The sequence below is a fragment of the Sturnira hondurensis genome, unplaced genomic scaffold, assembly GCF_014824575.4.
Source record: "Sturnira hondurensis isolate 20B ecotype Veracruz unplaced genomic scaffold, ASM1482457v3 Scaffold0011568, whole genome shotgun sequence".
In the NCBI taxonomy this organism is placed as follows: domain Eukaryota; kingdom Metazoa; phylum Chordata; class Mammalia; order Chiroptera; family Phyllostomidae; genus Sturnira; species Sturnira hondurensis.
In genome coordinates, this window is record NW_028084199.1 from 130738 (window position 1) to 369315 (window position 238578).

Sequence of the window (238578 nt, forward strand, 5' to 3'; positions counted from 1 at the left end):
TCCCACCTCCTTCAAGAAGGTCTCTGAGCCACGGTTCATTGCAACTATCATTTATTAAAAAATATATGTCTCCTTGGAAGGAACACGGGTAAACCAACTAGTGTCATGCGTACTTTGAATCTTTGCTTTGCTCCCCTGGGAGGGGTAGAAGGCTGAGTGTCATTCCCACTTATATCACTTCGCATCAGAGAAATCCACATGCCCTGCTCACCCCCCACCCCTTCACCCGTCCTGATCAGCCACCGTCACTTCACCGCTCGCTGCTTTCCATCCAGCACACTGCCCGGAGGAAGCTACTGCCCTTTCTTTGCCCTCCTCCCAGCCCCGCACACTACAGCTGCCCTCCCTGTGCTGGGAGGTGAACTGCTGCTAGACTTCCTCAGTTTGGCTGGCAGCGCTCCAGGTGTCTTCACAGTGGCGTCATGTGCACTGCTCATGCCACAGTGCCTGGGAAACAACAGACTCGACCCTCAGGGGCTGAGCACGTCTGCAGTTCTTTACGCCGTGTCACACCTCCCGTGTGGAGGTGAGGGAGGCGTGGTGGCTTCAAAGGAGCCCCAGAGGGGTGGGGACTGAGCCCCACCTGTTGCCTGCATTTGTGGTCAAAGCGAAACTCCCTTGATTACAATCAGAGCCATGTCATTGTGGGAAAGAGCAACGAGCTTTCGCATGTCACCGATGAGGAAGTCTTGGCTTCACGGCTCAGACAAAGGGCATGGGAGTCTGTGTCCTCCTTGAAGAAACTGTAAGATACCAGTGGTTGCTGAGGGGGCCACTGGAGTAGGGCCTACAGGAGCGGCTGCACAGAAAACCAAATCAAATTCCTCGTAAGAGCGCTGGCCGAGCCCAGTGCTGTACCGCTGTCCCAGCACACAACTGGAAAGCAAGAGACTCCCTACCCCTGTCAGTGGGTCCCATGAATGGGCTTCAGCTGAGTCTAGCATGGCCCAGACAGGTGGGTAAAGGGCCACAGTGAGATATGGAGCCCTGGGTCGTGCATTCGCTGCTCACCAGCCCCTACTTCCTGTGCTGCTGCCCGCCCGGACTGGGTCATCTACTGGATCACAAGGCCTGGCAACCCCACAACGTCACAAGCCTTTTGGACACTGTCAAACTGGCTTCTATGCATTCAGTTAAATAGTAAAAGTAAAATTGGGAATAATGAAAAGGCTGACACAGTAGCACAACATGGTTTTGGTTTAACAGCAGCTTAAAAATCAACAAAAAGGAAATCTCTCATGCAGACACATCAGGTGGCATAAAACAATAGGCAATTTAATATGGAGCATCGTTAGCCATTCTCTCTTTCCATACAGAGCACTGGCTGTGCCGCAGCGGCAGCAGCTGCTTCAGGGTCAGGTGTGCAGCGCCCCCCACCCCCCGCCCCTGGCCAAAACCCCTTCTTGCAGGCCTCCGGCTGGCCCCCTCCAGGGAAAACCCCAGCTGTCAAGAGAATGACCAAGTGCACGTGCCCTTGGTACAGCACTTACTACCACTTTCGATCCCTCCCCAACCAGTTGGGATATAAGATGCCATCTGATTGGAATATGAAAATTAAAGCATTTCTCTAGTAACACAGTACCATTGATGAAGTCTCCATAGATTTTTCTAGTCCAAAGGTGTGTGATATATATATATATATTATATGAGAGTGTATAATATATATATATAATAATTTCTATATATTTTAGATAAATTACATATATATATATATATCTGTATATAAATAAGATACTTTCTGTCGCCATGGCGTCGCACCGTTCAGAGCTGCATGACAGCAGAACAGGTCGGCGGAGGTGCCCGGAGCGCCTGGTCTCGGGCTATGCTGAGCTCCCTTCAAAGCTGTGCAGTTGTCCAGAGTCTGTCTGTCCATCAGTCCTCCTCTCTTCTCTTCGCTTCTGCTCGACTGTTATGGAAACAATGACTCTGATGGATTTGCACCTGTGCTAGTGCTTGGGAAAGGTCCATGCAGGAGTGGGCACAGTCACATGATGAGTGAGATGGCATCATCCCCCCCAGATAAACTCAAACGAAATGAAAATTTAAAAAAACAGAACAGGACTAGAAAACTCAATTTTTTTTGACATATCTAAAAAAAGGGGGTAAGAACAGTAGTCACTTGTTCTCCCCGTGGGGACAGGAATGAAGAGGGAGGAGGGTTCAGGGGCTTGATTTCTTCTGTTCACAAGAGGAAGGGTGGAGGGGCTTCTTCAGAGTTTTTCAGGGGATGGGACCCAAATGTAGTGCCCAGACTGGTCCTCGATGATTTGTTTGATTTTGTTATAAATCTCTTCCAGTGAGTCACCCTGTACAATGGCTAAAGGGAAGAGAAAAACAGAATCATTACTGTGGTCCCCAGCGCCCACCAACCCCCAGCAGCCCGGCCTGTCCTGGCAAGCCTACGGCAGAGCCCTGCCCACAGCGCCCGCATGGCTGTTTGGGGGGGTAGTGTCACTGGGCCACACGCTGAGCCTAGGGCAGCAAGGGGAACTGGCAGGCGCTCCAAGTCCAGGGCTTGCGGTCAATGTGCGGAGAAAGTGAGACTAAGTAGCAGCACATAGGGCAATGTGTTGCTCCTAAGACTTTGACTGAATGCCCATTAGATGCCACAGCTCGCAGCTGTGACAAGAAGGCTGGGGAAATCCCGGTTATCCAGAGAAAGAGCTGGAAGCCACAATTTCTGGCAAGAGGTGGTGCTCCTGGGGCCACCACATCTGCTCTCTCTCTCAGAGGTCAGCCCGGCACACAAGGACACACATGCTCACAGGAAAGGAAGCTCTGAAACCCAAGGGCTGAGGCAACACTTATGGATTCTGTCCCATTTAACCTAGGAGCAAGCCAGCTAGGGTCTACTCTACACCAGCCTACATGTCTCTGTCACCTTGCCGGGCCCTGAGGAACTGACCTCTGTGGTCATACGCACACACACACACGCTGATGGACAAGCTGAACACCACACTGAGTAATCATCTTTGGCAACACATATTTATTCAGCACCTAACACATGCCAGGCTGAATCCTAGATGTGGGGGGGATGATGGAAGGCAGGGGGCCTGCACACTTGTGGGTGCACGAAGACAGAAAGAACAAAGCGGTGTAAGCAAGGCTTGGTGATGGCAGCTGGTACTATAACCTGGCTAAAGGGCTCTGGGATGCTGCAGGCCATGCGGGGGCTCTGGAAAGGCAAAGCACCTGGGAACTCTGTGTGGGGTGTCTACACCTCAGGGGGCCCCTGCGACAACAGGAGCTGGCTGGTCCCATGGGCCCACACCATGTGGCTGGGGTCCTTACCTGTGAAGTACTCTCCGAATTCCTGCTCCAGTTTCACGGCTTTGTCATAGATCTTATTTGCTTGTTCATATGTCTGCCGTCGGTTCATTTCCCTGCCAAAGACAGAAGAGAATAGTACCAACTGAGACTGTGGGTCTGGGGAAGATGAAGAATTACTTCAGGCTCCATGGCCGTCTGCTCCGCTGGCCTCTGAGAGCAGCGTGGTCCATGGCTGCGTTTATTTCTCAAACCTTCTAGGTGTGAAAGCTCACCCAGGAACACACCACAAATAGGGGCACTCAGAGCAGGAGCCCTGAGGCGCCAGAGCTGGCCCCCGACCCTCCCTCCGGTTTCTGTTTCTTGTCCAGGGCCCTCTCCCAGCTGTGGTGTCCGAGCCTCAGTGAAAACTTACATAAGTGCTTCGATGGACTTGGGCTTGATGAAAACAGCAATGGGGTAAAGCTGTGATTGCTGCAGCCTCTTGATTGCGTTGCCTGAAACGTCTAAGATGCAGTGCTTGCCCTGAAAAAAATGACAACCTGCATCAGCCCATGCCAAGCACTCACCCAGTGACGTGCCCCTAAGGAGAACCCAGAGAAGCCTGGAAGATTCTGCCCTAGAGGTACCCAGGCTCTACATTTTGTTCCTAGTACCCAGGAAAAGCCAGGCCTGCAGAGAAGTCCCTATTTAGAGGGGAGTGACTCTCTGCGGTAAAAGGGTGTGGACCGGATAGGTACACACTTCCATGCAGGGGCTGGACAGCTGCGGGGTGGCTCCGCACTGCTCAGCAGTGCCCCTCAGCGGGTCCCATGCCGGGAGTACCGAGGGCACAGCACAACCTGGGCAGGGGCAGTTCTGCGGCCCCTGTAGGCAGTCTGTGCCGAGCAGGGCCACCTGCTGTCCTTACCCTCTCTGCAACTGCCCGCACGGACTGGATGCTGGTCCCGTAGAGATTGTCATTGAACTGGCCTGCCTCGATGAACTTGTTGTCCTGAATGTCCTTCTCCATTTGCTCTCGGGACACCACAAAGTGGTAGTCCTGTCCATCCACCTCATTGTCGCGCCGAGGCCGGGTGGTGTCTGAAGGAAGAAAGGAAGCCGCTGCGTGTGTGGCCCAAAGACCTTGCTCCTCTGTCGCCTGGGCACCAAGGCCATGCCCATGGAGATGAGTGGGGAAAGAGCAGCCGGGAAGAAGTCCCTGTCGCCTACTCGTCCTCTCACCTCAAGTCTCACACACGGGGTGGGGCTATTGGGTTTAGCTCCAAGTGGACCACTGAGGCGGGGGTTCTCAGACCAAGATGAATGTAATGGGCCACCCAGCGGGCCATGCCAACACCATGTGGGTGGGCCCCCCGTGTGTCCCATCACTCCTGACCATCGGCGCTCAAACGTCTCCAAGGGAGTGAGCAGGCTGCTCCGACGTCTCAGCCCTCCCAACCCCATCAGCTTCAGGGGAACTGAGTGCGGCCTCATATCTCTGAGGGTATGAGAGGCACCCTGTTCCCATGACACCCTGCCACCAGGCCCCACACCCTGTCTGTGAACACACCAGAGTCACGAATCCCTGGGCACCAACACCCCACAGCCTAAGTCTTCCTGGGCTCTTACGTGGCACACAGGATCCAAATTTATGCGGGAACTCTGAGATCAGGTCATCGTTGACTCTGTCCTTCATCGGGCCCAGGATGATCACAGGCCTTGCATAGTGAACTGCGGAGAGAGCACACGGAGATGCAAGTGAGGCCCCCAGTGGCTGGCCAGTTGTACCCACAAGTCTGTCAAGGCTCGAGACCACCGGTCAGACCGGGTGGGGACCACACGGTCACCAGCCATTCTCAGGCTTTTAACTATAAAGGCATCAAAGGGCCTTTACGTTGAGAATATCTAAGCCTGAGGCAAATCTGAAACCTGAAGCATCTCCCCATGCAGAAGACTCAGGAGAAATCTCTGCATGGGCACCAGCAGCAGAGCAAGGTTCTTTCAGAGCAGCTACGAAAGACAGGGGACCAGCATCTCCCTTTTAGCAGTGGCCACAGACACTGAAATCGCCCTTTGCCATCCTTGTAAATCTGCCCTCTCCTTTGGAAGGCGCCCTGGCAGCGAGCACAGGCAAGGACAGGGGGTGCACACCAGAAGGCTGCCCCATCTCTTGCACTAGGAAGAAGGGGAAGAGAACGAGGCACTTAGGGAGGGGGATGCACACCCCACTTCTGCTCCCCACTTCTACAGAGTTCTTCTCTGTACCACCATAGCCACCCCTGTGTTCAGCCCCATGACGGCAACATTGGCTGGACAGCAAGACTCTGGGCTTACTTTCTTGCCGAGTCACTGGCTCATATGACAAAATAGCATCCTCTTGTCCTTCTGCAACAAAAAAATGGAGACATGTTAGCATTTCCTAATCTGCCTGTGTCCTCGTCTTCCAACATTCACCTCAGTCCCACCTGTGCCGGGAACCACCTAGGCAGGTCATGCCTGCTCACACCTGCCTCGTGGACCTGCCCACTTCCTACTGGCCAAACAGCACAGGAAGCCCTCAGTGCCCTGGGACTGGAGCCAGAACCACTCTCATTTGGCGAAATGCAGCTGAGCAAAGGGGCGTGACCCAGAAATTACAAAGCCTGCCCCAGAAAGCACCCTCATTTTTCAGAAACTGTTCCTATATGAGAACAGTCAGCTTTGCTCAGTTGCCCTGGTGCTCTGGTGAGAATCAAGGGGAAGCTTCAGCTGGTTGGGACAACAATATCTGTGTCCCCTCATCTGCAGGCAGGGGAGTCAGGACGCACCTGCAGGTCCCTAGAGCTGCAGCCTCATGTTGGCCTTGAAAGGGTCTACCCATCCCTCTTTCACTGGAAGGAGCATCCAGAAAAGTGGCACCAGGCTGGACTAAGGTCCCCTGGTGCCGTTTACACCCAAGGCATGGGCCTGCTCTCTTCTTCTGGTAGAGCTCCATGCACCCTAGCAACGATGGGCTTTTCCTAAAAGAATTGCCAAGCCACTTGGTGCTGGGTGCCTGGAGGTCCCAAAGCGGGGGACAGCAGTGCTGGAGAAGGCTGAGATGTTTGCCTCAAGCCCAGGAAGCCTGCTCACAGGCTTCCACCGAGCAGAAGACTTCTGGCAGACTTAACAAAGACAGTGTCCCCAAAGTTCATGGGATTTGCACTGTGGCTTCTCTGGCTCCGTGAAGGGATCTCTGAGGGAAAGCGGGGCAGTTACCTGATGGTTTAACCCAGCTAAAAGTTCAGGATACCAAGCCTTAATCCATGAGGTAGTGGTGACCTGGCAAAGCAATTCAGGACAATATCCACAGGAGCCATTTTTCATGTGGTCTTTGAGGAAATCTGTGGAACTGGCAGCACCTACAGCCCATGATGCCCATGGCAGGGCTTTATTTGCTGGCAGCTCACCCTGTCTGGGGCCCCAGGGAGGCTTTTAAGTTGGGTTCCAGCCAGGACTGCAGGGCTTCTACTCTCCTTTAATCCATGGCCTAAGACCCATCCCAGAGGGACCATGGCCACAGCATGTCCAGGCTCTGAACATGTGCATGGCTGAAAGAAGCACCAGCCTCTGCATAGAGATGGCAGCTGTGCAACGCTGGAATGAGGGTGGCTGGGACACGTGGTGGAGCGACATGACATGGGGGAGAATGACACACACTTACTGGAACTGCTTTCGCTGTCACTGGTGTTGGATGTCACTCCCTCTGCAAGCCAACAAGAAAGAAACTCCGATTCAGAACACACCACTGAGAGGTCACACGCGGCACAAAACTCAAGATGCTCCAGGAGCGAGACACTGAGCCGTCCACCACATTAGGCTACAGGAGACCTTCCACATCCTGGCCACCAAGCAGGAGGCACAGCTCTACTCTTGAGCCACTGGCTACCTCGTCCTAGTCCCCAGAGCCCTCTTGGTCCACCAAGTCCCTCCCTATACGCTACAAGCCTCCCAATCTTGGAAAGTTTCCTCTTCATCAGAATCCAAACTGACACTGGATGGCTTCCAAATCCTCTGTCAAAATGCATCTCCCAAGGCTACTAGTAGGAAAGGAAAGGCAGAGACAGTAGCAAAGAAAAGTGCAGGGATCAGGCTGCTCTTGAATTCCCCCCCCAGACAGAGGCCCTGAAGTACAGAATTGCAGGATGCTCTGCAACTACGAAGCTAAGCACTGGCTAGGCTGAGCAGTCACCACGCAACAATGGTGGGACCCACGGTCCCCCTGCCTCTACTACCTAGAAGGAGCACGTGGCCTCAGCGGTGAGGGGGGTGCTCCCCCACCTACCAGAACACTGACGTGTCACAGCACAGACAACAAACAGCACTTGGGAGGACAGGAGAGCCCACACCTGAGCGTGGGTGGAGCAGCCACACTGGCTGGCGGCACCAGGCACCGTGTGGCCCAAACAGAACCCAGCACTCCCCACGCAATAGGCGAATGAAGATGAAACATGGACACAACAGACTATGGAGAAACACTGCTCGTTTCAGCCAAGATGACACCGTTGCAGACCGTGATATGCTGTGGCCCCTTAGGAAGGACTGGCTGAGTTACCACCCGTGGCTGGTTCCTAAGAAACCCCCTGGAGGAAGTGGCTTCACCTTCATGCCTTTAGTACTTATTAAAGGAGAACATGGGCTGACAGAAGCTTCCCAGCATGGCCACGTGTATGTGCCTGTGTGTGTAAAGGGGACACTAAGGCCCTGTCATCTATGTCCAGTCATTTTCCACTCTGGGAGGATTGTCAGAGAGGAAAGGTCAGGCTTTAGTCTGACCTGGGTTTCCCAAGCTAAAGCCCTACATAGATACGGTTCGCAACGGCTGCTGAAGCACAGCCCTGTTAAGGTGCTCTGTGGAAAACTGGCCTGTGTTTGTCTGCTGAGGTCCCTGGACCTGCTGGGACACCCCAGGTGCATGCTGGGTAAAGGGCTGCCCAGTCTCTTGCCCCTAGTTTGAGACTGAAAGAGGTCATTCTGAAGCCCAATTCTTGAGTGTTGGGTCACTGGGAGAAGACTCCAACCAGCGGGCACCCCTCACCTCAATAACAGACTAGAAATGAGTTGAGCGGTCACCCTGGAGGAATACTTTCTGCCCACCTCGCTTATAAGGCAGGATGCCAGGTGGCAGGCTAGCCACCATGGCAGGGTACAAAAGGAAAACACAGACATCAATGAGAGGCTTTTATTAGATTACCAGGGATCCAGAGCCAAAGTATAACATTTGTGGCCACTTGTACTTCCTCCTGCTGTGGTATCAGAGTTCCCCAAACATAGCCCTCCCCTCCCCCTTCGCCCTTACCCACGCCCCATACACCCCCAACCCCAGCACCTTCACTCATGCCAAAAACCCAGTTAATGGTGTGTAAGTTTGACTTACTCAGGTTCTTTGCTCCATAATAATCGTCACTTAACCCAGGGAAGTCCTGATTTCACAGACAGCAAGGACAAAGAAGGAAGGAGGGAGGGAGGGAGGGAATCAGGGAGGGAGGGAATTGGGGACAACAGAGAAAAGAGAGAAAAAAGACAGGGGAAGGAAGAATACAGAGCCAGGTGAGCATTAGTGACAGAAGTATGAAATACTACGAAGACCTACAGCTACAGTGAGGTTAAGAACTTCGTTACAGAAAGAACGTCCCAGGTCAGATACGTGGACTTCACGCGGCCCAACTAGCTTCCAGAGGGCCTTGAGTGTACAGCCTTTCTGAGGTGGTGTACAGCCTACAGGTCAACAGGGCAGGTGACTTCCCAAGGCATGGTGCGCATGCTTTGACTGAATTTGTAGTTACAGAGCGCAGGTCTGTGCTTTGCCTCTGAAATCACCATTTCCCTCTGTAGGTGCATAGAAGGACAAACCCCCGTGTGAGGCAGGAAGGCAGGCAGAATTGTCAACACCCCAAGGAGCTTTCCCCCAACACTGCTCTGCTCTGTCCAAAGCCTTGGGGGAAGCTTCATGCAGTCTGAGGCGGGGCCTTCATGGCTGACTGACTTGTGTGGACCACAGGGGACAAGCTCAGCTTCCAGAGGATAATCACTAGGCAGCCTCCACTCTCGCCCAATAGGCGAACCTACCCCTGCTGGCTGTGCCACCTGGCAGTGTACCCTTCCACGCTCAGCGCCGAGGTTCTGGGACTCATTTGGTGAATTGTGGTGACTGTCTCCCACTGCTCATGAGCAGAACCAGCTATGCCTAGTGCTTCTGACTGCGCTGCCCAGGATGGTGAGCCATAACTGCATCTGAAAGAGGGCATTCTTGTGTACACTAGCGAGCACCCCAGATGGCAATGACCTACACATCCCATGCCTATGATTCAGGCTGGCCTGGAAAAAGGACATTCCCTATCAGAACTAGCCAGTGTCCAGCCAGTCCCAATAGCCCAGGACCCCGAGACCCCTCCTTGTGAGGCAGAAGATAGGTTTACATTCATCCTGAGCCACGTGAGAACTATTTCACCAGCCTGACCTGGTGTTTAAGGTTAGGTCAGAGTGATAAACTTCAGAAGCATGTGGGTACTTCCCAGGACTGAACTGGTGCATAGAAAGCTCACTTAGCACAGCAATATGGCCTCTACTGCTGACGCAGCTTCGTGTTTCTCAGTGTGTCTTTATTTGGACAATGCTGAGCAATCCCCCTTCTGTGTCAAGTCCATCAGGAGGAAGGATTTTATCCTCAAAGTGGGACAACAGGGGGTCTATGAGAGCCATGTGCACATCCTGTGTGCAGAGGCACATGTGCGTGATTTGAGAAGCGGGCCTGAACTCCAGGTATCCAGTGAAGAAAAGGCTTTTTCTCTTGACACAGATGAGTGAAGTTAAGGGAAAGAAAATACAAGAGGAGGAAGCCAGGAGAGCAACCCTGAGTCCCCAGACCTGGTTCTCTTTCAAATCCAGTTTTCCGAACCTTGACACCGTGGCCGAGAACTGCTAGTTACCAGCACAGCAGAGCTCAGCCTGGCACTCCCAACGCCAGCACCAACAACTGGTAGGCTGGCCTGAGAACTAGTTCCACTCAGAGCCTCCAATGTCCTCTCAGAGTGAGGAGCTGGCCTAAAAGTCCAGCGTCTCCCTGTGCAGACCCATTTCTACCCTGAATCTGCCAACAAGTAAGAACGCTCACGCGCATGCACACATGGATGCACCAGCACACGCACACTTGCCCAGTCGTCTCCTGAGGGGAGGTGCCGGTGAGGAAGAGGGCGGGGCTGTGCACCGTCTGTTCTCTGTGCCCTGCTGCTACTTACGTTCCTGTATGCTGCTCTCCTGGGCCATGTTTTCTTTGCTCTTGTAAAATGGAAACTTTCGAGAGAGGCGGAAACTCTTTTTACGTTTCGTTTTGATCGACTGTGAAAGAACATGAAGATGGAGGGGAAGGACAGAAGAAAAAAAACAGAACAATGGATTTTAAAGCATGCAAGAAAAACTAAAATGGAGACAATGGTGAGCTAAATAAAAGACCATTTTTCACAAATGGAGTCTATGAGATTAAATGAAAGTCGATGTGAGAGGAAAATTATGTTTACAGGAAAATGTTGTGGGGATGTTAGAGGGTTCTACCTAATGTGGACTCACAGCACTCACTGGTACTTCCTAAAGCACAAGGGTCACTGTAGCGTCCTGGACACATGCCCTAAGGTGCCACTGATTAACACAGAGTGACCTACTCCATGTCTCTCTTCCCTCTATCGCACCGGAGAACTTCTTCAGCCTGCGAAGCTCATGGAAGAACAAGGGTGAATGGCAAGAGACCTTGTGCCTTGTTTGGTCTGAAGGGCAGCCAGTCCAAGCTCTGGGGCTTACATCCCTGGCTGGATGGTGAGGCCAGATTCAGTTCAGGGTCCCTATAGCTCCAACAGAGTCTGCAGCCAGGGAGACACCCACTGTGGTTCCACTGTGGTTTCATGTGCCCAGAGCCAGTCAGCCTTGCAGACAGTCCGACTCCACCACATCTTCAATGGCCAGTTTACCCAGCGGGGAGGAGGACCAACTGGTCAGAGAGGCTCAGTGCCCTGTCTCTGCTCTCAGAAAAGCAGTCAGTGTGCTGAACAGCTAGAGCCAGCCCCCGAGAGAGAGAGGGATTCTTTTGTGGTCCCCAGTTCTTATCCACCAGACAGACTCCGAGTGTCTGACTCCTCTTCACAGACTGATTGACTTCCTTGGGGATCTCCACTTACCCTGTTCGACTCAATCATCCCCGTCCTGGCATGGAACTTCACGGTTTTCAATCGAGCTCTTTCTTTCTTTTCCACCCTGTGTTGGGGTCAGAAACAAGTCCTATAACTGCCAGTGCACAGTCTCAGCGGTGGGTTGCAGTGGGCACAGCAGCCCCTTTTTGGCCATTGAGTCATAACCATGTCCTGAGCCCCAACTCTCCACCAAAAAGGAATAATAAAGTATATCTCCTGCTCTCTAGCAACGTTACAGGATAATTGGTACAAAAAAAGAAAAGAAAGGAACAAAAGAAATCAGTACCAAGGAGAGGGTAAGGAAGGCCTCTCTTGTGATCACGGCAACTCACCTCTTCTTACTGGGGATCACACCGATTTGCTCGCTTTCTCCATGTGGGGTCACCAGCCTTGCCTGCCACCACTCATCATCAGAGGCATTAATGACATGTAGAATGTCGCCATAGGAGAAGCTGAGCCCCTGGCTTGGCAGGCAGCTGTCCCGAGTCCGGTCATAATCAAACAGGGCCCTGAAACACACAGTGACAGGTGAAGGGATGGTCCCAACCCTAAATGGCAGGAGACAGGCATGCTGAATGGATGGCACTGGAAGGCCAACCCAGGAGTCAGCACCGGCGCAGTGGCCTCCCAGCAGCCCAAGGGGAATTTTCTTTTGTCAGAGCCAATGTGAGTACATGCCCTGTTTGCAAACAGACATTTCATTCTCCCATCGAGGGGTATAAGGGAAAATATACCCCTTATATTTTAAGGGAGTCGCTTACTCGACTCCCATCTCTTCCCAGCTTCTGGGCAGTAGAACATGCTCAACAGTCCTCTCCCTCATCCATATCCTAGGCAAAGAAGTTAGCTCTACCAAGAGGCTTTCTCAGTTTACAAACATATCCTCTAAAAAGCAGGCGAAGACAGGACATAAAAAATGTTAACTATAATATCAAATAATGAGTGGTCTAGCATCGTATTCAATGTTGTAGAGACATCAAAGAGACAGGGCCCTGTGCCCTGTGTCCTGGGCCCTGTGTCCTGGGCCCTGTGTCCTGGGCCAGCCAAGGACAAAGCTAAGGCTGAATTTGACCCACATGATGATATCGTTGAAAGAGATCCTATGAAGAAGTCTCCTAGTTCAGTCTGTCTGTTGCTCTGTCTTGTATATACATACATGGAAACAGAGGCTCAGAGAGGAAGAACCATCTGATGCATTGTCACACAGCTAACTTACATGGGGCAGAACCTGGGTCCTGTGACCAGACATGTAGAAGACAGAGCCCAAGAGGATGGTGGGAGAAGGTGGGGAGGGAGGTATACCATGCAGGCTTCAGAAAAGGGTGATCAGCTTTGTTGTAGTGGGAGTCACAGGAAATGAGGTTGGAAATAAAGGTCCTGGACAAATCTGGGAAGGCCCCTGAAGACCTGAGAGTAGGGAAGCAATACGTCAATAAAGTCTTGGGGCCCTGGCTAGTGTAGCTCAGTGGATTGAGTGCGGGCCTGAGAACCAGAGGATCGCGGTTCGATTCCCAGTCAGGGCACATGCTTGGGTTGCAGGCCAGTTTCCGGCAGGGGCCAGTTCCCAGCAGGGGATGCACGAGGAGCAACCATACATTGATGTTTCTTTCTTCTCTCCTTCCCTTCCCCTCTAAAGATAAATAAATAAAATATTTAAAAAAATAAAATAAATAAAGACTTGGGAACACGAATCCGACCTCACATGTACTGGGACAGCAGGGGAGGGGGTGGATGTGAAGGTAAATGTAAAGCGGAGCTACAAGCTCCATCTTTCGTGATGTGCTGCTGACTTCAGCTCTGAAGTGGGGTCTTTAAACCTGAGCTCCCACTCAGGGGATGCACTCAGCTGCATGAGAGTATCTCCTCTTCTCACCCTCACAGGCAGCCTCCATGAAGGGGTGAGCTCAGTGAGAAGTTTGTGTTTTTCTACTTGCAGCCCAGGCTCTGTTGTCTTTGTATTCCCAAGAACACCTTTGCCCGGCAGATTTCCCAGAACTAGTCCAAGACATCTACCTGCAATATGGTGCTCTGGGGCTCAGCTGGGAGCTGCCAAGGAAAACAATCTATTTCCCCCTGTGCAGGCCCAGATAAGATTTTAAAAATATAGCAAAAACTGTGCAGAGTGAAACACCCATTGACTTTTAAAACTTCTTGAAACCAGATCCTTAAGAAATCAGTGTGAGATTATTCAAAAGCAAAAATACCCAAACTCTGGAAACAGCCCTTCATCTCCCTTGTCAAGGTGCGTACTCAAGGCAGGAAGGAGACAGGCCAGGTTCTAAGGTCTGTGTGATAAAATGAACTGCGGATGGGTTTGCACCACACTTGAGGCTGCGTTCTTGGAAACAAGGAAGGTGTTCTGTTCGTTGTTCCCACCAAGAGGAGCCTGGTGAACCACTTATTCTGAGCAACAGCGAGAAACACTAAATGCCATCATGGGCTTCAAAGGTTCAAACAAAATGCAGCGAGAAAAAGAACAGAACCTGGATGAAGCACAAGTTAGTATGGGCACGGACAGAAGGAAGATGTGGAAATGACTATGAGACATTGGGATGAGGTCATAGGTGATTAGAAGGGAGACTTTACTGGTTACAAATTTAAAGCACAACAGGAACACTCCAGTAGACGGGGTCCGGCACAAATAATGCCCCCTTTTTATGACAAAAGCTTTTATTACAAAATCTTAAGCATGTCATTCTGTAACACAGCAATACCACACTCAAACACACCATATGGCATTTTAGGTGAAATACCCTAGTTAAATTATCACACCCCTATTATTACCTTACCAACCACACTCATGCAGGCCTTACTTCTGCACCTTGCAGAACCACACCTGACCTTTGACCTTTACAACATAAAGTTCATGTAAGATGTATTTTCTAGATGTTAGGAATGCAATTCTTATTAAAACTAATATGTCAGTTGATGTCCAGGATGAATTGTGGCTACCTCACAATATTAAAACATACACAATGTGAGCTAAGTAAAAAAAAAAAATCAGTGCCAATCCACGTCAACAAGAATGCCATGGCGAATGATGCCATTTGATTTGTTTTTTAACTACAGGTGTGTATGTTCCTTTTACAAGTTCCAAAAAATGTAAGAAAATTTAAAAAGAAACCGCTTTCCAATTTGGTAGCTGTTTTTCTTTTCTAACACATTTCTAAATAACTATTTCTTCTTGCTATTCCTTGATATATATATATATATATATATATATATATATATATTTTTTTTTTTTTTTTTTTTTTTTTTACATCTTAGACATTGTACATGGGTTTTCTATAGCACTCACCCACCCTTTGTCCCTGGTATTCCCACTTTAGTTGTATCATATTATTTGGTGAAAGAATACTTAATTTTATATTATTATATAAATCGTGTTGATAGATGACTGCCTTTCCTTTCCTATAAGCTTTTTCTATTTCTTTCCTAGTGAAAAGAAATGCCTAAATTTTATTTTATTATATTTCTATGTCCCTATTATTTTGTAGTTCCATTATTTAACACATAAAGGGCTTTTGTGATTTACTATTTCTTTCTGTTGCAGCAAAAATATCTGAAAGCTGTTACCCTTGTGTAGCAAGAAAATGAGAGAATAGGGAAGGGATTAATACTTGTGTATATGCTATTATAATTTTGAGATTTTAAATTCTTCATATGCATTAATTCCATTACAGGTTAAATTGAAATAATAACTCATTATAGAATATTTAAAAATATCTTTTTATTTTTTACTGAATTTATTGAGGTGACATTGGTTAATAAGACTATATAGGTTTCGTGTTTACAATTCTATAATGCACAGGTGGCAAGCACAAGGTCTGAGGGCCAAATCCGGCCCTCTATCTTGTTTTATCTAGTCCTGCACCTTGTTTCTACCCAGTGGCAGCACCAAGCTCTCACTTCACTGTTAAGGAGTAGTTCCATTTGCACAGTTCTAACGTTACATTCAGTCCTTTGAAGGCAACTGTGAGGCCTATGTCGCCCCGGTGAAAATGACTTTGACACCCCTGCTATAATGCTTCATCTGTACACTGTACTGTGTGTTCACTGCCCCAAGTCAAGTCTCCATCCATCACCATGTATCCTCCCATACCCTCCTCCACCTCCTCCCACCTCCCTCCCCTGGCAATCACCACACTGTTGAGTGATACAGTATTCTATTCTTCAGGATCTTCATTAATTAAACAAATATTTATGAGCATCTAATATGACCAGGTGCTCTTCTAGGTACTTTTTAAAACATGGGGAAATCGATATACCAAGCCCCTGGTTTGCACCGTTTGCTTCAGTTGAGGAACAAGTGTGGCTCGAAGTTCCCTGTTAAACAAGGCAAAAAAGGCAATTTGTCACTAAAAAGTGGTACCCAAGTGCGCCTGGATTTTATCTGACGAATTTGTGAATGAGAAATATCGAGCAACAGAAGTGACAATGCTTTTTACACTTTGATTCTGTAAAGACGTAGCAGTATGGTAGTTTTATTTAAAATTCCAAACTATAAGATCATTCTTAGTTGAGAACATGAAAGATGAATTAACATGAGTTTTCTTTTCTGTCAATCGGAACTGCAAGTGGGAGCAGAGCTTCCCAGAGCACCAGAGCCTCAGAGGTCACCTCATCCCTCTTCCTACCTAGTAGAGGAAATCCTTCAATCTTCTCTAAGTTTCTTTCCAGCTCTAGCATTCAATCTTCCCTAGCTCTTCTCTCTCGGGGTAAGCATGCCCGATTCCCTCAGCAGCTCTTCCATTGTCACGATTTTGATTTGTTTTCTAAACTGTGATGTGGATTCTCTCTAAATCCACTTGGTCTCTTTTCCTGCTGAAATGTTTGACAAGCTAGAAAACTTCCTCACAGATGATGAAAAGGAGGCACAGTGGCTCACAGAGGCTCTACATGGCTCTGTGAGCCTCTGTGCCTCCTTTTCAATTGGATGGTAGGTGACTTTCAGACCTGGGCTCTTAAATCTCAGAAAAATGTCATGAGATCTCAGTCATAATCACACTTAAAAAAAAAAGCTAATGGTCTATGTGGCTATGTGTAGAAAATACCTTTCTTCCATTATTTCTTTTCTTTTTTGAAAAAAAGATTATGTATTTATTTATTTTTAGACAGAGGAGGAGGAGGGAGAGAGGGAGAGAAACATCGGTGTGTGGCTGCCTCTCGTACACCCACTACTGGGGACCTGGCCGCAACCCAGGCATGAGCCCTGACTGGGCATCGAACCAGCGACCTTTTGGTTTGCAGGCTGGTGCTCAATCCACTGAGCCATACCAGCCAGGGCTCTTCCATTTTTTCAATGCTCACTTAGTCCACTGTGCATGGGGCACTGTGTTCAATGGAGGCCAGAGCAAAGACTCTCGGCCTTGTGGGGCGTGCTATCTGACTAAGCGTGTTGTAGCAAGAGGCACAAAGGCAGGACAAACCAAGGCTTAAAAGCACTCAGGAGCATAGATCAAGCACATCTATCTAGCCAGGGGATGCTATAAGGAGGTGCTGAGTTTTGAACTGGGGCTCAGTGAAGGTTCAGGGCTCAAAAGGACAGAGATGGGGAGAAGCCCTTCCAGCTAGAGGGAAACAGTGTGATCAGGGACAAGTGGCTGGGGCAAACTGTGCCCCCACCTGGCTGCGCCGCAGGGCACTAGGGAGACTATCGAGCTGGGCCACCTACAGACAACCTGCCAAAGGCCAGCCTGCAGCCCCCTAGGAAGTATGGTATTCATTTAGTGGGCCCTGTGCAACTGACTTCATTGTCTCTGCTTTTGTTTGTTTATCATTGCCAGGCTAAACTTTCACTAGTTCTCGGGCCATCGAAAGTAACCCAGTTAAAAGAGCATGGGCCTGAGTAGTGAAGTCAAACCACCTTTTTATTTTATTTTATTTTTTAAAAGATTATTTATTTATTTATCTTTAGAGAGGAAGGGAAGGATAGAAGGAGAGAAACATCAATGTGTGGTTTCCTCTCGTGAGTCCCTGGCTCGGAACTGGCCTGCAATCCACGCATGTGCCCTGACTGGGAATTGAACCGCAATCGTGTGGTTTGCAGGCCTGAGCTCAATCCAGCCAGGGCCAAACCACCTTTTTAAAAAGATTTAATTTATTTTTTAGAGAGCAAGGGAAGGATAAAGAGGGAGAGGAAACACCAATCGATTGCCTCTCACATGCCCCTAAGCAGGGACCTGGCGTGCAACCCAGGCATGTGGTCCGACTAGGAATCGAACTGGTGAATTTTTGGTTTGCTGTCTGGTGCTCAACCCACTGAACCACACCAGCCAGGGCTCCAACCACCTTTTGAATGGCATGTATTTCATATAATCCCCAAAAGTATGTACATTGGGCTTTAATAAGTTGCGAAAAAAATATTGACTACCTACATAAGATCTTGAAGAAGCATGCTAAACTGTGGCCACCTAGCAGTGGGTCTCTTAGGAACAGCCTGGAAACCTGAGGAAGTGAAGGGAATTGGCACCTGGTTACAAATGCCTTGGGTTAGGCCTGGTCAGAGGATCAGGGAGCACCTTTCTTGGACATACCCTCCTGCCCACCCCTCCTTTTTATCCTGAGCACAGGCAGTAGAGAAAATCAACGCAGATACCATACTTGCTGCCCCTTTCAAATCAATCACTGCACTGGAGCCAAAATCCTACACATGTGAGGCCCAGATGACACAGCAAGCAAGCTTTTCAACCTGTGATTTAAAAAGAGAGTAAGCAGGAAAAAAGAAGGAGGCAGCACGTACTTGTCTCTAGACACCTAAAGATAGGCCATAATGAGTCCTTCTGTCACCTTGGCTCCACCCCATGTGTGCGATCTTTTGACATGCTGATGTTGGGAGACCAGGGGCCTCAGAAGCCTCTTACTGCTATCTGAGTCTAGATAAAAGGAGTGTCATGGAGACCTCCAACTTAAGGACTGGTTAGGTCAGAGGGAACCCTGTGTCTGGAGAGAATAAAGCTTCCAACCCTGAGTACCTTCCTCCCCAGATATGGCCAAGCACCTCTGTGAAGCCAGGGAAAGCCATATCCTCATTTTTCCTGCCACTTCTCACACATGGTGGCTCAGCCAGAAAAACACTAACTTCTCTCACCAGGGTCTGCAGGTCGGAGGCCCCGAGCTAAGATCAGCATAGCAGCTGTAAATACCGCCGCCTGTCTTCCGAAGGAGACAGTGTTGCCAAAGGTCTCACAAGACATGTTTTGAGTGATGACCTTCAAATGGCACCCCCTATGAGCTGGGTGCACACTCACGGGGATGATGCACATGCTCGGGGCCCCTAGCCTAACCTTCCCCTTAAGTGGGACCTCACTGCCCGATGGGAAAGCAGGAATATCATGGGCTGAAAGCAAACACAATGCCAGGCCCAAGTCTCCGCAGTTCCCATCCAGAATTATGCGGGGTGGATATGCCAGATGCAGAGAAATCACAGTACCTGGCACAGCCTGGTGTCTTAGCGAACAGGAACACCAAGCAAATGGCAACTACTCAAGAAACTGGTTGGGCAGGTTTCTCTCAGCAAAGTAAACAAGAGCACTTCAGCCTTGAAAGCCAAGTGGCTGCTTCTGCTGCACTCAACCAGTCCAGTGCTCAGCTCTCTGCCTGTGACAGCCATCTGTCTGGCCTGGGAGGCTCTGCTTGTCCTCTCAGGCCCTCAGCGGCTCCCCTGAGGTCCAAACCAAAGCCCCACCTTTTTCTGTGACCCTGCCCTCTCCAAATGTCCTTATTCCAAATTCCTACTATGTATTTAGCAGTTACCGTTCTTTATGTTTTGTATGTATTGCTAGTTAGCTCTTGCAGTTTTAAAATCTTTGCTATTTTATCGCCAAAGGGGAAGCCCTTTGAGGACCGAGGCCATGTGGAATGTTCCCAAATGGTGAATGAGGCCAGAGTGAAGACATTGCTTTCTTCCTCTGGTCAGTGTTATGGGCTGAACGTCTGTGTTCCCTGCAAATTCATATGTTGAATCCGCAATCTCTAATGGGATGATATTAGTAGGTGGGGCCTTTGGAGGTGATTAGGTTTAGATGAGCTCATGAGGGAGCATCGTGAGATTAATTTCCCGATGAGAAGAGGAAGAGACAGAAGAGCTTCCCCCTCTCTCCCCCATTTCTCCCTTTTCCTTTCTCTCTCCCTCCCTTTCTCTCCCTTCTTCCCTCCCTCACCACCGCCTCTCCCCTCACACACACAACTAGTAAAGGTCACATGAAGACACAGCAGGAAGGTGGCCGTCTATAAGCCAGGAAGTGGGGGCCCTCATTTAACACCAAGTCTGACAGCACCTAGATTTTGGCCTTCCCAACCTCCAAAACCATGAGAAATAACTGTCTGTTGTTTAAGCCACTCAGTCTGTGGTACTGAGTTGGCCAAAAATCCATTACGTTTTTTCCGTACGATGGCTCTAGTCGTGCATAGTAGTCTTTAAGTTCATTTGAAACAATTTTGTTGGATTGTATTGTGACAGCTGTTATATGAGCATGCAGTTTAAAAAATACTTGTCAAAATTGGTGAATTTTCGTGCAGCCACTTTAATCCTGACAGTGGAAGAAGATACACAACATGTTCAGCATATTATGCTTTGTTATTTCAAGAAAGGTAAAAACATAACTGAAACGCGAATAAAGATTTGGGCAGTATATGGAGCAGGTGCTGTGACTGATTGAATACAACAAAAGTGATTTGCAAACTGTCTTGGTACCTATTGACATTCTGGCCAAATAATTCTTTGCTGTGGGGCTGCCTTATGCATGGGAAGATGTTTAGCAGCACCCCTGTTCCTCTACCCAGTAGAAGCCAATAGTGGGGGCTAGCCAATATCCTCAAAATACCCAAATCAATAAAGTTATTAGTGAACATGAAAAACTATAGTCTTGGATGCAAAAACCATAATGGACTTTTTGGCCAGCCCAGTATTTTGTGAAAGCAGCCCAAGCTACCTAAGACAGAAAACAACAGGTGAAGGGCACATGTTATTTGAAAGTTCAGCCCCTCTCTTGCCTGCTCCATATAACGCCTGGCGAGAGCTACAAAGTAGCAATCACTCATCAACCCCTCACGCCAGTGTGAGAGTAAAAGTTTCCCAGCAGCTTCTGAAGAACAACCCCAAAGTCCAAACTTGACTGGTCAGGTAGATCCTAGAGGGTGGGTCTTCACAAGAGGTCCGAGTGCAGCTGGTAGCAAGCACGCCACGTCTCCCTGGCACACTCCAAAGGGAGGGGAGATGGAGAGCGTGGAAGCACATTGTCCCCCTTAGTCTACTCAAAGTCTCCAGCCTCAGAGGGCAATTCTGTAGTGAGAGCGGCATTCGAGGACCAAACGGCCCATCCTGCGTGATCGTTTGAGGTTCACCTACCTGTTGCAGCCACTGAGGGGATTATAAACGCAGGCCCAGGACTGACGTTTGGAGTAATGATCTAGCAACAGGCAGTTCTGGAATCACGGATACTGCAAACTTTGCCCCACTCTCCAATAGCCCTGAACACTCTACAAATTGTGGCTTTTTCAGATGTGTATCACCATCACCCCCAAATCCTCAGATAGTGAAGCCGGCTAATGTTACCTTGCCGACATTTTCATCTGCTATGGAAACTCATTAATGAGTAACACTGAGTCAGGCCCCCGCCCCCTTCCCCCAGCACCACCCTGGGCTCAGCAAAGGCTGGTTGCACAAGTCATGTCTGCTTGTTGACAAGGAGCAGCATTCTCCAGCTGCCTTTGATGATCAAGCCAGTATTTCTAACATTGTTTCTTGACTCGAGACTACAGATGCCCCAACATGATTTCCTTTCTAGAGTGGGAAGAAGACTGGGATGGCAGATGGCCAGCGGGGACGCCAGGATTCCCCAAATGCCTGATGCTGTCCTGTGGTTGCAAAGAATGCAGGCAGACTGGCCAGAACAGATCTTCAAAAGCTATTTCTACAACTGTACTATCCAGCCTCTTGGCAACTTTTGGAGGACAAGGTCTTTCATTTATTAATTTGATAGATACATAGAACACAAGTACAGAATTTGGAAGTCCCTGGAAGCCTAACCGACCCTGTGTCCTTGTACTACCCACACATCAGAACGGCCCGAGTTAAACATCCAGCCACCGTGATGCTGAACAAGAGGCTCGAGAAAGCTATATTTCTTTTTTTTTTTTAAGATTTTATTTCTTTACTTTTAGACAGACAGGAAGGCAGGGAGAAAGAGAGGGAGAGAAACATCAATGTGTGGTTGCCTCTTGAGCACCCCCCACTGGGGACCTGGCCCACAACCCAGGCATGTGGCCTGACTGGGAATCGAACCAGCAACCCTCTGGTTTGCAGGCTGGTGTTCAATCCACTGAGCCACAACGGCTAGGGCAAGAGAGCTATATTTCTGTGGACTTTTTCAATGTAGAAGGCCAATTGACCTGCACAGCAGAGGCCCTACACTGGCAGAAAGAGGGGCTCTGCTCCCTCCATACTTATATGATTTAAGTGATGATCCTAGTATGGTAGAGGGTGGGGAAGGCCTTTCCATTACGTGAGTAGTGACTTTAACACCCAGTTTCCTTTTGCAAACACTGTTATCTCTCCTTCTTCCTCCTGCTCCCTGCTCCCCAACTCCTGTCTCCCCTGTGGTTCGTACAGCGTAGCTCTCCAGCTTCACCTGCTATAGCCTCAGTGCACCTGTGAGAGGGTGTATTTGCTTCAAAGCAGATTTGCAACCCCATGCACACCAGAGGAAGACAGAGACTCGGGGGAAGAGAAGGCAGGAGGAAAATGTCATAAAGGGAAAGAACAGCAAAAAAAACGAGGTGAAACCCCACCTGGAAAGGATTCCTTTACTTTAACCACCTGCAGCTCAGTGTCTTCCGCGTAGACAGTAAGCGGCCAGAGGGCAGAAAACAGGGCTGCCACCTCCCTGAACCCGCCCCCACTCCCCAGCAGCTGGGTCAAGTTCGTAGCCCTGGGCTTTAACTTTCCTTACAGGAGAAGCCGAAGCAAGTGTAATGTTCAACAGTTCAAGTGAAATGAATACGTGTCTATGGCAACACACAGGTGGTCAGTCATGAGGGCCCGACTGCTTGTTACAAACACGCATTTCCCCAACCTGGTGAATCTGAGGTGAGCGAAGAGGGGCCTGTGGATGTGTCCTTTCACTGGCATGACAGCTACGTCCTATCTGCAGGTTTGGGAAATGCTGAGACAACCCCCCTCTAGACTCTGACCGATCAGGGTCAAGTTCCAGTTTGAGAACTTCTTGGTTTTCTAACTGGAGTCTCGGTTTTCTCATCTGCAAAATGAAAGTAATCATGTCTACTTGGGAACCTTATTGAGAGGATTTTAAAAAGCAATTTCAAAAGAATCACAATGGCCTGGATGCCTAGTTGATTTTCCCTAAAGGTTCATGCCCTTCATCTGGAAGACACTGGGGAAGTACCGAAAGCTTCCAGGCAGACCATATCCACACTGTTGCTTTACCTTCACCCCTGTGTGCGACACCTAGACAGATGGTTGCCCAGCCTCTTCTGTCACACCTCCTGTGACAAAAGATAAAATGTACTATCTCCGGAAGCAGGCCATTCCACTTTGAGACAGCTTTAATCACTGGCAATTTCTTCCTCTTGTGGAGCTGAGATCTGCCTTGGGTGACAGAATAAATCTAATCCCTTGTCCACATGATCGGGCAATGCAATTAACTTAGGTAAGGGAAGTGAGGAGGAGTTGGTGGGGGGGTCCTTTTTGAACACACTGTACTGGGAGGGCAGCTTTAGGCCCATGGCCCGCAAGTAGTTGCACTGCAGGTCTGGAGTCCAGTAAGCTGATCAGGGGACTCACTTACACAAGGACAGGACTCAAAGTTGGGAAGATAACTGACGTTGCCATTTAGGGGGCAGAGCTCATGAAATGTGCTGAGGAATGGTCAGTGAGGTTAGCAAGACAGCCTTTAAAGAAAATGCCCTGGCTGGTGTAGCTCAATGGATTGAGCACAGGCCTGCAAACCACATGATTGTGGTTCAATTCCCAGTCAGGGCACATGCCTGGGTTGCAGGCCAGGTCCTAGCAGGGGACCCACGAGAGGCAACCATACATTGAAAATAAAAAAAAATTAAATTAAATTTTAAAAAAAGCAGGTAGCCCTGGCTGGTGTGGCTCAGTGGATGGAGTGCTGGCCTGTGAACCAAAGGGTCACTGGTTCAATTCCCAGTCAGCGCACATGCCTGGGTTGAAGGCCAGGTGCCCAGTAGGGGGCACCCAAGAGGCAACCACACATTAATGTTTCTCTCCTCTTTCTCCCTCCCTTTCTCTCTCTAAAAATAAATAAATAGAATCTTTTTTTAAAAAAAAAGAAAGAAAAAAGTAGGTAACCCATGGAGACAAATGTGCTGAAGAAGTCAGACCAACGGGAGAGAGTCAGTGAACCAGACCTTGGATTGGACAACTAAGAGATCACTGCTGCTCCCTGGCAGACTTGGGCCTCTGCTCCTCCTGAGCTGCTTGGAGCCACCGCACCAAGCTCAAGGGCAGATGCTGAAAGAGAACTGATTGGAAGAAATAGCAGCAGCAAGTGCAGATGACTCCAACATTGTCCAACCTGCATGTTAAGATGGGATTCTCCAAATAAGGCTCCTATGCTCCTTCCTATCTTTTGGGAAAACACTGCCTGGGAAGTCCGTCCTAGAGATTAATCACAGGGAAGAACCCTGTTTTCCTATTGAATCCTACAAGTACCCAACTTCCTGAACCACCACTGCCTTTCACTGAATACTATTCACCTCTCGAGGAACTAGTGTTTGCTAGCACAGACTTGAGCAAATGTGGAGAGTAGAAGAAGAGAGACGAGACGATAGTTAAAGGGGCTCCTGGTATGGAAAGACCATCTTTCTTTTCTGTTTAGGAATGGAAGAAAGTTGAATATGTTTATACGTGGAAGAAAGGGAACCAAGTACAGAGTGAAAGGCCCCAAACAGGCAAGAAAGGAGGAAACAGAGCTGGCCAGGCTCTGGCAGAGGGGCTAGCTCAGCGAAGGACCTCAGATCACCGCTTCAGCCAGGAAATGTTATTTTTTAAAATAAGTCACAAATGTTCACTATTCTAAACCATATTTACTTTGCACAGAGGATACAGATGTGACTGAGATAAGGGTGAGGGCAGATTATGCAAACTGGATAAACTGCTTTGCTAGAAGCAGAGTATGTCTCCACCCTCCTCCTCAGAGTTGGAGGAAATGTTTTCCTGGCTGGGGCCACAGAAGGGGGTTCCAAGTCTTCCAGGTCAGGAGCTAACGCCCCAGTGCCCCTACCCAGTCAGGGAGAGCTCTAGCCCCGGAGAGGTGGAGAGGAGAGGGGAAATCTAAAAATACAGCTCTCTGAAGAAACTGTCTTGCCTAAAGAGTAGCTTCCCACGCGCACTGGAGCACTGTATCTGCGGGGGCTCGGAAGCACGGAACAGAACAGTCCTGACCAAGTCATAGAAGCATTACCCTGTAGCGCCAGGCCACAGCGCATTGCTGACTCTCCCCAGCAGTGCCCCTGTGTCTAAGGCTTTAGTGCCAGAAACCAGAGTGAGAAGTGAGTACAACACATGTACAGAAAGCCACTCCGAAAATGCAAGGACTCGGCGGGAGGGGTTATTTTAGAAAAGAACCACAAAGGGGTTAGTGGGCTTCAGGTGTAAAGCTGGGCTCCCTCAGCCCCACCCCTGGCAGAAGGGACAGGGAAGACCAACTACAGAAAAACAAATCAAGTACCCAGAGAAGAGCCACAATTAGTCTTTCCGTCAGTCAGCTATCTTCACCTTGAACCCCAAGGACAGAGCAGTTGTCCTGTTGCCAGGCAATGAGCATATGCAACCTCCCCTCCTAACCCCCTAGCCACTAGAAAAAGTTCAGTCCGGGAGTTTTGTTTTTTTAAATCCTCTCCCAAGGATATGGAGAGAGGAAGGGCAGGAAGGAGGGAGGAAGAGAAGGGGGCGAGGGGGAGAGAGACAGAGAGAAAAAGAGACATCAATGTGAGAGAGAAGCACTAATCCTTTGCCTCCCATATGCACGCCATATGCCGGGGATCAAACTCGCAACCGAGGTATGTGCCTGCCTGACCAGGAATCGAACCTCAAGCTTTCTGGTGCACGGGACAACGCTCCAACCAAGCCACCTGGCCAGGGATAACCCAGGAGTTTGATAGAACCCCATAAGTAAGCATGAAACACACAGGGAAGGAGGCTGCAACAGCAGGGGTGTAACCCCACCATTTCTTTCTGTAAGGGTTTTAACCTTGCAGAGATACAACCTACTTGCACCAATTACTGAAGTTTTTCCAAGAAGCCCAGGCGGAAAGAAGAAAACTATAATTCTACCAGGAGGTCACACTGTTCATTTAGCAGTCCAGCGACCCAGGAGGTTTGTACTTTGGCCTGACAAAGTATGATAATTCGCCTCCAGGGTCAGAGGCTCAACCTTGGATATCCTGGAAGAGTTTTCAGCAGCAAAAGTACACACGCAAAACTACATATCCATTCCCTCTGCCCACACTACCTGGGGACCGTCCACCATCCTGTCCCGTGTCCCATGATTCAGATACAGCAGCCCAGGGGCAGCAGGGAATGAGCAAACACATTTTACAAAAAGTGCAACCACCTGCCAATTCTTTGGTCTCTTAAAAGAGACCCTGTACCGGAACACAGTGGTAGTTGATATGCTTGGATACAATGCCTGGTGTGTATTATTCATATGCGAAAGAGGGGTACCAACTTGTCCCCTCAAATCATACATTGCAAGCAATGTACTTTGAACATTCAAGTGCTATTTCAATGCTGACTAGCAACAATCACCCAGCAGTCTTTCCCGATTAGAGCAAACCGAAATGTAATGTTCCTGTACTGAGTCATTCATGAGCAGAAAGGAAGAAGCCAGCTCCCGACAGGGAAGAGGTGCTACTGACCAGAAAGTACACAACCCAAGCATATTGTGCACAGTGTTGTGGTGGTGCGGGCGGTACATGCTCCCTACCCCACTATGTAAACAAGGGCTGGGCTGGTATGGGGCTCCCCTTGTGCAGTGCGGGACCTGTGGCTCGGAAGCGGGACTCACCTGACGTATAAGGACCTCTTCTCGCTTGTCCGAAGGGACCCAGACCCAGAGCTCATGCTGCTGTTCATCATTTGTTCTCGCAAGTCATGTATCTTCGACTCAAAGCGACTGTACTCTGTCAGGAAGATAAGGGAAAGGGCAGGGAAAGAATGAAGCCAAAGGAGCCGCGCTGAGCCCGCATGCCAGTGGCCCAAGGGCCAGAGGACACTTGGCTTCAAAGAAGCCCGAGCTGATCTTTGCTTGGATAGGCAGAGTCCCTCCTCCAAGCAGACTTCTCTCCACCCCCCACCGTCATAAAAGGAGAGAACACACCTGAAAAAGGAGTCACGTTTGGACATATCAAATGGGAAAGGCTTTTACCTGCCTTGAAATCTCACTGATCCTGAAAGAAAAGAGTAACAACTGAAAATAGGTTCCAGTGCAGCCTTCATAAATCTTCAGAGCAGGCATTAAGGCCCAAGGAGAGCAGATGGGAAAGGAGAATTTCCCAAAGAGTGGATTGCAGAGAACAGATGGCCTTGAGACGCAGGGTGGGGGAGGCTGGAAAGGACCTGAGGCCATTATATTACTGTTAGGCAAGAGACGACTTGTTTCTAGATGACTTCTTGGAGTGGGGATCCGTGGTTGGAACTCCGGACCAAGGTAGAAAACAAACTGACCTCACAATCAGAGATAGGAACATCACAAAGTGATTTCCCTTTGAACAGACATGGTCTTTGGCTCCAGTAACAATGCTACATTAACACATAAATCTGTCATACCTAGAAATATGCTAATAGCTCCCTCCTCCCAAACCACCTGGTTGGTGGGACCATGGATGGATCCTTGCCCAGCTCTAAGGATCACTGACATCATCACAACAGCCCAACCTATCTCAGCACTCTGTAAAGGGGACTGGAGCTGTACGCCAAATGTAAGAAAACCTGGTACAGGAAAATTGACTGTAGCCATTATAACTTTATTATAAAAGGCTTTTTATAGGGCTGCTTTGCTGTGACATTCTCCTAGTGCATTTAAAATATAATATTCCCATTTAACACACACACACACAATTACACAACATTTTGCAGGTCTATAATTGCCACATTAAATGGATATATCTAAGGCAAAGGCTGTGGAAATGGGAGAAAACAGGCCTACTTCATTATGACCAGCTGATGTTAAAGGAAGCCAAGATTTATTCTAGGGATAGAAGGTTGGGGAAGTGCTTTAAAAAAAAAGCCAGACACATTTCCAGGGAAAAAGAATTCCACAAAAGCATTTTCAGATACCATAGAGGGCTGGCAAGAAGCTTCCCCTTGTAGTCTGTGAGTCTACAGCAGAAAACAAAACACCTGTTCCAACACCTGACACTCCCCCTCCCTCAGCAAAGCAACCTGACCTTCAGCTGGGTATGAAGGGAAATGCTACAGAGCGTAAAGGGGAGGGAATGGGGTTCCAGCGCATGGAAAGCACCTCTTCTCAACAAAGTTTTTGTTCACTCCTTTCCCAATGAAGCAAACTGGTTAGAAGCGAACTGGTTCAATTCATGTGCTCTTCCACTCACCCTGACCTGGAGTTACGGGGGTTTGTCCTCGTGACCTCCTCCCCGCCCTGAAATCCTACAGGAAGTAGTTAAGTCACTGACTCACCCATTAAATGTTGGGAGGGGGAGCGAGACAGCAGCTGGGCAATGTCTCTGTTCTGAGGGTTACAGGGCAATGCATCGATATCGATGAGGTGTCCCAAATCTAAAGGTAGAGAGGGTGGCAACCCATCTGTCATACACTGTCCAAGAGCACAGCAGCAGAGCCGTCTACCTCTAGAGCTGGCCTGGGTGCTGGCCCCACCCCGGGACTTGGCCCTTTACCACAGCCTTCTCTAGTGCACTCCTTTCTGGCCCTCCTTCGCACTCCCAGGCTAAATGGAGAGCTGGGTGAGACAAAGAGATTTCTGACCAGGCAGCCCTTTCTTGGGGAAGATAAGCAAAAGGCAGAAATATGCATTGAACCCAGAGGAAAAAAATACACCCAATCTGTCCTTAAGCCGGTTTTCTCCCTCTCACAACTTGTTTATATATTTCCCTTCTTTGGAATTGAGTTGCTGCTGAACTCCAACTTAGCAGCAGGTCATGGCAGTTGCTTAGTAACTACATTTCTTTAAAAACCTTAAAAAAAACAACCAGCAAACCACCATTTCCTCAAAGCTCCTAATCCAAGCTTGATAATGCTGGGCCAGAGGGCCCACTTAAAATAGACCTCAGAAAGAGAACAAGGATATTGCTTTAAGGAATCCACTTTCTGTTTTTCTAAGTGCTACTAAGCTTTCGAGTGCATTAAATTGTACTTTATTCATTTTTCCCCATTCAGATGGTTCCCTTAGAGTTCCAGATGCTCATCAGGTCTCTGGCTTTTATTTGTAGAGTTATCTAACATCCACCAGGCACCGAGTAGCCTCTGAATAAATGACTGTTGGGTAAATGAGGAGCGAATTACAAAAGTGCGCCCAAGCCGACACTTCTCAGAACTCATAAACCCAATGGTTTATTTAACTGATGGCTGCCAGCTTCACTGAAGACTTGGAAAGGTAGTTAAGAAGTATTCCCATTTACTTTCTTACCAAGGTTAATTGCTGGGAGCAATTGGGATATGTCTTTCAAACACTCTTTTGAGATGTTAATAACCCACAGTGGGCATCTGATTAACAGACTTTGTTTATAACAAAGAAAAAAAAACTAATTCTAACACAAAAAGTGTTTAGAATAGTCTCAAGGTAGATAGTATCTCAGCTTAATATTACAGGCACTAACTATTATCCAAGAACAGAAGCTTCAGTTAAAATGTTAAGGCCTCACAATTTGCCAAGGTTTCTTCCCCACACACTTACAAGGGTCCATGATGCATCGATGAGGAAGCTGCTGCTTAGAAAGCCCACCAGACTAGCCTCTAACCCAAAGGGCCCACTTCAAATATGCTACTTCAAAGAAACACTCATTGCTAAAATCTCAACTCTACGTACACTGTGTTTTATTCATTTTTCCCATTCAGATGAACGTAACCACTTGTGACCCACAAAGATGTCCACGGTGAGTCACTGCAGCCATTGTTTCCTTCGCTAAACACTGAGAGTAAGAGGGGGCACAATCAGTCAACATTTCCCCAACACAGAGTTTCTCACTGACCGCGACGGTGCCTCCGAAAGATCTTGGACTCCACCCCAGACACTGACTCACGGCCTACTGAGCAGACCCAGGGATCTGCATTTTTAGCAAACGTCGAGGTGGTCCTGTTTTCTTTCATTGTATTAAATATTCAGAGTCACCATATTTAATTGGTATTAAATATGGTGACTCTGATGCCCAATAGGGTTTGAAACTGCTGTTCTTGGCTTAGAAAAATTGAGTTTTGTTTCGTTCGGGGAAAAGATAAGGTAAGTATCGTGCGCAGAGTGCAGCAAAAGGAGGGTATGGTACCCTCTCCGAAAAAAGAATTGATAATTCAAAAAGAAAAAAAATTTTGAAAAATGAGACAAAAATTCACAGTACAATTGCAACCCCCACAGGGAAGTGCTAGAGGCTGCTGTCCAATGTGCCTGCAGAGAAAGCTGATGAGTTTACAGTTTTTGAAATTACAAAAGTAGCACATGGTTTTTACAAATCCGTAACTTTTTTCTTTAGACACTCTCATATCATTTCCCCATCCCATTACCCACAAGTCATCAGTTAGGATTTTTAGTATGTATCTTTCCAGACTTAGTTCCGGGTACAGTTGACCCTTGAACAACACAGGTTTAAACTGCACAGGTCCACTTACACACAGATAGTTTTTCAATAAATACTGTAAATGTTTTCTCTTCCTTATGATTCCTTATTAACCTTTTCTGTGGTTTGCTTTATTGAAAGAACAGTACATAATACATACAACACACAAAATATGTGTTCACTGACTGTTTGTGTTATCAGTAAGGCCTCCTCCAGTCAACAGCAGGCTATTAGTTAAGTTTGGCGAGAGTCAAGTTATACGTGGAGATTTGAGAGCCCAGGGTCAAGCATCCCTAACTCACGTATTGTTCAAGGGTCAATCATATATATTGTTTATATACATACACTCACAACTTACATAGTCACATGCATCTCCTTTTTTCCATTCTCTGATATGTCAGTGGAAACTCATCCATGTCAGTACATAGAGATCTACCTCATTCTTTTTTTTAAAAGATTTTATTTATTTATTTTTAGAGAGGGGAACAGAGAAAGAAAGATGGGAGAGAAACATCAACGTGTGGTTGCCTCTCACGTGCCCCCTACTGGAGACCTGGCCCGCAATCCAGGCAGGTGCCCTGACTGGGAATCAAACCAGTGGCCCTTTGGTTCACAGGCAGGTGCTCAATCCACTAAGCCACACCAATCGGGGCATTCTTTTTAATAGCTGCATAGAATTCCACATCATGGATAGACTATAACTTTTTCAGTCATATCATGACTGACATACATTTAAATTGTTCACAATTTTTCAATATTATCATCAATGCTGCACTATTTATTTCTGAGTCTTACCGTAGCATGGATTCCTAGAAGTGAAAGTGCAGGGTGAAATTACATTTGCATGAAAGAATTTGATTGGCAGTACCACACTGAACCCCAACATCCTGAAACTTTTATGACTGGAAATGAGGATGAAGTGCTCTTTTAAAGTTTCAAGCAGCTTTTCTGTTTCTGAAGAAGTGGAGGCGGAATTTGCCTTTGAAGACAGATTGATCTTTTGTTTGGGGGAAAAAACACTTCAATGAGCCTTTGGTTGTGCCAAAGTAAAATCAAGATTGTATTCTGGAATAGACAAAGACAAAGAGGAGCCTCAAATGTTCTTGCCGCATAATCATAATTGCAGAAAATGTGGTCTTTCTGTGGGTAGAGTTGCAGGCTCAAAGGTCTCGTCCTAACACCTATGTGACACTCCATCTTCCTCTAGAAATAGCTACCTCTACACTTGACCCCTCTGCCTCCCCCTACTTGATAACCTCAGGCCAAACCTCCCTGTTACTGTAAAGAACACCTCCCTTCCCACCCCCCTTTCCCCAGAGCACAACCAATAGTTCATACTAATTGCTTCCTCACTACATCAACTTCTAATTTTCATCTCCTTGCCTCACTGTTGATCCTGCCTCTTCATTTTGTCTCTTGCCTTGATCTAGTTCACACTGTGTCATCTCTGCTCAGGACCACTCCTGTATTGCTTGGGTCGTGTGCCCCCAGACTCTGCAAACTCCACTACAGCCTCAATTTTTAAAAAGATTTTATTCATTTATTTTTAGAGGAGAAAGACAAGGAGAGAAACATCAGTGTGTGAGAGATACATCAATTGGTTGCCTCTCACACGCACAGTACTGGGGACCTGGCCCACAGCCCAGGCATGTGCCCTGACTGGAAATCCATCCCGTGACCTTTCAGTTCGCAGGCTGACTGACACTCAGTCCACTGAGTCATACCTGCCTGGGCTAGCTTCTTATTTGAAAAGCCTTCCTAAAACTTCAACCTGTAGCCCCCCTCTCCAAGCATCTATAATAACTCAATAGCAACTAACATATTTACATTAATATGTCTACCAAATTTTCAAAGACTGCTACGACCATCATCCTGTCACTCCCAGCCCCTTTATCCATCTCTCATTACACAGATCCTTTTGGAAGCTACTGTGGCTGGAATCCTTGGACACAACTTGTTCATGCTTACCTGTTATTTCCTTCTCCTGGAATTTTATCCCCTGCCTGACACTGAACATCCTTTATGTCCTTCACCATCTTTTGTTTCTTCATCCTAGAAGTTTGATTTGTTCCTTTATTTACTCAAATATTTACTGAAGTTCACTGTGTGCCAGGTGCTGTGAGAGCTGTTAGATGTGTGATAGTAATCAAAACAGTTCTTAGAAATTACAATCATGAAACAAACAACTCTTTAACTACAGTTTTAATTACAATTGTGACAATTGCTATGAAGCAATTTGTTAACTGCAGAGAACCATGCTTTCTCCTTTTTAAGATTTTATTTATCCATTGCTACAGAGAGGGGAAGGGAGAATGAAAGAGAGGGAGAGAAACCTTGATGGGTTGCCCCTCGAATGTCCCCCAACCTGGAACCTGGCCTGTAACCCAGGTATGTGCCCTGCCTGGGAATCGAACCAGCGACCTTTCGGTCTGCAGGAATAATGCCCAACACACTGAGCCACCCATACCAGTCAGGGCTCTGTTTTTCTCTAGGCCCTACAGGCCCCAGTATAAGTAGCCCCTTCTTTTACAGCATCCAAAGCAGCTAGCCCCCCTAGCCTCTGTTCAGTATTTCCGATGTTGGGAAGCTCTCTTCTGTAATTATTAGACGACATCATTCAAGAGAAAATTATTGGGCCGAGGGCCATCTCTTTTGCCAGTTGATCCTAATTTTGGTATCTAAGAGAGCATAAAACACAATGGGTCCTCTGCTTCATAATAGTATGAAGGAACAGTTTAAAGAAGGTCAAAGAGCTAGGAAAGCCTGCAGCAGGTTCCAAGACTACTGAATATGATTGATCAGAAGGAGAACTATGAACAGGGGGAAGGGAGGTGATAGAAGGTTGGGGGCCAGATTATAAGCGTTTGACACAGAACTTTTCTTACAAAGCTACGGGAACCACTGAAGTGTTTAAACAGGAAAGTGATACAATTAGAACTGGGTTTGGGAGGAGATCATTTGGAGGATGTTGCAGAGAATGGAGGACAGACATAAAGATAACAGAGACCAGGAACCTATTCCACTACAGAAAATGACTTCAAATGCCTGACATAGGACAAGGGCAACTGAGAATAGAAAGAAGAGACAAGAATCAAGAAATATGTCGGATCTAGAAACTGACAGAATTTTACATCTGATTGGATGTAGGGTGAGAAAGGACCAAAAGCAACTTCTGAGGTTTTTCCTGAAAGACCAGGAAAAGGCTGGATAATATCAGGCTAATAGGGAATGCTCATCCTGTCCTCGAAATAAGTTATCTCTTCCGCAGGCTAAATATTGCTATTTCCTCAATCATGCTTCGTGTAACATAGTTTCCAGACCCTCCACTGCCTCTCTCCATTGACATCTAGTGCCCAGCCTTTGTGGTGATGTCATTTCCTTTATAAACCTATAAGCTCCTTAATGTGGTTTTTGGTTCCTTCTCAAAATTTAGCATGGCAACCTGCATCCCTCTTGAATCAATAAACTTTCGTTGAGTTGGTAGCTTGCCATAAAAATCCTGCGGGACAAACCTGGCCACTGTGATTCTCAAGTTCTGGCCCCTTGGGAACCAATGTCAGAAAAAAAAAGAGTACAAAACTTTCTCCTTCCGCCCACCCCCAAAATGCTAAAAACTGGCCAACAACAACAACAAACAAACCACAATCTACTTCTGCAAAACACTGACATGTCAGAGGTTTCAAGATCTGCTTCATAGCGTAATACAGTATCAAGAGGGCCTGAAACTACAATGTTCACTAATAAAAACTAGAAACTCATGCAAGCCTCCAAATCCATTTCCCCTGTAAGACTTTGCTCTCAAATCCATGTACCTTCCTAATGGCAGAAAAATGGAGTCCTCAGAACTAAATGTGACATGAGTTATTAATTTGGAAAAGCTGAAAGGAATTCATGTTCTCAACGCACAGAAAGTTTATTTGGTCCTATTGAATTATGAGTAGGAAAATGTTATAGAGACAAGAAACCAATGATAGCAACAAACAGTTCTTATTCTGTATGCAGTATAGATTACCAATGATCTGGATGAAGATATAAAAAGGAAACACTACAAAATAAAATAAAAGTCATGCCTATCAAATTTGGAAATGACAATGAAGCTGGGGAGACAACTGGATGACAGACTTCACACACAGACTGTGACAGGTAGGAACAATGGGAAGACGCAATTAAAGTAAAAAAGAGAAATGTAACTTCCTGACCTTAAGTCACCACACAAATATTGAATAGGGAAGACAGGCCTGAATAATAATAGCATATGTCTTTTTTGGCTTATGAGCTCAAAAGAAGTCAGTAGTCACCCAAAGGCTCATCTGTTCTCACGGAAGTACAGGTATTCCAATCCCCAACTCATGTAGCCCTCATGTGGCATTGCAGAGCTGCCCTGAGCTCCAAGCAATCACCACTGGGAAAATGCACAGAAGTCTGGTGTAAATGAAGCAACAGCCTCATGAGAGAGTCCCAGATTTTGATGAGTATGAATTGTGTTTTAGGTTTCCATACTTTTCTTTGGAGTGCAAAGCCTCAGGATGCGTCTGAATTACAAGCATCTGTCCCAACAGTACAGCCCATGTTTTCAAAAGAAATGGATGCAGATGAAGGAAAAATGGGTATGCATATGAACAGCAGATAGCACACCATTTCTAGGAGTCACAAACTTGTCTCCATAAAAACAATATGGCCCTGGCTGGTATAGCTCAGTGGATTGAGTATAGGCCTGCAAAGCAAAGGGTTGCTGGTTCAGTTCCCAGTCAGGGCACATGCCTGGGTTGTGGGCCAGGTCCTCAGGTGGGGGGTGTGCAAGGGGCAACCACACATTGGTGTTTCCCTCCCTCTCTTTCTCCTTCCCTTCCCCTCTTTCTAAAAAAAATAAATAATATCTTAAAAAGAACAATATGAAGCCTCCCTCTTGGGTTAGTTTCTAATTATGGAGCCCATTATTTAGAAACACTGACACCTCTAAAACTGACAATCTCTCTGGTCCCTTCTAATTTTGCCATAATTATGATTTTATAATCAAATCAAGGAGGTCCATAAGGTGTCAAAACTAGGACTGGGTTAATTTTTTAATATGATCTAGAAGAGGGGAATTTTCATATTCGCAAATAATCCTAAACTCTCTGGGTCCCAAAACTACCAAATCAATGGGCATAATGGGCAAACAAAAATTTCTGAAGGCTACATATTGCTACTTCCTTAATCATTAACACAGTTAGAGGAAGGGGGGGCAGAACAGTGACAAACAAGGCTCAATATGGGCAGCAAATAGTGCTTGGAGAAGAATAATCTCAGCTCTACTTTTAGAACAATGGGTTTGGGACTATGGCTAACCCAGAACAGAAACCTTGCTGTCACTGTTCCGGTCCCTGCACTGTCACAGTGTGCTTCCTCAGCCATACACAGCCTGCATTCTGGATGGCACCCTGATACTGAGAATGAAGCAGGAAACAAGACATGGCAGATTAGCACCCAAGAAAAGATTCCAGTTTATTCCTATTGACTGGACATTTCTGTCTCTTTAAGAGCTTAGTGAGGATGCAGGAAGAACTACCAGGTGGAAGGACTATAGTGCAGGGTCTGGCAGAATTAACGCCTGCTTGAAGTGTGGTTGGTAGGGTAATAATATATATGAGCGTAATAATTTATAGTTTTAATGCGAACATTTCACCTAAAATGCCATATGGTGTGCTTGAGGGTGATGTTATGTTACAGATTCCAGGCTTATAATTTTGTAATAAAAGGTTTTGTAATAAAAAGGTTTTGTTATTTGGGCTGGACCCTGTACATAAAGCTTTCAGAACACTCAGCCACCTGTTGTGAAGTGAGTAGAATGAAAAATGCTTTGATCTCATATCAAGCTAAGCAGTTATCCACAGGCCTTGCTATTGGTCCTTCTCACCTATTCGGGATCACCCAGCGGGTCAGGGCAAATGCCTCAAATAGGGCCTTTTCTCCATATCAAAGGAATTTCATTCAGCATATTCACATGCAAGACTCACAAAGCCTTTAGTTCCTTTAACCCATAAGCCAAAGTACATGTGAAGAACCACCCAAAGACAAACACAAGAATGAAGACAATGATACTGTTCCCTGTTCCCAAGGTAGTGGGTACTCTTGTTCATAACAACCTCTTCCACCAAAGAGAGGCTGCAATATAGTGACTGAAACACAACATCTTATGACTAAGCTTGCTAACTTGAGTTGATGTACCAAGTTTCTACGTTTTATCACATCAAGGGAAAGGCTAGATTCACACGTTCCTCACAGTAGTCATCCCAATAGGCTCACCAATTCCCTGACAGTCTACTGGGGCATCAACTGAATTTCTTTTGAGTGAAGTTTCTGTGGAAGGAACCCAGGAAATGGGACCTAGAGAAAGACTCTCCTTGTCATTTGTCCAAACATCTGTAATCATTTTTCAGTAACTGATAATCCCAGAGTAAAATATTACAGACCAGAATAAGAAATACAAAATCCACACTGTGTATGCGTGCATGTGTGTGTGTTATAAAGGTGGCACTTCAAAACAGTAGGAAAATGAATTATTTAATAAATAGTACTGCCCTGGCTGGTGTAGCTCAGTGGATTGAGCACGGGCCTGTGAAGCAAAGGATCGCGGTTCGATTCCCAGTCGGGGCACATGCCTCGGTTGTAGGCCAGGTTCCCAGTTGGGGGGCACGTGAGATGCAGTCCCACATTGATGTTTCTCTCCCTCTCTTTCTCCTTTCCTTTCCCTCTGTCTAAAAATAAATAAAATCTTCAAAAAAATTAATTAATACATAGTACTGAGGTGATTCATTAAACATTTGGAGCAAAACTAAGGTATAGTAGTATCCTACCTTATATCATAAACTCCAGGCAGGTAAAAGTTTTAAATGCAAAACTAAAATATTAAATAACTAGAATAAGGAATCTAAACAGCAAAACAAATAAGCAAGCAAAATATGACCAATGACACTCAAATACGGAACAGGCTGACAGGGTCCAGAGAGGAGAGGGGAGAGAATCATAGGGGAAAAGGGGAGGGACTCACATGAATAAGTATGAAGGAAACATGGACAATAATTAAGGTGGGAGACAGAAATGGGAGGGAGGTGGGGAGCACTGGGGGGGCAGGGCAGGGAATATAAAACAGAAAACTGTACTTGAATAAGAATTAAATTAAAAAATTAAAAAAATAACTAGAATAAAACTAAGGTGGATATTTATTTGCTCTCAGGGTAAGGCAGACCCTTCCAAACCTATGGGTAGAGGCAAAATGCATCAAAGAAAACACTGGGAGATTTGACAACATAAAATCATAAAGTAAAAAAGCAAACTACAAACTGGGAAACATCTTTGCAACATATGTAACCAAGAATTAATATTCTACTACATGAAAGCTTTTACACATCAATTCGAACTGATGACCACACCTCCACAACTGGGAGATGGGGAAAGGGCACAATCAGGCAATTCATGACATAATGACAAATGAATGACACACACACATTCAATTCAATTATTAACAAAAGAAGCATAAATTAAATAACGTTTTTACATATCAAATTTGCAAAGATTTTAAAAAATAATACTGCATGTTAGCAAGGATCTTAAAATACACTGTTGGTACAGGTGGAGACCAATTGAACAAAATATACCAAAAGTCTTAGACACAGTCATACCCTTTGGCCCAATAATTCCATTCCAAGTAATTGATTCTGAGGAAACGACCTCAGAGTCTTAAAAAGCCTTGTACAAGAATATCCATCAAAGAGTTATTTATAAGATACCAAAAATTTGGGATACCTAAATGTCCATTAATAAACACCAATAAAGGACTAGTTACATGATGATGGCACACACAATGCAATGTTAGTGAATTATTAAAAACCACTTGAATCATGACATATGTTCAGTTAAAAAAAGATATAAAACTGTTTTAAATACAATGATCCCAGTCTTGAGATACATTCTATAGCATACGGTATGCTGTAACAGTTTGGAGGAAAATACACATACACACTGGTTATTTCTGGAGGCAGTTACAGGTGATTTGAAATTTTTTTTACTTTGCATCTTTCTGTGTTTTCCAATTTCCTACCAATCTAAATGTAACACTTTTCTATCCAGGGAAAAAGAAGCAATTTGAGAGGAGTGGGGGAGGCAAAATGAATGGGACAGGCCCAAACAAGGACAAGGCCGGTATACACATACCCTAGAAATTCCCCTCCACACTGCTCCTGGCTCATTCAGCATTTTCATGTGGGATTGAGCTATCAACTGGTTACAGACAAGTCCACTTAAAGGTATTATCACTAATGTCACCTGGTCATCTGATCCAAGGATGGACCAAAGAAGCCTTGCAGGGCCTTAATGGAATCTAAGTATACCACATCTACCATATTTTCCTGATCTACCAGTCCAGTAACCCCATCCATCAAGCAATCCGGCCACAGTCTCACGTGACCTGTTTGACCTTGGTGAACCAATGCTGGTTCCTGTACTTACCACTTCTTTTTTTCACTGTTTACAAACAACTCTTAACAATCTAGTCTGAATTTGGAAAACTTCTCTATATCCTTTGTGAAAATGTGAAGGACATGTATCCAGACCTCCAACAGACATATTTATACAAATTATGTTAATCTTCTAGGAGCCTATTAAAATTTTTGTGACTTAATTGCATCAAGTGGAAAAAATCCCCCAATCTAGGGCCTTTGCTTTTTTAAGATACCCAATTTCAGTGCAAAGTAAACAAAGGCCCATTTCAAGAGGAAGAAACTCTTATCACAGGAAAGGAGAGGACAAGATCCTTATTACAGCAAGACTGTTATTAGCTCAAGATTGTGTGATTCAGTAACAGGCTAAGTACAAACAGGAATTTATAAACAAAATTCACAACTCACTTCTACTTATCTAACACAAACTTGTGGAACAGAAGTCTAAGGCTTTAAACAAGGCAATGGTGTAAATATCAGGTTCAAGGTTTCGACAAGCAACATATTCAAGGAAAAAGAAATCCTAAAAAGCTCTGACTACATAAGAAATAATTCATTCTCATTGCCGTACATTATTCTAATCATTCTACCACATCAGGAGAACCAACATTTTGCATACACCGAAGCTCCTAGGAAGTGCCCTGACTGGTGTGGCTCAGTTGGTTGGGAGCCATCCCACAAAGTAAAAGGTTACGAATTCAATCTGCGGTCAGGGTCCATGCCTGGTTGCAAGCCCCACTCGGGTCAGGGTGCCATGCAACAGGCAACCAATCGTTGTTTCTCTCACACACCCATGTTTCTCTCCCTCTCTTTTTCCTTCTATTTCCTTCTCTCTGAGAATAAATAAAATCTGTAAAATCAAAAGAGCTGCTAGGATTTTGCTTCGAAGCATCCGACATCTAACAAGGACAAGAAAGCACCTCACAAGCTAGGTTGAGAATGCTTTGTCAACTCCAGCTACCCTGGCCTTGGGCTATGGGGAGGACAGAAAAGGCCAAAGTTCAGCCCCAGGAGGCAAAAATGTTAAGGCAGTGAACATTCTTTTTCTCTTCTCAGTTTCCAAGACAGGATGGGCCTAAAAGGTACAGGCACTTTGGGAAAACGTCTGGCAGTTCCTTGAAAATGTTAAGTTACTTTAGGACCCAAGAATTCCACCGCTAGGTATAACACCCAAAAGAATTGAAAACATATGACCACACAAAAAACTTGCCCAAGAATGTTCGCGCCAAATCTAGTCAAAAGGTGGAAACAACCCACAAGTCCATCAATAGATGAACGATTAAACAAATTGTGGTGCATCCATACCATGGAGTATCATTCAGCCTTAAAAGGGAAAGTACTGTCACGTGCTACAACATGGATGAACCTTAAAAACGTTATGCTAAACTTAAGAAGCCAGGCATAAAAGACCACATTATATGAACTGGCCAGAAAAGATAACTTAAAAGAAATAGAAAGATTAGTGGTTGCCCAGGGCTAGGGCAGGGGAGGAGTTGGGGGGAAATGGGGAGTGACTGCTAATGGTACACGTCTTCACGTTAGGGTGAGAAAACTGTTCTAAAATTGATTGTAGTGCCCTGGCTGGTGTGGCTCAGTGGACTGAGTGCCGGCCTGCGAACCAAAGGGTCACCGGTTTGATTCCCAGTCAGGGCACATGCCTCTGTTGCAGGCTGGATCCCCGGTGCGGGCCACGTGAGAGGCAACCACAGATTGATGTTTCTCTCCCTTCCCCTTTCTCTAAAAATAAATAATCTTTAAATTTTTTTAAATAAAAAATTTAAAAAGTGATGAGCCCTATCATTTTTATCAGGTAAGCATTCCTGGCTGAAGTTATCTACAGCCAACCCTTAAATCCCTCCAGCACAGTGATAACAGTGAAACTTGGCCCCTCACCCTCTTGGTTCCCTCTAATCATCTGAGTAATAACATAGTTGGCTTGCTCTGGTCTCAAGTCAATTTGGAAACTGTGAGAATCCAATCAGGAGATCAAGCAAAGCAAAACAGAATGACAATAAGCACATAAAAGGTGCTCAACATCTTAGGCATCAGGGAAATGCAAGTGAAAACCACAGACTTCACACCCACCAGGACAGCTAGAATCAAAGAGGTTGGCATTAACAAGGGCTGGTGAGGATGCGGGCAAATCAGAACCATCCCACATCTGGTGGGAATGTGAAATGGTGCAGCTACTAAGAAAAAAAGCCTGGGCATTTCTCAAAAGGTTAAATATGGACTTGCCATATGATCCGGGTATGTGTGTGTGTGCACGTACACACACGCACAAGAGAAATGAAAACAAATGTCCATGTAGAAACTTGCATACAGATGTTCATAAGAGCATTACACAGAACAGCCAAAAAGTGCAACCAACACAAATGCCCATCAACTGATAAGATGATGGATAGACAAAATGTGGTGTATCCATATAATAAAATATTACTCAGCTATAAAAAGAAATGAGGTATTAATACATTCTACAACATGGAAGAATCTTGAAAACACTATGTTTAGTAAAAGTAGCCTGTCATGAAGACCACAGTATATTATATGAAATGCCCAGAATAGGCAAATCCATAGAGACAGGAAGTAGATTAGTGGTTGCTTAGTGCTGACAGAGGTGGGGGTGGGTGACAGTTTACATGGTGCAGACTTTCTTTCTGGGCTGGTGAAAATGTTCTACAATTGATTGCAGGGAGAGTCACACAATTCTGTGAACATTCTAAACACCACTGAATTGTCCCTTTAAATGAGTGAATTGTAACGTCATAAAAAAAATGAATGACAAATACACCTCCATTTCACTTGAACAAATTCGAAATGCCTACTTACTGAATTAATATTCTTAAGCTTGCACATATTTGCCATTAAGTCAGGCAATAACTCCCATTTTGGGCTCCTTCTGGGCTTCTTCCCACAATATTATCCCGTGACAGTCTTCCTAAATTCACTTTTCTTTTGCAGGAGAGGGGGGTGGGTCTCCCTTGAGCTTCCAGCAGCCCCTTTACCTCCGGTTACTTCCTCCTTTGGTTGCAGGAGTTTGTGGCCATCCAGATTAAAAAGCTGGCATTTGGGGGTTGATTCGCTCCATTGGCTAACAGCTGCAGGCACCTGAGAAACCTCAGAGCAGTATGGTTTGCTGTGCCCAAGTGTGTCTGTGTGGGGAGAGGGGGAGGCTCATGGCTTCTCTGCTGTGGTGGGTGGAAGTTGTGACCTGGTGGCCAAAGCCCTGGACCTGAAGTTCTCAGGAAATCTGACTTCAGATTTTGATTCTGCCCCTTCCTGACTGTGTGACCTTGAGCAAGTCTCTTGACCTCTCCAAGCTTCATTATCCTCATCTGTAAAATGGGCCCTGGCTGGGGTAGCTCAGTTGGTTAGAGCGCAGTCCTAATATGCCAAGGTTGCAGGTTCAATCCCTGGTCAGGGCACATAGAGGAATCAACCAACAAATGCATAAATAAGTGGAACAACAAATTGATATTTCTCTCTCTCAAAATCAATATATATATATATATATATTTTAATAGTGATAATATTACCTATCCCGCAGGGATATCCTGAAGATGCTCAGAAAGCCATGTGCAACATATTGCTACTCAATATTTCAATTCAACCAAGCACGTGCCATGCTCCGGACTAAGTGCTGGGGGCATAAAGATAAATACAATACTGGCTCCCTTCAAATTGTTCAGAATAGAAACACTGTTAACAGGAATTCATCTTCTTCCTTCCCTACGTTAGCCTTCTCTTAGGATAGCAACAGACACTTCAGGACTTTGACTCTTGGTGTTGATAAATTTCACCTCTGTGCTCCCAAGATCTTGCTGATAGGTAAGCAGCTATGTTTACACCCTTCCATGTTAAACACAGGAGATGGAAAGGTTACTTAAATGTTATGGGGAAAATATCCCTGTTACGCTTTCAAGTTATTATGAACACTGATCTTTAATTCCCAGGCCTTACCTGAAGATGTTTCCATGGTGAAGCTTACTCGGCACTTTAAAGAAGTTAAGTATGGAAAAATCGCATTCTCTCTCACTCCCTGTACCCTCAGGCTGTCTGGGTTTACATTCCAGTTGAAAAGACTGGTCACAAAGGATCAGTTCCTGGTTTAGCTACCTTTATGACCATTTTCTGGCTCACCTCCTGATTTAGGGTTCAGGTTCTACCCTATAAACAAAAGGGCTTTCCAGAAAACACTAGCTCAGTTTATAAACAGAAGCTAACACGAAGTAACTAGAGGAGAAAAGGAAGGATCTGGTTTTAACACCAAGCCCATCCTTCCCTTGGAGGAGCACTTCCACAAGTCACAGAAAAATAGTTTTCATTTCCGAATAGATTGGAAAAGAGCCTTTGCCAAGAGCCACTTGTTTAAATTTTCAATTTGAATTTTAAGCAGGATTATACATGCCCAAGAACATCAGGCTATTTTTAGCTAATAGGTAAGATTGCTGTGTCCACAACAATTTGGAGCAATCAGGAGTGAAACTATTAAACCGTATCTCTCACTGTTTATCACTTAGTACTTCTACTTTAATGTTTTCCAAAGCTTCATCATAAAAATACTTGTACCATGCTAGGAACAGTAGAGTTCAAATAGACAGCCACAATTTTCTCTCTTCATTATGGGTTTGACCCACACGAAGCAAAATAGGTTAGAGCATTCATTCCTACCCAGCTGCCAGCCAGCCCCTAAGTGCACCGTCTCTACATCTTGAAAGGAGAACGGTAATGAAAATGTTCTAAAATTGACTGTGACCATGGATGCACGACTCTGTGAATGTACTCAAAGCCACTGAGTTGTACATCTAAATGAGTGAATTTTAGGGTAGAAGAATTATATCTCAATTAAGCTGTTAAAAAAGGGAGAAGGATTGTTCTGACTATTCTAATCAGTCAAAGCTATTTTTCAAAGTGCTCATGCTAAAGGGTATGTAGCTAAAAACTGCACTGATTTGGCAATGGTACCTCATTGGCCACCACGGACACCATGCTACTGGTCCCCTGCACGTATGTCTTCCTTTCCCTCTCTCTCTCTAGTCTCTCTTTCCCCAGTGCCTTCCCACTTTGTTCCTCTATTCTAACTAGGTCTTAGGTCTCTCAGGCATTCCCAAGCACAACTGGTCCCAACTGGTGGACCTCAGGAATAGACCGATTGCTGACCCTTGGCAACCTTCCCTTCATGACCTTACGCAAGTCACGTCCTTGTTCTGCTGCTGTTCCAGTTTGCAGTGAGTTGGACCATGTAATCCCTTCCAGCTCCCACATTCCATGTAAAAAAAAATAGAGAGTGAACCCTTACTTAGGCAATAACGTGCAGTGTCTGCCATTTTAGCCAACAGACACATATTTGCATTATTCATTTTGTAACTGGCCACGTGATGCAACCTTCCAAAGAACAGTATTTAGTGTCCGTATAAAATGATGAATGTGGAGTCAATATTTTTAAAAACGATCACTTTATCAAAGAAAATACAGAGCCCAACACACAATGCTTGAGTCCCTCTGGACCTGTCTCCAAGGGTCCATTTTCCAATGTGATTAAAAAAAAAACCAATGTTTGCACATTGGGACCCTGTTGCATTTATGAAAGCAAAGAAAGAAGTAAGATTGGGGTGACAGAGCTTTAACAGCAGTGCTCCAACTAAATGATAAGAGAAGAAAGGCTTTGTGCAGCAAGTGGTAGAGAGCACCTCAGCATACAGTAACCACTTCTCAAAAATAGTCTCAGAGAGCAATCAACACTGCAGGAATCCTTTTACCCTGGACAACTTGCAGCTTTGTATGGAAACCAGTTACATTCCCCCAACAAAACTCACCAAAACATGTAGTCACCAGTTTCCAGCATCCCACCACCAGAGAGATTCACAGTATTGTTTCCATGTGCCCAACATCAGAGAGCAAAACCGAAACACATCAATTTCTCTCTCTCTCTCTCTCACACACACACACACACACACCACACAAATATGCAAGAGAAACCATTTTCTTTGCAGAAACTGCATTATTAAAGTTGTGGGCATGAAAGTGGATAAATACCGGTTGCTAATAAAAATCACATGGTTAGCTCTACTCTAAGAAGCCAACAGCAAACGCAGGAATCATAAAAAACAATAACCCTAAGGTGTGTTTCTTGTCTTTAAGCTGAACACCAAACAAGGAGAGAAATGACTCAGAGTGTCCATCTGCATCTCTCTGTCCCATTACTTCAAACCAGCCAGTTCTCCTATTAGTTACCTCCCTACACTTCTGCCCGGATCCAGAAAGGTTAGTGCAGGAGGGGGTCGGTCCCTCTCTTCTTTCCCTTCAAAGCTCTAGGATGGAGGTACTGAACCAGAGTGGGGGGAGGGCGGAAAGGACAAAGGTAGGCACTTTAGATACCTCACGGCTCCCAGCCTCTCTCTTTCTCCTCACGGAACCACCGCACCTGCCCCGGAGAGGTCCCGTCCTCCACATTAGTAACCGGCCCACGGGGCCTAAGTGTCCAAAGAGCCCGGGCTTTGCAGCCCTAAGGGACAAAGGGTGGGCTAACAAAGAGGAGGGGGAGGTGAAAGCAATCAGAGCAAACAAAAGCAGGAGTGGGGGACCCTGTTGAGGCCAAGCCCGTCTCGGGTGTTCCCAGAGGCAGCAAGGTTTGGTGGATTCATGAGTGTTGGGGGAGGAGCGCTTTAGAAAATTCCTCTGAGCTTGGGGATTAGGGAGCTGCTGCGGGAGGCCCGAGGCCCTGGAGCGAGAAAGAGGACAGAGCTGGTGGGCTAGGAGAGGTGATGGCAAAGAGATGCCGCAGACAGTGCTCAAGAACAGGGGAGGGAGGCGCTCCCTAGGCCCGGGAGGGACCCCCAGGAGGGGTTCCAAGCTGAGCCCGCAAAGGCTGGGCAAGAGCGCAGAATGCGGGGCGCAGTGTTGGGAAAGAGAGTCTAGTCTGAGAACAGAACCGCAGAGAGGCTCGGGCGGACAAGGAGGGCGTCTGACCCACCCCGTCCGCCCCACCTCACCTGGCGCTGGGTCCGAGTCCAGGTCTACTGCTGAGAAAGCGCCAGCTCCTCCGGCCGCCCCTCCGTCCCGCGCGGGAGACCACGGACACAAAGCGGGGCGCGCTGGAGGAGGGGGGAGGGACACGGTAGGGAGGAGGAGGAGACGCCTGAGGCGCTCGAGGGGGGGGGAAAGGGACGGGCGCCGCCTGGGTCAGGGGGCGGGGCGTGTGGTTGGAGGCCGCGCTCAGCTAGCCAATGGCCACCCCGCGGGCCTGCTGGCTGGGGCGCGCCAGCCCGCAGCTCACCTCGACACCTGGGCCTCTTCTAGTCCCAGCCAATCAAATGCCTCTATTTGCATAATCGGCCCCGCCCACCCGCCCCAGCCTGGGGACTGCTCCCTGAGAACACAAAGAAGGCCCCTCGTAGGGGGAGGAGGATCCACTCCCGATTCCTTACCACGAGGGCTTGGCATCACCTTTTCGGTGCGTTTGTTGGACTTTCATAGTCACCCTGATACAGGGAGGGAAGTGGAGGGTCACAGAGCTTTGGCCCAATATGTCTTTTAAAAGGTTGGATCTTGTCTCTCAGATTTTTCTAACCAAGCTACCCTCCTGTGACAGGGCACATGGTTCCTTGTCTTTGCCTTTGAGCTTTCTGCGCCCCTCTTCCATCCTCCTCCCCTTTTTCCAGCTGCCCCAATCTCTGGGCTTCTTCTCGTAGGCTGCTGCCCACTACTGGCCTTCTGCTGCACTGCAACCCTGACCAGCAGGCTCTGAGCACATCCTTGATAGATGCTCGGGACTTGCCCAAACCTAACCCTGTCCAGAAGGAAACCGATAGAGTAAGAGGTTATTGCACTAGGCTTGTAGGGACCCGGTCAAGTGGCTTTGTTACCTATGATGCCAAAAGCCAACACTTAGCATAAGTCTATACTCAAATCATTTCGCCCCACCTTCTCCTACCTTCAGGTCTGTACTGGGCCACAATGGTGACTGACTGGCCAGCCCGTTTCAGGGCAGCTGCGGCCTGCTCATGAGTTGCATTCCTCAGGTTGACTCCATTCACCTGTTGAAACAGAGGGGCTATGAGCCATCCCCAAAACAAGAAAGGGAATCCTCTGTCCTAGCAGTTAGGAAAGAGGGAGGCGTAGCCCATCCCTAACCCACTCAGATGCCTTTCTCAATATCCCATCCTTGCCCCTAAGAGGGGACCTAAAGGATGTGGCATCTCTAGTGGCATAATTATTTTAATAGGGTCAAATGCCAACCAGGATTAAGATCCAAGATACATTTATTTCCTCCTCAAGGATAAGTCTCATCTTGGTCCGTGTCCCTTGCTAAGGACATCCATAAAGAAAATAGAAGTTTCCCCCAGCTGTTAGCCCTTCCCCTGTCTCAAGAAGCAGTCCTTGGAGAAAGCAGGGTCTCTCCCCTCCTGCCTTTAGACTGGCACAACTCCCAACCTCCCATCTCGCCTTTGTCTCCTCACCGATAAGATCCGGTCTCCCCTTCGCAGCTCCCCACTCAGGTCAGCTGGGCCTCCTGCCAGGATGAAGGAGACAAAAATGCCTTCTCCATCCTCTCCTCCCACGATGTTGAAGCCCAGGCCTGTGGAGCCTTTGTGCAGAATGATCTTGCGGGGCTCTCTGGTGGGAAAGCAGTGAAAGGGTCAGGCAGGACAAGGTGGATACTAACTGGTGTCCTTATGAGGACCAGCCTGGGACAAGCCCCTCCCATATCACTGAAGAAGGACTTAGGTCCCTATGTATGACACCCTGTTCCTCCCTTTCTCTCCTGGAACCTGCTTGGCTGCTGTTTTCTGCCAGGTGCCAAGTTTCAGTTCCTCTTCCCTCCCAGATTCCTGAGCGCTTGGAGTCAACTTCCCAGTGGAGAGTCCTCCAGTCTCTCAGGTCGGCAAAGCTCTAGCCTGGGCTCTGACACCGTAGCTCAGAGCCCACTCCCTGCTCTTCTTCCTCCCCATATTCTCCTCTCCTGCCAACTGGTGTGCTGGAGCCTGGGCCACAAAAGGGGAACTAGTTAGGGGCAGTGGAATCACCCTGAGGTTGACTGTACCCTGCATCCACAAAACATTCACAGTTACTTTCCATTTGTGCCTCTGCTGTCTGAAAATCCCCACCCCCTCTATGCTATGACCCATCCTACCTTCCCCAACAACAGATGTGGTCACCAGCTACTACTATGCAACCTTGCTAGGTGATGGAGACAGAGATAAATAACTCTCAGGTCCCCCAAAGAGGCTTAGGAGCCTAACTGAAGGGAGGGAACAAACATAGGAGAACCAGGACTACAACTAACCATGCATAAGAAATCCCTCAGTAAATGGTCACAGTGGCATGAGGTGAAGACAACAGCCACTCAGGTATATCCATCCCACCAGGGCCCTTAGCACACTCCCCCGGCCCGCTGCCTACACTTTAAGCATCTTTTAATCAGAGGAGCCCCAAGCCCAAGAGTCCTCCTTTCTCGCTCTGGGTCTAGGCCTGAGACTTCCTCCCTGAGCCCCGGATGCTCTTGCCGGAAGCCCTCCTCTCCTACCTGGCATCCCCTCCAGGTCGTAGGGAGCGGAGCGGCCAGGCCCACCTCTGCGAAGCCCTCCTCCAAGCCGAGGCCGAGGCCGAACCGAAGCCCTGAGCCAAACCTGAGCCGGAGAACTTGCGTGCCCTCTCCATGGCTCCCGCGGATCTCCCCCGCCCGCCTATCCTTCCGGCCCCTCTGCAGCTGGCCCAGTAGCCTACCAGGCCCCACCCCACGGCAAACCTGTCCCCCGGAACCCCGGCAGGCCCGACCAGTTCCACCGCAGGCGCCGCCAGAGTGGGGCGGGGCCGGTCCCTTCGAAGCCACCCGGCCCGCCAGCCTCCCCCCCCCACCCCCCCGTCCCGCCAACCCCACCGGCTGCACGGCTTTCGTCTGTAATTCGGGATGATTGCAGCAGAGGGGGCGGCAATTGTCTCGGGGCAGGAACCCCGCAGCCTCCACCTCCTCAGCCCCCCAAACACTCCACCCCACCCTTTCTCAGCACTTTGGATTGGGGCCACTCAATTGGCACTCCCCCTGATGGTGGAACTCGTCCCTGCAGCCACTTTTAACCCTCCCGAGGGCCCCAAGGGCTGACAGAGGGCCTCAGGCTCTCCAAAATGGGAGCGATGAGGACCTTGTCCCCATCTTTGCCACACTACACTAGGCCTGGAGGCAGCCAGAAAGGGATTCCTCCTGTCCCTGCCCCTAGATAGGGGGTGGGGGTCTCACCTGGTGAAGTCCTCCTCAACCAGCATGTGCCTGGGGATAGGAGAGTAGCGGGCCTGGGGAACCTGAGGAGGAGCAGGGTAGCTGACCTTGCTCTCCACAGTCCCGAGATAACCCAGGCTGGAATTATGGCTTATGTGGTTATCAGCCAAGGCAGTAAAAGCTGAAATCAAGAAAGGGAGAGAACATTTCAGACACAACTGCACGGAGGTACCCCCCTCCCATCCCCAAGAACTGTCCCTCACAGCCCCCTCTCAGATGCACCTCAGCACCAAGGGGTGCTAGTTCCTCAGGCCTCTCCTACCCACTGCACCTCCCAGGGTTCCTCCTCCACAGCCCCTTTCTGAATCCCGGGCTCACTCCTGTGAGTCTTAGAAAGAGCTAAAGTTGAGGCAGTCTACAAAGAAAGGCATGACTGGAGGTGTGACTAATAATAATCCCTCACATCTCTGTCGCCTAATACAATTTTCCAAGGGCTTTCTCGGCCCTGGTCTCATTTGATCCTTGCAGCAGGCCTATGAGGAAGGCAGTGCATGCAGCATTAGCTCCTTTTTGCCAAAGAGGAAACTAAAGACAGGTGAAAGGGACTTGTCCAAGGGCACCAGCTACACGGGGACAGAGCTGGGGTTTGCAGTCAGTTCTGAGCACTAGTCCTCTGCTCTCTCTGTCCCTGAACAAGGGGTATGAACTTCTTCCCCTCCAGAAACCAGGGAGTGGGGGCTTCAGTGCAGGGACAGGGCATGTGGGTACGTACTGCTGGCGTAGTCAGGGGGTGCGTACATGTCGTTGAGGTGAAGGCTGCCTGGCTTGGCCACCTTCAGATAGACCATATCAGACGTGTTCTTCAGCGAGGCCACAGCTTCCTCGTGCCTCACATCCTGTAGATTGGTGTTGTTCACCTGGGAGAGGAGAGGCCTTCGGGCTAGCACTTGGGAGAAGGCAGGGCCTCTCTGGCACCCCTGAGAGGGGCCCTTTCAGTGAAGTTCAATGGTGCCCTCCCATAGACCCAAGTATAGTGCCGTGAGGAGCAGAGAACCCTGAGATAGGGGTAGGGCATGTGAGGGATACACAGCTATGAACAAAACTAGGGCCCTGGTATCTGGTACACCCAATTCCAAGGATGTTCTTAAAGGTCCCCACAATCCTTAGTCCCCGAGTGAGGTTCAGGTGCAGTGAGAGGCTGCTGGAGCTCCCCCTCCCCACACAACCGTTTGGGCATCCCGGTGAAAGCTGTCTCACCGCCAGCAGCCGGTCCCCGATCTGTAGGCGGCCATCCTTCTGAGCAGCACCCCCCTCGATGATCTTGGTGATGTAGATGCTGTTGTCTCCTGGGATGTGCTGGTTGCCAATGCCCCCGGCAATGCTGAAACCCAGGCCTGGGTGGGAGCCAGCAGGCAGTGGGAAGAGGGCCACAGGAGAAGTTAGAGTGCTCAGTCAGTCCCAAACCCAACCCCAGCTCCCAGCCAACACACTCGCCCCAAGGGAGCGCCCCTCCCCCTCAGGGATCACAAACACTACACTGCCATCCCTAGGCCAGTAAGGGTGAGACATGAGGTGGACAAAGAAGGCTGTGAGTTGGAATGGGGAGTCAGGCAAGGAGTAATACTATTCCCTCCATTCTCCTACAGGGCACACCAGAGACCTTTAGTCAGAGCACAGGAACCCACAGGGCTGCACCTTTGGGCCCTTTGAGCAGGTTGACCTCCATGATGGTCTCCGGTGGGGGCTGTCTCCTCCGCACCACCAACCGCACTACAGGGCCTGCCTCCTTCAGCGCCTCCACAGCCCGGCTGTGCACCACCTCCGACACGTCCACCTCATTCACCCGCAGCACACAGTCATTCACCCTGTGGGGGAAGCCCAAGAGGCATGACACCGCACCACCGCCTCTCCATCCCCTCCCCTGCTTCCTCCTGTTCCCCTCCCCTGCCCTCCCCTCCTCCTCCCTCTTCCCCCTCCCTCTCCCCCCTCCTCTCAGATTGAATGGAAGGGTCATCCTTGAAGGGTGACCCTCCTCCACTCATCTCCATCCTGCCCCTGCTGCCCCCAGCCCAGCTTCTAGGCCACCTCACCCACCCCAGCCTCCCATCCATGGCAGCTGCTCCACCAGGGATGATCTTGGTAATGAAGATGCCAGGGTCATCAGGGACATGAGGGTTGTCAATGCCACCTGCGATGCTGAAGCCCAGGCCAGAATTGCCCTGCAGAAAGGAGTGGAGAGGGGCACAGTCTGCTCACTCAGAGAGCCTGAAGAAGGACTCCCCACCTCCCACCCCCCACCTCCCCCAACCACCCAGAGCAGGTGCTCCAGGCCTCAGAAGGGACGAGTGCAGACCAGGGCACATTCATCAGAAATCTGGTGGCTTCCCAGCCTGTGCTCATCATTTTGGCGTAGAAGCCTCAGCCAAGCCATCCCCTCCCCAATTCTCCAGGCTTCAGTGAGCAAGGTCAATTAATATTTGTTAGTCGCTTGATTGTTTGATGCAGTGATGCAGCCTCTGAGGGCTGCTGTTGCCCCATCCTCTCCACGTGGGTCCCCCTCTGAGTGTTAAAACTGAGGTTCAAGGCCCTCCCCTGTCCTGGCTCCCTCCCTCCCCTCCCCCTTCATCCTGCCCTGCTGTCAGACTCACCCGCTCAAGTACTATCTCCTCATACTTGAACATGCCATCACTGCCATTCACCTGGGGAAAGACACAGGCCATTCCCTTAGTGCGTCCTGCCCCCACCCAGCCATCTGCCCCCTGGTCAACCTGCTCTTCCCCACTCCCCACAGACTAGGAGAGCCCAAAATGGACCCCAGGTCACCTACTGGCCACAGATGGGGACAGGCTGACCCTGAGAAGCCCCCCTGCCACTTGCTTTCAGGCACATCAGGGCTAAACCCAACTGCTCACGAAGCCCAGATCAATGGTTTGGGACTGAACCAGCTGGTGGCGCATGCAATGAGAGGCTGGGCTCCAGGGTCTTGTGGTTCACTCGGAGGGGTGCAGGGGGTGACAGAAACTGAAGATGTCAGGTAAAGCACATCACACCCAGCATCCGTGGGGGCACCTACGACCTGGACAGGGACCTGCTACCCTTCTGAACCACAGCTCTCCACAGTGAGGATGACAGGCTCCCACCATGGAAAAGGTAGAAAGACAGCAGATACCATCTTGTCCAACTTCCCTCATGTGACAGATGGTGACACTGAGGCCCAGAGAGGACACGGGTTGTGTGAAGGGTGCACTGGGAGTTAGTAGCAGAGCAGGGGCTAGAACCTGGATCTCCAGGTTCTCTTTGGATTCAAGCAAGCTGCCAAGGCCACTGATGTTTTGGCCACTCACCCCCTTCCCCAGCGGAACTCATGGGAAAAAGGAGAGTTGTCCCTTCAGAGGACCTCATGAACCCTCCTTCTGTGTCCCCAGGAGCCCAATTTCTCACATGAGCAGGAGTCAAAGTCCTAATCCACTTTCTACCAAGAGGTGTTTAATCCTGAACCCCTTGTGTTTCCCTGAAGAAAGCGCCAGGGAAGAATCTGGCCAGGAGTCAGAGGCAGAATGGACAAGATTCCCCATGAGGAAGAAGCCAATGCCATGGGCTGATTGGCAGCAGAATCCCCAGCCTTTGACATGCAGTAGCCATGGGAGGAGACGCAAGGACAGGGGACAGAGACACAGGGTTGATCTGAGCAGCCCACAGAGGGGGCCTCCCAGACAGGACATACTTGTGGCCATTGTCAAGTGAAAATGTGATTCTGGACAGACAAGTAGCACCTACTTCCTGCCCCCCCATCATCCCCTCAAACAGAGGATACCTCTTGCCTTTCTCTGCAGGTAACCCAGCACCCCTCCCCCACTTTCGCAGGCTGTGTTGATTCCTTCCTTACCTCTGAAGAGGGGAGCGGGAACCCTGGCTGGGAGCTCCTCGGCACGCCCTGCCCCACTCCCCGCTCCCACCCGCACCCCCCACAGTGTTGGCTTTGAGAAGCAGAGAGGAGGACAGGGGGAGGGGGCTGGCTAGTCATGCCCCCACCTTTTCTGGGCCTGGCCCCAGGACTTCATGCCCTGCAGCCCTGAGGTTGGTGAGAGGACTCCAGCTGCAGCCCCACTCTGGTCCCTGAGCCCAGGGGGAACCAATGGCTCTCTAGAGTTCCCACACCAACACAGGTGCCTCAAGTACCATGTGACAGAAACACAGGGAAAAGGATACCCATGCAGCTAGCCCTCGTATCCACCTGGGGTACCATGTGTATCCACATGTGATAAGCCAATGCTTCAAGCCCCTCTCTGGTGAGATCCAGAGGCTCCTGCCTGGTCCACCCTTCCACTGCCCCCCTCAGAGAACTTGCTCATGGCACCAGGAGCTACCCAGCAACCACCACCCACCCCCCTGCAAAGGAACCTTGGCCAACTGGCCCAGCCTTGCAATTGTCACCCATCTCCCAGGTGAGCAGGACAAGCACAAGAGAGTGTTTGAAAGGGTAGGGCCCCAGGATAGGAGGAAAAGGAGAGAGGTGGACTCGCTAGAGAAGGCAAGGGGCCTAGGCAAGGGACACAGGAAAGAGTAAGTGTGGACAGACAGAAGGCCAGAACCAAGGAGTTCTCTCCTTAGGAAGTCCCCACCTTTGCTTCTGAGTGAGAGCACCTCCTATTCCCAGAGGAGGACAGAGGTGGCCAGAATGGTCACTAGCTTGGGGCAGTCGGCACCTGCTTTCGAAAGCAAAACCTCCTCCTCTCTCCCTACACTGGGGGCTGCAGAGCCAAATAAGCAGGCAGGCCCTCCGCCATGCGTGCCAGGGACCTGGCTCTGCCGTCCCAGCCTCCATTTTGCTGCTTCTCCCACAGATGCTCCTTCCATTTTCTAAGCTGGCAGTTTAGGCTGGGAGTAGAAGCCGGAGTTGTGCCCGGCACCCAGGGGTTCCCAAGCTGTGCCAAGTCAGGCCTGGGGGGCCAAGTTCTCCCACATCCGGGGGTACCCAAGAGGACATGCCCCACTGGGGCCAGTCCTGGCACCAGGGCAGCTGCTTCTTGCCTGGCTCCAGGCACCATGTGTGTTCTGGGGTGAGGAAGCTCGCTTCGGTCCCCCCCACCCCCCTACCCCCAGCACACACACACTTCAGAGCTGCCTGGACAAAAGAGTCGGTCCTTCTCAGCATCCTCTCAGCCTTGCTTGGGACGTGTCTCTTTCCTCCTCCCCCTCCCCTGCCTTGCCTGTCAAGAACCTCTCAGCAGGGACACCACACACATGCCCAGGCACATGTGTGCACACACTTGCAGCCACATGCTCACACACATAGACATGCAGCCACACACACTGCTGAACACGGCCGTCCCTGCAGCCTCATCTACAGGAACACCTCCACATTTTGAGAGACATTCTCACACGTCCATGTGCACATTCACACACAAAGGGACTGGGACAGAGAGGGACTCATGGCATTGAGGGATGAAGCTCAGCGAGCCGGGCACATGGGCTCTACATAGATTCACGGAAGCTCCATTGCCTTCCTCCACACACCTCAACATACATACACACACACACACACACACACACATGTCCCCCCTACGCAGAGCACCATGCCCCCTCCTCCCCTCCTGTGGAGACACACACCACACACGGCCCCCGCAGAACCTCCCGCCCCCTGCCAGACACAGAGACACTGCTAAACCCCGGCACTGAGACAAACCCGATTCCCCCACGCAGGAAAATGTGCCCCTCCGCCATACCTTCACCCCTGACACACACAGCTCCTCCCAATCCCCTCCAAATGCAGACCCCCAAACAGACACACACAGAGAAGCACACATTTCCCACCATCTCCCCAGCCCAGCTGCAATGCTAGGGCTTGGGGTCCACTGGTTTGGAGCCCCAGGAATCTCTGCTGCACCCCAGGCCTCTAGGCCCCCACTCCCCTTCCACCGCACCACCCCGGCTTGCCCCACTGCCCCCCTTCACCGGTCCATACCTGTTCATACCAGTCCCGGTTGGTACAGGTACACTCAGGCCACCAGCTGGGGCCGCTGCCGTTGAGTTTAGGGGTGCTCTTCCCAGGGACTGGCTTAGGGGGCACTGGCCCCACATCCCGGCCGGTGGGGATGAGCTTGGCCTTGGTGCGGGGGGTTGGGGTGGCCCCCGCCTGCGAAGGCAGGGTCTGCGAGCTGTAGCCCCCATAAGCCGTGCTGGCTCCATTGCCCCCACCTGGCCCGTAGGGGTCGGGCACCTGCCAGTCCCCGTAGCTCGGAGGCTCCAGGCGCCGCAGGGCGGCCAGGCGGGTCACCTCGTAGCACTCCGGGCACTTACAGCAGTGCTGGTGCTTGTGCATGGCACTGCCCCCCGCGGCCCGGACCCCCCAGCCGACGCCGGTTTCCACACCGCCGCCGCCGCCGCCACCACCGGGCTCCCGGGCGCACTCACACTGCTCGGACCAGGAAGGGGGGGGCACCCGTGGGGGCGCACGGGCGGAGCGGGGCCTGGGGCCGGGCGGGCGTCCCGGGGCCTCTGCCCCGACGCTGCCCCGCACCCACGGCTCCCCCTCCAGCACTGGCGGCTCCGTGTCGCCCGTCGTGGCTCCTGGGCCTAGGCCCAGCGGCAAAGAAGAAGCGGGAGTCTGGGCAGAGGCTGGGTGCTGCGAGGACCGCTCCTGCACTGGTCCCCAGGATGGATCTGAGTGGAGTCGAGAGCATCTCTCCCTGGCTCTCTTCTCAGTTGATTCCAGCCAATCAGCGTGCAGAGTCAGGCAGCAGCAGCGGCAGCGGCAGGAATGCTAAACAGCGGCTCCTTAAAGGAACAGAGGCACTGGCGCCCCCAGGCGCTGCCCCAGCTCCCCACATATCCGGGGCGCCGTCAACCCTAGGGTGGGGGCAGAGCACTTGGGCCACCGGTGAGCTCAGCCCCCGACCTCGTGTCCCAACATCCCCAATTTCAGCGTATCCTCCGCCCACTCCACCCCACCCCACTTCCAAGAGGGAGTTGCAGGAAGATGCTCAATGGGTCCCCGGGCTTGCTCACAGCTGGGGCCACCAGGAGTAAAGACTTGAGGCAGCAGAACGGACTGAAGGGACGCTGGAGGAAGTGCTCTCTCCTAACAGGAATCCGGGCAGAGGGTAGCTTATGAGGCCACTCTCCTGTCAGTGACTCCTCTTTGGGACTATTGTTCTCTCAACCTCTAGGCCCTGAAATGCCCGCAACCTCCCACTAGATCTGCTTCCATTACTGGTGAGCGACTTACTCCTAGAACAGGAGGAAAAGAAAGCTCAAACTTCTTGTCCCTGGCTCACAGGCTCCTGTCTCCTCCACCCAACTTTTGCATAGTTATGATGGAGGAAAGACCTTCATGGCACCAAGAGGAAATTGGGTCCAGGGCAGGAGGAAAAGCGAGGAGAGATGTGAAGTCAGAGAAAGCATTCCGCGGGGGAGGGGGGTCTGTAGAATTTGGGAATCTCCTTAGCCACTCCTGGCTCAGCCTGCTGGGGCAGGAAGGCAGGATGACAGGGCCGAAAGATGTTATCTTTTTGCTGCTCTTGTTTTGTCACTAGCTACCAATTAGTGAGTCTTTACAAAGTCCTAAGTGCCTCCGCATGCAAACAAAAACCCTACCAGGGTGCGATGATTGTTATCTTAATTTGACCAATGACAAATTGAGGCTCAGGGGTGTTGATATAGCTAGGGACCATTGTTGAAGGTGACAGAATCAGGATGCAAGACCTGGCAGTTTGCCTCCAGAGTCCATGCTCTGAACCACTCTAGTACAACAGGCCCAATTCTAAGTTCTGCAGAACTTAGATCTCAGTTCAACAGATATTCATTGCACACTTGCTCTGGGCATGACCTTGACCTAGGTTCTAGAGATACAGAAATTCATTCTTTTTTTAAAGATTGTATTTATTAGCCCTGGCTTGTGTGGCTCAGTGGATTGAGCACGGGCCTGCGAACCAAAGGATTGCGGTTCGAGTCCCAGTCAGGGCACATGCCTGTGTTGCAGGCCAGTTCCCAGCAGGGGACGAACTAGAGGCAACCATACATTGATATTTCTCTCCCTCTCGCCTTCCCTTCCCGTCTAAAGATAAATAAATAAAGTCTTAAAAATGTTTAAAAAATAAAGATTGTATTTATTTTATTTTTTTAGAGAGAGAAAGGGAGGGAGAAAGAGAGGGAAAGAAATATCAATATGTGCTTGCCTCTCATGTGCCCCCCCTTCTAGGGACCTGGCCCACCAACCCAGGCATGTACCCTGACTGGGAATCAAACCAGCGACCCTTTGGTTCACAGACCAGCACTCAGTCCACTGAGCCACACCAGCCAGGGCCAGAAATTTATTCTTAATTCAGCAAACATTCATCGAGCATCTCCTATGTGGCAGGCACAGTTCTAGGATTTGGGGATTAAGCAGAAAACAGAACAAAACAAAACATAAAAAAAAATCCCTGTCCTTGGGGAGCTTACATTCTAGTGAGAGGACACAGACAAAAATTAGCACAGTAAGTAAATGAATTATATGCTACATATGATGATAAGTGCTGTGGGGAAAAAAGAAAAAGTAGAGCAGAGAAAGGGAGATTTTGGAGCACCAGAGAGACAGTGGGCTGGGACCATTTTTATTCGAGTTTTTTACGTGCTTTTAATATGAAAATGTTCAAATATACAGAAAAACATAAAGAATTTTATAGGAAACAGATGCCCAGTTGCCACCTAGATTCTTATCAACATTTTACCACACTTGCTTAATCACATATCTATCCTCCACATGCATGTCCTCTCCGACTTTTTTTAAAATGAAAACTTGCAGCCCTGGCTGGTGTGGCTCAGTGAACTGGGTGCAGGCTTACGAACCAGAGAGGTGCTGGTTTGATTCCCAGTCAGGGCACATGCCTGGGTTGCAGGCCGGGTCCCCAGTTAGGGGGCATGAGAGGCAACCACACATTCATGTTTCTCTCCCTCTCTTTCTCCCTCCCTTCCCCTCTCTCTAAAAATAAATAAATACAAGTCTTAAAAAAATAAAAATGAAAACTTGCAAACAGGCAGACATGTGGAAAGAGCAGTATAATGAGCACCTACGTATCTTTCTCATGGAGTCAACAATGGGTAGTGTCTTGTCATATTTGCTCTATCAATCTATCTCCACTTTTTTCTGAACCATGCAAATGGAAGTTACAGATTTCAGTTCACTTCTCCAAATACTCCAGCAGGCATCTTGTAGGAATGAAGACCTCCTCCTACATAACCACAATATTATTATACAATCAAAGAAAATTAACAGTATTTCATATCATTTAGTATCATCTAATACCACCAGTTCTGAATTCAAATCCCCCACTTGCCTTTTATACTTTTTTTTTAAAGATTTTATTTTTTAGAGAGAGGGGAAGGGAGAGAGAAAGAGAGGGAGAGAAACACCCACTGTGTGAGAGATAGAGCCATCGGTTGCTTCTCGCACGTCCCCAATTGGGGACCCAAACAGCAACCCAGGCATGTGCCCTGACTGGGAATAGAACCAGCAACCTCTCGGTTTGCAGGCCAGCACTCAGTCCACTGAGCCACACCAGCCAGGGCGGCCTTTTGTACTTTTTAGCATCGAGAATCTAATCACGGTTCTCACACTGCATTTGTGTCTTTAGCCACTTTTCATCTAGAACAGCCCCAATCTTTTTAAAAAAAACTTTTTATTTTTAAAGAATTATAGATTTACAAGGAAGTTGCATAGATAATAGATAATAGAGAAAGGGCCTGTGTACCCATCATCCAGCTTCCCTCAGTGATTACATCGTACATAATCAGAGTACAATATCAAAACCAGGAAACTGACACTGATACAATGAGTGTACAGTCCTAAGCCATTTTACCATATGTGGAGATTCCTGTGCCAATCACTGCAATCCAGATACAGGACTGTTTTGTCACCACAAAGATCTAGTGGTGTCATCGTTTCATCACACTGGGGAAAGTGTAGAAACCTCACCTCCCTTCAAGTCCCCTTCCCCTGTCCCGTTATATTTCTTCTACATACAATGAACTCCGCATCAGAGGATGTCATACTCAGTGCTTCCACCATCAAACCTAAGTTAGACAACTCCATAGGAGGAAGAAAGCCTACTACGTACTTACATTTTTCTTCATTCTATTAGGCCCTCCTTCCTGATGGTCTAAGATTTCTTCTTTTATCATTTCTTTTCTGTTTTGAGAACTGCCTTTAACTATTTGTTAGGGTGGGTCTGCTGGCCACATCTTCTCTTAGCTTTCTTTTGTCTGAGGGTATCTTGATTTACCCCTCATTTCTGAAGGATATAGTCACTGACCCTAGCATTCAAGGTTGGCAGCTCTTTTCTTTCAACACTTGAACTAAGTTGTGCCACTTCCTTCTGGCTTCCATGGTTTCTGGTGACAAATCCACTGACACTAAATTGTTTTTCCCTGATAGGTAAGATGTTTTGGCTTTCTTGCTGCTTTAGAGATTTTCTCTTTGTCTTGTTTTCAATTGTTTGATGGCATGGGCTTCTTTGAGTTTATCCAGATTGGGATTTGTTCAGCTTCTTGAACCTGTAGGCTTCTGTCTTTTGCCAAATTTGGGAAATTTTCAGTCATTATTTCTTGAGAACTTTTTCTTCTCCTGGGATACCGATGACACAAATGTTAGGTCTTTTCTGATAGACCCACATGTCTCTGTTCCTTTTTGGTTTTAGTCTGCTTTCCTGCTATTGTTCGGAATGGGTAATTTCTAATGTTCTATTTTCAAGTTCACTGATTCTTTCCTCTGTCCTTGTCCATCTTGCTGATGAGCCCATCCAATGAAATTTTTAGTTTGGTTATTGTATTTTTCTGCTCTAAAATTTCTGTTTGATTTTTCATTACATCTCCTGTTTCTTTGCTGGGAGTTTCCATTTTTTCCCTCATTTGTTTCAACCTTGTTTGTAACTGTTCATTGAAGCATTTTTTTAAATTTTTGAAGCATTTTTTAAAATGTTGGCCACTTCAGAATCCTTGTCAGATCATTTAAAGCTCTCCACCATCTTAGTGTTGCCATCTGCTGATTATTTATCATCCAAGTTGAGAGTCTCCTGGTTCCTGTTGTGACAAGTTTTTTTTATTTTTTATTATTGCATTCTAGACAATTCTGGATATTATGTTATGAGACTCTGGAAATGTTTTAAACATTTCTTTTTTGATAGGCTTCTTCTCACTCTGTTGCCATCAGTGGAAGGGGCCTTTGCCTGGTTACTACCAGGCAGGGGTAGAGTTCATGTTTCCCTCTCAGCACCAGTTGATACTCCAAATGGAGGCTCCTCCTTCTTCTTCAACAGGGAGTTGTAGCTCTCCACTGATACCTCCCTGTCCGGAAAAAGTTGAAGTGGCTCCTCCCTGATCTCCAGGGGACTTCCACAGTGGGGGTGGGGGTGAAGGTAGTAGAGGTGTGGGCTGGGGGAGGGGACAAGTAATAGGCAGGAACAAAAGAACTCATGCTCCACTAGGCCTCCTCTGGCACTCTGACACCACCTGGTGGGGAAGGGAATCCTTGTACCTTGTGAGGGTGGAAGCCCAGACTCCCTACTCCACCTTCTCTGGCACCACCCCACTGAGTGTGTTGCAGGCCTGATGAGAGTAAAAGTCTGGGTTTTTCTTGGCCTTTGCTGGTGTGGGCAGGGCTGAAGTTGTTTCTTTTTTTTTTTTTCCTGTGGTGTTTGGTTGCAGTAGAATGGTTATGGCCTAAGAGTTTTCTGTCTGGCTATGCTGCCCATTTCCTGGTCTTTTGGCTAGAGAGAGCAGACTCTTAAAAAAAATTATTTATTTATTTATGTATTTATTTATTTATTTATTGAGAGAAGGGAAAGGAGGGAGAAAGAGAGGGAGAGAAACATCAATGTGTGGTTGCCTCTTGCACGGCCCCTACTAGGGACCTGGGCTGTAACCCAGGCATGTGTCCTGACTGGGAATCGAACCAGTGACCCTTTGGTTCACAGGACAGCACTCAATCCACTGAACCACACCAGCTGGGGCTGTTGAGCCCTTTTTTTTGGTCTGTGCCCACTAGATTTCCAGGCTGCTCACTTCTCTGACATATATGAAATATATGAGGAAACAAGAAAACCCAGGAAACCGACAACTGTGAGTTAAGGTCAGTGGAGTTCCTAGCCAGTCTGCCCTTTTCTTTTTCTTTCAAAGTCTTATGCTTGTTTCACATATCATGTCCAGAATTTTAGCAGGAGGGATAGAGAAAAGTAGGTCTAGTCCAGCTGGGTCCAGAACTACAAGTCTCATCTTTTTTTCTTTTAATTACTGACATTGACTTTTTGTAGAGTACAAATCAGTTGTTTTGTAGAATATCCCACATTCTTGATTGGTCTTTTATTCCCTACCCCCTGCCACGATGTCATTTACCTTGTTCCTTTATACCCTGTATTTACTGTAAAGTAGAAATCAGAAGAAAGGTGATCTCAGATAGGTTGATCAAAGTAGGGCTCACAGACAAGATGACATTTGAGCAAAGACTTGAGGGAGATGAGGAGTGAGCCATGCTGAAGAGTAAACCTAACCAGGGAACAGCCAGTGCAAAGGTTCTGTACTCCTTAATGCACCTGGCTTGTTCAAGGAACAGCAAGGAGGACCAAGTGACTGGAGCAGAGTGAGGGAGGGAGAGAGCACCAGGAGCTGAGATCAGAGGTTTAGTAGGGGACCAGACTGTGTAGGGACTGTGGGTCATTGTAAGGATTTTGGCTTTACTCTAAAAGGGATGGGGAGCCATAGGAGGGTTTTGTGCAGAGAACTGACATGATATGAATTGGGTTTAGCAGGATTGCTCTGGCTTCTGTGAGGATAATGGACCACAGCAGACAAGGACTGATAGTGAGACCAGTCAGGAGACTACTGCAGTGATTCAGATGACAGGTGATGGTGGTTTGGATCATGATGTGGTAGCACTGGGAGTGATGAGAAGTGGTTGAATTCTGGGTGTATTTTGCACACATGTGTGGGCATAGGTACATGCACACACACACACACATATAAGGTCTGTCCAGAAAAAGTTCAGCCATAGTTAATACAATGAGAATGGTTTGTACAACATTGATGTAACCTGGCAGCCAAGAAAAGTAGAATGGAATGTGCATGTGTGAACAATGACGACTTCACTGTACTGGTCAGTGGGGGCATAGACGCCATTGAGTGAGGATGTACACTGTGTGGCCATCACATTCAAAGTGACTGAGTAGAGCAATGAATCTCCATCAAATTTTGTGTTAAGCTTGAACATTCCTCCACAGAAACTATTCAGATGATTCAGAAAACCACAGCTATGAGCAAGTGGTGATTGGCAGCTTCATCACGACAATGTGCCCACTCATGCATCTCGTCTCGTGCACTTTTTTGGCAAAACATCAAATCACCCAGGTGACTCAGCCCCCCTATAGCTCAGATTTGGCACCCTGCAACTTCTGGCTTTTTTCAAAACTAAAATCACCTTTCAAAAGGAAGAGATTTCAGACTGTTGATGAGATTCAGGAAAATACAATGAGGCAGCTGATGGCAATTGGGAGAACTGTGTGAGGTCCCAAGGTGCTTATTTTGAAGGGGACTGAGGTGTCATTGTCTTATGTACAATGTTTCTTATATCTTGTTCAATGCATGTCTCAATTTTTCATATTACATGGCTGGATACCTTCTGGACAGACCTTATATATATTTAATATGCACCTGAGGATTTGTTTTTTAAATTGATTTGAGAGACAGAGAGAGAGAGAGCAATATGAGAGAGAAACATTGATTGGTTGCCTCCTGTACGTGCTCCAACAGGGAATCAAACCCACAACTCTTTGGTGCATGGGATGATGCTCTAACCAACTGAACTACTTGAGCAGGGAAAATTCTAGCTGTATTTTGAAGGGAGAGTCAACAGGCTTTGCTGATGAATTGGACATGAGGTGTGGCGCCAAGGTGTTTCATCAGAGCAACTGGAAAGATTAAATTACCATCGACTGAGATGAAGACAGCTTTAGGAGAGATCATTTTGGGAGAAAAGAGCAGGTGTTCTGATTTGGATATGTTGATTCTCAGATGTCTATTAGACATCCAAGTGAAGATGACTAGTAAAAAGGCCCTGCTGCTGAGGTGCTCAAAGTTAGAGAAATAGAAATATGGAAGCTGCCCTGGCTGACATAGCTCAGTGGATTGAGTGAGGGCCTGCGAAGCAAGGGGTCACAGTTTGATTCCCAGTCAGGGCATGTGCCTGGGTTGTGGGCCAGGTCCCTTGTAGGGGGCACATGAGAGGCAACCACACATGGATGTTTCTCTCCCTCTTTTTCTCCCTCCCCTCCCTTCTAAAAATGAATAAATAAATAGAATCTTATTTTAAAAAAAAGAAATATGGAAGCTGATTGTCTCCACACCTGTGAAAAGTGCTATCTCATAGGGGTGTACAGAAAAGCAAGTTATCAACTCTACTTGTGGGGGGAGAATATAAGAAAAGTTTTGCAGGCCCTGGCTGGTATAGCCCAGTGGATTGAGTGTGGGCCTGCGAACCACACGATCGCCTTTCGATTTCCAGTCAGGGCACATGGCCTGGGTTGCAGGCCAGGTCCTGGCAGGGCACACACCAGAGACAACCATACATTGATATTTCTCTTCCTCTCTCCTTCCCTTCACCTCTAAAAGATAAATAAATAAAAAATATTTTAAAAAAGAGAAGCTTTGCAAAAGACATGGAATTGTAGGTTGATCATGAAGGGTGAAGAGGTGTTCATCAGGCAGAGAAAAAAGAGGGTGTCTTGTTTTCTATAGTCTTGGACACTGGCACATGGTGGTTGCCCAGTGAGACCCAACCTAGTCACCAGTTGTGTGACTTCGGATGTGATTGTGCTTCTCTGAGCTCCAGTTTCTTGATCTGTGAAATGGAAATAATCATAGGGTTTTCGTAAGGATTAAATGTAAAACACTTAACACGCAAAAACACTTAACACGACACCTGGGACACACTGGGTTAGGGTTAATTACTATTGTTGGATGAACAAATGAATAAATATCTTCTTTTATAACCAAGTCTAGGCTAAATTGGTAAGCTTGGAGCTTAAAGTCTTTTTTATGCTAAGCAGTTTGTCAATATAGACTGCTAGACTCTTTTTTTACTTACTAAAAATGGTTCAGGGGGAAAAAACCCTATATATAGCCTGGGCCCTCTGAACTGCTCTGATTGAGCAATAAGCATTCCTGAGCCTGGAGTAAATGGAGAGGGTCAAACTATCCTCCGCACACTCCATCCCTATTGACTGGTTTTCTCTCTCTCTCCCTCTCTCTCACATCTTTTCATTTTTATGAATCTGAGTAAAATCCCTTGAGATTCATACTGAGCTTCTCCCCATTCCTCAGGCCCTAAGACTCAGACTGGACTGGGTTGAGAAGCCTGAAATGCTTTAACACTTGAAAATCCTTCCCAACTGCTGAGGCTGAGGCCCCAGGAATACAGGCGCCCCCTGCAGGCCAAAAGAAGCCCCGCGCCCTGGCAGACACTGTGGTTGCTAGGCAACTGGAAGGCCTGCTCTGACTGAGGCAATGGATGAGTACAGGAAGGGATTGGGGAGGAGGAGGGAGACCATTTCTCATCCCATCCACTGTCTCTCTGGCGCCCTGAGTACATTAATGGAGTTGGGGCAGCACAGCCCGCTGCTGTCAGAATACTTGGGTTCATACTTTAAAGTAGAGTGAAGAATTTCTTTATTGGGTGGCCTCAGTCCTTGTATGTGCAGAAACAATCACCTTTGCCCCAAAGCTATCTGGTTTCACCTGGGAGCCAGAGTCTGAAGGTGCTGTATGCAGAAGTTTCTGGTTTACAAGGAGGGGGCATTACTGTGGGTGTGCATCCTTGGTCTATGGGAATTCTAGTGAACTGGGTGTAGGCGAGAAAAATTTGGGTGATTAGTCTAGTAAGGTATCAAGATTTTCCCACTATTCCCAATGTATAAATTAGAGAACTGCTACTTTAGCTTATTAGAATAAAAAGGCCTCATAGGAATGCCAATATACAGGGTCTGGCATGAATAACACCCCTTTTTATTACAAACTCTTTTATTACAAAATCATAAGCATATCATTCTATAACATGACAGTATCACACTCAAAGACACCACATAACATTTTAGGTGAAATATTCAAATTGAAAGTATAAATTATTACACCCATATTATTGCCCTCCCAACCACACTCAAGCAGGCCTTACTTCTGCCGGACCCTGTATAAAGGATCATTCCCACCTTTGTGGAGACAAGTTTCTCACTAGCTTTCCTGAATTCATTCTCTCTGTAGAGTAGAGAGAGATCCTGAGGTCTGTTGACCCCTGTGAGTAGGGACAGAGCCTAATGAGAGAACAAAATAAAAAAGAAGAATGCAAGGATGGCCAATAAAAATTAGGCAGCTCCCTACTGCTGTGTCTGGTTTGGGGCTATCAAATTCCTGGCTCCGTGCCCTCCCTCTCTTTTCTGACCATGCTGCACACCCTATCCTCGTGAGAGCCTTTGAGGACCAGAAATCCAGAGCTTTTTCTCCGAGTAACCTAGCTTCTGACCCAGGAGTAGGTCTAGGCAGGCCAAGGCCATGCTTGGACTTGTTTCTTCACTCTCACCTAGTAAAACAGGAGCATCACTGCAGTAGAGCCCAAACCATGCAAGTTTAGTGGAGACCTATGCCCAGGAGTCTCATGGTGAGCTTTCCCTCAAGAGCTGCAAGGTAGAGATATCACGCTAAGAAACTGGCACCCAGAGGGGTACTGGCCCAGCCACTGCCCCAGTCCACTACATCTGCACAGGGCATGATGGCAGGGAGAGGCTCCTGGCTCCGTGTGCTTCCAAACTGAACTGGGTAGGGACTGTGCCTCAGCTCTATTAATAGCCCCCAGCCCAGTCTGGTTGCCCCAAACCCAGATGCCAGACGTTGTGAGTCAGTAGCTAAAAATAACTGAGAGCAACTACACCTGAACCCCAATGAGCTGCTCCCCCTGTCCCTCTGCCCTCAAGTGTTTGTCCTTTTCAGTCTCCAGTCCAGGGTCTCACAGAGCATAAGTGTGTTATTCAGTACTCCTGGGAAGATAGTAAGGATTTGCAGTGGCAGGCTCAGGGATGAGCCCCTACCCAAGGCTAGGGGCTAGGGGCTAGGGGCTAGGGGCTAGGGGTGAAGGGTTGGAGCTGGGTCCTGCATTCTGTCCGGAGTGTAGAAGCTGGGGTAGGAGGACTACAGCTCAGAGCTTGGGCGCTGGCAGTTGAGGAGGCTGGAGATCCTGGAGGCAGTCAGGGTTAGGACAGAAGGCGAGGTGAAGAAGAGGCTGCAGGGCGGTAAGGCTGGACGACTGGGAGCGGACAAAAAAGTCGGGGTGGGGAGAGGAGGTATATGCTCAGAGGTGAGAGCCGGGAGTACCTGACACGCTGGGCGCCCCAGAGCTGAGGCCGTGAGTCGCCTTACTTTGGGGCAGGATCGCGAACAGACAAAACTAAGAACATACAGTCCGGAAAGGTAGCGTGTGAAAAAGACCTGCGGGATAGCAGGAGGTGTGAACCCCAGGAAGACCCGACCAGCGATAGCCCCGGCGCGCTTCCGGAACGCCTATGCTGGCCGGCGCACTGCACGCGGTGCCCCACCCCGCCCACAGCGCTAGCTGCAGGCCAGGTATGTTGGCGCCATCGACTGCCTCTATGTGCATGTGCGCGGTGCGTGTGCAAGTGTGTGCAGGGAGGCGGGGCGGTGAGGGGGAAGGGGCGGGGTCTCCCAGAAGGGGGGCGGGAACACAAATTCAAATTCGCCTCCGTCAATCTCAATCAAGAGACCGGAAGTGGCCGGGGCATCCTGGGAATTGTAGTTCCCGGGGCTTTCCTGAGACTGAGTAGGGAGGCTTGTTCCCAGGTGCTAGTGCTGCCCCAGGTCCCAGCCTGGCGAGAGGGGAGGAATGGGGAACGGAACCTCCTGAACTCTCCAGAGCCTTAATTCGATTTGCCTTCGTGTGAAGACACAAACTTGGATGAATGTTATGCAGTGGGGGACTACACAACAATTGTGAAAAGTCAGACGCCTATCCCCTTCCTGTTCTCTTTTTGCCTTCACCCCACCCCCTTCTACGAGACTCTTTATCCTACACCAGCTCCACGCTAGTCACCTGAACTGTTTAGCGCGGGCACTCACGAGCAGCAAACACACTGGGAAACTTGCTCCTACAAGGAAAGGCAGGCCGGGGAACCAGATGCTACGCGCAGCCCAGAGAAGCGAAAGGTCCGGAATCAAGGACCCAGGTTCCCAACTGGCAGGGGAAACAGGTGTCATTCAGCAAACCTGTCACGGGAATGACCGACGCGGCCTGCCTCTTGGGGCAGGTGACCACAAGGTGGAGCTAGAAAGCAACTCTGCACAGCACGCCTAGGGGCATCCGGACTGCCTCCTGGGGCAAAGGCTCTCCAGCTTCCCTCTTGCAGCCTTTCATTGCATCAAGTGCTCCTACTCCCACCTTCAACCAATGTATCTCCCTACGACGACCCTTCACTGTCACGTTACATACAACCCCAGGTGGAGGGTGCATCCTCCGCCCAGCCCCCAGTGCTGAAAAGATGAGACTGTGGCCAAGTGGAAATAACATTTATTCAGAGACGAGATTGAGAAGAAACAGGAACTGACGAGTCTTGAAGAAAAAGGCTGTGCACAGCAAAAAGCCACTTGTAGACACAGAATTCCATGGCTAGATGGGCTGTTTAGCCTCTAGCCTCTAGGTAGCAAAGCGGCTGAATTGCAGATGTCTAGGGAGATGGTGAATGGAGTGGGATTGGTGTCTTCATTGTTTCACAGTTCTGAGAAGGACGTCCGGTCCTCTCTTCAGCCACTGTTCCAAGCTGTTCCATCCCCGACACACCCCATTCCTTCTATACATGAACACATGCACACAAGTCTGAAACATGATGTTGGCGATTTTCTCTGTACTAGAACCTTTTACTTTGGGAGAAATTTTTCATGACGTACTGTCTTCCACTACCACCTCAGGTCAAAATCTGAAGGGGAGCATATTCCATGGGCAAGCCCACCATCTGGGCAGAGGGTGCTCATAGTTCAAAACCTCCCATTGGCAAAGTTCACCTTACCCCAACACTACCAACACTCCACCTCAGCCATCCTCCCGTCCTTGCTGTTGGCAGGTGTAAACAGCTGGTGGGGGCCTAGGGCAGGGCATTCACTCCCTCCTGACATTGTTGATCTTGGTGAGCAGCACAGCTGTTTCTAAACCTGGAGAGGGGAGTGGGGCATGGCAGGGGTGAGTAAGGGGAAGGCTAGCAGACAAGAAAAAGAAGGTGAGGGAAGAAAGTCCTTACCAGTTCGCTGTCTCTTCTCCACACATCTCCTACAGGGAGAGAAGCTTCCCATTGTGAGTTCAGCCAGGTTCAGGCACAACTTTTTGAGCCTGAGTTTCCCCAAAATGCTTTTCCCAGGTTCAAGCTAATTTGATGCCCAAGGAAGAGTCTAAGAGCCTCAAAGGAACCAAACACAGCTGACCCCAGACCCCAGGCAGCATATATGAGTCTGAGTCAGTCCTATCACCAGGCCCCTGAGGAGAATAAAGATCCAGAAAGCTGAGGCCCAAAGCACTCACCCATGGAGGATGAAGTGACACAAAATCAGCAGGGCGGAGACACAATCAGTGAGGATCCATACCATTAGGTAGGTTTGAGGGGCCTATGGGAATAAGAATAGGCCACTGTTGGTGGCCAGAGCCCCAAAGGTAGTATATGGGGAAAAGTAAGAAAGAGAGGGACAGGGTTAAGGGGAAGCAGGGAAGAGTGACACTCTCACAGCCCTTACAATAAGCCAGACGGGGTAACGCATCTGCTGCAGCAGCTGGCAGTCGTTGGTGGTGACTGAATTCACCCCTGCACACCAGAGGAGGGAGAAGAGCCAGGGTTTGTTCACTACAAACAGGTTCACCGAGACATTATCCTCATGCAGTGCCCTAAGGAGGTGAAAAAAACAACAACAGGGAACATACAGGCTCATGGAGCACAAGGCATGGGAGGCAGCCCCTGCCTGGCTTGAGTCTACAGTGTCACTGCCAAGGAGCTCTCTGTCCCACCTTTGCTTGGCAGCTCCTGACCAAAGGTGATTTTCTTCGCAGAGCTCTACTCTGTCTTTGGTAGATTCCCAGCTTTGCTGTCTGGGGCTACCCCGATGTGTCTCTCCTCTTTGTCCCCTGCCAGCCCTTGAGAAGTCTGAGGATCAGTGACCGTGTCCTCCTGAGTCTTCTCTTTTGTAGGCCCAGCAGCTGCAGTTCCTTCACCTGGGGCTTGGAACCTGGCTTATCACTTTCTTCACCACATAAATTCCTTTCATCTGATCTTCCTCCAGTTTATCAGGGTGCCTTTCGAAGTACGGGGTCTGCAGCTGCCCACAATATCCAGGTGGCATGCACAAGCTTTGAGGAGAGCCGTATTCCTCCTGCCTTCAGGCCTGTGTTAAGGCAGCCCAGGACAGGTTAGTTTCAGCGATGTGATGTGGCATGGATGACTCGTTATGCACACTGTTCAGGGAAAGCCCTGGTCTTTTCACATATTCCTGCTGATGCCAGTGTCTCTTCTCTTGTCTTTGTGGAACAGAGCTTCTTCTTTGGGGCCCCAAATATAGGCCTTTCCATCTATCCCTGTTGCATTTCATCTCGGTACATTTGGCCCGTCATTGCAGAGTGCTTAGACCTTTTGGGGCCTTCATTTCATCATCAGTGTGATCATTACCAATTCAGATCTTTTAAAAACATGATCAGCCCAGACTGGTGTGGTTCAGTGGATTGAGCGCTGGCCTGCGAACCAAAGGGTCACTGATTCAATTCCCAGTCAGGGCACCTGCCTGGGTTGTGGGCCAGGTCCCCAGGAGGGGCCATGTGAGAGGCAACCACACACTGATGTTCTCTCCCTCTTTTTCTCCTCCCCCTCCTTTCCCTCAAAAAAATAAATAAACAAAATCTTTAAATAATAAAAATGTGATCAGCAGTCGATGCTGACCAGGATAAGATTAAGGTGGGGGCCAAATCCAATGTCGTGGCTCCCTCCTTGGTGACAACTTGGGGGGAAAGGTCCTTGACATACTTATGATAACTGGGCTATCATTCAGTCCCCATTTTTTCTGTCCGAACAAGAACATATTTCTTTTTTCTTGGCAGTGGAATGTTTTGAGGTTCATCATATTTACCGGCTGGGTCAGCTTTCGGGGCCCAGGTCACATCTGCAACACTCTCATCTCTCTCCCCTGCATCCATCCTCTCTTGTACTTATCTCTCTGGTGTAGAATGAAAGCTAAATGGCCTACAAGGTCCTACCCCATCTGGCCCCTGCCTGCCTTTCCAGCCTGGCTTCCCCTGTGCTCATCAGGCTGCTGTTCCTGCTCTTCTGCAGCTCTTCTCATCATTTGCTCCTGTGACCCATCAGGTCTCAGCGCAGACACCACCTCTTTAACTGTTGTTCCTAACATGACCCTTCCCTATCCCCTCACCCCCAACCCCAATTGCTCTATTGCATCTCCCCGCGTCTTAGTGTCTTCATATCACTTATCGGTGTCCAATATGCATATATTTGGTTCAGTGGTTTGTGGTCTTTCTCTTTGACTTGTATGTCCAAAGTCTGCAACAAATAGTGCCCGACACATAGCAAGTATGTGATAAATACTTGCTGTATGACTGAATGAGTGAATGGTCTTTGCCCTCCCTGCATTGGCTCTTCCCCGCTGTTAGCCACATGTGATCCCCATGGTTCCTTGCCTCTGGTACTCACTTCATATCCAACTGTGGCAGGTCTTGATAGGGGAGGTTGAGAAACAGGGGCCTCTCAGTTGTGTTGACTCCCTGCTGTCCATATACCTGGCGCATGCCAGGTGCCTGTTGTTGGACAGTAGCCCGATCTTCATCCGGGAGCCACAGGACCTGTGGTTCAGGGAGGATGAGCATAAAGCTGGGGAAGGCCTGGGGATTCCAGAGGCAGGGGCAAAGCATACAGGTTTGACCACAGGATGGGGTACATAAACTGGAGTGGGGCCCTGGGGCAGGGGCAGCTCAAAATTATCACTGTGGCCTGGGGAAGGCAGGGGTTGGGGGCAGATGGTGAAGGGCACATGGGATCCTGGCAGCATCACCATGGCTTGAGACACCCTTGAATCCAGCACAGTCTCCAATGTCTGGTTCACAAAAGTGTCATAGTATGTGTGGTTCCGTGGGGGCCGGCGCAAGTCAAACATAATGGAGAGATTGAGGGCTGCCGCTTCCTTCAACAGCTCTTTCAATGCTGGTACTCTCTGATTCTCAGCCTCTTTCTGATCAGGGCCCGACAGCTTCTTGGCCTCCCAGAAGGGCGGCCTCTATAAGAACAGGAAAATGATTTCAAGACCAGAAGGAGCCTGTAGGCCATTTCCCCATTCTCACCATCTTACTCATTCCCCAACTTGGTGTCCAGCTTCTGCCCACCTCTGAGCCAGGGTCTTTCTTTCTTCAAACTATGGCTTTTTCCAGACCCTCTAACACCTCCATCTGTGACGCCAACCTCTTACCCGTCCAGTTTCTTAACTTCCTCTCTCCCACTACACTTTCTCTTTAATCTCATGGAGTCCTCTGGGATCTTGACCCCTTGGTTTCCTCCCAATCCATCAGGAGCTTTCTGGCTGCACCTGCATCTCCTACGCATGGCGCCTCCACAGCCCGAACTAGTCTTCCACGGCACCTTCAACAACTTTCCTGACCCACCTGCTCTGCAGATCCCAAACTCTGATATAATTCTACAGTTGCCTGCCTCCCGCAGCTCTGGCAGGGCAGCAGAGCACACCACATGGACCGCTGGCACCGCGGTCCTGTTTCTTGCTCTAGTGTCACTTCACCATCCTTCTACTTGTCCTTGATTTCCTCCCTCCCCCATTTCTTCTAGAGGCTACGCCAACCTGAGCCACTCTCCTCTCCTCCCCTTGTAATCAACAAATGACCTTACCTCAGAATCACTGACTTAGAAAGAGTGAGCTATCTAACACTTATTAAGTGTTTACTGTGTACCAGGTAGTGTTAGAAGTACTTTATACAACAGGACCCTGAATGGAAAGGCAGGTGAAAGTTTCCTCTCTGATTGATGCAAGATGTGATGGACAAGAAGCACTCTTGAATGTCACAGTAAGGACTTCCAAATATCTATTTCTTCAGAAATGCAACAAAAGCACTGCCCTCCCCACCCCACCAAAATGTCAAAATTCTGTTTGACTTGTTGAGTATAATGTATGCTAGGAATGACATCTTTATTTATTTATTTAAAGATTTTATTTATTGATTTATTTTTAGAGAGAGAGGGAGGGTGGGAGGAAAAGAGGGAGGGAAACAGCACACCCCCAACTGAGAACCTGGCCCGCAACCGAGGCATGTGCCCCAGCTGGGAATCGAACCATCAGCCATTCAGTTCACAGGCTGGCACTCAATTCACTGAGTCACCAGCAGGGGCAGGAATGACATCTTTAAAGTTATGGGGGAAAAAAACCTCAACATTGAATTTAATATCCAGTGAAAATATCTTTCAAAATGATTCAAGCTCATTGTAGGAGGCAAGTGTTATCCTAATTCCTAAACTAGATAAAGACAGTACAAAGAAAGAAAATTAGAGGCCAATATCCCTGATGAACATAGATGCTAAAATCCTCAAAAAATATTAGCAAACTGGATCCAGCAATACATTACAAAAATCATACATCATGATCAAGTGGGATTTATTCCAGGGATGCAAGGTTGGTACAATATCCACATATCAATAAATGTGATATATCACATAAGTAAAATGTGGATAAAAATCACATGATCAAATCAATAGATGCAGAAAAAACATTTGATAAAGTCCCAGCACCCATATATGAAAAAAAAACACTCAGAAAAATGGGAATAAAGAGAGCATACCTCAACATAATAAAGGCCATATATAAAAAACCTACAGCCATATCATACTAAATGGGTAAAAACTATAAGCATTTCCCTTAAGATTAGGAACAAGACAGGGATGTCTGCTTTCACTTGTCTTTTTCCACATGGTACTGGAAGTCCTAGCCACAGCCATCAGACAACAAGAAGAAATAAAAGGCATTCAAACTGCAAAGGAAGAATTAAAACTGCCATTATTTGCAGATGACATGATACTGTATATAGAGAACCCTAAAGATTCCATCAAAAACTACTAGAACTAATCGATGAATTTAATAAGGTAGCAGAACACAAAATAAATATCCAGAAATTAACTGCATTTTAATGCACCCATAATGAACTATCAGAAAGGAAAGTAAGAAAACATTCTCATTTACAATTGCATAAAAATACCTAGGAATAAGTATAACAAGAATGTAAAAGACCTGTACTCAGAAAATTATAAGACACTGAAGAAAGAAATCAAGGAAGACACAAATAAATGGAAACATATGCCGTGTTCATGGACAGGAAAAATTAACATCATTAAAATGTCCATACTACCCAAAGCCATCTATAGGTCAAATGCAATGCCTATGAAAATTCCAATGGTGTATTTTACAGGCTTAGAAAAATATTACAAAAATTGATATAGAGCCCTGGCTGGTGTAGCTCAGTGGATTGAGCACGGGCCTGCGAACCAGAGGATCTCGGTTTGATTCCCAGTCAGGGCACATGCCTGGGTTGCAGGCCAGTTCCCTGCAGGCCAACTCCCAGCAGGGGGCGCACAAAAGGCAACCATACATTGATGTTTCTCTCCCTCTCCTTCCCCTCTAAAGATAAATAAATAAATAAAATCTTTAAAAAAAAATTGATATGGAACCAAAAAGACCCCAAATAGCCACAGCGATCTTGAGAAAGAAGAACAAAGTTGGAGGAATTATGCAACCTGATATCAAAATATACTATAAGCCCATAGTAATCAAAACAACCTTGTGCTGGCATAAACACAGACATATGTGTTTATGTCTGATCAATGAAACAGAATAAAGATCCCAGAAATAAACACATGCTTTTATGACCAATTAATATTGGACAAAGGAGGCAAGAACATACAATGGTGTAAAGATAGTCTATTCAATAAATGGTGTTGGGGAAATTGGACAGATATGCGCAAAAAAATGAAATGAGACCACCTTTTCATACCATATGCAAGAAGAAACTGAAAATGGATTAAAGACATAGATGTTAGACTCAGAACCATAAAAATTCTAGAAGAAAACATAGGCAGTAAAATCTCGGACATTTGTCATAGCAATATTTTTTCTGATGTGTGACATTGGGCAAGGGAAATAAAGGGAAAAATAAACAAATGGGACTATATCAAACTAAAAAGTTTTTGCACAGCAAAGGAAATTATCAACAAAATGAAAAGACAACCCACTGAATGGAAGGGCATATTTGCTAGTGATACATCTGATAAGGGATTAATATCTAAAATTTTATAAAGGACTCATACAACTCAACACCAAAGAAAAACCAATCCAATTTAAAAATGGGCAAAGGGCCTGAATAGACAGTTCTCCAAAGAAGACACACAGATGGCCAATAGACATATGAAAAGATACTCTATGTCACTAATCATCAGAGAAATGCAAATTAAAACCACAATGAACCCCAGCTGGTGTGGCTCAGTGGATTGAGTGTGGGCCCGCGAACCCAAAGGTTGCTGGTTTGATTCCCAGTCAGGGCACATGCCTGGGTTGGTGGGCCAGGTCCTCTAATGCTGGGGGCATTAGAGAGGCAACTTGGTGTATCTCTCACACGTTGCTATTTCTTTCCTTTTCTTTCTCCCTCCCCCTCCTCTAAAAGTAGATGAATAAAATCTTAAAAAAATAAATAAAACCACAATGAGATGTCACCTCATACCTGTTAGAACGGCTAACACCAATAAATCAACAAATGACAAATCAATCAGTGCTGGTGAGGATGTGGAGAAAAGGGACCCCTAGTGCACAGTTGGTGGCAATGCAGACTGGTGCAGCCACTGTGGAAAGCAGTATGGAGTTTCCTCAGAAAATTAAAATGAAACTGCCTTATGACTTAGTGATTCCACTTCTGGGAATTCATGTGGAGAAACCTGAAACACTAATTCGAAAGAATATTTGCACTTGTATGTTTAACGCAGTGTTATTTACAATACCCAAGATCTGGAAACAGCCCAAGTGCCCATCAGTACATGAGTGGATAAAAAAGCTGTAGCACATTTACACAATGGAATACTACTTGCTGTAAGAAAGAAGGAAATCTTACCCTTTGTAACAGCATGGGTGGACCTGGAGAGCATTATGTTAAATGGAATAAGTCCATTAGAGAAAGACAACTACCATATGATTTCACTTACATGTGAAATCTCATGAACAAAATAAACGAACAAACAAAATAGAAAGACTCATAGAGAGCAGACTGACAGGGTGTCAGAGGGGAGCAGGCTTGGGGAACTGGGTGAAAAAGGTGAAAGGATTAAGCAAAAAAAAATACTCATAGACAGACAACAGCACGGTGATGACCAGAGGGAAATGGGTGGGGGAGGTAGGAGAGGGTAAAGGGGGATGAATGGTGATGGGAGGAGAACACATAGCACAATACACAGATGATGTGTTGTAGATTTATACACTTGAAACCTATATAATTTTATTAACCAATGTCACCCCCCAAAACTCAATAAATAGTATAAAAAAGAGAGAGACAACACACCTGTTCTCTTAATATATACTTTCACCCTTCTAAATAAAGTCCTAATAAAAAATAATAGTGGAAAAAAAGGCTTTTCCAGATAAGTGAATATTGGGTGAACTTGTCACCAGCAGGAAATTCAAGCATAGTCATAATAAATATAACTCATTGTGTAAAATAAGACCCCACAAGCCTATATTTACATGAACAAATAAATGAATCCAAAAATATGAGATAAACAAAATGCTTTATGTGTATTCATTTATTCAGTCCTCCCAATAATCATACAATATACTATTATTATCCCCATTTCACAGATGAGGAAAATGAAACACAGAGAGACTAAGGAATGTTACCCAGGCTCACGTGCCTAGGAAGTGCTGAAGCAAGCCAGGATGCAAACCGAGACATCCCTTGCTCTTCATAATCTGATGTGTCATTATATAAAGAGTTAAAATCACCTCACACTAGTCAGAATGGTTACCATCAACAAATAAACAAACAACAAGCGCTGGTGAGGATGTGGAGAAAAGGGAACCTTTATGCACTGTTGGTGGGATTGCAGACTGGTACAACCATTATGGAAAACAGTATGGAATTTTCTCGGAAAACTAAAAATGGAACTGCCTTTTGACCCAGCAATTCCACTCCTGGGAATATGTCTGAAGAAACCCAAAACACTAATTCCAAAGAATATAAGCACCCCTATGTTCATTGCAGCCTTATTATAATAGCCAAGACTTGGAAGAAGCCCAAATGCCTGTCAGTAGATGAGTGGATAAAACAACTAAGGGACACGTACACCATGGAATACTACTCAGCCATAAAAAGAAGGAAATATTACCCTTTGTGACAGCATGGATGGACCTGGAGAACATGATGCTAAGTGAAATAAGCTCATCAGAGAAAGACAAATGCCACATGATTCCCTCATATGTGAAATCTAATGAACAAACTGAACTAACCAGAAAAATAGAGACGGATTTATTGATGGAGAGCAGATGACAGCAAGTGGGGGGCTTAGGGGGTAGAGAGATCAAGCAAAAAGGAAAAAGGACTCATAGACATGGGCAGCAGTGTGGTGATTGCAGGGGGGAGGGGTTATAAGGAGGATAAATGGTAATGGAAAAGTATAATAAAAAATAAAAAAAAGAAAGCTGCACAAGAATATGTGAAATGGTCCTATCTGTGCAAAATGAAAAGTACATATGTGTGTGTGTGCATTTATCTGTGTGCTTGTAAACATATGTACATACGGAATATGAAACCAACTGTTAACAGTGACTATCTGGAAGGGTTGAACTTGTGAGACTTTTCCATTTCTAGGTTATTTCTCTGATTTCTGTTTTTACGAGGACAGAAGAAACTGAAAAAATAAAGTATGCTTTGAGGAGACTCCATCACTTGCAGGACTGAAGTCCACGTTTGTGGGCCTGGCTTTCGAAGCCTTCCAAGACCAAGCCTCTGCTTCCCTCACCAGCCTACCCTCCCCCTGCTCCCCTGAGTTTTATCTATGGTGCCGCCAAGCTAGTTTTGTGTCCCCTGGAAAACACTTCTTCATCCTTCTGGGCTTTAGCTACGCTCTCACCTCTGACCAGAATTCTCATTTCCTGCCTTGTCTGTCTTAAAAACCGCTTAGGCATCCTCTCTTGCGAAACTTCACCTGACCCTCGCCCACAGCCACCGTGCTAAACAGTGACGTCTCTATTTAGTAACAACACTGTCATCACTCTGGGTTTCATACTCTGATAACCTGTTGCCCTAGCTCAGTTTTTATTTACCAGAAGGGAGTGGCCGCAGAGGGGAGACTGTATACCTATTGCCCAGCACAGGGCTCGGCAAGTGCTTATCAATGAAGGAACTCTGCCCTGAATGTCCCTACAGGTGATTGTCTGTTCCCGGATGAGACAGATACTGTCCTCACCTCCAGGAACCAGGCTCCGGCGTTGAGTCTTTTCAGTTCTGCCCAGGAGAAGTCGCTGCTGTGTGCGGTGATGCGGGTTGGAAACACAGAGGCCACATCTGTGGTTCTGCTCAGGCGCTCATCGTGCATGAGGAAGGGGACCCCATCGGAGCTGAGAGCACGAGGGGTGTCAGAGGGCCAAGCTCTGGGGCTGCTTCCATTTCTGGAGCTCCCCTGCTGTGCCTGTCAGCGACCCCCACCCCCGCCTCCCCACCTCAACTCCCCTCACCTGACCATGACATCGGTCTCGAACACAGCAGCTCCACATTCAGCTGTCTTCCTTAGGGACATCAGGGTGTTCTCAGGGGCCAGCTGGGAAAGGGAATTGCCGAGGAGGTCTTTGGGAAGGGTTGGGGCCCGGGAACCCATAGGTCTGGCTGCTGCAGACCCTCCCTGCTTTGCCAGCATTCTGCCCACGCTCACCATGGGGGCCCCTCGGTGCCCCATTAGCTTAGGCTTGGGCGGTAAGTGTCTGGATTCCATGATACAGGGTGAGGAGATGCACAGGGGGGACAGGTAGATGGCCAGGACAACTCCAAAAAATAGGAACAGTAGCACAATCTTGTGACCTGTGGGGAGTGGGGGACACGCTATAAAGAGAGGGCACTGGGTGAGCTCAGGGGGCTGGAAGCAGAGGGCAGTTGCAGGAAATAGGGCAGCAGGAGGCTGAAGCAAGGGTGGCCAGCGAGGGTGTGTAGGGGAGCACAGTTGGCACCTCTTTGGTGGATACGGTAGAAGGCATCTGCCACAGGCCAGGCCAGGATGGTAATGCAAACAACAGCTCCAGTGTGAAGGAATGGGGCTGTGGCCTGTGGGTAAGAGTTGGTGAGGAGGGCTGTTCTCCATTCTCCTTGGAGGACCTGACTTTTGGAGTTTAGAGCTACTTGCAGTCCTGGGGAACCAGGGAGCCAGGTAGGTTCTGAAAGTGACCCCAGGCCACAGCTCTCACCCAGGTACTGGAGATCAGCCAGCCACTCACCTGTAGTGACAGATGTAAGCTAAGCAACTCCTCCTGCCATTGGACACCCAGTACTGCAAAGCCGGCGGCCACAAGAAGTATAATGAGAAACAGCAGCACCTGGGGGACCCGGGGATGAAGGGGGCCTTTTGTGTTAACCCCTGGTTCATGGCCACCTGGGCTGTCCTGCACTCTATGAGAACGGGACCATTCCCTTCCCCTGACTCCTCCACTTTCCATCCTTCTCTTTAAATTTTTATTTATATGTTTAGACAGGGGAAGGGAGGGAGGAAGAAAGGGAGAGAAACATCAATGAGTGGTTGCCTCTCATGCACCCCCAACTGGGGACCTGGTCTGTAACCCAGGCACGTGCCCTGACTGGGGATCGAACCAGTGACCTTTCCGTTTGCAGGCCCATGCTCAATCCGCTGAGCCACACAAGCCAGGGCCCTTCTTGCATTTAGCAAATATTTACTGGGCTTCAGATTCTGATTTTGAGGCCAGGGATGGAATGGTGAGGTCTTTGGCAAATAGGCAGCCAAATCCAGGGGCCCCCTCTCCCACTCACTCCCATCCCCACTCTACCTTGTGCACACAGTGCAGATGGAGAGGCTGGCCACAGAGCCGCAGGAGCACAGCCAGGAGCTGGGGGCACAGGCATGTGGAAGCAATGAGGCGCCAAGAGAGGTGGGTCATTGAGGCAGGCTTCACAGGCTGACACCTCCCTCCTCCCCTCCCCACAGTGGGACAGGGTAGAGCTGAGCAAGGAGGATCAGCTGAGGTGGCAATTAGGTCAGCACCCCCCCAACCCCCAACCCACCAGTAGCAGAGATGCATATGTGACCAATAGAGAGACGAAAAGCATAAATGCCAGGGACCAGTCCATCCAGTGTCCCCAGTGGCGAAACAGGAATCTGTGGGAGGGGAGAGAGGGCTCTGGGTGCAGGAAGGGGTGTTCACAGAGGCCTGAGGGGAGTCGGGGTGGGCAGACCCAGATGGAGGACTGGAAGGGAATAAGGGGCAGCCCTTCACAGGGCCAGGAATTGCAGGACTGGGGAGATTTTGCAGGGGGGTCTTTTAAGGAGGTTTAGCAGGAGAGCTGGGCAGGGCTGGGGATGACTGAGCACCCAGGGGTCCCAGGGTGAGGAGTAGGTTCACATGTATGCTGAGGTGGGGGCGGGGGAGGGAAGGGGGCAGGGGTGTGGTGTCCATGACACACTCATTGAAGTTGTGCAGGTCATTGAGGAGGATGAGCCCGACGTACAGCCAGCCCAGGGAGACGAGGAAGGTGAGGAAGAGCAGACCAAACCAGAAACATTCACACTGCAAAGGGGCAGGAGAGAAGCTCACAGCGGATTCCCATTTCCAGCTCAGTCCCCAAAGAATGGCAACAACTCAAGGGTTCTTCGTGCCAGGCACTGGGGACACTCCCCATATTTGAGATATCCTTCTTCCTGGGGAGAGAAAACCCCTTCCCCCAACCCCTCAGCTGCTTCTGAGTGAGCTGGCCACCTTGGCCTCCTCCCCTCCAAGCGGCCCCAGCCTTGGACTCCCACCCTCCCCATCCCTACTCCACCTGGTTGCTCTTCCTCCTCTCTTTGGGGCACTTCCTCCAGTGGCAGCTATACAGGCAGCGGAGGCAGCGGGCCCATGTGGAGCAGCAGCCGAGGGAATCGGCCATGGTGCCGGCCTGTGGGAGGGGATACTCCACCATCTGGGACCTCGGGAGAAGGCAGATTGCGGCCTCCTCCCCAGTGTATGTGAGGAACCCTGGGGGGACAATCTCCAGACTATCTTTCCTTTTAATCTGGATACCTGCTCAGTCAGTGGGACACCTGGGAAGTCCAACCTGTTTGCTGGCAGGCTGAATACCCAATCACTGCTAATTAACAGCATCTCAGCTCTGGGGATACACGGCTTGCCCGCCCAGGGTGGGGACTTCGGAGGAACTGCCTGGGGTGGGGCAAACTCAGTTCAGCAAGTTGAGTCACATCTGGCCAAGTTTCTACCTCAGGGATCAAGAATAACTTCAAGCAGGAGTTACAGTTCCAACCTGGGGCGGAGGGGAGGCCAGTTCTTAGGGATACAGATTGTACACCTCACAGAGCCCTGACTGAAAGATCTCCGCCTTTGGTCTCCACTTTCCAGGGGGCAGGGGGCACAGCCAATAACAGGAAGACAGGGCAACATGCAGCCTGGGTCACTCCTGTTCTTTTCCTGTCCACGCACACATGGCCAAGTCTGAGCTCTCTTCCCCGGTCCCATTGCTTCCTGCCCAGCTGTCCTTCCACCCCAGCCAGGAACCCAGTCTCCACCTCCCCCGCTTTCAGAGTTCCCACTCTCTGAGGTCCCTAAGGTGAAAGTGCAACAAATAGAGGGCAAAGGTATGGGTGGTGAGGCTGCCTTGGGACAGGTGATCCCTGTACCTTGTGCTTTTGAGTCAGGCTGAGACTGACCGGGCTTACTTATCCCCAAACTAAGCTGGGTGTGCAATGCTGATCATCCAGAAGAGGGTGTGCTATTTGTGCCACTATTTGTACCTGCATGTTCACTAGTGGTGGGCAGTACAAACGGGGTTGTCGATGACCCTGGGTGTATAAAGGAGCTCCTGACTATACCCCAAATACCTGCGTTCTATGCGACACCACCCCTTGTCTTTGGGGCTCTCCTGAGGCTGTGGAGTCTTAGCAGGCACACCATGGTTGGGCTCCTGAAAGGATGGAGGGTGTGGCTGCTCCCAAAACTGCCCTCCTTACCCTATGCTTGCCTTGGGAAAGGAGGTTTGGGCAGGACATGGAGGGGTGGGGGCCTGGGCCTGTGGAAGGAAACCTGTCTGCTCCCTGAGTCCCCTCCCAGGAAAACGGTACCCCAAAGGGTGGCCCTGCCTCTGTCCACCCTGGAGCTGGGCTGTGGTAGCCTGCCCTCGGCTCCATTCGCACCTCCAGCCTCCCCTCAGGTCCTGCCCCTATACCCCAGACACCACCTGCGGGAGTGTCACCTGCCTCTAGGAGCTGTCTGAAGGATGGGGTCAGGTCTGAGCAGCCTGAGAACCCCAGTCAGGGGGACTAAGCAAGGATGCTATCCAATCCCTGCCGGCTGGAGCCGGCCTCCGCCCGCCCACCCGCTCTCTGCTCCCGCCTTAGCCCCCAGCCTTCCCGGGGCCCTCACACCTTCTCTCAGCGGCAGCTCTGCTCTGTGCTCTGCACTGCTTCCCAGCTCCTCTCCGAGTTGTCTGAGTTCTCTGCCTCCTCCCTCTGTCACTGCTCGGCTCAGCCCCACGGCTCAAACAGGTGTAACTGTTGCCACCTATAGGAGGCCGACAGTGCCACCTCTCCGAGGGCCTCTCTGATGGCCTGCAGCTGCTCTCTGGCCTGTGCCCAGTCCGGGTGGGAAGATGGGAGGGAGGAGGGAGGAGGGAGGGCAGATCTGCTTCTTTACTCACTGCTGCTGCCAGTCAGGGGGCTTTGGGGTGAGGAATTCTTTTGTGCAGCCTTCCCCGTCCCTCTGTCCCTCCTCCTGCTCCACTCACCCACTGCCGGGGCTTTGTCCTGGCTCAGGGAGGAGAGGGCTGAGAGCACACTGGCAGGCGGGAGGGAAGCTGGGGGAGGTGACCACACAACTCTACAGCTTGGCAGAGGAGAAGGGGCCCAGCCAGCCCCCTGGGAAGGGGTGTGTGCGAGTGAGAGAGTCTAGCATTTGGAGTCAAGCTTCATGGGAGGACAGTCTTGGTTCACCAGCCTCCTTTCCCTCTTGGGAGCCTACTTCTACTTCTGCAAAGTACATAGTGAAGAGAAAAATGCAAGTTACTTCCTGAAATCTGGACAGCAGGTCACCCTGTTTCTAGGCCAGGGGTCCCCACGGACCTTGTAGATCCTCCTGGCCCACTCCATCACCCCAGCCAGGATATGCTCACTCAGGATTTCAGCTGCCTTATCTCTAAAGTATCTCAAGTCTCCTTCCAAGAATATTTGAGGAGGGTAGGGTGTTAGGGTCACAGGCTTTTGAAAGATGAACACATTGTTGACATAACAAACATTCAAACCTATAGAGAATTTTTATTAGTTTCTTGGAGCCAAACTGACAATTGCTGGGAAGCAAGATCTCAAGGGACTGAGAAAATGCTCAGGAGAATGGCAGTTTTACAGCCTGTTTTATACATGAAAATCAAAGGAAGAGACAGAACGAGGGTTACATGAACTCCATTGGTGGTAGATTAAGGGGTCAGGAGAAAGCCAAGCGGGGATATCGCTGAAGTTGGATAACAAGTAAAATGGAGGCACATATTCTCTTTACATTGGTGGCCACGGGATAGCAAACAACTCACATTCACAGCACATAGAGATGGTATGTGGGGAACAAGAGAACAGTGAGGGGCCATGATCTCTAATGCAGTGGGTGTGTCCTGTGGGTTCAGGAAACTTGATTACTCTTGACTTTATAAAAATACGTTATCTCAAATGCACAAAAGACAACAGACAGGCTTACTTAAGGTAAAGATTGATTATGTCCAGGAGGTTACAGGCCTAGGATGTGATTACCCACTTTTAAGAGTTTTCATATTCTGGCCGTCCTATGTGGTTACTTTTGATCTCTGTGTTTGTAAGGATGCCACACAAGGCCTCTCCTGAGCTGGTCAGGTGTCATATGTTGTCCCTTTTTTGTCCACAACTTACAAAAGATGCTGTCACTACACCAGTGGCAGAGAGGGCTGGCTAGCATTCGCAGTCAGCTTAGTGCTACAGCACAGGGCTCTGGGCGGGATGGGGGCTGGGGGCTGCCTTGAGGGACCTTCCCGTCTCCCTTTAGGCCAGTGTGGTGGGTCAGGGCCTGAGGGATAGCGCTGTGTTGGTGGGAGAGGATGCCTCTCTGGGGATAGCTGTTGCCCCTCCCCCAGTGCACACTGGGTCTGGAACGAGAAGGAAGACTGTTATGCCAAGAGACAGCCCCCCTCCCTCTCTGCCTTCCCATTGTATCCAGGGGCTATAGTTGGCAATGGCAGAGGCTCTCCTGCTCCTTCGACATTAAAATGCAGAGAAGCAGGGCTGCTTGCTGGCAGGAAGCCAGCGAGGGTTGAGGGGACACCCAGTGCTCCTGCAGGCCTCATTCTCAGCAGGGCCTCCTCCACTTTCCTTTGCTTGGCTCTGGTGGATTCTAGAGGAGTCTTGGTTTTCATGTGCCAAGTTCTGAGGGGTGCTTTGGGAGCTTTTATGAGGGGGGCAGCTAGGATTCAGAATGCATGGATACGAGAGGCTGCCCAGGGCTTGCAAACTCTTCAGAAGGCTGCAAGGCCAGTCAGCAACCAGCATTTGGCATTCCAGGGCTGGCCCCTTTTTGGCTGTAAGCAGAAATGGAGAGAAATGATTCCACTCAAGTCATACTGGAAGCTCTGGTGTTAGACCTGGGTTCAATTCCTAGCTCTATTACTCACTAACTGTGACTTCAAACAAAACTGGTAGGCACACGCAGATGCTTAGTGTGTACATATAATCCCTTCTTCCCAAGTCCAGAGAGTCCGGGTAGGCCGTGCAGTGGAGGTCAGGCCACAGGCTTTGCTAGTGGGATTCCGATTTCCTAAGGTGGCAGAGCGACGTGAAGACACACCGTGGTGCTCCGTATACCCCTCGGGGGACAGGGGCTGCGACAAGGCCGTGAGACCCTGGTGGCTTGCGCGGCTCTTCCTTTGTGGACTTCCTAGGGGCTGAGGAATGCAGGTTGAAAGTGGAGCACAGAAGGGTCTTTGCAAACAGCAGCGGCACTAAGCTTTATTATTTATTTATCTATTTCTTTATTTACATCATTAAAACGTTAACATTTTTAGAGGTTTCATTTACCTCAGCACCACGGAGACCCCCTTCCTGAGGGGGGTGTGAAGGACTGGTGCTGGTCCCCATGCCACCCCCCAACCCCCCACCCCCCAACCCCCTAGGCCGGGCTCCGCCATTAAGCTGAGACAACCCAGAGATCAGACAGCCTTGGCCGCCTTGCCCCCACTGGGAGACAGCCTTCACTGTTCGAGAATCAGAAGGAGCTAGATTGTATGGGGGGGACTGGTTCTTGAGAGTCAGCAGGAAGGTCAGTTGGTTCGCTCCTCAGTAGGTGGCTTAGCACCCTTCTGGAGGAGAGAGTGGTAGTCCAACAAATGTTCCTTCCCTTCCAGTAACACGCTGTCCCCTTTCTACAATAGCGAGACACCTGAAATCTAGAAGAGTCATTAAAAAAACCCAAAACCCTCTGGCTGCAACTGGAATACATCTTCCAAGCCAGAATGAGGCAGAGGCGACGAGTCCAAGCTCAGTGGACTTCTTCTTCAGCAGGGGAGCAGCCCGAGAAGAAGCTCATGTTGCTGGCCAGAGCTCGTTTCTTTTTCTTCCCTGGAGCTTTATTTTCTTGGGATTCTGTGGTGACATGTTTCAACTCTGGGAGGCTGAGGGAGGAGGCATTTGGAGCGGTCTTTAACAGAACCTGCTCCACCTCACACATCTCTTTCAGGATCTAGGAAGGACAGAAACAGGTCTGACAAGATCTCAGGCAGGGGCAGAGGCTCAGCCCAGCTTGGCCCCCACAAAGGCTCAGCACGCTCCCGACAGTACAAGGCATCCCCTAAGACTCCTCTGTGGGAGGAACCTGACTCCAGCCTATGTCCCATTCCTAGTTTCCAACAAACAGAGTGTACCTCCCCCCTCCCCCCACTGCTCTCTGTCGGAACCGAGGCCAAGATGCATGATAACACAGTTGGAAATGGCTGCCTTTCAGCCCACTTACCTTGCTGTTTGGAGTGGCACAGACGGGGTTGAAGAAGCTCATTCCTGGAGTCACCTCCGTGGGATCCTCCAGTTTGAAGGAGCCTTCAGAATCCTGGGTCCGCTCAATGGTGCCCAAGCTGTCCTGTGAGTCAAGAAGATAGGCTATTAGACATTCAAGTCCCCAGGTTACAGAATCACTGCTCCCCTTCAATCAGTGAGACACCAGCTTAGAGGCCCTCACCAGTGTCTAAGCAGGTCCTAGGGAGCCCCTGCTTGGGGAGGTCGTAGTGCTTGATGGCAGCTTCTGCAGGCAAAGGACTGAGTAGAATAGTGGCCCAGGGCCACTATTTTCTACTTTCTATTCCCAAGGCAAGGTTTAATCAAGACCAAGCCTTGCTCATTTCCTTGCTTAACCCTCCTTTTCTCCAGGCGGCATTAGCCTTTTTAGCACCTCTCACTCCAAGGGGTTGTCTATAGTAGTCTTTTTTTCAGGAAGGAGACTGAAGCCAAGAGAAAGAAGTTACTTGGTATACCTTTGATTGCAGTTACAACCTGCTGTTATGAAAAAAGAACTGCATTAAGTGTCAGGAAGCCTGAGGTCCAGTTTTTTTTTGTTTAGAAGTCTAAGATCTTTTAACATGTTTTATTAAATGTATTGGTGTAACATTGGTGAATACAATTATATAGGTTTCAAGTGTACAATTCTATGGCACACCATCGGTATAGTATGTTGTGTGTCCACCACCCAAAGTCAAGTCATCTTCCATTACCATGTGTTTGACCCTGTTTCCCCTTTACAACCTTCCCCCTTCCCTCTGGTAACCACCCTACTGTTGTCTGTGTCTGAGTTTTTGTTCACTTTTCTTTTCAAGATTTCACTTATTTATCTTTAGAGGGGAAGGGAAGAAGAGAAGGAGAGAAATATCAATGTATGGTTGCCTCTCATGCATCCCCTGCTGGGAACTGGCCTGCGACCCAGGTATGTGCCCTGACTGGGAACCGAACCGTGATCCTTTGATTTGCAGGCCCGCACTCAATCCACTGAGCTACGCCAGCCAGGGGTTGTTCACTTTTCTCGTTTGTTCATTTGGTGCTTTCAGTTCTACATGCCACATATGAGTGAAATCATATACTTCTTGACTTTTTCTGACTTATTCCACTTAGCATGATCTATGCAAGGTCCATCCGTATTGTTGCAAAAGGAAGTATTTCATCTTTTCTTACGTCTGAGTTGTGTTCCACTGTAAATATGTACCACATCTTCTTTGTCCAATCACTGGTTGTCTCCATGTCTTGGCCACCGTGAACGATACCACAATAAACATGGGGGTGCATATATCTTTGCGAATAAAAGCTCTCAAAACTTTTGGGTAGATTCCCAGAGGAGGACTGCTATATCATATGATAACTCTATTCATAACTTTTTGAGGAACCTCCACTCTTTTCCATAGGGGCTGTACCAGTTTACATTCCCACCAGCAGGGAATGGGGGTTCCTTTTTCTCCACAACCTCTCCAACATTTGTTATTACCTGCCTTTTTGAGAATAGCCATTCTAACAGGTGTGAGGTGGTAGCTAATTGTGGTTTTGATTTGCATTTCCCTGATAGCTAGTGACATTAAGCATCTCTTTATATATCTGTGGGATATTTGTATGTCTTCTTAGATGTTTTTATTCAGACCCTCTGCCCATTTTTAAACTGGATTTTGTTGTTGTTGTTGTTGCTGAGTTGTATGAGTTCCTGATACATTTTAGTTATTACCCCGTATCAGAGGTGTTGTTTGTAAATATATTCTCCTATTCAGTTGGTTGCCTTTTTGTTTTGTTGGCAGTTGTTTTAGCTGTGCAGAATCATTTTAGTCTTAGTCTCATTCATTTATTTCTGCCTGTATTTCCCTTGCTTTTGGGTCAAATTAATAAAATCCTTTCTATGACCAAGGTGCATAAGTTTAGTACTTACAGTTTCTTCTATGTAATTTGTTGTTTCAGGTCTTGTATTTAGGTCTTTGAACAATTTTGAGTTAATTTTTGTGTACGGTGACAAATAGCAGTCTGGTTTCTTTTTTTCTTTTTTTTTTTTTTCTTGCATGCAGCTTTCCAGTATTCCTAGCACTATTTATTGAAGAGGCTTTCTTTTTTCCATCGTATGTTTTTGGCTCCTTTGTTGAAAATTATTTCCCCATATACATATGAGTTTATTTGTGGGCTGTCAATTCTGTTCCATTGGGCTGTGTGTCCGTTTTTCTGCCAAGACCATGCTGTTTTGATTACTGTCATTTTGTAGTATAATTTTAAGTCACGGAGTGTGATACTGAGGTCTGATTTTAGCTATCATACCAGCTGTGTATTATCAGGTGAGTCACTTAAGCTTATCTCTGGGCCTTAGTTTCCTTCTTGGTAAAATAAAAGCATTACACTAGGTCAGTGGTTTCTACAACTAAAATCCTAAGAGGAAGCCCAATAATGTAAATACGTAAAGAGCAAGCTGATTTGGTTCACAAAAGGTCACACTGGGTCAGGTCTCGTACATCTGCTTGGAGGTATTTCCATGGAGCTACCATAGGAGTCTAGTACCTGAGTTGAAGGAAACCACAGGAATAAATTGCTGAGGGCCCTGTGATACCTACAATTGTTAGCCTGAACTCTGGCTTGCTGTTTTAGTCCTCTAATGACTACCTACCTTGGAAGTATTTTTAATGAAAAACCCAGGGCCAAACCACTCACACGGAGCTGTTCAAGAAATGCACAATGAATAATCATTAGACTAAGAGCACTAAAATTATTGTTTATCACACAGAGAGCTGTAGGAACGAGCTCTGGCCCTTGGCCCAGGTAGGCGGAAAGCAAGCGTGTAGATCTGATCTGCTTGGTGCTGGCCTTCTCAGCACACATTTTGTTGCTCTGAGTTTCCTGCTCCTGGGAGCAATACGGGGAGGATAGCTACAATTAACTTGGCTCACAACGGTGACTGTTAGGAAGACCATGTTCTTGTGGGTCTTTTCCTGGAGCCATGGAATAGGTGGTTCCCACAGAGAAGGGCTAAGTAACTAATGTCTCAAGATGTCAGAAGGATTAACTTCCTTCCTGAAAGCTGCCACCTCAGCATGTGGTCCTTACAGTTCCAGCTAAGACTCTGGATTAGCCTGATCCTGGGAGTCTATATGCCTGTAAATGCCTGCTTTCTGCTTCCTTGCTCCTGCCTCAGAAACTATGCAGGAACTTTGTAGCCGTGGCTGGGAATGGGGCGCTTGTACCTGGGAAGGGCTGTGGCTTCTGAAGGGGATATGTGGACAGGCCAGCACAGAGGAAGAAGGATTAAGGGAACTATGTCTTTCAGATTGCAGAGGGAAAGAGAAGGACAGGATGAGCTATGCAGGAGACTCTAGGTTGCAGGATGAAGAACAAGCTCATGGGGAAGGTGAGGGGCAATGGCACTGGTCTTACCTTGTCTTGCTGACGGTTCCTACACTTCGTGGGGTCACAGCTGCAGTCCACGCCGCAGTTTGATTTCTGTCTCCGGCACCCACACTGCCTGTTCCCACACCAGCCCTTGCAGGAACACTGCAAAACACGTTTGTACAAAGACTCATTACTGAAGGGTTAGAGGGCTGGTTTAAGGGGCCTTCCCTTCATTTGCAAGCCTTTCTAAAAAACACCAGCAACTTTACCAAGCTTCTATCTCCTCAGTCCTCTCTTTAGTGAAACACCAGGCAGCACGAAGCAACATAAGTTTACTAAGGACAAGTCAAGCCAGCCAAATCCAGTGTTGTGGGCATAAAATACTCAAAAGATCAGAGAGAGTGTGGAACAACACAGGGCAACTGACAGAGACTCTCAGGATAAGTTTCTGGGCAGAGTGAAGAAATGCAAACTGGATGGTTGCAGAGTTCGGAATATCTAAGGCCTGGGCACAGTTGCTCAATGTCTTTGGATCTCCATAACAGTACTTCATCCAGCCCACATTTCTACAGTTGTTCAGTATCAGCCTGGGCTTTGTCCTCAGTACCTGAATCATTCAGCATTTTCATGAGGTGCTAATGATATAGAATATCATTTACATGTGTATAGTACTTTACTGTTTTCAGAGTACTTTCATATAGTATATGAATACCAAATCCCATTTAAATCTCATAACCAGTCTGCAAGGTAGGCATGCAAATTGGCTGTAACCACAACACAAAGCTGGAAGGGCGACTAATACATAAGAGAATCATAAATCACAAATATTCTGACAGGCTGAAATTATGGGCTGAAAGTAAAAGAAAAGTTATAACAGGGATCAATGCAAGCCTGGCATTTAGGTGCCCCCTCAACTCAGCCACGTAAGTGTAACGTGGTGGGAGGCATTGTCAAGTTCCAGGAGTCCAAAGTGTGAAATGGCCGTCCAAACCCAAACACAGTCAGGCAGACATCTGGGGTGCAGAAATCACCACAGCAACTGCCTCGCTGTGCCTTTGGTCGGCCAGAGCACATACGAAGCAATCTATCCCATTATAGAGTTGCAGCATCTTGTCCGGCATAGAAAATCATAGACAATAACCCCCCCCCCTGCATCCGTGGCCCTTCCCTAATAAGGAAAATATAACAGATGTCACTGAAGTCTCCTTTCTGATCCTTCCTCCTTCCCAGGGGCAAGCAAAGTTTCTCCAATTAAGTGGTTTTTATTCCTGCACATGTCTTTTACCACATCTGAATTTTTATCAAGAAATCTTCTGACATGGTTTCAAACTTTATGTGAACGCATGTAGCTCCTCTGGTTGCATTCCTTTCCTCCCTATGCGCAGGCCACTCTCCATCCCTACTGCTCACAGTGCCATGTTTCACACGTACTGACAAGGTTGCGGTAGTAGTTGACATTAACATGTGCCAGGCATTGTTAAATCACTTTCCATGTATTCAACCCACCTAATCAATAAGCATGTTTCCTTGTGGACACATTCAGGAGTTCACTGTGTGTATGTGTGTAATAAAGAGGACATTATGCCCTGGCTGATGTGGCTCAGTGGATTGAGTGCGGGCCTGTAAACCAAAGGATCACTGGTTGGATTCCCAGTCAGGGCACGTGCCTGGGTTGTGGGTCAGGTCCCTGATTGGGGGTGCACAAGAGGCAAGCACACATTGATGTTTCTCTCCCTCTCTTTCTCCCTCCCTTCCCCTCTGTCGAAGAAATAAATAAAATCTTTAAAAAAAAGAAGACATTAAACCAAAAAGAGATGGGCAACCGGCCTTACAGGAAGCGATGTTATAAGAGAAACAATGGACGAAATTGGGATAGTTTGGCTTGGAACGAACCAGTGGCAGAGCTCACAGCATGATGGGTGAGTCAGAGGAGACGGCAAGCAACTGTCTAAAGCCCCATGCGGTGTTTGAAGCACCTCTCTAATAGCCCTGTTCTAATTATCCCAAATTATTCATCCAGGCATGATGAGGGTTTCCGTAAAACTTCTGACCACAGGACACACTTCTGTCATCTGAAGTGACATGGGGTCAGTTGAACTCCACTTTCCCAGCACAGTTGTTCAAACCCTGAACATCATTTTCACTCCCCAGTGCCCCTCTGTCCAAATCCTCTCAAAGCTAAATATACCTAGAGCTCCATCAGTGATTCACCACATGGCATGGCTTCTAAGAATCCTCACCAGCTGGACTATAGACCAATTTGTCCAAGTTCATCTTTCACTGAGACATCCAGAAATAAGCATAACTTTCTAGATGTGCTGGAACCATTGTGAAGTAGATCAACACAGCCGCCTGGTTATAAACCCTACAGTTTTGTGAATGAAGCCTAAAATCACAGTAGCTTCCCCTCCTTTATGTCTTTGTGGATTCATCCTGGGCTTACAGTTAAATTCAAGCCCTTTGTCTCTCTCTCATGACAACCATCCTCATTATTCTGTAGCTGCGAAGGTCAATAAACCCATAATTAATGCCCTTTAAAAAAAGATTTTATTTATTTATCTTTAGAGGGGAAGGGAAGGAGAGAGGGAGAGAAATGTCAATGTATGGTTGCCTCTTGTGGGTCCCCTGCTGGGAACTGGCCCACAACCCAGGCATGTACCCTGACTGGGAATCGAACCACAATCCTTTGGTTTAGAGGCCCATGCTCAACCCACTGAGCCGCACCAGCCAGGGCGAATTAAAGTCTTTTTTTTTATTATGAGAATAATATATATCACTTCATAAAATTTCAAAATCAAGACCGTGATTTTTCTCTGGCTGGTGTGGCTCAGTGGATCAAATGCCATCCTGCAAACTGAAAGGTTGCTGGTTTGATTCCCGGTCAGGGCACATGCCTGGGCTGTGGGCTGGGTCCCCAGTTGGGGGCGCGTGAGAGGCAATGATTGATGTATCTCTCACATGTTGATGTTGCTATCCCTTCCTTCCCCTTTCTCTAAAAGGAAATAAAATTTTAAAAAACCCCAAATATTTAATAGTTGTAATATAGTACTACATTATGTGAAAATCTCAATTGATTAAACCAGTCCCCTACATTCAGATTGCTTTGAAAGAAACTGCTCGCGCTATTATACATGATGTTAGAGTGAACATCCTGGTACATAAAAATGACCCAGATCTCACCAGGACTGACAAGGCCCTCCATGATCGGGGCCCTGGCTCTTCTCTGATCCGACCTAGGACTACTGTCTCCCACTTTTCAACACACTGTGGCCACACACACTGGTCTTTTCAGCTGTTCCTTCATAAGCCAGACTCATCCTGCCCTGAGGCCTCTGCATTTGCAGTTTCCTTTTCCTAATGTTCCTGCTCTGATTCTTTCCTGACTTGCTCCTTCACTTTGTTCAGATCTCAGCTTAAACATCTCCTCCTGAGAGAGACACTCTACTGAAGCACTCTTTTCCTACCCCATCTGAGACTTCACTGTATTTTCTTTTTGGCTCTTATCTAAAATGATTTGGTAGGTTTTTTCTGGTAACTATGTGTCTCTCTCCACAAGAATGTCTTTCTTCAGTATCGTGAGGCCCAGGATCTTCCCTGTCTTGTATTCTGTATCCTCAGCACCTAGGAACAGTGCCTGATAATAGTTAGATGCTCAAAAAAGATGTGTTGAGTAAATCAATCTTTTTACACACTACTATTTCCTTAGAATAAATTCTTATGTGTAGCCCTGGCTGGTGTAGCTCAGTGGATTGAGCGCGGGCCTGCGAACCACACGATTGCGGTTCGATTCCCAGTCAGGGCACATGCCTGGGTTGCAGGCCAGTTCCCAGCAGGGGACTCACAAGAGGCAACCATACATTGATATTTCTCTCCCTCTCTCCTCTTCCCCTCTAAAGATAAATAAATAAAATCTTTTAAAAATATTAAAAAATTCTTATGTGTATAATTACTGGGCCAAAAGATAGGAATTTTTAAAGCATTTTAAAAAAGATTTTGTATACTTTTTAGAGGGAGAGGGAGGGAGAGAGAAAGAGGGAGAAAAACATCAATGTGTGGTTGCCTCTCGTGCACCCCCTACTGGGGACCTGGCCTGCAATCCAGGCATGTGCCCTGACTGGGAATCAAACTGGCGATCCTTTGCTTCGCAGTCTAGTGCTCAATCCACTAAGCCATACCAGCAAGGGAAACAGAAACTTTTAAAGTCTTGATACGTATTTTCGAGTTGCCTTACAGAAAGGTTTACCACATTTACATCTGTTACAGCAATAAACAGGAATGCCCATCTTAGTCATACACCACCTGACACTAAAATTAAGGAAAAAAAAACCCTAAATCTTTGCTTCTTTGAATAAGACAGGACAAAAGACAGAGTTCTATGACATGTCCTAGAGACATCTCACCAGGATGACATCGATCCATTGGTTGCTACAGGCTGGGTATGGCCCTCTGACTGTACAAATTCATCTGTATGCCTCAAAGGCATTCTCTTACCCTGCTCATGTGTCTGTTTCATGCAAGGGGATGACAGGAGAGTGATGTTTGAAAAGGCTGTCATAAGGAAGAACAAGACTTTTATGCAGCCAAGAGCCACTGGGGTGGTTTACAGGACAGCCTACCAACAAGAACAACTTCCAAATAGTTCCAGAACACAGTGGGCTACTGCACTCTGAGATTCCCAACTTCCAGAACTTTTCAAGGAAGCAGAGGCTAGAAACACACCTGGAGATGTTATTATAGAATGGCCATGATACACAGGACACGTGTATGCACATGAACGCCATATGTGCTAGCTACAACTTCATCTCATTTTTTCTCCTGACAGGACAAGATCAGAATGTAAGACAGGGAGCATGCCCTGTCTTACCGCAGACAGAACTTCAAATATACAGGTGTGTGGTGTGCATGCATATGTGTGTGCATCACAATGGTTGTCAACCCACCCAGCACATCCCAACACCACAGGTGAGAACCACTGTAACGGAGAACTTCTTCAGGTAGAGTGGGAAGTAGAGCTGAAAGGAACCCCTGGGGTTCCTTTAAGCCAGTGGTTTTCAACCCTGACTGCACATCCGCAATCTCTGGGGAGCTTTTCAGAAAGGCCAGGCCCTACCTCAGATCAATTAAATCAGAATATCAGGGGGTGGGGTCCCCAGCTTCCGTGTTTAAAAGCTCCCTTGGGGATTCTAATGTGCAGCCAGGCTTGAGAACTACTGCTTTACAGTCTATAATTCTTCTAGCACTAATTTCAGTGTGTCTTAGAATGAAAAGCTCTGCTGAGAATTTTAACATAAAGATGACCTGCCTAGGAATTAGGAGACTTGGGCTGTAGTCCTGTATTTAATACTGGGCATGACCTTGGACAAGTCACCTCAGCCAGGTTCGCCTCCATTCTCTCATCACTAAGGTAGAGCCAGAAATACCTGCTTACCCTTTTCTGCCAAAGGGGACAAATGAGAATATTTGTAAAACGCTTACCGTGCTTCAATAACAGTACTGCATGATATGTCATCTGTCACAAGGTGCTTTTGCATACATCCCTTCTTTTAACTTCTCAGATACCATACAGCCCCATATAGAGGTAGTTTTATTAAAATCCATTTATTAAAAACAACAACTAAAGCCCATTTATAGAACTTCAACTGTTATTCTGGCTCAGTATATTAGTGCTGGAAGGGACATTATACATCTGTTCTGGTCTAACTCCTTCATTACACAGATGAAGAATCTAGGCCAAGGGAGATTAAGTGAATTGATTACGGTCATCCAACTCACCAGTGACAAATTCAAGACTAGAACCCATGTCTACCTGGCTTCTAAACTATTACTTGTTTATTTTTATTTTTAAATTGTATTTATTTTCCAAGATTTTATTTATCTATTTTTAGAGAGAGGAGAAGGGAAGAAAGAGAGGGAGAAAAACATCAACGTGTGGTTGCCTCTCACATGCCTGCAACCCAGGCATGTGCCCTGACTAGTAATCGAACCTGTGACCCTTTGGTTCGTAGTTCTGTGATCAATCCACTGAGCCACACCAACGAGGGCTAAATTATTACTTTTTTCGACTCTAGTACATTGCCTATCCCTCAGCACATTCTTAGTGCACACAGGAAAGATGGCTGAGTGAGGAAGCCAACATTTTCAGCATTAGCTTTGGACACGTCACCATTTTGGTGTCTGCTACAGTCTGCTTTGCAGTAACCTAGTGATAATATAAGCGCGCTTCAGGTGGGTTGAAATAATAATAGTCAGGATGACCTTCATGCAAAGCATCAAGGTCCACAATGACTGCCCGTGGGCAGCCAGATCAAAGAGCAGCCAAAACATCCACGTACTTCAAGGCTAGCATAAAGGAAGAAGCCAGATTGTAGGCTGGCTTTCTCTCCTTAAAGCCCACCTATCGTCTCTTCTCGAGTTACAAAACTGGGGAAAAGCCTAGAAAGGAATCATCTCTGACTGTTTTAGACACAGGATTTCTCATTGGTAGTGAATCTTGTTTACTTGCAATTTTTGTTATGTATTTCCTTTTCAGGATCTGAGCAGCAGTGCTATAACACACATAATAAGCTTTCCTCGAGGCAAGTGTGCTTGGATTTGCTTCTCATTTGGAAACTCCCTCCCCAGGGTTTTAGGCCCTCAACTATGTGTTTCTGGGTGCACTTTTCAACTCTGCTTCTGGTTACCTAGCTGACCTTTTTGTCTGCATTCAGCTCACACTCTACTTCAACCACTGTAGAATCCATAAATGGTGGCTCCATAAGTGAATGAAAATCAGACATGCTCGGTGACGGTCCTCTAAGTGTCCCAACCGTCTGGACCCTCTACTACTTCTACTAACCAACAGCAATAAGCTATTCATTGGGCCAGAAATGGTCTCCCAGTTGCTCCCAACACGCATTCCCCTTTCTGTCTTAGAACGCAGTAACAATCTTCTCTTTCCTGGAATCTTCCTAAACTCTGTCTACTTGGTTTGGCTTTATAGTTAGTCACTCTTAAAAATGCCTTAGTGTATTTCTGAGATGAACATGCTGAGGTTCTATGGTTGTGCTTCTATCTCTTTGCCTTGTTCTCTTGTTAGATTATATGCTCTCCGAGGCTAAGGGGGAGTTAGCTCTCAGTCCCAATACATTGCATTCCTGATACTCTTTCCAAGTGACTCAGTGCCCCCAAGAATGTCTATTCCTCAGGACTTGCTTCTTTCTGATGTGGCTTTATGAGGCTCAGTTCCCCACATGGTACACTATCAGCTAAGGAAATCGACTAGCCTTCCTGGAAGCCAGCTAGCGTGATCTGGGAACTGCTCTCTTTAGGCGGAATGTGGCAGGGCCGCTGGGGAAGCGGGAACCTGTAGTGGCTGGGAAGTTAATGTTTAAACCTAATACATCTATGTGGGATAACTGTGTAAGGCTGTCATCACAGAAGAAAATAAAACTGGACTCAAAGTCAAACTGTTCCTAACTAGCCTGAAGTTGGTGTTTGACCTTAATTGTTAGCCTTTCCTGTAATTCCTGTCGCCCCTGAGCCTAATGACCAAAATCACTGTATTAGGCAAGGAAGAAGTTCGCACTCAGCTTCTGGCCTATAATTTTGACTGATATGATGTGATAGAAACAAACTGGACTTGAAGTCAGAATATTGGATTTCCAGTCCTGGCCATCACCTGGTTTTATAACCTCAGACAAGGTCATTTGCCCCCTGTGGGTGTCAGAGCTGTTTGTACAACAAGTAATAAATACCTTGTTTACTTTTTTGTGGCAATGAATAGAGATACCATATACGAGAATGGTTTATCAAGTGTAAGTGCTAGAAAAATGAGGAGGCCTATCATGATCATTCTGGACGCCACCTGGAGAATGGTCTAGAACAGAATGCTACCACCTTTCGGACTGGTAGGAACCTGCAGACATGAAGAGAGCGGCCTTGTGCACTCAGGCCACCCCTGTGACTGGTCTTGGGTTCCAGGCAGAGCTGGCCTAACAAGCCCCGCTCCGTGAATCCAGTGCTTCTGAATGGGACCGAGGGGCTTGGGTGCAGGGTTTGCAGTGGGTACATTCCCACCAGCAGTGGAGACAAGGACTAGAACCCCTGCCAGAGGTGAGAGCTGCCTCCTACCCCTTGGATGTTCTTCTTGCACATCTTCAATAATTTTGTTGGTTTCCATTCCTCATCATCCCCATCGTCAATATCAGTGTCCCCAGGCTCATTCACTGAATGCTCTGAACAATACTGTAGATCCTTGATGGCCATGCTTTGTTCCAGGAACTTTTCTTTCAAACGGGAAGGTCTTGGCTGAGAACAAAGGTTTGGGATAGTTATTGAACAAAGACAACAGCAAAACCAAACAAAATCCCCCAAACTCAGAAACAAACAAACAAACAAACACAACCAAAAACAACAAAAGCATGTGGATCGTGACTTCCCAGCAGCAGTTGCCAGCTATATTCTCAGAATAGAGACTTCAGACTCCCTCAAATATAGCCCACTTGGCTTTACCAATCAGAAGAAATTGGCCTTGCAGAGTCTTTGAAGGGACAGAAACTGCGGGAAAAGAGGCTGAGCAATCTGAGGGAGGAAGGAGAGACTAATGATCTGATAAGTGTCTTTGGACAGACAGCTGAATGCAGCTTTCTTTGGCTCCTCCCCCTCAGCTGTGTTACATAATGCCTGTCCATGGCCAAGAGTCAGTCTCCTGGGGAGGGAGAAGGGTTATTTTTCCTCCAGAGTGCACTAGACTTTTATCTGGGGCTCCAAGGAAAAGCGAGATGCTGGAATTTGGAAATGTTACCTGCCAACCTCTTCTAAAAGGCGATTTTAAGCACACTCACTCCAAACCTTGGCTATGCAAAGGCAGCGAGGGCACTAAGCAGTTTACCTGAGGTGGGATATATTCGAAAGAAGAGTCTGGAGAGAGAGGGGTATCCTGAGGAAGATGAGGTTTCTGTTTGCTGGCTACTTGGAGGAGAGTCAGTTTCTATTCGAAAAGAAGAGACAAAGTATATATTGCAGGGCAACTTCTGAGGGTGTTCGTGGCTCCAACATCAAGATTCCTAAACTAGCTTAATTTTCAAACATATGAAGTGAGGCAGGGTAACAGTAAAGTAGGCTGAAGGACTCCCACTTTACAAGATCGGGAATAGATTCCGAAAAGAGCAAACTGTAAAAAAAAAAAAAAGTGCGTTTATATCATTTTGAAATGCACCTGACAACATCGCAAGGGAACTTGATGCCGACTCCCTATAATACAACCAAGTTATCGCACTCAGGGTTACTCCCAACAGTTGGCCTCAGTTGCAACAGGGTCTCCCAGGGCTTGTTCAGTGGGTGGGAGGCTGGATTACCTGCTTTATGATTTCGTTCTCTCGGAGAAGCTGCTTATTTTGCGCACACACTTCTCGCATCTTCTCCAGTTCTTCTTCCTATTTCCAGGAGTGCAGAGATCGGTGGGATTATTTTGGGCACTGCATGTGGGTTACCAAACAACTCACAGAGATGAAAACACACTGCTGCCAAGTTGCTGGCAGCAGATGGTTTTTGCACCGCAGGCCTTGGCACCCAGAAAAATGCCCGATTCCTACCCGTTTCTAGGTGTCCTGAATGTCACTTCTATTCCAACCCTCTCAAGCAGCCCCGACAGCCATCACGGAAACCAGGGGGCTGTGCCCCACACACTCTCCTAGTCTTTTCCACTCTCCAGTCTCACACCCCTCATTCGCATCAGGATGCTGATTATGAAACCCTCACAGACAGCTCTGTTGCTCTCAAGCCCCAGATGTTTTTGTTCACCATTCTCCATACAGGCTAGGAAGTTTATCTGCTACTCTAATAATAAGCCCGATTCAGGTCCCTGGCATTTAAGGCAACCAGATTCATCCATATGACCTTAACTAGTTTGGTCATACCTTCGATGGGAGGTACCAAGGAAACCCTAGAGACAGGTGGGTCAAGAAAAAGATCCGAAGTAGGATTAAACAGTGCCCTGGCATGCTGCTAAAGGGTGTGGCACTCTCAGCCTCTGGTAGAAATTTAGACTCCAGGCATTTCATTGACATGTCAGGTCTCAGCTCAGAAGAACAGGCTCAGGAAGACACAGCTGAACGCCCCTAGGATTCTACAGGGTGATTTCACTTTCTCAACTGTTTAGAGCTCAGAGTTGAGGCAAAGAACCAGGAGGCCTCAGAGTCTGGGATGGAGTATGTACTGTCATTTCTTGCCCCCCCCCCCCTGCCAAAAAAGGTTCTTCTATGCGTGGCTACATTCGAAATTCCCTCCCACTGATCAACTTGGGCCTCAAAGCAGTAGGGGTTGCCATTACCGACCTCTTCAGTACATTATTACTCTCTGCTGTAAGTACAACAGTCCGACACACACCATTCTCAGTCAGGCCCGTGGCACCCAGCCCCGGGGACCTTGGCCTCACTGTACCTGACACTTCAGCGTGCTCTGCAACTGTTGTTCCTTTTCACTGATGGACACCTCTAGTTGCTTCTCTGCCATCTGGCTTTGCTGCAGCTGGCTAAGAAGGTACAGCACCTACTCAGAGATACAACCCAAGGGAACCACAGGAGTCAGAGAAAACAGGAAATGTGGCCCAGTCCAGGCAGTGCGCCCGAGGCCGCCATGCACATTAACCTCAATACCAAGATGGAGGCTAAGAGCACTAGTCACTGGCCTGTGTAATGTGAGAAAAGTAATTTCTTTCTGTTTCAGGTTTCCTCTTTGCCAAATTGGGAAAAGACTGCGTGGTCTTTTGAAGAAAATGCCAACTTTCCCCCCCGCCCCCGCTATTTTTTTAAAACTAATAGCGGGAAGCAATGATGGTCTCTTCCTCAGTAGAGCTCTTGGCGTGCCAGCTTACCTTCTCTTGGTGCTGCTGTTCCACTCTGAACAGCTCTGCCTGCAACTCTGTCTCGATTTCAGCAAAGTGATTTCGCTCCTCAAACAGCATCTTTTGCATATCAGCACACCTGGCGTTGCTCTGTTTGAGGATGCTTTCAAGCTTGCTGACCTGTATTTTGGAGGAGACCAGCTAGAAGAGATAAAAGAAGACCATTGTGTTTGGAGAATGACCTTGCCCTATTCCTCAGGCAGGCAAACATCTGTTTTCTTGAAATGAACTAAGATCAGTTCCTCCACCTCCAAGTCCATTCTTGTGCTTGCACATCACATGGAGTCTACCATTTAATAGTAACACCACCACCCAGGCCAAAAGCTGGTATCTCTGTGGAGATAACTTGGAGCTAGAAGTCATCACAAAGGCCATTCAATCTCTTGCTCTGCCTTGTGGCAAGAATAAACCCAATGTGAACAGTAGGTGACAACTCCCAATTCCGACATTTAAGCAGTTCTCCCTTAATTCTAAAGAGACATTCATAAGATACACCCTTATGGCAAATTATGTCCCATGTCGGAATGTCTGTGTGCACGTGTTGAAACTCGTAGACATGTTAGCTGAGACTGCAAATCCGGCTCTTCAGGCTAGATTGACATCTTATGCTGGCCTACTTAGATATTCTCTACTAGCCCGGATGGTGAACATCACAAACCCCGGTGTTCATGAGACTAATCAGGATTTCTTTGGTAGGGCAAATCTGCTAACCCAACATAAAATGCAGCAAGGGGAGCATTGCACAAACTTGCAGAGCTGGAGGAGGCTGTGTGCTTGTCTGCAGAGGAAATTGCCTCAATCAGCAGCGGTGATCAACTTTAATTCCTCTTGTGACAATGTGAGATGATAGATTATTTGAAGATCAGTGAGGATAAATTTTCCTTCAGAGGAATCACTGTATGTCCAAGATGACTTTCTTTTTGCTAGACTGTATTTGAAACTTTTTGAATAGACACCTCGCAGGTGTCTTAGAAAGTAGCACAGTGTGATAGTTTATGTTTAAGTAGTGGCCTAACGATGGCATCCTGATCTTTTCCTAAGAATAACTGCAAGCATTTATTAGCGAGCCCGTGCTCACACCAACTCTTACCTATAAAATCATGTCTCTGAGGTTAGTGTCATTGTGGTTTCTACTGTAAAAAGTGACAATAGCACAGTGACAGTACTCCAGGCTAGCACCATGTTTCAACCCACCAAGCTACACCCCTCATCTCTGGTAGGAAGAGTGACGTTTACCTCTCCAATTAAATATTTCAGGGCACACTTGGCTTCCAGAATGGTAGCAATATTCTCCCAGCGGTGCTTTGGCCTGTCTTCACTTTCTGCGTCCAGCAGCTTCTGCTGGAGGTCAGCAATCTGAGCGCTCCTTCAGGGAAAGAAATAGTGAGCCTTGTTGCTAGCAGTTTCAACACCAAGGACAGGGGAAGAGCTCTGAGGAGAAACTGCAAAGAGTTTTATGGAAGTAGCAGTTAAATATCATTTAAACAGGATTACGTCATCTGGTTAGGACATGTGCTCAGCAGCTGTGGGGATATACATTCTCTCAAAGCCTGGTGCAAAGTCGATTCCAAAGACCATTCAAATAGCTTCACTAAATGACATACTGGTTGAAATAAACGGGTCATATAGTTGGACCTGGCAAGATTTGTTTTAGGAAGGGTTTTTAATGGTGCACTGACTAATGTGACTTCATCTTGAGGTCACATGAGCTCAGATAGTGATATGATGCTGGCTCATTTATGCAGACACAAGATTCAGGTTGGAGAGTAGAAGGAAAAAAACTCAATATAACAAATGGGTTGGGTGCTCTTTGCTGGGAATGAAGACCAAATTGATACCTATGGCTGGTGTTGTGAGAGGTTATCTTGAAGTGCCTGCCACAAGACTGACAAGTTTCTTGCTTTAAAAAAAAATGTCTTTCCATTTATTTGAATCTTCTTTTTTTAAAGATTTTATTTATTTATTTTTAGAAAGAGGGGAAGAGAGGGAAAAAGAGAGGGAGAGAAATATCAATCAGTTGCCTCTTGCATATGGCCCCCACTGGGGACCTGGCCCGCAAGCCGGGCATGTGCCCTGACGGGGAATCTAACCAGTGACCTTTCAGTTTGCAGACTGGCACTCAGTCCACTGAGCCACACACCAGACAGGGCTAAAAATAGTTTTGATCACTCAGAGTCCATGAAAGGGTCTCAGAGACACCCAGGGGTTTAGGGATCACACTTTGAGAACCCTGGTCTAAAATGTAGTCTTATCCTTCAACAAGCTTACAATCTTTCTAGATTGACAAGACTAATACACGTAAAACAGTTAATCAATGTCAAGATAACATATATCGCCTGTATCTCGTGACTGAGTACTGTAAGTTCTGAAGAAGTTTAGAGAAGAGGGAAATTAGTGAGGGATGAAGGGTCAGGGAAGGCTTCTTGGAAGAGGTGGGCCAGAACACTTCAGAATTGTTTCCTACAATATGCCCCTTCCTTTTGACAATTCTGACAATTCACGTCCTTCAGTGATTTCAAATTTTGGATTATGGCTCATCAACTTTCGGAAAATTCTCTTGATTAAACTCACCTCTGTCTGATTGCCCTCTAGTTGGCACCTGCCCTACATTTAGGTAATCATTTGCTCATGCACAGCGGTATGCAGGTAAATCTTTAACAACCAGCAATTAAAAAAAAAAACAACCCTAGACCTGATTTATGGATTTTGCTGGTTTCTGTGGTGTAAATTCTCTCACCATGGCTAATCGTAAGCTATCCACGGTTTACTATTTCCACTGGAAACCAAGGATGACACCACCTGTTTTATCTCTATGTCCCAACTGCTCCCAGTGCAGCACGGAGTAGGAACTTAAATGCTGACTTTACAGATGTGTCCAAAGATAAACAGCTAGCGTGTGTTGCTAAAAACAAATGAAAGATCTCCAGGCTCTTCTGAGCAATGAAATTCAGTGATCCTAAGAAACTATATAATTTCTAAGTTCTGATTCTTCTAGAATTCATAGATACTTAAAAGACGGCAGTGATTAGACAGGTTGTGTAAGCATAATTTCTGGTCTTAGGGCCAGGCAGGGAGAAAGAGAAGAATGTTCAACGAGCACCTCTGATATGCCAAGTACTGTGTTATGTGCTTTACCTATATGTTCTATTCTATCTACTTTGCAAGGTCTCCTACTTCTGTGTTGTTGCTCTTCTGGTATCATTTTTGGGGGCTCCCTGAAGTTTTGTGTTGAGTCAGTTCTGCATCAAAATTTGTGGTGCAGCATAAAGAGCATGGGCTTTGGAGTTAGACCAGGTTCTGAATCCTAGCACTGTATCACCTTTAGCAAATAACTTCAGGTCTGTGAACTTCAGATCTCTAAAGTGAGAAGAAAAATACATATCTCGTAAATACCTCATAGGGAGGGACTGAATGAGAAAATGCATCTAACATGTCTAGTGGTATGTCTATTTCAAAAAAAAAATTTGCTACCTTCTGTTGTTTCTCCACAGTTAGAAAGCTTCTGAATCACTAGGTTCTATTTTGATCCCAGGCATAATTTTTATTTGGAAAATCCTCACCCAACAATATATTTATTGATTTTAGAGAGAGACAATGATATATTTATTGACTTGAGAGAGAGAGAAAAAAAACACTGATGTGAGAAAGAAACATTGATTGCTTGCCTCCTGTATGTGTCCTGACCAGGAACCAAACCCACAACCTAGGTATGTGACTTAACCTGGATTTGAACCTGCAACTGTTTGGTGTATAGGATGATGCTCCAACCAGCTGAGACCCCGACCAGGGCCAAGCATACCTTTTTATAATGCCTTTACTGCAGTCCCATTACCTGAGTTCCATTTCAGTCTCTAGGCTTTCAATCTGCTTTGTAATGGAATCCTCTAAGTCAGAAACTTGACCAGGCAGTTGAGCAAGTGAGAATGTGCGTCTCTGTAAAGAAGAATCGTGGGAATGGGGTTGAAGTATTACAAGGGACATAACCCTCCAAAGTAGTCAGGGTGTGTGGGGAGTGCAGGGTCTGATCATTGGTCAAATATTTCGATAAGGACACTTACCCGGAGCTTAGGAGGTAGATTCTCCCCAGATTCCTGTTTTTCTTTCAGTTCAGCCAGATCCTGAGCCAGGATCTTTCTGTCTTCGAGAAGGTCATTCAGATGGCGTTTGGCTTCCTCAGTACTGACCATAACCTCAATTTCATTTCCAAGCCAACTCTAGAAAAGAAATCAGTGATGTTGGGTTAGGGATGAGGAATCTTTGGCCCATGGGCTAGATTCGGCTCCAGACTTAATTTCCCTCAGACTAGAGCTCATATAACTAGAAGTATGATTTCCACTTGTGCCTACTCTGATCAAAAATCCCAATAGTTCTCTGAGAGCCTTTAACAGTAAGATCCCAGAAGGTCACAAGAAAGAGACTTTCTGCCGAAAAATCTTTCTTCAAATATCCTACATTTCTCTGTAGCCTGTCTTTATCACCTCCATTTTAGATAAACCTTCCTAGATAAGGACAAAATAGAACAGGGGAGGTTTTGAATAGTATAGGACAGGGATGTCAAATTCATTTTCACCAGAGGCCACATCAGCCTTGTGGTTGCCTTCAAAGGGCTGAATGTAACTTTAGGGCCGTATAAATGTAACTACTCCTTAACAGTTAAGTGAGAGCTTGGTGCAGCTTCCGGGTAGAAACAAGGTGGAGGGCCAGATTCGGCCTGCAGGCCTTGTGTTTGCCTTATACCACCTGTGGTATAAGAAATGGAGAAGCCAAGTATTTATATGTATGACCCATGGATATGAACTAAGGGGGGGTGGTAATGCTGGTGGGAGGGGGGGAATAAAGGAAGGAAAATGGGACAACTGTAATAGCATAATCAATGAAACATACTTCAAAATACATGAAGCAAACCAGACAGAACTACAAGGAGAAAAAGACAATTTCATAATTCTAGATGGAGATTCGAATACCCACCTCTAACTGATAGAATAAGTAGGCAAAAAATCAGGAAGGATGTAGTAGAAATGAACAGCACAGTCGATCACATAGACATGGCTGGCGTTTGTAGAATACTGTCCGACAACAGCACAGTATACATTCCTCTCAAGTACACACATGTGCCAAAATTGGCCGTATTCTAGGCCATAGTAAGTCTCAGTAAATTTGAAAGGATTCAAACCATACAAAGAATGTTCTCTAACCACAACAAAATTAAATTAGAAACCACAACAGGAAGATATTTGGAAAAATCCCCTAATATTTGGAAACTAAATAACATACTTCTAAATAACCCATGGGACAAAGAAGAAATCAACAGGGCAAGTGGAATGTACTTTCAATTGAATGAACAGGAAAGTGCAACTATCGAAAATTGTGGGATGTCATTAAAACAGTACTAAAGGGGAAATTTATAGCACTAAATGCCTGTATTAGAAAAGAAGAAAGCACTCAAGTCAATGCTCTCATGTTGCTCAATGGAAGAGGGTTTGGGGGGGCTGGGTGAAAAAGGTGAAGGGATTAAGAAGTACTGTACCAATTAGCAGTTACAGAGTAGTCCCAGGGATGTAAATTACAGCATAGGGAACATAGTCAATATTGCAATAACTACGTGTGGTGCCAGGGGGGTACTAGACTTATGGAGAGATCACTTTGAAAGTTACATAAGTGTCTAACCACTATGCGGAGTATCTGAAACTAATGTAATATTGAATGCCAAGTGTAATTGAAAAAGATAAAAATTTAAATTGAAAAAAGGAATGAAAAAAAGCAGGAGCCAATGAAAACCAAACCAGAAGTAAAGAAATAATAAAGATCAGATCAGAAATCAATGAACTTAAGTTTTTTAGGTATTTTTTATTGTGGTAAAATATATGTAACATAAAATTTAGCATCTTAGATATTTGTACGAATGAGCTAGTTCTCTGCCAAACCTCTAGCCAACATGATCAGGAAAAAAGAGAAAAGGCACAAAATGTCAATAACATGAATGAGATAGATGACATTAATATAGCTTTTACAGTCATTAGAAGAATAAAAAAGGGAATATTATGAAAGACTTCATGCCAAAAAATTTTTATAAAGATTTTATTTATTTTTAGAGAGAGGGGAAGGGATGAGAAAGAGAGGGAGAGAAACACAAATGTTTGGTGGCCTCTCACATGCCCCATACTGGGGACCTGGCCCACAACCCTTCCCTCTCCCTAAAAATAAATAAATAAAAATCTTCTACAAATACAAAACAAAAAGGCATACAGAATAAGTAGAAATAAATAAAACTGTTCCCATTGGCAGGTGCCACAATTGCCTATGTGGAAAATCCTAAGGACTACAGAAAAGCTACAAGAACTAGCAAGTACGTCCAAACAGTTGGAAATTGAAATAAAAAATCATTTCTAATCTCATAAGAATATATCATACTATTTGACAAATGTGTTAACACCTGTACCCTGAAAATGAAAATGCTGCCAAGTGAAACAGAAGACTTAGCTAAATGAAGAGGTGTAGTATGTTCATGGAACAAGACTCAATGTTGTTAAAATGTAAATTCTCCTCAAATATACCTATAAATTCTAAGCAGTCCTACTCAAACTCTCAGCAGACTTTTTGTACAAATTGATAAGCTGTTTCTAAACTTTATATGGAAATGAAAAGGACCTAGTCACCCCAAAGCAATTTTGAAAAAGAATAACAACTTTAGAAAAATAATACTGCCTGATTTCAAGACTTATTACAAAGCCGGAGTAATCAAGGATAGACATGTTAAATCAGTGGAATGGAATCTAGAAATTGACTTATGAACAATTGACTTTGACGAAGGTATCAAGTCAAAATGAATCATAGACCTAAAGAGAAAGCTTAACACTATGTGACTTCTGGAAGAAAGCTTAGGAGAAAACCTTGTGACCTTCAAGATTCCTTTTTTTAAAAAAATTACTTTATTGTTGTTCATTTACAGTTGTCTGCATTTCCCCCATAAGATTTCTTAAATAGAACATGAAAGCCCTTCAAGTATGAAAGAAAAGTTTCGATGAATTGGTTGGCATCAAAATTAAAGCTTTGTTCTTCAAAAGATACTGTTAAAAATCTAAAAGGCACCCTGACCAGTGTGGCTTGGCTGGGTGTTGTCCCACAAAGCCAAAGGTCACTGGTTCGATTCCCAGTCAGGGCACATGCCTGGGTTGTGGGTTTGGTCCCCTGTCAGGGTGTGTAAGAGAGGCAACCAATTGATGTTTCTCTCTCACATTGATATTTCTCTCTCTCTAAAAATAAATACAATCTGGCCCTGGCTGGTATAGCTCAGTGGATTGAGCACAGGCCTGCGAACCAGAGGATCGCGGTTCGATTCCCAGTCAGGGCACATACCTGGGTTGCAGGCTGGTTCCCTGCAGGCCAGCTCCCAGCAGGGGACGCACAAAAGGCAACCATACATTGATGTTTTTCTCCCTCTCCCCTTCCCCTCTAAAGGTAAATAAACAAATAAAATCTTAAAAAAAAAGGAAATAGTCCTTTATTAAAAAATAAATAAATAAAAATAAATACAATCTTACATATAAATAAATAAATAGATAAATAAAATCTTTTTTTAAAGATTTTATTTATTTATCTTTAGAGGGGAAGGGAAGGAGAGAGGGAGAGAAATATCAATGTATGATTGCCTCTGGTGAGTCCCCTGCTGGGAACTGGCCTGCAAGCCACGCATGTGCCCTGACTGGGAATTGAACCGCAATCGTGTGGTTTGCAGGCCTGCGCTCAATCCACTGAGCTACACCAGCCAGGGCTAAATAAAATCTTTTTTTAAAAGCCTATTCCTGAATTTATGTAGAGCATATAAAGAATTGTGACTCAACAATAAGAAAAAATACAACCCAATTAAAAATAGGAAAAAGATTTGCACAGATATTTCATAAAACATGTGCCAAGTAAGCACATGAAGTGGTGCTCAACATTGTTAGTCATTAGGGAAATGAAAACGAAATCACAATGGAGTACTACTACCCTCTACCACAATAGCTAGAATTCAAAGGACTGACCACATTCAAACTACATATCGTTAGGGAAGTATGGCAATGGGAACCCTCATCCACTGTTAGTGGGAACATAAAGTGGTGCAATCACTTTGCAAAACGATTTGGCAGTTACTTAGAAGTTAAAATACGCATCCTCTTTGATCATGTGAGGCCACAGGGAGAAGACCGCTGTCTAGAAAGCGGGAAATGGCCCTTCACCAGGAACTAACTCTGCCAGCATCTTGACCTAGGACTTTTCAGCCCCCGGAACTGTGAGAAAGAAATTTTTGTTGTTCATAAACCTCAAAAAAAGTTAAAAAATACATACTTATTATAGGAGCCAGCCATTCCACTCCTAGGTTTTCTACCCTCCACAATAAAACATGTACACACACAATGACTTGTCCGTGAATGTTCAGTACAATGTGTTTGTAGTAGTCAAAAACTAAAAGCAAAAGTCCATCAACAGGTGAGTGAATTTTAAAAAACTGTGGTATCTCTTATAGACAGGGATGCCACTTGGCAATAAAAAAGGAAAGAAGTACTCATAAACACCCACGTGGATGAATGTCAAACTAATTATGTGGAATGGAAGCCAGAAAAAAAATACTGTATGATTAAACTTTATAAAATTCTAGAAAAGATGAATATATAATGACAGAAAGCAGATGAATGGTTACATTGAGGTGGGGGGTAGAAAGGTGGACTGGCGGGGAGGGAGGGATTATAAAGAGTACAGAGTTTTGGTTGCAATGGGCACCAATGTTATCTTGATTATGGTGATTTCATGGGGGCATATCTGTGTCAAAACTTATTAAATGGTACACTTTAAATATGTACACTTTACTGTGGGTCAGTTATACCTCAATAACACTACCAAGAAATTTACTGAACCTCAAGAAGTGCAGGGACAGAAAGGGCTGTCTACTCTTGGTCTTTGACAGCCACTTACATATTCACTGCTTTAGGAAATAAGGCTTTCGGGTCAGCCTTCAGATTTTGCAGCTTCCTTCTAAATGAAAAGAAAGCGATTTCCCATGTTCGCCTCTCCCCAATACACAAAACAGAAATGTCCATGCAAACTGTCCACACCTTCACTCGAGTGGCGGTGCCTTCCATCCCACGGCTCTGAGTCTCCTTCCGCTTATCTGCAACTTCCCGTTGTCTCTGGAGAGCATCCTTGAGCCTCTTGTTGGCAGCTGCTGCCTAAATAAAAACAGCTCACAGGAATGTTGAATTGCAGAATAAAAAGAACATTCCAATTTTTAGCATATTAGTAGAGAAAAAGAAAAAAAATGTCTATGGTTTGAGTTCCCATGGGAACCAAGTTTCTAAGTCTCCACGTCAAATGTGCACCTTTCCTAGGCTTCAAAGTCGGTACTAGTCAAAAGTTCCCGCTTGAGAGCTCGGAGGGTGGGGGGCAGGGGGAGGTGCACATTTCAAGGATGTACCGCACACTTGAAAGCATCTGGAAATGTCACATACCAATATTATTCTGTGATGTTTTGGAAAGAAGGAAGTCTGATTAGAAAAAAATCCTTACGTGAATAATACCACTTTCACCAGGTTATCTGCTCACATTTCCTGGCATATAAAGAGGGGTAAAGACTTAGGAACTGCTGGGCAAGTTTGGCATCCCTGGTTTCTCAGGACAGTGGCTCATTTAAGGGATGCTGCTTTGCCAGCATCTAAGCAATCCACCTGACTCAGCAGACTGGATTTTCTTACCTCCTCAGTTTTACGTCTAAGCACATTAGACTGTTTCTCGAAGTTTCTTTCAAGTTTCAGCAGCTCATATTGCCTCTTTCGGTCCTGAGAAGAAATAAACCAGACTTTTAATTGCTATTCAGATCACTAAAATTAAATCTTATAATGTAACTAAAGAGTTTTTCAATGGTATAGTCATTATGGAAAAGAAGAGATTCCTCAAAAAATTAAAAATAGAATTACTATAAAATCTAGCAATCCCACTATTGGGTGTATATATCCAAAGGAAATGAAATCAGTATCTTGAAGAGATATCTGCATTCTCATATTCATTGCAGCATTATACATAATAACCAAGATATGAAAAGATGAGTGGATAATGAAAATTTGGTATATATACACCATGGAATATTATTCAGCCATAAACAAGAAAGAAACCCTGTCATTTGACACAACATGGATGACAGACAAATACTGTATGTCTTATATGTGGAATCTAAAAGTCAAACTCACAGAACCAGAGAGCAGAACATTGGTTTCCAGAAACTGTGGGATGGGGAAAAGGTTAGCCAAAGGGTACAAACTTTCAGTTATAAGCTGGCTAAATTCTGGGGATCTAGGTATAGCAGAGTGACTATAGTTAATAATACTGTATTGTATACCCAACATTTGCTGCAAGAGCACATCTTAAGTATTCTCAACACACTAAAAAAAGGTGATAGATGCGATATCTCAAATTTACTCTTCTCTTTCATGAATGTTAGGACTATTCTGGGTCACTTGCATTTCCATATGAATTTTAGAATCAACACGTAAATTTTTGCAAATAAGCCAGGTGGAATTTTGATTGGGATTGAAGCTGTACATCAATCTGGGGTGTATTCCATCTTAAGAATATGAAGTTTTCCGCCCTGGCTGGTGTAGCCCAGTGGATTGAGCATGGGCTGTGAACCAAAGGGTCGCCAGTTCAATTCCCAGTCAGGGAACATGCCTAGGTTATAGGCCAGGTCCCCAGTGGGGGCCACATGAGAGGCAACTACACATTGATGTTTCTGTTTCTCTTTCTCTTTCTCCTTCCCTTCCCCTCTGTCTAAATATAAAATAAAAATAAAAATCTTAAAAAAAAAAGAATATGAAAATTTCCTATCTATAAACATGGGTTATCTGTTTATTTAGATCTTTAATTCATTTAATGACGTTTTGTAGTTTTTAGTGTCTAAGCCTTATGACTATTTTGTTCAGTTGATTCCCAAGTATTTTATTCTTACTGATGCTGTTATAAATGGAGCTGTTTTCTTAATTTCATTTTTAAACTGTTAGTTGTAGAAAACAACTGATTTTCATATGGTGAACTTAAATCCTGCAACCTTGCTGAACTTGTGTATTAGTTCTAATGGTTATTTACATTTTCTAGGATTTTCTATATACAAGATCATGTCATCTGCTAACAGAGATTGTTTTGCTTCTTTCTTCCTAATCTAATCTGGATGCTTTTTATATATTTTTCTTTGTCTAGATGCCCGCGCTAGAAAGTCCAGGGCAATGTTGAACAGAATGGCAAGAACAGATATCCTTGTCTTATTCCTGATCTTAGGGTGAAAGTTATTCTTTCTCTAGTGAGTATAATGCCAGTTTCAGGGTTTTCATTAATGCCCTTTTATAAGTTTGGGGAACTTTCTTTCTCCTCATTTCTTGAGTACTTTTTTTTTTTAAATCATGAAATAATGTTGGATTTTGTCAAATGCTTTTTCTGTCTATCGAGATGGTTGTGTGGTTCTTGTCCTTGATTCTACTGATATGGTGTATTACCTTAATTGATTTTCAGATGTTAAAGAAGGCTTGCCATTTCTTTGACAACCTTACTTGGTCGTGGTGTGTCATTCTTTTTATACGTTGCTGGATTCGGTTTATTCATTTTATGTTGAAGAGTTTCATATCTATATTCATGAGATGTTGGTCTGTGGTTTTCTTTTCCTTGGATGTCTTTGCATGTTTTTTTTTTATCAGGGAAACACTGGACTCATATAATGAGTTGGGAAGTGTTCTGATTTTTGGAACTCCTGAAAATATGGTATCATTTCCATTCTTACATTTTTCTAAGTAATAACCTACATTCACCTTAGATATTTTTGTGATAAGGGTAATTTCCTTTTTTTTACTATTGTTTCTTTTTTTATTTTTATTGCTGACACTATTACAGATGTTCCCATTTCCCCTCCCTTTGCTCACCTCCACCCAGCCACCACCCCCCTTCTCTCTGGCCATCCCCACACTGCTGTCTGTGTCTGTGGGTCATGCATGTATGTTCTTTGGCTGACCCCTTCCCCTTCTTTCATCCAGTCCCCCTCCCCTCTGACAGCTGTCAGTCTGTTCCATATGTCCTGTTTCTATTTTGTTTGCTTGTTTATTTTGTTCATTAGAGTCTACATATGAGTGAGATCATATGGTATTTGTCTTTCTCTGATTAGCTTCTTTCACTTAGTATAATAATCTCCAGGTCCACCTGTGCTGTTGCAAAAGGCATTATTTCTTCTTTAAATGGCTGATAGAACTCAGTAGTGTAGTCATCTGTGCCTGTGCTTTTCTCTCTGGGAAGTTTTAAACTACTAACTTAATCTCTTATTACAGGTCTGTAAAGATTTTCTATTTCTTCTTCAGTTTTGGTAGTTTCCATCTTTCCAAGAATTTTTCCATTTCATCTAGGCTTTCTAATTTGGTGGCATATGGTTTTCATAATAGTCCCTTATAATCATTTCCTTCTGAATTGTTAGTAGCAGTGGCCCCTCTTTCACCCCTAATTTTAGTAATTTGAATCTTCTCTCTTTTTCTTATAAAGCATACCTAAATGTCTGTATTTGCTGATCACTTCAAAGGACCAACTTTGGGAATTATTGATTTTCTCCATTGTTTTTCTACCCTCTATGCCATTTGTTTCTATTCTAACCTTTAATACAGTATTTTTCTCTACCTGCTAGCTTTGGTTTAGTTTGCTGTTCCTTTTTTCAGTGCCTTAAAGTAGAAGGCTAGTTTATTGGTTTGAGGTCTTTCTTCATTTTTTAAAAGATTTTATTTATTTCTTTTCAGAGAGAGGGGAAGGAAAGGAGAAAGAGAGGGGAGAAACATTCATGTGTGGTTGCCTCTAGTGCACCTCCTACAGGGGACCTGGCCCATAACCCAGCCATGGGCCCTGACTGGGAATCAAACTGGTGACCCTTTGATTCACAGGCCCATGCTCAATCCACTGATTTATACCAGCCAGGGCTCTTTCTTCATTTTTAATATGGGCATTTACAACCATAAATTTCCCTCTAAGCATTCTCTGGCCTTATCCCATAAGTTCTGTTATGCTGTGTTTTTGTTTTTGTTCATCTCAAGTTGTCCTTGTGATTTCTTCTTTCACCCATTATTTAATTAGGAGTGCATTGTTTAATTTCCTCAGATTTGTAAATTTCCTAAATACATTGGAAAACATACTTTATATTATTTCAATCCTTTTAAATTCATTTATGCATGTTTTATGGCCTAACATATGTATGGTCTATCCTGGAGAATGTTCCATGTGCATTTGAGAAGAATATATAGCTTGCTGTTGTCAGTTGGAGTATAGATGTCTGTTAGGCCTAGTTCGTTTACAATATTTTTGAAGTCTTTTACATCCTTGCTGATCTTGTGCCTAGGTGCTCTATTATTGAAACATGTATAAAGGACTCATGGACAAAAACACCGGGGAGGAATGAATGTCGGAGTGGGGGTGGGCAGGGCAGAGCAATAGGGGAAAATGGGGACAACTGTAATTTCAGTAAAAATCTTAAAGAAAAAAGAAAGTGCAGTACTGAAATAGCCAAATATTATTTTTGATTTGTCTATTTCACCCTTCGTTTTGGTCAGTGTTTGCTTTGTGTATTTTGGGGCTCTGTTAGCTGCATATTTTTATAATTGGTATATCTTCCTAAGGGATTGACTCTTTTATTAGTATAAAATGTTCCCTTCTATTTCTGGCAACATTTTGTATTCCAAAGTGTATTTTGTCTATAAAGCCACTTGAGCATTGTTATAGTTGATGTGTGAATGATAGATCATTTTCCATCCTTTTACTTTCAACTTATTTGTATCTTTGAGTCCATCACATGTCTTCTGTAGACAGCATATCTTGTTATAGACCTTGAGTTTTTTAAATTCAGTCTGACAGTCTCTGCCTTTTGATGAGGCTGTTTTATCCATTCAAATTATGTTATTTTTGATATGTCTGGATTTATGTTTTCAAGTTTACTTTTTGTTTTCTTTTGTGTTTCTCCATTCTTCCTTTACTGCTTTCTTTCATATTAAGTGAATATGAATATTAATATAGCATATTAATTACTTTAATCATTATTTCAGTATGTTTTTGAGTTATATTCTTGGTAATTGCTCTAGTGCTTATAATAAACATCATATCAGATTTATGATGTATAAATTTATATTATACATCATATAAATTTGATTTATATTAACTTAATTCCAGTGAGATCTAGAAATGTTATTTCTGTATAGCTGTTTTCTCTTCCTGTTTTTGTGCTGTTATTGTTATGCATATTATATCTATACCCCCAAAATACATTATAGTAATTATCACATTATATAATTTATGTCCTTTAAACAAGCTGAGCTAACAGGAAAGCAAGTACATGTTTGTAGAATTTGTTCATTTTGACCCTTCCTATTTTTCCTCATTTCTTCCTGTAGATTCTTCTTACCATCTGAGGTCATAACCTTGCTGAAATAAAACTTTGCTCCCAGCCGCCTCCTTTATCTGGTATTGTCAAATATTTCCCATTTCTGTATATTATAGGCCCATCAATACAATTGCATACATATCATTTTATACAGTTATTTTTCAAATCAAGTATGAGAGAAAAGATAATACACAATTACACTCTTTTAGAATTACCTATGTAACACCTTTATTGACCCTCTTTGTTTTTGTATGAACACACGTTCAGAGTCAAATTACTGTTCATATCACTTGCTTTCAGTCTGAAGTTTTTAGTATTTCTTGTAATGTAAATCTTGGCTTTGGTTTAGCTGGGAATGTCTTAACTTTGCCTTCAATTTTGCAAGAAAACTGCTGTCTATAAGATTCTCGGTTGACAGCACCTTTAGGTCTTAACTTCTCCAAACTCTTTCCCCAGATGCAGTCAGTCCCCTTACGGAAGGCAGTATTCCTACGGCTGAGCCTGTGGCCTGCCACTCCCCTATGGGCAGAACCTCTGCACCCCAGCTCAGGGCCTGAGGGCAGGGACAGCAGCTTACTTCTCTGAGTGACATTTCTGTTCTAAGTAGGATGCTGTGCTGGGACAGTAGACCCTATTTGTTTTTGGCTTGCCTCTCCTGACAGGGAACCTACACCCTATGGTTAGATGGGCTGGGGTAATTAAGGCCTCAGTACTCCTGGCCTTGTGCAGCACAGGTAAGGCTTTCACCCTATGTGTGGGGGCTTCGTGGGAGAAGGGCCACACAGACCTCCTGACTGCTCTTGCCTTGAAACAGAGCTTCAGTAGCATGGAGTCGAGGGGGATGAAACGGGAGAAGCCACAGCCATAGACTGGAGGCTGGGGCTTATTAGGGGGAAAGGGGAGTTGGTGGTGGTTCAAATGCCACAGATCCTTGCTGCTATTACTAAGATTAAGCAGAGTTCCTTGAATAATTGTTTATTTGCTGTATGTCCTCAGGACAGTTTCCAGAGATTTTTAGTGGTTGTTTTAATAAATTTTAGCAGTTGTACTTCTCTTACTGAGTGGAGTCCATGAAGCTCCTGCATGCTACCCTTCTGAAGTATATCTCTCCTTATTTCTTGACACATCACATTCTGGCCAATTCTAAAAGTGTCTCCAAATTGATGTCCGTTCCAAGAACACTTATGACTCTAATTTAGGCCCTTACTCTCTTTCTGGAACATGCAATGTCTTCTTAACTTGTGTTCTGGCCTCCAGTTTCTTAATACTTCAGCTTGTTCTGCATATTATTCCCAGACCTATCTTTATAAAGCACTACTTAGCTGATAACACTCTGTTTCTCAAAAATCTTTACTTGGCTAACAAAATAAAGTCCCAGCTTCTTGGATTTTTAACAATCCAGCTTCAACTTGTCTTTCAGACGAGATCGGGTGCGTTCAGGGTGGTATGGCCGTAGACTCAACTTGTCTTTCCGATGGAATCTTTTACTACCACCGTCCATCCCACCTGGGCCATTGGCCACTGGCCATTCCCTGAATATGTCTACAAAGTCATCATCCTGCTGCCCCACACACAATGCCTGCACTTATCTCTGTGAAAATCCTCCCTGTCATTCAAGGCCTGTTCATCACCTCTCATCTTTTTCACTCCAACTGGAAGTGCGCTTCCCTTTCTGAACTATTTTGGTGTTTCAGACCATTTGTAAAGCACAGATGTCTTTATTCCTTATATCGGAGAAAACCATGCTTATGTCTCATCTTCCCCTTAAACAAGGCATTCTTCAGGGGCAGAGTTCACATACTACTCATCTTTCTATTTTCCATGGTATCTACTGGGTAGTACCTTGCACATAGTAGATATTTCATAAGTAGCTATTAAATTCACAAATGTGTCACTTTTGAAGATAGTAGTTATTTGAAAAAAACATGATTTAGCCCTGGCTGATGTAGCTCAGTGCATTGAGTGCAGGCCTGTAAACCAAAGGGTTGCCGGTTCGATTCCCAGTCAGGGCACATGCCTAGGTTGCAGGCCAGGTCCCCAGTGGGGGGTACTCAAGAGGCAACCACACAATGATGTTTCTCTTCCTCTCTTTCTCCCTCCCTTCCCCTCTCTCAATAAATAAATAAATAAATAAATAAATAAATAAATAAATAAATAAAGGCCTGGCTGGTGTAGCTCAGTGGATTGAGTGCAGGCCTGGGAACCAAAGGATCGCGGTTCCATTCCCAGTCAGGGCACATGCCTCGGTTGCAAGCCAGTTCCCATCAGGGGACCCAAGAAAGGCAACCATACATTGATATTTCTCTCCCTCTCTCCTTCCCTTCCCCTTTAAAGATAAATAAATAAAACCTTCAAAAATATATAAATAAAAATAAATATATGAAAACCTTAAAAAAGAAAAGTATTAAAAAAAGAGAGAAAAGAAAAAAAATAATTTAAGGTCCATTAGGCCAGAGAAGGGTTTATTACCTTTGAGGAGGGTCGTTACTTACTCGTTCTTTTAATTGGATTACTTCTTTGTCTTTTTGTTGCTTCCACTGTCTAAACTTCTCAGCATCCTCTTTCATCTGACGCATTAACTGTACCCGCTGGTTTTTCATTACCTGGAAAAACAAAAACCAGCACAAGTATTAGTTACCTGCATTTTTTTCTAGGTTGATGTGCAGATGGAGAGCCTGACCATTAAGAAGAGTGCAAACTAAGCTGAGAAGGCCACCAACAGATTTTCAGATCGGGCTTGCCTGCATCTGTACCTGGAAACCCTTGCTGTGCCTACACAGGGTTTCCAGGTACAGATAACACAAATAAACACTCTGAAGAAGTAAAAACAAACATGTGCCCACAAGCTAAATCCAGCCTTAAATTCATGGTATATAAATGAAATTTCAAGGAAGTATCTACTAAGCCTCAGGACAAACCCATCTAGCTGCCGTTGTATCCAAAGTGTTCAGCACAAGTGGCCTATCACTGGCACTTTGCAGGTCCACTGAACATTCAATAACTGAAATTTTTCTCTAGGTGTCTGACATTTTGCAACAACTTTATGAAATTATTTCACAGGACCATGGAAGGTGGTCAGGATATTACCGCTAAATATTAAGGTATCTTTGCCCTTTGGTTTCAGAGAATCTAACATTACACTCTGAATGTCAAAGAAGGGTTTTGTTATTCACATTCTAGATAACCGCTAGAACAATGTCCTGAAACAGGGACATTTGTGGAGACTCGCACACTGGAAATGGTGACCCTGTCTGCTACTTTCTCACCTGACATCACCGCTACACTACAATTCCAAATGGAACACCTATGCTTGTAAGTTTCAGTAAGGTAAACGCAGGAATGAGAGGTTAATACCCGTATCTCCTGGTTCAGTTTGGAGACAGTATGCTCTGTGGATTCTTTCAGCTTCAGAAGTTTGGACTGTTCATTCAGTTTCTTCTTCAGATCAGCTATTTGACCCTCTAGCTCCTGGAGTCGTTTGCGGCGGCGCTCACTCAACCTAAACACAGAGGCTGCAGAAATGAAGACCAGCAGCAGCAAAGCCTGACTTCAGAAGACACAGCATTAGACTCCCAGGCTTATAACCCAGATACATATGAAATAGGTGACCAGTCACATAACCATCTTTAAATATGAAATACCACCCAAACAATCAAAACTGTCTCAATAAGGGGGCCTTAATATATAGTCAAAGAACAATTTTTATGAGTATGTAACAACGCCATTGCCTCAATATAGCCCCCCATGCCACTGTGTGTTAAAGGGATGGTTCTTTGAAGCCATTTCACTTCATTTTATCTGTAAGAGATAATTTCAATAATGATTACACAGTACGAGACAGAAAGGAAACATTTAGCATAACTTTTAAGAACATGATGCTTAGACTCAACAGAGAGATGTAACAGAGGCACCGAGTGAAAAGAAGGCAGAATAGCGATTAAGGCAGAGGTTTGAGGGGAAGTAGGATATTCTGGTTAGCTGTCTTGGTTTTATTCTTAACTGACTAAGAAATGACTAGACTGATTTTCCATTTATTAGCTTGCACATTAATTCTAATCACAAGTCAATTTAACATCAGTGCGGGGAGAAACTGTTGCTGTCTGGTAGGTCTGCCAGTCTTTTAAAACCCAGCTCCAATGCTAACTCCTCATAAAGCCGTCCTGGGCCATGGCAGCCTAAACCAATATGTCCCGCCTCCGAACTCTTTGAGCAATAACTACCTAAGAAATTCATCTGGCTATTAATCCTATGCTGTGTGATGGCATTCTTTTGCTGTCACTATTACATGTTGTTTATCATCTCAATGAACTAACTTCTTTTGTTTAGCTCTGCCCTCCAGAACAAAGTTGAAAGTTCATGGCTTTTGCTTCTCCACTTCCTCTACAGCTCCTCATGCATGGTAGGAACTTGATGTGATAGTTATTGACTTTATTCTTACTTGGCTTGGTTGACATCCTTCTTTGTTGTCTGAATTTCAGCGAGCAGTTCTTCCTTTTCCTTTTGCAGATTGATGACTTCCAATTCTAGATTTTTTATGTTATCCTACAAATGTTATAGGTCAGAGAGAAAGGCATTAAAGGCATGGGAAGAAAATCGCTTCAACATTCCATGTCTTAAGAAATTATGCATTCAGTTTCACCCCTTCAATTGCACACTAAAAACATTTGTACTTGATTTGATGGAGATTGATGTTACGTAGTGGGAAAAGTATGGACTTGGAGTCCAGGGGCCTGGGCTTGAGCCTTGATTCCAGTGCTTATGACTAAATATCTTAAGAAAAGTCACTTCACCTCTTTTACCCTTAGTTTCTGTGCTGAACAGCATTACTGTAACAGGCGTGAGACTACTATCTTTAAAAAGTCCTGCTTGGAAGTTTGGTCCTTGGCTCATGTCTAAAAAACTTGGGTTTTGGTAGGGTTTCCACCATTCCGTAACTGACAAAAGTGGCTCCCTATTCCCAAATTGTGAGAACAAGACGATTTATCCTGAACACACGCTTTCCTTCTGAGAGTCTAGAGTTCCGGTATGTGCTGGGCAGAGAAGACCTAGATAACTGGCCCCTGGTAAAAACCCTGGATTCCCAGGCTCAGGGAAACCTCCCTGCTGGATATTTCACACATGTTGTCACAATCCTTTCCTGGAAAAAGAAGGTACGTTCTGTGTGACTCTGTGGGTTTCCTTCAGACTTTGCCCCTATGTGCCTTTGCCTTTTGCTGATTTTGCTTTGTACCTTTTCACTGTAATAAACCTTAGCTGTGAGTGTGACCACATGCTGAGTCCTGTGAATCCTCCTGGTGAATCATCAAACCTGGGGTGGTCTTGGGGACCCCAAGAGTTTCCCCCTCTATCTAAACACTTAGCCACACCATTTGCGTCAAGGGGTTGTTGGGAAGATCAAATAAGATGAAAAAAGTAATGACATTCTATAAACTGTACAGAGTCCCACGAACATCCCCATATTCAGAACTTTCAAACATATACTCAATAGCAACTGTAGTTCTGCGTGCATTCAGGAAACACCTGAGCTTTGAAGACTGGGGAAAACCCAATGGACAGATTCCTTCCTGTTATCACAATGAAAAAAGATGAAAGGAAAATGATGAAAAGTGAAAGAATGGTTGGCAGCCAACAAGAGTATATGCAGGCCCTAGACCAGCATTGAAATGACACCAACAAGCAGAGACACGTTGGGTGGGGCTTTAGCTGAGAAGCTTTCTCAATAGGCACAAACTTTTCCAGGAAATATCACAAGCCACATCAGTGTAACCAATAAAAGTCGAACTCACTGCTTTATAGTTGCCTCGCATATTTAAATTGGCAGGAATGTACATGTGTGTATACTTATAGAACACATAAGGATATTCTTGTAAAAAAACCCCTCCAGATAATGTATACAAAGGGCAAGTCCCCTTGACTGCCCCACCTCTGCCAGAATTCCAGTCTCCCATCCAGAAGTGACCACAGTTACTGGCTTAATGCAGGACTTCCAGATGGTTTTCTAGATGTTTACATATTCTAGACATTTATACATATATGTAAATCCATAGACTACATGTAATTAATAAGTATATGTAGAAAATGCCTAAAATATATACTGTATGTAAATAGATATAAAAATAATATATAATGTATATATACACACATATATAAATGTGCATATATGTATGTGTGTGTACCTATTGAAATATATTAAAGATAAAAAGAATTACAGTTAATGTATATATTATTCTGTAACTTCTCTTTTTTAAAAACCTGGTCTTGGAGATTTATTTATATCATTGCATATATAGAAGAACTATCTCATTCTGGTTTTCTGCCATAATGAAATATTCTTGTACATGCCTTCCATGTACATGTGCCAGTTTTTTCTAGTACAGACAAGTGGAATTTACAGGACCATGAGGAGTACACATTTTCAATTTTCAAAGATACTACCAAATTGTCCTCCAAAGTGGCTATTCCAATTTATGCTCCTGCTAGCTATATACGTGTATGAGAGTATTTGTTTTTCTGTACCCTTGTTAACATTTGATATTACTACCAGACTTCCAAATTTGTACCAATCAGAAGGGTAAAAAATAGAATGTCTTTATTATATATGCCATAGTCAGTCAATAATTGTCTCATCAACTCCACAAAAGGAATTATTCAAATATTTTAGTCCTAGGCTACTGTAGCTCATGGTAATCTTCATTAGTCAGGACCTATACCTCCTCAAATTTTTCTATGGCAATGCTTCACAGTGATGGAAAAAGTATTGCTTAGAAAGAGAGACAGCTCTGACTGGTTTGGCTCAGATGGTTGGGCATCACTCTGCAAACTGAAAGGTCATCAGTTCGATTCCCAGTCAGGGCACATGCCTGGGTTATGGGTTGGTCTCTGGTCAGAGTGCAAATGAGAGGCAACGGATTGATATTTCTCCTTCACATTGATGTTTCTCTCCCTCTCTTTCTCCTTGCCCTCCCCTCTCTAAAAGTAAATAAATAAAATCTTTTAAAAAAGAGATAGCAATTTACATGTGATTTAAAAAGTACTGTTTATATTAAGATTTCTTTTTTTGATTCTATTTTCAATAAATTTCATTTTTCAATTACAGCTTACATTCAATATTATTTTATATTAGATTCAGGGGTACAGCATTTATGTCCCGTTAACTTTTAGGTTTTGGAGCACAAGTATGTTTGATTTCCATGGATAAAAGGACAGGTTATCTTACAACAGCTGTATTATAGCTCATTAGCAGCACCTTCTCATATAGCTAGTACTAAACTGGGGGGACATGTCCCCATGTTTCCAGGCAAGAGCACAAGAAAAGAGGAATAATTTCTCAGCCTAAATGCTAATCCTTTGTTTACTCTGAAAAGGCCAAAAGACATTCAACTGGGGGGAAAAGCTGCATTTTCATGTCCTGTTAACATGAAAGATCGAGCTACATATTTAACTTGCTCCCTCCTGAAATCCCACTAAAAGGATCTAAAAGAAGGGTATAAGTCAGCAAGGATGAAAAGAGCAGTCAGAAGATATAAATACATTTTGGAAAGTGAAAACAGTTGGGTGAGTGGTAACTGAGCTAGCAGAGTGGCAAAGCTAAAATATGACTCATGCAGGACAAATGGCAAGAAGAAACAAGCCGATTTATCCCCTAGAACCACAGAGAGGAGCAGAGGTTTCCTCTCTGGACACACCAGACCTAACGGGTTGAACTCACAGATACCTGACACAGAGAAAGGCAGGGATAAAGTATCATCTGCTGATAGAGGATTAGAGAAAAGTCTGCATATGACTAGAGAGACTCCAATTCCCTTCTTCTCTCTGGGTTACCAGAAACAGGGCATACCGCTGCTCTGCCCACATAACTCCCGGCAGGAGAATGAATAAAAGATTTCGGACTGATCAGCCCAAGGGAAACCCACACATACAGAACTTCCTATTGTTTTTTTTTTAGTGCCTCGCTGTTAAATATAAATGGACAGCCAAGGATCACTAGAAATTTGCGTCATGATTCTTACCTGAAAGAAAGACCGAAACAAATACACTAAAGGAAGAGATTTGGAGAAAGAGGTAAGGCAGGAAAGAGGAAAAACTCAAGAAAATTTAATTTTTATCCTTAGAGATGAGCATTATATCCATAAAAAAGAAGAAGATGAGTGAAGAAATAACACAAGAAAACCTTCTATTAAATTTCTAGATGGAAAGGACACCAAGAACCAAGCTCAATAAATGAGAAAAGACTCATACCAAGGCACATCACTATAAAATTAAATTACAGTTTGGGACAACAAAAACATCCTAAAAGTTTCCAGAGGAAAAAAATACAGGTCAAGTAAAAAGCATCATAAATTATAGTGGACTTCTCAGCAAAACTGGAAATAGAAGACAATAGAGCAAAGCCTTTGAAATTCTGAAAAACAAAATTCCATTGTAGAATTCTAAACCCCACCAAACTAACAAGTGTAACAACAACAACAATTTGCAGGCATGCAATTGTTTAAAACATGTTCCTTTCATGCATACTTTCTTAGAAAGCTATTCGAGTTGTACTCCACCTATGCAAAGGCGTATCCAAAGAAGGAGGAAGACACTGAATCTGTTTCAACACAGATATGAGGAGTGAATCAGATTCCCAGGATGATGGTCACTGGTTGATGGCTGGACAGCAGGCCTAGAGAAAGCAAATCAGGACAGAAGGTTCCAGGAGGGCTATCTTTAAGAAAGAAATGCATAGCCAACTGAGCTGCCACTGCACAACGAACAACAGAGAGTGACTGCCTATAGAAGTTGGGGGAAATACCATAGGTCTCTAGGGGCAGAGGAAACCACCCAGGACGGGAGGAACCGGTGAGCGCCATTGTTGACGGTTCTCCTAGACCTGGACTGTTCTATTCAGGTTTTCAAGTGGACCCGCAGGGCGCTGGAAGATGTCCCCATCCTCTCCTACTGGAGCGAGACCCAGCAGAAACATGAGAGTGCCACTGCGTGCAGGAAAGGGGCCCCTCCACCAGGAGATTGATCCAGCAGGTGCAACTGCTTTGTGCCCCCACTGGGCCACACACACACGGGGCTCCCCTACCTGGACAAAGTATGGAGCCAACAGAACACTGCTGATCTGCAGTGCAGGGCTGCTCTGTCTAAGGAAAGTACAGAGACAGTGGGGTGCTACTGTGTGCTCATGGGGGGCTGCCCCCCCTAGAAAGAGTAGGGAGCTGACAAAATGCTATGGTGGCCTGCCCACAGCACTGCCCGGTCCACACCCATTAATGGGGCTGCCCAGCTGGAAGAAAGTGTGCAGTTAGAGAAACTTTGTAGTACCCACTACCACACTGCCCTGTGTGGAGTGAGTGGGTTGCTGCTCTGCACGTGCCTATGCAGGAGCTTCTGCCTGCACCCATGAGAGAGTTCAAAGTACTGTGTGCATCCAACAGGAGAAATGGCAGAGCTAGTAGGGTACTGAGCCACAGGCAGGCAGAGTGGCCCTGACCAGACCCTGCTCTAGCTGTGGATAATTTGAGCAACAGGGCACGTACACAGGGCTGCCTGTGGAGTGAGAAGGGTGTGGCTGAGCCTGTAAGGAGCTGTACTGGCCAGAAAGGGAACAGGACTAGCCAAGTGCTGAGGTGCGCACACATAAGCCTGCCCCAAAGGGAGGGGTGGTAGAGCTGCTGGGGTCTACAGATGCAAGCTCACAAGGCCATCCTGCACAGACCCAGTTGGGACCATAGACAGTTCAAGCAACAGGACACACCAACAGCCCAGGGGGTAGCTCCATGTACATCAGGCAACCCCACCCAGATTATAAGGGCAAGGAAGCAAGCACACAGCAAGCCACCCCACCCAGAACACACCCCTTTAGCCCAGGTGACACACCAGGCAGGCTCTGCACACACCTGCCCCAACTACAACCTGCCTGCCAAAACTATTCAATATGCAGTCTACTTGGAAACCATGGTTTCAACACAGGGAGAGATACGTGTTCCATCCAACTCCTAGGAGCAAACACAAAGACAAACAAAATGGCGAGACAGAAGGATATGCCCCAAATGGAGGAACAAGGTAAAACTCTAGAGGAAAAACCCAAATAAAATTGAGGTAAGTAATTTGCTTGATAAAGAATTCAAAGAAACACCTTAATCACCAATTCAAAAGAACTTATGCACCCCAATGTTCATAGCAGTGCTATTTACAACAGCTAAGTGCTGGAAGCAACCTAAGTGCTCATCAGTAAATGAGTGGTCAAAAAACTGTGCTACATATACACAATGGAATTCTACGCAGCAGAAAGAAAGAAGGAGCTCCTACCCTTTGAGATAGCATAGATGGAACTGGAAAGCATTATGCTAAGTGAAACAAGCCAGGTGGTAAAAGACAAATACCATATGATCTCACCTACAAGTGGAACCTAGTCAACAAAACAAACAAGCAAGCGAAAAATATAACCAGAAACATTGAAATAAGGAACAAACTGACAGTAACAGAGGGGAGTAGGGATGTGCATAAAAAAGAAAGAAGGGGAAGGGTCATCAAGGAACGTGGATAGAGGACCCATGGACAAAGACAATGGAGAGGGGGTAGGATTGAGTGTAGGAGGTGGGGGTGGGTGGGGCAGGGGAGATTGGTGGGGGGAAAATGAAGACAACTGTAGTTGAACAACAATAAAAAAAGAAAGAATTTTAACTTTTAAAAAAGAATTCAAAGAAACAGGCATAAGAATGCTCAACAAACTTGAGACTACAATAGAAGGACTCAGAGAACACTTCAACAAAGAGACAGAAAATGTAAAGAAGAACAAATCTGAGATGAAGAACATAATAGCTGAAATAAAATATACATGAGAAGGAACCAACATTAGATTAGTTAAAACAGAAGAATGAATTAGTGACCTAGGGGACAGAATAGTGGAAATCATCCAATCAGAATAGCAAAATGAAAAAAAGAATTTCAAAAAATGAGGATAGTGTAAGAAATTTCTGGAGTAACATCAAGTGCCCTAACATTTGCATTATAGAGATTCCAGAGGAGATGAGAGCAAGAGGGCAGAAAGAATATTTGAAGAAACAATGCCTGAAAATTTTCCTAATCTCAGGAAGGAAACAGACATCCAGGTCCAGGAAGCACAGAGAGCTCCAAGCAAGAGGGACCCAAAATGATTTACAACAAGATATATTCTAATGAAAACAGCAAAAGTTAAAGACAAAGAGTCAATCATAAAGGCAGCAAGAATGGAAACAAGTCACAAACAAGGAAATCTCAAAGACTATCAGCTGATCTCTCAGAAGCAACTTTATAGGCCAGAAGGAAGTGGCAGGAGATATTTAAAGTGCTCCCACAACCTAAAATACTTTATCTAGCAACATTATTTAGAATTGAAGGAGAGTTTCCCAGACAAGCAAAAACTAAAGGAGTTCACCACAACTAAATCGGCCCTGCAGGATTTGTTAACAGGTCTTCTTTATCCAGAAAAGAATGGGCCATAACCAGAAACTTAAAAAATACAGGTAAGGAAAAATATCTCACTGGTAAAGGCAAATCAACAATGATCAACCACTTAAAAAGTTAGTAAGAAGGTTAAATGATAATAGTAGCAAAATTAACTCTAACTATGACAACACAAAACAAAAAGGTATAAAACATGACATCAAAAACAAAGAGGGGAGAGAGGAGTAAATACATATTGCTTTTAGAATGTGTTTGAACTTAAATACCTATCAGGTTAAAATACACTGCTATAGCTATAGATGGATATATATATGAACCTCATAGTAACCATAAACCAAAACCATGCCAAAATACACAAAAAATGAAGGGAAAGGAATCCAATCAAAACACTAAAAGAGACCTCTCTGGCTGGTGTAGCTCAGTGGATTGGGCGCAGGCCTCCAAACCAAAGGATCACAGTTTGATTCCCAGTCAGGGCACGTGCCTGGGTTGCAGGCCAGTTCCCAGCAGGGAACGCATGAGAGGCAACCATACACTGATATTTCTCTCCTTCCCTTCCCCTCTAAAGGTAAATAAATAAAATCTTAAAAAAAACCACTTAAGGAGACCAACAAATCAATAGGAAAGAGATCAAGAAACAGCATAGAATAACAAGAACAGGCAAAAACAAGGAACAAAATGGCAATAAGCACATACCTATCAATAATGATTTTAAATATAAATGGGATTACATGTCCAATCAAAAGTCAGGGCAGCTGAATGGATAAGAAAACAACACTCATCTATATGCTGCTTATAAGAGATACACTCAGATCAAGACATGGATAGACTGAAAGTAAAAAGATGGAGAAAGATATTCCATGCAAATAGAAATTTAAAAAAAACTGGGGCAGCAATACCAATATCACACAAATACACTTCAAAACAAACAAGGTAAAAAGAGACAAGGAAGGATATTACATAATGTTAAAGGGGTCAATCCAAAAAGAGGATATAACAATTGTAAATATCTATGCACCCAACATAGGAACACTCAAGTAAATAAAGCAAATGTTAATATAAATAAAGACAGAAATTAACAATAATACTATAATAGTTGGGAGCTTTAATTCTCCACTTCAATGGATAGATCATTCAGACAGAAAACTAATAAGGAAACAATGGCCTTAAATGCCACATTAAATCAGTTTGACTTGCTAGACATTTACAGAGCTTTTTATCCAAAAACTGCAGGTTACACATTTTTCTCCAGTGCACGTGAAACATTTTCCAGGATAGATCACATGCTAGGCCACAAAACAAGCCTCAATAAATTCAAGAAGACTGAAACTATATCAAGTATATTCTCTGACCACAATGGCATGAAACTAGAAATCAACTATAGGAAAAAATGAAAAAAACAAACAAACAAAAAAACCCAAACCCATAAATACATGGAGATAAAACATGCTTCTGAAAAAGCCAATGGATCAAAGAGAAAATAAGTAAGAAATTAAAGACTACTATGAAACAGATGAAAATGAACACAACTGTACAAAATCTATGGAACACAGTGAAAGCAGTTATAAGAGGAAAGTTTATAACTATACAGGGCTACCTGAAGAGGCAGGAAAACTCTCAAATAAACAATCTAAATTTATACCTTAAGAAACTTGAAAAGATGAACAAACAAAACCCCAAGTAGAAGGGAGGAAATAAAAAAGATCAGAGCAGAAAAAGATGAAATGGAAAATAGAAAAACAATGAAATGATTAATGAAAGTAAGCTGGTTCTTTGAAAGGACAGATTGATGATCCTCTAGCAAGACTCATCAAGTAGAAAAGAGAACACAAACACATAAAATCTGAAATAAAAGAGGAGTAATTACAACTGACACCACAGAAATACAAAGGATCATTAAAGAATACTATGAACAATTATATGCCAACACATTTGAAAATCTAAAATAAATGAATAAATTTCTTGAAACACAATCTTCCAAAACTAATCCAGGATAGGAACAAAGGATCTGGAAAGACCAATTGCTAGCAATGAAATTGAAGCAGTTATTAAAAAAACGCCCAACAAATAAAAGCCCAGGACCAGACAGCTTCACAGGTGAATCCTAACAAACATCTAAAGAAGAATTAGTACCAATCCTCCTCAAACTATTCCAAAAAATTGAAGAAGGAAACTTCCAAACTCATTCTATAAAGCCAGCATCTCCTTGATAACAAAACCAAAGACACCACAAAGAGAATTTCAAGCCAATATCCATGATGAACATAGATGCCCAAATTCTCAAGACTATACTAGCAAACTCAATTCAACAATACATTAAAAGGATTATACACCATGATCAAGTGGGAGTTATACCAGGGATACAAAGGTAGTTCAACATCCACAAAACAATGTGATTCATCACATCAACAAAACCAAGATTAAAAATCATATGATTACTTCAGTATATGCAGAAAAAAGCAAATTCAACATCCATTTATCATAAAAACTCTCAACAAAGTGAGTACAGAAGGAATTTACCTCCACTTGATAAAGGTTATACACGACAAGCCCACATCTAACATCACATTCAATAGTGAAAAGATGAAAGCTTTTTCTCCAAGACTGGAACAAGACAGGGATATATGCTTTCACCACTCTTATTCAACACAGTACTAGAAGTCCTAGACATAGCAATCAGACAAGAAAAGGGAAAGGCATCCAAATAAGAAAGGAAGAAGTAAAACTGTCATATTTGCAGATGACATAATACTATATACAGAAAACCCTAAAGAATCCACTAAAAATTAATTAGTAAAAAAACTCAGTAAAGTAGCAGGACACAAACTTAATATACAGAATTTTGTCACTTTACTATACACTAATAATGAACAATCAGGAGACATGAAGAAAACATTCTCATTTACAATTGTATCAAAAAAGAATAAACTATCCAGGAATAAACTTAAGCAAGGAGGTAAAATACCTGTACTCTGAATACTGTAAAATATTGAAGAAAGAAACTGAAGAGGACACTAATAAATGAAAGGACATACTGTGCTCATGGATTGAAATGATTAATATTGTTAAAGTGACCATACTATTCAAAGCAATTTACAGATTCAATGCAATTCCTGTAAAAATACCAGTGGCATTATTCTCAGAACTAGAACTATTAATCCTAAAACTGATATGAAACCACAAAAGACCTTGAATAACCAAAGCAGTCTAGAGAAAGAAGAACAAAGTTGAAGGTACTCTGATCTTAAACTATACTACAAAGTTATAAAAATCAAAACAGTATGGTACCAGCACAAAAACAGACACATAGATCAATGGAACAGAACAGACAGCCCAGCAACAAACCCTCACTTATATGGTCAACTAATGTATGCCAAAGGAGGTAAGCACATACACTGGAAGCACAACAGTCTCTTAAACAAGTGGTGCTGGGAAAACTGGGTAGATATGTGCAAAAAATGAAAGTGGAGTACTCTTTTACATTATATACAAAAGTAAACTCAAAATGGATTAAAGACAAATGTATGGCACAAAACCATAAAATTTGTAGAGGAAAACTAGGAAGTAAACTATTTCACATCAGTCTGAGTAATATCTTTTGGATATGTCCATTTGAGCAAGGGAAACAAAAGCAAAAATAAACAAATAGGACTACATCAAACTAAAAAGCCTCTACACAGCAAAGGAAGCCTTCAACAAAACAAACAGGCAACCAACCAAATGGGAGAAGATATTTGCAAACAACACCTTCAATAAGGGGTCAATATACAAAATTTGTAAGAACCTTGTACAACTCAATAAAAAAAACTAAATAATCCAATTGAAAAATGGGCAGAGGACGTGAAAAGACATTTCTCCAGAGAACAAACAGATGACTGACAGACATGAAAAGATGCTCATCAAATGTCATCAGGGATAGGAAAATCAAAACAATAATGAGACACCACCTCACACCAGTCAGAATAGCTATTATCAAAAAGTCAACAAATAACTTCTGTTGGCGAGAATGTGTACTATTGGTGGGACTGCAAATTGGTGCAGCCCCCATGGAAAACAGCATAGAGACTCCTCAAAAAACTAAAAATAGATATACCATACAACCCAGCAATTCTACTTCTGGGTATTTATCCAAAGAAAAACAAAAACACTAATGCAAAAAGATACATGTACCACGATGTTCACTGTAGCATTATTTACAATAGCCAAGATATGGAAGCAAGCTAGTGTCCATTGATAGATGAATGGAGAAAGACGTGATACACACACACACATATATGTATATACACACACACATATAAAATGGAATATGACACAGCAACTGTTTCACTTATATGCGGAATCAAAAACAAAATGAAGCAAACAAATAAACAAAACAAAACAGACTCATGGAAAAAGAGACCAAAGGGATGGTTATTAGAAGGAGAGGGGGAGATGGATGAATGAGGGAAGGGGAATACAGTTAATGATATTGTGACAAGTTTACACAGTAAAAGATGATTACTACAATTAGTGGGGTAAATATGTTGTAAGGTATTATGAAAATATCAAGTCATTATATTGTACATCTGAAACTGATATAGTATTGTATACCAACTAAAATAAAAAAATAAATTAAAAAATGAGATTAACTGCAGAATACACAAAATCTAGACAAGAAAGCAAATGGAATCTCATGACACTGTGTGGCTCAGCTGTAAAACATTTCCATAATAATAAAAATGTAAACATTAAATATTCATCTAATTGAACATTGTGATGTTACCATTTTGAAAGACAGAGCGGCAGTGTGCATGGCTGGCGGTCTAAGAGCTACATTCCCATCTTCCATAGTGGGAATTCTGCCGATGTTTAAAAATTTTAAATTGATATCATTATACTATGGACTCTTATCTCGAAAGACTGAGGTAAATGTCAGAAGAAACAGCTTGAAGAACTTAAAGAATAGGCCTAGAGAACAGGAGAGAAGAGTAGAGTGGGAGATTGCTTTTGTTTTTCTGAATATTATACTACCTGACTTTTAAAAATGATAGACATACATTTGTTTGACATAAATAAAAACTAAGTTTTAAGAAAGTTAAATAAGACTGTGATAATAAAAAGGAAATAAAACTTCTGTTGGCAAGTCAATTAGTACTTTGGAAGCAACCTCTACCCTTGAGGGGCAAATTGGTAAAAATCATTTAGTAAAAATAGTTTTCTTGTTTTTACTCTGAAAATTTAGGGGAGCTGGTGGTGGAAATTCAATGAGGGCTACAGGGATTTCTTGGTACCAGAATATTGGACTTTGGGGTTACAGCCGGATGGGAAAACAATGCACCATTCCTTCTACCAGCTCTGCTAACATCCCTTTGTGGATAGGAAACACTGAGCTGCAAGGAAAAAATAAGGTGTAGGGCACAGGTGGCAAACACAAGGCCCACGGGCCCTCCACCTTGTTTTATCCAGCCCAGCACCTTCTTTCTACCTGGTGGCAACACCGAGCTCTTTGCCCCTAGTTAAGGAGTAGTTACATTTATACAGTCCTAAAGTTACATTTGGCCCTTTGAAGGCAAATGCAAGGTTGATGTGGCCCCCGGTGAAAATGAGTTTGACACCCTTGGTGTAGCATAAGGGTAACCTTGTGAATAACCTGAAAGCCAAAGATTTGCCCTTAACTAAAGATGAATCATCTTCATTAGAAAGAGCCACTTCGAACTACCACTAGGAAAAACAGTTTAGCCTTTTGACAAGACATGTGCTGTCTGCCACAAATCCCTCCATAACTGACCCTCTAATTCAGACCACGTACCTTTTGCAGAATCCTAGCACAGTCATTAGAATAAAATTTCTCCAAGTAGAGAACATTTTTATTACAACATTATGCAATTTGAGTAAAACCTATTGTAGGCCCTGGCTGGTGTGCCTCAGTGGATTGAGTGCTGGCCTGTGAACCAAAGGGTCGCCAGTTCGATTCCTAGTCAGGGCACATCCTGGGTTGCGGGTCAGGTCCCCAGTAGCGGGCGGGCAAGAGGCACTAAAGAGGCACTCCACATTGATGTTTCTCTCCTCTCTTTCTCCCTCCCTTCCCCCTCTCTAAAAATAAGTAAATAAAATCTTTAAAAACAACCTATTATAGAAGGTAAGGTATTAAATTACATAAAATAAAATTACAGGTTCCCTATCCTGAATATATTCTCCTTTTTAGGATTTTTTATTGTTGTTCTATTACAGTTGTCCCAATTTTTCCCCCTTTGCCCTCCTTTGCCTAGTCTACCCGCCCGCCCAGCCCCCCACAGTCAATTCCCACACTGGTACCCATGCCCATGGGTCATTCATACATGCCCTTTAACTAGTCCCTTCCCCTTTTTTTCTTAACTAACAGTACAACTCCAGTTGTACTACACACATACTATCTTGTCATCATCATGCTTTGCGATGAAAGACAGAGAGTAGACATTAGCAAAGGCTGCTCTAGTACAGATTTTACCTGGTACCGGAACTGAATGGGCTGTAGTTGGCTGCCATCTTGGGTCATCTTCCTGGCCAGGGCTTCTTTCAGTGCAAGGGCTTTATTCAACTCGACCAGCTCCTTAGACATCTGAGCTTGGCGTAGAGCATGTTGAGTGGTAAAGCCATCGGAAGACCTGCTGGTCTGGGGACAGGTTTCCACCAGCTGCAACGGATTGGGATAATAATTGGTAAGAGAAACGAGCAGTTGGAGCTCCTTGGGCATGGCTTCATTGAGTCTCACAGCCACTTCTCCATTACCAGCACCTATGTCCTTTGAAAACTGTGGCTTCTCCTACATTTAATTTAAATATCTGAAATAAATTGAGCTGGGCTATTTCCCTGCTCACGTAGGCATCTCATATCTTATATCCTTTAACTGACCCTTTCAGAGGGAACTAAGTTTCCTGCCCTTTTCTTTATGGATCAGGCCTACATGTCCACCTTGACCCCACTCTGAGGGGCCCTTCCAAGGGAGAGGGCTCTGGAAATGGAGAAGGGACTTCCTTTTCCTCACACAGCTGACCTCTGGCACCTGATTTACCTCTCATTTTCTTTCAGAATATGTAAAATGCCGATAGATATTTGCTTTAGGGAGAAAAAGATGTCTCTTGCACACCATTGCCCAGCCTTTCAGTTTGACTTTGCTTGGTAACCTTCAGCCAACATCTAATATATTTTATCTATTCTTGTCATGTGAATACTCAAAATAGTTTCCCTGGTCCTTTTAGCTCCTAACCGTCCCATACATAGAAAAGTATGCTGAGAAAAAAAAAAGTCTCTTCCATTTCCTCTCTAATGTTTTTCTGACCTTGCCATGATTTCCTCATTTTAACTTGCTAGAAAGTGGATGCAGAACATTAGCATCTAGCAAGAGATCAGGAAGCCAGGCTTCAAATGGGGAAAGTGACATACCTGAGAGGTCCTGCCACCCATTAGCAGTTTACTATTTGAGATGGAGCCTGTTCCAGTTAGGGATTTGACAAAGCTCAGATTTATATGCCAAGTTTCTGGATTGCCCAGGCATGCTACGGAGGATGGTGGCAATCGGGGGTTCTCGCCCTTGGCTGAGTGATAAATTAGAGGCAATGGCAGTTAAAGCTCCTGCTTCTACACAAAAGGGCCGATTACTTACAGCTTCTGGTTCCGCTGCAGTATCAATGGCCGCAGACATGCAAGCCACCGTTTCATCCTGCAATGACAAATGGTGTTTCCGTTTAGGCAAAGATTCTGAAGTGAAGCTTACTATTGGGATTTTATACTGCTTCTTCAATTTTTGTCAAGTGTAGATAGAGACCATTGAAAGCACTGAAACCTTTTTAGGTGCATAGACTCTAACGGCCACGCATTTCCGTTTCCCACCTCCTGAGAGTTTGTCTCCTTTATAGAGAGATCGATTGTACAGTTTGCCAAAAATAGGGTTATGTGGCACCTTACATACAGGGTGGGGCAAAAGTAGGTCTACAGTTATGAGTACATGAAACAAGAGTTCATTCTTGTATTATGCTTTACTAATTATTGTACTATTTTCCATATGGACAACTGTATGCCTTCTTTCTCCCCACCCTGTATTTATTGTACCTCTTCGGTTTGGCCAGAAATCATTGGGCCAGCATGAACACTTAACCATTCCAACAGGCCAACATTTAAGCAACTGTATAGATTCCATCCTTTCCTTTTATGTTTTTACCACTAAGTCTACTTTACCAATATATAGGTCTAGATAGTCCTCATGGACACACCATCTTAAGAACACACACACCATCAAGTAAAGGCAATGCAGCACAAAAGTGAACAGAATCAAGGTTTTCTTTTTAAAAAATAATTTTATATATTTAGACTAAAGAGAGAGGGGAAGGGAGGGAGAAAGAGAGGGAGAGAAACATTCATAGACTTCCTCTCACACGCCCCCGACCAGGGACCTGACCACAACCCGGGCATGCGCCCTGACTGGGAATCGAACCAGCAACCTTTCAGTTCACCAGATAATGCCCAACCCACTGACTGAGCCACACCAGTAAGGGAAAGGGTTATTTTTTATTTAGTCAGACAAGGTAGCAAGAGTCTATCCTCCAAGGAAATAAATGCCATGGTGGATAACCCAGAAAAATGTGCCCATGAAGCCAGACAAATACCCTGCAGCCACTGTTACTCTTTTTTTAAAAATTCTATTTATTTATCTTTAGAAGGGAAGGAGAGAGGGAGAGAAACATCAATGTATGGTTGCCTTTCCTGCGTCCCCTGCTGGGAGCTGGCCTGCAGGGAACCGGCCTGCAACCCAGGCATGTGCCCTGATTGGGAATCGAACCGCGATCGTGTGGTTTGCAGGCCTGTGCTCAATCCACTGAGCTACACCAGCCAGGGCCCCACTGTCACTCTTATACCATAAGAATCGAGCATATGCAGCTACTCCAGGTAGTGGAGGAAATGTAAAGGCACTAATTCCCTCCCAGAGAAGGGCAAATTCCTTTTTTGAGCATTGAAACACCACCTAGAAAGGAGCTGTAAAACCACTTATTAGGATTAATTTGTTTATAGGCTGTCACATGAGCAAGCTCAGCTCTCCTGGGTGAAACTTAGGCTTTATTTGGCATTGCAACCTACGGATTGCCATTTCTGTTTAAATGATCCTGCAAAGCCCTGTGAATAAAGGATTATTTCCAGGAAGTCACATGATGAAGTAGGTCATAGGTGAAAGAGCTATTGGCTCAATAGCAAGGAAAGAATTTAGGGTTAGTGCATGCAGTTTCCGTATCAGCCTAGGGAAACATTACATGGTGTTGAAGCTTCAATCTCAGTACCGTTAAGGTGAGGAGTGAAGAGGCCCTTAGTAAGTGCTGTTTACAAAGCATCTCCTTTATTCTACCCAGAAATTCTCAACTAGTGAGACTCAAAGAAAATTCAAAGGCAGTGCCAGTGTTTGCACATCCTTTCTCATCATGATTAGCAATACTGGTGATTCTTTAAGAGCAAGACATACTAAATCCTCCTTTAAAAAAAGAGCACTTCAGTCTTGGCTGGTGTGGCTCAGTGGACTGAGCACCAGCTTGTGAACCAAAGGGTCACTGGTTTGGTTCTCAGTCAGGGCACATGTCTGGGTTGCAGGCCCAGTGGGGGCTGTGTGAGAGGCAGCCATACATTGATGTTTCTCTCCCTCTTTCTCCATCCCTTCCCCTGTCTAAAAATAAAGTCTTAAAAAGGAAAAAAAAAAAGACAGAGCACTTCAATATACGTGTATTATAGGTTAATAATCACCTTCTCCTCTTTCCCACGTTTTACGTTTCAGTAAAAGAACTAGTTACAGGCCTACTCTAGATTAGTAGGGCTTTGGAGACTTTTTCTAGTACCTTCCACAGGGTCAGGATCAAAGAAGAAAGGTTAATCTTTAAAGATGTGTTCTTCCTGCGGGTTTACCTTTTGGCCCAACGAATTTCACCGTGCTAAGGCCTGAGCACTGGGGACATATTCTACATGCACAGGGCAGGTTTCTGCCTTCATAATCCTAAATGTAAATATATACCAACAGCTCTGGCCGGTGTGGCTCAGTGGACTGAGTGCCAGCCTGTGAACCCAGAGGTCACTGTTTTGATTCCCAGTCAGGGCACATGGCCTGGGTTGCGGTCCCCAGTTGGGGGCATGGGAGAGACAACCGATTGATATTTCTCTCACACATCCATGTTTTTGTCTTTCTCCCTCCCTTCCTCTCTGTCTAAAAGTAAATAAAATAAATAAATAAATAAATAAATAAATAAATAAATAAAACAATAGAATTTATTTTGCTTGAACAGCCTCTTGCCTCTTTCTCCCTCATTCTAAAGCTACAGCTGAGAACTTATTTCTTTACATATTTTCTTTTTTTATTGTTGGTCTATTACAGGTGTCCCAATTTCCCCCTGTTGCTGTCCCTGGCCCTGTAGCACCATGCCCTGCGTGGAGAGTCAGCCCCCACCCTGTTGTCTGTTTCCACTGTGAGAACTTTTCTCAAGGTAAAAAGACATGATTTACTGAAGGTGACAATCAGGGAAACAAAGCTAGGGGACAATGAGATAAATTAACCAGCAATACTTGTCCAAATAAAATCCGTGCTGGTAGGTTGTAATACCATTACTGGGCGTGCAAAATGTTTTTTATAGAACTGGTCTTGAAGGAGGGAACCTAAAGAAATGCACAGATTTCTTCTCAGGTAACTTCAATAAGAGAGTCTATTTGAATTATACTTTAAAGGAATAAGTGGTACAGTTCAGCACTTAAAGCCCTAGGAAAAAAGCCTGGGAACAATGGCTGCCTTCATAACAGAAAAGGGGGTATTTACCCATCACTTAAGATAAAAATAATTTTAATTCAAAATGAAGGGCACAAGTACTTACATTTGAAACATTTTGCTTTCACTATAGTGAGTCTTAATAAAAAGCCACAGGGTAGACTGTTAAATAATGTTCAAAAAATATGTAGCTGGGAGGGTCTCCAAACAATAGATGTGGAGAACTCTGATTCAAGAGTCCAGCAGGAGCCATGGGTAAAAAGACTTGTTCTGCCTAACTGACAGTGGTTGGATGCCAGGGGCTTTACCAGCTTGTGGCACCCTCCTCCTGCATGTACCAAGTTAATTTTAGTGGCAGACACAGTGATTCTACAGAGTTCCTTGGAGCCAGCCGCCACTAGCAATTTCCTCTATAGGCATGCCAGGCACCAGTCGTGTTGCTAGATCCTCACTGAGGCTATGCCTTCCCTTATTAACTTAGTCCCACGGGTTTCCCTTTCACCTTCCCCATGTAGCTCAAAGACCCAGAAATGAGGTAGCATGGCCATAAACAATGGTGCCCTGGACCACTCTTCTCTGATCTTATAAACTTTGGCTCCCATAGGGTTCTGCAGCCTAGGTTATTTTAATTTGGTGGCAACTCACACAAGGTTTTCATATATTAGATGTTCCAGCTATATTTATGATGGGGGACCCAAAAAACCTGAAATTATTTTCTGGAGGGTGGGTCCTTTGTAGTGCAGACTTCCTCCACTAGGTAGTGTTCTAGGAACCCATCTGTATCAGTGTACCAGCTGGCATTATTGGGAGAGGCTGCGTTCGGCTCCAGTGAATTTTTCTGAAGACTCCTTGAATGCATTTGCCCATTTATTTCATAATGGGTGATTTATGAACACACCTGCCAACACCACACCAAGTGTTTGGTATTTTTTTTTATCAAAAATGGCATGACCCCTGTGTCCCACCCTCCCTATTTACTATATCTCCCCCCAGCAACTTGTTTTTGTTACTCCGGATTAAAAAAAGTCCTCGAAGGGAAACATTTTGCTGATGTGGGAGAGGTAAAACAAAAAACAGCAGACGCACTAAAAGGCATCCAAATCAGCAAGTTCAAAAACTGTTTTTTTTTTAATTAAAGATTTTATTAATTTATGTATTTTTAGAGGGGAAGGAGAGAGGGAGAGAAACATCAATGTATGGTTGCATTTCATGTGTCCCCTGCTGGGAGTTGGCCTGCAGGGAACCGGCCTGCAACCCAGGCATGTGCCCTGACTGGGAATCAAACCTCGATGCTCTGGTTCGCAGGCCTGTAATCCACTGAGCTACACCAGCCAGGGCTCAAAAACTGTTTTGAGCAGTGGAAAAAACCATCTCAGTAGGTGTATTACATCAAATGGACAGCACTTTGAAGATGACTGAAGTTTAAACATGTAAAAATACACATTTTTAATAAATAACTAATGTTTTTTTGAGGGCGGTCCACTCTCATAAGTGGAGTTACAGATGGCGAAATTTCACCTTGTGATAGCCACCCTCTGGCTTTCTATTTCAGCCACACCGAAGTTCTCACTGTGTTCCAAACATTCATTCCTCATTGCTTTTGCCTTTACCTTTTCCCTCCCTATACACTGCCCTTCCCCTCTGTTTGTGTGGCAAACTGTCATTCATCTTTAAGGACCCAGTTTCTTCTGTGCTGTCTTCCTGAATTCTCTAGGCAGTTAACCACCCCCTCCTTCATTCCCCCAACACACTTGGCTGATATTGCTAATGGAAGAGGATTGAAGCACATGACAGAGGGTCCCTGGTTTTCCTTGCCCCCTTTCCCTTTCCACTTGCTGTGTCACCTCTCACCTGTGAACCTTGCCCAACTGACAAACTACATGGCTTGAGAGAACAATCTTTGAAAATAATTGAACCGTTATCAGCGTTGGACCGCACTGATGTTCTTCGTCAACAGCCATGAAAACTGAAACAGCCTCCACCCCAAAAGTTTCACAGCAATTAACAACACAAGCTGCTGTCTGAGCCCCGCCCTGGGGAACTACCCAAGTGACACAAGGATTGGAGCATGGTAGGTGCTCCCTGGGTGCGTCAGCTGAATAATGCCTTTAAGCCTCGATTTTGGCCCCTTAAATTATTTTCTTTTGCTATTAATACAGTACTGAGCAAGAGTACACAGCTAGTGAGTGGCAGAATCGGCTTTCCAGCAGGGTCTGTCTGGCTCTGCAGCGCAGGTTCTCAATTACTGGGGCCTGTTGGTTGGATAAATGAACTGTCACCTCGAACTGCTCATGATCGTTTTGTAGAGTACTACTTATTCTGAAACGCTGCTTTCTAGTCCTGTGGGAGTTTAGTTATTTAATTTCCTGGAACTGGCCATCCTGAACCTTCTCCCCATCATACTACTTGGTATTTTTTTCAGTGGCTCTTTAGAGTGAAATACAGATGTGGATGATTTTGTAATATGCTTTTCACAACTCTAGAAAATGCTGGGCAAGACCTGGGGTACAGAATCACTGTTCTGATGAAATTAAAACCTCTGCCCAAGAGCTAGGAATTATCACCAGGCATTTACATACATGTTACTGCTTCAGAAAGATAACTAAGGGGGTATAGATGGAACAAAGGCAACCATAACCCCTTATCCAAACATGCCCACTTAATACAATATTACTTCAATTTTTAAAAAGTATGTATATCTAAAAACTAAGAGAATGAGCATCAAAATTTTTTTAAAAGTTTTTAGGAAGGTGTTGGAATGGTAAGAATTTTTCTCCTGGGAAAAAAACAACAAATAACCCCTCTGTCCTCTCCAAACCCATCCATAACTACTATAATAGTACTAAATGTAAAAAAAAAAAATAGGGGGGGACTTATAGCAGAATGATGATGGAAACTAATTTATTATTGGCTCTAAAAGAGCTCTGGCTGGTGTGGCTCAGTGGATTGAGTGCCGGCCTGTGAACCCGAAAGGTTGCCAGTTTGATTCCCAGTCAGGGCACACGCCTGGGTTGTGGGGCAGGTCCCCAGTAGGGGGTGTATGAGAGGCAACTGATTGACGTTTCTCTCCCTCTCTTTCTCCCTCCCTGCCCCTCTCTCTAAACATAAATAAATAAAATCTTTAAGAAGAAGTGAAAGACATATGGTATACCCTGTTTTTTCTAGCTATTTATCAGAAGCCAGTATATTTAAGATTGGGGTGTGGTACAAGACCCCTTCCTAAGTTAGCCTACACCAAAAGGGCTACAAATCAATGACTGCTGCTCATGCTACCCAGGCAATTTTGCACTGCACATATACAGGCTGGGGCAAAAGTAGGTTCATAGCTGTTCGAATGTAGAACAACATACTAATTCAACTGTAAACCTACTTTTGCCCCACCCTTTATGTTGCTGTTGCTGCTTGCAGCATTTGATTAGAATGCTAAAATATTAATGTGCCATTGCATATGTAACCTAAGGATGTTTCATTTCACAGATTCATATTTAGATCATATCCAATGACTATGATATTTGTCCTCAAACAGCTCACGCACTAGTTGTTTCAGCAGAACACACGGAGTTGAACATTTTCTTTATATGCATCAAGAGACACACAGGAGGGCTTCTTGTCAACATGGCGAAGTAGGTAAATGTGGTACTCACACCCTCCTACAACCATGTCAAATTACAACTAAACTACAGAAGAACATTCACTGCAAACCACCTAAAGTCTAGCTGAATGGAAGTCCTATAACTAAGAATGTAAAGAAGCCATATGGAGACTGGTGGGAAGGGCAGATACAGAATGGGCTGGTCCCACAGCCACGTGTGGTGGTTAAAAATCTGGAGAGAGATCTTGGCTGCAGAGGTTCCCAGGGAGTGAGGGGTCCCAGCCTCACACCAGGCCCTCCAGCTTGGGGTTCCTGTGCCAGGAAGAGAAGTCCCCATAACTTCTGGCTGTGAAAACCAGTGGGAATTGTGGGAAAACCAGAGTGACTCAGGAGCTCCTAGAATCCCAGGCAGTTCCTCTTAAAGGGCCCATTAACAAATGTACTCAGACTCGGTCTCTCTGAGCTCCAGTGCTAGAGCAGCAGCTTGAAAGTCTCTAGGAACTGAACAATTCAGTGAGGGCTGGAGGACCAGGTTTCTCCCAGACAGAAGTGCTGGCAGAGGCCATCATTCCCTTCTTGAGCCCTCCCCTCACAGAGCTGGCGGGTGGGCGCCATATCTGAGTCTTCATCCACCTGGCTCACACTGCTCACCCTGCCCTGGTGATTCACTGACGTTCCAGCCCACACAACTTGCAGGCTCTCCCAGGACACTTCCAGTAACTGTTCATACAAATGGCCTATCTTGGCTCATGTTGTGGACTTTCCTAAAATCTCTTAAAGGTTCACAAACCCCAAACAAGCAGTATTTGGCCTTGGTGTACCCTGTACCCCTTGGTAATCAGCCTCATGCCTAGCAGCAGCAGCAGCTAGCCTCAGTTCACAGCCTGGCCTCTCCTGGGCACTTTCTAGCCCAGCACAAGCAGCAGCCACCTGCAGATTGCTCTGTAGCTCATGCCAAGGGGCCCCACAGGACACAGGTACAGCTCATCTTGGCCAGTATGTCCCGGGAGGCCTCAGAGCCAGTGTACCTGGTGGACAGCTTCATACTCTGCTGCAGCTCCACCCAAACACGTCCATGAGTGACATATTCTAGGGGTGGACTCCTTGGGGACCAGAGTCCTGCTGAAGTGAGTCCTGCTGCATGGGGTCGGCCCCTGCACAACAGATCCTCTGCTGCAGTCTCAGCCAGTCCTTGCAGCCAATTGGCTTGGGGGTAAATCCCTCCCATTGATCTGCCAACAGCAACCAAGGCCCAACTACAAGGGGAGGGTGTATTCAGTCCACATGAAGATGAAGAGTGCACCTCGTGTGCCCAGCTTGGGAGAGAGGGGAGGCTGTGCCCACTGGACCCTGTAGGACACCTACTACATATGGCCACTCTACCAAGACTGGGAGATATAGGAGCTCTACTTAATTACATAGAAGCAAACATAGAAGGGTGCTGAAGAAACATGTCCCAAATGAAAGAACAGAACAAAACTCCAGAAAAAGAACTAAATAAAATGGAGACAAGCAACCTGCCAGACACAGAGTTCAAAATACTGGTTATAAGGCTGGGCAATGAATTTAGGGGAAGAGTAGAGGGACTTAATGAAGACTTCAACAAAGAGATAGGGAACATAAAACAGATAGAAAACATTAAAAAAACAGTCAGAAATGAAAAATACACTAACTGACATGAAGAATAATTTACAGGGAATCAACAATACAGTAGATGAAGCAGAGGATCAAACCAGAGATTTGGAAGATAAGAAAGCAAAAAACACCCAATCAGAACAGCAAAAAGAAAAAAAGAATCCAAAAATAATGAAGATAATTTAAGGAGCCTCTGGAACAACTTCAATTGTACATATATTCACATCATTAGGGTGCTGGAAAGAGAAGAGAGACAGCAAGAAATTAAAAACCTATGTGAGCCCTGGCTGGGTGGCTCAGTTGGTTGGAGCACTGTCTCATGCACCAAAAGATTGCAAGTTCAATCCCCAGTCAGGGCACATACCTAGGTTGTAGGTTGGTTACCTTGCATATACACCCTGGATATCATGATACCCTGATACCCAGCTGGGACATGTATAGGAGGCAACTGATCAATGTTTCTCTTTTGTGTCAATGGTTTTCTCTCTCTCTCTCTCTTTCTCAGTCTTCCTCTCTCTTTAAAATCAATAAAAATATATCCTCAAGTGAGGATTTTTAAAAAAAGTACATAGGGTGGCCGAACGGATAAAAAACAAGACCCTTACATATGCTGTCTATAAGAGACTCATTTCAGATCAAAAGATGCACAGAGACTGAAAGTAAAAGAACAGAAAAATCAATTTCAGGAAAATGGCAGGTGAAAAAAACACTAGGGAAACAATACTTACATCAGACAAAATAGACTTCAAAACAAAGACACAATGAAGGAAGGACCCAGCAATTCTACTTCTGTGTATTTCTCCGAAGACACCAAAACACTAAATCAAAAAGATATATGCACTCCTATGTTCACTGCAGCATTATTTACAATAGCCAAGATATGGATGCAAGCTAAGTGTCCATCAATAGATGAATGGATGAAGAAGTGATGCCTATATACAAAGGAATATGACTCAGCCATAAAAAAAGAGAAATCTTGCTACCTGCCATAACATGGATGGACCTAGTGGGTATGATGCTGAGTGAAATAAGTCAGACAGAGAAAGACAAAAACCAAATGATTTTACTTACACGTGACATATAAAAACAAAACAAAATAAACAAAGAAGCTAAACATAAATAGACTCATAGATAGAGAACATTTTGATGGTTGCCAGATGGAAGGGGGTTTGGGAGGATGGGTGAAAATGTGAAGGGATTAAGAAGTACAAATCGGTAGTTACAGAATAGTCATGGGGCTGTAAAGTAGAACATAGGGAATATAGTTGATAATACTATAATAACTATGTATGGTGTCAGACGGGTACTAGATTTATTGGGCTGAGGATTTTATAAGTTCTATGAATGTCTAATCACTGAGTGGTACACCTGTAACCAATACCATATTACATGTCAACTGTAATTGAAAAATAAAAATTATTTAAAAAAGAGAAAGGAACAAATGAAAGTATTGTGCCTATTTGCATCGTCCCGACTTGGCTTACCGACATTTGGGTAATCAGTTGCTGCAGGTTGCGAATTATCTCTACGTTTTCTTTTAATTCCTGGTCTTCCAAAGTCTCCACTAGCTTTTGAAGATCCACTTTACAGCTGAAAATTCAAGCACAGGAATGCAAGAGTCAATCACACTGCAAAAGGCAGAGCGTCTATGATTAGATCTCAAGGTGGTAGAGGTCAATAGCAAATATCTGGTAGGAAACTTACGCTTCATGCTGCCTGAGCTCTTCTAGCTTGGCGTTCATTTTTTCATTCGCTTGTTCTGTCTGCAACAAAGACCCAGGAGATGATCAGTGGCGGTGCCTGACAGCCTCTCCTTAATTATGCCTTCTCTCCTACTTCTGTGAATTCAAACCCAGGTAGAGAGGCTGCCTCCTTTGCTGGAATAGAGGACTTGGTGGGCTTTGGTTATTTAGTGAGAAATGTTTTTTAACGGTCATGGAAATTAGCCCTTCAGTCAACATGAACTACTAAAAATAGCATCCAAGCAGCTGGGTCTTATGCTTGCCATGAAGCTCAAACTATGGGGTGGAGTGTGAAGCCTCAATTCCAAAGAGAACTTTGCAACTGGGGGAGAAAGCAGTATTCCTGGCATGCTACCCCCTGCTGTTTGCAGAAACCCACTTCCTTTAAACTGCCTCCTACACGATGCTGTTGCCTAGTCCCAGCAGAAGGGCATTTAAAACATAAAAGGGCCTCACACTGCATATGAGCAGTTTTTTTCAAGTCCCACTAACTGAGATGGTAGGCTAGTTTTAGCAAAAGAAAGTAAGAAAGAGGGTGAAGCACAAGACTGATGGCAGAGAAAAATGGCAGAGACAGCTCCGTGTTTGGGAAGGGTGATTGATAGCTTCCGTTTGGTTTCCATCATGGCGTCTGTAACATGCTAGATGCTGCAACAGCTTTGGGGAGAACAGTTTATACAGGAGAAAAATGTATGCTTGTTATGAAGTTCTGATAGGACATCAACAATAAGCCCAGTGGCCAGCCACTGTAACAGCCTTATAAAGGTCAGACAGGTATGTGGCTAGAATAACAAGTACTGTCTGTTACATCTGCCACGCTCACATACATGTGAGACACATCTTCTAGAATTACTCCAAAGGCATACAATGCAGCATGGAGACAAAAACCTGAATATGAAAATCCCCTAGATCTCACGTTCACCCTTCTGCTAATAATGGCTGATAAAATAGAGGGGGGATTTGGCCCCCTTTGAAGAAATCATTAAACAGCTCAACCTTCCTTGACAAGACAGCACACTGATGCATGACAGTTTACACATTACAGATGTTCAATTACATTTTGGTGGACACTCATTTTTGCTTCTAGCAATAGCTGTGCTATGACAGCCTGAGTTGTATTTAGACTAGCAGAAACAACAGTTATTGACAGAGTCAGCCTGCGCTGATCCAAGAGGTTCCCATCAGAAAGGTACTTGGATACCGACCCCATGCCATTAGTTACCCAATGATCCACTATTGGGAAATTAACCAGATGTAAAAGGAATGGGAATGAATTTCCCAGCTTTTCTATCTTGTCATGATAACAGTTAGGCTGGGATATGACATGTGACAATATTAGTGGAAGGGAGATAGAGAAGAACTAACATCTTATTGGAGAAGCAGTTACACTTCATATTATGGTAAAGATTAGGCAGGACTTAAGGTGACAGAAGGACCTGGTACTTTAGAACAAATCTATTTTAAAATTTGTGGTGGGTGTACAGGTGTTCACTGTACAATTCTTTTAACTTTTCTACATGCTTGAACATAAGTCTATGTATTTACCTCAGAGGGGCTCCCTGGAGAATGTGGTAATACTATCCATTTCTTTCCACATAACTTGTCTCTCTCATGAGAAGCATGTGAAATACCTCAGAAACAAAAGCTAGTAAATGTCCAGATTGCTAGGAGTTTAGCCTTGGGGCCTCACCAAAATGATCCTCTCCAACATCTGGGCTGTCTGACCAGCTGCCTCGCTCAGACCACGACTTAATTTTTCATTCTCCTCTACCAGGGACTGATTCTTCTCCATCAAAGATTGCAGATTCTCTGATGGTTCCACACTAAAATGAAGAAAGTAACATATTAGAAAAGTACATGATTGATAACACCTATATCAAAGGTGGATAGAAATATATCCCATAGGTCTTGTGGGGGGAGTGGCTTAAAATCACCCTCAAAAGTCTGGAAAAGGTGTGTCTATTCCAATCTATTCTCCCAGTCAGGTAGTATATTGTATGAATAAGATATATATGCCTGAAATACCTTTTTATTATTTTTAGTTTTATTTATTTTTACTGAATTTATCAGGGTGACACTGATTCATAAACTTACATAGGTTTCAGAGGTATGCTTCTCTAACACATCATCTGTATATTGTATTGTGTTAACCACCCCCAAGTCTAGTCTCCTTCCACCACCATTCATCCCCCTTTATCCTCTTCTGCCTCCCTTCACTCCCTTTCCTTCTGGTCATCTCCATAATGTTGTCTGTGTGTATGAGGTTTTTTTTCCTAAGTTCCTTCACCTTTTTCCAGTCTGCCAAATCCCCTCCCCTCTGACATCAACCAACCTATTTTCTCTATCTATGAGTCTGTATCCATTTTATCTGTTAGTTTATTGGCTCATTAGACTCCACGTGTAAGTGAAACCATGAGTTGGAGGATGGTAATGATTCGGAGCTAGATATGGTTGCAACAGGGATGACTACTCTCTACCCTCGGCTCGTGGTTTAGGATCTTCCTATCTGTGCCACATAGATAAGAAGCAAAAGCTCAGTGTCGCTAAGACATCTGTGCTCTACTTCCCACTCTCAGCCTCTCATTAAAGATTAGGGAAATAGGGAAGGGAAAGGTACAGCAGGTAGGGTCTAACTTTAACCTCATATACATAGTAAGTCAATGACCGACCTATTTAGCGTCCAGTTTAGGGGAATAGCATTTAAGGAGTCAGAAAGTTGAAATGATGACCAGTGGCCACTAAGAGCACATTTCACAATTCCCCATAAATAAGTGCTCCCTTCTAAGTGCTTGTCTTGCCTGAAACTGATGACCCGCAGCCTTCTGTTCATTTGTCTATCAATTTTAAATTGCTTAGAGTGGTTGGAGGCGACAGTAATTTCCATTTCAAATAGGAGTGAAAGGGAGGGACAGAAATAGTTTGAAGGGTACATATAAATAAGAACCTTTGGAATTTATGCAGATTACTTGATATCAGTCCCACACTAATGAAGCAGATGAAAAAGAAGTACAGTTTCGGTTTTTGTTTTTGTAATGCACTGGGATTAGCTGTTCAAAAGACTGAAGAATAGGACTAGTGAGAAAAGATCAGAAGAACTATGAAGACTGGATCTTAAGAAGACTGAAGGGAAATTAATAGTTGTCAAGGCTATAATAAAGAGAAAAATAGGACAGGGTACAGCTGTCCTCAATCTCAGTGAAGGCTAGAAATGGATTTCAGGAATAAATGTCCTCTCACCCAGGTTAAACCCTCCATGAATTCTTTTGGAAGATCTTTATCACAAAGTTAATAGCAAGGGCACACTGTAAGGTCTCCTATCACACTGCTGAGAATTTACTAAGACTCTTATGAGGAAATGTTAAATTAAAACAGGGGTTATGAAAATAAACTATCAGTAAATTTGGCGCTATTTCAGATTGCTCTGATATTTCATTGTTTCCTTACTGTTATTAAAGTGAAAACTTCCAATGTTCTTCAAAGTTGACAAACTCCAAAATCATGAGATTTTTTTTATTAAAGTATAGTTGACATAAAATATTATATTAATTTCAGGTATGTACATTTGATCTGATATTTATGTAGCTCATGAAGTAATCATGACATTAAGTTGAGGTAGTGACCATCTGTCACCATACAAAGTTATTATGATATTATTGGCTGTGTTCACTATGCTGTACGTTATAACCCTGTGACTTATTTATAAGTGGAAGTTTGAACCTTCCTAATCCCCTCCACCCTTTTTGCCCATCATCCCCTTACCCCCTCCAAAGTAACAAGACTTTAACTCCATATTTTTTCCCTTAAAACTTCCAAGGTCACTCTAAACAGCGAAAAGGATAATGGAAAACCAGTGTTTTCTCCTTCACATGCTATTTAATTGCCAATGCTAGGAATTCACGGAGCTAAGCATGTGTAAATGGACAAACACTTGCAGAAAATCAATACAAAAGCTTTAATGATACACATTCAAAAAGAAAACAATATAATCTGAGGACAAAAAGCCAAAAATAAATCTCATGGATATAAACCGTACATTTTGTTAAAAGCCTCGTGAAATGTTTCTGAAAATATAGTTATACATTCTTTAAGGTTTTATTTATTTATTTTTAGAGACCGAAGAAGGGAGGGAGGAAGAGTGTGAGAGAAACATCGATTGGTTGCCTCTCATATGCCCCCAACTGGGGACCTGGCCCACAACCCAGGCAAATGCCCTAACTGGGAATTGAACCAGTGACCTTTTAGTTCTCAGGCCCATGCTCAGTCCACTGAGCCACACCAGCCAGGACTAGGTATACACTTTAGAAAAAAGAAGTAGCACCTCTATTCTCTGTGAAACGTTGAACAACTGAGTTCAAGTGTTTGGTTCATCAAGTGTTTGTTTCTTAGAATCTATTACTTTTGTAGCTGAAAAAATACCCTATTGTATATTCTAGGTAGTGGAAAGTTTGGAAGGGTTTTCATTAGTCTTGTGTTACATGAAATAAGTCTGTGGGAAACTGAAAGGAAAGGAAGATGGCCCAATTACTTCTAAACCAGGAATAGTGGAATAGGTCTTTAAGAGACCCCAGCTTTCCTCAGTTTCTTTAGCCAACATTTTAAAAAATTACCAAGGATACCAAGATTAAATTACCAAAAAGAGGAGAATTACAAAGACAAAGGTGGTTATCTATGGGTGACGACATTATGGCAATTCTAAGATTTATTTTTTTATACTTTTCTAAATGTAGCACTTCTGTAATCAGAAAAAATGATTGAGTACTATGAATAAGAATATTAAAAGAAAATGGGGACTTCCGCCAAGATGGAGGCATAGGTGGAAACACTGTGCCTTCTCCCACAACCAAGTTTGAATACAACAAAGGTTTGGAGAAACAAAGACACAACCAAAGGACAGAAAATTGAATTATACGGAAGTCCGACTATATCTAACCGTTCAACGGGGACGGTAAGAGGGGCGGAGCCAGCAGCGAGCAGGGTTGGGCAGGACAGGGCCCCCGACCCAGGCACGCAGGCAGCCGGGAACCAGTTGGGGTGTGGGGCAGACCGCGGGCGCATATTCGCGCGCAGTGAGACGGACCACGCAGGCCCCAGGGAGCGAGGGCTGACGGCGGTGGCACACTCGTGTGCAGTGGGACAAAACGTGTGGGCCTGGTGACGGCAGCAGCCAGGACGCAAGAGTCCCTCTTTGACCCCGCCCCCACATACAGCGTCACAACCCAGCGACTTAGTTGCCCTGTTCTAGTGAACACTTTAGGGCTCTGATCCTGCTATGGAACAGGCACGAACAACCCGAAAGATGGCGCAAGAAGAACTCAAAGTCCCAGAGCCAATAACTCTAAGCGACCGAGAAATTGCCAGCCTCTCAGAAGCACAATTCAGGACACTATTTATCAGGATGCTCACAGAACTGGTAGATTATAGTCACAAATTAGAGGAACAAAGTCACAAATTAGAGGAACATATGAAGGCTAAACTAATTGAAATGAAGGGAGATGCACAGGAAACCAATAGTGATGGAAAGGAAACGGGGACTCAAATCAATGGAATGGACCAGAAGGAAGAACAAAACATCCCACCAGAAAGGAATGAAGAAATGAGAATTCAAAAAAATGAGGAGAGGCTTAGGAACCTCCAGGACATCTTTAAACGTTCCAACATCCGAATTATAGGGGTACCAGAAGGGGGAAAGAAACAGCCACGAGTGGAAAACGTATTTGAACAAATAATAAAGGAGAACTTCCCCAGTCTGGCAAAGGAAATAGACTTCCAGGAAATCCAGGAAGCTCAGAGAGTGCCAAAGAAGTTGGACCCAAGAAGGAACACACCAAGGCACATCATAATTACATTAGCCAAGACCAAAATGAAGGAGAGAATCCTAGAAGCATCAAGGGATAAGGGGACAGTCACCTACAAAGGAGTACCCATCAGACTGTCAGCGGATTTCTCAAAAGAGACCTTACAGGCAAGAAGGGGCTGGAAAGAAGTATTCCAAGTCATGAAATCCAAAGACCTACAGCCAAGATTGCTTTATCCAGCAAAACTTTCATTTAGAATGGAAGGACAGATAAAGTGCTTCTCAGATAAGGTCAAGTTCAAGGAGTTCATCATCACCAAGCCCTTATTATATGAAATGCTAAAGGGACTTATATAAGAAAAAGAAGATGAAAAATATGAACAGTGAAAGGACAGCAAACACACAGCTATTAACAACCACACCTAAAACAAAAGCAAACCAAGAGGACAGCTAGATCAGGAGTGGAACCATAGAAATGAAGAACACATGGAGGGTTAGAAACAGGGGGGTGGGAGGGGGAGAAGGGGGAAGAAGGCACAGAAAATAGCATAGATGGTAGGTAGAAAATAGATAGGGGGAGGGCGAGAATAGTGGGGGAAATATAGAACCTAAAGAAATTGAGACACGTGGTTATAAACTAAGGGAGGGAGAATGGTGGGGGAGGGAGGGTATGGGTGGAGGGGATTGAAGGGGGGGAATAGAACAACTGTAATGGTATAATCAATAAAATACATTGAAAAAAAAAGAAAATGGGCTCAAACCATATACAAGAACTCCAAATGAAAAATGAAAAGTAAAAAATAAAACCAACAAAAGGACTAGAAGAAAACATTGGCAAAATCCTCTTTAACCTTGCAGGAAAGCCTTTCTAGCAAGGAATAAAAAACCAGAAGTATGAGGAAAGTGCAAACAGTAGTCACTTTGGAAAACAGTTTGGCAGTTTCTTAAAAGTTAAATGTATGATACAGCAATTTCACTTCTAGGTACCTACCCAATAAAAAACATATACCCACACAAAAACTTGCCAATGAATATTCATAGCAGCATTATTCATAATAGCCAGAAAGGTGAAGCAACCAAAAAGTCTATCCACTGGTGACTGGATAGGCACCATATGGTGCTAACAGACAATGGTGTACTATTCAACAAGGAGAAGTGCTCACACAGTCTACACATGCATGACCCTTGAAAACACTACAGGTGAGAGAAGCCAGACAAAAAGTCCACATACTATGAGTCCATGTATATATGCCCACAATAGGCAAATCTATAGAGACTGAAAGCAGATTAGTGGCTGACTGGGGCTGGGAGCAGGAACAGAGTTGACTGCAAATGGAGAAGAGGAGATGGAGGGATGTGGAGGAGGGTATGGGGGAATAAATGGTGATGGATGGAGTCTTGACTTGGGGTGGTGAACACACAGTACAGTGCACAGGGTCATTTGGGGGCAATAGAAATGTTCTAAAATTGGATTGTGGTGATAGTTGTACAACATTGTGCATTTATTAAAAATCAGGGAATTATACACTTCAAATGAGTGAATTTTAAGTTCTGTAAATTATCTCAACAAAGTAGCTAGAAAAATCCAGAGTCAATAAAAAATGATTGATATACTTTTTAATACACAAAAATTAAAAATTCTTGCATGACAAATGCTATAAACAAAATAAAAGAGGACACACTTGAAGGAAATATTTGTAATACACTACAGACAAAGGACCAATATCACTAATATATAAAGAACTATTAAAATTAAGGTCCAATGTTAGGGTAGCTATGACTTAAAAGAAACTAGAAAACAAGGCTTAGTTTTCTCTTACTGGCTTATTTCACTTAGCGTCATTCTCTCCAGGTCCATTCATGCTATTGCAAAAGGTGAGAATTTCCTTCTTTCACAGCTGAATAGTATTCCATTGTGTAAATGTACCACAGTATACCATATGGTCTCACTCACTTGTGAAAGGAATCTAATGAACAAACTAAACTAACAAGCAACATAGAGATTGACTCACAGATGGAGAGCAGGCTGACAGCTGTGGAGGGGAGGGGTTGGGGTTTGGGTTGTGTTAAGGGGAGGAATTGAGCAAAAAAGAAAAACAGAAAAACTCATCGACACTGACAACAGTGTGGGGACTGCTGGGGAAGGTGGGGGGAGGTAGAGGAGGGTATGGGGGGTTAAATGGTTATGGATGGAGATTTGACTTGGGGCAGTGAACACACAGTACAGTGTACAGATGATGTGTTGTTGAATTGTGCACCTGAAACCTGTATGACTTTTGTTAGCCAGTGTCACCCCAATAAATTCAATTAAAAAAATAAGGCCCTGGCTGGTGTAGCTCAGTGGATTGAGCATGGACCTGTGAACTACACGATCGTGGTTCGATTCCCAGTCAGGGCACATGCCTGGGTTGCAGGCCATTTCCCAGCAGGGGACTCACGAGAGGCAACCATACACTGATATTTCTCTCCTTCTCTTCCTCTCTAAAGATAAATAAATAAAATCTTTAAAAAAAATAAGGGTTAGCAAGGATGTAGAGAAATAGGAATGCTTGTGCACTGCTGGTAGGGATGTAAAATGGTGCAGCCAATATGGAAAACAGTATGATGGTTTAATTTTTAAAAATTTTTTATTTACTTATTTTTAGAGGGGAAGGGAAGGAGAGAAGGAGAGAAATATCAATGTATGGTTGCCTCTCGTGAGTCCCCTGCTGGGAACTGGCCCACAAACCCAGGCATGTGCCCTGACTGGGAATCTAACCTTGATCATGTGGTTCGCAGGCCCACACTCAATCCACTGAGCTACACCAGCCAGGGCTTGGTGGTTTAATTTTTTAAAAAATTAAAAAGAATTACTACTATGATGTAGTTATTCCGCTTTGGGGTGCACATCCAAAGGAATCAAAAGCAAGACCTTAAACAGATACCTGCACACCTATGTTCACAACAGCATTATTCACAATCACCAAAGGGTGGAAAAGCAACCCGTGTCCATTCATGAGTGAATGGACACACAACAAATGGTACATACAGTGTGGGGCAAAGGAAGGATTACAGTTGTGAGTATGTTAAACATAGAGTTTATTCTTGGATTACTATTTATTAATTATTGCATTATTTTCCATACAAATAACTCTAAACCTACTTTTGCCCAACTCTGTGTATTCAATGAAATAAGTCAGTCACAAAAAAACCCCAAATACTGTAGCATTCCACTTATATGAGGTATCTAAAGTACTTAAGTCCATAGAAACAGGAAGTAGCGTGGTGGTTACCAAAGGCTGAGGAGAGGGGCACAAGGAGCGTTGCTGTTTAATGGGTATATAATTTCAGTTGTAGAAAATGAAAGAGTGCTGGAGATCTGTTTCACAACAAGGTAAATATACATAATGCTACCCAACTGTGCACTTAAGAATGGTTAAGATAGTAAATTTTATGTTGTATGTTCTCTATCACAATTTTTTTAAAAAGGAAAAACCCACAAGAGAACTAGAAGAAAATATAGGCAAGGTCTACATGCATATAGGTGAAGGTAAAGAGCATTCCATAAATAAAAGCAACCTTGGCTGGGTAGCTCAGTCGATTAGAGCATCGTCCTGATATGCCAAGGTTGTGGGTTCAATCCCTGGTCAGGACACATACAAGAATCAACCAATAAATGCATAAATTAAGTAGAACAACAGGTCAATGTTTCTCTCTCTCTCCCCCTCACCACTCCCGTCCTCTCTCAACTCAATAAATTAAAATAAAAGCAATGTCAGAAAAGTGTAAAGGAATAGATGGGGTAGGGGTAGAGAGTTAATGTTTAATAGGTATGGGGCTTCAGCTTTGCAAGAAACAAAAGTTCTTAAGATTCACTGCACAACGTGAGCATACTTAACACTACTGAACTGTATACTTAAAAATGGTTAAGATGGTAAATTTCAGGTCAGTTTTTACAATATTTTTTAAAAGGAAATATATATATATATATATATATATATATATATATATATATATATATATACAGAGAAGTGTCATTTCCTCCTTGTCCCTGCTACCCTGTTCCCATTGCACTTATTTCCACCCCCTTTCCACCACTATTCTCCCTCCTCCTGCATTAACCAATTTCTTTCGTTTCTGGTTTAGCCTTCCTACATTTTTTTGTACAAATAAGCAGATATCTGTGTATTCATATCCCCTTCTCTCTCAAACAAATGGTACTATGCTATAGATATTCTTTGTGGCTTTGCTTTTCTCAGTATTTCCTGGGAATCATGTCTTATCAGGTCACAGAAAGCTTCCTCATTCTTTTTTTTTCAGCTGCATGGCCTCTTGTGTACACATGTCATGGATTCAACCTTTCTCCCATCTATGGGCATTTAGGTTATTTGCAATATTTTGCAATTATAAACATGCTGCAGTGAGTAACCTTGTGTCTATGTATTTTTGTGTTGGTAGTGATTTATCTTCAGGGTACATCTCTAGAAAAAAAAATTGCTGGGACAGAAGGTAAGTGCATATCTGGTTTTGTCAGATATTGCCATGTTCCCCTCCAGAAGGGTCGCACCTATTTGCATTCCCAAAAGCAGTATATAAGAGTACTTCTTCCACCCTGGCTGGTGTGGCTCAGTGGATTGAGCGCGGGACTGTGAACCAGAGTATTGCGGTTCGATTCCCAGTCAGGGCACATGCCTGGGTTGCGGGCCGGTTCCCAGCAGGGGACACATGAGAGGTAACCATACATTGATATTTCTCTCCCTCTCTCCTTCCCTTCCCCTCTAAAAGTAAATAAATAAAATCTTAAAAAAAGAGTACTTGTTTCCCCCACAGTCTTGCCAATGGAATGTGTTGTCATATTTTTATCATTTTTTTAACCAATTGGATAGGTGAGAAATACTCAGTGTTTTTTTAAATTAATTAATTTATTTTTAGAGAGAGAGGAAGGGAAGGCAAGAGAGAGGGAAACATTCATGTGTGCTTGCCTCTTTTGCGCCCCCTACTGGGGGCCTGGTCTGCAACCCAGGCATGTGCCCTGACTGGGAAGTGAACTGACGACCCTTTGGTTCACAGGCTGGCACTCAATCCACTGAGCTACACCAGCTAGGGCTCAGTGTTGTTTTAATTTGTAGTTCTTTAATTATGAGTTGGTTTGAGCATTTTTTCACATTTCAGAGCCACTTTGATCTCTCTTTCCAATGAACTGTCTGTCCATATGTCCCATTTTTCCAATTTTTTTTTAGATCTCTTGGCCTTTAAAAAAATTGTGGTAACTTCCGGCCAAGATGGAGGTGTAGGTGAAAATACTGTGCCTCCATGCACAACCAAAATTAAGGACAACAAAGATTTAGAAACAAAAAATGACCAGAAGAGACAGAAAATTGAACTGTACAGAAGTCTGACAACCATTCAACCAGACCAGTAAGAGGGGGCAGAGTTGGCAGCCTGCGGAGAGGGATTGGGGCAGGAAAAGGTGGTGGCTGCCAGACCCGGGAGTGCAGGCAGCCAGGGCTAGCAGACCCTGGACGTGAGGAGGAAATGAGCAGAGCATGCAAGGCGGCTGGCTGACCATGCTCACACATTTGCACATCGATAAATTAGGCAAAAACAGGCAGCAAGACAGACCACGCAACCCAGGGCTCCAGTGCCAAGAAAGAAAGTCTAAAAGCACCGATTGAAAAGGTGCTGGGAGAGACTCTCACCCTCACAGGAGAGTTCGTTGGAGAGACCCACAGGGTCCTAGAACATACACAAGCCCATCCACCCCTGAGTCAGCACCAGCAGGGCCCAATTTACTTGTGGGAAGTGGCAGAGGAGACTAAAATCTGAGAGAGAGCAGAGCAAGCACCATTGTTCCCTCTCTGACTCCGCCCCACATAGTGTCAAAACCCAGCAACTGGGTTGCCCCACCCTGGTGAACACCTAAGGCTCTGCCCCTCATACACAACAGGTGGGAACAGACCAAAAAATCATGGCTCAAATGGAAGAATAGATCAAAGCCCCAGAGCCAGTACTTTTGAGTGACCAAGAGATAGCCAACCTATCAGAGGCACAGTTCAAAACACTGGTGATCAGGATGCTCACAATACTGGTTGATTTTGGTCACAAATTAGACGAAAAAATGAAGGCTACACTAAGTGAAATGAAGGGAAATGTACAGGGAACCAATAGTGATGGGAAGGAAACTGGGACTCAAATCAAGGGAGTGGACCAGAAGGAAGAAAGAAATGACCAAACAGAAAAGAATGAAGAGACAAAAATTCAAAAAAATGAGGAGAGGCTTAGGAACCTCCAGGACATCTTTAAACGTTCCAACATCCGAATTATAGGGGTACCAGAAGGGGAAAAGAAACAGCCACAAGTGGAAAACTTATTTGAACAAATAATAAAGGAGAATTTCCCCAGTCTGGCAAAGGAAATAGACTTCCAGGAAATCCAGGAAGCTCAGAGAGTGCCAAAGAAGTTGGACCCAAGAAGGAACACACCACGGCACATCATAATTACATTAGCCAAGATGAAAAGGAAGGAGAGAATTCTAGAAGCAGCAAGAGATAAGGGGACAGTCACCTACAAAGGAGTTCCCATTAGAACTGTCAGCGGATTTCTCAAAAGAGACTTTAGAGGCAAGAAGTATTTTGCCAAATACTTCTTGGAAAGAAGTATTCCAAGTCATGAAAGGCAAGGACCTACATTCAAGATTGCTCTATCCAGCAAAGCTTTCATTTAGAATGGAAGGGCAGATAAAGTGCTTCTCAGAGAAGGTGAAGTTCAAGGAGTTCATCATCACCAAGTCCTTATTATATGAATGTTAAAGAGACTTATCTAAGAAAAAGAAGATAAAAAATATGAACAGTGAAAGGACAGCAAACTCACAGTTATTAACAACCACACCTAAAACAAAAGCAAACTAAGTGGACACCTAAAACAGGAGCAGAGCCACAGAAATGGAGATCACATGGAGGGTTAGCAACAGGGGAGTGGGAGGCGGAGAAGTGGGGAGAAGGTACAGAGAATAAGTAGCATAGACGGTGGGGATAAAATAGACAGGGAGAGGGCAAGAGTAGTGTGGGAAATGTAGAAGCTAAAGAACCTATGACACATCGACAGAAACTAAAGGGGGGGAATGTGGGTGGGAGGGGGTATGCAGGGTGGAGGTGAATGAAGAGGGGAAATGGGACAACTGTAATGGCATAATTAAGAAAACATATTTTAAAAATTGTGGTAAACTATACAAAACATAAAATTGACCACTTTAACCATATGATTCAAAATATAGGCTTGAAACTTATATAATCTTATAGACCAATGTCACCCCAATAAATTTAATGTAAAAAATTTTTTGAAGATTTTATTTATTTATCTTCAGAGGGGCAGGGAAGGAGAGAGGGAGAGAAACATCAATGCACGGTTGCCTCTCATGGGCCCCCCGCTAGGAACCAGCCCGCAACCCAGGCATGTGCCCTGACTAGGAATGGAACAGCGATTGTCTGGTTCCCAGGCCCGAGCTCAATCCTCTGAGCTACACCAGCCAGGGCCCCAATAAATTTAATTTTAAAAAGTAAAGCAGATTTGAGGGGGGAAAATATTCACAATGTTCAGCAACCATTACCACCATCTATTCCTGAAACATTTTTATCTGCAAAATTCAGTCTGTACCCACTTATCACAAACTGTCCATTCCCCCTCTCCCCAGCCCCTGGCAAACATCATTCTCCTTTCATTTGATTACTCAAGAGTACCTCATATCAGGGGAAATCATACAATGTCTTTTTTGACTATTGTGTTTCAATGAGCATAATATTATCTAGCTCCATACATGTGATAGCATATGTTCGAATTTCCTTTCTTTATAAAGATAAATATTTCATGGTATGTGTATAACACATCCTGTTTATCTATTCACCTGTCGATGGACATTATATTGCTTGCTCTTCTTGGCCACTGTGAATAATGCTTCTGTGAACACAGGAGTGCAGATATCTCTGAGACCCTGCTTTCCATTCTTTTAGATACAGACCTGGAAGTGGGACTGCTGGATCACACGGCCTTCCATTTTTAATGTTTTGAGGAAGCTCCACAGTCTTCCACAGCAGTTACACCAGTTTACAATCCCTCCAATAGTGTACAAAGGTTCTTATTTCTCCACATCCTCCTCCCATCCTTGACAACATTTGTTATTTCCTGGTTTTTTAAAAATAGTACTCATGTCCTGGCTGGTGTAGCTCAGTGGATTGAGCTCGGGCCTGGGAACCAGACGATCACTGTTCCATTCCCAGTCAAGGCATATGCCTGGGTTGCAGGCCAGGTCCCAGCAGGGGACGCATGAGAAGCAACCGTATATTGATATTTCTCTCCCTCTCTCCTTCCCTCCCCCTCTAAAGATAAATAAATAAAATCTTTAAAAAAATAGTACTCAACCTAATTTACATGCTATGGCCTTATTGTGGTTCTGATTTGCATTTCTCTACTCTGAGTAATCTTTTTTCATAACTTACTTAGGTCATCATAATGTTTCATGTAGCCTTCACATATTGAAAATATAAATAATTTAAACCAACCGAGATGTAGAGAGCACCCAAAATGGAGCATGAGCAGTGACTGTGGGAAACAGGACTTTACCCAGCCACTCTAAGCCTGAAGACAAAAAGAATTGCACAGAAATGCTGTAGTCTCATTCATACCTGTGTTTCTCACAGGTGTATGGGCTAATTAATTCTGAAATGACTATGTGTATATAGGACCTGAACAAGTAAGTAAACAGATTGCAGATAATGACAGCTGGTTTCTCTCGATTGGCAAAAGAAGTTTATAATTAAGGAGAGGAAGGCTAAAATGAATCCTGTAGTGTTGGACTGGAGCCAGAGGTATCAGTATAAAATCAGTTTTCAATATATGAGGTGTGGCAAAAGAAGGTTGACAGTTGTTTCTATGGAAGATAATGCGATAATAAATAATAAAAGAATAAACTGTGTTGTGCATACTCACAACTGTAAACCTATTTTTGCCCCACCCTGTATATAAACAGGTAGATGTAAAAATATAGATATGAGTATTTTGTGTGGGTTACTATACATACAGGTATTTCCTAGCACTATCTACTGAGGGAGCCTAGAACTAGCGACATTCCAGTACCAAAGAGCACACCTAAGTGCCTAGATGTGGTTTCTAGATATCATTTCCCACCCTGGCTGGTGTAGCTCAGTGGATTGAGCGTGGGCCTGTGAACTACCCAATCGTGGTTTGATTCCCAGTCAGGGCACATGCCTGGGTTGCAGGCCAGTTCCCGGCAGGGGACTCACGAGAGGCAACCATGCATTGCTATTTCTCTCCTCTCCCTTCTTTCCTCTCTAAAGATAAATAAAATCTTAAAAAAAATAAATACCATTTCCCAAATGAAAAAACACCAGGTCTCTTTAGAGACCTGGTGGATTCCAGAAGGGGGGTGGTGAAAATCTAAGATGGACATGGAAAATTTTGTGGAAATGCTCAAAACGTTGAGGGCATGTTAAAGAACATAACAGCCACCCTAAAGGAGCTCCCAGTGGACAAAGCCAAAACAATTTGATGTCACCCTCGAATAAAGTAAATACCCATGAGTCTATATGGACATAAATTTAAAAATCAAATGAATAAACGGGAGAGCCTCTTCTGTTCCTCATAGTGGAATTCCAATTAAATGAATACATGACTGAAGCCAGAACCCATGTTTTTCCTATTGCATCAAGCTGCTTCGAAGTGAACTAGCTAAGTCCAAAATAGTCAGCAAGTTTGTTGAAATCCTTACCTTGACACCAAGGGCTACCAGAAACTTTACTGTATCAGTGGAAATGCCCATCAGGACAAATAGCCTCTACTAGAATATATATTTAAAATCAATCTATGATTCTTACTTTATAGATCCAGGCAGGGTACCTCCATGGGCTTGTAGCAACAAGACCTGTAGCTGTTGTACCTGGGAAATGCAAAGACAAACAGTCACCAATGAAAAGCTACTTATCCCTTTAACAGTGAAATTACCACAAGTAGCAATAGGGTAATTTTATTCAATAGATAGGAAATCTGGGGCACACCTTAGGTATTACAGAAGACATCAGGCTTGATGACTCAAGGATACTTAGAAGAAAAGCTTTCCTTTCCACCTAAGACCTTAATGAGTTTCTATTTAGTATGTATCATATGGACAAAGCCAAAGGGGGTAGGATGGAGGGTTGGAGGTGGGGATGGCTGGGGTGGGGTGGAGTGGTGGGGGGAAAATGGAGACAATTGTGCTTGAACAATAATAAAAAAGGGGGGGAATCAAATAGCCCTGGGCTAGGCAATGTGGCGAGGGGTGGGGAATATGACAATAAACTCTTGTGGTTTATTCTCAAGTTTACAATCTAGTTGAGGAAGACAAGCCAGAGGCCTGAAACAGTAGTGGGAAATAATGTAAGACAGAAAATGCTAAGATATCAAGTATAGTTAAGGACTTTAGGGTTCTGAGAAGCAAATGAATGAAATCCCAAAAGGAGAGGGATCTTAACCCAGAGCACATGTGCAGTCCCCCTCTCCCATTCCCTCCTAGGAGGAAGAGGAACTGTTCTGCCTCCCATAACCAGTCTGCTCACTTGTGCTTTTGATCCCAACTCTTCTTGACCCTGATTAATCTTACTCTATTCGTTATCCCTCCCTTTATCTTTGTCTTTGACTTACAGGATATCCTTCCTATTAAGATGAAAACATGTTCAAATCTTCTATCTTAAAACAAAAGCATGCTTCCCAACCCCACTTCCTACTACTTTTCCCTATTTCTCCCCTTCACAAAGTCTGAGGGAATCATCTATCAGGGGTGTAGACCTTTTGGCATCTCTGGGTCACACTGTAAGAGGAGTTGTCTTGGGCTACAAATTAAATACATTGTGACATGTAATCACAGAAAAACCTTATCATGTTCCAAGTAAATTTATGATTTTGTGTTGGGCCGCATTCACAGTCACCCTGAGACGCATGCAGCCCACAGGCCACAGGTTGGACACCCCTGGACACTTTGCTCACCTCTCTCACTTGCTCCTCAACCTCCATACTGAGTTCTGCCCACAGTATTCCACCGAACTAACTCTTGCCAGGTATCCAATAATCTGTATGTCACTGAATCCCATGGGCAGTTTTCAGTCTTCCCTTCATTTGACTATTTGGTAGTCACCAGATACTCTACTTTCCCGCTTTTCCTTCTAGTCTTCTAGCTGATCTTCTAAGTCTTTTCTTGGTTCATCTTCACTCCAATTGTCCTTAAGATGATAAAGCTCTTCAAAGTTCAGTATCAGTCTCCTCACTTTATACTCTCACCTTAAAGTCTCAACTCTGCCTATGGCTTCAGTTACCATCTATAAACTAGGGACTGCCAAAATTTATCTCAAACATAGATCTTTCTGAATTTAGACCCATACGTTCAACTACCTATTTAATATTCCACTTGCCTGCTGTCCCCAAACCTAGCCCTTCTCCAGTGAACCCCAGGCTAGGGGATACAGTTTCATATGCCAGAAATCTGGGTGCCACACCCTCATCCCCTCAACTAATGCACTGGTCACTGCTTTTTATCACCACTGGTGTCCTAAGTCTAAGCCACTGTAATCTCTCACTTGGCTCAATGCAGTAACTTCTCAGGTGGTCTCCATGAATCTAGTCTTCCTCCACTACAATCCCTTTTCCCACAGTGGCCAGATCATCTTTTAAAAAGGTAAATTTTCAATCATTTTTAGCACAGTCCATGAGGCTTGAATCAGGCCTCTGCTTTTTCACTAGTCTAACACTGGCATACTCTTTCCTTCCTATCTCCACTGTAGCCACACTGGCGTGCTGTGAGTTCTTCAAAGGCACTATACTTCTTCCTGATTCAGGACTTTGGTACACTTGTTATGTGCCTGGTACTGCTCTAAGTGCTTTCCCTGGATTAAATCACTTAACCTCCACAAAAATCCTACAGCGTAGGTGCTATTATTTCCTTTTTACAGATAGGGAACCGAGGGACAGAGAACTTGCCCAAGGTACATAGTTAGTGAGTGACAGAGCCGGGATTTGAACTCAAGCAGTCTGGCTGCAGTGTCAATGCCTTTAGCCACTATACTTTGCTACACATGCTATTTCTTCTGCCCTGAATCATCTTCCTTCTTTTCTGCACAGATGACTTCTATTCCATCCCTCAGATCGCTGAAATGCTGCTACCTCAGGAAGGCTTCTCAGGTTAGATATACAACAGGGGAGCCTATTCCATACTTCCACAGCATACTATCCCAGTTTATCAGTACATGTTGGTATGATTATGTACTTAGTGTCTGTCTCTCCCAATAGGCAATAAGTTTTATGAAGGCAGCAACTGCACTTGCTTTGCTCAACCATGTACCCCAGCACTGTGCTTGGCACAAAATAGTGTTCAATAAATATTTACTGTTGGGCCCTGGCTGGTGTAGCTCAGTGGATTGAGTGCGGGCTGCAAACCAAAGGGTTGCCAGTTCGATTCCCAGTCAAGGCACATGCCTGGGTTGTGGGCCAGGTCCCCAGTAGCAGGTGCATGAGAGGCAACCACACATTGATGTTTCTCTCCCTCTCTTTCTCCTTCCCTTCCCTGTCTCTAAAAATAAATAAATAAAATCCTTTAAAAAATAAATATTTACTGTTGGAAGGAACAAACAAATAAATGACTAGGAAGAAGAGCACCTGGGGCACTAGGAATATACATGAAAGAAAACAGAGGGACAGAACTGGGTGTGATATTTTATAATTTAGGTGATACTGTGATCAAGTAAATTACATGCATTTTCTATAGTAACCACTAGGAGGGAAGGAGATAAAGGACAAGAGGAGGGAAGAATAGAGATGAATGGAATGGTAGCTATTACCACTGAAAACAAAGGCCAAGAGGCAGAGTGAGCACTGGATGGTTGGGAAACACTAGATTCTCAGTAGAAAGACTATTATGCACTGGAAGGCAACAAATCTCAAACCCCCAAGCCTGAACCAATCTGACTATGACCTGCCTTCCCAGCTCTTCTACCAGGGCTATTGAGCTGTCACACAACCACAGTGACACCCGCAGAAATTCATGCTTGCAGTTAACTGCCTCTTCCATTTTAAGTCTTGTGTGGTCCCCTAAGTCCCACTCCCCTATTATCTGCTCACTGGCTCTTAGATGACCTTGCCTCCTACCTACCCAAGAAGATAAAGGTCATCAGGAGGAAAAGCCCCCAATTTCCCTTTTTCTCTCTCTAAATGAGTGTCACTGCATCATTCCTATCCTAACCTCTTTTCTGCTAGTCTTGTGGCAGGTATCCCCTCTGTTGTCTAAAGGAAAGCCATCTTTATTTTTTTCAATATTTTATTTATTTAATTTTAAAGAGAGGGAATGGGAAGAAGAAAGAGTGGGAGAGAAACATCAATGTGTGGTTGCCTCTCATGTGTCCCCTACTGGGAACCTGGCCTGCAACCCAGGCATGTGCCCTGACTGGGAATCGAACCAGCAACCCTTTGCTTCATGGGCCTGTGCTCAATCCACTGAGCTCCACCAGCCAGGGATGGGAAAGCCATCTTTATTTGTGCACAGGATTTCAACTACTTAGAGATGGCCCCCTATCAGCTACTCCCTATTCTTAGTTTCAGTCTTTCCCCACTGGTCCATTCACTTGTTCAAGTCTTCCATATTTGAAAAACAAACTATATCCCTTGACTATTGATTACCTACCTCTTGTCTTCTTATATCTTGCCTTCTTGAAAGAAGAGCCTATCAGCTTCCCCCACTTCCTTATCTAGCATTCACTGTCCATCCGACAGCATTCTGTTCCTTTCCTTAGCAACTCTACTTAGATGTCCCCCACAGGCCTTTCAAATTCAAAATACCCCAAACTGAGTTTCATCACTTCCTTGTTTTTCAGCCTGTAGTCCCCGACTCAGTGACTGGTACTACCGTTTATTCAATTGTCCAAGCAAGAAACCTGGGAATGAACCTCGATTATCCTCACCCTCCCCCCTTCCCTATCAAATTTGTTACCAAGTAGGCCTTACACATTCTATTTCCTTGTTTTCTTTCCCAATTTGTTCTCTTTTCTCCATCTCTATTGCTATTGCCTTTTGGAGTACAGGCCTATTACAACAGCCTAATTTATTTTCTTATTCCTAGTCACACCCACCTCTAATCCACTTTCTTTATATATGCTAGAGTAATCTCCCTAAAACACACATTTCACCAAGTCACCCTCTTACACAGAATCTTTCAATGGCTCCTCATAGCTTTCAGGTTGAATTCCAAATTCTTTAACAAGTCATTCGAGGGCCTTCAGGATCCGATTCCTGCCTACCTACCTTGTCTTGTCTCTCAATGTTCACTGCTTTATCAGTGAAATCTCCAATGCCACCCCCCAACCTTAAATATAACACAAATGTTAATAGGAATTATTAACACATTAATACTTCCCCAAACCAATGCGACGTTTCACCAGTATCTCTAAACCTCTGGGTAGAGGAGGAGCTAAGAAGCAGAAGCAGAAGCAGCTCTACCATTCCATTCACATTCTTCTAACTTTTCTCATCAAATTTTAAGTCCCTTATACCTGTCGTTTCAGATGATTAAGTTCAGCCGTCTGGGGATCGATATTAACAACAGGTTTGTTCTTGATTTTTCTTGCTCTGTCAGCATAGCGAAGGGTATTTAATGTTTCTTCTAGATTGGAGTCAGCAGGGCTCACGCAGGCTATCATAAGAGTGTGGCTATTACCTCCTAGAGAATCTAAAAAAGAGCAATGGGAGGAAATGCAATCAAACAAGTAAAATGCAAGCGAAGCTGTCCATATGGGCTGGTGGCTTCAAAGCCAGAGCTGTAAGGGGAAAAAAATTGAGTATCTGCCAATTTCTCATTCGGGACCATATAAAAACACAAAGATTTTTGATATTTAAAATAATAATAGTTTAGAGTCCTGTTGCATGTGTCCTCATTCTTGAGTGAGACTGATTTCAGCAGTTCATCAGGTTAAAACCGGGGCCTGGCCCGAGTAAGTCAGGGGCGGCTATTGCGATTAACCATTTCTCAGATGCTCTCACTAGGTAGATTTGAACTCTTCGAGGAATTGTTTATCAGTTCAAGTAAAGAAAGAGTAACAAGCTCATTTTCAGAGAGAAAGTACTAAGTACAGTTGGCATTGTACAGACTTCTTGGCTCTCAAAGCCATATATGACATCTTTCCATTATCTTACCAGCCGGCTTGCCAACAGGTCTCTCTTTTGTGTTTATCAATTAGATGGCTCTGCATGTGACAGTCCAAACATAGGGCCTTTTCCCTGCTTCATTTTCACTTTCTCAGCAATATCATTAGAAATTACTCTCTATTTTTACAGGCACTTTGTGCTTACCTTGAAGCAGTCGCGTCAACTTGGAATCTCTATAGGGCACAAAGCCTCCCTTTTTGTCATCTCCGAGAGCACTGATTACATTTCCCAAGCACAGGAGGCCTCGGTTAATATTAATACCTAATAGCAGGGAAAAAATTTAAATTGCTTGGTAAAGCATTGATCTTCTGACCTATGTTTCTCCCGAGAAAGGTTAAAAGAAATAAAGACCCCACCGAAGTATTCACCCATCAATTTTAAGGAAATTTCTTAAGCCTGTTCACTTTTGTTGGAGTGCCTCTTTAAGTAAAGGTCAAAGGACAAAGGTTCAAATGCTGGATAGGCACAACTGAGTCTGTTGGCACTTCTTGTCCTTTCCCATGAATACAAAGCAAACAGATAACTATCACTATGTCAATAACCATTTGCACAGTTACTTATTTTTTATACCCATTATCACACTTAATCCTTAAATTAATTCTGTGAAATGACATGAACAGCTATTTTTCATCATCTTATTATCATTACTAAACTGTCTGCAAAGGAACAATAATAATAGAGAGAATGCTGTCAACATTAACTTTATCTAGTGTTTACTATAACCTAGACCCTGTTTTAGGTACTTTACACAAGTGTGGGCAAAGTAGGTTTACAACTGTTTTATGGAAATAATATAATAATTAATGATAATAATAACATAAGAATAGCTTTTGTTTGACATACTCACAACTATAAACCTACTCACAATAGTCCTATAAAGTATGATTATCCCTGTGTTGACAGATACAAGAGTTGAGGCACAAAGAGGTTAGATAACTAGTCTAAGGTCACACAGCTACTAAGTGGATGAGTCAGAAATCTAATGTAGGTAGTCTGGCTCCAAAGTCCATGGTCTCAATCTCTATTCTCTGTGGAAATGAGCTACATTGCTTACTTAGAGGCACCAGGTACCTTGGAAAAAGGAGAGGCTTGAGATAAAAAAAGGTGATTGCTAGAAAATGTCCATAAAGAACTCTTGGACTCTGAAGTCTCCCCTGTAGAGCCTGCAACTACTGTGTCCCCATTCTCAACCATTCCCAGTCCACCTAATGGGATGATCTTTCTAATCTCCATCCATAAAATGGTATTCTCTTGGGACTGTCTCAAGCTCTTTTATTACTACACACACTCTCCCTGGGTTATCTGATCCATGCCTAGAATTCCAAGAAATACCCATATTAATGATTCCCCAAGTCTTCACCTCCAAGCCAGTTGTCCAAAACTATACTTTGGCCACCTGCGGAATCACTTCCAGGGGGCTGTGCCCACATGACACTGCATAAAAACATCGAACAAAAAAGATTCACCTCTCCATGCAAATCTGTTTCACTTCAAGCACTGTTCCCTTTTACTGTCTCACCGTCTAACTGGTCACCTAACCAACAGCAGACTTGAGATATCCTGGGCTCTTCCTGTTTTTTCACTCCACACATCCGGGTCTTTTCATTGAACACTCAGTGAATGTGTACAATGCTCTAAGGCACTCTGCTAGGTATCAGGGATACAAAGATGAATACGTCACAATCCCCACTGTTTAGGAGTACATCATCTACCAGGAGAGACAGACACACAAATGACTGCAAAGATAAGGTTAAAGGAAGAGATATGTATAGTACAATAAAAAATGGGTTCTCTTGGGAGGGAGTGGTAAACTTTACATGGGAAGGTAAAGAAAGGCATCAGAGAAGAATTAAAAACTTAAGCTGAGCCCTGGCTGGTGTGGCTCAATGCATTGAGCAATGGTCTGTAAATGAAAGCGTCACTGGTTCAATTCTCAGTCAGGGCACGTGCCTGGATTTCAGGCTATGTCCCAAGCATGGGGCACAAGAGAGGAAACCAAACATTGATGTTTCTCTCCCTCTTTCTCCTTCCCCTCTCTCTATAAACAAACAAACAAACAAGCAAATAAATAAAATCCTTTAAAAAAACTTTAAGCTGAATTGTGAAGGATGACTAGGACAATGCCAATGGAGGAGGGAACGGTAGGGAAGAATATAAGGGCATTCTAGGCAGATGAAGGAGCACATGACAAGGCACATGTTTGTGCAAGAGCATGATACGTTTAGGAACTACAGGTAGTTCAATATGAATACAATGAAAGTTATGACTTGAAGAGTAACAGAGATGCCAGAAGACTGCTAAGGGCAGATCATAAAGGGCATGCTCAGGTATTTGTATTTACCTTGTAGGGCAGTGGTTCTCAAACTGTTCCTGAGAACCTTAGGGATCCTTTAAGGAACCACAGAGGTACTGCAGAGTTTCTGCCACTGCCATTTGGACTTTGTTTTAAAAATTATTTTTCACTGTGGTAACACAGATTTTACCATTTTAAGCATTTTTCAGTATAAAGTTCAGTGGCATTAAACACATTCATATTGTTGTACAACCATCACCGCTATTTAAAAGCTGCATTTAAATGGCTCACTGCAATGTGCTACACACCAAATATTAACACACCAGGGTCAACCAACACAGAATCTTTGTGCAGCAAGGTTTAATAATTTTCTGCAGTCTTTAAAAATACCCCTATTATTTGTACCCATGCTTTGAGTATTTTCCAAATGTATAATTTGAGGTTGTGGCTGTGCACTCATGGAGAGCTAATCATGAAAATTGTGCAAGTAATTATAGCACATGAGCTTGTAGTAAAACACCAGACCGAGGCAGTTGCTCATTCCATGTACTCACCACTGCATCATAGTCAGTTGTGAACTATCAATGAATGTGGAACTCAACATGTTAAGATGATATGGTATTTTTTGAAGATTTTGGTTTTTTTAGAAAGGGCAAAGGAAAGCGAGAGGGAGAGAAGCACCAATGTGCAGTTGCCTCTTGCGTGCCCCCTACTGGGGACTTGGCCCGCAACCCAGATGTGCTCTGACTCAGAATAAAACTGGTGACCCTTTGGTTCACAGGCCGGTGCTCAATCCACTGAACTACACCAGCCAGGGCAAGATGATATGGTATTAAAAATAGCTTCACAATCTAAGTGTCCAGTGATGGATGAATGGATAACCAATATGTGGGTGTGTTTGTGTGTATGTATATGTGTGTGTGTATTTATATATAATGAAATATTATTCAGCCATAAAAAGAAGAAAGCCCTACATTTTGTGACATGATGCACTTGAGGGCATCATGATAAGTGAAATAAGTCAAGAAAGAAAGACAAATGCTGTATGTTCTCAATTATACGTGAAATCTAAAACAGCTAAATTCATAGAAAGAGAGTAGAATAATGGTCACCAGAGGTTGAGGGGTGAGAGAAATGGGAAATGTTGATCAAAAGGCATAAACATTCAACTACTAATATAAGCTGGGGATCTTATGTATTGCATGATGACTATAATTAACAGTATCATATTATATACTTGATAGTTGTTAGGAGAGTAAATCTTGCCCTGGCTCATGTGCCTCAGTGAACTGAGTGCTGGCCTATGAACTGAAAGGCTGTCAGATTGATTCTGGGTCAGCACACATGCCTGGATGGCAGGCCAGGTCCCCAGTAGGGGGCGTGAGAGAGGCAACTGACTGATGTATTTCTTGTACCTCAATGTTTCTCTCTCTCTCCTTCTTTTCCCCTCTCTCTAAAAATAAATAAAATCTTTTTTAAAAAGTAAATCTTAAATGTTATTTTTTACCACACGTGTAAAAAATATGATAATTATGTGAGGGGAAGGAGGAAGAAAGTCATGTTATGCTAATTATTTAGCAATATATATTATATATATTATATTATATTATGAATATTATATTTATATATTATATAAATATATAATATAATATATATTATATTATTATATATAATAAATATATATATCAAATCACCATGTTACATACCTTAAAATTATACATATACATAATTTCTAAAGATAGAAAAGATTAAATGAGATAGTGCACATGAAGCACTTAACCAATGACACTAAAAAAAAGTAATAGGCCCTGGCTGGTGTAGCTCAATGGATTGAGCGCAAGCCTGTGAACCACACGATCGCGGTTCAATTCCCAGTCAGGGCACATGCCTGGGTTGCAGGCCAGTTCCCGGCAGGGGACACACCAGAGGCAACCATACATTGATGTTTCTCTCCCTCTTTCCTTCCCTTCCCCTCTAAAGATAAATAAATAAATAAATAAATAAATGATGTCTCATATATTAAAAAAAAAACTAACAGGATTGCAGTGCTTCTTGTAAGCCCTAGGAGTGATAAATTAGAAAAGATATTATTATTATTGATTCAATTTTGGATTTAAATATCCTATCTTTCCTCATTAAAGCTCCTAGATCAGTTTAATAATTGAAGAGAATCCTGAGATTGTAATGTAAAGTAGGCTGTTAAAAATGTTGATAATTTAGAGTTACGTATCTGTATGATTCAGGATTTGCTTGATAATGAGTCACCAGAACAAATTATTAGAAAATTAGACACAGCCCTGGTTGGTGTAGCGCAGTGTATTGAGTGCTGGCCTGTGAACCAGAGTCGCCAGTTTGATTCCTGGTCAGGGCACGTGCCTGGGTTACTGGCCAGGTCCCCCAAGGGGGGTGTGTGAGAGGCAACTACACATTGATGTTTCTCTCCCTTTCTCTCTCCCTCCCCTCTGTCTAAAAAATAAATAAATAAAATCTTTAAAAAAATAGATGTAAAACCTTAAAATTGTAACTGTCAGAACCCTGTCATGTCATAGACTAAGAATTAAGAATGTTCACTGGGACTTCTGGCCAAGATGGAGGCGTAGGTGGAAACACTGTGCCCCCTCCCACAACTAAATTTAAAGACAGCAAAGTTTTAGAAACAAAAATGCAGCCAAAACAGTGAAAATTGAACTATACAGAAGTTCTGACAACAACAAACCATTCAGTCAGACCAGTAAGAGGGGCGGAGTCAGCAGCAGGAGCGGGGACAGAGGCGGTTGGTGGATCCCAGGTGTGGGGTGGCAACAGGCAGACCCAGCGAGGGTGCAGGGTGGCTGGCTGACTGCGGTCACACATTTGAGCGCAGATAAACCAAGCGAAGAAGTGAACAGTGAGACAGACCGCTCAGGCTAGGGCCCCAGTGACGGGAATTAGAGCCTGAAAGCACCAACTGGAAAGACTTTCTTGGGGTCGAGGGGCTGGGAGAGGCTCGCAGGCTCACAGAGAGTTCATTGGAGAGACCCACAGGGTCCTGGAGAGTACACGGGCCCACACACCTGGGAACCAGCACCAGAGGGGCCCAATTTGCTTGTGGGAAGCTGCAGAAGGGACAGAAATCGGAGGGAGAGTTGAGCGGAACAAAGCGCCTTTTTTTCCCTCTCTGACCCCACCCCCACATACAGCACCACAACCCAGCAACTGGGTCGCTAGGCCCTGACCAACACCTAAGGCTCCACCCCTCATACATAACAGGTGCAAACAGACCAAACATTATGACTCAAGAACAGCTCAAAGCCCCAGAGCCTATAATTTTAAGTGATCAAGAAATAGCCTACCTTTCAGATGCACAGTTCAAAACACTGGTGATCAGGATACTCACAGAACTGGTTGATTTTAGGCACAAATTAGAGGAACATATGAAGGCTAAACTGACTGAAATGAAGGGAAATGCACAGGAAACCAATAGTGATGGAAAGGAAACTGGGACTCAAATGAAGGGAGTGGACCAGAAGGAAGAAAAAAATGACCAAACAGAAAAGAATGAAGAAACAAGAATTCAAAAAAAATGAGGAGAGGCTTAGGAACCTCCAGGGCATCTTCAAACGTTCCAACATCCGAATTATAGGGGTACTAGAAGGGGAAAAGAAACAGCCACGAGTGGAAAACTTATTTGAAGAAATAATAATGGAGAACTTCTCCAGTCTGGCAAAGGAAATAGACTTTCAGGAAATCCAGGAAGCTCAGAGAGTCCCAAAGAAGTTGGACCCAAGAAGGAACACACCAACACAGATCATAATTATATTAGCCAAGATGAAAATGAAGGAGAGAATTCTAGATGCAGCAAGAGATAAGGGGACAGTCACCTACAAAGGAGTGCCCATCAGACTGTCAGTGGATTTCTCAAAAGAGACCTTACAGGCAAGAAGGGTCTGGAAGGAAGTATTCCAAGTCATGAAATCCAAAGACGTACATCCAAGATTGCTCTATCCAGCAAAGCTTTCATTTAGAATGGAAGGGCAGATAAAGTGCTTCTTAGATAAGGTCAAGTTCAAGGAGTTCATCATCACCAAGCCCTTATTATATGAAATGTTAAAGGGACTTATCTAAGAAAAAGAAGATAAAAAATATGAACAGTGAAAGGACGGCAAACTCACAGTTATTAACAACCACACCTAAAACAAAAGCAAAATAAAAGGACAGCTAGATCAGGAGTGGAAACACAGAAATGGAGATCACATGGAGGATTAGCAACAGGGGAGTGGGAGGAGAAGAGGGGAGAAGGTACAGAGAATAAGTAGCACAGACGGTAAGTAGAAAATAGATAGGGGGCAGGGCAGGTATACTATGGGAAATACAGAATCTAAAGAACTTGTGACACATGGACATGAACGAAATGGGGGGAATGGTTGGGGAGGGGTGTGCAGGGTGGAGGGGAGTGAAGAGGAGAATGGGACAACTGTAATGACATAATCAATAAAATATATTTTAAAAAAAGAATGTTCACTGGAAGCTAGTTTGTATTACCAAAAGTTTGAAGCTAAACAGTCATCATATGGGAATGGTATAACAAAATACAATGAAATATCTATACAATATATAGACGTGAAAAGAACACAATACAGATATATATGCTAATATGGTATAATCTTCAGCAAATATCATTTGGCTGAACAAATAAAGGGTAGATTAGAACAGAGTACACAGTATGCTTCCTTTGTATAGAAAAAAAGAATATTTGGAGATGTGGACTAAGTATTTAGGGAAAGAGAAAACATTACTTTTCATTATATTGCATTTAAAAGAAAACCTAATTTTGAAATAATAATAGATTCACAGGAAGTGGCAAAGAAATGCATGGTAAGGTCTTGTGCACCATTCACCCATCCTCCCCCAATGGTGACATCTTGCATAATTATAGTACAATATCCAAACTGGGAAATTAACATTGGCACAATCCTCAGACCTCGTTCCAATTTCACTGGGTTTTACATGTATACTGTGTGTGTGTGTGCATTTACTTCTGTGCAGTTTTATCACATGTATAATTTCATGTGACCAACACCAAAATCAAGACACAGAACTGTCCTATTACTGCAGGGCTCTCGTGCTACTGTTTATAGGCAACAGCTACCTCCTTCACCCCTCCATCCCTAACCCTTGACAACTATTCATCTGTTCTTCTCTATAATTTTGTTATTTCAACAATGTATAAATGGTGTCATACAATATGTAACCTTTCAATACTTGCCTTTTTATCCCACTCAGCATACTAATAATCCATTCAAGTAATTGTCTGTATGAATAGTTCATTACTTTTACTGCTGAGTACTATTACTTGGCATGGATATTGCACAGTTCGTTTAACCATTCACTTGCTGCTGGACACTTGAGTTGTTTCTAGTTTTTGCTTACTATACATAGAGCAGCTATAAACAATCCTGCACAGGATTTTCTGTGTACATGTTCAGTGAGATAAACACCCAAGTGTGCTATGGCTGTGTCATGTGGTGAGCATATGTTTATTTTTAGAAGAAACTATTATATTATTTTCCAGAGGGTCTGTACCATTCTACATTCCCAAGAGCAATGTATGAGAGATCCAATTTCTGTACATTTCTCTACAATTTATCCAATTGCCAGCATTTGGTATTGTCACTATTATTTCCTTTAGCTATTCTGAGAGGTGGGCAGTGATTACAGCTTGCTGTGGTTTTCATTCACATTTCCTTAATAATGAAGGATATTGAGCATCTTTCACGTGCATATTGCCATCTGTATATTCTGTTCACTGATATATCTGTTCATGTCTTTTGCCCATTTTCTAGGTGGACTGTTTTGTAGTATTGAATTTTGAGAGTTATTCATATGTTCTGGATACAAACCATTTGTTGGATGCATTGCATCTTTTATCATAAAAGTGTTTATGATATTCAAGTTAATATAAAGAAATAAGTGAAAATAAAAACAGCTATAATACTATTATTGTTGGAAGATTGACTTATACACACATTGTAAGTTTGAACTTACAAACTTATATGAATTTAAAATCCTTTAAAAATTTTATTTCACCTGTTAGAAATGCCTTGAACAGTTTCGTTTAGCCCTGGCTGGTGTTTTCACAGGTGGGCACAGGTAACCAGGTTCTTAGTGATCAGGACAAAGAATTGAACTCAACACCCAGAGTTTATAGCCAAGAACATGGAGCAGGCCAACTCCAAGCAGAGATTGACTTCATGGGCTAGAGGGACTCTATTCTTATAGGGCAGATCCTTCCTGGCTAGTTTTGTTAGGCTTTTACTGTGACAAGTAGTTGTAAAGCTACGTACATGTGGTTTCCCATGGTTTTCCTGGATTGGCCACCAGGGAAGGGGGTCCCACAATGTTACCTAGTTGACCCTCCCTTCTCCTGGGGTTCCCCTGTACTAGGTTTGCCTTTCCCTTTGCCAGAGAATTACAGCTCTCCATGTTAGAGATTGGAGAAAAGGAAAGGAATTATTTATTCAAGTTATACAGACTTAGGAGTAATGACTTAATGTCTTCATCAAAACCCCAAAGTCCCTAAAACACCCACAAACACACACAGTCCTTTCTCCCTTTGCCCGGTCTGAAGTACCGTATCTTAGGAAAAGAAATAGAAAGCCATGTGGTGATTCTCTGCCAAAGCCACATGATGGTTCTTTGCTAAAGCTGCGTGATGATTGTTCTCATGGCTGCGGGTGGGGGGAAGGGGGCCCCCCCACTCTGGCCAAAGCCGCACATGGTTCTCTCTGCTAAAGCTACATGGTGATTCTCTCACAGGGCTGTGAGTATCCCCATTCTGGCCAAAAGCGCGTGGTTCTCTCCTTAATGACTGCCACGTCTGCATTTAAATTCCCATGCCAATCTTTCTCTGTAGCCCCATTTCTGACTCCTCCCACAACCTGCTACACCTGCCAGGACTCTCACATCCTCCCAGCTTTACTGGGCTGCCATAGCGAGTCTGGGCAGGCGTGGAGCCAGTCATCTCCAAGCTCTCACACAAGTACTGTAACAGGGGCTGGGGAGTTGCCTCCCAGTTACATCTTGAGTGGAAGTCACTCCCTTCTCCCTGGCTCAAAGCATGGCCACAGCTATTTAACATATCTATGAAACCAGTTAAAGGTTATAGATATGTTAAATGACCATTCTAGAGGTTACCTGCGAAACTGTTGCTATGCAAAACAACTGAATGGCCCTGCTCCATGTATCCCATCCCCCCAGCTCAGACTTGGGGGGTGAGGACATCCCATATTTTTAATATTTCCTGGACACCCTGAGTTCTGGACCCAATTGCAAATTCTTCTTTTGGGGGCCCTCTGGCTGCACCCTCGTCCAGTGTGGCTCAGTGGACTGAGTGCTAGCCTGCAGACCGAAAAGTTGCTGGTTCAACAGTCAGGGTACATGCCTGGGTTGTGGGCCAGGTACCCCAGTCAGGGGGGTGTGAGAGGCAACCAGCAACTGAGCAATGTATCTCTCACACATAGATATTTCTCTCCCTCTCTTTTTCCTTCCCTTCCCCTCTTTCTAAAAATAAAAATGAATAAATAAAATCTTTAAAAAAAGTTTTGTTTAAAGAAGAGATCCTCTGGATCCAGTCAAGATGGTGGAGGCGGTAACACTGTGCTTGCTTCCTCCTGTGACCACAGCAAAATTCCGACTACATAATAGAACAATCAAGCTAGAGAACCATCTGAAGACTAGCTGAGCTGAAGTCCTATAACTAAGGATATAAAAAAGAAGCCACACCAAGACTGGTAGGGGCATGGAGGTATGAAATTGGCTGGGCCCACACCCACATGTGACAGTTAAGAATCAGGAGGGATATCTCAGCTGTAGAGATTCCCCCTGAGAAGAGAAGCTGCATTACATGCTACTAAATCAAACGATACCTTGAGACAAATGAAAGTTAAAATGCAATGATTGCTCCAATAAAATGTTATGAGAAAACACTATGGAGTCCAATTGATGGAAAGACTTTGACCCAAAGTAAAGGTTTCATAGGTTGGTGATATCTGAATTTGAATTGAAATCTCAGTAGGAACTGTCAGTCAGACCAAAAGGGAGAAAGAATTCAGGCATTCAGTGAGAACCTACAATGACATGTCACACACGATGCCAGGCTCTAGAGATTCAAAGATGAATAAGACACCTGGATGGGTAGCTCAGTTGGTCTAGTCATACAACGGAATGCTGTTAGTTAGAGCATCATCCCCATATACCAAGGCTGTGGGTTCAATCCTGGTCAAGGCACATACATATAAGAATCAACTGATGAATGCATGAATAAGTAGAACAACAAATCTCTCTCTCAAATCAATTTAAAAAAGGATGAGTAAGACACAGTTCCAATCTTTGATTGGCTTACTATATACTGGGGGAGTCAGCCAGGTAAGGAGATGACTGTAATATACAGTTGGGGTACTATTAGTGTAGAAAAGAGGTAAATGGTAGATGGTGTGGGTGGAGGAAGTGGGTGGCCAAAGACAGTTTCTTCAGGGGAATAAAATCAGAGCTGAGTATAAGGGCAAAATAGAATTAGTCATGCCCTGACTGGTATGGCTCAGTGGGTTGGGTGTCATCCTGTAAGCCAAAGGGTTGCCAGTTCAATTTCCAGTCAAGGCACAAAGGGTCAGGCCCCCGATTAGGGGGCGTGCGAGAGGCAACCACACATGGATGTTTCTGTCCATGTCTTACTCCCTCCCTTCCTCTCTCTCTCTCTAAAAATAAATAAATAAAATCTTGAGAAGAAATACAATTAGCCATGTGAAAACAGATGGAAGGCATTTCCAGTAGAGGGAGCAGAACACACAAAGATGCACATACAAGAGAGAACTGGGCACACTTAATATGACTTAGCAGAGCAGATGGCAAAGAACGGGTGGCGTGAGATGATGCTAGCCAGGTATGTGGGGCTAAAATACAGAGGCCATGTTAAGCAGTGCGGTACAAAGTGGGGAGGTCTGGAAAGATCTCTAAGCAGGTATATCCAGTTTATAAAGCACATCTTGGCTGCTGTTTGGTAGACGACTTAAGTGCCTGACTTGAAAGGGAAACCAATCAGAAAGCTAGCTGTAAGCTAAGAAATGATGAAGGCCTGAACTAAGGTAGTGGTAGCAGGGTTAGAGAAAAGAAAGGGACCTGAGATATGAGTAAGACTCACAGGACTTGGTGACTGGTGGGACTGGGAGAAGGAGCCAGAGTGAAGGAAGAATATGGAATGATGCCCTGGTTTTTGGTGTGGGTGACTAGGGGCCTATTGGAATCACCTGCAGTGGATGGAGGGGCTGGTTTAACAGAGGCAGGAAGAGACGAGGACTTCAGTGTGAGCTATGTGGAATGGGAGGTGTCTGTGGGTCATTTATGAGATGCTCCACAGGCAACTCCACTTACAGGCTGAAATGTAGATATGAGACATGTGCTGTAGATAGAGGTCTGGGATCAGCGGCATACGGGTAGAAGCTCTAAGCATCTAAGTGGGTGGGACTACTTAGGATGGTGCAGAGTGGCGAGGTGACGGGCTTGAACAGTAGGAAGAGAAAAGCAGAGTGAAAGGAAAAGGGAAGGGAGCTACTGTATGAGAAGGATGAAGAATTTTGTTTGAAAATGGGAGAAACACATCAGTAGAGGGGGAAAGTCAGTAGAGAAGGACAGGCTAAAAGTGCAGGAGGAACAGAGGTGCTGGATGGAACCAGAGTTACAAGGCCATGGGGAGACAAAAAAAAAAAAAGAAAGAAAATCAGCAGAGAATATACAAGTAGCACGGCACAGGTCTGTAATGACAGTACTGTTTGGCAAACAATGAGCGCACTGCCGTGGCTGGACTCCTGTAGTTTGTGGGGAAATGGTGGCAGATGAAACTGGAAATACAGAGGAGACAGAAAAATGACAAGGTAGCCCCCTGATACTATGGAATTTCAGAGGAGTAAAAGTACATTAGATGGTGATATAATTATAAAAGGCAACTTCAAAAACCCCAAGACTTAAGTTGGACCTTGCAAGATGGCTATGTTCTATCAGGGTGTCCAACCCTCAGCCCACAGGCTGCATATGGCCCAGGATGGCTATGAATGTAGCTTAACACAAAATCGTGAATGTACTTAAAACTTTTTTTTTTTTTTTTGCTCATCAGCATTTGTATCGTTAATGCTGGCCCAAGACAACTCTTATTTCAGTGTGGCCCAGAGATGCCAAAAGGTTGGACATTCCCTGTTAGGTGGTTGGTGGGGGAGTAGGGGAGTGGCTGCATTCTGGGAGAGAAGAGGAGACGGCTATAAGGAAAGTACACAGAAGCCAGAATCAGCAGGGCCCGTGGTGCAGGCCATGTAGCTGCAGTGGAGAGTGTGGGCAGGGAAGCTGTGAAAGGCAGTTGAGGAGACAGGCCAGGGATGAAGGCTCTGGAAGACCTGGCTATGGTTTTCCGACTCCATCCTTTATGTGGCGATATACAGGTCACGGGAGGAGGTCACTTAGTTTCCAACCAGGGGAGGGACCATGTACGAAGTGGTATTTTTAAGGAGATTAACGTAGCTATGGTAGTTGGGATGGAATGCTTCCAAGAAGCCAGAGTTAGGGGGCTGTTGACCAGGTGTTCGGGGTGAGGGCATAAACTCTGGAGAGACAACAGGAAGAGACTGAAAGTGTGTGTGTCTCTACGATGTTGCTAAGAAAGAACTAACATCAGGTAGTGGGTACTTGTTCCTAATCAAGGAGCTCATGCTGGGAGCAATAATTAGCAAAATGGAACAGGAAGAAGAAAAAGCAAGAGACTAAAAAAGGAATAGTTTGAGTTAAGGAAAGAACTAGGAGAGTGGGAATTTACAAATCAGGAGAAGAGTTTCAAGGAGGGAATGTGCAAGTGTCAATGCCACAGAGAGGTTAGAAAAGATTAGCACCGAAAAGACCCAACCGCTTTGGTAATTAAGGTATCACTGGTGATATTGGACATGGTGGTTTTGGCAAGGTGGGTAAAGATGGACTACCCAAAACAGGGTAGATGGACTACCTAAAAACAGGTGCCTAGATACAAAATCAATATTTAAAAATAAATATTTTAATAAATATTTTTATTTATTTTTAAATAAATTAAATTTTAAAATAAAATTAAATATTTAAAAATAAATTTTGTACTTCCATACACTATAACCAAAGTTAGAATATAAAATTTTATTTTATTTTATTTATTTTTTAAAGAATTTATTTATTTATCTTTAGAGGGGAAGGGAAGGAGAGAGGGAGATCAATATCAATGTATAGTTGCCTCTCACGTGTCCCCTGCTGGGAACTGGCCTGCAACCCAGGCATCTGCCCTGACTGGGAATCGAACCGCGATCGTGTGGTTCACAGGCCCGAGCTCAGTCCACTGAGCTACCCCAGCCAGGACTAGAATACAAAATTTTAAAAGAATCTATTCATGCTGTTCACATGGGTTTGTTCATTTTATAAAAATTCAGTGAGCTATTCACTTATAATATATGTACTTTTCTGTTTGTATATTATACTTGAGTAAAAAGATTTAAAAATATCGCTTCCAATACTGTCAACATACAAATTACCTAAGAATAGAACAAAAGATGGATAAGACTTCTACAGGGGAAATCATTGAAAAGTATTTAAAAAGTCCTAAATAAGTGGGGAGACACACTATGTACTTACACTTGGAAGACTGAATTTCACTTAATAGAATGAGTGCTCAGAAAGCAGACCAAGGCAGATTTGGGCACTTAATATATGACAGAAATGGCACTGCTCATCAGTGGCAGAAATGGTGGACTTTTCAACAAATAGTGTGAGGACAAAGGGGCATTTATACAAAAAACAAAATTGGACCCCTACATCATACCATGCACAGAAAAGAGTTCTAGGTGGATTAAAGATGTAAGTGTGAAAAGGCAAAACTGTGCAGCTTTTATTAGATAATATAGAAGAGTATCTTCCAGACCTTAGGTACTAAGCGATTTCTTAAACAAGACACAGAATAAAAACAATCCTAAATGAAAAGAGAGGAAAAAGACAAGCCAGAGATGAGGGACAAGATATTTGCAAAACCTGTGGGGGTGGGGAGGTTTACAATGAATATAACTGACCAGTGACTAGACTCTATAGTACACGTGTAAAGAACTATTTTTGAAATCAGTATGAAGAAGATAATAGGAAAATAGGCAAGACTAGAACAGGCATTTCCCAGAAAAGAAAATATACACGGCCAATAAACATATGAAAACGTGACCAACCCCTTTAGTCATTGAGGCAATGAAAATTAAAACCACAATGAAGTTTATCACACCCATTAGAATAGCAAAAATTTTAAATTCTGGCAAAACATTATTGGGAAATGTGGAATGATGACTCTCATATACTGGACAGTTGGGTGTGTATGCACCCTAGGACCCAGTAATTCTACTTTGAGGTGTATACCCTAGAAAATTCATACACATAAGTATCAGGCTACATGAATGAGAATGTTCATAGTAACCTGGCTGGTGTGGCTCAGTGGACCGAGTGCCAGCCTGCGAACAAGGATCACCAGTTCCATTCCCAGTCAGGGCAAGCACATGTCTGGGTTGCGGGCCAGGTCCCCAGTAGGGGGTGCTCGAAAGGCAACGACACATTGATGTTTCTCTCCCACTCTTTCTCCCTTCCCTCCCCTCTCTAAATATAAAGAAATAAACTCTTCTTTAAAAAGGAATGTTCATCGGGGCATTGTTGGCAATAGCCTCATTCTGGAAACAACTGAAATATCCATCAGCAGTAGAAAGAATAAATATTGGTCTAATCATACAATGGACTACTGTAGCAAAGTGGAAATAAAGGAACTGTACTTATATGCAACATGGATGAATCTCATACCCAATGTTGAATGAAAGATGCAAAACACAAAAGATCACATCAGTATGATTCCATTGATATACGGTTTAAAAACAGACAGAATTAAATTATGCTATTTAGAGATGTATACACAGATGGCACTACTGTGCAGGAAAGCAAGGGAATTACTATCATACACATCAGGAGCGGTTACCTCAAGAAGGAAGGAAGGGGGTTGTGACCTGAGAGAGGTCACGGACACAGGTGCTAGAAATGTTCTTTTTCAACCTATGTGATAGTTACATGGGTGTTCACTTTATAATTACTTATTAAATGATATACATGATTTATGCAGTTTTTGCCATGTGTGCTCTATCTCACCAAAAAAACCCCAAAACAAAACAAATAAAAAACCCTGTAACTACGAATGAATCACATGTGTTGCTAAGCAGTGTGAACTTTTTTGAGGAGCTTGACTCTAAACGGAAGGAGATAGTGTAACAGTTACAGGAGGATTCGGGATTGAAGGAATACGTGTACATATGCTCACCAAAATACATGTACAAGAATATCTATAGCAGCACTATTCATAACAGCCCCAAGCGGGAAATTACCCAAATGCCCATCCAACAGTAGAAAAGAAAAATAAACTGTGGCACAGTCACCAATAGAATATGTATAGTGGTGAAAATGGATGAATTACAACTACGTGAAATGATATAGATGAGTCTCACAAGCATAATGTTGAGTTAGGGTGACCAGATTTAACAAAGGGAAAAAATAACAAGCATCAATTACATTTGAATTTCAGATAAATGATGAATCATTTTTAATATAAGTATGTTCCCCACAAAATGATTAGCCATTTATCTGAATTCAACTAGGCATCCTTTCACTTTTCTAGGGACTTTACATTGAATGAAAGGAAATCAGATGCAAAGGTTACCTTCTGGGGAAGACTGAGACTGAAGTGGGCACAAGTGGTACTTCTGGAACGCTCGTCATATTGTTTTTTGATCTGGGTGGTGGTGACATTGGTATATTCACATTGTGAACATTCATCAGAGTTGAAAATTATGATTTGGGCATTTTTCTGTACACTGCATTATACTTCCATTGAATAACCTGTTATCCATCTGTAATCTATTTATACTCCATGTGGCAGTTAGCTGAATCTGTTTTATATTTAAAGTCTCAACAAAAAAATAGGGATAGACTTAAAAAGAAATGTGCAGCACCCATGTTGAGAAAAGAAAGTAAAATATCTTTTTAAAAAATATATCAATGTATGGTTGCCTCTCATGAGTCCCCTGCTGGGAACTGGCCCGCAACCCAGGCATGTGCCCTTGACTGGGAATTGAACCATGATCATGTGGTTCGCAGGCCCGAGCTCAATCCACTGAGCCACACCAGCCAGGGCTGAAAGTAAAATATCTTGAATAGGTAAATTAATCCAGCACGTGAATGTCCTATAAATAGAAAAGTATTTTTTTTATTTCTCACCCAAGGATATGTTCATTGATTTTTAGAGAGACAGACAGGGAGGTGTGTTGAGGGGTTGGAGAGAAAAACAGAGAGACAGAGAAACAGAGAGAGAAATCAATCAGTTGCCTCCTCCCAGCCACATATCCAAACTGGAAATCAAACCCATTTCGCTTCAACCAACTAAGCCACCTGGCCAGGGCTAAAAGTATTTTTAACTTCACTGATAACTACAGGAAAGAAAATGAGATAGCATTTTTCACTTATCAAGTTGGTAACAATACTTAGTAGAAAAGTTAAAAGACTTTACAAAAAATGAATAATCTAGGCCTTTGTGGGAATTTGGCAGTATATTTTTAAAATGTTGATGGATTTTGGGAAGATGGGGAGTTGAAGATAGCCCAGACCCCCTATATCCACAAGTCAGATCTGTCTACTCTGTCCTTCCGCCAAGTAGCTGCTGAGAGAGGGAGTTCACAGGGTGGGTCTGAGACCTGAGAGTGAGTTCTCTCTGGAACAACTGAGAACTCTAGGCTAAAGGCCTGGAGTTCGATATGGGAGAGCCAAAATGCAAGGATGGGAACCTGGCCGCTGGCAAAGGTTTGGCCTGTGGGACTCTATGAACTCCCAGGAGACAGTAGACATTGCCCATGTGACAAGGGAGGCTTCCCCGAATCTGAAAACGCTGACAAGAAACTGGAGAGTTGGAGGCTAGCCCTGGCTGGTGTAGCTCAGTGGATCGAGCACGGGCCTACAAATGAAAGGATCGCGGTTCGATTCCTAGTCAGGGCACATGCCTGGGTTGCAGGCCAGTTCCCAGCAGGGGACGCACAAGAGGCAACCATACATTGATATTTCTCTCCCTCTCTCCTTCCCTTCCCCTCTAAAGATAAATAAATAAAAATTAAAAAAAAGAAACTGAAGAGTTGGTTGCGTCCTCTCTACTCGGAAACAAGAACAGCACCAGAGAACAAGAGTCAGAGAAGCCTCCCCTGAATGCCTCCCAAGGGTGTGAGAAGCTGACTGACGACATGACCGCTTCTACAGTGCTGGCTCATGAGTACAAACCATTGAGCCTTTTCCAGTCACATAGCTGTTGTGACTTAAGGGACATCAGCATTGGACTTGAGCCCCAGTGAGAAGAGAAAGAAAAATAACAATATACCTAAGGGGACCCAGAAGCCTAAGATAGAAAGAAGCAGACAACCTCACATAAGCCTTTCATAAAATAGAGTTGCTGAAGGAAATAGCCAACTGAGTCTAAAAGAGATCACTCAAGAAGATGAAAGCACAACATAAAAAAGACTTTCTAGAACTAAAAGAATTAAATATCATTCACCCAAACCAGTAGCAATTATCATTTCAAATATTAAAACAATAAAACCATTCCAACTAAAAACAGAAATTAGACTCTCCCACCATGCAAGAAAAGCAATTTTACAAGCCCAGTGTGTATCCTTCAACATCTTTCTCCTTGCTAATAAAAAACATGAGAAATGATAGGGATAAATATTCACAAAGAGATCATGTTCTTTTTACTGATATGATTTTATACTAAGAAACCCTAAGACTCTGGTTTAAAATAAAACTTTAGAACAGAGCTATAAGTATTAAGATGGATAAACATCTCCCCGAGTGGTATGTCTCAGTGGGTTGGACGTCATCCCACAAAGTAAAAGGTCGCTGGTTCAATTCTGAGTCAGGGCACATGCCTGGGTTGCAGGCCAGGTCCCCAGTTGGGGGCATGCGAGAGGCAACCAATCCATGTTTCTCTCGCACAGATGTTTTTCTTCCTCTCTTTCTTCCTTCTTACCCCTCTAAGAATACATTTAAAAACTTTTTAAAAAAACCTCCTTTAATAAAAAGAATTAAAACTAGAACTGCTACATGACCCAGCAATTCCACTTCTGGGCATTTAACTGAAGAAATCCAGAACACTAATTCAAAAAGATGTATGTGCCCCTATGTTTAATGCTGCATAATTTATAATGAGCAATATATGGAATCAATGCAAGTGCCCATTCATAGAAGAATGAACAAAGAAGATGTGGTGTATCCATACACAATGGACTATTCCTCAGCAATAAAAAGAATGAAATCTTGCCATTTCTGACAACATGGTTGGACCTAGAGGTATTGTGCTAAGTGAAATGTCAGACAAAGACAAATACATTACCATATGATGTCACGTATATGTGGAATCTTAAAAAAATAAAACAGAAACAGGCTCCTGAATAGGGAAAAAGCTGATGATGTCAGAGGGGAGGGGTTCAGGGTATGTTGAAAAATGTAGAGACTTCCACCAAGATGGAGGCATAGGTGGAAACACTGTGCCTTCTCCCACAACCAAGTTTGAACACAACAAAGGTTTGGAGAACTAGGACACACCCAAAGACCAGAAAACGGAATTATACGGAAGTCCGACAACTACGAACCGTTCAACGGGGACGGTAAGAGAGGCGGAACCAGCAGCGGAGCTGGGTCGGGCAGGACAGATCCCCCGACCTAGGTGCGCAGGCAGCCCGGAACCAGTCGGGGTGTGGGGCAGACTGACCGCAGTCGCACATTCGCGCACAGTGAGATGGACCACACAGGCCCCAGGGGGCGAACCCAGTGGTGGAGGGCTGATGGCGGTGGCACACTCGTGTGCAGTGGAACGAAACGCGTGGGCCTGGTGACGGTGGTGGCTGCGGCGCCGGTGGGTGACTCGGTGGCAGGCGGCAGATGGGAAGCCATTGTCCCTCTTTGACCCCGCCCCCACATACAACGTCACAACACAGCGACTTAGTTGCCCTGCTCTAGTGAACACTTTAGGGCTCCGATCCTGCTACTTAACAGGCACGAACAGCCCAAAAGATGGTGCAAGAAGAACTCAAAGTCCCAGAGCCAATAACTCTAAGCAACCGAGAAATTGCCAGCCTCTCAGAAGCACAATTCAGGACACTATTTATCAGGATGCTCACAGAACTGGTACATTATAGTCACAAATTAGAGGAACATAGTCATAATCATATTAGAGGAACATATGAAGGCTAAACTAATTGAAATGAAGGGAGATGTCCAGGAAACCAATATCGATGGAAAGGAAACTGGGACTCAAATCAATGGAATGGACCAGAAGGAAGAACAAAACATCCCACCAGAAAGGAATGAAGAAATGAGAATTCAAAAAAATGAGGAGAGGCTTAGGAACCTCCAGGACATCTTTAAGTGTTCCAACATCCGGATTATAGGGGTACCAGAAGGGGGAAAGAAACAGCCATGAGTGGAAAACGTATTTGAACAAATAATAAAGGAGAACTTCCCCAGTCTGGCAAAGGAAATAGACTTCCAGGAAATCCAGGAAGCTCAGAGAGTGCCAAAGAAGTTGGACCCAAGAAGGAACACACCAAGGCACATCATAATTACATTAGCCAAGACCAAAATGAAGGAGAGAATCCTAGAAGCATCAAGGGATAAGGGGACAGTCACCTACAAAGGAGTACCCATCAGACTGTCAGCGGATTTCTCAAAAGAGACCTTAGAGGCAAGAAGGGGCTGGAAAGAAGTATTCCAAGTCATGAAATCCAAAGACCTACAGCCAAGATTGCTTTATCCAGCAAAACTTTCATTTAGAATGGAAGGACAGATAAAGTGCTTCTCAGAGAAGATGAAGTTCAAGGAGTTCATCAGCACCAAGCCCTTATTATATGAAATGCTAAAGGGACTTATATAAGAAAAAGAAGATGAAAAATATGAACAGTGAAAGGACAGCAAAGTCACAGTTATTAACAACCACACCTAAAACAAAAGCAAACCAAGAGGACAGCTAGATCAGGAGCGGAACCATAGAAATGAAGAACACATGGAGGGTTAGAAAGAGGGGGGTGGGAGGGGGAGAAGGGGGGAGAAGGCACAGAAAATAGCATAGATGGTAGGTAGAAAATAGATAGGGGGGAGGGCGAGAATAGTGGGGGAAATATAGAATCTAAAGAACTTGAGACACGTGGTTATAAACTAAGGGGGGGAGAATGGTGGGGGAGGGAGTGTGCGGGTGGAGGGGAATGAAGGGGGGAATAGAACAACTGTAATGGTATAATCAATAAAATATATTAAAAAGAAAAAAAAAGAAAAATGTAAAGGGGAATAAAAGGTATATACCTCTAGTTACAAAATAAGTCACACCACTGTAATACACAGCACAAGGAATACAGTCAGTAGAATGGTAATAACTTTGTATGGTAAAACATGGTTACTAGACTTATCACAGTGACCACATTGTAAGGCATATAAATGTCAAATTACTATGTTGTACACTTGAAATGAAAATAATATAGGATTAGATAAAAGGAGGTTTACAGTTGTGAGTATGTGAAACAGTTTATTCTTGTATTGCCACTTATTAATTATGTATTATTTTCCATATGAACAACTCTAAACCTACTTTTGCCCCACCCTGTATTGCATGTCAACTATGCTTAGATAAAAAAAAAAAATTCTCACACAACAAATCTTTAAAAAAACAAACAAAAAACCTTAAGTGAAACAAGCCAGTCACAAAAGACCACTTATTGCATGACTATATTAATATGCAATATAGGTTAGTAGTTGCCTAGGGTTAGAGAAGGGGTGGGAAAGAGGAGTGACTGCTGATGGATATTAAGCTTCTTTGGGAAAATGATGGAAGTGCTCTAAAATTAGATGGCAGTGGTGAATGCACAACTCTATGAATATGCTAAAATCCACTGAACTGGACAGTGTAAATGGGTGAATCTCATGGCTGTGAATTCCATCTCAAAGAGCCGTTAAAAGATAACTCAGAACCGTACACCTAAGGAAAGATAAAAGAGGCACAAGAACCTTTAAATAAGAAGGTTAATGCAGAACAGAAAGGTTACTTTTAACTACATTCGGAACAAAAAGCTGAATGAGAAAGAAATAGTCTCTGCCCTGTGCCAGCAGTATAATACGGCTAAATGACAAAGGTAAAAGTCCTCAATTACACTTGTTGCTTCTGCCTTCTCAGTTCCTGAGGGACCTGAAGCCCAAGGTAAGGAGGTAGTGAGAGCTCAGCTACTTTCATTGGAGGTCAAATATCTTGGGCCAGATGAATTCTAGCCAAGTAAATTGGACCTAACAGCAATTTCAAATGCGAGTGCTGAAGCTAGGTCAGTGATCTCTGAGAAATCTCGGAGAAAAAGATGTTCCAGAAGACTGGGCAGATGTAATTTCAAAATTCAAAAAAAAGAGCTAGAAGTTAATTCCATAAATTACAGATCAGTAAGTCTGATGTGTCTTCTATATTATTACAGGGATGGCTTGCAAGAACCTAGAAATGGAAGAATAAGCACTAGAAGCCAGCTTGAATTCACTAAGAAAAAAGTTGATTTAGGCTAATCCTTACTTCCTTTTTTTTTTTTTAAAGATTTTATTTATTTATTTAGCTTTAGAGGGGAAGGAGAGAGGGAGAGAAACATCAATGTATGGTTGCCTTTTGTGCGTCCCCTGCTGGGAGTTGGCCTGCAGGGAACTGGACTACAACCCAGGCATGTGCCCTGACTGGGAATCGAACCGCGATCCTCTGGTTCGCAGGCCCGCGCTCAATCCACTGAGCTACACCAGCCAGGGCCTCCTTACTTCCTTTTTGTACTGTTACTAAGCTGGTAACTAACGAGAAATAGGGTAGATATAGTATATCTGGACATTAGCAAGGCATTAATGAAATCTTTTATGAGATCCTTAAGTATAAAATTGAGAAACAGCCCCGGTTTGTGTGGCTCAATGGATTGAGTGCTGGCCTGTGAATCAAAAGATCACCAGTTAGATTCCCAGTCAGGGTACATGCCTGGGTTGTGGGCCAGGTTCCCTGTTGGGTGCTTGTAAGAGGCCACTGGTAGATGTACGTTTCATACATGCAATGTTTCCCTCCCTCTCTTTATCCCTCTCTTCCTGTCTCTCTTAAAATAAAAGAATAAGATCTTTAAAATTGATAAACAGGAGCTGGTTGTTAATTTTTGTTAGATAGATTAATAATTGCTTTAAAGACCATTCACACAGCATGCAGCTTACCAGGTCACTTTCATGCTAGACAAAGGTTTGTAATAGCACACACCATAGATTCTTTTAGCCTTAGGAGCGTCACCATTTCTATCCAATAACTTAAATGAAGATATGGAAACCATGCTGATGAGGTTTATGTGACATCTGGGAAAGACCGTGAATACTTAAGAATATTGATTTTAATCATAAGTAGTTGGGGGGTAAAAGAAGAGAAAAGAAAACAAAACAAAATAAAAACTTGCCTGGATGAGATGAAATCAAACCAAGGGCCAGATCCAAATCTCACACCTAAATTAGGAAATGAGCGCAAGGAAAAGAAACAACTTTTCACTATTTCTGAAATCAGCGTCTGGCTTGAATTGTAGGTACTGTTAGGTTGGGACCTGAACTATCCCAGTTAAGACACCAATAATACCAAGAAGAAGAGTGCTAGAAGGTTTTATCTCCAACTGTGGCTTTAACCATCCTTACCTTCTTTGAGACGATCCCCTTCAGCCTTGGTTTTCTTCTGCCTTTCTGATCCAGCAAGGTCTACAAGATGCAATTTGGAGCGAAAACTGCTATTCCTGTGATAATGACAGGATGCCACAAGTGAGAAGAGTACACAAGCTTGAGGACAGCTGAGTCTCATAGCTGACCGCCAGCTCTTCTTTTCTTTCAAGTTGGTCCAATAGCCCCACTCATTACTAGTGCTCAGCATACTGATGTCAGATGCTTTGTCAAAGCAATTGAAGAAGCGACCTACTGGTCAACTTGACTAGAACTCACATTAAAAATCTTGACTCACCCTGGCTGGTGTAGCTCGGTGGACTGAGCGCGGGACCGCAAACCAAAGGATCTCAGTTCGATTCCCAGTCAGGGCACATGCCTGGGTTGCAGGCCAGGTCCCCAGTAGGGGGTGTGTGAGAGGCAACCACACATTGATGTTTCTCTCCCTCTTTTTCCTTCCCTTCCCCTGTCTAAAAAATAATTAAAAAAAAAATCTTGACTCTTTAGACTGTAACTTACTTGTCATTTTTCTTTCTTTGCTCTATGGAGATTGTAAAGATGGCATGAGAGCGAGATGACTGGGAGTTCATCGCTGTTGAGGCCACAGTCCTACAGTTGTTGCCCTGCTCCAAACAGGAAACAGTATCCAGGGCAACTAAAACAGTTTTCTCAGTGAGTCCCACAATCTAAGTCAGAGAAAGAAAAATAAAACTCCCTAAGGATACATACTTCAAATACTTTATCGGAAATAGAAGTGATGGTTTGAAGAAATAATGCCTTGACGTTCCAGTAGAGCCTTAATAAATATTGAATAGAAGACCCGTGGTTTTATATAGGAACCCTAATCATTGGGATCCCTGCAAACCAAGGCCTCCAATCTCCCCTAGGGGCTTCCAAAACAAGGTACTGGCCAATACTGGAGCTAGAAAAGCTCTCTTGATTTTAGGATAGCAATGGATCAGGTGCCTTCCAAGGAACCCCAAATGAAGGTAACCTTTGACCTGAAGGATGGTAAGAGTAACATAAACAGCTATGGTATTTCTCTTTGCTACTTTCTCTTCTGTGGGAACTTAGGTTCCTCCCCATACCTCTGATCCATTTTAAACTTCATTTTCCACTAGGGGAAATTGCACAGCATAGCTTCCGTAGGAAGCCAGAAAACCAGGATCCTGGGCTTGGTACTGTATCTAGCTATTAGAGTTTGTACAAGCTAAAATCTCTTGGAGCTTCTCAAGACTGAACTAGATAAAGTCCCTGCTAGCCCCAATATGCTATGATTTTATTACTCCAGAGCTCCCAAATCTATATTGGTGCCCTAATTTCTAGTCTTTTATTTATAATTGCCTGCTACTTACACTTTGAAATCAGTAAATTATAAGTCAGACTCATCTTCCTCTCACCAACACTGACTCTATCCACTACTTCTCTATTTCTATTAATATTTCTATTCTCGAAACCTCAGATTCACCTTCAATTCCTCCCATTCCTCCATATCTCAGCTATCACCAACTCCTAGTCATTCTTCTTTTGAATCCACTGCTTCCTTTTCCTTTCTACTTGCCTACTCCAGGCCCATATTACTTCATGCCTGAGAAATAAGGCACTTTCCCCAGTTGGCCTTCCTCGGCCTCATCTTTCTCCTTTTCAATCCATTTCTGTTTAGTCTCCCTAAAAATCCTGCTTCCTAAAATGTCACCAAACTACAAAGCCCTGTGCTAGATAGTGAGGACACAAAGAGATTTGAAGATACTCTTCTTACATTCAGGACATAAACATGGAATCTAAAGCCTTGGTAAAAGTAGCCACAGCAGACCTTCATTTGGAAGGATTAAATAGCTTATACCCTGTCCACAGGGATAGCAAGGAAATTCTTTAATCCGGAGTAATAATCTGGTCCTAACATATCTCCTATTACTTCCCAACCCATATCTCTGAATCCAGACTGACTGGTCTTGTCTTATTACCCCTAGGAGTATATTTTCTGCTTTCCTGTTCAAACTATTCCTTACTACAAGAATACCCATATTCTTTGCTATACTTACTCACATTCCATTCATCCCATCTGAAAAGCATTAACAAAGTTGTCCTTACCCACCCCAATTTAAGTCAGAAACCTACACTTCTTTGTATTGCAAACTTCATCTCAAATAATGCTTCAGATTTAATTCCTGCTGCAGCATGGGGCATATAAAATATCTTGGAATCTGGTCAAGAGCTGGCTTACTACCAACATTCTTTCTGGTGACAGACAGCATGTGTTTGGCCCAGGTTTCTTATTCCCACTATCCAAACTGTCTTCCTCTATTCCAAGCTCATCAGGCTTTCAAAATGAGTCTGATCCTTCAAGCCCTGCTTTTGCACTTGGTTAATGGCTTAACAACCCAGAAGGGGAAAAAAAAAGCACCTGCCTCTCAGGCACCTGTCCCCTAAAGCTTCATCTTCCCATGCAGGGAAGAGAGAAAGGAGAGAAAGATGGGTAAGATATTATTTTAGCAAGTTTTCCCAAGACTGTACTACCTATTTTCATCCACTTCCAGCATCAGATTCTCCCAGTCCTGAACATTCAAACTGGTGCTAGACCCAAGCTCTGCCTGTTTTCAACACTGGCTTCTGGATTTGGACCACTCCCATACACAAAACTTCCTATGTTGCCTCAAATTTTCTGTTCAGCCCTGGCTGGTGTGGCTCAGTAGATTTAGTGCCAGTCTGTGAACCAGAGAGTTGCTGCTTTGATTCCCAGTCAGGGCACATGCCTGGGTTGTGGGCCGGGTCCCCAGTAGGGGCGAGCAAGAGGCAACCACACATTGATGTTTCTCTCCCTCTTCCTCCCTCCCTTTTCATCTCTAAAAATAAATAAATAAAGTCCTTTTTGAAAAAAGAACATTAAGATTTTTTTAAAATTTTCAGTTCAGCTATAATTTTCTGTTCCTAATTCTGTTCAGTTATAGTTCTGTACCCTGCGACTACCATGTGACAGAAGTCTCTCCAATAAGTGATCTTTGTCCTATTGTACGTATGAATTTTGAAAAGGTTATGTTAGTTAACTTTTCAATTTTTTAAATATCACTCCAGAGCCTAGTACAATGTCTATTCCAGGGTTGTCCAACAGAATTTTTCGACCATGGGTAAGTTCTATATCTGTGTTGTCCAATATAGTAGCCACCAGCCACAGGGAGCTATTGAGTACTTCATGTGTGTCTGGTGTAACTGAGGGACTGAATTTTTTTATTAAAGATTGTATTTAGGCCCTGGCTGGTGTAGCTCAGTGGATTGAGCGCGGGCCTGCGAACCAGAGGATCGCGGTTCGATTCCCAGTCAGGGCACATGCCTGGGTTGTAGTCCAGTTCCCTGCAGGCCAACTCCCAGCAGGGGATGCACAAAAGGCAACCATACATTGATGTTTCTCTCCCTCTCTCCTTCCCCTCTAAAGATAAATAAATAAATAAAATCTTAAAAAAAAAGATTGTATTTATTTATCTTAAGAGAGGGGAAGGGATGGAGAAGGAGAGGGACAGAAACATCAATGTATGGCTGCCTCCTGTGTACCCCATACCGGGGACCCGGCCCACAACCCAGGCATGTGCCCTGGCTGGGAATCGAATAGGCAACCCCTAGAGTCAGAGGCCAGTGCTCACCACTGAGCCACACCAACCAGGGCGGGACTGAGTTTTTTAAAAAATATTTCCTTCATTCATTCATTTATAGGGGAAAGTAAGTAGAATGAGAGGGAGAGAAACATCGATTGATTGCCTCATGCCCATAGCTGGGGACAAGGCCCACAAGCCAGGCACACCCCCCAGCTGGGAACTGAACTAGTGACCCTTCAGTTTGCAACACAATGTCGGACCAACTGAGCCATGCTGGCCAGAGCTGAGGGACTGAATTACAAATTTTATTCAATTTTAGTTCATTCAGATTTAAATAGCCATTTGTGGCTAATGACTACCATACTGGACATCAAAGTCTTAGAACTCTGTACATAGCTAATCCTGTAAATATTTAATTGATTTTAGCATTCCTTCAAGAGGTAACAGGAAGGTGGTCAAACATCCTGCCCTCCAAGAGATCCCATGTAGGAATTCAACATTAACAAAGGCAATCAGGACCACACAAAAATCTGAAAGATGTTAGTATTCATTTAAAACCACAGTGGCAAGTAAAAGAGATATGACCTTTAGCAGTGACCAACATTTTAAAGTAATAATAAATAACAACAACAAACACACCTTTATGCCTTCCTTAGGATCTTCTCGTATATTTATCTGAGAGGCTTTCTCTCGAGGTGGGCATAGAAGATCCAAGATTTCTTCATTGTAAATCTGGTATCATTGAAAATAAAGTAGCAAAAACAAGAAGTTAACAGGGTAATCTTAGGGTGGTGGGATTGGAGATGATTTTTAAGTTCTTTGTGACTTTGTTTTAAAACATTCTTATTCTTACAACACACATATCATATTTTTAATTAAGAAAAGGGCTTTAACCCTATAGGCGAACATTTGATGGCGAACATTTGATACTTGCAAGAATGAATTCGCACGTTGCTGTAACAAAATCAAGACTGCTTTCTCAAGACAGAGTCTCTTAGGAATGGCAGACAATGAAAGTAACATGGGTGCCCAAATTCAGTTCTTTCATGGTGTCTTAACAGTGTCACCTTCATTGATTCTGTTAAGCTGTAAGTAACAAATTCTCAATAGAGGGTGGAAGCGGGAAGCAAAAGGAAGAAGTAGCGACCAATATTTCAACGATAGCAGGACTTTAAGTATTTAGAACAGTGTTTAGCACAGTGTCAGCACTGTACTTGTTTGCTATTATTGCTGTGGCTACTATCTGACATACCAGGCTCCCAAGATGTTTTTTCATTTGATTACCTTGACCACAACTGGGTTCATGAAGATTCAAGAAGGCTAATCTTAATGATGTGTGCTTCCCCATCTTTTTTTTAATTTAATTCTTATTCAAGTACAGTTTTCTGTTTTATATTCCCTGCCCTGCCCCCTCTAGTGCTCCCCACCTCCCTTCCATTTCCGCCCCCCATCTTAATTATTGTCCATGTGTCCTTTATACTTATTCATGTGAGTCCCTCCCCTTTTCCCCTATGATTCTCTCCCCTCTCCTCTCTGGACCCTGTCAGCCTGTTCCATATTTGAGTGTCATTGGTCATATTTTGCTTGCTTGTTTGTTTTGTTGTTTAGATTCCTGTTAAAGGTGAGATCACATGGTATTTGTCTTTCACCGCCTGGCTTATTTCACTCAACATAATGCTCTCCAGTTCCATCCATGATGTTGCAAAGGGTAGGAGCTCCTTCTTCCTTTCTGCAGCATAGAATTCCATTGTGTAAATGTACCATAGCTTTTTGATGCAATCATTGACCGATGGGCATCTAGGTTGCTTCCAACTCTTGGCTATCGCAAATTGTGCTTCTATGAACATTGGGGTGCATAGGTTCTTTTGGATTGGTGTTTCAGGGTTCTTAGGATATACTCCTAACAGTGGAATTGCTGGGTCAAAAGGCACGTCCATCTTCAAACTCTCTACCTCCTATACCCATTAAGAGTCAACTTCAGATGAAGTATTTATGTACAATTTATAATTGCATCCTTACATCACTGCACTTTAATTATTGCTCCGTAAAGATGAGGCATCTTATCCCTGCTATGGAACTAACCAGCTGGTTTCCCAGAAGCTGGAAGTTCCCTAGACAAGTGTTTTTAGTGTCACGAGGTTAGCTGTAACTAGTCAATCTACTTCTACACTGATATACACTAGAATGAAGACACCCACAAGGGCAGGGACTTTTATGTTTTGTTGACCGATATAGCCCAAGTACCTAGAACAGGGTCTATAACATAGTAGGTACTCAATAAATATCTGTTGAATAAACACACTCTATCATCACCTATACAACTCAATATATCCCCCAATTTTTTGAACAATCTTCATAAAATAGCAGCATTATCGCTTAAGCCTCAAAACAGTAAAGGCAAATCAAAATTTTTTTTGCAGACTCTACAGAGAATCAATAAGAGGACAAATTGGAATTAATAGAACTTCTGTCATCTTTTTATATGTCAATGCCAACTCCTCTAACAATCAGATTAAACAGACTATTTTGACAACACGGGAAGAACTGGGTGCAAGCCAGATCCAACCGAGCCAGTAAGTTTTCTCTATCAGTTTATAAAAATGTAATTTACTAAAAATGCAATTTATTAGTTTGAGCAATGCCAGAAAAAACCTGATTTGGATTTCTTTTTCTACCCCAAGATAAATTTAAACTCAGAATAATTAAAGAGAAATCACTTACCTCCAAGTATGACACCTTCAGCGTAAATTCAAAGTCACTCTTCTTGTCAATTTCTTTGAAGAGCATTTGTATCACCCGAGGAATGACCCCAACTGTTGGTTCATTCTCTTGCTCTGCAGTGTATGCACCTCCCATGGAGTAGGTCTTTCCAGAGCCAGTCTGTCCATAGGCCAGGACGGTTGCATTGTATCCTGGCAAAACAGAAGTCACACACATAGTGGTGTTCAAATGTTCTTATCCAATCAATACACTCTGTTTCCTTCGGCAATTACAAACTGAGACTGCTCTCTTAAGATAAGGGTCTCTCATGAACAACAGCTACAGAGAAAAGTCATCTGGGCATCATGACTTTGTACTGCTCCAAATAAGCAAAGAAAAAAAAAAAAACAAACCCAGAACGTGTGCCCCTCCTGATAGCTCTCAAAAGATAGGAAATAAAACACTTGAGGATCTGACAGCCATTGTGAGGATGGCCAAGTCCCTGCCAAAAAGCCGTTCAGAGCTTTGTAATTCTACTTTCTGTCTACTTCGAGCAATTCTAAATTTTGAGACATAAATGAAAGTCCCAGAAGCTACATAAATAGAAGGGATTCAAACATGTGTAGTTTTGATTAACAGTCTTCATTTGAAAAGGGAACAAAGTTGCTTCTTACAGACAATGAAAGCATCTATCCCTTATCTGAACTTGCAGACTGCATCTGGACCACAGTATTGGGCTCCTCATAGGAATGTCATCATTTAAGTGTGATTCAATGGGATATATGACCTTTGCTTTAAAAAAAAGATTTTATTTATTTATCTTTAGAGGGGAAGGGAAGGAGAGAGGGAGAAAATATCAATGTATGGTTGCCTCTCGTGAGTCCCCCACTGGGACCTGGCCTGCAACCCAGGCATGTGCCCTGACTGGGAATTGAACCATAATCCTCTGGTTCACAGGCCCGTGCTCAATCCACTGAGCTACACCAGCCAGGGCTTCCCTTTACTTTTTTTCTTTTTGAAAGAACTTGATCATATAAATGAAGACCTAGATGTTCTGAAAAATTGTTAAGATGTTAAATTGAGATTTGCAGTAACAGATTGCTAGGATTGCCTGGTGTGGTATACTATGGCAAGCCTATGGGTCAAGAGAATAACATTCCATAATCTTCTGCAACACTACAGATGGGTGTATAGAGTAATAACTGGGGAAACCAAGTTCTAGTACTTTCTACAAAATATTCAGGGCTCTGCGGTACTGGGAGTTCAGAGTATGAGGGGGCTGCTATGGAGCTAACTGAAAAATACTAGTTTGTCTTGGCAGAGCAATGTTAACCAAATGCATATACACTGGAATCCCTTTCTATATTTTATTGCTTCTAAAGACTATACTTTAATTCTCATAGTTTCCCAAGTTAAAGATAGGAAAGTAGAACTACAGCACTCTTACTAAGCTATGATGATCCATTCTGAGAAAGATGAACAGAGAGTGAAGGCTCTGGAAACCATCTTATTTCAGGAATGGCTAAAGGAAAGAAGGCATGGTTAATTAGAAGAGATGTGGAATTATGTAATGGTCTTGCAAATATGTAAATAGGAAAAAGGTTAACTTTATAGTGGAGAAGCTTGGCAGATAACACGTCAATCAAATGATCAAAATGAACATCAGGATGTGAGGGTGATCCGGCTGTGACATCTGTCACCCCATTGATCATCAGGGTTGATTCGGCTGATCCACCTGGCAAGGTGGGTGTTCCCTTCCTCCCTCACTGCTCCTTGTGCATCCCTCCTGAAGCTGCACACTCCATCGAAAAGGTTGACCTTCCCTGATAGAGGAGAGGACCATTCTTCAGTCAAGGATATATGAGTAGTTATTGTCCCCTGCTAGAACCTGCAAACAAGCTCTCAAAGTGAACATTAGCAGAAATGGTACAAACCAAAATCATGTATTGACTGACGGGGGTTCAAAAAGAATACATCACTACTTCTGTGATATTTCTGCTGAAGACAAAGAATGCAAATCTAATCATAAATAAACATCAGACAAGCCAAAATTGAAAAAAAAATGGTTTACCAAAGAACTGGCCTGTGATCTTCAAAAGTGTCATGATATGAAAGTCAAAAAAGAATGAAAAATTTTAGAACAAAGGAAACTACAGAGACAGTACAACTACATACAACTGATTTTGACCTAGACCCTCTGCTATAAAAGACAAAATTCACACAATTGGTGAACCTTGAATGAGGTCTGAGGATGGGATGGTAGAAATGTAGCAATGTTAATTTCATAATTTTTTAAAAAGATTTTACTCATTTATTTTTAGAGGGTAAGGGAGAAAGAGAGGGAGAGAAACACCAGTGTGTGGTTGCCACTTGCACACCCCAGGCATGTACCCTGACTGGGAATCGAACTGGCAACCCTTTGGTTCACAGGCCCATGCTCAATCCACTGAGTTACACCAGCCAGAGCTAATTTCATGATTTTGATGGTTGTATTATAGATACGTAGGAGAAAGTCCTTGTTAGTAGCAAATATACAATAAAGTATTCAGGGGCATCAGGTCAATAGCTTATCTCAAATTGTTCAGGAAAAAAATTTTTTATGCTGTTCTTACAACACTTCTATAAGTTTGAGTTTATTGCTTTAATATTTAAAAAATTTGAAACAAAGTATTCAATGTGCCTAGTCATGACATCATAAAAAAGTGAAAAAAATGTGGATAGCTATTACCTGCAAGAAGGCTACTCTTTGTCTAGAGAGATGAACTAACATCACTGGGTACAAATTATTACTAGGAGGCAAATTTCACCTCAATATAACCTAATGCAATTAGAGTTGTCCAAAAACCATCAACAAGACTACCCTGTGAGTCGGTGAATTCCCTGTCCAAAAATACTCAAATAGACATCGGAAGTTCACTTCACAAAGATATTGCTACAAGGCACTTTTCTTTGGAAGAGAAGCTAGACTAGGTGCCATAAATGTCCTGTTCAACATTAAGGGACTAGTATGTCACGGTTCTACTTCTTTTAAATAAAGCTCTGCTTTGAATCCTGAATAACCACTGTCCTAGAATAATATTAAAGACCTCTCAGGCACCGCTCCCTTCTTCAGAACCCTGCTATTGTCTTGAATAATACTAAAGCCGTCGCTTCTGCAATAAAGATTTTTAAAAGCTTTTTTAAACTTATTTATTTTTAGAGAGAAGGGAAGGGAGGGAGAAAGAGATAGAAACATCAACGTGAGAGAGAAACATTGCCTGCCTCTCATACACATCCTGACAGGGACCTGGCTCACAACCCAGGCACGCCCCCTGACTGGGAATTGAACCCCCGACCCTTCGCTTTGCAGTACTATGCCAAGCCCATGGAGCCACACCAGCCAAGGCTACAATAAGGATTGTTAACCAGCCAAAGTATCCAGGCACTTTAGGAAATCTCACTCTTTACCTAAAAGACTCCTACTTATCAATCAATACCTACTTCAAAGGCTCCCTATGCTGTGGAATTCATCCCAGGTTCCTGAAGTAGAATTAGTATCATCCTTCTGGTTTTCATACCACTTTGCATGAAAGCATTGCTTCTTTTAAAGCAGGACTGATTGATTCTATTATATATTTTTTAACTTCTAAAATATTTTTCCTTAAAGATGGGTGCAGCCATGACTGGTGTGGCTCAGTGGGTTGGGTATTGTACTGTGAACCAAAAGGTCACAGGTTCAATTCCCAGTTAGGGCACATGCCTGGATTGCAGGCCAGGACTCCAGTTAGGGTGCAAAAGAGGCAACTGATCGATGTTTCTCTCTCATATCAAAGTATCTATCCCTCTCTTTCTCCCTCCTTTCTCTTCTCTCTAAAAGTAAATAAATAAAATGAAAACAGTCTGGTATTGGCATAAGAATAGACACATAGATCAATGGAACAGAATAGAGAATCCAGAAACAAACCCAGGTCGCTATGGTTAATTAATGTTTGACAAAGGAAGCACAAGCATACAATGGAGTAAAAATAGCCTGTTCAATAAATGGGTGTTGGGAAAACTGGACTGGTACGTGCAAAAAAAAAAAAAGATAGAAACTGGATCACCAACTTACACCATACACCAGAAAAAACTCAAAATGGATAAAAGACTTAAATATAAAGTCATGACACGATAAAAGTCCTAGAGCAAAACATAGGCAGGAAAATCTCAGATATGCCATGTAGCAATATTTTTGCTGATATATCTCCTAGGGCAAGGGAAATAAAGGAAAAATAAACAGATGGGACTACATCAAACCAAAATGTTTCTGTAAGACTAAAGAAACCATCACCAAAATGAAAAGGGAGCCCACTATATGGGAGAACATATTTGCCAGTGATACATTGGACAAGAATTTAATCTCCAAAATATATAAAGAATTCATAGGATTCAATGCCAGGAAGACAAACACTCCAATTAGAAAAATAGGCTAAGGACCCGAACAGACACTTCTCCAAGGAGGACACACAGAGGGCCCAGAGACATAGGAAAACATGCTCAGCATCACTAGCCATCAGAGAGATGTAAATTAAAACCACAATGACATATGACCTCATACCTATCAGAATGGACATCATAAATGAATCAACAAACAGCAAGTGCTGGCCAGGCTGTGGAGAAAAGGGAATCCTAGTGCACTGTTGGTGGAAATGCAGATTGGTGCAGCCACTGTGGAAAACAGTATGGAATTCACTGAGAAAACTAAAAATGGAACTGCCTTTTGTCCCAGTAATACCACTGCTAGGATTATGTCCTAAGAACCCTGAAACACCAATCCAAAAGAACTTATGCGCCCCATTGTTCACGGCAGCACAATTTACAATAGCCAAATGCTGGAAGCAGCCTAAGTGGCCATCAGCAAATGAGTGGATCAAAAAACTGGGGTACATTAACACAATGGAATACTACGCAGCAGAAAGAAATAAGGAGCTCCTTTCTTTTGCAACAGCATGGAGGGGTATGGAAAGCATTATGCTAAATGAAATAAGCTAGGTGGTGAAAGACAAAAACCATATGATCTCACCTGTAACAGGAATCTAATGAACAAAATAAACTAACAAACAAAATAGGACCACAGGAAACAAGGAACAGACTTAAAACAACCAGAGGGCGGGGAAGAGGAGAGGGATAATAGTGGAAAGAAGGGGAAGGGACTAGTTAAAGGGCATGTATGAATAACCCATGAACATAGACAACAGTGTGCAAATTGACTGTGGGAAGGGAGGTGGGATGGGCAGAAGATAGCAAACGGGGGGAAATTAGGATAACTGTAATAGAATAACCATAAAAAATAAAAATAGCCCTGGCTGGTGTGGCTCAGTGGTTTGAGCACCAGCCTGCAAACCAAAGGGTCACTGGTTTGATTCCCAGTCAGGGCACATGCCTGGGTTGTGGGCCAGGTGCCCAGTAGGGGATGCATGGGAGCAACCATACATGGATGTTTTCCTCCTTCTTTTTCTTCCTCCCTTCCCCTTTCTCTAAAAATAAATAAAATCTTTAAAGAAATTAAAATAAAAAATCTTTTTAAAAAAATGGGTGCAAAAAGCTTAAAATTGTTTATGCACCAAAAATTATGTATGTAGTCATCTACTTCTATTCCTACCCCTGAGCTTTGCATTCCTCCAGCGCCTCGAAGCTCTATTATTTATCTCTAGATACTTCCACAGGTCTTGCAAATGCATGGGCCTCATCAGCACCCATCAAAGAGCTTTGAATCTAATGAAGTCTCAAGACAAAAAGAAACCCAGAATATATAAAAGTGCAGCAGAACCACAGAAAGCAAATAGAGCACAAAACTAGCTTCAAGGGTACAAGATACTTTCCCAAGTTATATTGCACTAGTTCCTAGACTATGGCTGTTTTGAAGGCAAGACTCATGTTTCATCCATTCCTGTATTTGTAACATCCAAACACAATGCCTGACACATAGTATATGCTCAAGAACCGTTTGGAGAATGAAGTAGCCTCACCTTTAAATATGCCTTTTATGAGTGGTGCTACCGCTGTATTGAAGACTTCTTCCTGTTCAGTAGAGGGGTCAAACACAAAATCGTAGGTGAAGGATTTGTCATTACCAACCACCACCTAGAGAAGGCAAAGGGGCAGGGACAAGGAGTAAGAAATAAACGAAAGGCCAGACCACGCCCCTCACTGTCACTTGGCCTCAGGTTTTCGGACGCAGGCCCCGGACTCTGCTACGCACCTGCGGTTCCCCCGGTACGAAGGAAAGGCACATCTGGCAGCCCTCACTAATCTCTTTGGGGACCAGAGGGCGACATCGTAGTGCCACTTTTACAGGAATTCCCTTCACTTCTTCCTTCATCATCCTACCTCAGCACCGTCTGTAAGGGGGGAAAAAGAAAATAGGCTTGCTGATGAATCTTGGCGGGTTGGCGGGGGCGGGGAGGGCGTCCTCCCTTAGTTCCGGCCCTCCACTGGGGGTGGGAGATGGTTTGCGGGACTCCGAGTAGATGACGGAGCCTCCTCCTTGCCACGGATCGCTGCCACTGGAGAGTCACTTTCCCTCCGATTTGGCCACCACAGGACTATCCCACAGTCCGACACTCTGAAGACAGCGAAGTGGCCTCTGAAATGGAAAGGAAAACCCCCAGCGGAGACGATGACAAGGACCCACAGCCCCGGGGTACCGGGAAAGGCAAATCCTGGGCTAAGTTGTGTCCCCCTAACTCGCCAAACTAAACGTACCTTCCCGGGTCTCCTGCTGCCCTGTTCCAACCGGAGATTTAACCGCCAAGTTTCAAATTGGTCGTGGAGGCGCCAGCCAATCGGAGCGCAGACAACCGGCGGGAGGAGCACGCACGTCAGCGTAGGGTGAAGGACGCTTTTGGGAAGTTGTGGGCATGCGCGTCGCTCCCAGATCCCGCTCCGACTTGCCATTCACAGTATCTGCTTCCGGTTCTCGGGCTGAATTGGCAGCGAGTGGAACCTGAGCTGGCTGAGTCTTGTTGGCGGGTGAGATAGTAGTGCAGTTAGCACTTTGAATACGCGGGGCTCAGGCAGCATGTTAGGAGCGTATTCGAAGGTGGCTAGTGGTGAAGGAACAGTCGGTCTGAGGATCTCCACCATTACCGATCACATCTACAGAATGTGGGGCGGTGCCTTGCCTCGACTCCCTGTGGATAGTTGGAGTCAGCACTCCCTTGGATTTCGAAAATAGATCTTTTTAGACGCGATCTTGCTTGCTTGTTCTGTAAGTTGAAGACAGTAACATCTGTTTTGCAGGAGTGTTATAAGAAAGATCATCTCTATAAAGGACCTAGCAGGTTGTTCGACATCCAGATATCCAGTAAAGTTCATTGTTTTCTTCCATCATTTTTCTTTCCTCTTTCCACCAGTCAGTCCCCTAGAAGTGGACTGGGACCATAGGATGCCGGCCTGGGATAGGTTGGATTTGCTTTTTGAAAGTTGCTAGCTGGTGTCCCCTTTGAACCATTTTTATCAGCTTTGCTTCACCTTTTCATTCCAGAGCCTTGCCAAAGATGGACAGCCGGATTCCTTATGATGACTACCCCGTGGTTTTTCTACCAGCCTATGAGAATCCGCCAGCATGGATTCCTCCTCATGAGGTGGGAACCATCTGTACTCTTGAATAGCAGATTTTCCCCCATGGGCATAAGATGATATATTAAACATAGGACAGCACAGTTAGATAGCTCAAAGGATAATGAATCTTAGCCTTTGCTGTAGCCAAGGGACCCCGAAGTTGGATTCTGAGCAACTGGGTCCACTGGAAGCTTCTTATGGAATCCTTCTGCCAGTCCATTCACATCATAGAATTCTGGAAATTCAGAGCCCCAGTTTCCATTCTCTTAAGGTAAAGAAGTGGGGAGCCACTGGACTGCTAGCATGTCCCCAAGCTATCCATCTGCCCATTTGGACAGTGTGTTATCTGGTCTGTTTAAACTAAGCCCATGCCTTTACCTTTTCCTAACTTTAGGGAGATACATTTCTGTTCCAGATGAAAGTGGGTATAAAATCTAAAACTGCTAGTAAGATTTCTGGGGTTTCTGTGTCTTGCAGAGGGTATACCACCCAGACTACAACAATGAGTTGACCCAGTTTCTGCCCCGAACTGTCACACTGAAGAAGCCCCCTGGAGCTCAGGTGAGCTTGTGGAACAATTACAATTCATCTTATACCAGGCTAGATTTGTCTATACCATGCCCCCCAGAACTTATCTGTGGTTGGGAGGACAGATTTAGAAGCAGGTAAGGAGGTGGGGAAACTACCTTTATTGAGCAGAAAAGCTGAGATACAACTTCTGACTTCTCTCTGAGGGACACATATCCCAGCTATCATATAGTGATGCTACTAGATATTCTTGTGTTTGTAGTCTATACTGAGCCCCCATTCTGTGCTCTTGTCTTGCAGTTGGGATTCAACATTCGAGGAGGAAAGGCCTCCCAGCTAGGCATCTTCATCTCCAAGGTGTGTGCACCTGGTAGGCAATATGGGTAGCTACTTCCATTTGTTGTATTGCAGAACCATGATGTTTCAAGGCCTCGGAGAAGGATGATTTTTGTAGATTCATAGAAGGGGCATAATGGGAACAGGCTTTCCCACTTAAAACTTCCCACCTGGACCCTGGCTGGTGTGGCTTTGTTGTTTGGGCATCGCCTCGCAGAGCAAAAGGTCACTGGTTCGATTCCTTGGTCAGGGCATATGCCTGGGTTGCGGGTTCAGTCCCTGGTCTGAGCACGTGAAAGAGACAACCAATCACTGTTTCTCTCACACGTGGATGTTTCTCTCCCTCTCTCCCTCCCTTCTCCTCTCTCTAAAAATAAATAAATAAAATCTTAAAAACAAAAATACTTCCAACCTGGCAAGCATATTTGCTTACATTTTCACACACACAAACAGTACCACCTTCCATTTGAATAGCACTTAATTTCACTTACAGTCTCTGAAATTCTCCCAACTCAATCACATGTTCTCTCCTTCCCAACAGGTGATCCCTGACTCTGATGCACATCGAGCAGGACTTCAGGAAGGGGACCAAGTCCTGGCTGTGAATGATGTGGACTTCCAAGATATTGAGCATAGTAAGGTGAGCACAGTGTTTGGGCTGTGGTGAGGCAGGAAGCAATCCCAAGTAGGACAGATCAGATGGATTTGCCGAATCTGTGTGTAACTTAATAAGAAAGAATCTTTCCTGAGGAAGTGTACTGGAGAGAAGCAGCTATCTGATCCAGAATGTTGGAGTGGCAAAGGACTTTTTTCTTCTTGCTATTCTGTCCTGAGTCATATCTTATTTGTACAAGCTGTTGTGTTCCTTTCAGGCTGTTGAGATCCTGAAGACAGCCCGGGAAATCAGCATGCGTGTCCGCTTCTTTCCCTACAGTAAGTGTCCCTTACCTGGAAGGGCCTGCAGTAGGCATTCTTTTAAGTCTTGATTACTGGAGGCCCCATGAGTTGGCGGGAGTGGGGAATTGGGAGCTCAGGCCTGAAAATCACCTGCTTTTTCCTCCTTGTCTTTATTCTTTTCCCCAGATTATCATCGCCAAAAAGAGAGGACTGTACACTAGAGAGTTGTAAGCCACAGCCATCCACTTGGAATCTTCTAGGACAAGCTGGCCAGGCCTCAGGGAAGCCACATACACTCTTGTAGAGTCTCATACACTTTGAAGACCCCAAGGGGACCCTGTTTTCCCTCCTGCCCCTCCTGTTCTCCAAAAAGTAAAATGTGATGCCGAAGAAATGTTGGTGTGACTTTTGGATGATACTGAGTGTAAAATGCTTTTGAGGCAAACATAAAAGCTCTTCCAAAGAGGAGCCGCTGGAAGTAACAGAGCAATGCTATACCTGCTTCACAATTATCTCTATCTGCTCAGAACATCAGGGAGGCTTGGGAACCTTAGCTGCAGTATAACTGAGGGCTGGTATTGAGTGGAGGGATACTAGAAGAAACGTGCCCTTTCCCTATGATCTTGGGACATTTCTCTTCAGGGTATGGTGTTAATATAGTTCTGTCTTCTCTTTTCCCTGATTCTATGATCTGGAACATAAACTAAGGGAGAGCCTTAGCTGTATTTCTTTTCAGGGACAGCAGTAAGAATTTGGTTCCCAATTTCTAAGTTGTAGGTTGAGTAGTACTGACAGCTAACTTCCCTCTTTCCTTTACACCAGCCCCCAAATAACCTGCGAGGTTCTGAGTTCCTTACTTACAACCCACTGTTAGAGATTCCAGGCCACACTGTGTATATACCATGTTCAAAATGCCCATTCAGAATAGTTAGTTTTCCTAATGAGATATGGGATGAAGTGGCCAAATTTGCCTTGAAAGAATCCTGGGGAGCTTAAATATTTCCAGGCCCTTCCCCTGGAGAGTGATTCTGATGGTCCAAGGTGGAGCCTGGAAATCTGAAATTTGAAATAAGGTAAATTGGTCTTCAAATATGGGAAACTGTTCTAAATAGTAGCAATATATCTCTATGGGGAAGTCCTGGCTCTTCCTAGAAATCCCATCCCAGCTCTTCTGTGATACCTAGAGGCTTGGTGCCACTGTTGGGTAGCAACATCCTTGTGAGCAGAGCTGGACTTAGAAATTTTGCCGTCACGCTTCCTGGGCAATTTCCTGTTGCTCTGCTGCCCCCTAATGGTCGTCTGAGAAAGAAACTTGCACATGGGCATATTGGGTGAATCGACTGAATGTTGAGGTCCAAGCCTCTCTCTGTGATTAACAACTCATCTAAAAGCAGTAAACTGTAAAAAGACCCAGCCGGGTACCATAGGCCTAAGGGGAAAAACCCCTCCTGCCCTAAACTGGTTCTTGGAGCACCAGATGATGCAATTGCATTGTGGAAGTATAGATAGGGCGTGGAGAAGGCGCAAGGAGTAATAGGCTGAGGCAAAAGGACCAGTTTATTGAGTGTTGATAAGAAAGCAGTGGAGAATGAACTGTATCAGCCTTCGAGGGACCCCAGGTGCTGTAGAACTGCATCCCCTATAGGTATCTTAGCGGTCAGAAAAGGTGAGGTGGGAATTCCTAAGCCCTGCAAGAACTTTACATCCATAGCCATGAGATGCAGTCATGGAAGAAAGGATGGCACTTCAAGGGCTTCTGTTTTATTCCTAAGCCCCAGAAGTGGACCAGAGCTTAGTAACTGGCCGAGTATTTAAACCATAACCCTGAGGATGGAGGGAAAAGTACTGGTCCTGGAAAGCCCAAATGCGATAAATGGATCAAATTAGGTCGGCAGCCCTGGATGGTGTGGCTGAGTGGGTTGGACATTGTCCCTTGAACTGAAAGATTGCCAGTTCAATTCCTGGTCAGGGCACATGCCTGTGTTGTGGGCCAGGTCCCTGACTGGGGACATGAGAGAGGCAACTGATCAATGGATCTCTCACACATCAATGTTACTCTCCTTCTTTCTCCCTCCCTCCCCCTCTCTCTAAAAAATAAATTTTGTTTTTAAAAAATTAAGCTATCGACAGGGATGGTGGCTTTTGATGCCTGAGTCACTGTAGGGCTCCAGGTGGATTTTAACCATTGAAGTGTGTTAAGGAAAGTAATAGAGAGGGGACTGGGGCCACATCTCAACTCCCAGAACAGCTTCTAGGAGACACAGAAGAGGAATTCTGACTTTATGATCCCCTTCACCTACAGGGGAACCAGGGAGCTCCTTTGGACTGAAGTTAGTTTCTTGTCTCTTAAATATGAGGGAGAAAAATTGGCTGGCCATCAACTCAGTGAGGGAAGTTTGCATTCTCTGCTTGTACACTCCCTACTCCAGCAAAGCTGGAAGAAATGATACTCTTCTTGCTTCAGGGGAGATGAATCCCTCTTGGAAGAAAGGCCAGAAGCCATGGCCAGGAATAGCTGTGAGAGAAAAACAGAGAGAGAATGGGGGTGGAGGGAGAGAATGGTGCTGCGCAAAAGGAAAAAAAGGAGGTCAGGTTCAGAGACATGATTCTGGGGCTTTTCTCTGTATGATAGGGACATGAACCTTACTCCCACTCCACAATAGGATGAGCCAAGGTTATCCAAGAGTAAGTGGCAGTGGGTGGCCAGAGCCAGGAGTGCCATGGAATTACCATAAGGAATGGTTATTTTTCATGTACCTGTTTTTAGCACTGGTTTCAACAAACATCGCATTGAGGTCTCTGGGTTCTTCTTCCCCCTCCTCTGCAGAGACATGTCTTGACAACTGAGAAATTACATAAGGGGCCAGACAATGGTAAGACCACAACTGACTCAGAGTTAGGGGATAGGACTAGATGCTTCTGAGGTGTAATGATGCCTCCCTAGTACCAGGGACCCTAGAAGCCTTGAACCCGTGACCTTTCTGATCCCTGACACTAGTAACTCCTGAGTAAACAGAGCATAGTAGACCCTCCCCATAGAGACTGATCTCTTACGTATGGCAGAAAAAGTTGTAGTTACACTGTAGCTTTTGTTTGGATCAGTCTTGTTACCCACCAACATGATGAGGACATCATCACCTCTTTCTGCCTGAACATCTTCTGCCCACTTATCTGTCTCTTTGAAAGCATTGATATGTACAAGAGAATGTGTTGTAGAGCGTTGAAACATTTAGTGCAGTTTGGGAGAGAATAAAGTACCTCCTCTTCCTCTCTGCTATTTCTATCAACCTCCCTATTGCTTACCTCAATCCGTTTTTCAAATAGCACCCCCTTGTGATGTCATAGACAACCTCTGCAATAATTGAATCATAATGTAGCTAGGACCCTGGCTTCTGTGGCTTAGTGGATTGAGTGCTGGCCTGTGAGCCAAAGCGTCGCACATTCCATTCTCAGGGCACATGCCTGGATTGTGGGCCAGGTCCCCAGTAGGGGGTGCATGAGAGGCAACCACACATGGATATTTCCCTGGCTTTCTCCCTCCCTTCCCCTCTCTCTAAATAAATAAAAAATCTTTTTAAAAAGCATAATGTAGCTAGGAATTAGGCTGAGGTTGAACCTGCATAAAACAAAGGCAGACAGAGGTAGATAAGAAACTAGGCTGTGAAAGGCTAGAAGTTAACGAGAGCAAAATAAAGAATCAAGGAAACTGGGTCCCTGAAAAGTGGCTACTATAGCCACAGACCAGATGGTCTACCATCCTAGGACAGGTCCAGTGTCAATGTACTGTTTCCATTAAGGAAGACCCTATAGAGCAGCAGATCTAAGGATTCAAGACCTCTTGGATTTTGTCTGTGTTATAGTCAGAGTCCAGATGAGGACAGAGAGGGTGAGAAACAGGGAAGGGTTGGTAATTTGGGGAGGCTTCATGCTTTTCCTTCTCTTCTTTATCCACAAATAGTCCAGGGTGGTAATGCATATGCCTAAAGGGTTGACATAGAAGGTTAGTGATAGGAGAGTGAACCCACACTATTCAGTCCCCCAAGTACCTTGTCTTAGACAGGAAGTCAATTCCAATGGTTGCCTGCAAATGAGAGAGACTCACTCTGTACCTCTTCCTCTACCCCCAATACCAGGCAGCCTTAGAACTGTAATTGGATAACAGCCCTTGAGAAGGTGATCTTGCTCAACTTGTTAACACCTACAACAGGTAGCTTTGAGGAGGAGAATTCCTGGGAGAGTGGGGCTGAGAAGGGGACAACACCTACTGCATGAGCCTTGGTGGTGGGCTCAGCTAGCCAGTGCAGTTGAAACTCTGGATCATGAAGCCAGTGGTGGTCGATGTCTTCCCCACTGTGAGGCAGGTAAATAAGCTATTTGTTGGACTGGGCAAGGAGGAAATTAATTCTCCTGAGAACCCTCTACACCATTCCATACTGTCAGATCTCCTTATTCCGCAAGCCCAACGGAGACCTCCCACTGCCCTGCTGCTCCAGGAACAAGAGTTTGGGTGTACACAGAAACCATTGCGGGTGTTGGGGGAGGGCAGGGGGTGGTCCCTGGATGGTTTCCAGGCCCCAGCTTTCATCCTCGCAGTGGGCCTCGCTGGTGTACATTGTGGCTAGCTGCCTGAAATCACACAGTGCTCTCTGTCCAACCACTATTCAAACCACCTTTGCACCGTCCCTCGGCCTGGGAGCATAGCCGTGCCCACTGGCAGGCAGCTGCAGCAGGTCCCTCCTCCAAAGCAGTGGGTGGCACCCGGAGGGAAGCTTAAAGGACTCACAGAGGGCTGGCGGCGTGCCAGAAGGAAGTCGAGGGTCATTTATGTGAAAAGCACCTGCTACGGGGGTGATCTAATTATTGACGAGGAAGGGGTGCTCATTCTCAATTGTTCCATTACAATCCTGGAGGAGAAGATAGCAAAGAGATCGCCAGCCACGTGTGGACCAGCTGATTTATTAGAGCATTACAGCAGCACTCCCACGCAAGCACCAGAGCCAGGTGCTCCGCTCCCCTCTTCTCCCTCCTCCGCCAAAGCCTCCTGGCTCTCTTCCTTGCCGGGCTCCTACCGGGTAAACTCCTTGATGAGTCTGTCCTCAGAGCTTGAAGAAGCAGCAGAGGGGCATGCAGGGTTAGGAAGCAGTTTCTGGGAATCCTCCACATTCCCCCCCTTTTCCTGATAGCACAGAAGCAATCCCTTCACTGCCTCCCGGCTGAGATCCTCAACCCTCTGTGGGTAGCTGCTCCACTCACTCACCCACCCATTGACCACATGTGATAGTTTCTCTTCACTTGTCCCTTCCCAACCTCCTAACACGAACACCCGCCTTGAGCACTGGAGGGGAAATAAAAACGGAGGGAGGAATGGAGGGAAGGGATGAAAGAATGAAAGACAGAAGAAAGGGCAAGAGAGCAGCAAGAATGGACAACTTGAAGGGCAAGGGCGATTCGCGAGAGGACCAGGGATGGAGAGTGGAGATGCAGAAACAGGAGGGAGGGCAGCTGCAAAGCACTGAACAATGGCCCAAAGCTCAATCATAAGTTTTCACTATAAACATATTGAAAGCGATACTCCAGGATGCTTTTTCACATTTCCACCATCATAAAATGGAAGATGGCTGTGGGGAAGGGGATGGGACTTCCTGGGCCTGACATTTCCTTACCTAGCAGCCTCTGCAGCAAGCAAGGAGAGGGAGGGAAAAATGAAGCTCTTCATTTTCTGAAGAAATGTCTTATTCCTGTTCCCCCTCCGTTTTTTACCCTCTGCCATCCTCCCACACAACTCCCCTAGACACCCAACCTGCCTATTGCTATTCAATCTCCACCCAAACTGATAGTCTCTGATCCGTGAGATCACAACTGCTTGGTCCCCAACCAGAAGGCCCACTGTTCCTGTGAGTCCCACTTGGTTAGTCACCATGACATGGCTTTAAATGCATCAGGGTCAGGGGCAGCTCCATACCAACATCACCGTAAGGACCCCAAGGCAGTTACAGATTTCCCTCCAAGTCCACTCCCTGAACCTCTCTCCCTCAGTTTCCCCATCCTAGATGGCCTCAGACTCCCTATCACTCTTTTAGTCTCCTCATCCTCCCCTCTTGCCCCTGTCCCCTCTCCACACAGTCTCTTACCTGGCTGTTAGGTCTCCTAGGATGCTGAGAGTAGAATGGCACTATAAAATTAGCAGCTGGCCCTGGCTGGTATGGCGCAGTGGATTGAGTGCTGGCTTGAGAACCAAAGGGCCATTGGTTCAACTCCCAGTCAGGGCACATACCTGGGTTGCAGGTCAGGTCCCCAGTAGGAGGCGCTCGAGAGGCAACCACACATTGACACTTCTCTCCCTCTGTTTCTCCCTCCTTTCCCCTCTCTCCAACAATAAATAAATAAATAAATATGTTTTTTTTTAAATTTAAAAAATAAGAGTAGCAGCTGGGAATGGAAAATGACAATCTAATTTTACTGGGGGGGGGGGCGGTGAGGTCAACTTAGCCACAGAATGGGTTTCTGGAAGGAAAGGTGGTTTGCTCACTGAGCTCACAGGGAACCTGATCTGGGAGAAGGCTGGGGAATAGCTTGACTGGGTCAGTCCAACCGGGAGGAAAGCAGAAGGGAGAAACCCTCAGCTTCCCCAACCCCTGCTCACACAGACCCTGAACCCTCACTCACCCTCCACTGAACACCATCAGACTGACTTTGACTTTGTAGGACATGAGGATCCTCAGCACCTCCTTGTTCATTCTAGGTTGAAGACTGGAGGTGGCAGTATTCAGCGTGCATTTGTGGGAGGGAGCTGAGGAGGGGCAGTAATTCACCACGTCCCCCAGTCCCTTCCCGTGTCCCTTTTGTCTTCCAACAGGTTTCACAGGTTCTACTCTGTCCCCTTCATTGGGACCACATTTCTGTTCCTAAAATTCAGTTTTACCATGTTACCTCCTGCTCCAGATTCTACATCTCTGACTGTAAGTACCCTGCTTGGCTTTCACAACTGTTGACAATCTTGCCCTACCCAGCCTCTCGAACTTTTTCTGCCCTAACTCCCTAACACCTGGGAGACAACCTAAGTGGACCCATCTTCTTGCCATGCCCCAAATGGGCCATGTGGATTCCCACCTTCTAGCCTTTCCTCCTGCTATGTTCCCAATCTGGAATGCTCTTTTCTTCCAGATTCAACACATTCTTTATGATCTAGATCATTTACCTCCTCTAGGAAAACTTCTTCAGCTATGTTGGCCTCTTTTAGCTTCTGTTGGATTTATAATCTGAACCACATGTAGCAACATTTAACTGTTCGATTGCATTTGCATTCCTCTTTGTTCCCCATCCAGGCCATATATTGTCTGAAAGCAGATTGTCTTAAACTTCTTCGTATTCTCCTACATGTAATAGGTGCTCAATAAAAAACCTGCTGATTGAAAAAGAAGATACAGAAAGATGTATATTCTTGGGAAGTTCTCTTCATTGCTCGGGGATGCTGATCCCCTATAAAATAATGCGGTTTGGATGATTTCTAAGGGTCTTCCTTGCTATAATCATCTATAGCTATATAAACGATAAGGCATGAGGAGAGGCAGAGGGAATTAATGCTTATGTGGCAGGTGGTTTTTCGTGGGACATACATCTAACACCAAGACTTCTGAAGTCATAGGGCCAAATGAATGACTTGATAGAATTCTATCAATTTCTATCATATCATCCTCCTTTTTGTCCTCCTTTTCTGCCATTTCTCATCACCTAGTCTTTCATCCATTTCTGTCTTCCCCAGAGAGTAGGTACTGCAGAGATCACAGTGTTAGAGCCAGACGACAAGTACTAGAATCCCTTCTGGCTCTGCCACTTATTAGCTACAGCAGCTTGCACAAATTCCTTCATCTCTTTCAGCCTTCGGGTTCTTAGGTATAAAAGGGAACAAGAACAACTTTACAGCCTACTTTAGTGAGATTTTTATAAAGGAAACATAGTGTATGTATAAGACCTTTGTGGGTTGTGAAATATACAGCGTAGGAATTTTTTCTCTCCCCTTTTTCCTTTCTTGCTGCCTATGACCTAAGCCTACCATGGGTCCCATGGGCATTAATTATTTTGGTTTACTCTTGGCCCTCAGTTCTGGAGGGATCTCTGAACACTGACCTGGGGATATTAACAAAAAAATAGGTAGGCTTTATTCAAGGTGAAACTTCACAATTGTATATATGGCATGCAGAATGGGTTAGAGAGAGAAAATGGATGTTGGGAGTGACATTTGAGCTTATATCATGCTAGAGGCCAGATTGGTATCACAGATTGCTTGAGTTTTCCATCCAGTGCCAAGCCCTGTTTCTTGCAGTTGGCAGCCAGGAGTGGGGTTACTGCAAAGCTCTTGGAGAAGCTAGAGTTAGCATCTCTAGTCTCCCTTTGAAAGGAGAAGAAGAGAATTCAGGCTAGGCTTGCCAAGTAAGTGTACCTTCATTCCCAAGAGTATCTGCCACAACTGCACGGACCCACTGGATTATCCAAGAAAGCTGATGTGTCTCACTGTGGCGAGTGGGAACAATTTGCTCTGATGGGAAATCCTTATACCACTGTCCCCTCTCAGCATTTTGATGATCCTTTTGTGGGTATCCCCCCTCTAGTTCTCCTGGGAAGTCTTCCCTTTATCCATGTCAGCCTTCATGTTGACCTTTCTCAGTCCTGAGCTCTACCCACTTTCTTCTTTCCCCAACCCTCTCCTCTGCCTCTAGCACCCAGCCCTCTTCCCACCTCCCCTCCACCCCTTGGCTGCCTAACCCCAGCCCCAGCCCCAGCCCCAGCTCACATGAACTCCTGAATGAACACAGTCTTGGTGTACTCGTCTAGTGAATACAGGACAACATCTGTGCTCTAGTCAACTGAACAGGCAAGAAAATCGCGTGACTATAATTCATCAGTCACCCTCAAGCCCCCAACTTATTGCCCTCAGATATGACCTTATAAAATATACATGATGCACTATGATATGCTCATGGACAAAGACAAGTAAATTTCAATATGCCTGCATTGGCAGGAAAGCCTAGCTGAATGCAGATTTGGATGAGTGGGGCAGAATTTTGGAAAAAGATCTGTGGATTTGGGACCAGGGGTAGGACAATAGGAAAGTAAGCTCACTGAAATCTTGATTTTTTTGATGAGCGTGCTGGTGCAGTTGTTGATACAAACATTGACAGAGATGGGTTTGCCATGGTAGTGAACCTGAAGCTGGAGGAGAGAGGCCCATCATAAGGTTGGAGGGAGAACACCAAGATCAAGACCTAGGATTCCTCAGTGGACTCAGTGCCAGCCTGAGAACCAAAGGGTCACCAGTTTGATTCCCAGTCAGGGCACATGGCCGGGTTGTGGATCAACTGCCCAGTAGGGGGTGTGCTAAATTTTAGGCAACCACACATTAATGTTTCTCTCCCTCTCTTCCCTTCTGTCTAAAAATAAATAAATAAAATCTTTTAAAAAAACACCCTATGGGGCAAAAAAACAGAAACAGGTCAGGGAGGAAGATTGGGGGAGAAGGGAGGAAGAGAGGAAAGGAGAGGAAGAAAAGGTAAGTGGGGAGAAAAGGAAATACTCCTAGGATTAGAAGACACTCTAGGAGCATGCAAGGGTGCAAAGGAGGAGGTAACTGGGGTAGAGTTCAAGCCACAAACTGGAGGAGGTGGGAAACCCCTCTGCCGCACAAGCAAGTACTTGAATTTGGGTAGGGGACAAGTCCCAGGATCCGAGAAGTAGAAGCAGCTCTTACTTACATAGAAATGTTGACCATGGAGTTGATGTAGATCCTTTTCTTGGAGGAGAAAAAGAAGGAAGAAGGCTCAATCATTTGTCCCTTACTCTCCTGGGCACACCTAGTGTAATGTAACCTTTCCTCTTTAGATCGACACCTCTCAGCATCAAGTGCCTTTTCTATTCTCTCTCCTGCCAAAGGTACTTATTTGCCTGTGCCTTGCTTATTCTCATCTAGGTCCCAGGGGCTAGGCCCTGGCAAAGGAGACCATTAGAGAAAGGAAGATAACAAACAAGCAAGCAAAATATAACAAGAGACACTGAAATGAAGAACAAACTGGCAGTAACCAGGGGGGAGGGAAAGGTCATCAAGGAACATGTGTAAAGGACCCATGGACAAACCAAAGGGGCGTGGCATGGAGGGTGGGAGGTGAGGGTGAGTGGGGCAGAGGGGAATGGAGACAACTGTACTCGAACAATAAAAAAATAATTATTAAAGAAGAGATATAGGGATGGCTCTGTGTTTTATGGATGAAAGAAACAGCCATTACCCTCATGAACTTGTATATTTAATAATATTTAAAATCTTGAGATAGTTAGATTTTCAGAAAAATAAATTTAACTATTTCTAATCTTAATGGAAAAAAAGAAAGAAAGATCTCTCTAGTCCTTCCCTGTGATGCATATGAGGTCTGGTCCCTGGGGTGAGCTTAGAGAAGCTTCCAGTGGTCTCTTGCAGGGTCTCTCAGACTGCATGCCTGCCGCTGTGTCAGGAAAAGTGTCCTTAACCTGCTCCCTGATAATATTTTTAGGTTTTTTTAAAGGTTGGATTTATTTATTTTTTGACAGAAGGGAAGGGTGGGAGAAAGGCAGAGAAACATCACTGTGTGGTTGCCTCTCATTTGCGCCCCACTGGGGACCTGGCCCGCAACCCATGCATGTGCCCTGACTGGGGGGAATCCAACTGGCAACCCTTTGGTTTGCAGTCTGGTACTCAATCCACTGAGCTACACCAGCCAGGGATACTCCCTGATAATATTAAGGGGGATGCTAAGGGCAAGGGATGTGGGGCCTAGTATGGGCTAGAAATAGAGGACATTGGACTATTACCTGGAAAGAGAAAGCGATGAAGCTCACATCAGTCTCCAGCTCTGGTTGCTATGCCTCCCTCCCCAGCCTCTTATATCCAAGGTCCTGTGAGTGCTCAGATTGGTGGGACTCATGGGAGAAGAATATGGTTCTGGGGGGTGGGGGATTAGCATGAAATACTGCTTTATAAATAGCTCAGGTGCCACTAGTTGGGAAAGCAGATTAGTAGCTAAAAGATTAGCAGGCTCTACTATTAGGGCAGGGTGGGGGTAGGGGGCTTGAAGCTGATAGGGTTAAAGGCAGGGGAACTTGAGAAGGGGAAATACAGAGTTTTGGCCATGGGAGGCCTTGAACCTGAGGACTGCGGTCAAAGCAGAGTCAGAGGCCTTAAAGAAAAAGCATAGGGAGGGATAGAAATAAGAGGGCTCAAAGTATCAATATAAGCCTTTGTGTTTCTGAAAAGAGAGCTTTGTGTCACACTTCTCTTTCTCTATCTCTTGATCAGCTACAGGCCAAAGGTGTGGAAAAGAGCACCTCTTACGCAGCCCCCCACCCCTTAGGACTTGGGACTCTGAAGCTCAGAAACACAGATTATCCCGGCTTCTGAGCACAGCAGGATTCAATCTCCTGTAAGAGGGAGTGGAGGTAGGGGAGTGGGGGATCAGTGTACTGAGCTGTGAGTATACATGTATGTGAGACTTGAATTTCTTTCCTTGTTGGAGAGATGGTAACAAAGGATGCTTGACCCCAGAACAGGTTCTCCCGGCAGGCTGTTGCATGTGGAGGGAACAGGTCATTGACATGTGCATCGCCCCCACTTAGAGTAAATCCTCCCTTCCGACCCCCTACTCTCCCCACCACTGCTCTTGACACTCTCCAATCTCTGAAATTACTAGGCTGTAAGCAGTTTCCCTTGCCTCATAGGACTGCTCATGGAATTAGAGATATTTCTGTCCTCCAGCCACCAGGATCCCCATAATGACAGCAACAAAAGTAATCTTCTTGGCCCTGGCTAGTGTGGCTCAGTGGATTGAGTGCCAGGCTGTGAATCAAAGGGTCACTGGTTCAATTCCCAGTCAGGGCACATGCCTGGGTTGTGTGCCAGGTTCCCAGTAGGAGGCACATAAGAGGCAACCACAAACTGATGTTTCTCTCCCTCTCTTTCTTTCCCCCTCCCTTCCCCTCTCTCTGAGACAAATAAATAAAGTCTTAAACAAAAACAAATCTTCTTTACTTGACTGTCCCTCCCACAGGGCCCAGGCCCATGCTTTGTGGACATGTAGAATGTAGAGACAGAGCCTGAGGACACAGGACCCTAGTCCCCCACCCAAACTTCCCTTAGAGCTGGCCAGTCTTTGGCATCTATTCATAGATGCAGCCTTCAACCCTCCACAACAGGGTGTTCTCACACAGCTAGCTGCATTAGCCCTTCTCACTCCTTGCCAGTAGGCACCTCAGGGCCTTATCTCTTAGTTGCTGTAACTCTTTCCTTCTCAGGCATTATCGGGTAGAGCTAGAAGCCCCGACTCTGCAGGGACCATAGTGTGACTGAAACTAATGCTGGACATATAGAAAAGAGTCATATACTTGCCAAGGCTGGGGTGTCTGTTGGCAAAGTGAATACTCAGGATGAATGCACTTTCGGACTAGCCTTCAGTCCATTGTTGTCTTCAGACTCACACTTGAGGCTCATTCCTTCTTTGCACTCAGGTCCACGGTCCTCTCAGCAGGAAATAGATCCGATAGGTCTTTAATTCATTATTGTGATTGAGCTTGAATCATTACCTCTTTTTGAGGAGCATATGCATTTCTTGACTGAGATAATTTAGAAACAGAAAAATACACAAATGTCAATTACACAGCTTGATGGATTTTGACCTACTGTGGAAGTCTGAATAATGGCCCCTAAACATCTCAGGTCCTAATCCCTGGAACCTATGAATGTTACCTTATATGGCAAAAGGAACCTTGCAGGAGTGATTAAACTGAAGATCTCGTGATGGGGAGATTATTCTGGATCATCTGGGTGGGCCCTAAGTGTAATCAGTAGTCTCTTTATAAGTTGGAGGCAGAGGGAGGTAGAAAAAGATTTGACTACAGAGAGAAGGAACTGTGAGGGCTGAAGTAGGCTGCTATGCTGCTGACTTTGAGGATTCAGAAATGGGCCATGGTCAAGGAATGTAGCTCTATAAGCTGGAAAGGGCAAGGAAACGGGGTCTCCCCTGTAGTTTCTCACACTTGCAAGGTGACCATCGCAGTTCAATTGAAGCCATTCTGACACCTTGCTTTGGGCCCAGTGAGACTTATTTTGGTCATTTTCAGGCCCTTACCCCCTCCCTTGACACACACCAGTGATATTCCAGCCATGCCTCCTGGTTAGGAAGTGATGACCACACCTCTGAGTGAGCAAGGCGTCTGTTATTCAGCAAGGGGTTGTAGCAAACAGAATTGCTTATCTGGCCAATAGCCACATCCCCCTTCCTTTCTGTGGGCAGGATCCCCATTTTTTAGGTACTCCCCCCTCTTCTACTTGGTGTTCTGCTCTTCTGAGCCCACCATGGTCATTCTATCTCTCTTTCCAGTGACTGGCTTAATTGTAGCATGATGAGATTCAGGCCATTGAGAAGTGAGGGAAGTCTTCTAGCAAGAGTCTGGGAAATCTTTCCTCAGTGATCAAATAAGCATACAGGATAGAGACCTCCACCTCCTGCCACTGAATATCGCCATGTTTTGATGCAATGCCTGCGCTGCAATAGTCACTTTGTGACCATGGGGCTGCTAAACAGCATGCTGAGGGTTTCAGATCAGAAATATGGGAAGAAAAGGGAGTTTTGGGTCAAATTATTGAACTGTTGAGTAGCCAGCTCCAAAGCTGCCCGCTCCTGGACTTTGACACAAGATAATAAATTTGCTTATTTTAAAGTCAGCTGAGTTGCAGTTTTCTACTATTGCAACTGAAAGCACACCAGCAGACTGAAGTGGGTTCTAGACCAGGGCATTGGCTCGTTGGTGGAAGATGGAAAGAAGATGGACAGATCACAAGGTAGAAAGAGACACTTCCCATGCTGTCCTAGGTGCTGAACAGGGCAATACTGACCTCTAACGTTGTTAACCACCTTGCTGGAGGTAAAGAACAGAGATTTAAAAGACTCATATCACACACTACAGAAGCAGCACCTCAACAAGACTAACTTGAGTAAAATGATACGGAGCCATTCACTTTCCCATGATTTTGTCAGTAAATTTGGGTGGGGGGGAACTATGTGAAATGTATGTTATCCTAACTGTACTTGGAAGGCTGTGGGAAAGACAGAAGTAAAACCAGGTGTTTGTTCTTGAGGAACTCTGGGTCTGGTGTGGAGAAAGATGAACAAAAATGCAAGTGAGTATAATTCTAGGCAGTCTGTAGTGTGTGCTGTTATTTCAGTAGAAATCAAAAGTGATGAGAATGTGAGAGATGAATTTTAATTAGAGAAAGATCTGTATGCTGGAGTCTCATTGGTCGTTAAAATTATTGATACCTTTTAAGTTAAATCATGTGGGTAGATGTTGAGAGAGAGGGAGAGAAATGCAGAGGGGGGCAAAGGGGGGAGGAAGAAGGGGGGAGGGAGAAAGGGAGAAGGGAGGAGAGGGGGGAGAGGAGTCAAGGGGAGTGGGGAGAGGTTCTCAGAGTAAGCCTGGGGAAAGGCCCCACCTTGGGGAAGGAGGGCAAAAAGGAACGAGGGAAGGAGTCTGAAGGAACATCCAGAGGAAGGGGAGAACCCAAGTGATTCCCAAATCCCAGATACAAAAGTGAGGAAGAGCTTCACAGAAGACAGAGAGCCTGGGCAGCAGCTTTGCACAAGGCACACATTACTCCTTCTGGCCCCCGTGCTGGTAACATTAGCAGAAGCTAGCTTCTGGTTGTGAAATGTGGGAAGTGGTCTTTTCCTGAAGTAGCCACTGGGTGGCAGTGGTGGCAGCAGTGGCAGTGGTAGCTGTATCCAGGGACTAACAGAAATCGTGGAGAGCTAAGCAAGTTCGCAGTAGTGGGAGCCAGAAGCTGGCTCAGCCCAGGGCTTCCCTAGTGTAGTGGACATTGGACTGTCCCCTCGGGTGTACACCAACCTTCAAATCACACTTGTCCGCCTTTGAAGAGACCAGCCTCATCCTTAGGAGCAAAGTAATGATCAAAATAATTTATGGATTAGCAGCATTTATGGTTTACAAAGTACTCTCACATCTGTTAACCAATTCACTATGCAGGAAACCCTAAAAGATTGGTATTATTACACTGGAATCTCAGTTCTCAAACTTAATTCATTCCAGAAAACTGTTCAATCCCTAGCCTGTGTGGCTCAGTGGATTAAGCACCAGCCTGTTAACCAAAGGGTCGTCAGTTCAATTCCCAATTAGAGCACATGCCTGGGTTGTGGGCCAGGTCCCTAGTTGGGGGTGCATGAGAAGCAACCACACATTGATGCTTCTCCCCCTCTTTCTTCCTCCCTTCCCCTCTCTCTATAAATAAATAAAAAACTTACAAAAACAACTGTTTAAGAGGCAGTTTATTTTATTTATTTTTTACTTTTTTAAAGATTTTTATTTATTTATTTACTTTTAGAAGGGAAGGAGAGAGGGAGAGAAACATCGATGTATGGTTGCCGTTTGTGAGTCCCCTGCTGGAAGTTGGCCTGCAGGGAACTGTCCTGCAACCCAGGCATGTGTCCTGACTGGGAATTGAACCTCGATCCTCCGGTTCGCAGGCCTGTGCTCAATCCACTGAGCTACACCAGCCAGGAGAGAGGCAGTTTATTTGAAAAGAGAATTGCCTTTGTCTTGTGAGAAACACGTGACTGATCATACAGGTATCAGCATGAAAGGGTCATTGGGGAGAAAATCGAGACCCAAAGTTCTCTTAGACAACTGAGGCATTTTTTCTGTGGACAACCTGGTCAAGAACCAAATTGTTTGATAACCAAGGTTTGACTGTATCCCCCATTTCACCCTGGTGAGGACACTTGAGTTACAAAGTGGCATACAGGATCACACACCTCACACATGGTAAAACAAGGATTTGGATTCAACTGCATCTGGCAACAAACACCTGGGCCTTTTATGCAGCATCCCAGCTGTCATCTGCTTAGGACTCAGGTTGTGATTGCTTCCTCCAAGCCTACCTTTGATATTCCCCCCTACCCACAGGGCAAGGATCTCCAGGTTTCCCCCATCCAGGTTTCTGGACCTTCCGCGTGCTCTAGATTCTAGATTCTAGAGCCTTCCCAGCAGGCCTGCCTCCTCCTCTCTTTCCCAGGATCCAGCTGGGCAGCATTCTCAGGACCTGAAGATCAGGTTCAGAGTCTCCATTGTTCGCCAACTCCCTTCAGAGTAGATTCTGCTTCGGCTTGCTCCCCATCCCCGAGCAGGCCCGGAACTTTCCTCCTGGACCTAAAACCTCCATAATCAGGAAGTCTTAGCTAGCCCCAGGAGTCCCAGGCCCTGGACTGCTGACAACTGGATGTTCCCGGGCACTTGGCTCTCAAACCTCTAGGCCCACTGGGTCTCTCTGCTTTCTCTACTGTGTTTAGACCATGGTCACCTGTAGTGCAGGAGAGACATGGGGTGGTGCATAGGAAAGGGTGGAGTCTGTTGGGGAAGCTTGTTGACTCGCATACTTGGGGAGGAGCGACCTGCCTCCTTGCTGCCTCCATGCTATCTCCTCTGATATGTAACCCAGAATAGTGACGGGCTGATCACTGAACTCCCAATTTTGCCTCTGACCTGCTCCTTTCGCAGCCATCCCCATCTCTGTCAACAGTAACTCCATTCCTCTAGTTGTTAAGGCCAGGAACCTTGTGGGCATTCTGGACTCAGCCTTTTCTTCCCCAGCCCACATCAGGAAATCTGCTTTCCAAATCTAGCCAGAATCTGACAACTTCTCACCACCTCCAGCAGCCTGGTCCACCATCATCTCTATGGGCGACGGCCTCTGAACTGGTCTCCCCCTTGCACCCCAAAGCCCTGCAGTCTATGTCCCACCTACAGCTAGCCAGTAATCCTTCTAAAATGTCCATCAGCTCCTGACGCTTGTCTCCTGTAAAGCTGACATGGCTTCCCAGGGACTGAAAGTAAAAGCCAAGGGGTTCTCACCATGCCTTCCAAGGACCTTCATGATCTGGTCCCTGACAAACTCTCTGATCTCATTATAACTACCCATCTTTTGTGAAGTGTCACCCTAATATTTAAAACATTTTAAAATGGCAATCCTCTCTATCCCTGCTTGTTCTTTCCTCCTTTATTTTTCTCCATAATAATGATCAAAATCTATCTATTTTACTTGTTAATTTTATCTTTTCCCTCCCGCTGCTATGTAAGCCTCATTAGAGTCAGAGTTTGTGTCTGATTTGCACATTACTGGTGAACTCCTGGAGCTGGACCAAGTACCTGGAGCTGGACGGAGGACAGAGCTGTCTCTGAGGAAATATTTGCTTGTCCTTCTGGGTTTATGGCCCAGTGGCTTAGAGAGGTGACCAAACAGCAATCTGGTATGCGGATGCTGGAGGCTGCTTCAAGGGCAGGCCTGCTTGGGTTCAAATCTTGGCTCTTCCACTAATGAGCAAAATACTTAAACTCTCTGTGCTTAGTTTTCTTATCTGCAAAGTAGGGACAATAATACTACCTGCTTCCATAGAAAGCCTTGGGGGCCATTATAAGTGTAAAGCACTTGGTGCCTTGCACAGAGTAGGTGCGACATAAGCATTTGTTATGATCACATGCACATGGAGTGAAGATTTATATGAGTAGTTTAAATTTTCCAAAGTCTTTCAATGTGTTATCTTGCAGTTGCCCATGTTAACATTCATTTCCCATGTTCCTGCTCATTTACACAGATTGTATAATCATCCCGTAGCTTTATTTATCTTTAGTGGCTTGGCTCTTCATCTGTGTAAATTTAGACATTTCTTGTGTACTCTGTCCTACAGTCATTTAGAAGCTGTTAAATAGTAATCCCACTGGGCCCCTTTCGCAATCCCTAGGATGAGTGGGTTGGACTAGATTATCTTCATGGGCCTTGCTGGCTCTGACAGTCTCCCAGGATGGGAGGAGGGACAGGCCCCACCCCGGCCCCACCCCCAAGGATATGCCCTCTGGCTGCCAAGGGGAAGGGTGACAGAGTCAGCTGGGCTCAGCTTCAAGGGGACCAGGTAGGAGACCTGTTTCTTGGGTAAGAGTGGCGATGGGATTCCTGGGCTGGACTGGCAGTCAGAAGTAACTGGAGTAGAAGACACTGGAAGCGGGATAAGAGAGGGGAAGTCACCTAATGAAAAGATGGTCTCTTCACAGGGACACAGCTGCTGTGATGAACTAGGAGACAATTAGGGTCTGGGCATCTTCTCCCATCAGAGAGGGCTGGTAGGCCTCTACCCTCTTCAGGTAGTCAAGCTCTGAAAGACCGAGTCAGCTGCAGAATGAGAACAATTCAAACCACTGCCTGCTACTTACCACTCCCCTGGCTGGACCAAGGGAGCTCAGGTAGGAGCCTGGCTGGCCTGGGTTGCACCCAGCTTTACTCCTCTCAGCTGAGCTCCCACTATTGCTTCACCCATCGCCCTCCCTGTTCTCTGTTTTTGTTTTTGCTTTTTTTTTTTGCCTCAGGTCAGGGCTAGGGGGTGCGGGGTGGAGGTAGGGAAGTCCAGTGCTCTCATTTCTGCCTTTTTTACCTTTAGGGAGACCATGGCCAGTACAGAATCCTCACTGCTTACTACCCCAGGCCCCAGCTCAGATCCTGGCAACAGTGAGGTGGAGCTGAACTGCCAGTTTGATGAGCAGTTCAAGTTTATCCTGCTGCCTGTGAGCTATGCAGTTGTCTTTGTGCTGGGTCTAGGCCTCAATGCCCCGACCCTCTGGCTCTTTGTATTTCACCTCCGACCCTGGGATGCAACAGCCACCTATATGTTCCACTTGGCCCTGTCAGACACTTTGTATGTGTTGTCGCTGCCCACCCTCATCTACTATTACGCGGCCCACAACCACTGGCCCTTCAGCACTGAGCTCTGCAAGTTCGTCCGCTTCCTCTTCTACTGGAACCTGTATTGTAGCGTCCTTTTCCTCACCTGCATCAGTGTGCACCGCTACCTGGGCATCTGCCACCCACTTCGGGCCTTGCGCTGGGGCCACCCGCGCCTTGCCAGCCTTCTCTGCCTGGCTGTTTGGTTGGTTGTTGCCAGCTGCCTTGTGCCCAACCTGTTCTTTGTCACAACCAGCGTCAACGGAGACACCATCCTGTGCCATGACACCACTCGGCCTGAACATTTTCGCCACTATGTCTACTTCAGCTCAGTGATCATGGGGCTGTTCTTCGGCGTGCCCTGCCTGGTCACTCTTGTGTGCTATGGGCTGATGGCCCGGCGCCTGTATCGGCCTTTGCCAGGGGCTTCCCAGTCAATTTCTCGTCTGCGTACTCTCCGCACCATTGCGGTAGTGCTGACTGTCTTCGCCGTCTGCTTCGTGCCTTTCCACATCACCCGCACCATATATTACATGGCAAGGCTGGTGGAAGCTGACTGCTGGGTGCTGAACATTGTCAATGTGGCCTACAAAGTGACCCGGCCTCTGGCCAGTGCCAATAGCTGCCTGGATCCTGTGCTGTACCTGCTCACTGGGGACAAGTATCGAAGGCAGCTCGGGAAGCTCTGCTGTGGTGGCACACCCCGGACCCCCAAGGCTTCCTCCTCCCTGGCGTTGGTGTCCCTGCGTGAGGATAGCAGCTGCAGGTGGACAGCTGCCCCCCAAGACAGTGGCTGCCCTACCCCTAGGGAGGATAGATTATAACACTGGGAACCTGGAAGGGAGGGAAGAGGGGGTGAGTGCAGGGTAGAGGTGAAGGACCCTAATGGTCACACCTGAGACAGCTGCTTCCTCCTCTTTCCAGGCTCTGGTAAGAGACCCTCCCCCTGAGGGTTAGGGGCAGCCAAGAAAAGCACGAGTTACCCATCTTTCATAAATCCTTCAGATGCCTCTACTCTTTAGCCAAAGGCAATAGGTAGCACTCACTCTTTCTCTTCTACTTCTTTCTTTTTGTTTCTGTCCCATTCCTGGGACCATTGGTCCTATTTCTTAATCCTACGAGGCTTCCTGGAAAGCTTCCCCAGGCCTCCTTCCCGTCCTTCCCCTCCCCCTGCCCCACATCCTTGTAGAGCACGTGTTCTCCAGTCAGAGCAGAGCACTCACCCGGAGCAGTGGAGAAGCCAGGGCAATCTCAGGACTGGCCTCACTCATCTGATGGAGACAGCCAGAATCGGGAGATGGGGGAACTGGCATGGCACAAATGCCAAGGATGGGACATACGTGACACCCACACCCACTTCCTGGTTCCCCCTTGAAGACAGGATAGCCTGGCCTACTGAGATGCTGAAATAGGGCACAGTCCCAGAAAGCCCACATGCCAGGGCCCCCACATGCAGCTGAAGGTATGGCTCTGTTGATCTGGTGTGTAGCCACTACATAGAGAGGGAACCCTGAGTCTCACCACGGCTTGGGGATTCTGAAGAGCCTTGGGGACAGGGTGTGAGCTGATAAGGGCCTTTGGAACAGGAATGGGACTGCCCCTCCTTTGTGATGTTTGCTCAGAGCATATTTGACAGTTCTGCTGTATGTAATGAAAGGAACAGTGGATGGTTCAGAATGAAAGGGAGGAGATCTCACAGCTGTAAGTTCCAGCATCAAGGGGTAGAGCAGGTTTGTACAGAGGTTGTGGGTGGTGACGGGGATCAATGCCAGAGCTGGCTCTTCACTGGTCTCTCCCCTTTCTCTAGCTCCTGCCCTACATAAAGAATAAATCCGTCACTGGCTCTTTCAGATCAGGCTTTAGGGTGTTGAGGCCAGAGCAGGGCACTAGGACTAGGATAGGCCCCCTCTGAGTCTCCCATCCAGTCATCCACCTCTTCCCAGCTCCATCTTAGTTCTTACAGGCTTATGGATATGGGGTGTGGTGTGAAACTTGGGGCACTAACTCCCAAGCCTTGGGAAGTAAGAGTTTCTGGGCAGGCCTTTGCAAAAAGGGTGGGCTCACTGTTCTAGGCACCCCCTTTCTGAAATCACCTTCCAGCCTGTTGGACTCTGGTGTCATCAGCCTTCCTTTTGTTTTACCCTACCCTTGCTGACCTGTTGTCTCTGATCTCTTAGTTGTGTATTAGCTCACTAGGTCTTACTAAGTCTCTTTGGAGAGTAAGGTTGGGACCAATGTACAGGGGGGAAAATGAGTTCCACGCCCCTGAGTCCCCCTTTGGATTCTTTTACTGTGCCTTCTTCCCCCCTAGATATCCAGGACCTGCTTGCTCCCCAGGGGCCCCTTCCTTTTGGAGTAAATGACCTGGCCTTTCTACTAGCCTCCCAGTCTCATGGCCACTGCCTAAACCGTTACACATCCTGTCCTCATCTGCAACTCACTCTTTTATTCCTATGACCACAGCCTCTTTGTCCATCATGTCTCCTACCCACAAGCCCCACCTAGGAAAGCTGCTCTCTCCATCAAAACTGGCCCAGCCTCCCTTTCATTTTATGGCCATATGCTTAAATGAGACTAGCTGCCCAGACTTTGTGCTCTGCTACTTTATAGCTGCCTTCGCTCTCACTCTAACTTTAGTTAAACACCCTGATTTTCCCCTTGAGCCCATCTTCTCCACTCTCTAGACTGGAGGGGACTGCAGATGAAGCCAGAAGACAAGGATGACTTGATCCACTGAAATTTCTTGTCTTGGGATTTCATCTAAGCCCCCATCCCTCTTAGTCTGCTGAATTCCTAGTGAACATTCCAGAGAGACTGCCCCAATTTTATCCTACCTCATGATCTCTTAAGATTTACCTCACCTACCCTGGCTGATGTGGCTCAGTGGATTGAGTGCTGGCCTGCGAACTGAAAGGCCACTGGTTTGATTCCAAGTCAAGGCACACACCTAGGTTGTGAGCCAGATCCCCAATGGGGAGTGTGCAAGAGGCAACCAATCAATGTATCTCTTACACACTGATGTTTCTCGCTTTCTCCCTTCCTTTTCCTCTCTCTAAAAGTAAATTACTAAAATCTTTAAAAAATGTGATTTACCTCACCTCCTCCAAAACTCAGATCAAATACCTCAACTTCCTTCTGCTTCATTTATGCTAACTCTAATTCTACGTCCATCTTGTCTTTCTCCCTTCTTTCCCCACAGCCCCAGAAGAAGAGGACTCCCTCTTGTTTGTTCTTTTATCTTTCTTCATCCTTTTCAGTCTCTTATATAACTGATTTCACCTGTCTACATACACACACACACACACACACACACACCCAAACCCAAAAAAATGAAAATAAAGCATTCCCAATGATACTTTGACCCTGCTGACTCCTTTAGCTACCATTCTCTCTCTTCATCTTATTCTTTTTGCTGTCAATACTACAAAGAACCCCATAACCCTTGTTTCCTTGCCACAAAATCACCCCTTAGCTCTCCTAATCTGGTTTCCTTCCTACACTTTTTTTGTACCTAGAAGAACACAAATTACCTCATCAGTAAAACCATCAGTGATCTTTTCTCTACCTTTATTGCCTTTGACTTCCCAAGGATGCCTTTGTTGCATGTCCTCTTTAAATTTTTTTAATAAAAGCAACACTGAAAAAGTTCCGCTATGACAAATTAAAGAAAATTTTGGGAGAAAATAATCACCTACACTTTCAAACCCTAGACAGTTGTTTTCATTTTCTCATGTTCCAGGCTTTTTCTGTTTATGTAATACATACATATATATTTTATATGTGTAGACATCATGTACCTATATTTTTAAATTCTGCAAAAACTTGTTATCATAAATACTCTCTTTGTGCTACAGTCTTTCATATTTATAATTTCAGTGGCTGCATAAAATTACATCTATGAGCAGATTACGTTTTATTTGACTATTCCCTTATTATTGGGCATTTAGGTGACTCCCGATTTTTCTGTGCTTTGAATATCTTAATGTGCGTGGCTTTTTTCCTCTTAGTAATTCTGTTCCTAGGAAAGGTTCCCAGGAGTGGGATTACCAGATCAAAGAGCATGAGTATTTTTATAGATCTTGATCTTCAAGAGAACTGCACAAATTTGTAATGCCACAATAACACATGAGTGTTCCAGTTCCCTTGCCACTTTACAATTGAGCTTGATAAATCTTTTTGGATGATTTAAACATTAATTTGTTAATTTAATGTCTTTGGCTACTCACAAGATTGAACACTTTCCCATGGATTTACCATTTGCACTTCCTCTTGTGTTAACAGTCTGTTTGTACCCTTCTTCAACTGGCATCTTTGTGGTATTCTTATATATTTAAATATGTTCTTTAACATCTTTATTAATCCAGTATAAATGTTTCTTCCATTTATTGTAGTACCTTTTATTTTAGTTTCTCATTTCATCCCCCTGATTTAAAATTTCTCTCCTCTGACTTTTATCTCTCTCATTACTTTCTCTCTCTTGGTTGGCTTCTCTCTATCATTTACTCTCTAAAGTAAACAGAATTCCAAGTTCTGTCATAGAGCATTTGGGAGTTATTTAATCCCCTCCTCCATCTGGCCCTTGATTTTCTCTTGGAGAGAACATATATATGTGTGAGTATAACTCAGTTGACTCATAGTCTTTGAGAGTACCTTGGAAATCTTCTAGGGCTTGGGCACCCCCTCACTTTACAGAGGACAAAACAAGCCCAGAGATATGACTTGCCCGTGACTTAGCAAATTAGTGGCAGAGCAGGAACTAAGGGTTGTCCCCTGAATCCCAGACATTCTTCCATTACACCATGTTCTAGGCCGAACTTCCTCCCACATCCACTTCTAAATCATCAATGCCCACTGGACAGTTTCACTTGGATCTTTCACTGTTATTTCCAACACAAGGTATAAAAAACTAAACTCCCTGAACAAGTTTACCTACCTGTCTTACTTATTTATGTTCATAGCATCTTCTTTCCTCAAGTCACCTAACCTTGCAAACTCTCAGGCAACTTGAACTCTTCTTGCTCCCTGTTCCATGAGATTCTGACATTTCTTTCTTCATCATGTCAATTACAATTGGCCTTCCTTTATGATCCCACTGCTACCATTCTAATACTGTCTCTTGTCACTTTATCCTTGACTGACTGTCCCAGTTTCCTAACTGGTCTTCCTGGCTTCCAGCCTCTCCTCACAAGAATACATTCTATACAATGCATATTGCTAAATTCATTGGCCCAAACACTGCTTTCAGAGTTTTGCTGTATTACTCAAAACTCTTTCATGGGTCCCCCATGTCTACAGGACGAGTTGTAACCCTTCAGTTAGATATTCAAGAGGGCATTTTCAGTCTTATTTTCCATACTTCCCTAATACGAATATCTCTTCTTCAGCTCATTTCATCTCCTCATTCTTTCTCTGAAGAAGACTTGTGCTTTCTCACCTCTGTACCTTTATTCTCCCCCCAATAGAATGCCTTCCCTTTCTTCTCCCACTTTTTCCTACCTTGTTTCCAAGGCCAGGCTTAAGTTTCATGTCCTCTTTGAGTCTGTCTCTGTAGTCTCTCACCCAGTAAACTTTCTCGTTACTCCCATGGTTATTGCTATCTACATTGGTCACTTGGAACCTTTACTGTCTTTTGCTATTACTTATACTAATATCTTGAATTGTTATTTACTGTATTTTGTCATGTATAATGCACAGTTTTTTTGCCCAAATTTTTGAGAGAAAAATAAGGGTGTGCATTATACATGTGTAGTACCCAAAATACCTTGTACCTGTTCTTCTGTTTTGTAATTATTTGTTACATAAAATTTCTTGTACTATAATATGTTCAAAAATAAATGCTAAAATCCCTTTATAATATAAAAAACAAATATCTAAATATAAATAAATTACAAATTGAATTAAAAATTAAAGTGAAAGATTTTTTCCTGAAACTTTGGGCCAAAAACATGGGTGCACATTATACACAGGAGAGTGTTAGACATGGCAAAATATGGTAACTCTTTCTGTATGTTTGAGTTCCAACCTATAAACCCCTTGAGTTGCTGTGGTAGAAAGGAAAGAGCACAGGACTGAAAGTTGAAAGACCCAGGTTTGAGCCTTGGTTATAAAATGTGGCTCAGTTGTGCAACTTGGGTAAATCACTCAGACTTTCTGAGCCACAGTTTGATCATCTGTAAAACAGGGACCATAATGTCAGCTTTAAATACTTCAGATTGTGGTGCAAATCTAGAGATCTAAGCAAATATAAATACTTGTTATTTTATCATCTCATTTGCTTAATAAATATTTGCTGAATGATTGCATGTCAGTAATTCAGTTTAATGTTTCTTCTTCTGGGTATATTCCCACCTTAAGAGGCTACAGGAACTCCAAGATCTAGGAGCACTTTAGGAATAGGGGAGATAGGGATGCCATTGGAAAGATATTTTGGACTTCCGCCAAGATGGAGGCGTAGGTGGAAACACTGTGCCTTCTCCCACAACCAAGTTTGAATACAACAAAAATTTAGTAAACAAAGATGCAGCCAAATAACAGAAAATTGAACTATACAGAAGTCTGACAAAAATGAACCTTTCAACAAACCTTTCAACCGAGACTGGTAAGAGGGGCGGAGCCAGCAGCAGAGCAGGGTTGGGCAGGAAAGATCCCCTGACCCAGGCACACAGGCAGCTGGGTTAGCAGTGCAGACCCAGTGAGGGTGTGGGGCAGACTGACCTCGGTCACACATTCGCGCGCAGATAAACCAGCAGAGGAGTGAGCAGTGAGACGAATCACGTAGGCCCCAGCGGGAGAACCCAGAGGCGTTGGGTGGACCACGCGGCCCCGGTGGCGGGAGGCGGCAGAGGGCACTGCCATTGCTTTCCTTTGACCTCTCCCCCACATACAGTGCCACAATCCAGCAACTGGGTTGCCCGACCCTGGTGAACACCTAGTACTCCACTCCTCATACATAACAGGTACAAACAGTCCAAAATATGGCTCAAGAAGAACTCAAAGCCCCAGAGCCGATAACTCTAAGCGACCAAGAAATAGTGAACCTCTCAGATGCACAGTTCAAAATACTGGTGATCAGGATGCTCACAGAACTGGTTGATTATAGTCACAAATTAGAGGAACATATGAAGGCTAAACTAATTGAAATGAAGGGAAATGCACAGGAAACCAATAGTGATGAAAAGGAAACTGGGACTCAGATCAATGGAGTGGACCAGAAGGAAGAATGAAACATCCAACCAGAAAAGAATGAAGAAACAAGAATTCAAAAAAATGAGGAGAGGCTTAGGAACCTCCAGGACATCTTTAAACATTCCAACATCCGAATTATAGGGGTACCAGAAGGGGAAAAGAAACAGCCACGATTAAATTAAAAAACAAAACAAAACAAAACAGAAAACTGTACTTGAATAAGAATTAAATTAAAATAAATAAATAAGGAAAAAAAAAACCAGCCACGAGTGGAAAACTTATTTGAACAAATAATAAAGAACTTCCCCAGTCTGGCAAAGGAAATAGACTTTCAGGAAATCCAGGAAGCTCAGAGTCCCAAAGAAGTTGGACCCAAGAAGGAACACACCAAGGCACATCATACTTACATTGCCCAAGATTAAAATGAAGGAGAGAATCCTAGAAGCAGCAAGAGATAAGGGGACAGTCACCTACAAAGGAGTACCCATCAGACTGTCAGCGGATTTCTCAAAAGAGACCTTACAGGCAAGAAGGGGCTGGAAAGAAGTATTCCAAGTCATGAAATCCAAAGACCTACCTCCAAGATTGCTCTATCCAGCAAAGCTTTCATTTAGAATGGAAGGGCAGATAAAGTGCTTCTCAGATAAGATCAAATTCAAGGAGTTCATCATCCCCAAACCCTTATTATATGAAATGTTAAAGGGACTTATCTAAGAAAAAGAAGATGAAAGATATGAACAGTGAAAGGACAGCAAACTCACAGTTTTTAACAAACACACCTAAAACAAAAGCAAACCAAGAGGACAGCTAGATCAGGAGCAGAACCATAGAAATGAAGAACACATGGCAGGTTAGCAATAGGGGAGTGGGAGGAGGAGAAGAGGGGAGAAGGTACAGAAAATAGCATAGAGGGTAAGTAGAAAATAGATAAGGGGGAGGGCAAGAACAGTAGGGGAAATATAGAATCTAAAGAACTTGAGACATGTGGTCATACACTAAAGGGGGGGATGGTGGGGGAGGGGGTGTGCAGGGTGGAGGGGAATGAAGGGGAGAATAGAACAACTGTAATGGTATAATCAATAAAATATATTTTTAAAAAATAAATAAAAATATTTTTTAAAAAGAAAAAAAAGAAAGATATTTTGAAGGAAAATAGGCCTGCTCAGGAGCTTTCACAAGCCACTACACTGGCTGCTCACTACTTGGCCCACCTGTAAGGCTAACCTGGATGTGAAGAGAAGGACAAGGTAGTACATCTGAGCTTTCACTTCCCCCACATTTTCTACTTCTTCACCCTGCAGTCCCCAACTGGTTAGGCTAAATGCTTTACTTGGTCCTCTGTTCTCCTTCATTGGTGGGATGAAAGCCAGCACTTTGGTGAAGGAGGTGATGAGGAGTAGCAGAAAGAACCAGCAATTGTCAGATAACCAGACTTGGCTTTGAATCCTTGATCTAGTTCTGACTAGCTGTGTGATCTCAGAAAAGTTTCTTAATCTCTCTGGGATTCTGTTTCCTCTTTGGTAAACTGGGGATAGTAATAACTCTTTGGCAGGGCTGCCGTAAAGTGTGAATAGAGTAACAAATGAAGAAGCATTTATTGTCCTTGTGAGTGGGAAGCCCTTTTCAATAGTTCTCAAGCTTGGTGTAGCCAGACAAGGAACTAGAACTCTAGATTTGGATTTGGTGCTGCTTAGAGTGATAGTTAAGATCATGACAGAGAATGGAACTTGAGTGTGAGAAGCAGAAGACTAAGAACAGTTCACTTTGAGATGACTGTAGTGTCATCTTTGAGATGGCTACAGTCATCTCAAAGGGAGGAAACAGCCTGGGACTCTAGTATTGTCCCAACAAGTACTATCAACTGTCAAGAAAGAAAAGAGTGTCAAAAAGGACTTACACAAGTTATTTTTTAAAAATTCATTTGAACAAAAGAAAAAAAGATTAAGAGAGAAAGCAATAGTGTCAAATCCCTAAGAGAAATCAGGGAGGATAGGATACTCAGAAAGATAATGAAAAACACTTGATTTCCTGCCAACCTGGATCTATGCATACAAAAGATATTAGCCAATGACATTAACTAAGGAGGCCGATCTCAAATAGCTTTTGTAATAAAGATCTGTTCACATGTGTTTATACTCCTCTTTCCTTTTGAGTTCCCACACGCCTCTACCTCTTTCCATAGATTTAAGAATAACCCACTGAGTGGGTTACGTGCTGAAACCTACAGAGCTGATATTCCCAGTATGAATGAAGATGTGGCTCATCACCAAAAGGAAGTACAGAAATAGTTGAGTGCAACCAAAAAGCAAGTCTGTCTCTGAGGGCACCTTGGCGTATGTCTGATTGCCAGAGCTTATGTATTTAGGTCACAGAGTGGGAAGAAGGCAAATTATCCCTCCTTGAGTCAAACTAAGATAATCATTAAAACATGGGAACTCTCCAAGAGAAGGAGAGAGATGAAAACTTTCTCAGGGCTGGCTGGTTATTGCTGTAAACTTTGTACCACCGCTTGAGGATCTAGTCATGCTCTTAGATCTACTGTTGGAAAGAAGAAACCAGATCTACTTGGAAAATTCAAGAGTAAAATCAACTCATGCCCTCTCAGGCAACAGGCTGCTGGCACCTGCTCATTTTGTGTATTTCTCATTGATATTTAATTTACTGCTCAGTGTAAGCCTCATTCTCTTCACTACCAATAATCCTTTACATCCAATGTGAATAAAACATTTATTTTTACCCAGTCAGACTTGCTGAATTCTTTTCCACAGGGTAGCCATTGCTCTGGTTCTTTAAGGATTTTAGCTACTTTGATTTTACAAGTTTTTGTTTTTATTCATTTCTCTAATACAGTTTCCCAAAGCACATGTTCAAGGATAGTAATAGGTGTTACTAAGTTTGTAAAAGGTTGGGTTAAACAATTTTAAGAAGATTTCTTTACTACTGGATTTATCCAGAGCCTTTAACATCATAACATCCACTGTAAATTTCTAAGCAGAAGGGGTTCTACGTGATACCTATCAAACTTACTGACGTATACTAACCCAAACCCCACCCAGTAGACTTCTGCTTAGATCTCATTGATCAGAGTGAGATCATGTGGCAAACCTGAGCTATGTGTATGGGAAGTTGGGTTTATTGCTGCTCAAAATCCAGTTGGGATTCTCTGGGTAAGGAAGACTGGGACAATGGGTAAACATAACATAAAGACCACCATACAGAAAATTAGACAGTCACTGTTTGCACGTTGGTGTATACCCTTCCAGATCCTATCTTACACACAGATGCAAGGGACACAGAAGACCCATTTTTGGCCAAATGCTGAATGGCCAAGAGTTAAAGTCAATATTCAACTAAAACTCAGGACAAAGTTAAATATTATTATCCATTGTAGCACGAATCCCTGGGATATCAGGATAAATCTAAAGTTTTATATAAATAATTAGTATTATTGCAACTTAAAATCTTCAGTAGTCATTTTTAAGAAATTTGACCTAATAGTGTAGCAACTATAACATATCTACACTGTGAGCTGCTTGGTTGTTGCTATGCTCTCTAGTTTGCACATTTGGCATGTTAAAAAATGTTAATTTTCAGCCCTGGCTAGTGTAGCTCAGTGGATTGAGCACCAGTCTGTGAACCAAAAAGTTGCCGGTTCAATTCCCAGTCAGGGCATATGCCTGCGTTGTAGGCCAGACCCCCAAGTAGGGGGTGCATGAGAGGCAACCACACATGGATGTTTCTCTCCTTCCTTTTCTCCCTCCCTATTCCTCTGTCTACAAATAAATCAATAAAATCTTTCAAAAAATGTTCACTTTCAGCTGAGGTCACTGGAAAAGAATGAGTCACTGTCTAAATGGAATTAGGTAACTAAAATTTAAATATAGTTCCTAAAATTTATTCTAATGTTGTTAATGTTAGTACATTAAACAGTTCTATAAAGATTAGAATTAACATATAATCTAATCTTTATGGTTAAAGTTTTCATAAGCATTTGCTGGTTCAAAGAGGATATAGCATTGTTTCTAATATTCTCTAGATAACACATTCCCCCTTAATGTTCATATTAACTATCAATCTACTTTTCTATTTAGTTAATTACTTGAAAGGTTTTAATTATTTTGTACACAAAATAACAGCTTTTATAATTGTCATTAATTATTAACTGCAATAATTATATATAATTTTCTCTATATAAATACATATATATACATACATATATGCACTTTGATAGAATTTCAACATATAAAGCACAGACATTTTAAACTCTGAATTATATTTAGAATGCTTATCTATATTTGAAAGTATATATTCAGATATTAATAATAAGTCCAAATAACATCCCCTGTTCATAATACTATGATTTTTAAAAATATTTTTTAAATTTATTTTTAGCGAGAGGGGAAGGGAAGAAGAAAGAGAAAGAGAGAAACATCAGTGTGTGGTTGCTTCTCATGTACCCCCTACTGGGGGCACAACTTCAGTCACAACCCAGGCATGTACCCTGACTAGGAATTGAACCAGCAACCCTTTGGTTCACAGGCTGGTGCTCAATCCACTAAGCCACACCAGCCAAGGCTAATAATACTATGATTTTATGCTGATTGGATATAATGGTAACCATGAAATCACATGATCATTGATCACATACAATTTCAGTGGCTACAGAAATTACCATGAAATTATGAATAAACACATACATCCCCCCCCTTTGGCCAAAGACTGCCAAGAATGTATCTGTAGTTGAACAAAATGGGTTTATCACTCATTGCTGTGAGGGAGAACACATGTCAGGAGGAACCATGGGGTATTTGAGTGAGAGGGTATTAGAAAGAAATTATTGTAGGATTTGGGTTTTGTTTCATGGTTTAGGGGATGCTCTGTGGAGGTAAGGGTTCACTCAAGATTGGATGCTGTCAAAAGGTACGGAGCAATTCTCTGACTGGGTTGCTCGATAAATCTTACAGAAAGGGAAGAGGAGAAAGAGGAGAAAGTATTCATTGGTAAAGAAAGAGCAATGATTGCTTTTGTAAGTAAGAAGGGATGTTGGGTACTGTGTGGGCAGCAAAGTTACCTTATTTTGTCTGTACTTAGACAAAATGATGGAGTGGCCTTGTTTTATTTCACTGTATCCTGGCATCAGGGTGACCTAGTCTGAGGTTGGTATCTGTGATATGGCTTGTGCCTGATTTACCAGTCTCAGTGTGGGAATAGCGTGGCAGAGCTATGCCGGGCCAGCCTGTGGGTGTCAATTGCTTCTATGTCTCTCTGTCTCTCTCTCTTCACACACACACACACACACACACACACACACACACACACACACTGTTTTTTACAAAGATTAGGTCATTGTATGCATCCTGTTTTGTAAACTCTGTTTTCAGTTAACAATGTATTTGCTAACATTTTTTCCTGTCAAAAGTAATAATTCTGTGAAGGGATTGTGAAGTACAGATTGGCAGTTATGAAACAGTCATGGGGATGTAAAGTACAGTATAGGGAATATAGTCAATGATATTATAATAACTCTGTATGGTGCCAGGTGGGTACTGGAAATATCAGAGGGACCAATTAGCAAAGGATATGATTGTCTGACCACTATGCTATATACCTGAAACCAGTACAAAATAATATTAAATGTCAACTATAATTTAAAAAAATTTTTTAAATAAAATGGAAAAGAATGTTCATCGCTGACTATTGTAGGAATAGAAAATTTTATTAATCTAGAAAAATAGATTTTTCTTTTTTCAAAAAAAAATAATTCTGCAATGTCACTTTCCATGTCTACATAGTACTCCAACTGGGTAGATGCACTTAACCTTCCCTATTGATGCACATTTAGATCATCTCCACTGTTTTCTGTTATACACTTCACAGAGCAAATCCTATTGGTTGAAAAGCAATTAGAGTTTGGATTCTGACATGGAATATTACTTAGGTCTGAAAGTGATCTTCTTATGCTCTGGATATAACATGCACTCTGTTATGGAAGCCCTAACCCCCAGTGGGGCTGTATGGAGATGGGGCCTCTAAGAAAGTCATAAAGGTTAAAAGAGATATTAAGGATGGAGCTCTGATCCAATAGAATAGTTTTCTTATCAGAAAAAAAAAGACACCAGACTACAAGCTCTCTTGCACACAGTGATGAAATGCCACATGAGGGCATAGAAAGAAGATGACAGTCTATGGGGCAGGAAGAGAGCTCTCATCAAGAACCGAATTTGCCAGCACCTTTACCTTGGACTTCTCAGACTCTGTGGGGAAATAAGTTTCAGTTGTTCAAGCCACTCAGTCTGTGGTATTTTCTTACAGCAGCTTAAGCAGACTAATACAGTATTCATTGACCAAATTCTATTAACCTACCTGGTATTTATTTTATATATTTATATCTATTTATATAAATATATCTGTTTTTATTTTTTATTTATACACACATACCTGGGATTCATATATATATATATATATATATATATATATATATATATTCTAATTTATATACAGTGGTTGGCAAAAGTAAGTTTACAGTTGTGAGTACATGAAACACAGCGTTTATTCTTTTATTGTTATTAATTATTGTATTATTTTCCATACAAACAACTGTAAGCGAACTTTTACCCACCCCTATATTCTAATTAATTAGTGAATTCTCTCTCCTTTAACTTCTTTTTTTTAAGGTTTTGTTTATTTATCTTTAGAGGGGAAGGGAAGGAGAGAGGGAGAGAAATATTAATGTATGGTTGCTTCTCATGTGTCCCCTGCTGGGAACCCAGGCATGTGCCCTGACTGGGAGTCAAACCGCCATACTCTGGTTCACAGGCCCGTGCTCAATCCACTGAGCTACACCAGCCAGGGCCTCTCCTTTCACTTCTTAAACTTTTGAGGTACAGGTACAATTAATTGCTCTCTCTTTTTCTAATTATTAATACAAACATTTAAAAGTGATGAGTTTTCCTCTCAACATCAGTTTGGCATCAACTTATACACTTTTAAAACTAAATTACTTATTTTGGAATAATTTTACATTTATAGAAAGACTGCTAAGATGATACACAGAGTTCTCATATACCCCTCACTAGGTTTCCCCTAATGTTAGCATCTTCTATAACCACAGTACATTTGTCAAAACTAACTAATTGAGCCCTGGCTGGGTGGCTTTTTTAGTTGAAGCATTGTCCCATACACCAAAAGGTTGCAGGTTTGATCCCTGGTCAAGGCACATATGAGAGGCAACTGATCCATGCTTCTCTCTCCTAGAACATAGATGGTTCTCACTCTTACTCTCTCACCTCCTCTTTCTCTAAAATCAACAAAAATATCTTTGGGTAAAGATTTTTTAAAAATTAGAAATTGGCATTGGTACATTACTACTAATGAGACTCCATCCTTTACTGGGATTTCACCAGTTTTTCTACTAGCATCCAGGGTACCACACTGCCATTAGTCATCATATCTTTTTAGTTTCTGTTTTGCGTGTAATAGTTTCTTAATATTTTCTTATTTTCATGACTTTAGTGATTTTGAGGAGGACTGGTTGGGTATTTGGCACAATGTTCCTCAGTTTGGGCTTTTCAGGTGTTTTTCTCATAGACTGGGCTTATGGGTTTGGAGAAGAATGCCACCAAGGTGAAGTGCCCTTCTCATTATATGACACCAACATGGCTTATTGCTTGTGATGTTAACCTTGATCGGTTGCTTTAGGTTGTGTTTGCCTGGTTTTTCCACTCTAAAGTTACAGTTTTTCACTTTCCACACTCTATTCTTTGAAACTGAGTCACTAAATCTAGTCCACACTTGGAGGTGGGGAGAGGATTAAGCTCCACCTACTGGAGGGGAGAGTATCTACATACGTTATTTGTAATTCTTCTGCAAGGAAGATTTGTCTCACCATTTATTCATTTCTTTGATCATTTATTTATGTCAGTATGGACTCATGTGTACTTACTGTATACTTTGAATAGTAATTCAATATTACATTATTTATTTTATTGCTTAAATTGTTCCAGATTTGGCCTTTGAGAGCTTTTCCTGGTTGCTCTTGTGTGTCCCTTTGACATGTCCACGTCCTTTTGTTTTTTGAGAACTTCCTTGCTGTATTTTCATTTTGTTTGTTTTCTGTAACATATGCTATTATTGCCTCTAAATTTATTTTCTGGGCCTGTTTGTCAGGAGAAGATTTTTAATTCCTATTCAACTGGGGAGTCTAATTCTAACATTTATTATTTATTTCTAAGTTTACTGTACTGTGTACTATAGTATGTCGAATTTCTGTCTTTTACTTAGTAAGAGCATTTGGTATTTAAATACACAAATAATAGTTTTGAATGATTCATGTGCGCTTCAAAAAATGTAATTCGTTGTCCTATTCATTATGTTCTTATCACTTGACAGGCTAATCTACATTAGTTATTGTGTTATTCAGCTCCATGCTTTTAAAAATCAGTTTTTTACTTGATTTGTCATATTCTGATAGCAGAGTATTGAGGTCTCCAATCACATTATACAGCAGACTCTTGGAATACATCACAAAGCATGCATCCAGAGACCATATGATTTCCATGCACAAATGCAGTAAAGATATAACTGAAAATTTCAAGCTTCTCCTTCACGCCTTTCATGCAGTTAACCATGAGTAGTGGGTGCCAAAGACAAGTTTACATTTTCATACATTTTAGTTCATTCACTAGCTAAGTCACTTGTTTTAGCAGAATTAGAAATTGTCCACATGTCATGGACCTTCTGGATTCATTTGTTCAGCAGTCATTTGTTTTTAAAAAGATTTTATTTATTTATTTTTGGAGAGAGGGGAAGGGAGGGAGACAAGGAGAGAAACATCAATGTGTGGTTGACTCTCAAGCACCCCCTACTGGGGACCTGGCCCACAACTCAGGCATGTTCCCTGACTGGGAATTGAACCAGCAACCCTTTGGTTCACAGGCCAGCACTCAGTCCATTGAACCACACCAGCCAGGGCTCAACAGTCACTTCTTAAGCAGCTGTAATTAGCCAGGCACTGGGCTAAGGGGTTGGGAAACAGAGACGAGTGAGACACTCATAGCCCCTGTGCTCATGGGGCTTCAGTGTAGTGATAGTTGAAGCTATATGAAATCTGTAAATTCCAAAGTTCTACTCTGTGTTTAGTAAACTTCTTTTGAAGATTTTATTTACTTATTTTTAGAGAGAGAGGAAGGGAGGGAGAAAGAGAGGGAGAGAAACATCAATGTGAGAGTGAAACATTGATCGGTTGCCTTTCACACACCCCCAACTGGGGACCTGGCCCACAACCCAGGCATGTGCCCTGACTGGGAATCAAATTAGTGACCTTTCAGTTCACAGCATGATGCCCAATGCACTGAGCCACACCAGTTAGGTCTCCTCAGACTTCTTTTTTCAGTCTTTCACTTATGCATTTTTGTGCTATCTTATTTAGCTTATTAGACTTTCACTGAATAGAATACTTTTGATTCACAAGCCCTTACGTTATCTTTTTAGTACCTTTCTTCTACAAAACCCCTTCTTTCTTTCCTGGAAATACGCATATATTAAGTAGCTCTCACATGCCAGGCGCTGCTTTAAACATTTGGAATGTTGTGACAAGTAAGTTATAGTTTTTATTCTCAAGAGGCTTTTAAACAAGTAGAAGAAAATAATTATTCTGTAATATAATATGTTAAGTACAATAAAAGAGCCAGCAAAAGATTATGAAAGAATGGAGGAAGGGGGTGTTAATTCTGCCTGGTGAAGGCTTCACTTGAGAAG

The 238578-nt window shown here is 44.3% G+C and overlaps 5 protein-coding genes and 1 long non-coding RNA gene across 25 annotated transcripts; 2 read left to right on the forward strand and 4 right to left on the reverse strand.

Annotated features, from left to right (window-relative positions):
- Positions 1-276: 276 nt before the first annotated feature.
- Positions 277-55277, reverse strand: DLG3 (discs large MAGUK scaffold protein 3). 7 transcript variants are annotated; one of them, XM_037060270.1, is made up of 20 exons: positions 54898-55276; positions 51581-51631; positions 51027-51151; positions 50628-50797; positions 50190-50326; positions 49705-49849; positions 48954-49113; positions 47176-47332; positions 46650-46752; positions 26501-26615; positions 11780-11956; positions 11436-11511; positions 8645-8690; positions 6932-6973; positions 5584-5634; positions 4879-4980; positions 4178-4350; positions 3683-3792; positions 3292-3383; positions 277-2317 (listed from the first exon to the last, which is right to left on the reverse strand). In XM_037060270.1, exons 1-20 carry the CDS (start codon positions 55252-55254, stop codon positions 2211-2213), a joined length of 2496 nt encoding a protein of 831 aa, XP_036916165.1. In that variant the 5' UTR covers positions 55255-55276; the 3' UTR covers positions 277-2210. The 7 variants fall into 7 exon arrangements, with proteins under 7 accessions (XP_036916165.1, XP_036916163.1, XP_036916166.1 ...); XM_037060268.1 differs by lacking the exon at positions 8645-8690 and adding an exon at positions 10506-10605 and having other exon boundaries at positions 54898-55273; XM_037060271.1 differs by lacking the exon at positions 6932-6973 and having other exon boundaries at positions 54898-55277.
- A 12230-nt stretch (positions 55278-67507) lies between these two features.
- On the reverse strand, positions 67508-82056 carry GDPD2 (glycerophosphodiester phosphodiesterase domain containing 2). 4 transcript variants are annotated; one of them, XM_037060276.1, is made up of 16 exons: positions 81662-82055; positions 80068-80544; positions 79711-79814; positions 79312-79405; positions 79077-79136; positions 78513-78611; positions 78249-78342; positions 77957-78102; positions 77763-77845; positions 77495-77645; positions 71049-71270; positions 70691-70839; positions 68736-68883; positions 68527-68609; positions 68249-68277; positions 67508-68162 (listed from the first exon to the last, which is right to left on the reverse strand). In XM_037060276.1, exons 2-16 carry the CDS (start codon positions 80203-80205, stop codon positions 68110-68112), a joined length of 1653 nt encoding a protein of 550 aa, XP_036916171.1. In that variant the 5' UTR covers positions 80206-80544; positions 81662-82055; the 3' UTR covers positions 67508-68109. The 4 variants fall into 4 exon arrangements, with proteins under 4 accessions (XP_036916171.1, XP_036916174.1, XP_036916170.1 ...); XM_037060279.1 differs by lacking the exon at positions 68249-68277 and having other exon boundaries at positions 67508-68206; positions 80068-80181; positions 81662-82056; XM_037060275.1 differs by lacking the exon at positions 68249-68277 and having other exon boundaries at positions 67508-68206; positions 81662-82056.
- Positions 82057-84259: 2203 nt separating this feature from the next.
- KIF4A (kinesin family member 4A) lies at positions 84260-200333 on the reverse strand. Of its 5 annotated transcripts, none has more exons than XM_037060282.1 (31): positions 200220-200332; positions 199717-199855; positions 199484-199535; positions 193518-193708; positions 191436-191528; positions 187729-187895; positions 187192-187286; positions 164232-164348; positions 163436-163611; positions 158744-158805; positions 144774-144906; positions 143046-143104; positions 142826-142931; positions 132989-133045; positions 131834-132019; positions 118373-118476; positions 117289-117433; positions 116427-116537; positions 109244-109327; positions 108608-108721; positions 103574-103729; positions 103348-103448; positions 100752-100881; positions 99486-99656; positions 99053-99160; positions 97969-98046; positions 97503-97601; positions 96743-96919; positions 88679-88795; positions 85254-85376; positions 84260-84983 (listed from the first exon to the last, which is right to left on the reverse strand). In XM_037060282.1, the coding sequence occupies exons 2-31, from the start codon at positions 199837-199839 to the stop codon at positions 84783-84785; spliced, it is 3636 nt and encodes a 1211-aa protein (XP_036916177.1). In that variant the 5' UTR covers positions 199840-199855; positions 200220-200332; the 3' UTR covers positions 84260-84782. The 5 variants fall into 5 exon arrangements, with proteins under 5 accessions (XP_036916177.1, XP_036916175.1, XP_036916179.1 ...); XM_037060280.1 differs by having other exon boundaries at positions 199484-199598; XM_037060284.1 differs by having other exon boundaries at positions 199845-199855; positions 200220-200331.
- Positions 200334-200386: 53 nt separating this feature from the next.
- Positions 200387-203232, forward strand: PDZD11 (PDZ domain containing 11). Of its 3 annotated transcripts, none has more exons than XM_037060285.1 (7): positions 200387-200486; positions 201001-201100; positions 201555-201638; positions 201906-201962; positions 202483-202581; positions 202814-202874; positions 203025-203232. In XM_037060285.1, exons 2-7 carry the CDS (start codon positions 201014-201016, stop codon positions 203057-203059), a joined length of 423 nt encoding a protein of 140 aa, XP_036916180.1. In that variant the 5' UTR covers positions 200387-200486; positions 201001-201013; the 3' UTR covers positions 203060-203232. The 3 variants fall into 3 exon arrangements, with proteins under 3 accessions (XP_036916180.1, XP_036916182.1, XP_036916181.1); XM_037060286.1 differs by lacking the exon at positions 200387-200486 and adding an exon at positions 200505-200724; XM_037060287.1 differs by lacking the exon at positions 201555-201638.
- A 4549-nt stretch (positions 203233-207781) lies between these two features.
- Positions 207782-209059, reverse strand: LOC118996718 (uncharacterized). The gene is made up of 3 exons (XR_005068544.1): positions 208970-209059; positions 208502-208511; positions 207782-207940 (listed from the first exon to the last, which is right to left on the reverse strand). It is a non-coding gene; the product is annotated as an uncharacterized LOC118996718 (long non-coding RNA).
- An 11719-nt stretch (positions 209060-220778) lies between these two features.
- On the forward strand, positions 220779-231560 carry P2RY4 (pyrimidinergic receptor P2Y4). 5 transcript variants are annotated; one of them, XR_005068545.1, is made up of 4 exons: positions 220798-220834; positions 220974-221162; positions 221357-223099; positions 231005-231088. XR_005068545.1 is itself a non-coding variant. In XM_037060288.1 (4 exons), exons 3-4 carry the CDS (start codon positions 221364-221366, stop codon positions 231108-231110), a joined length of 1146 nt encoding a protein of 381 aa, XP_036916183.1. In that variant the 5' UTR covers positions 220798-220834; positions 220974-221162; positions 221357-221363; the 3' UTR covers positions 231111-231560. The 5 variants fall into 5 exon arrangements, 4 of the variants coding, with proteins under 4 accessions (XP_036916185.1, XP_036916183.1, XP_036916186.1 ...); XM_037060288.1 differs by having other exon boundaries at positions 221357-222403; positions 231005-231560; XM_037060289.1 differs by having other exon boundaries at positions 220823-220854; positions 221357-222403; positions 231005-231560.
- Positions 231561-238578: the final 7018 nt, after the last annotated feature.

Excerpts from the sequence above, each read along its gene's own strand:
- DLG3 (XM_037060268.1), bottom strand. The coding sequence starts at position 55,254 with ATGCACAAGCACCAGCACTGCTGTAAGTGCCCGGAGTGCTACGAGGTG. Across the intron at positions 49,114-49,704 it reads ACCCCCTGACTACGCCAGCA|CTTTTACTGCCTTGGCTGAT; the intron begins GTACGTACCCAC and ends TCTTGATTTCAG. Across the intron at positions 4,351-4,878 it reads ATTTGGATCCTGTGTGCCAC|ACACCACCCGGCCTCGGCGC; the intron begins GTAAGAGCCCAG and ends TTCTTCCTTCAG.
- GDPD2 (XM_037060275.1), bottom strand. The coding sequence starts at position 80,205 with ATGGTGGAGTATCCCCTCCCACAGGCCGGCACCATGGCCGATTCCCTC. Across the intron at positions 77,846-77,956 it reads GGCACCGAGGGGCCCCCATG|CTGGCCCCTGAGAACACCCT; the intron begins GTGAGCGTGGGC and ends TCCCTTTCCCAG. Across the intron at positions 68,207-68,526 it reads TGTCACTTCATCCTCCATGG|CCTTCCCCTTACTCACCCCT; the intron begins GTGAGTGCTTTG and ends CTTGTCTGCTAG.
- KIF4A (XM_037060280.1), bottom strand. The coding sequence starts at position 199,839 with ATGATGAAGGAAGAAGTGAAGGGAATTCCTGTAAAAGTGGCACTACGA. Across the intron at positions 164,349-187,191 it reads AGGGGATCGTCTCAAAGAAG|GTATTAATATTAACCGAGGC; the intron begins GTAAGGATGGTT and ends CCCTGCTATTAG. Across the intron at positions 103,730-108,607 it reads GCACCGCCACTCGAGTGAAG|AGTTGGCTTGGAAATGAAAT; the intron begins GTGTGGACAGTT and ends TTTCTTTTCTAG.
- PDZD11 (XM_037060285.1), top strand. The coding sequence starts at position 201,014 with ATGGACAGCCGGATTCCTTATGATGACTACCCCGTGGTTTTTCTACCA. Across the intron at positions 201,639-201,905 it reads AGAAGCCCCCTGGAGCTCAG|TTGGGATTCAACATTCGAGG; the intron begins GTGAGCTTGTGG and ends CTTGTCTTGCAG. Across the intron at positions 201,963-202,482 it reads TAGGCATCTTCATCTCCAAG|GTGATCCCTGACTCTGATGC; the intron begins GTGTGTGCACCT and ends CCTTCCCAACAG.
- P2RY4 (XM_037060290.1), top strand. The coding sequence starts at position 221,364 with ATGGCCAGTACAGAATCCTCACTGCTTACTACCCCAGGCCCCAGCTCA. Across the intron at positions 222,404-231,004 it reads CGTGAGGATAGCAGCTGCAG|ATTTAAGAATAACCCACTGA; the intron begins GTGGACAGCTGC and ends CTCTTTCCATAG.